Source organism: Cololabis saira, chromosome 21 (assembly GCF_033807715.1).
Source record: "Cololabis saira isolate AMF1-May2022 chromosome 21, fColSai1.1, whole genome shotgun sequence".
In the NCBI taxonomy this organism is placed as follows: domain Eukaryota; kingdom Metazoa; phylum Chordata; class Actinopteri; order Beloniformes; family Belonidae; genus Cololabis; species Cololabis saira.
In genome coordinates this window covers 35517839-35774654 of record NC_084607.1, presented here as the reverse complement: position 1 = coordinate 35774654, position 256816 = coordinate 35517839, and the positions used below count along the sequence as shown (strand labels likewise).

General features: G+C 42.6%; 9 protein-coding genes, 1 long non-coding RNA gene, 1 other non-coding gene and 1 pseudogene across 14 annotated transcripts; 8 read left to right on the top strand and 4 right to left on the bottom strand.

The window, feature by feature from the left end:
• Positions 1-11397: 11397 nt before the first annotated feature.
• Positions 11398-12728, bottom strand: LOC133422789 (SPRY domain-containing protein 3-like; annotated as a pseudogene).
• Positions 12729-13447: 719 nt separating this feature from the next.
• Positions 13448-21769, top strand: prl (prolactin). Its single transcript, XM_061712913.1, has 5 exons — positions 13448-13507; positions 15174-15286; positions 17056-17163; positions 20437-20619; positions 21482-21769. The coding sequence occupies exons 1-5, from the start codon at positions 13459-13461 to the stop codon at positions 21653-21655; spliced, it is 627 nt and encodes a 208-aa protein (XP_061568897.1). The 5' UTR covers positions 13448-13458; the 3' UTR covers positions 21656-21769.
• A 5670-nt stretch (positions 21770-27439) lies between these two features.
• glyr1 (glyoxylate reductase 1 homolog (Arabidopsis)) lies at positions 27440-149278 on the top strand. 3 transcript variants are annotated; one of them, XM_061712881.1, is made up of 16 exons: positions 27440-27504; positions 29744-29780; positions 29876-29955; positions 32982-33120; positions 39797-39907; positions 41496-41579; positions 45286-45339; positions 46316-46366; positions 47977-48050; positions 48178-48277; positions 49488-49598; positions 49797-49898; positions 52437-52599; positions 53886-54065; positions 54232-54419; positions 149219-149278. In XM_061712881.1, exons 1-16 carry the CDS (start codon positions 27467-27469, stop codon positions 149258-149260), a joined length of 1554 nt encoding a protein of 517 aa, XP_061568865.1. In that variant the 5' UTR covers positions 27440-27466; the 3' UTR covers positions 149261-149278. The 3 variants fall into 3 exon arrangements, with proteins under 3 accessions (XP_061568865.1, XP_061568866.1, XP_061568867.1); XM_061712882.1 differs by lacking the exon at positions 149219-149278 and adding an exon at positions 56918-57355 and having other exon boundaries at positions 54232-54356; XM_061712883.1 differs by lacking the exon at positions 41496-41579.
• LOC133422840 (small nucleolar RNA SNORA5) lies at positions 50438-50570 on the top strand. Its single transcript, XR_009770776.1, has one exon. It is a non-coding gene; the product is annotated as a small nucleolar RNA SNORA5 (small nucleolar RNA).
• On the top strand, positions 62194-77759 carry rogdi (rogdi atypical leucine zipper). The gene is made up of 11 exons (XM_061712904.1): positions 62194-62424; positions 68387-68458; positions 69278-69360; positions 70263-70317; positions 70394-70474; positions 71841-71936; positions 72064-72162; positions 74542-74655; positions 74734-74783; positions 76276-76402; positions 77027-77759. The coding sequence occupies exons 1-11, from the start codon at positions 62347-62349 to the stop codon at positions 77066-77068; spliced, it is 897 nt and encodes a 298-aa protein (XP_061568888.1). The 5' UTR covers positions 62194-62346; the 3' UTR covers positions 77069-77759.
• On the bottom strand, positions 85747-92398 carry smim22 (small integral membrane protein 22). Its single transcript, XM_061712915.1, has 4 exons — positions 92309-92398; positions 90458-90620; positions 88921-88994; positions 85747-86062 (listed from the first exon to the last, which is right to left on the bottom strand). The coding sequence occupies exons 2-4, from the start codon at positions 90585-90587 to the stop codon at positions 86015-86017; spliced, it is 252 nt and encodes an 83-aa protein (XP_061568899.1). The 5' UTR covers positions 90588-90620; positions 92309-92398; the 3' UTR covers positions 85747-86014.
• cog1 (component of oligomeric golgi complex 1) lies at positions 94011-117822 on the top strand. Its single transcript, XM_061712868.1, has 15 exons — positions 94011-94348; positions 95567-95814; positions 99917-100098; positions 100179-100361; positions 102606-102762; positions 104033-104243; positions 105894-106278; positions 107118-107557; positions 108652-108798; positions 109512-109673; positions 110012-110136; positions 110460-110568; positions 110656-110765; positions 111342-111423; positions 117608-117822. The coding sequence occupies exons 1-15, from the start codon at positions 94046-94048 to the stop codon at positions 117746-117748; spliced, it is 2985 nt and encodes a 994-aa protein (XP_061568852.1). The 5' UTR covers positions 94011-94045; the 3' UTR covers positions 117749-117822.
• rgs9a (regulator of G protein signaling 9a) lies at positions 120642-152000 on the bottom strand. Its single transcript, XM_061712886.1, has 17 exons — positions 151824-152000; positions 150571-150658; positions 146177-146227; positions 143311-143417; positions 140096-140147; positions 139765-139823; positions 139615-139691; positions 137999-138080; positions 137841-137903; positions 136361-136390; positions 129232-129293; positions 128257-128370; positions 128053-128168; positions 124893-124980; positions 123294-123432; positions 122945-123027; positions 120642-121272 (listed from the first exon to the last, which is right to left on the bottom strand). The coding sequence occupies exons 1-17, from the start codon at positions 151890-151892 to the stop codon at positions 121116-121118; spliced, it is 1437 nt and encodes a 478-aa protein (XP_061568870.1). The 5' UTR covers positions 151893-152000; the 3' UTR covers positions 120642-121115.
• Positions 133134-134108, top strand: LOC133422816 (uncharacterized). The gene is made up of 3 exons (XR_009770763.1): positions 133134-133228; positions 133419-133527; positions 133878-134108. It is a non-coding gene; the product is annotated as an uncharacterized LOC133422816 (long non-coding RNA).
• Positions 152001-161760: 9760 nt separating the features above from the next.
• gna13b (guanine nucleotide binding protein (G protein), alpha 13b) lies at positions 161761-184505 on the top strand. The gene is made up of 5 exons (XM_061712889.1): positions 161761-162086; positions 177925-178154; positions 179492-179542; positions 181817-182017; positions 183335-184505. Exons 1-5 carry the CDS (start codon positions 161804-161806, stop codon positions 183704-183706), a joined length of 1137 nt encoding a protein of 378 aa, XP_061568873.1. The 5' UTR covers positions 161761-161803; the 3' UTR covers positions 183707-184505.
• Positions 184506-196014: 11509 nt separating this feature from the next.
• LOC133422803 (tryptase-2-like) lies at positions 196015-214903 on the bottom strand. Its single transcript, XM_061712906.1, has 5 exons — positions 214704-214903; positions 205924-206101; positions 201672-201949; positions 200873-201012; positions 196015-196281 (listed from the first exon to the last, which is right to left on the bottom strand). The coding sequence occupies exons 1-5, from the start codon at positions 214759-214761 to the stop codon at positions 196102-196104; spliced, it is 834 nt and encodes a 277-aa protein (XP_061568890.1). The 5' UTR covers positions 214762-214903; the 3' UTR covers positions 196015-196101.
• A 5620-nt stretch (positions 214904-220523) lies between these two features.
• Positions 220524-256569, top strand: cln3 (CLN3 lysosomal/endosomal transmembrane protein, battenin). 2 transcript variants are annotated; one of them, XM_061712891.1, is made up of 15 exons: positions 220524-220624; positions 223449-223485; positions 227121-227217; positions 227325-227408; positions 229581-229660; positions 238567-238652; positions 240856-240928; positions 243095-243238; positions 250759-250889; positions 252224-252276; positions 252355-252423; positions 252579-252634; positions 253584-253677; positions 255271-255411; positions 256115-256569. In XM_061712891.1, exons 1-15 carry the CDS (start codon positions 220582-220584, stop codon positions 256229-256231), a joined length of 1305 nt encoding a protein of 434 aa, XP_061568875.1. In that variant the 5' UTR covers positions 220524-220581; the 3' UTR covers positions 256232-256569. The 2 variants fall into 2 exon arrangements, with proteins under 2 accessions (XP_061568875.1, XP_061568874.1); XM_061712890.1 differs by lacking the exon at positions 256115-256569 and having other exon boundaries at positions 220530-220545; positions 255271-255513.
• Positions 256570-256816: the final 247 nt, after the last annotated feature.

Here is a 256816-nt window from a genome sequence, read left to right as displayed (position 1 = left end):
GTGGGGGTAGGGATGCTACCTGGATGCTGGAGGAAGAAAGAACTACGAGCCAGGAAGTTTTTTTTTATTTAAGTTTTATTTAACCAGGTCGGTCCCGTTGAGATTCAGAATCAGAATACTTTATTAATCCCAAAGGGCAATTCATTTATACAGTCGGCCTGTCCATAGCAACAACACACAATACACAAAACGGCCAACATCCACGACCACATCAGCAACAACAACCACAACCAGTGACAGCACAGCAGAGCAGAATGCAAATACTTTATGGTTCACGGTCGTTCATAGCAAGAAAACTTAAGTTTCATTTTGCATTTAACAGCCTTATGGCAGACGGAACAAATGAATCCGCATAGCGGTTTGTTTTCCGCACCGGCACATAATACCGCCGACCTGAGGGCATAATTGCAAAGTGGTTGGCCAGAGCATGATCAGGGTGGAAGAGTATCCTGTCTGCTTTCTGCACCACCCGTGCTTTCCAGAGGGAGCAGAGGTCTTTAAGCAGTGACCTCCTTTTCAAGGGAAGCCTTGCCAGGACAGCAGCCAGAGAAACATTAAAAGTGCAACAATTAAAAACAGACACCACCAACTCACTCAATAAAATAAAGAATAAAATACTCAACACTCAACAAGATAAATAAAAATGTGTGCTAGGTTAAAACACAAGATTAAGAATTTACATTAACCCTTGTGCTGTCTTCGGGTCAAGGAAGGAGGAAGAGAAGAAGGGAGGAAAGAAGGAAGGGAGGAAGAATGAAAAGAAGGAAGGAAAGAAAGAAAGAAGGAAGGGAGAAAAGAAGGAAGGATGGGAGGGAGGGAGGAAGGAAGGGAGAAAAGAGGAAGGGGAAAAGGAAGGAGAGAGCAGGAGGAAGGAAGGAAGGAAGGAAGGAAGGAAGGAAGGAAGGAAGGAAGGAAGGAAGGAAGGAAGGAAGGAAGGAAGGAAGGAAGGAAGGAAGGAAGGAAGGAAGGAAGGAAGGAAGGAAGGAAGGAAGGAAAGAAAGAAAGAAAGAAAGAAGGAGAGGAGAATGAAGTCATTTTGACCCAAAGACAGTACAAAGGTTGAAACCAGTAGCTGCTGCTGATCCTTCATGCGGCTTTTAAAGGTTCCAACAGTGATGATCCTTCAGGTTGAGTGTGTTCTGTAGGGAGTTCAGGCAGCAGGTGCAGAGAACTTAAAACAGTGTTTACCTACAGTAGTTCAGAATGCACCTTTGGCACGTTTAGCAGATATAAATCATTGGAACGTAAGCAGTAATTGCTGTGGGTTCTGGAAATGTAGTTGCACAAATAATGTGGGAGTAGACCAAGGATCGCTTTATAGATAAAACTGTACCAGTGGATGAACATATAAGTCTAAACATGGCTGTTATTTTACTTTTTAAGGTTTCTTTTCTCTTTTCTTTTTAAAATATTTGTTTCAATTGTTGAAACTGACTTGACCGAGCGTTTGAAACGCATAAATATAATGCAAGTAGGTGTAAACCATCACAGAAAGTGATAACGAATAGAGGGTCTAGTTTGTTGCAGAGTTATACAGTCTGTTCAAAGTAGAAAAATAGATCTTTGTAGGATGTTTCCTGCATTTGCCCCCACTCATTGGTCTTAAGTCACTTCCAACTCTTAGAAGAGACTTAAATCATGACTGCTGCAACAATGAATTCCTTTTGGGGATGTGGTGGAAATCTGAAAATAAAGACTGTCAAAATAACCAAATGGTCTTTATGTCATTTAATGAAAACCTTGCAAGGGATCAGCATACAATCACAACAAAGTATAACTGCACAAGGATGGTTTGCTTCAAGGTGTAGGTGTGTTTTATAGACAAAGATTGTGTAAGTAAATGTCATCAAATCTGTAAACAGTCAAGAAAGAAATTACAATAGTCAGGTGATCAGTAGTTCTTTCCTGGATTCAGATATACTGTCTGAGTAATTTCCAAGACTCAGACAGTGAGTTCATTCAAAGTACAAGTTTGGAATCAAAATGCATCATATAAAGAATTACCATGTGTCCGAAATGTAGAATACATTGTTATTTTGCCATTACAGGGATTAACAAAGTATTTTGTGTGCGCTTGTTTGGTGTGGGCTTGTTTATAGCCCCTCAGTTTACCCAGTTTAGTGTTGGAGTTCACCCCGGTGAACGAGAGGGTCGCTTCCCTGCACCTTCGGGTCGGGAAACGGTCTCTCACTGTTGTTTGTGTTGCAGCTTTCACTCTTGCAACAGAAGAAAGGACGAACCGAGGCGTTTGCTTAAATTTGAACTCTCTTTAGTGAAATAAAAGGGTAAAAAAAACTATTGCAGCGTGTGCAGCTAACAATGAGAGGTAGAGCATCTTCTTCCTGCAACAACAGACTAACACGTCATCACATAACACTTCCTGTATTGCTTCTCAAATTTAATGTCCTCTCAACCAAATGAACTGAAATTAGATTCTGGTTCTAGTTCTGGTTTTAACTTAAAGTGAAATGTAGTGAAATGAGGAGGAATCATAGAGATAACTTCTCATTTCAACTAACTGGATCAGCCGTTCTTCATCCGTGACTGTTTCCTACAGCGCTTTAACCGGCTTTCAACCCGAGCGACAGGAAACGGCCAACTCAAAACGACACGCCGCGTCGCTGCCGCCAGTTAGGACAGTCCAATAGAAAATAAAGAAATGGAATTGATTTTGTCACTGACGTTCGCTTGCATCGCATGCAGTTAGGACACGGTAACTCCGCCGGCCTGAGCTTCCACCATTATTTCGGAGCGGTGTATCGCGTCATTCGCGTCATTGCGTCAGGCAGCCAATCAGCACAGAGCCTCATTATCATAGCCTCCCCACCCACTTAGAATCCCGTATAGAGAAGGAGGTTAGAAACGGGGAAGATAAAGACATGGCTTAGAGACTGAATTTCTAATTTATTTAGCAAAAACAATCAAAACCTTGTTTTTAAGACATTCAAGGCCTGTTTAAAATAGGTATTAGATGCCAAAATAGGTCCCCTTTAATTTTTACACATCTGTCTTATGAATTCTTATCTTATAATTTTAACTTATCTATTCTCCTACTAAACTGTTTTTAACAAAAAATAAATGCTCTCAAATAAATTCTCAACAGTTTATGCCTACGGGCCGAACAGCAGTGCGGAGTACCCGGCCTTCCCGGAGAAGGTACGCAACACGTACCTTCTCCGGGTGGGTGGAGAAGTCCTGCCTCAGGTGGAGGAGTATCAAAGCTCTGCAGGTGCTTTGGCATCATATTGGCATTCCTCAGCCTTCAATAGACGGAGCAAACAGATCACTGGCAAGAATGGCCATTAGTGTGACATAAGCAAGAGCATAAATGTGAGTTCATGAGTCATTCAGACGAATACCAGCTCATGTGACAGTCTGACAATGGTTGAGGAGCAGACCAGGGGTTGTCAGCTCATTGTGAGCTGTCTGGTGAAGCAGTGAAAGACAGGTGTGGACAGGAGCGCCCAGGGGCTCAGCACAGCCACCTGCAGAACCAGCCCCCCACCCCCATGTCGTCACTGACTAATTATAGACTCCAGTTAACCAGGTGACCACTGCCACACAATGGGATTTCTTTTTGAGGACGGGGAAACAATTAACCTAGGTATACTCTGTGAGAGGGGGAAAATCCAATAAATCCATGTTTTTTACCCCAAGGACTTTTTGGTAACATTATTGTTTGTTTTTCATTTTTCATTCTTTTGTTTTTCTTGATTGACATTTATTTCAGCCCAAATGTAAAAAGTTGGGATACTGGGTAAAAAGTAAATAAAACTAAATAAAAAAAAATCCAATGGTTTGCAAATGTCAGAAGCCCATATTTTCTGGCCAGAAGCACATAAACATCACATCAGAAATAATAATAATTTCACTAATGCTGAACTGATTAACTGGCTTACACAACCTCTGGTCGTTGAGGAGAAAATCACTTCTCATGTTCACCAAAGTATCCTGAGCTGTCCACCAGCTGAAGCACATGGAAGTTGGGTGATGCAGCAAGAGAGCAACTAAAAGCACCGAACTAAGTCCACCACAAAATGACTTCAGCAAAAGAAAATCCATCATCTGGAGGGCTGTGGACTGAGCTCCAGAGAGCCATTCACAGTAAACATCCTACAAATATGTAGTCTATGCATTCTTGGAAGCAGTTCTGGAAAGACGAATGGTCCAAAATTTGAAACAGTTTCCGGTTTCTAATGTCTTTTAAGTGGCTCGATCAGAAATGGCCACTGCCTTGAATAAAAACATGACTAGCAAAAGTTAGCTCACCTTCATCCGCTGGCCCTCCAGGTCAACCAACAGCCAGTCTGTAAGTATAATTAACAGCACACAAAAAACATGTTCTCTTCATAGTGTGATTGACTACGCTCCATTAGGTCTTAAGTTCAGAGGGTTGGCCCCATTGGTCAATACAGCCAGAGTCTGGGAGACGTCTTTTCATCCACTAGATGGCATTAGTGAACATGGTGGCTGGACAGGTGGCAGCTGTTTTCCATCAAACCCTCATCAGCAGGAGGATAAAGGGAGCATGCTGTCAGCACGTCATTGCCAGTCAGACAGAGTGTTCCTGGTTTCCGTACCTGCTTGCATAATTTCAGAGTCTCCTGGTTCCTATGTTCTTGGTGGGCAGCATCCCAGTTCCTCTCCTCTCCTCTCCTCTCCTCTCCTCTCCTCTCCTCTCCTCTCTTCTCTTCTCATTCTTCCTGCGAATGAGTCCTGTTCCCCCTCCACCGTGTTCCTGTCAAAGACTGTTCTGAAAGAACCCACCGTTCTCCTGGATCCTCTCCGTTCATTCAAGTCAACCCTTCCTGGCAAGTCTCAGACCTTGCTCGTTCCTCCCTTCTCATCTCTGATGCTCTGCCACCCGGATCCAGTTCCTAGATTCCTGACAAACTTCATTATTTACAATTAACAGCTAATACCTTTCTTTGTCTCCTGAGTGTTTTCTGCACATAGGCCAAGACTTTGGAAAAAGCATGACAAATACACTGTAGCGTTGCCTGTATGCTGTTCATTATGCACCACTCAAAAAACACATCAGATCTCAATGGGGGAAGAGAATGCTGGATATTGATAGTGATAGGGATGAGGTAATGTGTTGCGAACGAAAAGATGCCCATTGTTTGACAGAAATTGAACATTTTCAAAGAGAAAATACAAAAAGACACCCACGAAAATCAAAGCGAAAAATTAATGCATACAGTTTCACTGAAGTGACTCAAAATGGTACCTGGTAGTTTGTGTTGGCCCCCACATGCTTGTATATCCGAAGATGGAGGAGAATCTCCTCCCAGATCTGGACCATCACTGAGGTCCTGGACAGTCTGAGGTGCAACCTGGTGCCCTCAGATGGACTGCAAAGGAACGTCCCAGAGATGATCTACTGCAGGGGTCTCCAACCCTGGTCAATTCAATTCAATTTTATTTATATAGCATCTAATACAACAGATGTTGTCTCTAGACACTTTCCAGAGACCTAGAACATGACCCCCGAGCAATTATTACATAAACAATGAAATAAAACGGAAGCAGCAGCGGGATGACCAGAGGGGGGGGGGGCGCAGACAGGTGGAAGCAGCAGCGGCATGACCGTGGATGGGGGGGGGGGGACCGGGACCGCAGGCCAGCATGCAGCTCCCGAAGCTCCGGCCTGCAAACATGCACAAAAGAAAAAAAAGGGGGGCCAGCACAAGAAACTACAGGAGCGATGGACAAAAATGATGACTATGAGATACTTATAATAAATAAAAATGGAAATGGAGAAAAGAGGAAGGGAAGACGAGAGGAGAAGAAGTGTGAGAGGCATCGCCCAGTGGATCATGTTGGTGTCCCCCTGCGGCATAGGCCTATAGCAGCATATCTACCACGAAGCTATGTTTGAGACTAACTATTATAGTCTTGTTCTATAGCTGCAACTATGACTACTGACTCTAACACACTAGAGTTTACACTAACTACAGATTTACCAACACCAGCTAGAGGTTTAGTAAACACTAACTATAGGCTTTACTAAACAGAAAGGTCCTGGTCCTGGTCCTGGAGAGACCTATCCAGCATGTTTTAGGTGTCTCCCTGCATGAACACACCTGATTCTAATCAATGGTCATCATTAACTTGTCATCAAGGTCTGGACAGTTCTGTTGTTGACACAGCTCCTTGTAGCATGGTGTGCTGAAGCAGGGAAAGATCTAAAACATACTGGATAGGTGCTCTCCAGGACCAGAGTTGGAGACCCCTATTCTACTGGATGTAGGGCAGGTGAGCATGGAGGCCAGTCAATGGTACCAATTCTCTTATTCTTCAGGAACTTCAATGCCCTCACCACCTGTGGCCGGGCATCATTGTACACCTCTAGTGGGAGAAAAGCCTTAAGCCAAACAGTGGCAAGGAAAAACTCCCCTTTAGGAGGGAAGAAACCTTGAGCAGGACCAGGCTCATAAGGGGGGATCCTCCTGCCGAAGGCCAGACTGGGGTGGTTGGGGACGTCAGCAGCACACAGCAGGCAGGTGGAAGCAGCAGCGGGATGACCGGGGGGGGGGGGGGGGGGCGGCTACCGCAGGCCAGCACGCAGCTCCCGAAGCTCCGGCCTGCATACATGCACAAAAGAGAAAAAAGGGGGCCAGCACAAGAAACTAAAGGAACGATGGACAAAAATGATGGTTATGAGATACTTATAATAAATAAAAATGGAAAAGGAGAGGAAGGGAAGAGACTAACTATTATAGTCTTGTTGTATAGCTGCAACTATGACTACTGACTCTAACACACTAGAGTTTACACTAACTAGAGATTTACTAACACCAGCTAAAGGTTTACTAAACACTAATGTGGCAGGGTGGAGGAGCTGCAGCCACTCAGGCTGATTAGGGCACAGGTGGGCCCAATCAGCCTCTCCACTCTGCCAGCCTTCATAAGGCATGGCTGCCCAGCAGCAAGGGACTCAGAATGGAGGAGCTGCTGGCGTGAGGTGCTTCTGCACTGTGGGTGATGTTTTTGGGAATAAACAGGGTTCTGCACGAAACTCCGTGTCTCTTCATCCTTCGGTCGGGCCCGTAGCATCCACCCTGCTACATCTGGCGCCCAACGTGGGGCCCGAAGAATGGACGAGAGAGGCACGGAGCGGGCCCTGGACACGCTCGCCCGGGCTATGGCGGGCATGGCGGCCGCCTTCCGGGACCAGGGCGAGCGGCAGCTGGCCGCCATAGAAGCCCTGGTGGCCGCGGGGCGACCCACCCCTGCACCCCGTCTGAGGGCCGCCGCAGCAACGCGGGAGGAGCTGGCGGCGCCGCAGCTGAGAGGCCGGGAGGCAGAAGCTGCGGGCCGCCAAGCGACGGCTCCCGAGGCGGCGGGACCTGCGGAGCGACCCATCCCTGCTCCCCGTCTGAGGTTCGCCGCGGCAGCGCTGGTGGCGCTGCAGCCGACCGGCCGTGAGGCAGTGGCTGCAGGCCGCCAGGCGACGGCTCCCGGGACGGAGACGGAGGCGGAGTTGGCGGGGGAGGCGGCTTCGGAGGCGCAGCCGCCAGCGACAGTGGGTCCCGCGGAGACGGGGCCGGACCTGCGGCCAGAGCAGAGTGTGGTGGAAGAGGCGGTCCTGGAGGCGGACCAGCAGCCCACGCAGGGCGGCGTCGCGGAGGTGAAGGAGGCAGTCGTGCGCGCACCGGGTGGCCCGAGGCCACCATGGGCCCGGCCCCGAGCGCATCCTCCACGGCGGGCGGGCCGACGCCGGGGGCGACCACCCCGACCGTTCCGCGGCTCAGGCCGACGCCGGGGGCGACCACCCAACCAGGAAGCCCGGAGGGTTCCTCTCCCGCTCCGAGGGGGCGGCGGGGGGGAGTAGGCTCGGCCGGACGGACCCCGGCTCGAGGTTGGCGTTGGGGGTGTGTGGCAGGGTGGAGGAGCTGCAGCCACTCAGGCTGATTAGGGCACAGGTGGGCCCAATCAGCCTCTCCACTCTGCCAGCCTTCATAAGGCATGGCTGCCCAGCAGCAAGGGACTCAGAATGGAGGAGCTGCTGGCGTGAGGTGCTTCTGCACTGTGGGTGATGTTTTTGGGAATAAACAGGGTTCTGCACGAAACTCCGTGTCTCTTCATCCTTCGGTCGGGCCCGTAGCATCCACCCTGCTACAACTAACTATAGGCTTTACTAAACAGAAAGGTTTTAAGTTTAGTTTTAAAGGTGGAGGTGGTGTCAGCCTCCTTAACCCAGATTGGAAGTTGGTTCCATAGTAATGGTGCCTGATAGCAGAACGCCCGCCCTCCAAATCTATATTTGGATCCTCTTTGGATACTCTAGGAACTACGAGTAAACCTGCACTCTGAGAGCGGAGAGCTCTGCCAGGAACATAAGGCACTATCAGGTCTTGCAAATAATGCGGAGCTAAGCCGTTTTGGGCTTTATACGCAAGTAATAAAATTTTAAATTGGATTCTGAATTTTAAGCGTAACCAATGGAGCGACGCTAACACTGGAGAGACGTGGTCTCTCCTGCTGATTCCTGTCAGTACTCGTGCTGCTGCATTTTGGATCAGCTGGAGCCTATTCAGCAAATTACTTGAACATCCTGCTAATAACACATTACAGTAATCTAGTCTAGAAGATACAAACGCATGAACTAGTTTTTCTGCAACACTCTGCGAGAGGATATTCCTAATATTTGCAATATTACGGAGATGGAAAAACGCTATTTTACAAACCTGATTAACATATGGTTTAAACGACAAATCCTGATCGAAAACAACACCAAGGTTTCTCACAGTTGCACTGGAAGCCATCACAACACCATCTAATGCCTTCCTAAGATGCTCTGGACCAAGAATGATAACCTCTGTTTTATCTGAATTTTGAAGCAAGACATTTCTGGACATCCAGTCCTTGATGTCCCTAATGCCACTTTTCCACTAGTCTCGCCTCAGCCCGGCTCGGCTCGGCGCGGCTCCACGCGGCTCCACCCGTGTGTTTTTGCACAGCCAGATGAGAAGTGGGGGTGGGGTGAATCTGCTGTGACGTACTCGATTGCGCAACACCTTTGTTCATGTCGGCGCTGATGAGAAATCAGCTGGAGCCGCGAGCTGAGAAAAAAACAGCCCGTCTACATCCCTTTTTAATTCTCTAGTCAGCCACCAGGTTTATGAACATCTGCACCTCAGAGTTGGATCACCAAACAGATGTTTGTGCTGTATAATAAAATCGCCGCGAGCCGCGAGTCGCCTCGCGCTGACTCCCGCTTCCTGATTCAAACGTTTGACGGCCCTGCCCCCGACCAATCAGGGGCCTGTAGTTTGATGACGGCCCCGCCCCCCGACCAAGCGGTGGCGAGGAGGGTGGTGACGTCAGAAATAGTCCCGGCTCAGCCCTGATAGAACCTCGCTAGAATGGTTACAGAAAAATGCATCGGCTTGGAGCGGCTCTACCCATCTCAGCCCTAGTGCAAAAGGGCAAAACGGGGCCGCACCGAGCCGAGCCGGGCGGAGGCGGGACTAGTCCAAAAGGGCCATAAGACAGGGGTGTCCAAAGTCGGTCCTCGAGGGCCGACTTTGGACACCCCTGCCCTAAGACATGCCTGAAGTTTAACTAACGGTTCTGTTTCATCCGGCTTCATAGACAAATAGAGCTGCGTATCATCAGCATAACAATGAAAGTGTATGCCGTGATTCTGGATTATACTTCCCAATGGCTGCATGTATAAACTGAACAAGATTGGCCCTAGCACTGAACCCTGCGGAACACCATAACAGACCCTTGACTGTTCTGAAGAAACCTCATGTACATGAACAAACTGGAACCTGTCAGATAGATATGATTTAAACCAACGTAGAGCTGTCCCTTTAATCCCAACAACATGTTCTAACCTGTGCACTAAAATGCTGATCTACAGTGTCAAAAGCAGCACTGAGGTCCAGTAGAACTAGTATGGGCACTAATCCCTTATCTGAGGTCCAGTAGAACCAGTATGGACACTAATCCCTTATCTGAGGTCCAGTAGAACCATCTCTGTGCTATGATGCATTCTGAACCCTGACTGAAAGACTTCAAACAGATCATTTCTATACAAATAGTCACATAACTGGCTTGAAACTGCCTTTTCCAGAATTTTAGATACAAATGGAAGGTTGGAAATTGGCCTATAATTAGCTAAGGTGTCTGGGTCAAGAGAAGGTTTTTTTTTTTTTTTTTTTTTACCAGTAACCAAAAGTGTATTTCTTGGATAACTCACAAGTAAAAATAAAAAGTTTTTTAAACTATTGTATGAACTAATACATAATATAACATTTAAGGTGAATACAATGTATGTGCCATATTTATTTTTGTGGCAGATATTCAGATTCTGAAGTAGTAAAAGAAAAAAAAAAGAAAATCATTGTTACACAGAGTTTAGCCCTTACTTCATGTCCTAACGGGATTTAACAACTGAGAATTTCTCTTTTTACACCTTTAGTGACATTCCTCAAGACTTCCTCACGCCTGTAAATCTCAGTTTCACAGAGTTGTAATGAGGTTGGCATTTCCTTCATTAGTTTAAATACAGTCATCAGTAATTTTCTTGTTTTTCCTGCACGCGTAGGGTAAACAATAAGCTGTAAGAACAAAGAGCATGTACTTATTCTTAGAAAAAACTATTCTGAAAAGTAAGTAAAGTAAAAAACACAGACTCGCACTGTCACCATAGTTGGGTTGAAATATTTTTGGGGTTCCTCTGACGTGATTTATTTAGTGGGTTCCATTGGAGGAACTTCACTGTTAGTTAAATGGTTAGTGTTGCATCTCAAAAGTGGCTAGAATTTGATTTGAATTTGACTTTTTAAACTGCTGCTACACTTTACTCCATAAGTGTCAGCTCGTGCAGCCTGCACCGTTTCCACAGAATATGACATATGATATGATAAATTCAGTGCAATAACACCACGTCAGAGCAACACCCACTCTCACTGAACCAGCAGTACAACTGTCTGTTTTATTGACCTCGCTGTTCATTCAATGTGCTGCCGTTTCTTTGGAAACCCAACTAAGCCCCCCTCACCACTGAGTGTCAGTAATACGCCATTAGCGGGAGTCTGGAGCGCAGCACAGCTGCAGACTGTGAGTGGCACTGCACATTTCTTTATTTGTATTATTGCTGATAAAGGATAAGGTACATTTGTTGGCTGAGGTCTGCTATATTTTGACTTTTACATTCATTTTTCTAGTAAGAACCTTTTTGGCATTTTAGCTAACTTCACACTGTGAAATTAAATAGTCAAAAACAGTATTTTGCCATTAAAAATATGTGATTGGTTCAACAGTTTAAACAGTATAAAATAACTCCATAATAAAGCAAATGTAATATTATTCTGATCAGTCTTAATAAAACATTTTGCCAGCATGTTAAGTGATTCTTACACCTTCAAGAAGCCATCCTCCGTTCCCATTTTGGAGCTTGTCCATGTGGAAGTGTAATTTACTTAACTGTCCAATCTCCAAAATGTACCAGGGGTCAATTACTTCCGAAAAGCTCTGATACTCCTCAGCCACTGAGGGGGTGTAGATCCACCCTGACCTTCTCCCCAGTGCTCATCATACCAATAGTGGGATAGAAACCTGTTACTGGTAAGGCCACCTCCCTCCGTCCCACCACCTTTCCATTTCGTGTGAAAAATACCATGACCTTCCTCCCATCTAAATCTTTTTTCCTCCTCCTCCTCCTCTTCTTCATTGTTTGCATATAAGTCATTCTGGACCTCGCTGGGCTTAGGAATCACATCGATGTCCCAGTCGTCCACGTCATCTCCACCATCCAGGTTAAAGTCACGTGGAAACATGATCCCACAGCCCATAATGTCCCCTTCAAAGCAACGTGGCCCGAACGGATCTCCAACCCCACAGCCGTGGAACAACTTCCCATCATCTGCGTGATAAGCTATGGATCCTCTGCTCCAACCTGGATGCCTTTTTTTTGGGTAGTCCCTGCGTGCCAGCCCCAGGGCGATATAACACTTCTCCCCAGCATCCGTGATCTCCAGCTCAAAGTAGTGGAAGCGCATGCTGAGAGGTCGACGGGCCTGAGCCAAGCCCACGTCCACCATGCTCTTCTTTCCCCACATACTTCAGCAGAGTGCCAGTCACTTTGACGCCATGCAGACGAGCCCAGTCCTCTTCATGATTGTCAACTATCATCTCTCCGATGTCCTCCTCCATGCCCCAATCAGCATTCAGGTCCAGAAGCTCTTCTTCACCCAACGAGTGCATGCCTACTGCAGGGTACAGAGCCTCGGGAGATGCTGGGATGTCCACACTGCCAACTTCATTACCATTCTTGGTAAAAAACACTGTCCATCGTCAGAGTCCAGGGATATTCCACAACCGATTCTGTCACCTGTGCAGCATTTTGTACCAAACTGCTGGCCTACAGTGTTGCCATTGTAGAGCTTGCCATCATCGGCATGAAAAGCCACAGAATGTGGAAGCCAGCCTGGCTGATGGTCTAGTTTGTAGAACTGAGGAACCAAACCAACAGCAATCATTCCCCGCACTCCTGTATCGATGATAGTCACTTCAAAATAGCGGTTCCTTTTTGACAACGGCCAGGCCGCCATTAAACAGCCAACTTCATCCTAATTCCCGTGATACCTAAGTACATCTCCATCCCTCAGCATCCTCTTTAGTTGCTCGCGGTAACGCACCGCTCATACCTCATGAATTTCTCGAATTCTTCTCCTCCAGTTCAGAAAATAATGAAGGTTTATGTCGTCCATGTCTGAAAACCATCACAATTGTTCTATGACTTGTAACCACGTCGTTCTTCGGTTTTTCTTCCCTCTCGAAGGAAAATAATTTAATTCTGAATGATTTAATTCGGAATAATTAATTCCGAATTAAAAAACATCATGTAACCGTGGCCAATGTGTATGTCTGTTATTTTGACATTGATCTGATTGTCGTATCAGATCACATTTTGTGACTAATTAATGTGGAAAACCAACTAATGGTTCATGTGGTTTTCTTTCCACTGTCCTGTGAACAGGCTTGTGGGGAAATCTGTTTTTTTCCATGCTTATATAACACCTTGCAGGTTAGATCATACAGGCACTGAGAAGGCCAGGTGAAGGAAAGACGTGCAATTTTCCTGTTAGATCATTTAAAATGAATTAAGGCCGTTATTTCAGCTCCATGGCTTAAACTTGGGGGGGAGCACGTCATGTTTTTATAAATGCATTCAATTAAAACTGGGAAGGAGCTTTTCCCACACAAATAAATGCACATGTACAATCGCTGCATCCTGTTGCATCCATTCAAATCTCCTCCGCCATGTTTCTCATTACAAACCGGTCTCAGCAAGTTTTTGGTAATCAGCAATCAGTCGTCCTGCTGCTGCATAACCAAACTGGGGGAGCTCAGCAGCTATAAAACACCAGCATAATGGAGCTGGAAAACAAGAAAGCACCAACAGAAACAAGATAAGACTGTCTAAACGCAGGAGGAGAGATGGACCACAGAAGAACCAGCGGAAGCAAGATTCTCACCTTCACCACAGGTGAGACCAACGTGACCGACCGGTTTGTTTTCTGCCGTACTCACTCGAGTTGTAAAAAAAAATCAGGGGGGATGGTGGATTTTATCATATGGGGACAGATAATTTGTGCTGATTACAAATAATATAATATATTACAAATAATAGCACTGACCAAAACAGCTGCAGAAATACTGCAGGAATGACATAGCAGCAGTTAAATGCAGCCTTCTGTAAGCTTTAAATATCCACTGGGCTTACATCAAATACATCAAAACACAACAATAAAAAACACTTTTCCGAACTTATCAATATGACTCTGTCCTTCACAGGATAAGTAAAATGGATCACTGCAAAAACTCAAAATCTTAACAAGAATATTTGTCTTATTTCTAGTTAAAATGTCTCATTTTAGTAAAAAAATCTCATTACACTTAAAACAAGACTCATCACTGGAAAAAACAACAATTTTCACCTGTTTCAAGTAGATTTTCACTAGAAATAAGTAGAAAAATCTGCCAGTGGAACAAATTTTTTTTGCTTGTAATAAGAAGATAAATCTTGTTCCACTGGCAGATTTTTCTACTCATTTCTAGTGAAAATTTACTTGAAACAGGTGAAAATTGTCAAATAAGTTATTTTTCTGGTGTTATTTTTCTGGTGATGACTCTAAATGTTGAAATAGCAGTAAAACCACATTCATTGATGAAATGACATAGGGGATGGAAAGGAGGGATGGCAGTTTTACAGGGGGGATGATTTGGACCGTTTTTATTTCAGGGGGGGATGATTTGGACCGTTTTTATTTCAGGGGGGGATGATTTGGACCCTTTTTATTTCAGGGGGGATGCCGTCCCCCCTCATCCCCCCTCATCCCCCCCTCAACTCTAGTACTGGCCTTACTGATCCAAAGTTGATAATATTTGGAAAGAACTGATCTGTCTCTGCTTCAGAAATGTGAGTTTCTAAATACTTTAAGCCTGGAAAAGGTAAAGAAAAAACGAAATGTTTTCTTCCCTTTGTTGAGTTTTACCAAGTCCATTATTGTTCAGGTTTCAGCTATCACCTACCATTATGGTGTTGTACTTCTACTTGGCTTTAAAGCAAGAAACTAATAAACTGACCAGTTTATCAACCACTGAAAAAGAAATAGCAACATTTAAAGAACATATGTTAGATATAGATATGTAAGGCAAGGCAAGGCGAGGCAAGTTTATTTGTACAGCACAATTCAACACAAGGTAATTCAAAGTGCTTTATATCAACATTAAAAGCGGCAAGACACAATTAAACAGTAAATAACAAATAAAATGAAATAAAATGATAAGAAAAGGTAAAATAGGTAAAATAGGTAAAATAATAAAAAGCACAAGTTGTTAAAAAGTAAGGGCAGTAGATCCAGCAGGTACATCTCATTCTTACAATGGTAAGAATTACGTTTCTATACGGTCAAAACGTACAAAGACCGGGTCAAATACAGTATTACTAAAGTAATCTGTAACAATTCGTGCGGTGAATTAAACCAATTTGACAATTCTACGTCACAATGCCTGCATTCAGGGCTTATCCATAACTTCACGTGGTTTTCAAAAAGTATTTAATTTAATTTAATTAGTAAGAAACACAATGAGTGAGTGTGAACTAATGTAGAGTTGGAGACGGTGACGTGTGTGCTTGTTTCTTGGACCAGTGGCGTACATGCTGGTGATGTCCACAGCCATCCACATCAACGACCTGCTGGACCGGGCCTCGCAGCGCTCCGACCGGCTGCACCTGCTCAGCACCATGCTCACCCAGGAGATGGTGAGTGTGTGTGTGTGTGTGTGTGTGTGTGTGTGTGTGTGTGTGTGTGTGTGTGTGTGTGTGTGCGTGCGTGCGTGCGTGCGTGCGTGCGTGCGTGCGTGCGTGCGTGCGTGCGTGCGTGCGTGCGTGCGTGCGTGCGTGCGTGCGTGCGTGCGTGCGTGCGTGCGTGCGTGCGTGCGTGCGTGCGTGCGTGCGTGCGTGCGTGCGTGCGTGCGTGCGTGCGTGCGTGCGTGCGTGCATGTGCGTGTGTGTGTTCAGGACAGCCATCTGTTTAGACCCGAAGGGCCGGACAATGAGGGGCTTTACATGCCTATTTCAAGGGTAAAGACTTTCAGCTTGAGAGCGCAGATGAAGATTTGGTGAAGCTTTAGTGCCTTCTGTCCCTCAGTAATAATAATAATAATAATTAAAGCTGCAAGCAGCGATGAACGGGCCCTCCACCCTCCACCCTTGTGCACGTTCAGGCTGCAGTGGAAGCTTGTATGACTTGCATGTAGATTCTTCAGGCCTGGACATTTAGCGGATGAAACCACCCACGATTCTCTATATCAAACCATTCAAAAGTTACGGCAGAAAGTAGGAACTATCAAATATCCACCAATCAGAAGGAGGGGCGGGGCTAATTTGCACCAATTATGTTCAAGGACTCAAAACCGAGTCCATTGACACTACCCACGAGACTTTATGTCAAACCATTCAAAAGTTATGGCAGAACCAATCAGATGAACGGGGGCGGGGGGCGTTTTTTGGCGTCTATCGTCACCACGGTAACGCTTTTGACTGAGAAATGTAATGCCCATCGTCGCAGGATGGAGACGCACATTTTGATGTAGAGCACACCTGGGTGCACGTTACGGTTTGGGCGAAGAAGCAACCGAAGAAATGGCATAAATTGCGCGTAAATTACACGATTAATTCAAAATGGCCGACTTTCTGTTTGGTTTCGGCCATGGAGCCAAGAGACTTTTCTTTAAGTTGCGACATGATACAGGTGTGTAGCGATTTTGCATGTACGTCAAACCGTATTGTGGGGCTTGAGGCACAAAGTTTTCTAGGGGGCGCTGTTGAGCCATTTTGCCACGCACAAACCATTAAAGGAGCATGAGGCTCCTTTTAAGAAATGAGACTCTCTAGCGCCACCCTTCACCACGACGGCCGTCGGGGGTACTGCAGCCAACAGTGAAGCCAGCACGGGAGAACGGAGAGAACGCGCATGCAGCGTCATGTGACGTTACATCCGCAGCCCAGCGCGGGAAATTCGACCCCCGAATTGCAGCACATTTTGCAGCACACAGCCTGTTCAAGGCAACGGACAGATACACTAGAGGGCTCATTCTTTTGGGTTTGGAACGCTTCATCTGACCTTATTAGTAGAAAACTTGAAACGTTTACGAATCTTTTTCATAAATCCTGCCTCAATCCTGCCTCAAGCTCCTTTAAATTTATCTTCTCATTGCAAGCAAAGAAATCTTGCTCCACTGGCAGATTTTTCTACTTATTTCAAGTGAAAATCTACTTGAAACAGGTGAAAATTGTCAAATAACAAGTTCTTTTCCCAGTGATGAGTCTTGTTTTAAGTGTAATGAGATTTTCTTGACTAAAATGAGACATTTTAACTAGAAATAAGATAAATATTCTTGTTAAGATTTTGAGTTTTTGCAGTGTGGGGAGTATTTGTCCGCCTTTATGAATCGGTGACCACTGGGTTTCATTTGTCTTAAAGTATCTTATCAGCCGTTTTCTCCCTTCATGGTGGTCTTTCTGCCCAGGACTCTCATTTGCCCCTGCTGGGCCGGCTAACGATGCCCCGCGCTGCCATGTGCCACACCTCCCCGCTGCAGACGCCCATGGACAAAGAGCAGACGCTGCAAATCTCTGTGAGTTCCACTACACTTTGGTTTCTGAGACTGGACTCAGCTAAAATCACAACGCTAAAGCAGAAAGGCCTGACAACGTGGAAGAAAATTATAATTTTTATTAGTTTGGAAATTTATTTCTGCATAAATGGTCCAAATGGAAAATTGTTTGTCTTTTTCTGGTCAGTTTCATTCCATTTCTTAATATGCATCCATTTTTGGACTTTGGGTTGGTAAACGAATTAAAAGTTGGGACGGAAAAGCTTTTACCTCTTTTACGTCTCTCTTTTCTTTTTTTTAATGCATGGAGCATATGTGTTCCTGCAGGTGGTAGATGTTGTTCTTAACCCTTGTACTGTCTTTGGGTCAAAATGACCTTCTTTCCTTCCTTCCTTCTTTTTTTCCCTTCCTTCCTTCTTTCCTTCTGAAAGATTTGTGTTCGTTTGTCTGGTGAACCAAAAGAAAAACTAGTGGAATAGAATCACAGGTTAATACAAACTTTTAATATGTCAAGTACAAGGTTTTCCGGCCGGAGGTACATTTGTCTCAGACCATGGTCGGTAGGAGAGAAATGCACACCTGGTCATCGATCCACTTAATTTTTATACTAGAAAGGGGGGTGTTCTTTACACCTGAATGCCATTGGTAGAGCTAGCTAAGGGGAAGACACCTTAACGTGTAACTTCCAACCCTACATTTCCTTTCCCTGGGGGTCAAGCCTAGCTCACAGGTGAGACCCCCCCAAAGCTAAGCGTCTGCTGTTCCCCACTGTCTCCTCTCCAACAATGCTATGTGTATTGTATTTAACCTCTAATCTGATCTATACCCGAATCACCAGAGGGGTCGGCTCCGTGTCTTCAGCAATACGAGGTTACTTTGAATCTGAAGAGAGAGCCCACCGCTGTTAAATTAAGCTTTAACAATTTCATGAAATCCTAACACACCTTCTTTTCTCCCTTGTTTCCTCCCTTCCTTCCTTCTTTTCTCCCCTTGTACATTCTTTCCTTGTTTTCTCCTTTCCTTCCTTTATTCTTTTTTCCCTTCTTTCCTTCTTTCTTTCTTCCTTTCCTTCCTTCCTTCCTTCCTTCCTTCTTTTCTCCCTTCCTTCCTTCTTTCCTCCCTTCCTTCCTTCCTTCCTTCTTTTCTCCCTTCCTTCCTTTTTTTCCCCTTCCTTCCTTCTTTCCTTCCTTCCTTCCTTCCTTCCTTCCTTCTTTCCTCCCTCCCTCCCTCCCTCCCTCCCTCCCTCCCTCCCTCCCTTCCTTCTTTCCTTCCTTCTTTTTTCCCTTCCTTCCTTCCTTCCTTCCTTCCTTCCTTCCTTCCTTCCTTCCTTCCTTCCTTCCTTCCTTCCTTCCTTCCTTCCTTCCTTCCTTCCTTCCTTCCTTCCTTCCTTCCTTCTTTTCTCCCTTCCTTCCTTCTTTCCTTCCTTCCTTCCGTCCTTCCTTCTTTTCTTCCTTCCTTCTTTCCTCCCTTCTTCCTCCCTTGACCCAAACACAGCACAAGGGTTAAACAAGGTTACTTTTCTGCTTTCATGGCACCATTGCAGGATTGTAAATGAGCCTTGGGTCCCCGTGCTACTCCAGACATCACAGAGCTCCGATTCAGAGCTTAGACCTACTAAGACTCTGGATGATCCTTTGGTCTTTATCACCAGAGCAAACAGCACTCCTTACTTTCTCTTTTTGTGTTTTTCTTTGATCGTTTGCAGACAAAATAAAAACCAGCTACCTGCTCAACCAGTGGGCTGCCTGGTGCCCTACAGGGCCCGTAACTTCCAAAAAAGTATCGTATCAGCGTGATAAAGGTCTGAAATGGAAAAAAAAAACCCAATGAAAATTAAGGAATGAAATGAAGATGATTAGAAAAACATGAGTATCGTGGGTCCATACTGTCTGTAAATACTTTTTAACGTTAACATTTTTTTTTTATTTGTAATTTTACATTTCTATTTATTATTTTATGAATAACTGGGATCCAAAGATCTGTTCTATAGAGGGTTTGCATTGACGTCACTTCCCCACTGGACCAGCCCCCTTAGTGGCAAAAACAGCTGCAACTAGTGGAGAAGACGGGATAACAGACGATTATCGGCTTAAATTAAAGGCAGTTGGACTTGACAGTGACCGGTACAGTTACCAAGAACCAGTGGTCCATGGACATTAATATTTGGTACAGTTACCAAGAACCAGTGGTCCATGGACATTAATATTTGGTACAGTTACCCCAAGAACCAGTGGTGCATGGACATTAATATTTGGTACAGTTACCAAGAACCAGTGGTCCATGGACATTAATATTTGGTACAGTTACCAAGAACCAGTGGTCCATGGACATTAATATTTGGTACAGTTACCAAGAACCAGTGGTCCATGGATATTAATATTTGGTACAGTTACCAAGAACCAATGGTCCATGGACATTAATATTTGGTACAGTTACCAAGAACCAGTGGTCCATGGACATTAATATTTGGTACAGTTACCAAGAACCAGTGGTCCATGGACATTCATATTTGGTACAGTTACCCCAAGAACCAGTGGTCCATGGACATTCATATTTGGTACAGTTACCCCAAGAACCAGTGGTCCGTGGACATTAATATTTGGTACAGTTACCCCAAGAACCAGTGGTCCATGAACATTAATATTTGGTACAGTTAACAAGAACCAGTGGTCCATGGACATTAATGTTTGGCCACCAATCCAGTTTCCTGATATTTATATGTACTTAATTTCTACGCCGGGGAAATACACGAAGCAAAGCTTGAAGATACAAAAGTCTTGACGCTTGGTCCGACTTCAAGACAGGATTTGTTGTAGAAATTAAAGTGATGAGGACACCGAACTTTATGATTTGACCGTTTAACGTTAGCTACCCAAAAATCCAACATTACCTGATACAAAATGGGAACCACAAATCCACGTTTCGGTGCCTGGAATCCAGTTGTTTCTGTGAATTGCAGTGATCCATTTGTCTCTCTTAAGCTTATTTTTCAGCAGTCTGTAAAACAATAACTCTGATTTCTTATTAAATCTATGAGTACAGTCGATTGCACAACAGCTCTTTTCCATTTTAGATGTTTTCCAGTTGCTCAGACTGAAAGTTTACGCTGACACTCAGTCTTTCTGCCACTCAGTCTTTCTGACACTCAGTCTTTCTGACACTCAGTCTTTCTGACACTCAGTGGGCGTAACCGACTTGATGGTGAACAACTTCAAAGTTGAAACTGTGAAGTCGCATCTGTGACGTCATGCGCACTCTCTCTATATTGCATTTGTCCTCTTCCTTCCCCTGAAGGAGTCTGCACTGATGTCGCTGGCTCGTTCTCTGCTCCAAGCGTGGGTCCAGCCGCTGGTGGCCCTGTCCAACTCAGTGACCGCTCTGCCGGACCCGGCCCAGAGCAGCATCTCCAGCAAGCTGCAGGAGCTGCAGGAGCACTTCAGACACCTGGGAGACGGTCTGGATATACTGTCTGCAAGGGTGGGTAGATAGAAAACCACCTGTTCTTTTTCTGCCACACCCTGTACTCGAGTTGAGGGGGATGAGGGGGGATGAGGGGGGATGGCATCCCCCCCTGAAATAAAAACGGTCCAAATCATCCCCCCTGTAAAACTGCCATCCCTCCTTTCCATCCCTTATGTCATTTCATCAATGAATGTGGTTTTACTGCTATTTCAACATTTAGAGTCATCACCAGAAAAATAACACCAGAAAAATAACTTATTTGACAATTTTCACCTGTTTCAAGTAAATTTTCACTTAAAATAAGTAGAAAAATCTGCCAGTGGGAAGATTTATCTTCTCATTACAAGCAAAAAATCTTGTTCCACTGGCAGATTTTTCTACTTATTTCAAGTGAAAATCTACTTGAAACAGGTGAAAATTGTTGTTTTTTCCAGTGATGAGTCTTGTTTTAAGTGTAATGAGATTTTTTTTACTAAAATGAGACATTTTAACTAGAAATAAGACAAATATTCTTGTTAAGATTTTGAGTTTTTGCAGTGATCCATTTTACTTATCCTGTGAAGGACAGAGTCATATTGATAAGTTCAGAAAAGTGTTTTTATTGTTGTGTTTTGATGTATTTGATGTAAGCCCAGTGGATATTTAAAGCTTACAGAAGGCTGCATTTAACTGCTGCTATGTCATTCCTGCAGTATTTCTGCAGGTGTTTTGGTCACTGCTATTATTTGTAATATATTATATTATTTGTAATCAGCACAAATTATCTGTCCCCATATGATCAAATCCACCATCCCCCTTGATTGTTTTTTTACAACTCCAGTACTGACCACACCCCCAGCTCAAGTACCTTTTCTTTCCCTTGTGTCTCCACCTGCAGATGGATCCGTCTGCACAGGCCATCTCCTCGCTGCCCTACACAGGAACCACAGACCTGGGCGAGAGCAGCATTAACTTTCTGCTGTCCTGCCTCCGCCGGGACTCCAACAAGATCGACAGCTTCCTGAAAGTCCTACGCTGCCGCGCAGCAGAGATGCACTCGGAGTTGTGCTAGAGAGGAGGGAGGCCTGCTTGTACTGTCTCCTGTATGAAAAACCAGCACGTGTGAAGAATCTGCTGCCGTAGATAAAAATCTAATTCGTACTTAGCGAGTTTTCTGAGGATGGAATGAGGAGGAGTTATGTGGCAGACATGGAAAATAATCTATTTTATCTTTTAGCAATCACAAAATGTTGCATAAAACATCACTAATCGGTTTCTAACAGTATACAGGACCGTCTCAGAAAATTTGAATATTGTGATAAAGTTCTTTATTTTCTGTAATGCAATTAAAAAAACAAAAATGTCATACATTCTGGATTCATTACAAATCAACTGAAATATTGCAAGCCTTTTATTATTTTAATATTGCTGATTATGGCTTACAGTTTAAGATTAAGATTCCCAGAATATTCTAATTTTTTGAGATAGGATATTTGAGTTTTCTTAAGCTGTAAGCCATGATCAGCAATATTAAAATAATAAAAGGCTTTCAATATTTCAGTTGATTTGTAATGAATCCAGAATGTATGACATTTTTGCATTACCGAAAATAAAGGACTTTATCACAATATTCTAATTTTCTGAGACAGTCCTGTATGCTGTGAAAAATAACAACTAACATCTGTGGTCTGTAAAAAGCACATTTTAAGTCTGTAATTATTAAATATTTCTCCTGAAATGCTAAGGACATGCCTTATTGGCTCATATTTCCATAGTTCAGGCTCAGTTTAGTTAAATACATTTCCTCCAGCTGGTCTGGCACACGAACTGGCCTCACTCTGCTCATTTAACCCTAACTTACTGAAGTAAACCTGTCTGGCTCTCATGTGCCTCCTCCTCATCGTTTTCCTCTCCTCCACACAGTCCTCTCAAAGTCAAGTGGCCAACGCAGCTTTGCAGCAGCAGGTGGAGATGCAACATTTGCACTTCAGATTTGATTTCATGGCAAATGTAACGCACATCAGTAGGAACGGCTTCTTTGAAATCACAATAAATTCATGAACTGTATATTCTGTGAAATGTCCTTGGTTATTGGTTAACTCTATGACATTTTGTAATGTGGGATTACCACGTTGAGAGGGGACCAGAGAAGATGAGCGATTCACCACAATCTGGGACAACATCAGTCTATACAGAATTAGATATTATTTATGCAGTTATTAATTAATCAATGGCAGGTAAAAAGTCCCCAGTAAGAGGGACAAAACCTGCATCAAGAGCAGGATCATGATGGGGGATGGTTTTAAAGGTGGAGGTGGTGTCAGCCTCCTTAACCCAGATTGGAAGTTGGTTCCAAATCTACATTTAGATACTCTAGGAACTACGAGTAAACCTGCACTCTGAGAACGGAGAGCTCTGCCAGGAACATAAGGCACTATCAGGTTTGGCAAATATCGCGGAACTAAGCCATTTTGGACTTTATATGCCGGTAATAAAATTTTAAATTGGATTCTGAATTTTACGAGTAACCAATGGAGCGACGCTAACACTGGAGAGACATGGTCTCTCCTGCTGATTCCTGTCAGTACTCGTGCTTCTGCATTCTGGATCAGCTGGAGCCTATTCAGCAAATTACTTGGACATCCTGTTAGTAACACATTACAGTAATCTAGTCTAGAAGATACAAACAATACAAATTCGTTTTTCTGCATCACTCTGGGAAAGGATGTTCCTAATCTTTGCAATATTACGGAAATGGAAAAACGCTGTTTTGCAAACCTGATTAATATATGGTTTAAACGACGAATCCTGATCGAAAACAACAGGTTTCTCACAGTTGCACTGGAAGCCATCGCAACACCATCTAATCCCTTCCTAAGATGCTTTGGACCCAAAATAACCTCTGTTTTATCTGAATTTAAAAGCCAAACATGAGTGAAGATCCAGTCCTTGATGTCCCTAAGACACGGCTGAAGTTTAACTAACGGTTATGTTTCATCCGGCTTCATTGACAAATTCTGAAAGGTGGCAACCCTAGTGCGGGCGGACATCCCGCCACGCTAAACTTAGCTGACTAGCAGCAAACCGGAATGTAACAATGGGATTGTTTATGTTGTTTCACACGGGTGGCTTCAGGCGAAGCACTGCACATGTGCAGTTGATGTACCTGCGATGAGACTACGTTGTACTGTGAGTTACGTGGAGTGTTTAATAACGTTCCCTGTGAGTTCAATTCAATTCAATTCAATTTTATTTATATAGCGTCTAATACAACAAATGTTGTCTCTAGACGCTTTCCAGAGATCCAGAACATGAACATAAGTATAAAAATAATTCTAAATATAAATATAAACCCCCGAGCAGTTATTACATAAACAATGGCAGGTAAAAACTCCCATAGTGGGAGAAAAGCCTTGAGCCAAACAGTGGCAAGAAAAACTCCCCTTTAGGAGGGAAGAAACCTTGAGCAGGACCAGGCTCGTAAGGGGGGACCCTCCTGCCGAAGGCCAGACTGGGGGAGTCGGGGACGTAAGCAGAAAGGAGAAGTAAAGGTAATACTCAACCGTCCAGTTTGTATAATTAAGGAAGAACAAAGTGAAACATGGAACAGCTGGCTGAGCAGCGGCGGCTCGGCGGCTGCTGCTCAGCCAGGCTGCACACTCACCCGGGGAGCTGCGGGGCGGCTCAACATCTCCCCCTAGAGTCACTAACCAGTAACTACAACAATGAAGTGGTATCGGTGCGTGGTATCGGAGAATTTTTGAGTACGAGTACAAGTATATGAGAGCAGTATCGGCCCCGATACCGATACCAGTATCGGTATCGGGGCATCCCTATTAATTACTGCAACTTTAAAAACCTGTGGTACACATCCTAATTAGGGATAAGTTGATCTGGTCCAGTATTGTCGTAATAATAAGAGAAAGAACATTTTGAATAGTGGCTCAGCTCAGGGAGGTCTATAGGATCAAAACAGTCTAGAGTCAAGTCAGAGCCTAGGGAAGTCGCTAAAGCTGAAGAATTGCCAACAGCTACTACCGGGTGGGCCTGATTGATTTCTTCTCTAATTCTGATGATTTTACTGTTAAAAGAACTCATAAAGTCTTAACTACTGAGGAATTCACGGCTCAACAGAGTTGTGACTCTTTGTCAGCCTGGCTACAGCGCTGAACAGAAAATGTGGGTCACTTTTATTATCCTCCATCAACGATGAATAATAAGCTGTTCTAGCTTTGCGAATGGCTTTTTTTATTAGAATATCTTTCCATTCACGATAGGAATAAATGGGGTGTGTGTGTGTGCATTCTTTCAAAAATGCAGGTTTCTTTTTTTTTGTTTTTCCTCTTTAGGCGGTGATTAAACTTGAGTAAAACAATTCACTTTGGACAAGCTTTACTTTGTTTTTGTGGTTGAGGCATTGGTAGATATTCTTTTATTTAGGTCAAAAAGATCGATTAAAAGAGTAAGATGATCTCCCCTTTTTTTCATTTTTCAAACGTTTGCAATACGCTACAATGCAGAACTGCTCCACCCAGCAGGTGGCAGTTATTTTGGTTGAACAAAACATTTATATATTTAATAATTTAAAGACAAATTGTTTTCGGCCTAAATTAAGAATTTATTTCATTTGTTTGTTTCCCTCTCCATCTTATGTGAGGTCACAGTGGGTCTGGAGCCTTTCCCAGCTGAGATATTGTTAAGTATTCAGAGTAACTAACATAAAAGAGGTGTTAGTTACTGACCTGAGCGTTATTTCATTGTTTATTGTGTATTGTTGGCTTTGTCTCATCCAGAAATAAAGAACAACAGCAAATTGTTGGAGAGGGAACAGGAGGAAGCAGAACGCTTATTTAGTCCTGTCCCTTCCTCACAATATCATATCATATGCCATAGAAAATATAAAAATTAAAAAAATAAATTAAAATAAAATAAAATAAGAAAAGAAAGAAAAGACAAAATAATTTAAAAAATTAAAATAAATACATCACAAACAATTAATAAATAAAGATCAAGGCATAATAGCCTCCTACAATATCCTAAACTCAAAAATTGAATTTCCCAGTCAGTTCTTTGATGATCCAGGACCAGCCATGAATGCAGGGAGTTACATTTGGATCATATATGATGTATCACATAAGGAACAGAATAATATTGAAAGAAATACATACAGAAGGTAAATTGAGTTCTTTAGAGGTCCTTATTTTTATATTTGTCAAGACTACAGCGGACAATCAGGTCTGCACAGAGGATAACTGGGACTAACCTCCCATCTATAGAATAGAATAGAGTAGAATAGAAGACTTTATTGATCTCCCAGAGGAGAAATTCAATTGTGCAGCAGCCAAACACACACACGCTCAACGGTTTATACAAAAAAATGTTAAATAGAAATAACCAATAAATAGCTAAATAATAAAAAAAGAGCAATATAAAATGTAGAAAAATGAGTAGTGTACAAAAGTAAACACAAAAGAAAAACGGAAAATATTTACATGTGTACAAAATGTGCAAAATACGTGAGGTATTTAGAGGGCAGAGGTTATTGCACTTTCAAAGAGACAGGTTATTGCACTCGGGTGGCTACAGTTGCAGGACCTGTACCGGTCCAGGACCAGGAAACGGGCAGGTAGCATCTCTGCAGACCCCTCACACCCAGGACCAGGACCAGGACCAGGACCAGGACCAGGACCAGGACCAGGACCAGACCCCTCACACTTAATAGAGTCTCAGAGAAACCAATCACGTGCAATAATAATAATAGCAGTTACATGCTGTAACAATGCAATTAGCATGTCTCCCTCATTCTGCTGCACCTCTCACTTTTTTGTATAATTGTATATATGTTATTTTATTCAGAGCCGTCATTTTTTTTCTACCTCATACTGCTGCACCTTAGTTCTTAATTGTATCATCAAATACATCAAAACACAACAATAAAAAACACTTTTCTGAACTTATCAATATGACTCTGTCCTTCACAGGATAAGTAAAATGGATCACTGCAAAAACTCACAATCTTAACAAGAATATTTGTCTTATTTCTAGTTAAAATGTTTCATTTTAATAAAATAAATCCCATTACACTTAAAACAAGACTCATCACTGGAAAAAACAACAATTTTCACCTGTTTCAAGTAGATTTTCACTTGAAATAAGTAGAAAAATCTGCCAGTGGAACAAGATTTTTTTGCTTGTAATGAGAAGATAAATCTTGTCCCACTGGCAGATTTTCCTACTTATTTCAAGTGAAAATGTACTTGAAACAGGTGAAAATTGTCAAATAAGTTATTTTTCTGGTGTTATTTTTCTGGTGATGACTCTAAATGTTGAAATAGCAGTAAAACCACATTCATTGATGAAATGACATAAGGGATGGAAAGGAGGGATGGCAGTTTTACAGGGGGATGATTTGGACCGTTTTTATTTCAGGGGGGATGATTTGGACCGTTTTTATTTCAGGGGGGGATGATTTGGACCGTTTTTATTTCAGGGGGGGGATGCCATCCCCCCTCATCCCCCCTCAACTGTATATATGTCAATAAGTGCCACATTTGTTTATTTACTGTTTGATATTCTAAATTCTTCTGTTTGATATTCTGTTTGATATCCTAAATCTACAGAGCGAAATAACCGCAGTCAAATTCCTTGTTGGACAATGTTCGAATCTAGCCAATAAAGACGATTCTGATTCTGATTCTGAGTTGTTGATGTGACAGGGCGCAAGAGTGGGCGGGGCCGGGTAAAATAGGCGTGACCACCGGAAGTGGGTGGGGATGTGGGCGTGGCCACCGGAAGTGGGCGTTGCTGTGGGCGGGGCCTGCGGGAGTGGGCGTGTGTTGTCTTTTCCTCTCATTCACTGCGACGTTTTTAGTGAAGTTGAAAGATGGCGGCGGTGCATCTTCGCATCGGGGATTTAGTGTGGTAAGATGACCTTTACACGTATTTAAACATCCCCCCTTAGACTCGGAAAACAACGAGTAGCGTTGAATCACTTAGTTTAAATCCAGTACTCTTGGTTCGCGTGTAGCAGTCGTAGTTGGGAGCAGCATTACTGGCTCAACCCAAACAGCTGCTAACGGAGCTCGCAGCTCGCCGTTAGCGGCCAGCACGCCACCGAGCTGCGATACGACCATCCAAACTCCACACATCCCCTCTGTTTTGGTTTGTAAAGCTGCGTTAGGTGGTGGAGGTGTGTACAGGGCAGGGAGGGGCTGGTGCTGGTTGTTTGGAGGTTGTTGTTGTGGTTGAGCCGCGCTGGCGTCGTAGCTGGAGCGGATGTTGCTAACAGACCCGCTGCTCGCCTTCCGTGTTCAGCCTGATCTATGGTTCCGCGTTACACCGATGGCGTAGGGTACGCGGCGACGCACACCCCTACCCCGTTCAATTTAACGCGGAACCATAAATCAGCCTTTCGTCCTCACTGACGGGAAATGAACTGTTTAATACTTATGAACACTTGAAAAACCGCCAAGCTTTAGTTAAATAAAACTAAACTGGTGAAGTCTCAGTTTAATCAGACACAGTCGTATGTAAGACTTCTGCCAGACCTTTGTACATGATCTTAATTTAGTGCCAATATGACCTAAATGTGTGATGTTACGACACTAAAGCTGCACTAAGTGCTTAACCAAATGGGGTAATGTTTACCCTGAACACCAGGGGGCGCCAGCGTCGTCAATTGGGCTGAACCCCATTAATTTAGGGTGTAACGATACACTAATCTCACGATACGGGACGATACACCATATATTGAGGTCACGATAACGATACGATATTATAGCAGTATTTTTTTAACAACCTTGAATGAGGAACATATGACTGGAAACAAAGACTACGTTTACATGCAGTCAAAATTGGGGTTATTGCTAATATTCCGGTTACTGAAACATTCGGAATATTCCGTTTCCATGGTAATTAATCATTCGGGATATCTGGATCAAACCAGCGACGCACGGAAAACATCATGACACAATTCCCGTCATTTCCGCTTCTTCTTCCTGTATCCAAATTCAAAACAAATGCTGCTTCGCTCAACTTTTCTCTCACCTTCTTGTAAATCTGTCTATCCCGGTACTTTCTACCGTCTACAAATGCAGAAATGTTCATATCCTTCATTACATTTATGAAGTGATTAGTCTCCTCCTGGTCTTGGTTTCTCCGTGTTTATAAGAACTTCCTGGACTCAAAAGACCAGGATTCCTTGTGAACAGAGCATGTGCAGAAAACAAATTCCTGTTCCGTTTGATGGGGATATTCCGTTTGGCGTTTACATGACCCAATATTCAGGTTTTAAAAGCAGTAACCCAGGGCTCATATTCGGGTTTTTAAAAACCCGAATATGAGCAAATTCCGGTTATTCAAAGGGTTATTGGTGTTTACATGGCCGTTCAAATTCGATTTATTGCCAATATTTGGGTTTTAAAAGGGTTATTGACTGTATGGAAACGCAGTCAATGGTCTTTTATTTGAAAGACACAAAATACAAAACAATGCTGTGCGTTTGCCTTATTGTTACAGTTTGTAATGCTTTATAACTGTTTAAGTTTTAAAGAGAAAGCCAGGCCAACCATTTTCCACAAACTGAACTAAAAGTAAATGTCAGGTTTGCATTATGATCTTCAGTTTCATACAAGTACAAATATTTTGCCACAAACTTGAATAGTTTCTCTCATGTATGATTTGACTTTTTTCTTTTCCAGAAATGTAACAACTAAAATTAAATAAAAGTAAATAAACTATGAAAAGTCCCAAACTCAAAAGCACCTGTTGGTCATTGAAAATGTTGGAAATTTCTGTGTAATTGAACATTTTCCCAGGAAACGGATAATGTTATGAGACTGACGGATGATATTTATGTCGGATAAAAAACATGCAGTTAACTTTACAACGAACGTTTGGACCTTGGATGTGTTCACATTTTGAAATCTAGTTGATTTTCTTTCTCTCTTTTTTTTTCTGTAAATGTTGCCGATGTGTTTTCACTCTCACTCAAAACAAATGATACTCTTCAGATTTTCGCTGGTGTTTTCATTACACTGCGAGTAATAGGAAGTGTTGCAAACTCTGGTAAAACACAGGAGAGTGAAGTGTGGTAAATGACCAGCAGCTTGTTGAGCTGCATCTCTGGCCCTCCGAGGTTTAACCTTGTTTCTTATTTCAGGGGAAAGCTCGGCCGTTACCCACCATGGCCAGGAAAGGTAAGCATCGCTGACGACGCTGATTTATTAAAGCATGATATAATGTTGGTGTTGTTTTTTTTTAATGCTGCTACAAAATTTTGTGCACATTTCAGGTAGTAAGCCCTCCCAAGGACTTGAAGAAGCCCAGGGGCAAAAAGTGCCACTTTGTGAAATTCTTTGGAACCGAAGACCAGTAAGTGCGGATCAAAAGATAACTGAACAGCGGTCTGTCACGTGTGTAGGCCTGTGTCCACACTAGTGTGGAGTCATTAGCTGCAGCCCAAATCCCACACCTCCACCCTAATGAGTAGCAATAACTATGTGAGATTTTTTCAGTGCATCCGAAACATTAGTATGTACACAATAGTATGTACTATCCATACTCATTCTGGAGAAATGTATTAGTGTGGATTCATAGACATAAACGTATCCTCCCATGGAGCTGCTGCGATACGTCAACGTCGCCGCCATATTGGATGTTCAAGACTGCGCTGTAAACTAATACAAGTAAATGGACTTGGATGGAATTTTCCATCCAAGAATTTTCCATCTTGGAAATGGATTTTCATAAAGCGCCTTTCTACAAAGAAATGTACGTTTTACGTCTCATTTATTCATTCACACACGCACTAATATACTTGGGAAACAGTTTAGGCACCACATATAATATATTTAATTTTCTCAGATGGCAAAAATAAGAACTTGATCCCACATAGGAGTAATTCATGTTATATCAGCTATAGAGAACAAGGTAGTGCCGGAAAGACAATATATATCCCCCTCACAAAAATAAGAAAAATAGAGACATATTTTCTCATCAACAAAACAAATTTTCAAATAACATACCGGTATTTTAATCATTTTTCAGACCATAAAATAAAAAATGGCTCAAATATGTTATTTTGTTACTTGAAAAATGTAAAATATGTTTTGTTGATGAGAAAATATGTTTCTCTATTTTTCGTATTTTTGTGAGGGGGATATATATTATTTTTCGGCACTACGTTGTTCTCTATAGCTGATAGAACATGAATTACTCCTATGTGGGATCAATAAAGTTCTTATTTTTGCCATCTGAGAAAATTAAATATATTACATTTGGTGCCTAACTGTTTCCCAAGTATATTAGTGCGTGTGTGAATGAATAAATGAGACGTAAAACGTACATTTATTTGTAGAAAGGCGCTTTATGAAAATAAGTCCATTTACTTGTATTAGTTTACAGTCTTGAACATCCAATATGGCGGCGTCGTTGACGTATCGCAGCAGCGGGCAAAACAACTCGATGTGGCGTCTACGTATATATGTCTATGTGTGGATTGATGGACACTAGCTAAGCAGAAACTTCCCACAATGCAATGCAGCAGTGTTTGGTTGCTAAGTGCTGCGCAGATATGTCATAAGTATAATATTAAGTATAATAATATTACTATATAATATTATCTTGTTTGGGCCAGGATAAACAGGAAATAGTGGAGCGGTGCTGCTACTGCTGCTGTGACCGGAGTTGTTACCATGGTAACAACTCCCCCTCCCAACGGCAGGACGTGCCGTGTGGCTCTGAGTAGTACGTCCCAATTAATGCATACTACTGATATTTACTCAAAAGTGTGCCAAACTGAAGTATACTTTCTGAGTATATTCTGTTTAGTATGGCATTTCGGACGCACCGATTGTTAAACATGAAAATATTTTTTAATAGTCACCGTACCTCTCTATTGTGTTCAACGCTCAAGACAGAAGATTTTTGATCTGATGCAAACTGTCTGACTTTAGAACTGATGAGCCCATTTCACACATTCATAGTCTTTGGCTCTTCTACATATAGCCTTGTGCAAAAGTTAGTGCCCCCTTTTTAAGCCTACATTCTTCTACCCATAGTGGCCCTGATTGGGTAAATAGAAATCAGGATTAACAACATGTTTGCTCTGTGGCATTATTTCTTAACAAAAAGAAAAGCCATATGGGAACTAATGAAGGGCCCCTGCCAATTCTGCATCATATCTTTGCAATATTTGTCGGTGTGTTGAGGTTTTTGGGCATTCCCTTATGCACGGCCTTCTTAAAGAGTACCAGAGTATTTCAGTCTGGATGAGAGCTAACGTAGATGTGTTGCAGTCTGGGATCATTTCCCGTCACATGATCCCGTCTCAGCCATCTTTAGCTAAAAGACAGATGTCCTCACATATGTCTCTTAGGGCACTCTGGTCTACACAGGACGTCGTGTTCCATTGAGACATTGTTCCAGAAGTCTTGTGACTTCTTTAAATGCAGTTTTGCTAAATGCATTGTGTCTTAGTGGTCTTTTTTTTCTCTCTTTCTTTAATCCTCAGAGGTACCGGCAATAACAGGCCAGATAAGCCAGTTTTCCTCATCATTGTATTGAAGCTTTTTTTTTTTTTTTCTGGTCTTTTTAAGCATATACTTTTTTATTTCGTTTTTTATACGTTTTGGTTGTTTTTTTTTTAACTTAAAGGGGACCTATTATGGAATCTAATACCTATTTTAAACAGGCCTCGAATGCCTTAAAAACAAGCTTTTGATTGTTTTTGCTAAATAAATTAGAAATTCAGCCTCTGAGCCATGTCTTTATCTTCCCAGTCTCTAACCTCATTATCTATGCAGGATTCTGAGTGGGCGGGGCTATGATAATGAGGCTCTGTGCTGATTGGCTGCCTGAATGACACGATACACAGCTATGAAAAAATGGCGGGAACTCCGGCCGGGCGCAGTTGTTGTTGTTGTTGTTCCAGCCAGAGTTAGTTGTGGACGTGGTTTCACGCATCGGAGGCCAACCGATGTAAATGGCATTTTGGTTACGTAACTTTGGGGAGCAGAATCTGAACGGCTCGTAGATCCACATCAGTTGGCAGGCTGAGGAGAGACCACTTTATATATGTTAAAGCTAGAAAAAACCTGTTTTTCATAAAAGGTCCCCTTTAATTGAATAATGGGTTCTAACTTTTCCATGTGATTTTCATGGAATATGTCAAGCTTGTATCACATGACCTTTACCGGAAACAGATCAGCAGATCAGCTGCTGACATTGTTCTTTAGGGTATGAGTTTTTACACTGCAGAAGTCTGCATTTAACTAAAGTTATCAATATTTCTGGAGGCATACTGCAGATGAATATACGTTGACTCTTCCAACAGCATATTAACAGTAAACTGCACCAGTGTAGCGGTAACTAAGTCCTGACTCTGTGTGTCTGAGCAGTGCCTGGATCAAAGTAGAACAGCTGAAGCCCTACCACGCCCACAAAGAAGAGATGATCAAGATAAATAAAGGAAAACGTTTCCAGCAGGCTGTGGACGCAGTGGAAGACTTCCTAAAGAAGGCGAAGGGGAAAGAGCAGGTAACGGAGCGGTTCTCCGACTCTTCGTGTAAAGTCTGGGCTCCTTCTTCCTTAACCAAGGAGGAAAAAAAGCATTAACTTTTTTGTTGTTGACATCCACTAGCACAGATTTCAGGCTGAAGAGATACTCAAAAATTTAACTTTTATTCAACTCTCTTTTTTTTGTGATCAAATGTTTTTTTTTTTTTTTTCACCACCTTCCAAACCCACCCCTTGGACCTAAGCATTCGAGAAAACAATAATAATTAATAATAAGGAAAACAGACAAAAATACGGAAGAGTATTAGGGCCAAACTAAGACAAAAAAAATTGGAAAGTACGAGAATGAAGTCATACAATATAATGAGAATAGTCGTAAAATTACGAGAATAAAGTCATAATGTTGCAAGAATATAGTCGTAATAGAATAAAGTTGTAATATTATGAGAATAAAGTTGTAATATTACGAGAATAAAGTGGTAACATAACGAGAATAAAGTGGTAACATAACGAGAATAAAGTGGTAACATAACGAGAATAAAGTGGTAACATAACGAGAATAAAGTGGTAACATTACGAGAATAAAGTGGTAACATTACGAGAATAAAGTGGTAACATTACGAGAATAAAGTCGTAATATTACGAGAATAAAGTCGTAAGTGTTAGAGTTCTCATAAATTAACAGGAAGAGCATCTTCTCCCTGTGTTAAAATGAGGAATATTGAGTATCTTGTGAAGTTATATTTATAATATATTTAATATTTCGACTTTATTCTCGTAATTTTACGACTTTTTTCTCATATTATTATGACTTTATTTTCGTAATTTCCATTTTTTTTGTCTTTGTTTTGCCCTAATACTCCGTCGTACAAAAAAGATAATACAACAATAAAAAATAAACCAAAAAAAAGGACAAAATAAAAAAGGGAAAACGTAATAATATCAAAAACTGGACAAGGATAGCTGCAACAAAGTAGTCTATATCAATTTTAAATACATCTTTCAAGTTTGGCTTTAATTTGATCTGCTGCCATATACCAAAATAAAATATTTTGTTGTTTTGCATTATGGATCTGGGCTGTAAATATTTCCAGATAGATAATATCAACAAAAAGTCAAATACCAATGGGAGATGTTAAGCGTGTGTGGTGGTTTCCATCTTACTTATCTTTTTTGCTGCTGTTAGGCCAGCAGGCAAAATTCGTTGTTGACATAGTGAAGCATTAATTGTGGATAAATCATTTAAAATAAGTGTTTGAGGGTTTACTGGAATATTCTGTACTGTTATGGAGGATAATGCAGTTGCAACCTGTTGTCAGAAGTTTGCAACAGGTTGGCATGTGTTTCCCACACCACATGCATGAAGGTTCCTGGTTTATTCTGAGAGCATAATGTACATAAAGAGCTTTTTTTTTGTTTTTAAATTTTTGTCCCTATTTGTTGAACCATGAAGAAAGATTAGCGAGATACATCAAGCCTAAAGCCAAAACTAAACTCCAAAAGACATTAATTTGCTGGCAATGAATACAACTTTTGGGATGTTTGCTAATATTAAAGTGTTTAAAAAAAGATTAGTGGTTTTAAGGTGCCCAGATGGCTACTGCAGGAACACGGTCATTTGTCTTTCAGTGCGTTTACATGGGAAGTTTAATTCCTCTTTAATTCAGAATTAAAATTAAATCTGATTTAAAATGAGTAAAAATTACCATGTAAACACCTAATTCCCAATGAAAATGGCCATTCTGAATTAAACTTATGGTAATTCCGAAGTAAGTGGCTGGTTTATTCCGATTTTAAATCCGAATAGAATAATTCCGCGATCATGTATCGACTCATTCCTCTTTAAATGAATCCCGGTCTTTCTTTCTGCTCGTTCCCTCGCCCGTCTGTCTCCATGATCTTATATTCCACACTGGGCTGGTTTTCCAAACAAAGTTTCAAGATGCAGCAGCAGTAAACGCTGGTCAAGAGCAGAGACCTTTTATTTAATAAATAGCTTGGAGGACCTGGAAATTATTAAAAGAACAGAAAGCAGGAAATATAAACATTGTGAGCTTTTCAAAGTTGTAGCGGCTAAGTTAGTTTTTCTTCCGGTAGTTTAACTTCCGGTCCGCCCCCTATCCAATCAGAACCTTCCCAACCCCCAGACCTGGAGAGGAATTGGATAAAGACCATCAAACGTGTTTTCCATGAAAACCTCCATTCGGAATTACTATTTCCATGTAAACTCAAAGGAAAATAGCTTAATTCTGAATTATTTAATTCAGAATAATTAATTCCGAATTAAAGAACATCGTGTAACCGTGGCCAATGATACTGTATTGATATTGCCATTAGGGTACATTTTCAATTGACACTTCCACCATTTCTCAGTACAAGTTTGAAGTTCTGGTCATTACATCAAAATACCTGATTTGTACCTTGGTCTAAAATGTATAGTTCATTAAAAAAAAAAAAAATCTTGTCATTATGTGTCTGGAGATGAAATAAATCAAGTTTCATGAAAATCAGATCAATTTTGATTTAAAATAAGTTGTATTTAGAAGACACTTTAACAATTATCTTAAGGTTTCAACAATGTGTCAGCTGGGAGTCTGACGGTTTCATGGGTTTGAACTGTTTCTGCAGAACTTTTATGTTTCAGATTTAAGCAGCACCAAATATGTAGGTTTACAGAAAAGTGTTGACTTTGAGTCATCGTGGAACTCTAGAAGCAACACCGTATGGTAGACGGTCTCTCCCTGCATGACGGTGACCACTGTAAAGCAGATATATCATCTCCTTCAACCACAGAGACACTTCTCAGTTTGAAGTTTAAATGCTTGCACTCTTTAAAGTGTTGTATCCTTCAAACACTTAAATAAACATTTCCTTGTGGGTAAATATTTCCAGTTGAGGATCAGTCTACTTTTTTTATCTGTAATTTCTTACAGTTCTCTTGAGGGCAAAAAAAAGCCAGTCTTAAAAGTTGACTTGTCTAATTTACACTAAATGACAGCTTTGTTGATTGAGAGGGAGTTATTCTCAGAGAGCTTTCTGTAGAGGTAGAATCCTGCGTTTGTGTGAAACATTGGTCACATCTGGAACTTGTTCTGTGGGGTTTCACGTCGTCTGTTGCACGGCTTTGGAGCCGGTTCGTGGATATAGCTGGTCTTTCCTTGCAGCAGGTTTTCTCATGTTTTTCCAGCTCATCGCTCAGATATTTTAGGATACTATTGCTGCAATAATGCCTTTTCAGTGGCTGAGCTCATCTTCCCGGGCCGAGTCTTCCGTTCGCATCTCCGAGGAAATTTTCTGCCGGTAGGCACAACTTACCCTGCGTTCACACTGAAAGCGTCACGGGAGTCATAGGCGTCTGGCTGCCATTCATTGTCTATGAAAAACGGGCGTCGCGGGGGCGGCGGGAGCGGCAGGAGCGTCGGGCGGCGGGCGCGGCGCGTCAATTTGAAAGTTGAAAAATCTGAACTTTATGCAAATGAGCAGCGGCGACGCCGAGGCGTCGTCCAATCATACACCGGGATTCCCGAAGCGAGAACTCTCAATGCAGATTGTACTTTCATGTAGACACAAACGTACACTCATTCACATGCATACAGGAGCAGAGCTGTGCACTAATACACTTATTCTATCAGGAATTCATATATTTCATCCAGCGAAATGACATTTTGCTGGTTTGACTGCCGTTTTACCTGAACTGATCACGTGAAACACATATCTGATGGGTGAGGAGCTGGATGGTTCCAACGATTTTATTTGCTACATTGATCCAACGAAAAATAATTAAAACCCGTGCTTATTAATCACAAAACACAGGTTAATCATCATGACTAAATCCGCTCCGACCCAGTGTGTCAGTATCAGCGCAGACAGACTGCAGCTTCGCCTGAATTATGGTTCTGCGTTAAATCGACGGCGTAGGGTCGCGGTGCGGTGTGCGTCGACGCGTATCCTACGCCGTAGGTTCTGCGTTGGTGTGACGCGGAACCATAAATCAGCCTAGGCGGATTTATGGTTCACCGGGCGCAAGTGCTCGCTGGGTTGATGTTGATCCGCGGACCAAACTTGTTAAAGGAGCATCAAACTCACTCTTATCTACGCGGAAATAACACTAAAATATAAAGAAGGCGTCCCAAAGTGAGATCTATGGTGAAATATGAAAATTAAGATGTGTAGTTATATGTGTAGGCTGTTCCCACTGTTCCCTTCAGTTCTGCAGCGCAGCTTGAAACCACGCCCACCGCCGCCCCGCTGCAGGCACTGATGCTTTCAGTGTGAATGCGCCAAGCGGCGAGATGCTGGCGTCGGGACGTCCGTGACTCTTTCAGTGTGAACGAGGGGTTAGGCCACATTTCCACATAGCCGGGTATTTACAAAAACGGATATTTCCCCCTCTACGTTTTAAAAAAAATCTCTTCATTCATTTACACAAACCCGCATAAATAGCTGTTAAGGTGCTATGAGCAGCCAAACCTACAGGGGGCAGTGTCACGAGAGGATAAAGTCATGCTAGCCAATCAGAATCCTGGAAAAAAACATCAACAAATGACACGAGTAACTTCCAGTTACTTCCAAGATGAACGAGAGTCTTTCGTTTGGAGTGACAGAGAAGTGGAGTTACTTTTAAGTGTGACTTTAGAATATAAAACAAGTAAAATACAAGAAAATATTGACGGTTACAAACAAATTGTAAACACAGGTCGCACAAATGACGCTGGTGACGTTTCTGTCTCAGTTTCTTCTTCACAAATCTACTCAAGTAAAAGTAAAAAGTATAGTGATTCAAAACTACTCCTAAAAGTACAAAATTTCCCAAAACTTACTCAAGTAAATGTAACGGAGTAAATGTAACTCGTTACTACTACCCACCTCTGGTTATTGTTATTATTATTATTGCACGGTGATTGATTACTCTGAAACTATTCAAACTGGACCGCCTGTGTGAGTTAGAGCGTGGGTTCAAGACGCGTTCATAACGTCTTAGTCTCATGCATCTGACACCCACATTTCATCTGTGCAGGTGAAAGTGAGTAGTGGGGCTCGCCACCAAACTGTAAGCAGATGGAGCACATTTAGTTACAGCCATGCCCAGCAAGTGCTGACTACTTTAACTTTTACTGTCAGGACAATTGACTTTGTAAATAAATGAAATGTATATATTTATCCATATTTGGTGAGCAGAACCTGGCGTTGTGACTTTTGTGATGAAGTGTCCGGTCACTTTGGTGAAACTCGTGTGAGTGTGTGCAACACTTAATCACAATCATGTTTATTTGGCCAAGTCGGGTCAAACAAGACATGGAATTTGACTCTGTTGTTTTCGCTCACTCTACAATAAATAGGCAATAGACAAATGACAGCTCTTATTAACATATAGGTTTACCTTTGTTAACGTCTCTTCGTGGTGCACTTGGACGCTCTCCCAGGTCGTCTTCAACACATCTGAGCAGATGTCAGGCCTTACTGAGAACAGCAGGTTGAAGGAAACCACAGTTCTTATATTTGAACGTGCCATAGCGCTGGGAACTAGAGACATGTCAGGAAGGAAGTTAAACATGGCAATCTGTGTTTTTTTTTTGTTTACTATTTATTTAAACATTGTACAGAACGTATCCTGACATGAGTTCACATTAAACACAGTAAGTGATTATAGAGCAGACCAGAAATGAATCTGCTAAAACAAGGTAAATCAAAGATCCACATAATTGTAATATTAAAAATAATAACGGTAACAATGACAGGTAGAAGAGCAAATATCTATGGATAGTGGCTGAGCAGGATTTTCTAAAGAGGAACTCCCAACAGTCCTCCCTCACATCTTCCCATCCATCAAACCCCAGGTATCTTGAAATGCAGGTCCATATTTGCAGGAAAGTGTCCACTGTGAGTTGTAGACTAGCTGTCATTCTCTCCATCATGTTCACATCTTTCAGTCTCTGGTCCATTGACCTATAGTTGGTGGTTTTACTTCTCTCCAGTTCACTGTAATCATTTTCTTTCTACTAATAAATGGACACATACAGTATATAGGAGCAAACATTAAGCATTAAGCAAACAAAGAAGAATGTACACATGCATGAGATGAAATGACAACCTAAATTGGTTTTCTCGGTTTCCTTAGCATCTTTTCACTTTCTGTTTTCAGAGCTATCATTATTATTATTATCATCACTATTATTACTATTACTATTATTACAGTTATTCAAGCTATTATTATTATTATTACTATTACTATTACTATTATTACAGTTATTCAAGCTATTATTATTATTATTATTATTATTACTATTACTATTATTACAGTTATTCAAGCTATTATTATTATTATTACTATTATTATTATTTTGTGTAACCTCATGATACTTCATTTGTTCTTTTTATATATTCTATTCTGTTAAAAGGTGGGCAAGATAAGCTTTATGCTTCAAGCCCAGACCTTTTCAGTCAAATAATCACATCGTTGACCAGGGAAAAACCTGCGTTATCTTGTTTGTTGATTTTTATGTTTGTGATTGACCGAAATTAATATTAACTAACTAACTAATAAAAGAATCCTCAGTATATATTGTTGGTCTACATTATACATGTCTTAGGGTATGACTCCCAACAAGAACAACACTGGTTGTAGTGTAACATCTATCTCCAGAAAAGTGTCGATTTCCTTTCTTAATATTATCCCGACAATCTGTGTTTTTGATAGAACTCGGACAGTAAAGGAGACGCAAAAGGAAAGAAGGGGTCCAACAAGCCTCTGAAGATCCTGGAGGAGGATGATGAGGATCTGAGCGCCCTGAAGGATCCGTCTGAGAAGGTCAGTGGGGACACAACCTGCTAGGGCTGTAACAATATATGGTGCAACGAAATTTCGTGATACAAAAACGATACGTCTCGTGGAGGTGACAAACTGTATCGCGATATTGGGTTATTAATATTAATCTATTGTGTTGACTAGAAACGTGCAGTGTATTTGTGACGGCCGCGCCTCGACCCACGGACCAAAATCTGACTGCGCTCAGAAGAAACTATAGAAAACATTCCTTAACCTAAACCGAGCCGGTACCCGGTACGGCTATTGGATTCAAAGTGGGTGTTGGTTTCAGGGCAGGTGGTTGTGACCAGTCACACAGGGGCCGGTCCCCTGACCACTATCGTTGAAGGGAAATGTTTTTTTTCTTTCCTCATCTGATGATGTAATAATGGTTCCAAAAGGTTTCCGTGTGGAACCGCTGTCCATCAGGACTTTAACTGATTGTGGCGTCCCGTATTTGGTTCAGTGACAGCTCCCCGACTGTAGATGACACCAGAGAGGAGTTTATTTTTTTTTATGGAAAGTTGATTTGAGAAACCAAAGGATCATCTCTACAACAACAAACTTCCCGCATTATCCGTCTGTGCAGATCACTTGCTGCTATTTGATCAGGATTTGGGTTTTTTCTGCCTCCATCAACCAACTAGATGTGATTTAAACTTCTGTATTTGCTACTGCACTGCAAAAACTCCAAATCTTACCAGGAATATTTGTCTTATTTCTAGTTAAAATGTCTCATTTTTAGTCAAAAAATCTCATTACACTTAAAACAAGAGTGATTACCACAAAAAAAACTTATTTGACCATTTTTTGATTTGATTTATTTTTGTACATGTAAAAAAAAAAAAAGAAACAACACTTCATGAGAAGTTTAAGAAAACAAAACAAAGAATTTCATCCTCCAAAACTTGCTATCTTGATTTACATGTGCCAAAAAAGGAGTAGGAAGAAGTGTAAGCTTATTTAGTCCTACCCCCATTCACTGATTATTTAACCTGTATTAATTAATATTCACACACTGTACTCACACTGCTAAATAACATTATTATTATCATTATTATTATTATTATTATATACTGTAATTATACTCACACACATACTTATACATACATACATTTGTTGAAAGTTGAAAGTTGAAAATTTCTATATATTTGTACACACATGCCCAAATAAATATACTTATATATACTTATTTATACTTATTTTCACCTGTTTCAAGTAAATTTTCACTTTAAATAAGTAGAAAAATCTGCCAGTGGGGAAAGATTTATCTTCTCATTAGAAGCAAAAAAATCTTGTTCCACTGGCAGATTTTTCTACTTATTTCAAGTGAAAATCTAGTTGAAACAGGTGAAAATTGTTGTTTTTTCCAGTGATGAGTCTTGTTTTAAGTGTAACAAGATTTTCTTTTGACTTAAAATGAGACATTTTAACTAGAAATAAGAGAAATATTCTTGTTAAGATTTAGAGTTTTTGCAGTGTCTCCCACATGTGTGACAGAGAAACCCCCCTCCCCTTCCACAACAGCAGACACACAAACAGATTCACCCTCTTGATTTAAAGGTGAACGTGTTTCTTTTTCCTCCTTAAGGACTTAACTGACTCTGACCCCGAGCCGTCCGCTATGGAGAGGCTGGGGGCTGGACCCGGCTCAGGATTCAAATGGGAAAGCAGTGTAGGTGAACCCCCCTCAACCTCCCCCCCCAGCCTGCACCACCCTGCTGTTCTTCTACCTGACCTTAACCTTCAGCTTCCAACCACCAACAGCTGCAAACCCTTTCCCTTCTGACCTGTGTGGTGCTCACTCCCGACTGCTGCTGACGCTGTGTGTTGGATTTGTTTTTCTCATGTGTTAATGACTAACTTCTGAAAGTGCCAAGCTTTAAAAGAAGCCGAGATTTGGTTGAGGAGAGCGGTAATGTGGTCAGAGTCCTGCTGAGGAGAAACTCTGGACCAGGAACCGCTGGACCAGCAACCGCTGTCACGTGGAACAGTCAGCACTTTAGTACCTCGTCTTTAAACCCTCTGTTTTGGCGAGTGTGTTAAAAACCATAATGAAAATCACCTGATCTGTAGCTGTTATCAGACCAAAATGGGAGGAACTAACTTTTGCACATGACTCTAAATGATCTGAAACCAGTGTGACCACATTTGACCCAGTGACAGCTTATCTTGTTTTCACAAACGTCTCTTGAGTTTCCCCACCGCCGTTCCAGCGTGACACGTTTGGACCTTTCACAGGCTAAACGGTCCGTGTGCTTCGCGGCCATCCGTTTTTTGTTTTCAAATGACAAAATAAAAATAGAGAAATAATCCGTTTCCCCGTTTTTTGTTTTGATAATAAACGGAAAACGGATCGTTATCCATTATCCGTTATCCGATTTCATTGATGTGTTTGAAAATCCAAATTGGGAATTAAAAGATCGAGTGGAAAACTCTTTTCTCTATTTCCTATTCGTTTCCAAGGATACTGAAAACAAGGATTGCACATTTTGCCGCATTCAACGGGGCATTTTTCCACCTTCAATCTTTGGAATCGTACGCATTACGAGGTCCATGGAGAGCTAGAGCAAAGTCAGCCATCTGTAATCAGAGGTTTCCAGCCTCGTCATCTGCTTCTTCATCTTCATCATCTACTGAAAATGCAGCTTCACATGGCACTGGTTCCCAGCTAAATCATTCCACAGCTCCGTATATTATGCAGCTGATCCCTGCTGCTAAACTGTAATCCCATGATATTTTTATATGATTTAAAGCAGTGTTTCTCACTGCCCTGCATGTTTGAGATGTTTCCCTGATTCTAATGATCAGCTCATCATCAAGCTCTGCAGATAATAATAACTCCTGATAACGAGCCGTTCATTAGAATCAGGTGTGTTGGAGGAGGGAAACATTTGTTCAATCGGAAACGGCCCTTGTTTTCAGTATCCTTGGAAACAAATATGGATTTTTTTATTATCAAAACAAAAAACGGGGAACTGATTATTTCTCTATTTTTATTTTGTCATTTCAAAACAAAAAACGGATGGGCGCGAAGTCCACGGACCCTAAACGTTACATTAGGAACAGTACATCTCTAAAGAGGAAGCAGTCATTGTTAATCAGTTGTTGCTGAGAACGGAGTCTGCCCGTTTCCCCAAAACAAACATTTTACTTTCTAAAACGATGCAGCGCCCCGGACAAACATGTGAGTCTCTCATGGCTGCGACATGCCCTTAAATAGGTTCTGGTTCTCAGCTGAGACAGAACCTCCAGAGTCTGGCTCTGGGAGTTATACACACCTGACCAGTTTCTACTCTTCTTATATTCTGATATTATAGCCCATTTGAAATAAATCTGTTAAAGTAAATCCACAAATTTAAAAACTAGGCCTAAAATCTCTGGCGAAAGCGGACGCCTCAGTCGGCAGCATCTTTAACATGTCCAGGTTTGTCTCATGGAGCGTGTGGAGAATCCACTGACAGCAGGTTTGGCGCTTTTCCACTAGTACCTACTCAGCACGACTCGACTCGCCTCAGTTTTGCGCTTCTCCACTAGGGGTCTTACTACCGAGTAGATACTTTTCTGTATCTATTCTGCCGAGGTTCTAAGCGGCTGAGTCGGCTGTATCTGACATCATCACACTACAGGCCACCGATTGGTCGGGGGGTTGGAGTCAGACGTCTGAGTCAGGAGGAGGAAATCAGAGAAAGAGACTCTGACGGATTCTTGTTCATTTTATTCAACCAGCAATAGCAGCAAAAGTCTGTTTCATGATCCAACTCTGAGGTGCAGATGTTCATAAACCTGGTGCTGAGGAGAGAATTAAAAATGGATCTAGACGGAGATAAGGAACGACCAGATCTACCAGGAGCTCTATCTCTTCATAGCTGCTCACGGCTCCAGCTGAGACAAACTAAAAAAAATTAGAAAGCGTTGCTGCTTGAAGCTTCTCTAACTCATTTTTTAACTTGATATGGAACACAAGCCACAGACCCAGCAGCACATACCGTATTTTCGCGACCATTCGGCGCGCCGTGTGGAAAGGCGCACCCTCAGTTTTTTGTGTCATTTTTGGATTTAAAACACACATACGGCGCACCGGCCGAAAAGGCGCCGTCTACACACACGGAGCGCCGCCTTACAACACACACACACACACGTGCGCGCGCACAACACACAAAAATAGAGCGAAAAAAAAAATTAATTAAAAATAAAGCGGGAACAAAACTTAGTTTGATTATACTTTATTTAAGTTATTACATTAATCAAACCCATCGAAATCTTCATCCTCCGGTTCTGCATTCATCCGAGCCTGATCGCGCTGAGACCGGGAGAACTGATCAGCTGCGACGGGCACAAGCCTGAAGCTCTGTTGCCGCGCTGAGCAGCTGAGTCACAGTCATTTCCCCTCGGAAAGGATGCCGGCTTTTGCAAAAGCCCGAACAACAGTCCAGCCCAGCAGACACGTCAGCCCACGCATGTACAATCCTTCAACAGTAAACGGCGGAGCCTTCGGCCCGCCTCTGCGGCGCAGCTCTCCCGGGAGCCGTGTCTCCTTCTCTGTAGCGAGCCCGAGTCTCCCCGTCCGCCCCAAGAGCCCCGCCACGGAACCGCCGCCGGCCAAACACGGGCAATTCACGCCCTTCCCCTTTAACGTTGTCATGGTGGCCTCAATTACGTCCGCCTTATGGTTCCGCGTTAAGTCGCCGTAGGCTCTGCGTCGGTGTAACGCGGATCATAAATCAGCCTTTACCATAATACAATGGGTGCATTGCTTCATTGAGTGCGCGGCACATTTAAAAAAAAAAAAAGAAGACGTTTATATGCGCCTAATGATCACAAAAATACGGTATATCATCTCCTCCAGGTTCTACATCTTTTAGTGTTGTTGTCTTCTCCGTTTAGATCACACAATCAAATACGTCACAGCAGCTTCACTCCAACCTCCTGCTTCTGACCTGGGTGTTGGAAATAAACAAGGGCGAGTTGAGTTGAGTCAGGCTGAGTAGGTACTAGTGTAAAAGCGCCATAAGATGACTGGTGGGAAAATATTAGGCAGGAGTTAAAATAACTGGAGAGAGAGGTGGTGCACACATGGGCGAGCGGAGGGTGCTTGTAGGTGGTGAGATGGTTAAACTGCAGTGGAACTGGTCTCTCTGGAGAAGTGGCTCCACCATGGGCAGGGAGATGCTCAGCTGCTCGGCCAGACCACCGTGTTTGCCGTTTCCTCTCAACAGAGAAGAATCAGTGACGTTTATCTGGACAGTTTCTGGGTGTTATACATGTCAAATGTTGACAGCGTTCAACAATGTAGGTTTAGGAGGATCAGGCTATTGTTGTCCTCTTTCTTGGGCTGTACTGTCTCCAAATCAACCCTTTCCTGTTGGACTCTGTTGCAGGCCGTTAAGGACGACCCGCATTTTCATCATTTCCTGCTCAGCCAGTCAGAGAAGGTAAGCAATGCACATGAAATCAGATGATTACCTTTTTATTTTTATTTGTCACATAGAAAGGTTTGCTTGATCTTTGTGTCCAGCCTTGGTTTTCTCTGCTCAATCCCAAACAAAACCCCATCGGCCTCGTCACCAGGGCCGGGTATCCATTCAATTGTCAAGAATCAATTTGATTCCGATTCTTAAGATTCAGAATCGATTATCAAGACTTGATTAGATTCCGATATTGATTTGTGTTAGTGTTACTAAAACAGTTTTTTCAGCTGTTGCATGAATTATATGACTGTATTTCTGCAACATATTACTACTAGTATTATATTGAGATTCAACAGCAAGTATTGCAGCTAATGATGCTGTAAGGACCAATCAGCTCCCAGAATGCTGATAGAACTGAAACAGAAACATCATGTGGGTCAGAATTATCAAACGCATCCAGGGAGGAAACAGAGATGTATGAAATCGCTTTTATTTTTTCCCATTTATGACAATTTGGTTTTTAGCATTTTATGCAAATGTAACCCTAAGATAAATAAAGCAAAGAAATATAGACAATTTATGCAATTGTAATGGAAAACTTTAATGTTTTCATACCTTTAAACATATTTAAAGGCAAAAACATGGAACCAGTTATTCTGGTGTCCAACAAAACATTCCTTTTTTGTGCATAAACAAAAAAATACCCAAAATTGTAATGTAATGATGAGGGGGGAAAAAAATTGATCTTTAGACAATGAATCATTTTTTAGGAATTAATATGAGAATTGATTTAGAATGGGGAAAATCTCTGTTTTCAACACAGGCCTAGAAATGAGTTTAATCTCCAGACTGTCGTGTGGGTGGTCGAGGTCTGAGTTCATCTTCTATAATGTCACACCGCTGGACTGAATGTGGATCACCTTTATCCACATGTGATTCAGTAGCACCAGTAGATGAGCTGGATGTGTTTGTCACCACGTCTGCTCCTGTGTGTCTACAGCCAGCCTCGTCCATGGAGCCCATCAGCAAGCGGCTGAAAATCATCGAAGAGGTAAAGAAACGTCTGAGTTCACGCAGCCATGACTCCTGCTTTAATGTGACGTGTGAAGGTTCAGCTGAACACATTTCTACTCGTCCTCCCCTGCCTGCGGTCCACTCAGTGCGTTTACATGGGAAGTTTAATTCCTCTTTAATTCAGAATTAGAATTAATCCGATTTTAAAATTAGTAAAAATGACCATGTAAACACCTAATTCCGAATGAAAATGGCCATTCTGAATTAAACTTAATTCCGAAGTAAGTGGCTGGTTTATTCCGATTTTAAATCTGAATATAATAATTCCAGATCATGTATACGGTACATTCATTCCTCTTTAAATTAATCCCGGTCTTTCTTTCTGCTCGTTCCCTCCCCCGTCTGTCTCCATGACGCTTATATTCCGCGCTGGGCTGGTTTTCCTAACAAAGTTTCAAGATGCAGCAGCAGTAAACGCTGGTCAAGAGCAGAGACCATTTATTTAAGAAATAGAAATCGTTAAAAGAACAGATGGAAACAGGAAACATCAAAATCACCGACATGATGTTGTCGTGCTGCTGCTGCTTCAAAAATAAAATCAAAACAAATCCAAAAAGGATGCTTATAATGTGGTCCTCCATGTTGTTGCTAATCGAGTAAGTTTGTTTTCTGCCGGTTGACGTAAATGGGTCAATGACATGACGGCTATATTTTCTGAAAAACAGATTTTTTTCAATTCAAAAAAGGTTTAAATGGATAAAAAAACACCGTATATAAACTACCTGTCCCACATATGGACTCACTTGAATTTTACAAAAAATACTAGTTATTTGGGAGTTTGTTGTGGTTTTAAGCGTCAAAATGTCATGTGGTGCGACCGTCCGACCAGGACTCTTGTTTTGAAAACTTTTTTTGAAATCACTCTAAATGTTTTTAAATCAATCTTCTTCTATCTGGCATGATTTCTGAAGTGTCTTGTAGTGTGTAAGATTGCAACACATTTGTATTTATATTTCCATCATAATATACAAACAAAGTTTGACTGATGACGTCCATTTTATGAAATATCATTAAAAAACAAACATTTTTGTATAATACTGAAAACTTGTAAAAAAAAAAAAAAAAAGATGTCAAGATGTTAAGGAAATTAATTTATTTTAATATGAATCATGGTTGCACCACATGACCTTTTTTAAAGCTAGTGCCAATTCATCTTGACAAAAAACTTTGAAATAACTTAATTTAAAATTGTTATATGAATTGTACACAACAATCTTAATGTTTGAACTACTGCAATAGATATTCTTTTTTTTATTATTTTAAAATTGACCTGTTGAAAATCCTTATTCGTCATTGACATAAATACGTAAAGGCGTCCGCCCCCCTATCCAATCAGAACCTTCTCAACCCCCAGACCTGAAGAGGAATTGGAGAAAGACCATCAAACGTGTTTTTCATGGAAACCTCAATTCAGAATTACTATTTCCATGTAAACTCCAAGGAAAATAGTTTAATTCTGAATTATTTAATTCTGAATAATTAATTCCGAATTAAAAAGCATCATGTAACCGTGGCCAGTGTGAACTTTTGTAAAACCCAGCTGAGAACCTTTGAGCGGTTAAAGTGCAGCTTGTTGTGCTTGCGTAGGTGACCGGCTCCACGTCGATCCAGGCAGCAGACAGCACAGCCATCAACGGCAGCATCACACCCACAGACAAGAGGTAGGCACCGCCTCACCGCAGCACAGTCACCGTCTGTGCTGTCATCTCCTGCTCTGGTACTGGGGAACTTCTCATTGGTTTGTTTGTACATTGACACGTTTCCTCCTCCTGTTTTCCTGCCCTGCAGGATAGGCTTCCTGGGTCTGGGGCTGATGGGCAGCGGCATCGTTTCCAACCTGCTGAAGATGGGTCACGCTGTCACCGTGTGGAACCGCACCGCTGAAAAGGTACACCACACGCACACATCTGCACAGCGGCTGAAATAACCCTCCACTCGGGTTTTATTCTGGCCTGGGGATCCATTCAAATGTCCAGAATCAATTTGATTCCAATTCTTAAGATTCAGAATCGATTATCACACTTTGATTTGATTTGATTCGATTCTGATATTGATTTGGGTTGCATGAATTATATGACTGTAGTTACGCAACATATTAATAGTAGTATTACAGGACTGCATGTTTCCCCTATAACAGGGCGAGGGCTGCTGTCCTGCATGTTTCAGTTGTTTCCCTGCATCAGCAGATCTGTTTCTAATCAATAGATCATCATCAGTTGTCATCGAAGTTGGTGCAAGTCTGTTAATGACAGTCATTAATATCAGGGTGTGTTGAAGTAATGTTCAATAAAAATTACTGACAAATCAGTAATTCAGTAACGCGTCACTGCCATCAGAATGAATTGTTCCTGTTGGTCACCAAAATTCGGAACATCATTCCTAAATTGCTGCCATATTAGCATACACGCATGGATGAATCTTTTCCATTTTTGCCTGTGAGCGACGGCCCGTCCCAGACGGCCTCCGGTCCGACCGTGTAGCTCAGTGGTGCCCAACCTTTCCTGTACCAGGACCGGTTTAATGTCTGACAATATTTTCACGGCCCAATCTAAAGGTGTAGCTGATAAAAAACTAAATAAAATGACAAGAACGGCACTAAAAACTGTGGCGTTTTCTCTATAGTAATAATAATAATAAAAATTCGAAAAAATTAAATTAAATAATGGAAATTGTAAATGACCTTTTTAAAATTAATATTTCTATAAATGTGTTTTTATGTTTGTTTTCTCATTAACGTTATTTAAAGCCAGGCTTTTATTTTTTTATTATATATTAAGGAGACCGATATTTAGTGCTTTTATTTTGAAGGCGTCTCGCCAAGAACTTGTAAAAATCCGGCGCTTCGGACATTAACGGTAAAAGTTTAACGGCAGTAGAAAGTGCAGGACTAAATGAGTGTGGGGAATGATAAAGTATCATTCCCCACACTCCGGGGCTTGGGGACCACTGGTGTAGCCGACCTGTTCACAGTTGATTCATTAGTTGTAGATGTTCCTCCAGGGGTGAATTTGCCAGCCTTTTTGGTGTCAATGGTTGTGGAACAGCGTGGAAGAGGACAGGTTGTCTCTGTCCTGACGTCTTTGTCTCTGTTGTTTCAGTGTGACCTGTTCATCCAGGAGGGGGCCCAGTTAGGCCGGACTCCTGCAGAAGTCACCTCCATGTGTGACATCACGTTCTCCTGCGTTTCTGACCCAAAGGCTGCCAGAGATGTAAGTACTGTCTGAACTCGGCTGCTCCGTTTTCCTGGAAACGTTTCTGTTCTGAGAGAACGTTTCCAGCAGCAGCTTTAACTGCTGTGAGAAAGCATTTGGAGCAGGAATGACTGGCGTGACGAGAAAGACACGACGTGGTCACCTTGGAAAGGCAGCGTGTGGTGTGACTGATGAAGCTCTTGTTCCTCTCTGCAGTTGGTGCTGGGACCCAGCGGAGTGCTGCAGGGAATCAGACCAGGGAAATGCTACGTGGAGATGTCCACCGTAGATCCAGAGACCATCAACGAGCTGGCACAGGTACCACTAACACGCACGCAAGGCAAGTTTATTTGTATAGCACAGGGGTCGGCAACCCGCGGCTCTTTAGCGCCGCCCTAGTGGCTCCTGGAGCTTTTTCAAAAATGTTTGACCTTTTTTTTTCCTTTTTTTCTTATTTTTTTCCTTTTTTTCCCCTTTTTTTTCTTATTTTTTCTTTTTTCTTCTTTTTTTTCTTTTTTCCTTTTTTTTCTCTTTTTCTCTTTTCTTTTTTCCTTTTTTTCTCTTTTTCTTTTTCCTTTTTTTAATCTCGACTTCTCAACATTTCGACTTTTCTTGACATTTCGACTTTTTTCTCGACATTTCAACTTTCGCCATTTGTCTTCATTCTAAGGCTGATACAAACCTTTTCATTTTTTGCGGCTCCAGACATATTTGTTTTTTGTGTTTTTGGTCCAATACGGCTCTTTCAACATTTTGGGTTGCCGACCCCTGGTCTAGGACAATTCAACACAAGGTCATTCAAAGTGCTTTACATCAACATTAAAAGCAGCAAGACATAATTAAACAGTAAATAACACTGCAGCCTTGTCAAATTCAGTGTGTTCTTTATAATGGACCTCACTGGCCAAAACGGCTGCCACATAAACTGTAGTTCATGGGCCGCACCTCCTTATTGTAGGAAGTGGGGATAAATATGTACTACAGACACATTTGTTTGAAACTGATGTTAAATAAATGCATTGACTAGCAGGGCCACTTTCTTTTTATATTCAGGGTTCCTACGGGTGCTTGAAATCCTTGAAAGTGCTTGAATTTCAATGTTGTGTTTTCAAAAATCATAAATTCACATAACTGAGGTACCTGAAGTGTTCATTTAAGTAACAGTAAAGTAACAGTAAATAACAAATAAAATGGTAAGACAAGAAGTAAAATAATAAGAAGCACAAGTTGTTAAAAGGTAAGGGCAGTAGATCCAGCAGGTTCACAACTCATTCTTACAATGGCAAGAATTACGTTTCTATACGGTCAAAACGTACAAAGACCGGGTCAAATACAGGATTACAAAAATAATCTGTGCCGATTCCTGCGGTGAATTAAACCAATTTGACAATTCTACGTCCCAACGCCTGCATTCAGGGCTTATCCATCACTAGTGTAACTTATTATATAACTTATAGGTATTTAATATAATAATAATAATATAATAAACTTTATTTCTATAGCACCTTTCATACAAAATCGCAGCTCAAAGTGCTTCACAGTAACAGTACAAACATGTCAAGAACAATGAGAAATAGAGAAACAAACAGCAAATAAAACAAAAACCACAAATATTTAAGTGCAGTGATATAATACATAACTCCTCCACAGAACAACTACTAAGATAGGATAAAAGCAATGTTGAATATAAAAAGGTAAAAATACTGCACTGAGTCGTAGGCAAAGGAAAAATAAAAAGATAAAAATATCAACAAATAAGAGTACAAGATAAAGATGATCATAAAAAAAACATTTAAAGTATAAAAGTAATGCAGACAGTAAAAATCAATGATATATAGATAAAAGGAAAGTGGTTTGTCACCCGGATATCTCATGCTTAAATGCTTGAGTGAAGAGAGAGGTTTTAACCCTTGTGCTGTCTTTGGGTCAAGGGAGGGTGAAGGGAGAAAAGAATGAATGAAGGAAGGGAGAAAAGATGGAAGGAAGGGAGAAAAGATGGAAGGAAGTAGGAAAGGGAGTAAGGAAGGGAGAAAAAATGGAAGGAAGGAAGAAAGGAGAAAAGAAGGAAGGAAGTAGGAAAGGGAGTAAGGAAGGGAGAAAAAATGGAAGGAAGGAAAGAAGGAAGAAAGGAGAAAAGAAGGAAGGAGGAAAGGGAGTAAGGAAGGGAGAAAAAAATGGAAGGAAGGGAGAAAAGAAGGAATGAAGGAAGGGAGAAAAGATGGAAGGAAGGAAAGAAGGAAGAAAGGAAGGGAGAAAAGATGGAAAGAAGGAAGAAAGGAGAAAAGAAGGAAGTAGGGAAAGGGAGTAAGGAAGGGAGAAAAAATGGAACGAAGGAAAGAAGGAAGAAAGGAGAAAAGAAGGAAGGAAGTAGGAAAGGGAATAAGGAAGGGAGAAAAAATGTAAGGAAGGGAGAAAGGAAGGAATGAAGGGAGAAAAGGGAGGGAGGGAGGAAGGAATGGATAAAATAAGGAAAGAAGGAAGGAAAAGCAAAGAAGGTAATAAAGGAACGAATGACGGAAGGGAGGTAGGAAGAAAAAGGAATAAAGGAGGGTAAAAAAGGAGGAAAAGAGGAAAGGAAGAAGGAAGGAGAGAGCAGGAGAGAAGAATTGGGTCATTTTGACCCGAAGACAGCACAAGGGTTAAGTTGTCTTTTGCAGATACCGACTGGGCTTCCCTGATGTTTCTGGGCAGTGTGTTCCATAGTTCTAACTGAACGCTGACCTTGCTTGGTTCTGGTTCTGGAACCACAACAAACCAGATCCAGATGAACCTCAGTGTGACCACACCGAAAGTGGAAAGTGTTTCCCAGTAACGACGATGACGGTGTACATTTCCTGTTTGTGCCGTGTCTGTCAGGTGATCACGTCGCGGGGCGGCCGCTTCCTAGAAGCTCCGGTGGCCGGGAGTCAGCAGCTCTCCAACGACGGCATGCTGGTGATCCTGGCAGCCGGGGACAGGACGGTGTACGAGGACTGCAGCAGCTGCTTCCAGGCCATGGGCAAGACGTCCTTCTTCCTCGGTACGTCTGTCTGTCTGTCTGTCTGTCTGGGACACAGTAGTTTTGACAGAAAGCAGTGCTCATGGACAAAGAGATATTACAGTAATCCCTGGCTGTAACGCCATTCACCTTTCACCGTCTCGCTGCTTCACAGATTTACATTGTGCATCGTGTTCTGCATTCTGATTGGCTAAACAGTCTCCCCACTTCTTCACTTCCTGTGTCAATAACGTTGGTTGCTTAGCAACAAGCTGAGAACGGCCAATGAGCTTCAGCAGCAGCTCAAGAGCGGGACCTTTGATGAATCGTTCATTACAGTCTCAGATATAATCCATGGTGTCATTTCGGTTTATAAGAAGAAAGAAGAGTGACAACAACGACCCATAACTATGTTCTTCTCTGGAATAAACACATCTGCACCGCGGCTTTAGAAGAAAAAGACGCTACAGAGTCGGATGCAGCAGCATCAGAAGAGCAGTGGAATACACGCCAGTCACTATTTGTCCTACTGTTATTGTATTTTTTATATTTATATTTTATTTTAATTGCTACTTCGTGGATTTCACTCATCACGGGTTCTTTTTGAACGTAACCCGCGAAAAACAAGGGATTACTGTAAACCGTAAAGCTTCAAATAATGGCGGAGTCCCAATTTTCCACCGGTCTCAATTATCCGCCGGGTGTAGCATCATATTTTTATATTAAACGCCCATCGCATATAAAGGCCGGGTCTAACATTGTTTTTTCTGGTTGCCAAAACGTATTCTACCGTAGTTAAATATACCCCACCTAAACACAAACAAAAAACCTTGAACGAATTGAAAAGTGAGACTTTTTTTTTCTTTTTTAAACAGCTCGAAGGAAAAAAGTTTGATTCTGAATTTTTTAATTCGGAATAATTAATTCCGAATTGAAAAACATCATGTAACTGTGGCCAGTATTTCAGGCATTAAAGGGTTGATGAGAGTTTGACGTTGATGGATGCCGTTCCAAACACTCCTTTAGCTGAGAGAGTGAGTGAGTTCAGCTGTTAATAAGAGAATTCCAGGCCAGCAGAAACGTATCCAGGTCGCTGCTGGTTTGAACGTGTGTTTGTGTGTTAAATGCTGCTTGTGTGTTTGTGTGTTAAATGCTGCTTGTGTGTTTGTGTGTTAAATGCTGCTTGTGTGTTTGTGTGTTAAACGCTGCTTGTGTGTTTGTGTGTTAAACCCTGGTTTGTGTGTCTCTGTGTTAAACCCTGGTTTGTGTGTTTGTGTGTTAAATGCTGCTTGTGTGTTTGTGTGTTAAACCCTGGTTTGCGTGTGCAGGTGAAGCCGGCAACGCGGCCAGGATGATGCTGATCCTCAACATGGTGCAGGGCAGCTTCATGGCCACCATAGCAGAAGGCCTGACCCTGGCCCAGGCCACGGGCCAGTCCCAGCAGACCTTCCTGGACATCCTGTGCCAGGGCCAGATGGCCAGCACCTTCGTGGACCAGAAATGCCAAAGTACGCCGCCTTCTACATTTTTACCATGTCATTTTATTGGTCAACTTGTTCCTATTGTCTCAGTCTTATTTTGTTCCTAAGCTGTTGAATGAACATTGTCAGGAACTTTATTGCAGTCATACCTTCCCACACTTCCACGCTTAACCTTTAATCCTTGTTGTTTTAGATATTTTGCAGGGGAACTTTAAACCAGACTACTATTTGAAACACATTCAGAAGGACCTGCGGCTAGCCATCTCCATGGGGGACATGGCCAACCATCCCACTCCCATGGCGGCAGCAGCCAATGAGGTACGCACTCCTGTTACACTATGCAGCATTTCTGGGTCAATGACCAATAAGGATTTTCAACAGGTCAATTTTAAAATAATAAAAAAAGAATATCGCAGTAGTTCAAACATTAAAGGAGCATGAGGCAGTATTGAGGCAGGATTTATGAAAAAAATTAGTATACATTTTAAGTTTTCTAGTAATAATGTCAGATGAAGCGTTCCAAACCCAAAAGAATGTTTCCTCTAGTGTATCTCTCCGTTGCCTTGAACAGGCTGTGTGCTGCAAAATGTGCTGCAATTCGGGCCGGAATTTCCCCCGTTGTCCTGCGGATGTGACGTCACATGACGCTGCATGCACGTTCTCCCCGTTCTCCCGTACCGGCTTCACTGTTGGCTGCAGTACCCCCAACGGCCGTCGTGGTGAAGGGTGGCGCTAGAGAGTCTCATTTCTTAAAAGGAGCCTCATGCTCCTTTAAGAAAGTTGTGTACACAAAAATTCATGTAAAAAATTTTTAATTAAGTGCATCTTTTTTTTTTTTTACAAGTTTTCAGTATTATACAAAAATTGTTGTTTTTTTAATGGTCGCACATGATATTCAGTCAAACTTTGTTTGTATATTATGATGGAAATATAAATACAAATGTTTTGCAATCTTACACACTACAAGACATTTGGGGAATCAAGCCAGATAGGGCAGAAGATTGATTTAAAAACATTTAGAGTGATTTCAAAAAAAGTTTTCAAAACAAGAGTTGTGGTCATGAGACAATAGATGATAACTTACTCCAAGTACTACATTAAAAAAGTAATGTACCTGATCCCTTTTAGTTACTTCTGGATTACTTCAATAGCAAACAGGCAAACGAAGACAAGATTTCCATTTGTCAGTCTTGTGTGCACAGACCAGAAAAAGATTGATTTCTCCGTGCTGGTCGTGCTAAAAATGCTTCTAGTCAGCAGAGGTCAGGTGGTGGAAACGTGGAAAAACAGATGAAGGGGGAATGGGAATTTGTTTTATTTTTATTTATTTAGGTCTCTTTTACAAGAGAGACCTGGCCAAGATAGCAGCAACATAGTTACAGAATTAAAAGATAAAAAAAACAAACAAATACATTAATTACATGAAGACATAGTTAAGACACTTGCATACAGAAAGAGGTTTGGTGAATGCAGTTGGGATTGACGTTTATTCCAGGCATCTGGTGCTGAAAACCTCAAAGCTTTTCTTCCCAAATCCCGTTCTTATTTTTGGAACAACCAAATGCAAAATGTCCATTGAGGCGAGATTGTAACCTCCTTGTTTCCATGTTAAAAGAGAAGATATTTAAAAAGGAATTTTACCCAGAATGGCTTTATAAATGAACATATACCAGTGACTGAGGCGACGAGCCTGTAATGATGACCAGTTTATTTTAGTGGAGAGAAGAGTCAATTCAGGGTAAAAACGTCGCTTTCACTAGTTTCTGTTTTGCATCAAAAGAAAAGCAAGACTTGTTTCTATAATAGAATCCTAACAAAAGCCTCAGCTTTTATTACAACATACTGAATGTGCTCCTTAAAAGACAAGTGGTCATCAATTAAAAATCCTAAATATTTAAAAGTAGATACCAACTCTATTTGTTGACCATTTCTCGTTAATATTTTATCAGTCAGTGTTGATCTGGCTCTAAACATAAGTTTAGGAATGACGACATCAAGGAGCTGCTGTCTGCTCGTGCCGAGGGAGACGTGTCTGCAGATTAGAGACGCTGACGGAGGCGTCGGGGATTAAATCAGGGATTAAATCAGGGACGTGCTCTGTTGAGGGTGGACAGGAGCAGATAAGAGATCAGTCAACATAAATCACTCCTACTCTGAGAACAGTGTGCTTTAGGAACAGAGAGATGGGAGACAATCACACGGAAGTAACGCACACATTGTGCTAAATATGCCTATACCCTGCTATTAAATATTAGGGCTGTAACGATACACTAATCATACGATACGATATTATAGCAGTATTTTTTTAACAACCTTGAATGAGGAACATATGTGTGCAAAAAATAGTCTTTTATTTGAAAGACTCAAAATACAAAACAATGCTGCCCTATTGTTCCAGTTTGTAATGCTTTATACAGGACTGTCTCAGAAAATTAGAATATTGTGATTTTCTGTAATGTAATTACAAAAACAAAAATGTCATACATTCTGGATTCATTACAAATCAACTGAAATATTACAAGCCTTTTATTATTTTAATATTGCTGATCATGGCTTACAGCTTAAGAAAACTCAAATATCCTATCTCAAAAAATTTTAATATTCTGGGAATCTTAATCTTAAACTGTAAACCATGATCAGCAATATTAAAATAATAAAAGGCTTGCAATATTTCAGTAGATTTGTAATGAATCCAGAATGTATGACATTTTTTTAATTGCATTACAGAAAATAAAGAACTTTATCACAATATTCAAATTTTCTGAGACAGTCCTGTATTGTTCCAGCCCTAGTAAATATGAACAAGTATTGATTCCTTTTCCCTAGCCAATGAATAAATGCTAGCAACATAAAACCTCTTTCTGTGTGTTGCTGTGCAGGTTTACAAGCGGGCTAAAGCACTGGACCAGTCGGACAACGACATCTCTGCCGTGTACAGAGCCTACATTCACTAGAGGACCGGCCTGTCTCTGGACCACACCTTCTCTAATCCCCTCTTTCTGTTCTCTCATCAGATGAGTTTATTTTAACTTCTAGTGGTTTTATTTTGTCTTTTTCCCCCCCGGTGCCAGCCCCGTTACCTGCCCCCCCCCCTCCCCCCGCATGTCCTGGGACTGGAATTCCTGTTTTTTTGAGGCAACCTTGAGCATTGCACTGATGGAACTGGTGGGAGGGAGATGACAAATGCTCTGGATGAGGCTGTGGTCGTGCACGGCGGCGGCAGTGGCATGGTGGGGCGTCTGCTGCACGCCGGCCGCGCTGGGCATGGATATATATACGTAGACTTCCATGGAGCTGCTGCGATACGTCAACGACGCCGCCATATTGGATGTTCAAGACTGTAAACTAATACAAGTAAATGGACTTATTTCCATAAAGCGCCTTTCTACAAAGAAATGTACGTTTACGTCTCATTTATTCATTCACACACGCACTAATATACTTGGGAAACAGTTAGGCACCAAATATAATATATTTAATTTTCTCAGATGGTAAAAATAAGAACTTTATTGATCCCACATAGGAGTAATTCATGTTATATCAGCTATAGAGAACAAGGTAGTGCCGAAAAACAATATATATCCCCCTCACAAAACTAAGAAAAATAGAGAAACATATTTTCTCATCAACAAAACACATTTAAAATTTTTCAAATAACATATTTGAACCATTTTTTTAAATATCAATATCAAATATGTTAATTTGTTGCTTGAAAAATGTAAAATACGTTTATGTAAAAATATGTTTTGTTGATGAGAAAATATGTTTCTCTATTTTTCTTATTTTTGTGAGGGGGGATATATATTGTTTTTCGGCACTACCTTGTTCTCTATAGCTGATATAACATGAATTACTCCTATGTGGGATCAATAAAGTTCTTATTTTTGCCATCTCAGAAAATTAAATATATTATATTTGGTGTCTAACTGTTTCCCAAGTATATTAGTGCGTGTGTGAATGAATAAATGAGACGTAAAACGTACATTTCTTTGTAGAAAGGCGCTTTATGAAAATAAGTGTTTACTTGTATTAGTTTACAGTCTTGAACATCCAATATGGCGGCGGCATTGACGTATCGCAGCAGCTCCATGGGAGGATACTTTTATATGTCTATGGCGCTGGTCCTTTCTGCTCCCTGACGGCTTTAACATCAGCGCTGGATGAACGGCAGCGTGCTTGACACGGCTCTGAGCTCCATCCTCTCACAGGTTTTGTGGATACAGAAAGCCTAAAGAAGGTTGTTTCTTTTCTTCTTTTTTTCTTTTTTTTCCACCCATGTGTGTATTTAATTGAGTGATCTTTGTTTTTCTTTTAATGTCCAGAAATCCATGAAAGAAAATACGGAGAACATGTCACTGCATTGCCTTAATATTGTAGCCCCTCGAGTCTTCTGGTCATAGACGTATTTATTTATGTTTCTGTTGGTATCTCGGCCTCGTCGGCGCTTGGTTATTACGGCTTCTTATGTTCCAACAGCTGATTTAAGCATCTATTGTTGGTGGAAATAATCTGTAAGGACAGCTTCAAATGTCTCGGGGCCTTAAAATGCAGTAATTGTTAAATATATTTCTCATCAAAGCCTGAGATTTCAATGTTTGAAACTATAATTTTTTCTGGAGAAGTTCTCATGTTTTTTGGTTTTTCATATATTACTCTTAAACGGGGTTAATCCTCTAGGTTTTAATTCAGCTCAAATGTTGTGGTAGTTACAGAACTTAGTGTTGAAGGTCCACTTGAAACTGTCTTAGGTAGTTTTACGTGGGGTTTATTACTGATACTAAAACCCGTAAGCATGATGACATCTGAGTCTTTAGGAATGACTTGTTTTTGTTCGGAACATCGTTAAAAACCGTAACTGTTACACAAAACTGTTTTGTTTGACTTAATCAGAGCCTGAACGTAAATCTGAGTCTGTTTCATCCTTTATTTCTGACAGTGATTAGTGAGAGTGAGATACGAGGAGGGAGAGCAGCTGGAGTCATCGTGGCTGATCAACTAAACGGTTTCTCTGCTCAAAATTAACATGTTAAGAAAAGTATTTTGTTTCTTTTTTTTAGTTTAAAAGATATCTAAAAAAAAACTCCAAGAAGACGATTTGATTTTGTTACAAATTTTAAGTAAAATATTTACACTGGAATTGGATTTGTATTTATTTTTTTGTAAATTTAAATGATCTGCCACTCAGTGAGATTAAGAATTTTTTTTTTTACCTCATTTTAATTTTTGTTCGCTTTTTTGACCAACAGCCAAACTTTTTTTTATTTGTTCTTCTTCCAAATAAAGACGTTTTTTGGGTTGAAATCAGATTTTATACCCCGGAAGAGCGCGAGCGTCTCGCCCCAAAACACCCTAGAAATGTGCAAAACCCAAAGAAACAAAAGAAACCTCTGAAATTCAAGCTTTTTCTGGCGATAACCGTCTTGTTTGAGAGGAGCTGAACCTGTTGAGAGCCAGACTCCAGCAGCAAACGCTCCAGACACCCGGAGAAACCCGGGAATCCAACGCTCCCTTCAGTTCTTCAGCATCCTCCCATGTAGCTTCAGGAAGTTTGTTTAGAAAATGGAAATTCCTTGATCTGTTGATTACGATTTCTTCAAGTCCAAAAAGAAGAGAAGTTGTAGCAGCAGTTGTCAGACGACATGTCCGTTAAAGTCCCTGCTAGAACCAGAACCTGAGGGGGAAAACCAGCACCTGCTCTGCCTGAGAAAACCCTCACTCATGTTCTTTTACACTTTTATCACTTCAGTATCAATGAATTCCCATTAATTCCCGTTAATTTGAGCCGTTTGTTGATTCAGGACCCAGAGTTCCCTTCTGAAGTTTGGTTTGCCAAGGTTACAGGTCGTGTTTTTAAGTTTACCCCAACACCTCGCAGGGTGAAGAGCTGTTTTTAGAAGGTGGATGTAAATAGCACATTAAACGGAGTAGGGTTCCTTTTGTATCTACAGTAATCGGAATGAATGAAAACTACTTTTGGTTTGGACTCTGGAGAACAGCTGTCTAACATCTATTTCTTAAAACTGTAGGTTATTCAGTTAAAGTGTAAATGGTTTATAAATATGTGGCTCATATAATCCGGCTTCTTGCTTTGAAATGACAATGATTTGGACCCCGTCAGCGGAACGACGACAGAACTTTGCTTTGGGGGATATTTATGATTTTTGTGTACATGTAGAAATACCAAGACTTTTGTGCTGTTTAATAAATCATCTCCTGATAACTGACATGAGTTTATTCTCTTTTATTGTCTCGTAATCGTCTCGTAAAGCTCGTCTACGCAACAGATATCAACGTTCCTCAACGTTCCTCCTGGTTTGGCAGCAACCGAGACAGACGTACAACAAGCAGTTCTGACTTTAAAGAGAGAACCTTCATTCAATGAAACCTCAATGTGGAGGAACCGGTTCCGTGTTCAGACGGTTCCCTGCACCGCCAGGCCTCGGGTGGTTCCTTGCACTGCTATAAGAGACGTCACGCTATATATAGGACTGTCTCGGAAAATTAGAATATTGTGATAAAGTTCTTTATTTTCTGTAATGCAATTTAAAAAAAAAAAAAACAAAAAAAAAAACCAAATGTCATACATTCTGGATTCATTACAAATCAACTGAAATATGGCAATACTTTTATTATTTTAATATTGCTGATTATGGTTTACAGTTTAAGATTAATATTCCCAGAATATTTTAATTTTTTGAGATAGGATATTTGAGTTTTCTTAAGCTGTAAACCATGATCAGCAATATTAAAATAATAAAAGGCTTGCAATATTTCAGTTGATTTGGAATGAATCCAGAATGTATGACATTTTTGCATTACAGAAAATAAAGGACTTTATCACAATATTCTAATTTTCTGAGACAGTCCTGTACATGTAAATAAAACTGAATTGAATTGGGCAGATGAGACTGAAATGTTTCATTTAAATGCATAGCAACCAGTGATCAAACCAGAGGATCAACGATGTGGTCTGATGTATAAACTTTATAAATTATAACCAGTACTCGAGTTGTAAAAAAATAATAAAAGTAATATAATATATTACAAATAATAGCAGTGACCAAAACAGCTGCAGAAATACTGCAGGAATGACATAGCAGCAGTTAAATCCAGCCTTCTGTAAGCTTTAAATATCCACTGGGCTTACATCAAATACATCAAAACACAACAATAAAAAACACTTTTCTGAACTTATCAATATGACTCTGTCCTTCACAGGATACGTAAAATGGATCACTGCAAAAACTCTTATCAATCTTAACAAGAATATTTGTCTTATTTCTAGTTAAAATGTCTCATTTTAGTAAAAAAAAATCTCATTACACTTAAAACAAGACTCATCACTGGAAAAAACAACAATTTTCACCTGTTTCAAGTAGATTTTCACTTAAAATAAGTAGAAAAATCTATCAGTGGAACAAGATTTTCAAGTGAAAATTTACTTGAAACGGGTAAAAATGGTCAAATAAGTTATTTTTCTGGTGATGACTCTAAATGTTGAAATAGTAAAACCACATTCATTGATGAAATGATATAAGGGATGATTTTGACCGTTTATATTTCAGGGGGGGATGCCATCCCCCCTCATCCTCCCTCAACTCCAGTACTGTGTGTAGGTGAAAGGTCCACATAGCAAAGCAGAAAAAAAAAAGGTGCAAAGATAACAAACTAAACGACGTTTCTGGGCCCCGCACCTCCCCGGCGTGGACCCACGTGGCATATGGGCCACGCCCACATGTCTATGGCCACGCCCCTCTGCATATGGCCACGCCCCTCTGCTGGGAGCGGGGCGGGAGTCTAGTGGGCGGGGCCAGCCTAATAGGGAACGTGTGACCAGCCTAATGATGCGTTCAGGTGGATCTTGTAAACATGGGAAGTATTTCTCTTGTGGTGGTGGTTAAACTGAAACACATCTTAATGCAACATGTCTGCATCACCGGGGACGGGAGATTAAACACAACAAGTCAACACACGTATCTCATGCGTTTTATTCACCTCAGAGTAGGGCTGAATTTGGTGGTTAAGTGGATAGTGGTGACATTTCTGATAGTTGTGAAGGCACCACGGTCTCCGCTAGCCTGATTTATGGTTCCGCGTTAAATCGACGGCATAGCCTTCGGCGTCTGGTACGCGGCGACGCACAACGTAAGGTGTGCCTCGCCGCGTACCCGACGCCGTAGGCTCTGCGTCGGTGTAACGCGGAACCATAAATCAGCCTTAAGCTAGTATTGAGAGCCGAACAGCGGACTGATCTCCCGGGCCAGTCCGAGCCAGTCTGCTGTGGTGGCGGATCAGAAACATCAGAAACATGCTGAACCCGCACAGGTCCGCGCTGTCCGACCTGCCCAAAATGTCGGCGGCCAGCCAGGTGGAGAGAGCCGTGCTGGTAAGATCCGTCCGTCCGTACCTGCGGTGTTCTGACCATTTCTGCTGCTTTGACAAAAAATGCTCCCTAAGGGGTTTCTACCTTTTTGTAGAGCTACAATTTTACTGTGTTTTACTCCCTAAACCACTTCCTTTTCTCCCCAAGTGGTCCTTGTCTCTTGCCAGGCCGTCATTGTAAATAAGAATGTTCTTAACGACCTGCCTGGTTAAATAAAGGCCAATGACTGAATGAATATCAAATAAAGCGATAGAATTGTTGTTTTTTTCTTCTTTATCGTATAATGTTCACAAAGTGTAATGCATTCATGTCATGGGTAAGTGTATTTTGAAGGATAAAATACTCAACATCCCATATCAGTTTTTCATGGTGCAAGAAATGATGGGCGTGCCAACCAAACTGAAAATCGACTGTGCGCATGCGTAGCCACAAAGTAGCATTTCTCGGCAGGTAGCAGAAATTGGCAGAACACCGGTGTCGTGCCAAAAAGTGATTGCCTGCCAGAATCTGATTTCTCCCCTAAAAATGGGTCTTTTTACCTGCCAAAAATGGATTGAAGGCCAAATACAGTTAATAAAAGGTTGTTTCTACCTAAATATGATTTGATCTCATTCTTGAGCTTCATAATATAAACACTAGAGCTCACAGGATTGCGTTTAACTAAAGGACCATTACAACACCACTCATTTGGGCCAAATGCATATCAGTAGGCGTTTCTTGAAGTATTTCTGAGCCTGTATACTACAACAGTATAATAAAATCCTGTAATGATGGCTTTTAGTTTTGGTGTCCATCTCAAGAATTTAAGTGGCCCCATCTGGCCCCCCCTAGGAAACAGTTTTGGAGTTTTCCCTGCCAGTAATATCCTTATAAATAATGCTCCCGTCACTTAATGCATTCAGGTAAGATACTAATCACCTCACTGCCACTGCAGGATGAATGTCAGCATATTTACACCTCAACTTATCAATTTTAAATCAATATTTTCCAGGGTAGCATAATTTGATAGTCCAGTAACATCCTATCAAATAATGCTCCCGTCACTTAATGCGTGGACTGAAGGGATGCAAGAAATTATGGGCGTGGCAATCAAATTTTGAAAATCGACTGTGCGCAGAACCACAAAGTAGCAGTTCTGGACGGGTAGCATGGATTAGAATAGAATGTCTTTATTGTCATTTGTACAGGTACAACGAAATTGGATGCAATCTTCTTTAAGGTGCATGGTTTAAAAAAAAATATATTAAAAACAACAACTATAAAAATAAATAATCTCTAAAAGGACACAAACAGGAAGACAACATACAGTATTCACATTTGGCAGGTATTGCAGGATTCTATGGCAGGTATTGCACGGTTCTATGGCAGGTATTGCACGGTTCTATGGCAGGTATTGCTCGGTTCTATGGCAGGTATTGCACGGTTCTATGGCAGGTATTGCACGATTCTATGGCAGGTATTGCACGGTTCTATGGCAGGTATTGCACGGTTCTATGGCAGGTATTGCACGGTTCTATGGCAGGTATTGCAGGATTCTATGGCAGGTATTGCAGAATTCTATGGCAGGTATTGCAGGATTCTATGGCAGGTATTGCAGGATTCTATGGCAGGTATTGCAGGATTCTATGGCAGGTATTGCAGGATTCTATGGCAGGTATTGCACGGTTCTATGGCAGGTATTGCAGGATTCTATGGCAGGTATTGCACGGTTCTATGGCAGGTATTGCACGGTTCTATGGCAGGTATTGCAGGATTCTATGGCAGGTATTGCAGGATTCTATGGCAGGTATTGCAGGATTCTATGGCAGGTATTGCACGGTTCTATGGCAGGTATTGCACGATTCTATGGCAGGTATTGCACGATTCTATGGCAGGTATTGCACGGTTCTATGGCAGGTATTGCAGGATTCTATGGCAGGTATTGCTCGGTTCTATGGCAGGTATTGCACGGTTCTATGGCAGGTATTGCAGGATTCTATGACAGGTATTGCACGATTCTATGGCAGTTATTGCTCGGTTCTATGGCAGGTATTGCAGGATTCTATGACAGGTATTGCACGATTCTATGGCAGTTATTGCTCGGTTCTATGGCAGGTATTGCACGGTTCTATGGCAGGTATTGCTCGGTTCTATGGCAGGTATTGCTCGGTTCTATGGCAGGTATTGCAGGATTCTATGACAGGTATTGCAGGATTCTATGGCAGGTATTGCACGGTTCTATGGCAGGTATTGCACGGTTCTATGGCAGGTATTGCACGGTTCTATGGCAGGTATTGCACGGTTCTATGGCAGGTATTGCACGGTTCTATGGCAGGTATTGCACGATTCTATGACAGGTATTGCACGATTCTATGGCAGGTATTGCAGGATTCTATGGCAGGTATTGCAGGATTCTATGACAGGTATTGCAGGATTCTATGGCAGGTATTGCAGGATTCTATGGCAGGTATTGCACGGTTCTATGGCAGGTATTGCACGGTTCTATGGCAGGTATTGCACGGTTCTATGGCAGGTATTGCACGGTTCTATGGCAGGTATTGCTCGGTTCTATGGCAGGTATTGCTCGGTTCTATGGCAGGTATTGCAGGATTCTATGGCAGGTATTGCTCGGTTCTATGGCAGGTATTGCTCGGTTCTATGGCAGGTATTGCTCGGTTCTATGGCAGGTATTGCAGGATTCTATGGCAGGTATTGCACGGTTCTATGGCAGGTATTGCACGGTTCTATGGCAGGTATTGCTCGGTTCTATGGCAGGTATTGCTCGGTTCTATGGCAGGTATTGCTCGGTTCTATGGCAGGTATTGCAGGATTCTATGGCAGGTATTGCAGGATTCTATGGCAGGTATTGCAGGATTCTATGGCAGGTATTGCACGGTTCTATGGCAGGTATTGCACGGTTCTATGGCAGGTATTGCACGGTTCTATGGCAGGTATTGCACGGTTCTATGGCAGGTATTGCACGATTCTATGGCAGGTATTGCAGGATTCTATGGCAGGTATTGCAGGATTCTATGGCAGGTATTGCACGGTTCTATGGCAGGTATGGCAGGATTCTATGGCAGGTATTGCACGGTTCTATGGCAGGTATTGCACGATTCTATGGCAGGTATTGCACGATTCTATGGCAGGTATTGCACGATTCTATGGCAGGTATTGCACGATTCTATGGCAGGTATTGCACGGTTCTATGGCAGGTATTGCACGATTCTATGGCAGGTATTGCACGATTCTATGGCAGGTATTGCACGAATCTATGGCAGGTATTGCAGGATTCTATGGCAGGTATTGCAGGATTCTATGGCAGGTATTGCAGGATTCTATGACAGGTATTGCAGGATTCTATGACAGGTATTGCACGTTTCTATGGCAGGTATTACACGGTTCGGTCAGTATTGCACATGGAAAAAGTCAGTTTGAGTATTTAGCAGTATTGAGTGTAGTTATGGCTCTGGCATAGAAACTGCCAGAAACTGTGGATTGACAGAACACCGGAGCAAACACACCCATCCTGTCAATCAAAGAGAGATGTTTCTCTTGACTGACTGTGCTGCTGGTGCTGCTGCTTAATGTTACTTATCCTTTCTGATCAAATCTGTCCAAACATCAGGAGTTCAGTTCCTGGTCCTCTGCTCTTTCATCTCTATGTGCTTCAGCTTGGTCGTAGTGTAAAAACACACAGCATCTCCTGCCACTCATATAGTGAAGATACACTGTTGTACTCTGTGTTTTCCTCCCATGATATCTCTTCTGTCCACAAACTGATGGACTGCATTGCAGACGCCTGGCTCTGGACGGAGATTAGACAGAAATATTAGTTGGTCCGGTCAATCAGAGACGGAAAATCTGTTCCTACTTGTCACTGCCACCTCTGAAAAACTTTTTTCTCGAGATTATACTTCAACATTAATCTCGACATTTCGACTTTTTTCTCGACATTTAAACTTTTTTCTCGAAGTGCATTATGCAAAAAAAAATCTTCCTCCTCTAAAATATTATTTTTATTTTTATCCTGCCTGGCCCTGATACTCTTTCATAGATTCCCGTAAAAAAAAGAATCATGTGGAAAGACATTTTTATGCTGCATTTGCAGCCGAGGACCCAGTTATAACTAATATAGAAACATGCAGCATGTGTTTCCTTCATTCTAAGGCTGATACAAGACTTTTCATTTTTTGTGACTCCAGACATATTTGTTTTTTGTGTTTTTGGTCCAATATGGCTCTTTGAATATTTTGGCTTGCCGACCCCTGCTGTAGGCAAATCAAAGGTTTGTCAAATGCACATGAGGCACAGAGTGGTGGGTGATGGTTCCTTCCCTGACATTCATCTGGAAGACAGAGGAAACCTTCTGGAAAGATGAGCACAAAGCATGCTGGGATAGTTCAGGATAGTTCTGGAGGGGACGGACTGAGACATTAATCTGATCACACTTGAGGCCAGTAAAACCAAACAACCGCAGAAACCAGCAGGGGGAAAAGTATTACTTTGTTTTTTCTGCTTTTATTCATTTTTCCATTTACGCTTGAACTCCTGAAGACAGTTTCTACTCCTCTTTTTAATTCCAGGATCTTTCTTAGTTTTCTAGTTTTTTTTTCTTTTTGTGTAAAACCAACCCAAAAACAAAAATCACCAGGGGCCTCATTTATAAAAGAGTGTGTAGGATTCATACTAAAAGTGCACAAAAACGCGGGCGCAAAAAAAAATCCTGATTTATAAAACCGTGTGCACGCACACTTGCACGCAATGTTCTCTTTATAAATCACAGTCCAGCTGGAAGGTTGCGCAGCTGAATTTGCCTCATATCCCGCCCTCTACACGCCCACTTCATGCCATGAATGGGCAATGCAAACTACATGATGATTGTATTTTAAATGAGCCTGCTGAGCATGTGCAGCGGCTCCTGCAGTCTGTTTCTGCTGTGTCAGGATGAATGAGACGTGTCGAGCCACCGTGCCACTAAATTTCACGGACACTGAGATGGAGATGTTGTGGATGAGGTGGAGGCAGGAAAACCACATTATTTGGTGGTCACAGTAGTGGCATCACGAGTGAGTTGCCTGCCAGAATCTGATTTGTGGCCGCGGGAGCGCGCACAGCAGCCCGTTGAGCGAAAGCGCTAAAACGTCAGATTTTCAGATCATGAAGCTCAAGAATGAGATCAAGTCATATTTAGGTAGAAACAACTTTTCATTAACTGTATTTGGCCTTCAATCAATTTTTGACAGGTAAAAAGACCCATTTTCAGGGGAGAAATCAGATTCTGGCAGGAAATCACTTTTTGGCACGACACCGGCCCGGCGTGTCCTGCACCGCGGACACGCCGTGCTGGTAGGATGATTTGACAGATGAAAATACCCCGTCAGATCACGCTACTACATAAACATCAACATTTATCTGATCTATGTGGAAGCATGATCTGACGGGGTATTTTCATCTGTCAAATCATCCTACCTGCATTTATCTATGTGGAAGCGTGATTTGGCGGTTTTTTTTCTTCCGCCAAAGCGTTGTACACATATACTAGATCTATGTGAAGCACTTTCTGACTTCCTGCTGTTAAATCGTCTATTTGCATGAAAAAGCCTTTGAAAAAAAAGAAACTGAGATAAAAGAAACGGGGATGGTACGGTAGTATGTTCTGCCGAGGTAGGACACCTCGGCAGAACTCCGGCTTGGGTGTACATGGATCTATAAGTCTGATATGTGATGACATTAAAAGTATGACATGAATCTGGCTTCATTTCACCACCTCACCGTCTGCGTCTCCAGTTCCCCAGATCTTCAGACTGTTCGTGTGCTAGGGTCAGGGTTGGTGTAAAGATACACACATTTCTCCGTTAGTTTTTTTTTTTATAAATCCCAACCTTTGCGTAGAAGGTGGCGTGCGCATCTTTCAAGCCCTGTTTTGTGCGCAAGCAAACTTTATAAATGAGGCCCCTGATCTTAGACGTGTTGTGTTTTTCAGGAGGATGAGTTCAACTGGCTGCTGAGAGAAGAGGTGCACGCTGTCTTGAAGCAGCTGCAGGACGTCCTCAAGGTGAGGCCTGAGAATCTGCTGCCGCACAGCCTCTCTCTCTTCTCTGACCCTCGGGGCCTGCACAACATCTGCACAACATCTGCACAACATCTGCACAGCCGCCGTCCACAGGGTCAACATGGACACGTCCAGTTGTGCGTCATACTGAAAAGTTGGGGAGGGGGGTGGGCGGAGTCGCTGAATCACAGTTACCACGGAAACCTAGCTCAAGCATTAATGATGACAGAGCTAAAACCTTTCAAGTTCAAGTTGACTTTATTCGTACCCGTAGGTAGATTTGTAGCTGCTCACACACAATCTTTACAGTCATTAATTTAACACAGAACAAATCCAGAGAACAGGTTTGCAACAGCACAAGACAGACATGGCAGGTATCACGATGCTCACTAACAGGATAAAAGTAGATGTTGCCCACAGGGGAAAGAACAATGAATGAATAAAGTAAAAACCAAGGTCAGAAATAGAAATAAATAAGTTAATAGCAGGATAGACCTCAGCAATAAATGACATGCGTTAGGATTTGTTAAAAAGAGAGACAGAAGCTTAGAAGGAAGGAGGGTTCTCACGGACGTTAGTTGCGCAATCGCATGACTTTGTATGTAACTACTTCCTTGCACAAAGACTTCCCCCTCACCTCCCCGGAGCTGCTGAGCCGTTGTGAAATGTTTCCCTGACTCATGAAGGAGAGTTGACGGTCCGGTCAGTGATGCTGCATCCTTTCAGGGTTACTGTGTGGACGGGAAACATTCAATAACTGCTGAAACGTCACAACCGATCCCTGTGATCCTCACCACCAGTTTCCTGTGCCGTTGCTCACAGGAGGCCTCCCGACGCTTCTGCACACCCACCCCGGGCCTGGAGAGCCAGCTGAAGCAGGAGAACTTCATCCTGGGCAGCTCCACGTAAGACTGCAGCCTCAGCCGCTCCTGTCAGCTCTAACCCTGCATTCACACTGAAAGAGTCACGGGTGTCACAGGCGTCCGGCTGCCATTCATTTCCTATGAAAGCGCGCGTCGAGAGGCGTTGGAGGCGTCCAGAGCGTCAATTTGAAGTTGAAAAATCTGAACTTTATGTAAATGAGCAGCGGCGACGCCGAGGCAGCGTCCACACATGTACACACAAACCTACACTCATTCACATGCATGAGCATACAGGACTGTCTCAGAAAATTTGAATTGTGATAGTTATTTTATTTTCTGTAATGCAATTAAAAAAACAAAAATGTCATACATTCTGGATTCATTACAAATCAACTGAAATATTGCAAGCCTTTTATTATTTTAATATTGCTGATTGTGGCTTACAGTTTAAGATTATATATTATATTATATTTGAGTTTTCTTAAGATGTAAGCCATGATCAGCAATATTAAAATAATAAAAGGCTTGCAATATTTCAGTTGATTTGTAATGAATCCAGAATGTATGACATTTTTGTTTTTGTAATTGCATTACAGAAAATCACAATATTCTAATTTTCTGAGACATTCCTACATATACATACATATATGTAGACTTTATGCACTTTGTTCCCCCCAGTTCTGCAGCTTGAAGCCACTGCAGCGTCGACAGACTATAATGTGAATCCACCAAGCAGCGATGCAGGTGTCAGGAGATGTTTTTGACGCTTTCAGTGTGAATCCAGCATTACTCCGTTTCCAGTTCCCTAGTCCTGGAGGGAACCTGTGTGTTCCAACTCCGCCCCCGAAGGACTGAATCACAGATTTGACTCCAAAATGTTTGATTTCCCGTGTGAATATTGTGGTTTCCTGCCTGACATGAACATGTGACCTGTGCGTTTGCAGCATGGACCAGGTGAAGGGAGTGCTGACCCTGCAGGGAGAGGCTCTGGCTCAGGCTGTGAGTTCACAGGGACATTAAACATTGATTTAAGCTCAATGATTTCTCTCTTTTAATTGTTAATGTTTCTCAACAGGACATAAACTTGAAGGTTGCAAAGAGCAGCCAAGTGCTGCACTTTCAGTTCAGAGACGACAAGCAGTGGAAGCTGCAGCAGGTACGTGGAAAAAAAGAAAAAAAACAAGAAAAAAAATTAAAAAACAGGAAAAAAAGAGAAAAAAAAAACAAAGAAAGAGGAGAAAAAGAAGTGGAAAAAAAGGAAAAAAAAGGTCAAACATTATTGAAAAAGCTCCAGGAGCCACCAGGGCAGCGCTAAAGAGCCGCATGCGGCTCTGGAGCCGCGGGTTGCCGACCGCCGGTCTAGGACAACATTTCTCTTGAGGGACGGGAGAAGAAACAAAATCAATGCATCTCTATTATTGTGCAGCATGAATTCTCAGGAGTTTTTCAGGAGCGGGCGGGAGAGGAACCCACACGTTGTGGGTCAGAAATGCAGTGGGCAGGAGAAGAGAACAGTCCCGCTCTAGCAGGGCTCTAGCCCCCAGCCCGGTGTCAGCTCTGCTGCTTTCAGAGAAGCCTCTGCTCCTGCCTAGACCCCGACCTTCTCTGGGAAGGCCTTGCAGATTTCAGCAAGACCATGCTAAGCCACATGCTCCATCATTCTCAAAAGCATGTGTACATGCCGAGCTGTCCTTCCTGCAGTCCAGATGTTTGTCCAACTGAAAACATTCAACATATCATGAAATGAGAAACACGACAGTGAAGGTCCAGGACTGTTGAGCAGCTCCAGTCCTCTATCGGACTTGAAGGGACATCTTGAATGGACGCTGATGGACGCCTGATAGTGGAAGCTGGCAAAGCTGGGGATCCATTCAAATGTCATGATTCCATTCCGATTCTTAAGATTCAGAATCCATTATCAGGATTTCATTAGATTCCGATATTGATTTGGGTTAGTGTTATTAAAAATGTTTTTTCAGCTGTTGCATGAATGATATGACTGTAGTTCTGCAACATATAAATACTAGTATTATATTGAGATTCAACAGCAAGTATTGCAGCTAATGATGCTGTAAGGACCAATCAGCTCCCAGAATGTTGGAAGTTTTTATTTTTTCCATTTCTGTCTTTTTCGGTTTAAAATTTTTGAGAATTTGCTTTTCAGCATTTTATGCAAATGTAACCCCAAGACAGTATATAAAGTAATGAAATATAGACAATTTATGCAATTATAAGTGAAAACTGAAAACTGTCCAACAAAAGTAAAAAAAAATAAAAAAAATACCAAAAGTTGTAATGTAATGATGAAAAAAAAAAATCAATCTTTAGACATACGAATCGATTTTTAGGAATTAATATGAGAATCAATTTAGAATCGGAAAATTGTTTTTTTTTATTTTATTTATTTTTTCCCACACAGGCCTAGAAGCTAGTTGGGTTTTCTGGGCTTTCTCTTGCAGAATGAATGCAAGCATTTTTCAACAGTGTGCATACATTGTGAAACGTGTCTCTCCGTTCTCCAGATCCAGGACGCCAGGAACCACGTGATCCAGGCGCTGCAGCTGCTCAGCAGCCACAACGAGAGCTACCAGTTCCAGACGGGAGCTGAGGTGAACAAGGTGAGAGACGCGGGGCGTCGGCCTCCGCAGAGCCCCCCGACCCGGCCGAGCCCAGCCTCCCCTCCAGCCTCACCTCCTGCTTCACCTCCTCCTTCACCTCCGGCCTCACCTCCTGCTTGTGTTGCAGCTCATGGACGCCGTGATGCTGCAGCTGACCCGAGCCCGGAACCGCCTGACCACGCCGGCCTCCATGACGCTGCCAGAGCTCGCCGCCAGTGGCTTGATGGTACAGACTAGAGGGCTGCATGGGGATCCAACGCAAATCTGGTGGGAGCGGTTGGTTTGAACTCTGCTGCGGGCGGCTAAAAAAAACACTGAGGGATCGGGATGTAGCCTACACTGCAAAAACTAAAAATCTTAACAAGAATATTTGTCTTATTCCTAGTTAAAATGTCTCATTTTTAGTCAAAAAAAATCTCATTACACTTAAAACAAGACTCATCACTGGAAGAAACAACAATTTTCACCGGTTTGAAGTAGATTTTCACTTGAAATAAGTAGAAAAATCTGCCAGTGGAACAAGATTTTTTTGCTTGTAATGAGAAGATAAATCTTGTTCCACTGGCAGATTTTTCTACTTATTTCAAGTGAAAATTTACTTGAAACAGGTGAAAATTGTCAAATAACAAGTTATTTTTCTGGTGATGACTCTTGTTTTAAGTGTAATGAGATTTTTTTTGACTAAAACAGACATTTTAACTAGAAATAAGACAAATATTCCTGGTAAGATTTTGAGTTTTTTGCAGTGTAGCAACAAGATGGAAATCAATGAGGTGGAAAAGAACCTCAAACAAGGTCTTTATAAAATAATGACAAAGCAAAGCCAGTCAGATATTTGGAGAAACTGCGTTTAGTGTCATACAATAACAGTAGGACAAATAGTGACTGGCACGTATTTCCCTGCTCTTCTAACTGCTGCTGCATCCTGACTCTCTCTGTAGCGTCTTTTTCTCCTAAAGGTGCAGGTGTGTTTTTTCCAGAGAAGAAAATACTTATGGGTCGTTGTTGTTGCTCTTTTTTCTTCTGGGCAAAAAGATTCTTATAAACAGACATGGCACCATGGATTATATCTGAGACTGTAATGAACGATTCATCAAAGGCTCCCGCTCTTGAGCTGCTGCTGAAGCTCATTGGTCGTTCTCAGCATTGTTGCTAAGCAACCAATGTTATTGACACAGGAAGTAAAGAAGCGGGAAGACTGTTTAACCCAGGGGTCGGCAACCCAAAATGTTTTAGAGCCATATTGGGCCAAAAACACAAAAAAACAAATATGTCTAGAGCCGCAAAAAATGAAAAGTCTTGTATCAGCCTCAGAATGAAGGCAACACATGCTGCATGTTTCTATATTAGTTATAACTGGGGGGTATTTTTTTTCATTGTGCACCTCGAGAAAAAAGTTGAAATGTCGAGAAAAAAAGTCGAAATGTTGAGATTCATTTTGAAGTACAATCTCAAGAAAAAAGTCGAAATGTTGAGAAAAAAGTCAAAATTTTGAGAAAAAAATTGAAATGTCGAGATTAAAAAAGGAAGAAAAAAAAGAGCAAAAAAGAAGAGAAAAAAAGGAAGAAAAAAAGGTCAAACATTTTTGAAAAAGCTCCAGGAGCCACTATGGCAGCGCTAAAGAGCCGCATGTGGCTCTAGAGCCGCGGGTTGCTGACCGCTGGTTCAGCCAATCAGAATCAGAACACGATGCACATTGCAAATCCGTGAAGCAGTGAGACGTGAAAGGTGAAGCGCGTTACAGCCAGGGAGTACTGTACTGCAGAGATACAGTACTACAGCTCCATCTTTAGTACTCTGTTCAATTCAATTGTATTTATATAGCGTCTAATACAACAGATGTTATCTCTAGACGCTTTCCAGAGACCCAGAACATGAACATAAACATAAACATAAACATAAACCCCCGAGCAATTATTACATAAACAATGGCAGGTAAAAACTCCCTTAGTGGGAGAAAAACCTTAAGCCAAACAGTGGCAAGAAAAACTCCCCTCTAGGAGGGAAGAAACCTGGACCAGGACCTGGATCATAAGGGGGTAGAAACCTGGACCAGGACCTGGATCATAAGGGGGTAGAAACCTGGACCAGGACCTGGATCATAAGGAGAAACCTGGACCAGGACCTGGATCATAAGGGGGTAGAAACCTGGACCAGGACCTGGATCATAAGGGGGGACCCTCCTGCCGAGGGCCGGACTGGGGGGTCGGGGACGTCAACAGCACAGCAGGCAGGTGGAAGCAGCAGCGGGATGACCAGAGGGGGGGGGTGCAGGCAGGTGGAAGCAGCAACAGGATGATCGGGGGGGGGGGGGGGGCGTCAGCAGCACACAGCAGACATCCACGTAGGCAGGTGGAAGCAGCAACGGGATGACCGGGGATGGGGGGGGGGGGACCGGGAACACAGGCCAGAACTCAGCTCCCGAGGCTCCGGCCTGCAAACATGCACAAAAGAGAAAAAAGGGGGGCCGGCACAAGAAACTACAGGAACGATGGACAAAAATGATGGTTATGAGATATTTATAATATATTTATTCATAGCGGGCGGTTTAGAGGAGCGTGCTCTGCTTTAACCTCCTTCCCTGCTCTGCTTGTGTCTTTGACAGAAAATGTTCAGTCCTCCCATGCCCGGTGACGTGATGGTGAACTTTTACATCAATCTAAGCAAACTGTGTCTGACGGTGTACCAGCTGCACGTGCTGCCTCCCAACACCACCAAGGTTGGGCTGGTCCTGCATCCTTTCCCCTCGCTCCTGTAGTTCTCCTCACTAAGCATGTGCTCTCTCTCATCTCCTCAGAACTTCAAGCCAACAGGGAGCTCCGTCTTGCACAACCCTGGAGCCATGTTGTAAGTGTTGTTTCCAAACTCAAGCTGATTATACAACGTTGATTTAACTCACTAAACTTGGGCCACATTTACACAGAACCGGGTATTTACAAAAAAGGATATTTCCCCCTCTACGTTTTGAAAAATAATAAAGTCAGTCATCCATTCAGTCCTGACACTGATGTGGTCCCCGTGTGGACCACAGAGGACGTCCCAGTCCTGCAGAGGTTCTCCCCTCAACCTCCTCACAGTCCTCTGTCTTCCTCTGTCTTCCTCCCGGTCTCGTCCAATTTCAATTTTCAATTTTATTTATATAGCGTCTAATACAACAAAAGTTGTCCCTAGGATCTTTCCAGAGACTCAGAACATAAACCCCTGAGCAGTTATTACATAAACAATGGCAGGTAAAAACTCCCCTTGTGGGAGAAAAGCCTTAAGCCAAACAGTGGAAAGAAAAACTCCCCTTTAGGAGGAAGAAACCTGGACCAGGACCTGGATCATAAGGGGGGACCCTCCTGCCGAGGGCCAGACTGGGGGGTCGGGGACGTCAGCAGCACAGCAGGCAGGTGGAAGCAGAAGTGGGATGACCGGGGGTGGGGACCGCAGGCCAGCATGCAGCTCCCGAAGCTCCGGCCCAATCATCAAGTCCCAGGTTAGGTTCAGGGTTGGGGAAAGGTTGAGAAGGGGCAGGGCCAGGGAGAGGAGTCTTGAAGGACAAATCTCTCCCCCGCCTGACCGGGCCGTTACCCTGCCCCTCTCACTCCCACACTGCAGGTTCCGGTGTTGTGCATTCAGAGATGCTCTTCACCACCGGCAGAGGATGCTGCACCATGTACAAAAGAGAAAAAAGAGAAGGAAAAGGGGGGGCCAGCACAAGAAACTACAGGAGCGATGGACAAAAATGATAGCTATGAGATACTTAAATAAATAAAAATGGAAATGGATCCAGTATCTGCAGCCTGTCTCGTAGCACGTCTCCCACCTCCTGCAGTAAATAACCATCAGCAGGGAACCTGACATGTCACAGTTCTGGAGTACGTGTTGAATTCTGTTCTCTTTAAGGTGCCATGTTTGACACGAGAGCAGGCCCAACACTTCCCGGTATCAGGCCACAACACTGCACTGCAACAACTCAAAATCTTAACAAGAATATTTGTTTGCTTGTTTTTTTGCTTGTAGTTAGAAGATAAATCTTGTTCCATTGGCATATTTTTCCACTTATTTCAAGTGAAAATCTACTTGAAAGAGGTGAAAATTGTCAAAAAACAAGTTATTTTTCTGGTAATGACTCTTGTTTTAACTGTAATGAGATTTTTTGACTAAAAATAAGACATTTTAACTAAAAATAAGACATATATTCTTAAGATTTTGAGTTTTTGCAGTGTGACGTTACCATTTTTAGTGGATTTCAGATAATGATGTCCAACATCCAAGAGGGAAAAAACAAACCAAGTTGATGTGAAATATTGTGGATTTCTTTGGTGCTGTTTTAAGTCCCGTCTCTCGTCCACAGTGAGCTGAACAACAACCGCTTCGAGGTGAGTCACGTCCACAAGGTGGAGTGTGTGGTTCCCTGGCTCAACGACACGCTGGTGTTCTTCACCATCTCCCTGCAGCTCTGCCAGCAGCTCAAGGACAAGGTGGGTGCTCAGCTCACACCTGAGGTCCAGTAGAACCAGTATGAGGTCCAGTAGAACCAGTATGGACATTAATCCCTTATCTGAGGTCCAGTAGAACCAGTATGGACACTAATCCCTTATCTGAGGCCATAAGAAGGTCATTGGTGACTGGAACCAGTGCTGTCTCTCTGCTCTGATCTCCTTGTTGGTTCCTCTTTTCTAGTGATGCACCGAAATTAAAATTTGTGGCCGAAACCGAAAATAATAATAAACACTTGGCCGAATACCGAATAACATACCGAACATGGTTCTTTGCAGTTTTTCCATTTATTTTGCCAATTTTTTCTCCATTTCATAAGTCAAATAAATGTGCTTTAGGCATTGGCTTTTCAAAGAAAAATATCTTTTACAAAATTGCAATGTAAGGTTTCATGAAAAAAGTCGAAATGTCGAGGAAAAAGTCGAAATGTCGAGATTAAAAAGGAAAAGAAAAAAAGGTCAAAAATGTTTGAAAAATCTCCAGGAGCCACTAGGGCGGCGCTAAAGGGTTGCCGACGCCTGATCTAATGTGACTTTATGGGACCTGGTGGTCGGTGTCGTCCACTCTAACTCTGTTCTTCCATCTCTGTCCTCTCTGTCCTGCAGATATCCGTCTTTTCCAGTTTCTGGAACTACAGACCGTTCTAGTCCGGCTCCTGCCCGCACCCCCCCAAACCCCCCCTCCAACTAAGGGAGACCTGGAAAGGCTTTATTTTTGTAAATATTTATGTCAGTCAGCTGAAGTGTTGCACGAGTCGCTGCAGGAGCCAGTCACATCCCCATATCCAGATATCAATATTTGCCATTTGTGTTGGTGTGAATCTGCTGACCAACGTTCCCCTGATTTCTCTGACTGTCCCACAGACTAGAACCTCTCCCCGATCGAGTGTCAATAGTGTTAATTTAGTGAACTTGGTATTAACGAGGTTCTCAAACGTCGCTCCTCATGTGGAACATTAGTTTTTATACTTTTGAAGGAAGCAAGACTTCACGTTTTCTTTCGTTTTTTACTTTATTTCTCATTGTGATTAGAGCTTGAAGATGAATATCTCTGAAAGGTTTGGATCAGCTGTTCTCCACCTGTTTTATGAGTTTAGAAGTCAAACTCTGGAAACCACACTGCCACAGACAGATCCATGTGTAGGAGGCTGCAACTAAAGATGGTAAACGTTACTCTAAAACCGTTAAATCAGGTTTCAAAGGCGTGAAACTGGCGGGCAGTTTGGAGTGTAGCCGCCGGCCGAACCGCCGCCACCGTGTCTGGAGAAGTGACGACTCGTCGGCCTCTGCAGCGTTTTGCACGGTGCACTGCAAAAACTCCAAATCTTACCAAGAATATTTGTCTTATTTCTAGTTAAAATGTCTCATTTTTAGTCAAAATCAGTCATTACACTTAAAACAAGTCATTACCAGAAAAATAACTTATTTGACCATTTTTACCTGTTTCAAGTAAATTTTCACTTGAAATAAGTAGAAAAATCTGCCAGTGGGACAAGATTTATCTTCTTATTACAAGCAAAAAAATCTTGTTCCACTGGCAGATTTTTCTACTTATTTTAAGTGAAAATTTACTTGAAACAGGTGAAAATTGTCAAATAACAAGTTATTTTTCTGGTAATGACACAGATTTGTTTGACTAAAAATGAGACATTTTAACTAGAAATAAGACAAATATTCTTGGTAAGATTCTGAGTTTTTGCCGGGTGGTGGTGCTCTCCCGCCTGCAGCGTCACTCAGAGCTTTGCGACGGTGCCATCGTCTCCGTGGTCGGGCTGCGTCTCTTCACGGCTCCACTTCGTCATGTAAACATTAATATTTTCACCAGTCTTAACGCCTGTGTTGGCAGTCTGCATCCTTCCAGGACAACGTTTGCTCGCGGATGTGTTAAGGGCCTCGTCAGCCCACCGTTCACGATGGTTGTGAGGAAATCTTACCAGGAATATTTGTCTTATTTCTAGTTAAAATGTCTCATTTTTAGTCCAAAAAATCTCATTACACTTAAAACAAGAGTCATTACCAGAAAAATTACTTGTTATTTGACAATTTTTCACCTGTTTCAAGTAAATTTTCACTTGAAATAAGTAGAAAAATCTGCCAGTGGGACAAGATTTATCTTCTCATTACAAGCAAAAAAATCTTGTTCCACTGGCAGATTTTTCTACTTATTTTAAGTGAAAATCTACTTGAAACAGGTGAAAATTGTTGTTTTTTCCAGCTATGAGTCTTGTTTTAAGTGTAATGAGATTTTTTTGATTTTAACTAGAAATAAGACAAATCTTCTGTTCTGTTAAGATAGAGTTTTTGCAGTGCGTCGGTGGTTCTGATGTAGCGTGTACCAGATCCTGTTGTCTGGCACTTCCAGAAAACTAGAAAAGGAGAAGAGCAACTCTGCTGGCAGCAGATGGAGCGGTTTTTATTTCTTGGTTGCACTCTTTACACTAAAGACATCTCACATTCCTAATTAACTGAATGATAAGCTATTTGTGTTGTCCGTCGGCGTTCGTCTGCTCTGTGTTCATATTTATTTTCTTCTTACATGTGGTTGTAAACCTGTGACGCGAACACTAACCCACCCTGAAGAGGTGATTCATTCCAGTGTTATTCTGTTGTCTGTAATATGAAATGTGGAAATAATTTATCTGTGCAATAAAGTAATTGGAACTTGTGTTTGTTTTCCGGGTTACGGAGGTCCAACCATTCTGTTGGTGTTTCAACGATGGACGTTTCTTTTGAGTTTTGAAAGATCCTCGTGTTCGTTTGTCTGGTGAACCATAAGAAAACCAGGGAACAGAATCAAAGTTACCGTATTTTCTGGACTACAAGCAGCACCTGCATACAAGCCGCATCCACTATTTAAAAAAAAAAGAAAACATTTATGTTGTTAGATTAGATATTTACTACATGTACAGAAGGATTCTGAACTGTAAATGATGTACATGTTTGTACCTAAATAGATCTTTCCTAACAGTGTCTTTTAACACGGCAGCAACTTTGCTGATTAAAACGAGACAGAACCAAGAGAAAATAACCAGTATTTATTTATCCATTTATCTGTTTGAAATCTGCTTCTACTTCTATCTGCTAAAGAAGAAGTAGCGTATTCTTCTTTGCATTTATTTAGTCTTAGTTTTGATTCTAATTCCGGTTAGAGCGCCCCGAGCGGTGGAAGAAAAATCCACAGAATAGAAACCTTTGTATAAGCTGCATGGTTGAAAATCTATGAAAAAAGTAGCGGCTTATAGACCAGAAAATACAGTAATACAAGCTTTATTATATTATGCATAATGTTTTCCAGCCAGAGGTAAACTTTTCTCAAACCACAGAGGTAGGAGAGAAATGCACACGGTGGTCATCAAACCAGTCATATTTATACTGAAAAAGGAAGTGTTTTGTACGTTATAGGAGCCGATGTTGAACCTTATCTGGGAGGTCAACTGCAGTGAAAGAAACTTAAACATGTCACACTTTCAGCCATATGTTTTCTCTTATCTATCTCTAATCCGACATGCCAGCCAAGCAAAGATCTACGACGACCTAAACCCAGAGAAAAACAGGAGGGGATTCATCAATCTGAAACACCCGTTCCTCTGCACCGTCCTCACCTAAAGAAGAACTCAGTTAATCAGTCTGGTCATAAAACAGGAGGTGGTTCTGCACTGAGAGCAACCACCAGAGTACAATCTCATAGAAAAATAAACCCTCATACTTTTAACAATTTCATAAAATCCCAACAGTTTATTTGAGGTTATTTGCCCTCACTGCGGGGGATCGTTGGGAACGTGAGGGGAAAAAAGCAAAGAATCACCCCAGACGTGTCTCATGTCTCATTTGTAGTCAAAAAATCTCAAAAAAGAGTCATCACCAGAAAAATAACTTATTTGACAATTTTCACCTGTTTCAAGTAAATTTTCACTTGAAATAAGTAGGAAAATCTGCCAGTGGAACAAGATTTATCTTCTTATTACAAGCAAAAAAATCTTGTTCCACTGGCAGATTTTTCTACTTATTTCAAGTGAAAATCTACTTGAAACAGGTGAAATTGTTGTTTTTTCCAGTGATGAGTCTTGTTTTAAGTGTAATGAGATTTTTTTACTAAAATGAGACAAATATTCTTGTTAAGATTGTGAGTTTTTGCAGTGATCCATTTTACTTATCCTGTGAAGGACAGAGTCATATTGATAAGTTCAGAAAAGTGTTTTTTATTGTAGTGTTTTGATGTATTTGATGTAAGCCCAGTGGATATTTAAAGCTTACAGAAGGCTGCATTTAACTGCTGCTATGTCATTCCTGCAGTATTTCTGCAGGTGTTTTGGTCACTGCTATTATTTGTAATATATTATATTATTGGTAATCAGCACAAATTATCTGTCCCCGTATGATAAAATCCACCATCACCCCTGATTCTTTTTTTACAACTTGAGTACTGACGGCAGCCGATGGAAAAGCCCTGCTGAGAGTGGTGGATGCTGCAGCCAGAGTCACCAGCACTTCCCTCACATCCATCCAGGACATGGCACACAGTCGTTGTCTATCAAGGGCAAACTAAATACTGGGGGATCCCACCCATCCTGACCGTGGAAGGTTCCCCCTCCTGCTCTCAGGGAGAAGTTTGTGAGCAGCTGCAGAACAGCCAGGCTCCATCACAGTTCTTCCCCACTCCATAAGACTTTTAAATAAACAGAACCCGTTCCCTGTCTGCCTACAGTACTGCAAGCAGTGTTTTAGTTTTCAGCCTAGTGTCCTTATCTTTAGTGTTTAGAGTTTTTAGTGTTTTAATTGCTTTGCTTTGAGCCAGTGGCAACGACATTTCAGTCCACTTGTACTTGGACTTTTGTTATGACAATAAAGTGAACCTTGAAGAAGAAGGAGCTCGGCTGGGTTTTACAGGCATCCTCCTGTCCTGGCTGATGACCATCACGTGGGATTACCATGACTTTGAACCCTTTAAAGCTCTGAAATAAACAAACACCAGAACGATGACTCTTAACCCTTTAAATAGTCCGACTAGAGACACCTGAAATGTTAACAGGACACTTTAGTTTAAAGGGGACCTATTTTTAGTTTTAACATATATAAAGTGATCTCCCCTCAGCCTGACAACACAGAAAATATGAAATGCCACGAAATTCTGCAGTGTCTGTTCACCCCGCCCTGCTGAATCTTCCAGTGTCATGTGACTTCTACGAGCCGTTCAGAATCAGCGCCTATGGTGACGTCACCGTAGGCGCAGAGGTTCGGCCTCCGCTGCTGAAACCACGCCCACAACCAGCTCCGCCGGCTGGAGCTTCAGCCATTGTTTGGAAGCGGTGACTGTTTCCACAGCGAGGGACAGTTTTTGCGTCAACATTTACCCTCATAAAAGGATCAGTACCAACAGCACGGACCCGGCAACTGCACACGAGTCAGCGGTAAGTGACGTTCATTTTTTATGTTATTTATATTTATCTACAAGTATGATCTTTGCATGGGCTACGTATTTAGCTTAGCTCCGGAGCACCGGGGCTCCTCACCAGACCGGACCAGTGAGCACCTCCGGGCCCCCGGTGGCTCCAGTGTTCCCTAACGGAGTGTTAGGTAACACCGGAGCTCTTTTAGTAATACATTTTTCTTCTGTTTATGGTTTCAGATCTTCCAAGCACCTGAACCTTCAACGACACCTTCAGAAAACGCACAGTCCTTCCTTGAGCCAGCAATAGTGCATAAATGTTATTTATATACAACTTATGTTCTTTTACTTTTTTAACAATAAAGTTGCCATTTGTGAAAATTCAGTGTTGTGATTTATTTACAGTTAACATGATTCATTTGTCTTGTAACATAAGAAATGAAATGATGAGGAATCGGAGTAAATAACTGTTAGTGTGAAGACGAGGTGACCCGGTCAGGTGACTAAAGGCTGATTTATGGTTCCGCGTTACACCAACGCAGAGCCTACGGCGTAGGGTACGTGTCCATTTAACGCAGAACCGTAAATCAGGCTTTAAGATCCGTTTACACCGTGTAACTGCATGAGAGCGTCCTACTATCCGAGCTGCGTGACATCGGACGCTCTCTGTCCACACTGAAACTGTTAAACTCTCTCTGTCCACACTGAAACCATTAAACTCTCTCTGTCCACACTGAAACTGTTAAAACTCTCTCTGTCCACACTGAAACCGTTAAACTCTCTCTGTCCACACTGAAACCATTAAACTCTCTCTGTCCACACTGAAACCATTAAACTCTCTCTGTCCACACTGAAACTGTTAAACTCTCTCTGTCCACACTGAAACCATTAAACTCTCTCTGTCCACACTGAAACTGTTAAACTCTCTCTGTCCACACTGAAACCGTTAAACTCTCTCTGTCCACACTGAAACCTTTAAACTCTCTCTGTCCACACTGAAACCATTAAACTCTCTCTGTCCACACTGAAACTGTTAAACTCTCTCTGTCCACACTGAAACCGTTAAACTCTCTCTGTCCACACTGAAACCGTTAAACTCTCTCTGTCCACACTGAAACCATTAAACTCTCTCTGTCCACACTGAAACCATTAAACTCTCTCTGTCCACACTGAAACTGTTAAACTCTCTCTGTCCACACTGAAACCGTTAAACTCTCTCTGTCCACACTGAAACCATTAAACTCTCTCTGTCCACACTGAAACCGTTAAACTCTCTCTGTCCACACTGAAACTGTTAAACTCTCTCTGTCCACACTGAAACCGTTAAACTCTCTCTGTCCACACTGAAAGCTTTAAACTCTCTCTGTCCACACTGAAACCATTAAACTCTCTCTGTCCACACTGAAACTGTTAAACTCTCTCTGTCCACACTGAAACCGTTAAACTCTCTCTGTCCACACTGAAACCATTAAACTCTCTCTGTCCACACTGAAACCATTAAACTCTCTCTGTCCACACTGAAACCATTAAACTCTCTCTGTCCACACTGAAACTGTTAAACTCTCTCTGTCCACACTGAAACCGTTAAACTCTCTCTGTCCACACTGAAACCATTAAACTCTCTCTGTCCACACTGAAACTGTTAAACTCTCTCTGTCCACACTGAAACCATTAAACTCTCTCTGTCCACACTGAAACTGTTAAACTCTCTCTGTCCACACTGAAACCGTTAAACTCTCTCTGTCCACACTGAAACCATTAAACTCTCTCTGTCCACACTGAAACCATTAAACTCTCTCTGTCCACACTGAAACCGTTAAACTCTCTCTGTCCACACTGAAACCGTTAAACTCTCTCTGTCCACACTGAAACTGTTAAACTCTCTCTGTCCACACTGAAACTGTTAAACTCTCTCCGTCCACACTGAAACCGTTAAACTCTCTCTGTCCACACTGAAACCGTTAAACTCTCTCTGTCCACACTGAAACTGTTAAACTCTCTCTGTCCACACTGAAACTGTTAAACTCTCTCTGTCCACACTGAAACCATTAAACTCTCTCTCCACACTGAATCCATTAAACTCTCTCTGTCCACACTGAAACTGTTAAACTCTCTCTGTCCACACTGAAACCGTTAAACTCTCTCTGTCCACAATGAAACTGTTAAACTCTCTCTGTCCACACTGAAACTGTTAAACTCTCTCTGTCCACACTGAAACTGTTAAACTCTCTCTGTCCACACTGAAACTGTTAAACTATCTCTGTCCACACTGAAACTGTTAAACTCTCTCTGTCCACACTGAAACCATTAAACTCTCTCTGTCCACACTGAAACTGTTAAACTATCTCTGTCCACACTGAAACTGTTAAACTCTCTCTGTCCACACTGAAACCATTAAACTCTCTCTGTCCACACTGAAACCGTTACTCTCTCTGTCCACACCGAAACTGTTAAACTCTCTCTGTCCACACTGAAACTGTTAAACTCTCTCTGTCCACACTGAAACTGTTAAACTCTCTCTTTCTGTCCACACTGAAACCGTTAAACTCTCTCTGTCCACACTGAAACCGTTAAACTCTCTCTGTCCACACTGAAACCATTAAACTCGGGGCCAGTTAGGACAGTCCAATACAAAAAAATAAAGCAATGGAATTTATTTTGTCGCTGACCCTCGCATGGGACACGTTCGGAGCCGCTGCTCTTCTTCCAGAGCGAGGCTTTGTCTCCTCCCCTGCTACACGTCATACAAGCAGCCAATCAGCACAGAGCCTCATTATCATAGCCCCGCCCCCTCAGAATCCCTCATAGAGAAGGAGGTTAGAAGCGGTAAAACTAGAGACATGCCCACAGGCTGAATTTCTGATTTATGTAGAAAAAACAAGCTTTAGATTGTTTTTAAGACTTTCAAGGCCTGTTTAAAATATACATTAAATGCCATAATAGGTCTCCTTTAAGACATTACTATGATAACATTCACAGAACAGATAATACATTTTATTTATAATGTATTTATAACATTACTGAGAATCTGAAAGTGCTACAGTTTGATAATTAAAAGGAAACAGCATAATAAAATCAAGATAAGAGATAAAAGGGATAAAAAGTCAAGACATGACAGAAAAGAGAATAAAACAATTAAAAACAGCAACTAGGGAAAAAAACAACAGCATTGTTTAGGGATAAAATGCTTTTCTAAAAAGAAAGGTTTTTAGTCTAGCCCAGATTCATTAATAGTTTATTTTTTAATGATTCATCTGCATCAGGATTCTAAAGCAACATCAGCTTGTTGCTAGTCAGTGTTTGGTAAATCATTATTTATGACTTTTATCAGTGTTTCAGTGACCTCGGTGGGTTTTTGTCTCTTCAGTGGAAGGAACCAGCGTTTGTCCACGTCAGCCTACGTCACACGCTCCAAACATCCTCTGGATACTGGTTTAAACTAGTTTATCTTGCAATAACAGCCTGACGTCTCTGGGAAGGTTCGTAGTTTACATTTTTATTTGTGTTGAGAAACATCTTTCTCTCTGCAGCCTACAAATCAACATTAAAAACACAGAATCCAAGTGCAAAAAAGTGTTTTCTTAATATTTCATTTACTATGTACAACATTTAAATTAATTTTTTTTGGCAAAAACAAGAAAGACTCACATGCAGGACTGTCTCAGAAAATTTGAATATTGTGATAAAGTCCTTTATTTTCTGTAATGCAAAAATGTCATACATTCTGGATTCATTACAAATCAACTGAAATGTTGCAAGCATTTTATTATTTTAATATTGCTGATCATGGCTTACAGTTTAAGAAAACTCAAATATCCTATCTCAAAAAATTTGAATATTCTGGGAATCTTAATCTTAAACTTTAAGCCATAATCAGCAATATTAAAATAATAAACGGCTTGCAATATTTCAGGTGATTTGTAATGAATCCAGAATGTATGACATTTATTTTATTTTTTTTAATTGCATTACAGAAAATAAAGAACTTTATCACGATATTCAAATTTTCTGAGACAGTCCTGTAAATCTAGAAAAGCACAAAAACAAGGCAGCAGGAGCTTCACGGGGCAGAGCTGCAGCTCAGAGCTGTGATTGATCTGGGAGTGGAATCACTGGATTACAGGTGGAAAATCTAATCAAGGATGGTGTGTTGGCACAGAATTTGTGTTTGCATCTCCGTCGGTCAGGTTTGGTCCGCAGATCCGCCGTCAGGGCTCCAGAGCCATGTTGTCGATGCCGACCTTCCGTCTGCGCGGCTACGGAGGAAACACTGTTGTCATGATCAGCGTACATTTATAATGTATTTATAACATTACTGAGAATCTGAAAGTGCTACAGTTTGATAATTAAAAGGAAACAGCATAATACAATCAAGATAAAGAGATAAAAGGGATAAAAAGTCAAGACATGACAGAAAAGAGAATAAAACAATTAAAAACAGCAACTAGGGAAAAAAACAACAGCATTGTTTAGGGATAAAATGCTTTTCTAAAAAGAAAGGTTTTTAGTCTAGTCCAGATTCATTAATAGTTTATTTTTTAATGATTCAGCTACATCAGGATTCTAAAGCAACATCAGCTTTTTGCTAGTCAGTGTTTGGTAAATCATTATTTATGACTTTTATCAGTTTCATAGTGTTTCAGTGACCATGTTGTCGATGCCGACCTTCCGTCTGCGCGGCTACGGAGGAAACACTGTTGTCATAATCAGCGTACAGCAGTAATCCCCACTCACCCCGCTCAGCTGGGGCCTCATTTATAAAAGAGTTTGTAGGATTCATACTAAAAGTGTACGTGCGCTCAAAAGCCGAAAATGGCGTGCGCACAAAAAAATCTGGATTTATAAAACCGTGTGCACGCACATCTGCACGCAATGTTCTCTTTATAAATCACAGTCCAGCTGGAAGGTTGCGCAGCTGAATTCTCCTCATATCCCGCCCTCTACACGCCCATTTTGTACCATGAATGTTCAATGCAAAGTACTCCATGACTGTATTTGAATGTAAATGATGTGCAGCGGCTCCTGCAGTCTGTTTCTGCTGTGTCAGGATGAATGAGACGTGTCGAGCCACCGTGCCACTAAATTTCACGGAGACCGAGATGGAGATGTTGTGGATGAGGTGGAGGACAGGAAACCACATTATTTGGTGGTCACAGTAGTGACATCACTAACAGAAAGAAAGCGAGTGAGTTGCACGTCGTTGCTGCGCTAAAAGCTGTGAGTGCCACGGACAGATCTGTTGCAGAAAAAAAAACCAGTGACCGTATAGAAACGTAATTCTTGCCATCCCCGTCCGCTTCAGGATTGATTTTTAAGGTTCTTTTACTGGTTTTTAAGTGTCTTAACGGTCTTGGGCCATCTTATTTATCTGATCTGCTTTTACTGTATCAACCCTCACGGACCCTGAGGTCCTCTGGCACCGGCCTTTTAACCATTCCCCGAACCGCGACCAAAACCCACGGTGAGGCTGCATTCAGCCATTATGGCCCTTATCTATGGAACAGCCTGCCAGAGAACCTCAGGGCCGCAGAGAATGTTGATATTTTTAAAAGGAGGCTCAAGACACACCTTTTTAGTTTGGCTTTTATCTGATCTCATTTACCTAGTCTTTTCATCTAGTTATTGTGTTTATGTATTTAGCTCTTTTATTATCTTTAAACCTTTAATCAATTTTTAATGACTTTTATTCTATTTTATGTTATTTATTATTCATCTTAAGTTTTGTATAGATTTCTCTAACATTTTACACTTTTATGCATTTTTTTTTTTACTTTCTTTTAATCTTTTAGTTTTTAGCTCCAGTGTTTCCTCAGGGAGGTCGTCCACACTGGGAGGTGTGCCTGCTCTGCCCATGGGGGTGTCGTCATGGGGGTCCCTCAGGCCTGGGTAGCTGGGGGTGGGACTCCACCTTCTGTGTGGGGTCTGCCCTGGTCTGTCCGGGTTGGGGGGGTCTCTGGGGGGGGGGACTCCACCTTCTGTGTGGGGTCTGTCCTGGTCTGTCCGGGTTGGGGGGGTCTCTGTGGCGATGCTCCTTGTGGTCATGGTCGGTGGAGCCTCTCAGTGTGGACGGCCACCCATAGGTAGTGTTTTCCTCACCTGGATCGTTAGTGCTAAGCCATGTCACCAGGCCACTTACTGTGTGTGTGTGTGTGTGTGTGTGTGTGTGTGTGTGTGTGTGTGTGTGTGTGTGTATAAGTATGAGTGAGTGTGTATGTACGCGTGGGGGGTGGGGGTAGGGGTCGTATGGGATGTTTTAAATTGTGTTTTCTGATTGTTATTTTATTCTGTGTGTAAAGCACCATTGTGTTGCATTCATACTGTATGATATGGTGCTATATAAATAAATAAAGTTTAAGTTTAAGTTCATTGTAAGAATGAGCTGTACCTGCTGGACTCTACTGCCCTTACTTTTTAACAACTTGTTCTTTTTATTATTTTACCTCTTTTCTTATCATTTTCTTTCATTTTATTTGTTATTTACTGTTTAATTGTGTCTTGCTGCTTTTAATGTTGACGTAAAGCACTTTGAATTACATTATGTTGAATTGTGCTATACCAGGGGTCGGCAACCCGCGGCTCTAGAGCTGCATGCAGCTACTTAGTGCCGCCCTAGTGGCTCCTGGAGCTTTTTCAAAAATGTTTTTCCTTTTTTTCTTCTTTTTTTCTCTTTTTTTCTTCCTTTTTCCTTTCCTTTTTGATCTCAACATTTCGACTTTTTTCTTGACATTTCAACTTTTTTCTCAAGATTTTGACTTTTTTCTCGATATTTCGACTTTTTTTCTCGACAGTTTGACTTTATTCTCGAAGTGCATAATGAAAAAAAAATTTCCCCCCAGTTATAACTAATATGGCTCTTTCAACATTTTGGGTTGCCGACCGCTGTGCTATACAAATAAACTTGCCTTGCCTTAAACTCCCAGGGGTTGGATATGCCGCCACCATGTGGTCAGGAGTGGTGTTGAAAACCGAAGCTGAACATGCCAGGATGAACTTGGCTTGAATGGAAACCTTCAATCCAGTTTTAAAGGTCTTCCAACATCCACCTCAGACCAACATCCAGGACTGTAGAGCTCCAGTAGAAACAACCCTCTGTTGTTCATGTCCATGCGTTTACCTTCTCGTCATCGTCACAGCAGCAGCAGCAGCAGCAGCGGACGAGGACCAGGATGAAGAGCAGCAGAACCATCCCTGAGTTCCCACAAACACACAAGAGACGGCAGTGAGGCTTCGGTCTATATAGGTCCATACCAGTACTGGAGTTGAGGAGGATGAGGGGGGGATGGCATCCCCCCCCTGAAATAAAAACGGTCCAAATCAGGGGTCACCAATCCTGGTCCTCGAGGGCCGGTGTCCCTGCAGGTTTTAGATGTTTCCCTGCTTCATTGCACCGTGATACAAGTGACTGTGTCATTAACAGAATTGTGCAGACCTGGATGACAAGCTGATGATGAGGATTAATTACAATCAGGTGTGTTAAAGCAGGGAAACATCTAAAACATGCAGGACACCGGCCCTCGAGGACCAGGGTTGGTGACCCCTGGTCCAAATCATCCCCCCTGTAAAACTGCCATCCCCCCTTTCCATCCCTTATGTCATTTCATCAATGAATGTGGTTTTACTGCTATTTCAACATTTAGAGTCATCACCAGAAAAATAACACCTGAAAAATAACTTATTTGACATTTTTCACCTGTTTCAAGTACATTTTCACTTGAAATAAGTAGAAAAATCTGCCAGTGGGACAAGATTTATCTTCTCATTATAAGCAAAAAAATTCTTGTTCCACTGGCAGATTTTTCTACTTATTTCAAGTGAAAATCTACTTGAAACAGGTGAACATTGTTGTTTTTTCCAGTGATGAGTCTTGTTTTAAGTGTAAAGAGATTTTTTGACTAAAATGAGACATTTTAACTAGAAATAAGACAAATATTCTTGTTAAGATTGTGAGTTTTTGCAGTGATCCATGTTACTTATCCTGTGAAGGACAGAGTCATATTGATAAGTTCAGAAAAGTGTTTTTTATTGTTGTGTTTTGATGTATTTGATGTAAGCCCAGTGGATATTTAAAGCTTACAGAAGGCTGCATTTAACTGCTGCTATGTCATTCCTGCAGTATTTCTGCAGCTGTTTTGGTCACTGCTATTATTTGTAATATATTATATTATTTGTAATCAGCACAAATTATCTGTCCCCATATGATAAAATCCACCACCCCTCTGATATTTTTTACAACTCCAGTACTGGTCCATAGCCCTCAGCCGTTCAGATAAAAGTGAAGAAAAAGGGATTATTCCATAATTCCCAATTTTCCATGTAGAGTTTAAACAAACTGGAGTTTTAAAAAGCCCCTGCCCTCACAGACATGTCTCCCGCTGCGTTACGTCAGGCTGCTGTTTATACGGGACATTCCTGTGTTTATTCTGGTTAGAAACAACATTTCAACGGGAGACATGTCTGGACTGCAGCTATGACGGTCAAACACGCTTCAGGTTGCTATTTTCTACTTGCGTCTCTTCCTGCACCAAAACTATTTCAATAAATTGACCTAATACAATAAAGTTAAGTGAAAATCATTTGTGTTTTATTAGTTTCTGTCAAATAAAGGTGAGACAAAGTCCCAGTGTTTTGTGGAGACAGTCTCCCGCCCTCACCGATGAAGATGAAGAAGACGGCGAAGGAAGCGATGTCCCAGTCCGACTGGAAGAACTCCTTGGACTGGAACCTGGACACCACGTCATTGAACTGGTCCTGGAAGTCCTCCTGGATGTTCCTGTCCTCCATGTCCAGCTCGTCTCAGAAACACACGCTGAATCTCTGCAGGACACACAACATCTGGATATTCAACTAACACACACGCTGAACCGCTGCAGGACACACAACATCTGGATATTCAACTAACACACACGCTGAACCGCTGCAGGACACACAACATCTGGATATTCAACTAACACACACGCTGAAGCACTGCAGGACCACACAACATCTGGATATTCAACTAACACACACGCTGAAGCACTGCAGGACACACAACATCTGGATATTCAACTAACACACACGCTGAACCGCTGCAGGACACACAACATCTGGATATTCAACTAACACACACGCTGAAGCCCACAGGACACACAACATCTGGATATTCAACTAACACACACGCTGAACCGCTGCAGGACACACAACATCTGGATATTCAACTAACACACACGCTGAATCTCTGCAGGACACACAACATCTGGATATTCAACTAACAGACAGGCCAAAGTGTCCCATTCCATTACAGTCGGTCAGAACTCCATTTCCATTTCAATATGAGAACATTTTAGATAGATAGATCTATCTAGAAATAGATAGATCTGTAGAAATAGATCTATTTTATCATATATTATTTTACTGTTTCTATTATTTTACTGTGTCTATAATTTTACTGTTTCTATTATTTTACTGCTTCTATTATTTTATTGTTTCTATTATTTTACTGCGTCTATAATTTTACCGTTTCTATTATTTTACTGCTTCTATTATTTTATTGTTTATATTATTTTACTATTTCTATTATTTTACTGTTTTTATTATTTCTATTATTTTACTGCTTCTATTATTTTACTGCGTGTATTATTTTAATGTTTCTATTATTTTACTGTTTCTATTATTTTACTGCGTCTATTATTTTACTGCGTCCACATGAGCTGTACCTTCTAGATTCATTAGTCACACCTGTTTCATTATTTATTTTTAAACTGTATTCTGTCTCCCGCTGGTGCGTACAGGTAGCCCACAGGTAACCCCTCCCGCGGCCAGAAATCAGATTCTGGCAGGCAATCACTTTTTGGCACAACACAGGTGTTCTGCCAATCTTTGCTTCCTGCCGAGAAATGCTACTTTGTGGTTCTGCGCATGCGCACAGTCGATTTTCAAAGTTTGATTGCCACGCCCATCATGTCTTGCGCCATGTAAAATTGATAATATGGGATGTTGAGTATTTGATCCTTCAAAATACACTACCCATGACATGAATTGCATTACACTTTGTGAACATTATACGATAAAGAGGGAAAAAAAAACAATTCTATCGCTTTATTTGATATTCATTCGGTCATTGGCCTTTAATTAACCAGGCAGGTCATTAAGAACATTCTTATTTACAATGACGGCCTGGCAAGAGACAAGGACCACTTGGGGGGAAAAGGAAGTGGTTTAGGGAGTAAAACACAGTAAAATTGTAGCTCTACAAAGGTAGAAAACCATTCGGTAGCATTTTTTGGCAAAGCAGCAGAAATTGTCAGAACACGGGACACGTCTCCACCCAGAACTACAGAACTCCTCCAACAAATCCGAAGCTTCACCCGCTCATGTGTTTCTTCTCACTCTTCCCGGAAAATAAACATTTATTTGGCCACAGACTGAAGTTAACATGTTTAAATGTCGATGTCAACATAAATAAATGTAAAGGTTTTAGTAAATCCTCGTGTGAGCAGTTGAGCAGGTGCAGTGCGGGTACTCACCTGGAAACGCACTTTGTTCTAATGTTTTCTTCTGTTTGCTTCCTCGTCCGGGCGCGCGCTGCGCGTCCCCGAGCCGCACCTGTAGCTTCCTCTGACGCACTGACCTAACCTTTACCTTTACCTATGCAAAACTAACGTTTCCATCTCTGCTCAACCACAACTATCTTGTAAGAATAGATAGTAATAGTTTGGGTTGTATTTATTAATATATAATTATATTTATTATTGTTGCCACAGAGCAGCAACATTCATCTGTTCAGAAAATAACACTCAAACATAAACAACATTGGAGCGCTCTCTTCAGAAAGATGACTTCTCTTTGGTGTGAAATGTGCCAATAACCCCCCCCCCCCCCCCCCAAAAAAAAAAATACAAAAAAAAAGAAAAATAACCACGATCTTCAACTGTGCATGAAAGGGAAAAGCTTTAAAAAAAAATAATATCCGACCATATGACTAAAATTCAACTATTATATATATATATATTATTTTCATGGGGGACCCCAAGACTGTACACTATTTATATGCCACTATATGTGATATTTATTTTACAATAAACTGGACTGGACTACTAATTCCTCTGCACTCCACAAAAAAGGCCAGAGCAGACTCTATCTGCTCAGGAGGCTGAGGGCCTTTCTCCTGTGCAGGAGAAACTCCTGAAAACATTTTACGACACTGTGGTGGCATCAGCCATTTTTTACGGAGTGGTCTGCTGGGGCAGCAACATCACAGCTGCAGACAGAAGGAGGCTGGACAAAACGATCAAGAGGGCCGGCTCTGTCGTGGGTTGCTCTCTGGACACAGTGCAGGTGGTGGGAGAGAGGAGGATGATGGCTAAGCTGTCATCCATGATGGAGAAGGACTCCCAACCCATGAAGGACACCTTCAGAGCGCTGGAGAGCTCCTTCAGCGACAGGCTCCTTCACCCTAGGTGTGTGAAGGAGCGCTACAGAAGGTCCTTCCTCCCTGCAGCTGTGAGACTACACAACCAGCACTGCTCACAGTAGACCACATACAACCTGACAATAAATGTACATAAGGGAAATAATGTGCAATATCTTTCACTCACTGCAACGTGCAATTATGTAAATATCCATCTGTAAATATCCGTCAGTTATCTTTTTCATATACTAGTATCTCTTATTATTTATCTTTCTTATTATTATTATTATTATTATTATTATTATTATTATTATTATTATTATTATTATTATTATTATTATTATTATTGTATACCAGTTTACTGTTTATAGTGTTTATAGTGTGTTATTATTATTACTGTGTTATTACTTTTTCTATTGTTGCCTCTTGTTTTTGCACTATCCCCTTTGCTGCTGTAAACTGCAAATTTCCCCTCTGTGGGACTATTAAAGGTTTATCTTATCTTATCTTATCTTATCTTGTCTTATCTTATCTTATTAAAATAATAAAAGGCTTGCAATATTTCAGTTGACTTGTAATGAATCCAGAATGTATGACATTTTTGCATTACAGAAAATAAAGGACTTTATCACAATATTCTAATTTTCTGAGACAGTCCTGTATACATACATACACGTGTATTTGTATTTACCATATTTCCTCGGGTCTTGGGGGCGGGACCTGTCAGCGGAAGACTTCTTTGACAGACAGTTTATTGGACCAATCAGCGCGGCAGGATGTGTTGTCGTCATCCCTTCGCTACGTGGAAGCCGGAAGTTGATTCCCCGTGTTTCCGGGTTGCGGTGCTGGTTCGATGGCGGAGACTCCAGCCGTGCACCTGCGGGTGTCGGAGATCCGGGACCCGGCGGTCCTGTTCGAGCGGCACGACACGGAGCAGATCCGCGGGGTGGAGCGGCGGGTGCGGGCGGAGATCGAGCAGAAGAAGGAGGAGCTGCGGCAGATGGTGGGGGAGCGGTACCGGGACCTGATCGACGCGGCTGACACCATTGGGGAGATGCGCCAGTGCTCCGGGAGTGTGGTCCGCTCCGTGACGGACATGCAGCACTACTGCCTGCTGCTGAAGCAGGGCCGGGCCGGGGGGGGAGGCCCGGTGGAGGTGAGGACACACCAGGACCCGAACACACACACCCCGGGGCTGCAGTCCTGGTCCCCGGGACCAGAACCCTCTCACCAGTACTGGAGTTGTAAAAAAAAAAATCAGGGGGGATGGTGGATTTTATCATATGGGGACAGATAATTTGTGCTGATTACAAATAATATAATATATTACAAATAATAGCAGTGACCAAAACAGCTGCAGAAATACTGCAGGAATGACATAGCAGCAGTTAAATGCAGCCTTCTGTAAGCTTTAAATATCCACTGGGCTTACATCAAATACATCAAAACACAACAATAAAAAACACTTTTCTGAACTTATCAATATGACTCTGTCCTTCACAGGATAAGTAACATGGATCACTGCAAAAACTCACAATCTTAATAAGAATATTTGTCTTATTTCTAGTTAAAATGTCTCATTTTAGTAAAAAAAAATGTCATTACACTTAAAACAAGACTCATCACTGGACAAAACAACAATTTTCACCTGTTTCAAGTAGATTTTCACTTAAAATAAGTAGAAAAATCTGCCAGTGGAACAAGATTTTTTTGCTTGTAATAAGAAGATAAATCTTGTCCCACTGGCAGATTTTTCTACTTATTTCAAGTGAAAATTTACTTGAAACAGGTGAAAATTGTCAAATAAGTTATTTTTCTGGTGATGACTCTAAATGTTGAAATAGCAGTAAAACCACATTCATTGATGAAATGACATAAGGGATGGAAAGGAGGGATGGCAGTTTTACAGGGGGGATGATTTGGACCGTTTTTATTTCAGGGGGGGATGATTTGGACCGTTTTTATTTCAGGGGGGGATGATTTGGACCGTTTTTATTTCAGGGGGGGATGATTTTGACCGTTTTTATTTCAGGGGGGGATGATTTGGACCGTTTTTATTTCAGGGGGTTGCCATCCCCCCTCATCCCCCCTCAACTCCAGTACTGCCTCTCACCCGGAGCTGCTGTCCTGCAGGTTTCACTTCAGTTTCAGTTTAGTTTAGTTTATTGGTCCGTTCAATTTCCACACACAAATAACCCAAAGTACAGGTGTAAATCGTCAGTGTTATACAAGTGATGAAAAAGAAGCTGAATGATGCTGAAGAAGCTTCAACCAGCTCCCGAGGGTTCACTTACTTTTATAAGACGTGCAGGATTCTACTACTCTGTGTGTTACCAGCTTCATGTAGATGTTGATGGTGTGTGTCGTGTTGCAGGTCCAGAGGCCGTGGCAGCAGAAGTTCTACACCATGGCCTCTCAGATCAAGCTGCTCCTGGAGATCCCCGAGCGGATCTGGAGCTCCATGGAGGCGAGCCAGTACCTGCAGGCCACGCAGCTGTACCTGCTGTGCTGCCACCTGCACGGCCTGCTGCAGCTGGAGGCCTCGTCCGCAGGCCTGTGCAGCCCCGTCCTGGCCCGCTTCCCCATCCTGGTGCGGCAGGTGGCCACCACCGGACACTTCAGGTGCTTACCGCTCTCACACACTCAGGCCCCGTTTACACGTAGAAACGGTGGTGTTTTCATGCGTTTTGGCCGTTCGTTTACACGAAAACGAAGCTCAAAGTCTCCAAAAACCATAATTTCTGAAAACTCCGGCCAAAGTGGAGATTTTCAAAAACTCCGTCTTCATGTTTGCTTGTAAACGGAGGGAAACGGACATTTAGGCTTCAGAACGTCACATTATGAGACAGAAACGTCACCAGCGTCATGAGTGACACCTGTGGTTACAATTAGTTTGGCCACCGTCAATATTTTCTTGTATTTTACCACCACACTGCAAAAACTACAAGAACTTTTGTCTTATTTCTAGTTAAAATGTTTCATTTTTAGTCAAAAAAAATCTCATTACACTTAAAACAAGACTCATCACTGGAAAAAAGTGAAAATGTACTTGAAACAGGTGAAAATTGTCAAATAAGTTATTGGTGATGACTCTTGTTTTAAGTGTAATGAGATTTTTTGACTAAAAATTAGACATTTTAACTAGAAATAAGACAAATATTCCTGGTAAGATTTTGAGTTATTGCAGTGCAGCGTCATGAGTGCGACCTGTGTTTATAATTTGTTCGGCCACCGTCAATATTTTCTTGTATTTTACTTGTTTTATATTCTAAAGTCACACTTAAAAGTAACTCCACTTCTCTGTCACTCCAAACCAAAGACTCTCGTTCATCTTGGAAGTTACTGGAAGTTACACGTGTCATTTGTTGATGTTTTTTTCCAGGATTCTGATTGGCTAGCATGACTTTATCTTCTCGTTACACTGCCCCCTGTAGGTTTGGCTGCTTATTTATGCGGGTTTGTGGAAATTATGGTATTTTTCAAAATGTAGAGGGGGAAATGTCCGTTTTTGTAAATACCCGGCTATGTGGAAACGTGGCCTGAGTTTAAGGCCTCAGGACCAGGGCCGGCCAGCAAAATGTGATTTTGGGGCCCTCCATTACTGCCAATAATACTGATTATTGATCATTCACACACCCGCTATAAACTTATTTAATGTTCTTCCCTGTCATTACAAATACACTTGTAAAACTTGATGTAAGAACTTTTTGTTGTAGTTAGATTGTAATCCACAGGGATTAAGACCATTGAAGCTACGGAAAAGTATTAGGGCCAGGCAGGAGAAAAATAATATTTTAGATGAGGAAGATTATTTTTTTCATTATGCACTTCGAGAAAAAAGTGGAAATGTCGAGATTAATGCTGAAGTACAATATTGAGAAAAAAGTCAAAATTTCGTGAATAAAGTTGAAATGTTGAAGAAAAAAATGCGAAATTTCGACCTTATTCACAAAATTTCGACTTTAACATTAATCTCGACATTTCGACTTTTTCCTCGACATTTTGACTTTTTTCTCGAAATGCATAATGAAAAAAAAAATCTTCCTCCTCTAAAATATTATTTTTATCCTGCCTGGGCCTAATACTCTTCCATACAAACACACTAGTTAGATTGTAATCCACAGTGATTAAGACCATGGAAGTGGTCAATTAATATTGATCAAAGTCAGCAACTGCCCCTACTGGCCACACAGAGAAGCAACAGATAAAAGGTGAAAGGTCACAGTTGCAGCAGGTACAGGTACAGGTGCAGCTACAAGAGCAGTCTGGGGTTGATTTACACTTAATATTTAAAGTGATATAGTACTAAGTGTGATACTGAGTGTCATCTACAGTGTAGACCTACTAAAAGAACAAAATAATCATAGATCATTTATAAACCATTTACTGTAAACACGTTATCTACTTTATTTTAAACTGCAGCAGCAACAATAATTTGAAGTGGAACAACAACAATTAAGTGCAAAAACAAAGTACTACAAAAACTAGAACTATAATTAAAATCACTCAACTTGGATAAACAGAACCTCGTCAATATGTTCTCCATATAAGAATACATTCAAATGTACAAAAACAGACATTATTAAATAGAATAAACTAGAGATGCCCTGATACCATTTTTTTCACACCGAGTAGCCTATGAGTATTTTAATTTGTGTACTCGCCGATACCGAGTACCGATCCGATACTTCTACCACAAAAATAACTAGGCTAAAAATGCAACGAAAAATGCAATGAATTGGAAGACAGGTTTTATTTGCAACAGAAATTCAAATTTAATACAAAACTCAGCCAGCGGGGCTTTCCTCCACGCTTTAGTCTCATCGCAGGAACATCAACTGAGCATGTGCACTTTAAAGTTGGTTTAAAGTTGGTTGCGATCCGCCAATAAAACAGAGAAGAAGAAGAAGAAGAAGAACATAAACAATCCCATTGTTACATTCCGGTTAGCCGCTAGTCGGCTAAGCTTAGCTTGGTGATGAGAACAGAGTGATACATGAGTGGGACTGGCAGCGCCGTTTCAGGCAAGATAGCAACAATTAATATTAATGCCAGCAGGACGTCAGCAGGGTGGACATCTTTCTAAATAAGGGACGACGACAGAAGCAAGACAGACAGCGGGCTGTTGGCGCGGCTAACGCGGCTAACGGCTAACCGGAATGTAACAATGGGATTGTTTATTTTGTACTGTGAGTTACGTGGAGTGTTTAATAAAGTTCCCTGTGAGTAAGGGTAACACCAGAGACGTTCTATAAACCGAGACAGCCCACTACGGTTGTGTTTCTTGTATCTGTGTCACGTGACTGCCACGCCCCCTTAGGAGACCGGAAGTAGGTCCTGAGTCTATTGAGTCCTATGGGAAAAGTGAACGTGAGTTTCGCCCCATAGTAACCTAAGTAAATATGGGACCCATTTTTCAAAAGCCACAAACCTTCTGAACATTCTGACACCAAAATGGAAATTTTCAGACCGACAGATTAGGAGAAAATGAACTTTGTTTGAGACCTGTCTCTGGCTGAGCAACACACTCTCGCGAGATTTGGCTCTCATCGTTTTCCCAACGGATAAAATGAAGTTTAAAACTAATATAAAACTTGCTTCTTTGGTTAATAATACTGTTATTTTTATTATTTAAGCCTTTTTGGAAGAAAGTTGTACTATATCTAGTGTTGTATGTTCCAAAACGATGTAGGGAGAGGGGCGGCCACGCCCACTTAGGAGACAGGAAGTGTATACCATTTCAAACCATTGCCAGTAACGGCAATGCGCTATCTTGTGTATAGAGGATCTTTGGTAATACTCAACAGTCCAGTTTGTATAATTAAGGAAGATAGAATTCACTGAAACACGGAACAGCTAGCTGAGCAGCGGCGGCTCGGCAGCTGCTCCGCCGCCAGGCTGCACACTCACCCGGGAACATCTCCCCCTAGAGTCACTAATCTGTAACTACAACAACAATGAAGTATCAGTGGGCGGTGTCGGAGAATTTTTGAGAGTATATGAGAGCAGTAGCGGCCCTGATACCAGTATCGGTATCGGGGCATCCCTAGAATAAACAAATAAAGTCAGTTTTTGTGACATGGTGGGTCTTCAACCTACTCCTCAGATCTGAAGTGCCGTGTGCAACAATGCAGGGTTGAATGACCAGACATGACATGACATGACCAGTGGAGTCTGGAGCCGAGAGGCAGTCTACAGGACTGTCTCAGAAATTTAAAATATTGTGATAAAATTCTTTATTTTCTGTAATGCAATTAAAAAAACAAAAAAAAAATGTCATACAGTTTAAGATTCCCAGAATATTCTAATTTTTTGAGATAGGATATTTGAGTTTTCTTAAGCTGTAAGCCATGATCAGCAATATTAAAATAATAAAAGGCTTGTAATATTTCAGTTGATTTGTAATAAATCCAGAATGTATGACATTTTTGCATCACAGAAAATAAAGGACTTTATCACAATATTCTAATTTTCTGAGACAGTCCTGTAGTCTGTTAACATAACATTGTTTACGTAATCATATTAATTATTGTGTTTTTGTATAATAACATACCTTTGATAATGTATGAATCATCACTCACACATAAAAAAATAGTTGTATTTTTTGGGGGCCCCCTAGTGGTCACGGGGCCCTAAGCAGCTGCTCAGTTCTTCTGCCTTGGGCCGGCTCTGCTCAGGCCTGAGGAGCTGAGTTCCCCGGAGTAACTTCCTGCTCTTCCTGCAGGTCCACCATCCTGCTGGAGAGCAGGTCTCTGCTCCGGGGCCGGGCCGTGTCGGACCAGGCCATCGCCGAGGCCATGGTGTCCACCATGCTGCTGGAGGACAGCTCGCCCCGCCAGGCCCTGGCCGACTTCCTGCTGGCCCGGAAGGCTTCCATCCACCAGCTGCTGAACCAGCCGCAGCACGGTACTGCCCAGATCACACGCTGACCCCCAGCATCATGGAGGTGTGACCAGAGCTGACGTGAAGGTGTCGTGTCCCCCCAGGTGCCGGGATCAAGGCGCAGGTGTGCAGCCTGGTGGAGCTGCTGGTCACCACTCTGTTCCAGGCCTATGCAGTGTTCTACGTGGCCCCTGAGGGGGCCCCCCGGCCGGGGGGGCCCGGGGACGGCTCCCTGAGCTGCGGTCTGCTCTTCACCATCCTGGAGAACGTCACCTCCACCACCGCCGGTAAACCGGGACAATGTTCTGCATGTTTCCACTCGCTTGAACTCCCCTGTCTTTCACGTTAGGGTCGTCCCCATCAGGATTTTTTAGCTCCCGATCCGATCCCGATCACTTGAGTTTGAGTATCTGCCAATCCTGATTTTTCCGAATCCGATCACTTTTTTTGGCTTCCAATACATTTCCAATACTTTTTCTCGATCAGATACATGTTGGCAATTAATTAAAAAAGAAAAAAGAGGACTAAAACTAAATGATCCCAAGTTTATTTTCTTGTCCATTGGAGAACAACATGGACATTTATTTCAGCTTATCAGCTCTGGTGCCACAAAATGTAAAAAAAATGAAATTGTAAACTAAAACAAAAAGTGCAGAATAGTGCAATAAGAAAAAATAAATACATTTAACTTTAAAAGAGGTAGTTGAATGACATTCAGTCAAACTCACAAACACAAGAAAATTAAAATACTTTTTGGCTTAACCTTAGTGCAACATTCTGAATGACATTTAATGAATAGCAGCAGCTTAATGCAACATGAACATATATAACATTTCACAATTCAAACATGTAAGTGACGTTAAATGCAACTATATATAAAACGATTTAATATATATTAAAAACATTAATAACTAGGTATATCCCGATACTTTTTTGTCCCATACCGATGTTTTGAAAATGCCGTGATCGGGGCCGATTGATCGGGACAACACTATTTCACCTGCACCTTTAAAGGGTGGCTGATGTCGCTGCCACAAAATCTATGTATCTGATAGGGCTGGGGATCGAATCGATTCCGATTCTTAAGATCCAGAATCAATTATCAAGATTTGATTTGATTCCGATATTGATTTGGGTTAGTGTTATCTGTAATAAGATCACGGATACAAGCGGCCGAGATGAGTTTCCTCCGCAGGGTGGCCGGACGCTCCCTTAGAGATGAGTTTCCTCCCTTAGAGATGAGTTTCCTCCCTTAGAGATGAGTTTCCTCCCTTAGAGATGAGTTTCCTCCGCAGGGTAGCTGGACGCTCCCTTAGAGATGAGTTTCCTCCGCAGGGTGGCTGGACGCTCCCTTAGAGATAGGGTGAGGAGTTCGGTCACCCGGGAGGAGCTCGGAGTCGAGCCGCTGCTCCTTCACATTGAGAGGAGTCAGCTGAGGTGGCTTGGGCATCTGTACCGGATCCTCCTGGATCCTCCCTAGGGAGGTGTTCCAGGCATGTCCCTCCTCCCTAGGGAGGTGTTCCAGGCATGTCCCTCCTCCCTAGGGAGGTGTTCCAGGCATGTACCTCCTCCCTATAGATGTTCCAGGCATGTCCCTCCTCCCTAGGGAGGTGTTCCAGGCATGTCCCTCCTCCCTAGGCAGGAGTTCCAGGCATATCCGTCCTCCCTAGGGAGGAGTTCCAGGCATGTCCCTCCTCCCTAGGGAGGAGTTCCAGGCATGTCCCTCCTCCCTAGGGAGGAGTTCCAGGCATGTCCCTCCTCCCTAGGGAGGTGTTCCAGACATGTCCCTCCTCCCTAGGGAGGAGTTCCAGGCATGTCCCTCCCCCCTAGGAAGGAGTTCCAGGCATGTCCCTCCTCCCTAGGGAGGTGTTCCAGGCATGTCCCTCCTCCCTAGGGAGGAGTTCCAGGCATGTCCCTCCTCCCTAGGGAGGAGTTCCAGGCATGTCCCTCCTCCCTAGGGAGGTGTTCCAGGCATGTCCCTCCTCCCTAGGGAGGAGTTCCAGGCATGTCCCTCCTCCCTAGGGAGGTGTTCCAGGCATGTCCCTCCTCCCTAGGGAGGAGTTCCAGGCATGTCCCTCCTCCCTAGGGAGGAGTTCCAGGCATGTCCCTCCTCCCTAGGAAGGAGTTCCAGGCATGTCCCTCCTCCCTAGGGAGGTGTTCCAGGCATGTCCCACCGGGAGGAGACCCCGGGGAAGACCCAGGACACGCTGGAGAGACATAGGGCCAATCCCAATCCCCCCCCTACTTTCTACCACTAGCCTTCACCCTAAAATAGGTAGGTCCTTGTAATGTTCCCTAGGGATTGGGACACCACTTGCTACGTCACTGCGTGGTTTACGTTCGGGTACGTAAGCGACTGCGTAGTTACGTTTGCACAAACGTCACACCATATCAGGAAGCCCAGAGCTAAAAGCTGTTTTAATTTCCGCTGTAGCGCTGTTAATATGCCACTTTATTAAGTTTTAATATTTTTTCAGGTGTAAAAGTAACCGTTAAGATCCCCAACCTGACTTGGCCCCGTCTCTCCTCAGGTAAAGGCAGGAAGGTGCTGCAGGAGGAGTCAGGTGCAGGCAGCTGGTTCAGGTGTCTGCCTCCATCCGTCACAGAGTTCCAGCCCCGCCTCCGCACGCTGGCTCAGCCAATCCAGAGGGAGCAGCTCCGGGACACGCTCCAGCAGTGGATTCACACGTAAGGACCCGGGATCAGCTACAGGGGTCGGCAACCCAGAATGTTTTAGAGCCGTATTGGACCAAAAACACAAAAAACAATTATGTCTGGAGCCGCAAAAAATGAAAAGTCTTGTATCAGCCTTAGAATGAAGACAACACATGCTGAATGTTTCTATATTAGTTATAACTGGGGACTCAGCTGCAAATGTAGCTGCTAATGTCTTTCCACATGACTCTTTTTGTTACGCAAATCTATGGAAGAGTATCAGGGCCAGGCAGGAGAAAAATAAAAATAATATTTTAGAAGAGGAATAATTTCTTTTCATTATGCACTTCGAGAAAAAAGTCAAAATGTCGAGAATAATGTTCAAATACAATTTCAAGAATAAAGTCGAAACTTTGCCTTTTTTCTCAACATTTCAACTTTTTTCTCGACATTTTTACTTTTTCGAAGTCCAAATGTTGAGAAAAAAGTCGAAATGTCAAGAAAAAAGTCAAAATGTTGAGTTAAAAAGTCGAATGTCGAAAAAAAGGTCAAAATGTTGAGAAAAAAGGCAAAGTTTCGACTTTATTCTTGAAATTGTATTTCAACATTATTTTCGACATTTTGACTTTTTTCTCGAAGTGCACAATAAAAAAAAATCTTCCTTTTTTTTTCTCTCCTTTTTTCTCCTGCCTGATACTCTTCCGTACAAATATTTGTTAACAGAAATGTTGAAATGTAATATTTATTCTACACATTTTTACAGCATTGGAAAACATTAAGACTGTTTGTGTCATGTTTTCCTACAGAAACCATATTAAAACAAAAAATATATTTCCCTCCCCATCTATTTCCATATTCAAACATCTTTGAAAAAGCTCCAGGAGCCACTAGGGCGGCGCTAAAGAGCCGCATGCGGCTCTAGAGCCGCGGGTTGAAGACCCCTGAGCTTGCCGTTTGCTCGTGGGCCAGAACGCCAGGGAGCAGCGGGTCCTCTGCTGATCTGGTTGTTTTTAGGTAGGTGATGGTTTTAACCCTGTGCTGTCTTCGGGTCAAGGAAGGAAGGAAGGGAGGGAGGAAGGGAGTAAAGAAGGGAGAAAAGAGGAAGGGAAGAAGGAAGGAGAGAGCAGGAGGAAAGAAGGAAGGAAGGAAGGGAGTAAAGAAGGGAGAAAAGAGGAAGGGAAGAAGGAAGGAGAGAGCAGGAGGAAAGAAGGAAGGGAGAATGAGGTCATTTTGACCCGAAGACAGTACCAGGGTTGAGTAGGTGATGGTTTTAAGAGGTTTTAGAGCATGCTCTCTCCTGCAGCTGTAAGGAGGACATCTGCGGCGGCGTGGGCAGCCTGCTGGTCTACGTGAAGAGCCTGAAGGGGCTGGCGTCCATCAGAGACGCCGTGTGGGACCTGCTGTCCTCCGACTCCATCAGCCAGCACTGGAGCTCCGTGTGCCAGCGGCTGCTGGAGCGCCCCCTGCCGGTGTGGGAGGACTTCCTGCAGCAGCTCTTCCTGCAGCGCCTGCAGGTCGGTGCCCCCCTGCTCAGTAACGCCAAAGATCCTCTATACAGAAGATCACGCATTACCGTTACTGCCAATGGTATGAACTGGTATCCACTTCCTGTCTCCTAAGTGGGCGTGGTCGCCCCTCTCCCCACATCGTTTTGGAAGTGTTGAGAACATACAACACGAGATACAGTACAACTTTAATATTTGGAAGTGTTGTGAACATACAACACTAGATACAGTACAACTTTAATATTTGGAAGTGTTGTGAACATACAACACGAGATACAGTACAACTTTAATATTTGGAAGTGTTGTGAACATACAACACGAGATACAGTACAACTTTAATATTTGGAAGTGTTGTGAACATACAACACGAGATACAGTACAACTTTAATATTTGCACCCTATTTTGCCGCTCGTTTTTTTAATGTGCTACCTTAATGTCTGATATCAACCCAGTACAAGATCTTCAGTTCAGTCTAATATTCTTTTTTTCCCTTCCAAAAAGACTTCAATAATAACAATAACAGTATTATTAAGCAAAGAAGCAAGTTTTATTTCAGTTTTAGTTTATCCGATGGGAAAACGACATTGGCAGTTCTGCAGTGACCGACGGCTCTATCTCTGAATCTGAATCAGCACCAGAGAGGAGAGATATGAGAGTGTGTTGCTCAGACAGAGACAGGTCTCAAACAAAGTTCATTTTCTCCTAATCTGTCGGTCTGAAAATGTCCATTTTGGTGTCAGAATGTTCAGAAGGTTTGTGGCTTTTGAAAAATGGGTCCCATATTTACTTATGTTACTATGGAGTGAAGGAATTGGTAATAATCTGTGCTCACGTTCACTTTTCCCATAGGACTCAATAGACTCAGGAGCTGCTGTTAGTCTCCTAAAGGGGCGGGGCTAGGGGAGGGGGCGGGGCTAGGGGAGGGGGCGGGGCAGTGGGGAAACCCACGTGACACAGATACAGGAAACACAACCGGAGTGGGGGAGAGTTTACAATAAAACGTCTCTGGTAACGCTGGCTTCCCTCTCACCGTACTGAGACCTGACCTGTCCACGATTCAATTCAATTCCATTTTATTTCTACATCTGGTAAATGTCTGAATGTAGCGCCGCTACATGGCATGGCTTACAGCTTAAGATAACTCAAATATCCTATCTAAAAAAATTAGAATATTCTGGGAATCTTAATCTTAAACTGTAAACCATGATCAGCAATATTAAAATAATAAAAGGCTTGTAATATTTCAGTTGATTTGTAATGAATCCAGAATGTATGACATTTTTGTTTTTTTTTAAATTGCATTACAGAAAATAAAGAACTTTATCACAATATTCTAATTTTCTGAGACAGTCCTGTAATCGTCATGGAGACAGACGGGTGAGGGAACGAGCAGCGCAGAAAGACCAGAATTAATTTAAAGAGGAATGAGTGGATACATGATCATGGAATTATTCTATTCAGATTTAAAATCAGAATAAACCAGCCACTTACTTCTGAATTAAGTTTAATTCAGAATGGCCATTTTCATTCGGAATTAGGTGTTTACATGGTAATTTTTACTCATTTTAAATCGGATTTAATTTTAATTCTGAATTAAAGAGGAATTAAACTTCCCGTGGCTAACTGGTGCAACATTCTCCTCCCCTGCATCCCTCCAGGCCATCACCAAAGAGGAAACTGAAGCCATTGCAGCGAGCTCCGTGCTGCTGCTCACGTCAGCGGTGGAGGAGCTGGAGAGCGAGCCCCCCGGGTCTGGGTCTGGGTCTGGGTCTGGGTCCGGCCCCGGCTCCGGCCCCGCCGGGGCCCAGTACGAGGGCGACGTGGCGGCCTTCCTGTGGTCGGAGGCCCCGGGCGACCTGCCCAGCGACGCGGCCTGGGTGAGCGTGAACCAGCGGGGCCAGCAGCGGGGGCCCGGGGGCAGCGGCCTGGCCATGAAGACCCAGGCCCTCACGCCCGCCGTGCAGAACTTCTGCTCCTCCCTGGACGCAAAGCTGCAGAGCCGGCTGGAGGACCTGCAGTTCTACCTCCCCCCCCAGGACCAGGGTAGGCCGGCTCACTGTTACACCCAGTAAAACATCAGGGGGGATGGTGGATTTGATCATATGGGGACAGATAATTTGTGCTGATTACAAATAATATAATATATTACAAATAATAGCAGTGACCAAAACAGCTGCAGAAATACTGCAGGAATGACATAGCAGCAGTTAAATGCAGCCTTCTGTAAGCTTTAAATATCCACTGGGCTTACATCAAATACATCAAAACACAACAATAAAAAACACTTTTCTGAACTTATCAATAAATCAAACACTTCTGTTCTGTTTTTCTGAATTAACGAGATAAAGTTTTAATTAAAAAAGAGAAAATCTGCTCTGTTTTTCTGAATTAACGAGATAATGTCCAGCAGACCTAGTCTAATCAGAATGGGTTTTCCGTCTGAACAACCGCAAAGTCCTGAGGTTCCTGCGCAAAGTCAACAAACTAATAACAATACCATCTATATAAGTTAAAGACAAGAGTATCTCTCAATGTTTCAAACCAAAAGCAAAATAAAACTGGATTAAACTGGACAGGAACATGTTTGCTTCCATGAAATCCAGTTCTCAAGTGAATCACAGCTTCTTGCAAGATGTGAGGTATCTGGTTAATTCAGAAAAACAGCAGATTTAATTTTGTCTTTAAAACTTTTCTCGGAATTCTGAGATAATTAACTCATTAATTTAGAAAAACAGAGAAGATTTTTTTTTATTAAAATGTTATCTTGTTATTTCAGAAAAACAGCAATACGCTTCCGTACATATGAATGAATCTAATGAATGAAATCTAATGTGTTCCGGTGAATCCTGATAAATGCTGATGTTCCACTACGTTCTCTGCAGGACCGCCCCCCCTCTCCGCTCCATCCTCCTCCCCATCCTCCTCCTCCTTCGACCGCTTCACGGACTCCCCGGCGGTGGAGGAGTCTCTGCGGCGCGGCTGCTCGGCCTGCGTCCGCCGCCTGCTCTCCTCCGTCCGCTCCAGGCTGGCGGCCGCCCCGCCGGACGCAGCGCCGGCCCGGCTCACCGCCGTCCTGTTCATGGCCCGGCTGTGCCAGTCCACGGGGGAGCTCTGCCCCAACCTGAAGCACTGCATCCTGGGGAAACACGGCGGCCCCGACGCCGCAGCTAAAGGGACCCCGAGGCCGGGGAAGAAGCTGGGCAAGCAGAGGGGCAGCGTGGCCGAGGTCAGCGCCCCGCAGGCCGAGTGGGCGGCGCTGAAGGACGAGCTGCTGACCTGCAGCATGGAGGCGTATCGGATCTGGAGCTCCGCCCTGGCCAAGGTCAGACCCGGCTCACTGACAATCTCTGCTCCCCGCCGAGAAATGCTACTTTGTGGTTCTTATTTTCTAAGGGCCAATCCCAGTACACCCCCTACTTTCTACCACTAGCCATAAAAATGAAGCCACTGGCGTAGGTCCTTGTAATCTTCCCTAGGGATTGGGACACCACTTGCTACGTCACTGTGTGGTTTACGTTCGGGTACGTAAGCGGTCCTGGTCATTTCACAGAGTTTTGTGAGATCAGGTTGAAAACGTTGCAGCTTCACATTAAGCCTGATTTATGGTTCTGCATTAAATCAACGCAGAACCTACGGCGTAGGTTACACGGCTTACGGCGCGCGTCGCCGCGTAACCTACGGCGTAGGCTCCGCGTTGGTGTAACGCGGAACCATAAATCAGCCTTTATTCTGGCCAGATCTGAAAAAACTTCGCAACAACGAGCAAACGAGTGATTATGTACATTCACTGAGTGAATATTATGAAAGTAAAATATATATTTCTCGCTAGAAATGTAATCAAAACGCATTTTTATGCAGAAACTAACTCAAAATATTGATTTTATTCACTAAAAATTAGAAATGTCCGCCATGTTTTTTTGTTTGATTCAGTCTGCAAATGATGACGTAAAGCATTCTGGGAAATTTTTCTGGCCCTCGGTCGGTGAGTCAGTATCTGAAATCCCTCACTCTGAAGGGTTAGATTCATACACACTAGCCCTCGTTATGTCCACTAGCCCTACATGCAAAGAGGAATTGGGACACCACTACCCTCACGGGAACATTCAAAATTTAGGGGTAGGACTGAAAAGTAGGGGCAGGGGGGGATTAGGACTGGCCCTTATTTTCTAAGACGTACAGTAGCTGCTTTCTGAGAGAGCCAGAGTTCCAGCAGGGAACGCCACGGTCAACACCTCGTTTCCAACAGTCCTATCAGCCGGCAGAGCTGAACAGTGGAGGGTGGACCGGCGAGTCTGGCTGGGACGCACCAGGGCATGAACCCCTCTGAACCCGTCCCATGCACCAATACTGTCCTCATGTGGGCCAGAACAGAGAGGAATGTTCCCTAACATCCGTCTTCTTCCGGTCCTGTCCCAGGTGATGCTGCAGAGCTTTGGCGAGGCTCTGCACGCCCAGTCCGCCGGAGCCATCCTCACCACCGTCACCAACTGGGAGGACCTGGAGATCCAGGAGGAGACGGAGTCGGGGACCAGCGTCACGTCCAAGATCCGTCTTCCAGTGCAGGTGGGTGGGCTGCTCTGGAGAGCTTATATCCAGTACTGGAGTTGAGGGGGGATGAGGGGGGACGGCATCCCCCCCTGAAATAAAAACGGTCCAAATCACCCCCCCCTGAAATAAAAACGGTCCAAATCATCCCCCCTGTAAAACTGCCATCCCTCCTTTCCATCCCTTATGTCATTTCATCAATGAATGTGGTTTTACTGCTATTTCAACATTTAGAGTCATCAGCAGAAAAATAACACCAGAAAAATAACTTATTTGACAATTTTCACCTGTTTCAAGTACATTTTCACTTGAAATAAGTAGAAAAATCTGCCAGTGGGACAAGATTTATCTTCTTATTACAAGCAAAAAAATCTTGTTCCACTGGCAGATTTTTCTTATTTCAAGTGAAAATCTCATGAAACAGGTGAAAATTGTTGTTTTTTCCAGTGATGAGTCTTGTCTTGAGTCTTGTTTAAGATTAAGATTCCCAGAATATTCAAATTTTTTGAGATAGTATATTTGAGTTTTCTTAAGCTGTAAGCCATGATCAGCAATATTAAAATAATAAAAGGCTTGCAATATTTCAGTTGATTTGTAATGAATCCAGAATGTATGACATTTTTGTTTTTGTAATTGCATTACAGAAAATCACAATATTCTAATTTTCTGAGACAGTCCTGTATAAATAAAGCTTGATTAGATTGTGTGTGCCGTCCTGCTCTGCTCTGCAGCCGTCCTGCTTCGTGCAGTCCCTGCTGTTCCAGCTGTGCGTGGAGGTGAACAGGGTGGGGGGCCACGCCCTGCCCCCCCCCACCCTGCAGGAGCTGCTGCACACCTGCCTGGACCAGGCCCTGCAGCTCTACCAGCGCCTGTCTGAGCAGGACCGGACCCGGGTAACGCACCACGCCGCCCCGGAGGGTTCATTCATCCTGAGAACAGAGGGAATGCATGACGTCACAAATGAGACTTCACAGAGGGTTACGCCCACTGAGTGACAGAAAGACTGAGTGACAGAAAGACTGAGTGACAGAAAGACTGAGTGTCAACTTTAACGCAGAATGCAGATTTTGTGTAAATCAGGCTTTACACAAAAACGTCATCAACAGGAATTTATGGTTTTTACCGTGAGATGACAAATTCTTACCGTGGGGAATTTTTTTGACGGTTTATCGTGAACGGTAAAATATCACCCATTCCTATCAGAGCCTCCTCTCTCCTCTGGTGTCCCCAGGAGGGTGTGTTCCCCGTCACGCAGACCCGAGCCCTGCAGCTGCTGTTCGACCTGCGGTACCTGAACGCCACGCTGAGCAGCCGGCTGGACGAGGGCCGGGGCTCCCGCTGCAGTCAGGACCCCAGGTAGGAACACAATCAGACACTGGAACTCAGCAGAAGTTGTCACCGTGTTTATCCTACTCACCACCCCAAAAAGGTTTAATTTAATAAGGTAAGGCTTAACTCTACACCAGCCTTACATCAGTAAAAGTTCAGAGCTCAAAACCTGCAAGAGTCCCGTGATCAGGACCGCAAAACCTGACACGCTCCCACTTCTGCTCCGACTTCAGTGTGAGATCTTTCCATAAACGTGTGCTGCCTCCAACTCCACACCCCAGCCCTCCTCTGATTGGTCAGCTGCCTGGTCAAAAGCGTTAATGTTTAAACTTTGCCGTCGTATCTTTTAGGTTCCATACGATCTGCGACTGGTTGGAAACGTTCATCGACCCGTTTGACCTGGACGTGTTCACACCGTCCCTGAACGCCAACCTGAACCGGCTGTCCCAGAGGACCTCGGTACGTCACAGCCTCACGCAGCTCTAGAAAGGAAAACATGACCACTGTGACATGTTTGAACGTAGTAACACCGACGTCCTGTTCCAGGTGCTGCTGGGGCTGCTGATCGGCTCAGAGAAGCAGCTGGTCTCTCGGAGCAGCTCCGTCAACTCCCAGGAGCCGTCCAACATCCTCCCTCTGGCCAGCAGTCAGATCAGGTCAGAGGAACACTGGAACTCCTGTTGCAGTTTACTGATTATTGAGATCCCCATTAGCTGCAGCAGAAACTGAAGATATTCTTCCTGGGTCTTAACAAAATAATGCAATACAAAAGAAAACAAATAGAGAAAAGAACTTAAAAAAATAAAAAAAATAATGAATAAGAGCAAGAAGAAAAAAAAAAAAAATATATATATATATATATATATATATATATATATATATATATATATATATATATATATATATATATATATATATATATATATATAAATACCTATTATATAATACCCACACACACACACACACACATATATATATATACATACATACATACATACATACATACATACATACATACATACATACATACATACATACATACATACATACATACATACATACATACATACATACTCATATATACCTATTATATAATAACACTATTATACAATAATGCCACAGGGGGCAGACCAGTGCGCCCCCGTGTGGTCAGAGGTGGAACTACCACCTGTAACTGCTGCTGGTTCAGACGGAGAGACGTGCAACCGTGACTGTTCTGTCCTCTGTTTCAGGTTTGGGTTGTTGCCTCTCAGCATGTCAAATTCACGGAAATCCAAGTCTTCTTCCAGAGGATCGGACGCTCCCCAAAAGCTGGTGAGTCGGTCCCACCCCGGTCCACTTCATCTGCATCGTTCTTCATTTCCTCACAGAACCCCATTGATGCTTCTTTTTTAAGTCTTGTCTTGTTCCTCGTGGAGTAAATGTTTCAGTCTCATCTTCTCCCCTCAGCGTTTCTGATCGAGACACGCAGGCAAGTCCTCTGCAGTGGTTTCTCTTCTGTGTGTTCTTGAGCTTTGCTTTTTCTGCTGCGTGTGCGGTTTGGGCCTTTAATTAATGATTGACCTTTTTTGATCATTTTGATCATTATTGGTTTGCAATCTTAGAAATGGACAAATATTTGTCAGTCTTGTTTTAGAGATGCATCGATCGATCGGCCACTGATCGGTATCGGCCGATATTGCCCCTATTGGTTTTGATCGGAGTTCTCAAAATAATAGTTAAATCAAGATTATTCAATCAAAAAAAGATTGCTTCTATCAAAAAATATATTTTCAATTAAAAAAAAAAATTTTTTTTTTGTTTGAAGCAACTTTTTTGATTGAAGTAGTGTTTTTTTGTGTTTGGGCCATATTATGGCTAGGACATTTGTGTCTATAATTTAATCAATAAAGAGTTGCTTCAAAAAGGAAACAAATATTTTCAATGAAAAAAATCACTTCAATAAAAAAAAACTTTTTCAATAAAAAAAAACTATTTGAAAAAATATTTGAGACCCAAAAAATTGCATTTGAACATTTTTTTTTTTGATTGAAAATATTTTTTTTCGATTTGAAGTGATTTCTTTTTTTGATTGAAGTGAAAAAAGTTTTGAAGTCTTTTTTTTTTTTTTTGATTGAATCATTTTTACACAAAATCTTTTTGGGCATTTTTTTGGGTCTTTTTGGCATTTTTTTGAGTCTCAAATATTTTCTTGCATTCAAACACTTTTTTCTTGATTGAAGTGAATTTTTTTTAATTGAAAATATATTTTTTGATTGAATAATTAAGACACAAATCTACCTCCATATGTTATTGGTGATCGGCAGATACTGCTTTTGGAGATCGGTTATCGGTGATTGGCCCTGATCGGTGCATCTCTATTCTTGTGTAGAATCCTGTCTGTGCTGCGTGTTACAGCGCTCAGTAAGGTACAGGGGAGGAACTTCTCTGTTTCTGTTCCTTCACGCTAGTTTTCAGCAGCGTTTGGATCTAGAGCAGAACTGGAACCAGTCTGGAACTGGAAGCTTGTATTCCAGGTCTGGTAATCCCCATCAGGGCACGTGGACACGAGGACGGCCACGGCCTCGCCCAGGCTGATCCAAGTTTACCAAGGCATCTTTAAAATCTAGCCCAACACTGCAAAAACTCTAAATCTTACCAGGAATATTTCTCTTTATTTTTTAGTTAAAATGTCTCATTTTTGGTCAAATCTCATCACATTTAAAACAAGATTCATTACCAGAAAAATAACTTATTTGACCATTTTCACCTGTTTCAAGTAGATTTTCACTTGAAATAAGTAGAAAAATCTGCCAGTGGGACAAGATTTATCTTCTTATTACAAGCAAAAAAGAATCTGAAAAGAAGTGAAAATCTACTTGAAACAGGTGAAAATTGTTGTTTTTTCCAGTGATGAGTCTTGTTTTAAGTGTAATGAGATTTTTTGACTAAAAATGAGACATTTGAACTAGAAATAAGACAAATATTCTTGTTAAGATTTTGAGTTTTTGCAGTGAACACGAGACTGCACAGATCCAGCGCAGACTGGGACTGCAGGGAGTCTGACTGGCTACGTTTCCATGCATCAATAACCCTTTTTCTAACCGGAATATTGTCAATAACCCGAATTTGCACGGACATGTAAACACCAATAACCCCTTTGAATAACCAGAATTTGCTCATACTGGGGTTTTTAAAAACCCCAATATGAGCCCTGGGTTACTCCTTTTTAAAACCCGAATATTGGGTCATGTAAACACCAAACGGAATATCCCCATCAAACAGAACAGGAATTTGTGTCATGATGTTCTCCGTGCGTCGCTGGTTTGATCCAGATTTCCCAAATGATTAATTACCATGTAAACAGGGATAACCCTGTTTGCTCACGCATGGAAACACATTATTCCCATAGTTTCAGTAACCGGAATATTGACCTTAACCCCAATTTTGACTGCATGTAAACGTAGTCCCTGACACATGTTTGTCAGCTGTCTTGGTAAGCTGTTCCCTAAACCACCGGAGGTTAGAAACTGCCTTTGCAAAACCGTAGCGGCAGCAGAGATACCGCAGAAAAACGCAAACTGCTGAAAACGTGTGCAAGGAAACACAAAAAGACAAGGATCCCCGTCCAGTAGGCTCTGCCTTGAGAAGTAGTTTAGTTAAGCTTTGTGAAATAGTTAAGCTTTGTGATCAAACTAAACAACTTTTATCTCTGTGGTGGAGACGGAGATGAAATCTGTTTTAGGTAAAAATATTATCTGTTTTTGCCAAAACTGTGTAAATTCCTGGCTCACGGACTCCAGGATGAACCGTAACCCCTCTACTCCCAGAATCATTATGACCACCTGCTTAACCCGGTCCGTCTTCATTTTCAGAGGACAGAAGGGGCTGAGAACTAAACTACCGTATTTTGGTGACCATTCGGCGCGCCGTGTGGAAAGGCGCATCCTCAGTTTTGTGTGTCATTTCTGTATATACAACACGCATTACAGAGAACACACCAACAGATTATTTTTGGAATCAAGATTACTGAAACTTGATGATTTGGTGAAGTTACAGACACTCACAGTCATGTAACAGCTAAATGTAAAGCATTACCAGAAAACGTACAATACATGTTTACTTTCAGTTCAAATAATGAAGATAGTCGTAGAAAATTTAATTTTAACCATCTATTTGCCCGAACAACTTTAAAGCAGATGAGTGTTTCTGTTGTTGGAATTAAGTTATGGAATTCATTACATTATGATTTAAAAGGGCTGTATAAACATATTTCAGTTTAAAAAGAAATTTAAAGAGAAAAAAATAGAAATGTATGGATGAAATAGCTAAAATGTATAATATATGTGTATGGAGACAGACAACACAGACATCTATCTTTGATTTTTTTGTTTTTCTTTCCTTGTGATATTAACTAAGTAATTGTGCAGGGCCATCTGTTATTATTGTTCAATTTAGTTTTGAGGGAGGGGCAGGTAGAATAAGATTTTCTTCTTCCTGCTCCTTTCTGGTTATGGAATAAGCTTTTGATTGTGTTGTCATTTTACTTGTTTGTTTCTTTTGTTTGCATATTTCCATGATCGTAAAAAATAGAAAAGAAATGAAATATTTAAAACACACACGGCGCACCGACCGAAAGGCACAGCCTACACACACGGAGCGCAGGGTCACTGTCAAGTCCAACTGACTTTAATTTAAGCTGATAATCAGCTGTTATCCCGTCTTCTCCACTAGTTGCAGCTGTTTTTACCACTCAGTGCAGTAAGGGGGCTGGTCCAGTGGGGAAGTGACGTCAATACAAACCCTCTATACACGCCACATACCACTGATGTACAGTGGGGCAAAACAGTATTTAGTCAGACAGCAGTAGTGCCAGTTCTCCCTGCTCCCCCTCCCAGCTCTGTGAGTGTTTAGTGTAAAACTGTTGGTGACGCATGTGTATCAGGCTCCCAGGGTTGAGTTCTCATCATCCGTCTAGATCAGGGGTCGGCAACCCGCGGCCCTTAGTGCCGCCCTAGTGGCTCCTGGAGCTTTTTCAAAAATGTTTGACCTTTTTTTTCTCTTTATTTCCATCTTTTTTTTCTTCTTTTTTTCCTTTTTTCTCTTTTTTCTTCCTTTTTTAATCTCAACATTTCGACTTTTCTCACGAAATTTTGACTTTTTTCTTGAAATTTCAACTTTTTTTTTCGACATTTCGACTTTTTTCTCTTTTTTTTTTTTTTTTTTTACCTTGTCTGCACACATATTATTGATTGATACCATGACGGTAGAAACCAAAAGGGTATATATGTGCATTATTACTATATGTAATATATACATATATATACGCACACATATGCGTACACATACATAAATATACACATACAAACCCAGTGTTTTTTTTTTTTTTTTTTTTTTTTTTTTTTTTTTTTTTGGGGGGGGGGAGGGGGTGGGGGGGGGTGGTGACGACATCCACTGCCAATCCAGGAAGCAGGAACACACGGAGACACACGTCAAGCACTGGAAATCTGCAACAAAAAAACCACAAACAAAGCACGAAACCGGCACGGAGCCATCCAAAACACGAACAGCAATCGACCTAAATCTTGAGATCTGATCGCAGTCTGAGCTAAGCTATCGCTACCGCTACCTAAACCCAAAAACTAGAGAGCCAGCATGCAGGTGAACAAGCCAGTGTGTATGTCTATGTGTGTGTGTGTGTATGTATATGCTCATGCATGTGTGTGTGTGTGTGTGTGTGTGTGTGTGTGTGTGTGTGTGTGTGTGTGTGTGTGTGTGTGTGTGTGTGTATGCGTGTGACTAACTTACTATATGTGTGTGTGTGTGTGTGTGTGTGTGTGTGTGTGTGTGTGTGTGTGTGTGTGTGTGTGTGTGTGTGTGTGTGTGTGTGTGTGTGTGTGTGTGTGTGTGTGTGTGTGTGTGTGTGTGTGTAATAAACCAAACAAAGCTCCACCTGAAGTGTATCTATAGTGGGGGAGGGGGGGGAGCAACCCCGCCACCCGTGAGACCAGAGGCCGACAAGGAAGAGCCCGGAACCCAGGCCACCGGCAACCCCACAGAGGGGAGAAGTAGGAGGGAGGCAACCCACCGCCTGCGAGGCCCCCCCCCCCACCCGGCGGCGGCCGAGGGGGCCCGCGGGCGGGGCCCCCACGGCGCGGAAAGAAGCAGCCAGGGATCCCGCGGCGGCGGACCGCGACCCAGGCAATCCCCGGCCACCCGGTCCGGGCCGGACACGCGGCCAGGAGGCCCTCACCCTTCAGGCCAGCGACCCCCACCCGGCAGGGGGCCAGCCCGCCCGGAGAGACAGAGCCGCCCCGGCCGCCGACGCGGGCAGGCGCACCCGTCCCCCACGAAAGTGGCCCTCCAAGACCAGAGGGGCGCCCCGCCGTAGAGGCAGCGGGGGGGACCGGAGACGGGCCCGGAGAGAGGGAACCCCCCAACAAGGCGACACCCGCGCAGGCCCGACAACGGAGGGCCCCAGACCCAGGCATCCCATTCATTCATCCATTCACCTATCCGATACCTATACTAATAATAATATAATATACTATACATAATAATAATAATAATACTAATAATAATACTAATAATAATAATAATAATAATAACCATCTTTGTATAATATAATATTGATAAATTATTAAGTTTTTGATGTCCTGCCAATGGAGGCTCAAATCCTCCATGGCAGGACCCTTCCATACCGCATTCTCACCGACACAGACATACAATCACGCACCGTTTCCCCCTCCCCGGGGGGATCCAGCACCGCCAGAAGGCACCCCAGGCTGCACGGCGGGCCCCGCCAGGCCCGGGTAACCCGACCCACCCGTCCCAGGCCCAGGCCGGTGAGGGAACGCGGGTGATGTGGGACCCCCTCCCGCCCCTTGTGTTGAGTGCATGTGATTAATGCCATAAAAACAGGGAGGAGGGAGGGCCAAGTATCGATTGACACAGACCCCCCCCCCTCCCGAACTACGTGTCCTTGTCAAATGTATTTATTAAGTGTTGAATGTGCAGTGTCTATTTTGCTGTTAAAACCGTGAGGCGGGGAGTGCCAGGCCCCGCGGGACAGTGCCCCCCACGACCCGGACCCCCCGCCTTTCGCCTATGTGCGTATGAATCGTGTAGGGGGGGCAAGAGGGGGAGCGGAGGCCGAAGCCAGGAAGCAGGACCAGCAAAGCCGGCCCTGATAAGACACCCGCGTCCCCCCACCGGCCGTCCAGTAGACGGGGGCCGGCCCCCCGAGCCGGGCAAGGGCCCCACCGTACCTCCAAGGGCGCCCCCGGCGCCGTAACTTTTTTCTCAACGTTACGACTTTTTTCTCGAAGTGTGTAATGAAAAAAATAAATCTTCCCCCAGTTCTAACTAATTTAGAAACATGCAGCATGTGTTGCCTTCATTCTAAGGCTGATAAAAGATTTTTTTTGTCGTTTTTGGTCCAATACGGCTCTTTCAACATTTCTCTCCCTCCTCCTCCTCCTCTTCCTCCTCCTCCTCCTCCCCTCCTCTCCTCCTGCAGGCTCCCCGGTCCTCCACATCAGGGAACGACGGCAGCTTCCGGCCCGGCAGCCTCTTCAGGCAGCTGGCTGAGCAGGACGAGGAGGCGGCGGCGGCTCCTTCTCTCTTCAAACTGAGCTGGCTGTCTGGCATGGCCAAATAACCCTGTAGTGCTTTTTACCAACCTTTGCAGATACTTTATAAAAACACTGTATAGTAAATCTAATTTTTCCTTTATGAGAAACGCCTCGTGTGATTTTTGTTCACCCAAACACTAAACACTGTGTTAATAAAGTTTTCACACATAAGCTTGACTCATTTGGTAAAATGGTAAATGGCTTACACTTATATAGCGCTTTCCAGCTGTACTCCTACAGCCCCAAAGCGCTTTACACTGCAAACATTCACCCACACACACACACACATTCACACACACACCAGTTGTCGGCGGAGCTGCCATACAACGGCGCTGGCCTGACAACCGGGAGCAACCGGGGGATTCAGTGTCTTGCCCAAGGACACTTTGGTGGACACAGGAGGAACTAGGGATCAAACCACTGACCTTCAGGTTCATGGAGGAACACTCTACCAACTGAGCCACCTTCCCATTTCTTGAACTGTACTGAGCACTTTTCTACTTTTATACTATTTATATGGTAATGTTATCAAGTCTGAATGCCAGGGTAACCGCAGACCATTGGTCCAGTAACCACCTAACTAAAAGCTATTAACTTATGCTAATCTTAGCCCATATGGCCTTCAGGCAATTTCCGGTCTCTCAAGTGGACTGATCATAAGGGAAGTCCTTGAAGGGGAAGTCCTTATAAGGAAAAGGTCGACTTGGTTTCAGGAGGGACGTTCTCACGGAAGACTGGGTTTACTTTTTAACAAATGGGAGAACACTTGTCCCACCTCCGGTAAAAATAATAGTTAATACATAACAGTGGAAAATTGGAGGAAATAGCTAATTGATAGGAGGGGCCCGGGGAGGAGTAACCACAGGCCCCGAACTGGATAAAAGGTGGAAAACTTTCAGTGAAACTTCAGACTCCGGAGCTACTTCTCCCTCATGGTACTGATGAAGCATTCCAACAGCACGTGACCCCTGCAGGGACACAACGATGCCTTGCAGATTGCTCCAGCCTCATATCCCCCTCAAGACATTGACATGCAAGTTCCAGCTCCTGAGGACCCCTGCCGGGACGAGGACTTGCAGGCAGCGCCAGTCTCATTCAATGCTCTAGACATTGTCACGCAAGTTCCTGCGTCTTGCATCCCTGCTGAGACAGGCACTGGGGGAGTGGATCCGACTTCCAGCCCCTGCAGAGACGAAGACCATATATGGACTTCCTGACGAAAGATCAGACCTCTGACTGTCTCTCACTGACTTGTTTATTCCTGCCGTTTGTTCGTTAAACTTCTTGTATAAAAAGCTTACAAAATCACTCGAGGTCAGCACACCGACCAAGACACTGCGTCTGTGTAGGTCTGCTGACCGCCGGCTGAATAAAATCTCTCACCCCACAGCGGACTCCTGAACTGGACTTTGTATTATTCTTCAACAGTACATTGTAACCCTACAATAAAACCATCAGTGGACTGGGAACCAGCTGAATCTGTCTCATCATTGATTCTTTGTGACTTCTCTTCAACTTATTGATATAGGTATTAGACTGATTTAAAGAAGTGTAGTTTATTGAGTAATTGGGCATACAGTACGAGTCCCAACAACAGCTGGTCTGATCAGGGCCACATGTGGCCCAGCGGCTCAGGGAAACATTCCTAACATGTTCATGATATCAAGAGGACCAAGAAACACAAACAAACTCAATAATCAGACGATCAGGGATGTTTTTCTAGTTTATTCTTTAAGTATCCACATTATGTTTTACACACAAATATCAGTCTTTTTTCAGATCAGTGGACGAACTATCAGAGTAAATTACTGATATCTACAGCTCCAGAAAGAGCAACTTGTTAACTAGTGGCTGTACTTTGTAGTGTGTTCCCTGCAGAATCCTCTACGTCGCTTTTAATGTTGAACATGAGAAAATACATCAAATCAGATGATGAACGAGCTCAAGTATAATAATGATGTCAGTTTGCTTTCTTTGATGGATAATCTTATTACAAAATTATAACAACATTTAGTACATTACTTCTTTATGTTTTAGGTAAATGTATAACTCTTTTCATATTTACAAGTTAACTGCCGTTCTTATATATAGTAGATAGGAATAAATGTGAGTGTTAAACCAGGAGCAGCTGTACATGAGCCTACACCCCTCCCTGCACTTCCTGTCTTCATCAGCTTTCTCTTCTTTAGTTTCTACTATTTTACTGTTTTTATTAGATACTTCTGGCCCAAATTCATTTTATTTAACCCTTTAAAGCCTAAATCATATATTGAAATGGAAAAACAGCCTGAATTCAGTCTGTGACAGTTCCTACATTTTCACTTAAAATAAGTAAAAAATCTGCCAGTGCCTGTAATAAGAAGATAAATCTTGTTCCACTGGCAGATTTTTCTACTTATTTCAAGTGAAAATTTACTTGAAACAGGTGAAAATTGTCAAATAAGTTATTTTTCTGGTAATGAGTCTTGTTTTAAGTGTAATGACATTTTTTGACTAAAAATGAGACATTTTAACTAGAAATAAGACAAATATTCCTGGTATTGATGGTATGATATTCCAGTGTTTGCAGTGTTGGTATTATTATGAATACATTGGGTCATATTACTGAGGGTTTTTTTTTTTATTTTGTCTTTCTACTTTTTTGTTAATAATATTATTTTTTATCATGAGGGGGGTAGAGATCTCAGAGGCCTTCTGGCATTAAAGAGTTAACCCTTGTGCTGTCTTCAGGTCAAGGAAGGAGGAAGAGAAGAAGGGAGGAAAGGAGAAAAGAAGGAAGGAAGGAAAGAAGGAAGGAAAGAAGGAAGGAAGGAAGGAAGGAAGGAAGGAAGGAAGGAAGGAAGGAAGGAAGGAAGGAAGGAAGGAAGGAAGGAAGGAAGGAAGGAAGGAAGGAAGGAAGGAAGGAAGGAAGGAAGGAAGGAAGGAAGGGAGGAAAGCAGGAAGGAAGGAAGAAAGAAAGAAAAGAAGGAAGGAAGGGAGAAAAGAAGGATGGAAGGGAGGAAAGAAGAAAGGAAGGAAGGAAGAAAGAAAAGAAGGAAGGAAGGAAGGAAGGAAGGAAGGAAGGAAGGAAGGAAGGAAGGAAGGAAGGAAGGAAGGAAGGAAGGAAGGAAGGAAGGAAGGAAGGAAGGAAGGAAGGAGAGAGAGGAGGAAAGAAGGAACAGGAGAATTAGTTCATTTTGACCCAAAGACAGTACAAGGTTAACAGCTCTGTGTTGTTTTTCATCCGTTCAGCTGCTGGTCTGAGTTTCAGGTGCAGGAAGTTTTTCTTTCCTCGACTGAATACCAGATCTGAGCATGAGTCAGCAGAACCGGAGCCAGGTCTTCATGAGTCAGCAGAACCGGAGCCAGGTCTTCCCCAGATCTGGGTCCGGTTCACCTGCTCCCGCCACAGATCTACTTCTTCCGGTCTATCTTGCTCATCATGGCCTTCACGTCGACGGGGGCGGAGGCGGCGGCCGCCCGGGCCTTCTCCTCCTCGTCCTGCTGCCACAGGATGAGGGGATGGATGCCCGGGCTCCGGCTCCCGGCGTTCTGCTCCAGCTGGGCCGGGCTAGAGAGGAAAAACAGAGAGAAAGAAAAGTCCGGAGTCAGCACGGCCTCTCGTGTGAGGACGACTGGGCCTGCTCTTGGAGGAACAGGAAAAGGAACAGGAAAACCGTGGAAACTTCTCTGCAAAAACTCAAAATCTTACTGTACCAGGAATATTTGTCTTATTTCTAGTTAAAATGTCTCATTTTGAGTCAAAAAATCTCATTACACTTAAAACAAGACACATTACCAGAAAAATAACTTGTTATTTGACAATTTTCACCTGTTTCAAGTAAATTTTCACTTGAAATAAGTAGAAAAATCTGCCAGTGGAACAAGATTTATCTTCTTATTACAAGCAAAAAAATATTGTTCCACTGGCAGATTTTTCTACTTATTTTAAGTGAAAATCTACTTGAAACAGGTGAAAATTGTTGTTTTTTTCCAGTGATGACTCTTGTTTTAAGTTTAATGAGATTTTTTTTGAATGAAAATGAGACATTTTAACTAGAAATGAGACAAATGTTCTTGTTAAGATTTTGAGTTTTTGCAGTGTGGAGTAACAGGAAAAGCAGCACATGTGAAATAAAACCGTGGAAACCTTTCATCTCAGCTGTTCTGTTCCTGCTCAGGAGTTTTTTCTGCTAGGAGACAAGCACCAACCAATTATTTATAGACACAAATGAGCTCAAATTCAATGAACTGGTGGACTTCAAAACTGCACAGATTATGTTCAAAATCAACAAGAACATGCTGCCAGACTGAATGCAAAACATGTTTCATTTAAGACAAAGCCATTCCAACCTCAGAGGGGAGAGAGAGACAGGAAATCAACAATCAGAACCAACACCAGACTGAGATGCTACAGTGGCAGCAGTGATGGATGGAATAAGTTGGAGAGGGATTTGAAATCATGTAGAACCTTAACCTTATTTAAAAAAACATTGAAAAGAAGGATGATTTCTCTATATTAAATTAATGAGTGGTGATGCTTACTATGTTGATTTGGGTATTCATTTAATTGGTGATTTGATTTGATTATTCAAGGATGAAGGAAACATGTAGACTGCACCTTTTTTTTTCTTTCTTATTTCTTGAGGAATCTTTGTTATTCCCATGGAGGCAATTTGTTTTACTGGCAGTCTTATCTCTTACTTCTTGCTTTTATTTTATTACTTTAAATAATCTTTTTGAGAGTAGGCAATGAAGAAGCTTTGCTTCAGCCTACACCTTTTTTGGTCTAGATGTTATTTGTATATTGGAAACTTTTTTGTAATGTTTTCTTTGAACAGTGAATTTGTTTCCTTGTTGTCATTTTTATTTTATTTTTAATTTTGTAAAAGCTATTTTGATGTTTGTCTTATTTTTATTCTTGTTTTGTGATGTCATGACTGAAATAAACTAAACTAAACTAGGAGACAAAGATTGTGTGTGAACGTTTGGTTTCAGCAGTCCTTCAGCTGCAAGGATTTAGTCTAAAAGCACCTCACTCCAAACGTATATTTAATACTGATCTGAATTAGGAGTTCTCTGTACTTTATTTGGGAAGGACTGATTTCCTGATAGGACGGTCAGATGGATATCTATTTGGGATTTTGATAACTGCTGCTAAAAAAAGCGCTCACGAGACATTGGTTGCGTCATATATCACAGTTAGGAAAGTCCAAACTTTCCGCTGTTGGACGTAAACTCACCTGAAGTTGTGGGTCTCCGGGTTCAGCGCCTTCTTCTGGATGTCTTTGTATGTTGGTGATTTGAGGTAACGGAAGAAGGTGTCCTGTATCGAGAGCACAGGATACACAAGATGAAATACAAATGTGAATAAACATGTAGATATGTATCTATATCTCTATTAATATATATATATATATATATATATATATATATATATATATATATATATATATATATATATATATATATATATATATATATATTCTGTTTTTTACTTTTTTGTACTCTTTTTTTTTTTTGCATGTTCAAAATAAAATCTTCAAATTAATCAAATGAAATCAAATGAAATGTTCAGCATTTCCGTTCCACCTTCTTCATGAGCAAGAAGACGTGTGTCTGAGCTGCCTCCAGGACGTAGCGGTGAGGATGATCCAGGCCCTTCACCGTCAGGCCCATGGTCCTGCCGTCAATGTTGATCCAGCGGGGGGCGCCGGGGGCCAGGAAGGTCCTGCACACAAACACACCAGGGTGATGTTCATGGCTCACATTCAGGACAGGTGAGCAGCGCCCGCCCAAGGCAGAAGAGAACTGAGCGGCTGCTTAGCGCCCCGTGACCACTAGGGGGCCCCCAAGAGTTACAAAAATATATATATTTTTGTATGTGTGAGTGATGATTCATACGACGGAGTATTAGAGCCAAACTAAGGGGAGAAAAAAAAGGAAATTATGAAAATAAAGTCATAATAATATGAGAATAAAGTCGTAAAATTACGAGAATAAAGTCGTAATATTTTGAGAATAAAGTCGTAATATTAAATATATTATAAATATATAAATATAACTTCACAAGATGCTCAATATTTAACATTTTAACACATTCTTCCTGTTAGAGTTCTCATAAATTAACACTTTATTCTTGTAATGTTATGACTTTATTCTCATAATATTACGACTTTATTCTCATAAATTACGACTTTATTCTTGTAATGTTACGACTTTATTCTCGGAATATTACGACTTTATTCTCATAAATTACGGCTTTATTCTTGTAATGTTACGATTTTATTCTCGCAAAATTATGACTTTATTCTCGTAATTTCCAATTTTTTTTGTCTTAGTTTGGCCCTAATACTCCATCGTAGATTCATACATTATCAAAGGTATGTTATTGTACAAAAACAGAATAATTCATATTATTACATAAACAATATTATGTGAACAGACTAGAGTAGACGACTGCTGGCATATTGACTAGTTTTTGTAGTACTTTGTTGTTGCACATTGCTCCTGCAGTTTATTTAAAACCAAAAATAAAGTAGATAATGTTTACAGTAAATGGTTTATAAATGATCTATTTGATTATTTTGTTTCTTTTAGTAGGCCTACACTGTAGATGACACTCAGTATCACTTAGTACTATATCACTTTAAATATTAAGTGTAAATCAACCCCAGGCTGCTCTTGTAGCTGAATTTGCTCCATTTCAGATTAAAAACCATAGATGGTAAAAACCTGCCAGGCTGACAGTAGGATGATGGAAACAACTCTGCTGCAACTGTGCAGCTCTCTGACCTTTGACCTGGTGATTCTCTGTGTGGCCAGTAGGGGCAGTTGCTGACTCTGATCAATATTAATTGAAAGATTTTTCTGCAAGTTTGTTAATCTGTTGTAGCTTCCAGGGTCTAAATCACTGTGGATTACAATCTAACTACAACAAAAAGTTCTTACATCTAGTTTTACAAGTGTATTTGTAATGACAGGGAAGAACATGAAATAAGTTTATAGTGAGTGTGTGAATGATCAATAATCAGTATTATTGGCAGTAATAGAGGGCCCCCTAGGGCCCCATGGAGGCCTGGGCCAGCCCTGCGTGTGGGGCTTTGTTCACTTCTGTTTGGGACCGTAGTTCCCCTGAAAGTTCACTACAGCTCTGTTACTGTGGACGGACGGAGATGAGGAGTCTCTTACTTAAAGATGGTCTCGGCTTTGGTATTCATGGAAGAGGCTGTTCCCCACTTCAGCTCCTCAGCAGCTTCCCAGAAGGCCAAGTTCTCCCCTGGAACACACACACAGGTTTCACAGCTGACTTCATCACTTCATCCATCGTGTTGACGTTAACCCCACCTGTAATCCTGACTAAAACCTTTTTGAGTTTTCGTCAACTAAAACTAGACTAAAACTATCACATATAGAAATGACTAAAATGTGATTAAAACTAATAAGCATTTTCGTCCAAAAAACTAAGACTAAGACTAAATCTAAAATGGCTGCCAAAAACAACACTGATTATAAGAGTAATAGCCACAAAGGGCTCCAGGGTCACTTTTCCTGGTATTCACCGCCACAGTGGACTGACCCTGCGTTCACACTGAAAGCGTCACGGGAGTCATAGGCGTCTGGCTGCCATTCATTGTCTATGAAAAACGGGCGTCGAGAGGCGTCGAGAGGCGGCGGGGGCGGCGGGACCGGCGGGAGCGGCAGGAGCGTCGGGCGGCGGGCGCGGCGCGTCAATTTGAAAGTTGAAAAATCTGAACTTTATGCAAATGAGCAGCGGCGACGCCGAGGCGTCATCCAATCACAGACCGGGATTCCCGAAGCGAGAACTCTCAATGCAGATTGTACTTTCATGTAGACACAAACGTACACTCATTCACATGCGTACAGGAGCAGAGCTGTGCACTAATAAACTTATTCTATCAGGAATTAATATATTTCATCCAGCAAAATGACATTTTGCTGGTTTGACTGCCGTTTTACCTGAACTGATCACGTGAAACACGTAGGCTATCTGATGGTTGAGGAGCTGGATGGTCCCAACGATTTTATTTGCTACATTGATCCAACGAAAAATAATTAAAACCCGTGCTTATTAATCACAAAACTCAGGTTAAACATCATGACTAAATCCGCTCCGACCCGGTGTGTCAGTGTTCACCGCAGACAGACTGCAGCTTCACCTGAATTATGGTTCTGCGTTAAATCGACGGCGTAGCTGACGGCGTGGGGACGCGGTGCGGTGTGCGTCGCCGCGTATCCTACGCCGTAGGTTCTGCGTTGGTGTGACGCGGAACCATAAATCAGCCACCGGGCGCAAGTGCTCGCTGGGTTGATGTTGATCCGCGGACCAAACTTGTTAAAGGAGCATCAAACTCACTCTTATCTACGCGGAAATAACGCTAAAATATAAAGAAGGCGTCCCAAAGTGAGATCTATGGTGAAATGTGAAAATTAAGATGTGTAGTTATATGTGTAGGCTGTTCCCACTGTTCCCTTCAGTTCTGCAGCGCAGCTTGAAACCACGCCCACTCCCGCCCCGCTGCAGGCACTGATGCTTTCAGTGTGAATGCACCAAGCGGCGAGATGCTGGCGTCGGGACGCCCGTGACTCTTTCAGTGTGAACGAGGGGTAAAGAAAAGTGAAGGTCTGGAAAAGCATCTCCAGGAGGAATCTGACTCTGGGACTCCACACTAGAAACCATGGTTACATTTACTTTTACGTTGTTTTGATCCCCTTGAAAATCCAGCTTATTTGTGTAAAAGCTGTAATCAATAAGAAATGGATGCCACATTTTTGTAAAGCCTCTTAAATAAAAGCTGTGAGTAACCTTTTACTGTAACTATCATTCTTTTGATGCCAACAATCTGCAAAACAACAAAGCAATCGAAAATGACTTTTTTGGATTTTGGACATCTCCATGCAAGAAGAGTGATTGCACTACACTGGAAAGATGTTGAAGCACCATCACCTGATTTATGGAAGAAGCAGCTGATGACAGGACAGGACTGGAGAGGTTGACTTATATTGTATAAAGTAAACAGACAGAGTTTATAGATATTTGGGACTCATTTATGTCTTTCTTGACCAACAAAATGGATAACATTAACTGAATAACAAAACTTACACTGTTAATGTGAATGTGCTGATCCTGCCTTTTAATTTTAATTTACAGCACTACATGTCTGTATTCATTCTTAATTTTTTTATAAAGTGTGATTATTTGAGGGGGATATATATATGTATACATACCGGTATGTGGAAAATGTTTGTACATTTGGCATAAGTTTGGATATACATGTTGAATTTCAATAAAAAATATTGTTAAATATAAAAAAAATTAAAAAAAACTTTTAACTACAAGTCATTACATCTCAGTTGTTTCCACGGGCGTTCATTAAAACAAAACCTTTCTGAGCTCAGAATCAGTCAGACATGGAAGGACAACTTCCTGTTATGCATGACAAACTACGACGAAGGATAAAACGTTAAAATAAATACAAATATTTACATTCATACATACAGTATTTTTGTAACACTGTATTTGACCCGGTCTTTGTACGTTTTGACCGTATAGAAACGTAATTCTTGCCATTGTAAGAATGAGATGTACCTGCTGGATCTACTGCCCTTACTTTATAACAACTTGTGCTTATTTTACCTCTTTTATTGTCATTTTATTTCATTTTATTTGTTATTTACTGTTTAACCCTTGTGCTGTCTTCGGGTCAAGGAAGGAGGAAGAGAAGAAGGAAGGGAGGAAAGAAGGAAGGAAGGAAGGAAGGAAGGAAGGAAGGAAGGAAGGAAGGAAGGAAGGAAGGAAGGAAGGAAGGAAGGAAGGAAGGAAGGAAGGAAGGAAGGAAGGAAGGGAGAAAAGAAAGAAGGAAGGAAAGAAGGAAGGGAGAAAAGAAGGAATGGAGAAAAGAAGGAAGGAAGGAAGGAAAGAAGGGAGGAAAGAAGGAAGGAAGGAAAGAAGAGAGGAAGGGAGAAAAGAAGTAAGGAAGGAAGGAAGGAAAGAATGGAGGAAGGTAAAAAAGAAGGAAAGAAGGGAGGAAAGAAGGAAGGAAGGAAATAATGGAGTAAAGAAGGAAGGAAGAAAAGAGGAAGGGAGAAGGAAGGAGAGAGCAGCAGGAAAGAAAGAAGGAGAATGAGGTCATTTTGACCCGAAGACAGTACAAGTGTTAAACACGTTGTCACAGTACAAGGGTTAATTGTGTCTTGCCATTTTTAATGTTGATGTAAAGCACTTTGAATGACTTTATGTTGAATTGTGCTATATAAATAAACTTGCCTTACATTCAACAGCCCAAAAAAAGCATGTGATCCAGATGCAGCAGGAAGTGGAGGAACGTACCGCTGAACTCCTTCTTGAGGAAGACCTTGAAGTCGTCTCGGCCCCGCAGGTCGGTCAGCAGCTCGAACAGGCTGAAGGACCAGCGCTCCACCCGCATCTTAGTGGGAACTTCAATTCTGGGAACAGTCGCAGCTTCTGTCAAGTCCTCACAGGTCACAGCGTTTTATATTTACTGCACTAAAGAAATCAGATATGGGCCCTTACTGGCGCATGTTGAGGCTCCAGTAGCCGTCGTGGTCCGTCTGCCAGGGGTTGCTGGGGAGACACGGGGCCAGGAACGCGTCGTGGTTTTTGTAGCCCGTGATGTACTTGACTATCCTGCAGATTCAGAACCGTTACTGAGCCTTTTTCTCCTTTAGATCTTCACACATCACACGTTTGATGCCCATAATGTTGCAGTTGAACAGTCCAATAAGTACGGAAGAGTATCAGGGCCAGGCAGGAGAAAAATAAAAATAATATTTTAGAGGAGGAAGATTTTTTTTTTACATTATGCACTTCGAGAAAAAAGTCGAAATGTTGAGAAAAAAGTTGAAAAGTCGTGATTAGTGTTGAAGTAGAATTTTGAGAAAAAAGTCAAGATGTCAAGATTAATGTTGAAGTACAATCCTGAGAAAAGTCGAAATGTTAAGAAAAAAGTTGAAATGTCGGGATTAATGTTGAAGTACAATCTCGAGAAAAAAGTCAAAATGTTGAGATTAAAAGGGAAAGGAAAAAGGAAGAAAAAAAAGAAGAAAAAAAGAAAAAATCTCGAGAAAAAAGTTGAAATGTCGAGAAAAAAGTTGAAATGTCGAGAAAAAAGTTGAAATGTCGAGATTATTGTTGAAGTATAATTTCGAGAAAAAAGTCGAAATGTCGAGAAAAAAGTTGAAATGTCGAGATTATTGTTGAAGTATAATTTCGAGAAAAAAGTCGAAATGTCGAGAAAAAAGTTGAAATGTTGAGAAAAAAGTCAAAATTTCGTGAATAAAGTTACAATGTGGAGAATAAAGGCGAAATTTCGACTTTATTCACGAAATTTAGACTTTTTTCTCAAAGTGCACAATAAAAAAAAATCTTCACTCACAATTTTTTTTCCTCTTGCATGGCCCTAATACTCTTCCGTAAATAAGATTTGTTTTTCTTTATGGGATCATAAACGACGTCACGTTTCTACAAGTAAACATCAAATGAACTTACGCTCCGAGAGACACGCTAGATTTGACTTTTGACCTCATGATGGCTTGTTGGTAGAACATATTCTAAAGCGAAACAAAAACACAAGTATTATTTACATTGAACAGACTTGGCCTGAGTTGATGTTTTTAAGGTGCTCGTTGGAGCAGTTCCACCTCTGGCCACATGGGGGCAGCTTTCCACAAGAACGTTCACACGTCAAACGCTGGTGAGCAGACAATCAACGCAGTGTGTGTCTAAAGCCTGATTTATGGTTCTGTGTTAAACCAACACAGAGCCTACGCCGTCACCGTGACGCCATCGTGAACCCTCAGACTTCTCCTTCACTCCATTTCTCCGCGGTGCAGTTCCCCCCCAGAGCGCTAGGGGGGCTGCGTTCTTTTCCTGAAAGGTTTATCGTCGTCTCTAGTTGATTCTTTGTTATATTTAGGGACTTCCTCAATGAGTCGGTCCTCAACTTGGTCCATGTTGATAATGTTCTGTCCGTGTACAACAACAAAATGTTTAAAAATGGCACAGTCTGGAACAAGAAATGCGTTGATATCAAGCAAACCAATCACAGTCCTCTCGGTCTGCGTTGGGTCGTAGTTCCATTTTTTGGGAGGTGCAGGTCAGGCTACGGCGTAGCTACGGAGAGACTCCCGCGTAGCCACGTACCCCTTCCTTCCTTCCTTCCTTCCTTCCTTCCTTCCTTCCTTCCTTCCTTCCTTCCTTCCTTCCTTCCTTCCTTCCTTCCTTCCTTCCTTCCTTTTTCCTGCTCTCTCCTTCCTTTTTCCCTTCCTCTTTTCTCCCTTCCTTCCTTCCTTCCTTCCTTCCTTCCTTCCTTCCTTCCTTCCTTCCTTCCTTCCTTCCTTCCTTCCTTCCTTCCTTCCTTCCTTCCTTCCTTCCTTCCTTCTTTTCTCCCTTCCATCCTTCTTTTCCCCCTTCCTTCCTTCCTTCTTTCCTTCCATCCATCCTTTTCATTCTTCCTTCCATCCTTCTTTCCTCCCTTACTCCATTCCTTCCTTCCTTCCTTCCATCCATCCGTTTCCGTTTGCTTCTTCCACCTGCCTACGTGGATGTCTGCTGTTGCTGCTTCCGCCTGCCTGCACCCCCCCCCTCTGGTCATCCCGCTACTCCTTCCACATGACTGTTGTGTGCTGCTGACGCCCCCCCCCCCCCCTCTGGTCATCCCGCTGCTGCTTCCACCTGCCTGCTGTGTGCTGTCGACGTCCCTGACTCCCCCAGTCTGGCCTTCGGCAGGAGGGTCCCCCCTTATGAGCCTGGTCCTGCTCAAGGTTTCTTCCCTCCTAAAGGGGAGTTTTTCTTGCCACTGTTTGGCTTAAGGTTTTTCTCCCACTAAGGGAGTTTTTACCTGCCATTGTTTATGTAATAATTGCTCGGGGGTTTATGTTTATGTTTATGTTTATGTTCATGTTCATGTTCTGGATCTCTGGAAAGCGTCTAGAGACAACATCTGTTGTATTAGACGCTATATAAATAAAATTGAATTGAATTGAAGTTTCATTCTTCCTTCCTTCCTTCCTTCCTTCCTTCCTTCCTTCCTTCCTTCCTTCCTTCCTTCCTTCCTTCCTTCCTTCCTTCCTTCCTTCCTTCCTTCCTTCCTTCCTTCCTTCCTTCCTTCCTTCCGTTTCATTCTTCCTTCCTTCCTTGACCAAAAGACAGCACATGGGACAAAGTGGTGTAACGAGACGTGCCGGACCATCAGCACTCATCAGAGAAGTATCGTCCGGAGCTCGTTTATCAACACGACAGATCTGTGCGCCCCCATGTGCTCAGCAGAGGTACTGCTACATAGAATGGCTTCAAAAGTCCAGCGTTCTCACTGTCAAATCACCAACATCGTTCCTCACTTCAGCCTCAAGCCAGGTATTTATTTATTCATGATATTCATGATTGTGTTTTGATGTCTATGTTTGGGGGGGGGGGGGTATATGTGTGCTGTGTAGTACGGTGGCCGAGACCCGCCATTGCTGAAAATAAAAGTAACGCTGCGAACAAAAAGAAACGCAGCTGCAAATAAAATAAACGCTGCAAATAAAAAAAAAACGACGCAAATAAAAAAGCCACAACAGAAGTGAATTACCGGGGACTATTTTTGCTGATGCACCGGTGTTTTTTACGTGAGAGGAGAAGAAGAAGACGTCCCCTTCGTCTTCTTCTTCGGCGTTTGTTTTTATTTGCAGCGTTACTTTTATTTTCAACAATGGCGGGTCTCGGCCACCGTAGTGCAGGTATTAAAGTGAGGATGACCAGAGGGGTATTCCAGGAAGCAGGTTCAACAAATTCCGAGTTTAAACCTGAACTCTGAATTGACTTAACCTGAGATAGGAAAGTCGGAGTTTTCGGTTCCAGAACAGCGGATTTGAGTTAGTTCAATCAACTGAGTTTGTTAAGCTCGAGTTAAAAAGCCATCATCAGTAGAGCCCTGAAACACGGATTCACCATGGCAACCGGCGACAACAAAAGAGCGACATACTTTTTCTTTTTTCTTTTTAAACTTTATTTAACATTTCAATTTACAAACTCCCTTTGAGGAAACATTAGTTTGCATCTGAAGATGCACATACTTCACGCCACTGGAGTAAGAAGTGTCAATACGTGCGTATGGCGAGTATGAGAGCAGATTTCAGAAAAAAAAAACACGGAACACGAGGAGAGAAATGGCGTGGGGGAAAGTTGCTGCAGTCAATGTGTAAGTTTGAATGCAGTATTCATTTAACATTTAAGTGTTTCTCAATCCTGGTCCTCGTGGGCCCCTGTCCTGCATGTTTTAGATGTTTTCCTGCACCAACACACCTGATTCTAATTAAAGGTCCTCATTAGCTTGTCACCAAGGTCTGCACAGTTCTGTTGATGACACAGGTACTTTTATCACGGTGTGCTGAAGCAGGGAAACATCTAAAACATGCAGGACAGGGGCCCATGAGGAACAGGATTGAGAAAGCACACTGTCTTATAGTATTACAGATGAAAGCAGTGGTGGAAGGGTATTGAATGAAATTTTATTGTCATTTAGATCACACCCGGCTTCAGGGAAAAAAAATTTTTAAATTTTTTTTTATGCATTTATGGAATTACTCTGTGTCTATTTGTATTGTTTTATTCTATTACTTAATACATATAAAATAACTACAAATGCATATCAGAAAAACATGATGGATTTCACTAGGTAATATCTTTCCCAACACTTATAGACCCCTTTCCAGCCTACGTCATCACAGGATGCGCGCGCATTGTTGCGGCGGAAGTGCTGAAGAAGTTGCATGAGTTTGAATGGAGCGAGGGAAGATTTGTTTCTTAAGTTGCGTTTTTGGAGTTGCAGTAACGTATTAGAAGAACAACATGCCCACCAGCTGTTGTGTGTACGTGTGTACAAATCGAAATCCCGAGGAACATAATTTTTTTTGCAATTCCCAGAGGAAACAGGCCATTTCAAAAGCACCGTAGGAGCCTGTGGCTGCAAGCATCAGAATCGACTGGACCGAGGATCATCTAGAATGCCCGCGTTTGCAGTGCTCATTTCATATCTGGTGAGTTATCGTGGCTATCTGGTTTAGCTTTACTTGAATGCCTTTAATTGAGTAACTGTAAGAAGAGTAAGTGTATTGTAAGTGTTTGCTACCATAGACTGTAAGTTTACTACTGGTGCTAGTACTAACTCATACAGCTGAGAGCTTCAGTGTGGTGTACATAATAATAATTAATATTATTAATATTATAGATCCATGACCATGGGTGTACAGCAGCTCCACGTAACTTAACAGCTTTAACCTCTAGCATCATTGTTGTTTAGGATGTGTGCCCTGGTCGTCTTTTCTCTGATTTGAGCATCTCAGAACACTTAAGAAACTTGAAAAGTGTTATCTGGTGTTATTTGGCTAATGTGTATCTTTCTTTTTACAGGTGAGATGTCACTGGAACACGAGAGTCCTGATTTTGTGCCCTCTTTTTTTTCATACACTAAACAAAACCAAAACCCCGATGCAAAGATCAAAAGGTAAAATACAATAAATGAGACCTAAATGTTTGTGTTTTTAGCTTAACCTAATGACATGATTAACCCATGAATATTAAGGGTTTACTTATTTTGGTATTAAGCAAACCATAACCGATAATTAAGATGGGAATGTATTGTATTACAGCTTGAGATCAGTATTTTTGTTCATTTGAGTTTTTTTTATGTGAAGGTACCAAAGAAAAAAGAAATGGAGTGAAAGACTTCTGGTTGCTCCACCAAACCAACCTGCTCCTGCTCCTGGAGCTCCAGAGGAGTCACCAGCATAGATCACAGTCCTAGTAAGTGTAGCCACTGTTGTGTCATTTCATGTCTCATTGTATGTATAATGGTTCAACCATGTTGAGTATTCTCCCCCTATGCTGATCTCCACATCCATTCTTTTCTTTACAGCCCATATTTATGCACAGTGTAGACTAACACAGTTGCAATTAATCTTAGGTCTATGTATGTGACAAATAAAATCTCCTTGTCCCTGTCCTTTTCTCCTCTCCTATTCACAACTGTCCTCTACTGATTCCAATGCCCCTCATATGTTCTCTATACACCTCTCCATCCATCCATCCATCCATCCATCCATCCATCCATCCATCTCGTCTTCAATTCTCAACTGTTCTCTTTTCTGCTAAAGCTGAAGAGGACATCCCAGTCACGAGGACAGAATACAATGACCTGAACCTGAGGTACACCGAGCTGAAGAGTGACCACGTCAACCTGCAGGAAAAGTATCAACAGCTGCGAGATGAAAATGAGAGACTTAAAGAGAAGCTGAAGAAGTCTACATTTTCATACTCAAATATTAAGTGCAACATGGTACAACTGTTGTTTATCACTAGAATAACATCTGTGCTCTTTGACTGGTTGTGCACCAAAATTGCAGGAAGTGTAAAAATATTCAGTAAGAAGCTCTCTACAGGATCATCTTTTGATAGTGTTAATGAAATTAAGGTTGCAGCTCATGGTGCCACACTTCGCATTCCAGCTTTCACCAAAGGCAAACGGCAACTTTCTGCACAGGAGGTCGACACATCAAGACAACTGTCACGTGTCAGGATACATGTTGAACGTGTTATAGGGAGATGGAAGAACTTCAGAATTTTGCAGACAAGAATTCCACTGTCACAGGCTGACCTTAGATGATATTGTTATTGTGTGTGCTAGTTTCACAAACCTTAGCAAAAGTGTAAGAAAAATCTAAGAAATAAGGGTTCTGAATAATAACATCAAGTCTTGACATTTTTTTATTTTCTCATCAGTGATTTGGAGCTGTGACTATGAATTGAATATCAGCCATTAATGATTTACTTGACTATTAAAGTTTTGCTAATAAACTACCGGAGTTATTTGTTTTTTCTCACTGATTGTGTAAATGTATTGATTATTTTCTCTTTTTAAAGCTACAAACATCCAACTTCCACAGCTGTAAATATGCTGCACAAATATACATATATTCACTATATGTGTTGTATATCAAACTCAGGTATATTATAGATATATTAATCCCCACAAACCCTCAAATAAAAATAATGAATTTACCTAAAAATAATGAACTAAGTTTTAAAAAACAGTATTTTGCATTATATGCCTTTTAATGTTTTTCTTTTTATCATATTAGTGGGAATAAGTTTCTGTAAATTAATGGTGATAATGTGAGATGCAGGATGGACAATAAAGCTCATATAATTTTTCATTTTTATTTTTTTAAATAACTATCAACTTCATTCAGCCAGCACAGACAAAGGTACACATGACATGGCTTTCATTCAAAGGCAATGCTTAATGAAACTCATTAAGAAACAAAGGGGACACAGTAAATTAACAAAAATAATAAGATAAATTAAATAAATATGAAATAATAAAATAACTTGAAATGTCTAAATACATTCAGTTGACTGTCATAATTCTTTACAAACTTCAGCTGTGACAGCTGCTGACAGTGTCGCAGCTTCTCCTGAGTGTAAACACTAGGTTTCTCAACCAAATACAGATGAATATCCGGCCATTGGACATCGGGCCACTTTGTGATATCTTCCTCCGGGAAGGAAGTTGCTTTCCATCCAAAATTAGTTTAGTAACGTAATTTCCACGATCTTTTTCCGTCAATCGGCTGGTGTAAACTGTCATGAACTCCGTCTTTCTGCCGCAACAATGCGCGCGCAGCTTGCCTACGTCATACTTGTTTACAAACACGGAAAGGGGTCTATACACCCCCCCCCCATCCCCCCCCCCCCCCCCCCCCCCCCCCCCGGTGGTCGGTCGCTATCAATCTCGGTTTTAGCGCGCTCTGCAGTGTTACTAACTTACAAAAATGAAAAGGAAGCAGACAACCAGGCAATTTTAAAAAAGAAAGAAAAAAGGCAAGTGATGAGTCCAATGTTGCCCCAGCAGCAGAAGATATTAACGAGGCTGTTAGCCACTGATGGATTAATTATGCAAGTTCATTTTAAGGTAAGATATCAAATCACCCTACCCTCTTATAAATCTGTTTAAGGGAAATATTTGACTTTTTCTTTTTACTCTCTCCCTCTCTTTCTTTCTTCTGCTCCCTCCCTCTGCTTTTTGCATTTGGACTTTAACTGTTTGAAGTTTAACTCGGATGTCCCTGTGATATGTCGCACTGACATAGTGAATAAAATACGTTGCGTTTGTTAGATATGCTTTTTCTGCTCTCGCTGCCGCTTGCCCCATTGGCTGAATTGACGCCACTGAGGCAGGAGACAGAGAGAAACTCAGGCTTTATTGAAGTAAACCTGCTAGGGAGCAGGTTAGGTTCACAGGCTCAGTTGCCATAGTAACTGACTCAGAGTTTGAGTTAACTCGCTTTCTGGAACTGAAAACTCTGGATTTCCCTCATCTCAGGCTTAACAAACTCAGGATTTTCACTAAACCCGCTTCCTGGAATACCCCTCAGATGTGTGTTTTTAACCATGAGTGTGAGTTTTTCTATGTTGATTTTATTATGTAAAGCAATGTGCTTTTCTATTGTATGTAAAGTGCTGTATAAATAAAGTTTGATTTGATTTGAATTGAACAATAAGTTTCTAGTAAATTAAAGGATCTAATTATTGAAATGAATAAACAGAGTAGTTATAAATGTCGGCATTAAAAACTCACCCTTCGTCTGTACAGGTCATAGGTTGTTTTCTGTGAGACAAAAAGAGAAGAAGTGTTTGCTCACTGCAGAAAACGATCAGGAAACATCCAAAACAACACACACTCCACAACTAATGCAAATCTCTAAGGTCACAAAACCAAAGCTCACGTGCTATTGGTCATCTTTCCTTAACTTATTTTAAAATCTGATAAGGACCACATGGTTTTTTATCATTATCTATCCTAATCAAGGCTTAGAACTACAAGAAGGTGGACTTTATTTTAGTTTTAGTTAAACTGTTTGTAACGTGGCGTGTAAACGGTTCAGCTCAAGTGGAGGGAAACACAACGCCACCACAACCACAACAACAACAACAACAACAACAGCATCTACAAGCATCATGAAACAAACTCCGACTGGATTCTGTTTCACTCATAACACAACACTAACACAGACTAAAGCAGGTTCCTTCACTGTTGCTTTAAAACTTCCCCAGTTCATTTATCTCCCTTTAACATGTGATAATCCTATCATTTCCTGAACATTTGTGCACATGCAGATCATCGTCTTCATCAGTGTAAAGAGATCTGTGTGACAGGAGAGAAAAGAAAGAAAGACCATTAGACTTTCTGATGGTGTTGTATGATCTATGAGGGGGGGTGAGGGGTGATGGCATCCCCCCCTGAAATAAAAACGGTCCAAATCATCCCCCCCTGAAATAAAAACGGTCCAAATCATCCCCCCTGAAATGAAAACGGTCCAAATCATCCCCCCTGTAAAACTGCCATCCCCGCTTTCCATCCCTTATGTCATTTCATCAATGAATGTGGTTTTACTGCTATTTCAACATTTAGAGTCATCACCAGAAAAATAACTTATTTGACAATTTTCACCTGTTTCAAGTAAATTTTCACTTGGAATAAGTAGAAAAATCTGCCAGTGGGACAAGATTTATCTTCTTATTACAAGCAAAAAAATCTTGTTCCACTGGCAGATTTTTCTACTTATTTCAAGTGAAAATCTACTTGAAACAAGTGAAAATTGTTGTTTTTTCCAGTGATGAGTCTTGTTTTAAATGTAATGAGATTTTTTTACTAAAATGAGACATTTTAACTAGAAATAAGACAAATATTCTTGTTAAGATTGTGAGTTTTTGCAGTGATCCATTTTACTTATGCTGTGAAGGACAGAGTCGTATTGATAAGTTCAGAAAAGTGTTTTTTATTGTTGTGTTTTGATGTATTTGATGTAAGCCCAGTGGATATTTAAAGCTTACAGAAGGCTGCATTTAACTGCTGCTATGTCATTCCTGCAGTATTTCTGCAGGTGTTTTGGTCAGTGCGGATGGTGGATAAAATCCACCATCCCCCCTGATTCTTTTTTACAACTGGAGTACTGGTCATACCTGCCTTCACCTCTCCCCTAGCAGATTTCCAGCTACAGCGAGGGGGTTGTGTCCAGCACTGCTTGTGTGTAAATGCGCTGGTACTGACCTGTTACCTCGTCCGTGTTGGGGTCGATGAGCCGTTCTGGGCCGCAGTCCAGAGCACTGTGAGTACGACGCTGGACATGCAGACACAGGACGGGTTTGTGACAAACGGGCAGGGAGCATCGTGTTACATACTTGTGTTAGACAGCACACGGAGCGCTGGACTGACCGGAGGCCTGTTCACGATCCAGTACGCTCTCTCCTGGCAGTCAAACACCACTCGGTCCGGCTTCTGCCTGTCCTTACCGGCTCTGACACACACATGCAGGCAGGAAGGAAAGGAGGACGTTAAGGTTCATACGATGAAAATGAAAACTGGAACGATAACAGATTTAGTTAGTCTCCAAGGAAAGACAAGCCTGCTATGGCTGTTTTCAAGCCATAGCAGGCTGGTCCCACTATTGTCCTGTAAACCTTCTCTCTAACACGTACAGTATCTTCATCTCTCCAGGTTTTCTTCCACTTGCTCCCTGCTCTCACTACAGATCATAATGTCATCTGCAAACATGGTACTGCAACAGGATGCAGTCCTAAAGTGTATGTCTGACACTCCAGGCGTCCTTGTGCAATACTACAATTCCCTCTGCAGAAATGCAGCAATGCAAACTTTTTTGGCGCTTTTCCACTAGTACCTACTCAGCGCGACTCGACTCGCCCCGGTTTTGCACTTCTCCACTAGGGGTCTACTGTGCCGAGTAGATACTTTTTCTGTATCTATTCTGCCGAGGTTCTAAGCTGCTGAGTCGGCTGTATCTGACATCATCACACTACAGGCCACCGATTGGTCGGGGGGTTGGAGTCAGACGTCTGAGTCAGGAGGAGGAAATCAGAGAAAGAGACTCTGACGGATTCTTGTTCATTTTATTCAACCAGCAACAGCAGCAAAAGTCTGTTTCATGATCCAACTCTGAGGGTCAGATGTTCATAAACCTGGTGCTGAGGAGAGAATTAAAAAGGGATCTAGACGGTGATAAGGAACGACCAGATCTACCAGGAGCTCTGTCTCTTCATAGCTGCTCATGCTCAAGCTGACTTTTCAGCAGCAGAGACAAACTAACAAAAAAAAAGCGTTGCCGCTTGAAGTTCACTCTCCACTCTCACTCTCATTTTTTAACTTGATATCAAACACAAGCCACAGACCCAGCAGCACATCTATCATCTCCTCCAGGTTCTACATCTTTAGTGTTGTTGTCTTCTTCCTTTAGATACACAATCAAATACGTCACAGCAGCTTCTCCAACCTCCTACTTCTGATCTGGGTGTCTTAACCCTTGTACCCTCTTTGGGTCAAAATGACCCAATTCTTTTATCCTTCTTTCCTCCTGCTCTCTCCTTCCTTTCCTCTTTTCCTCCTTTACTCCTTTTTATTCCTACCTCCCTTCCGTCATTCGTTCCTTTATTACCTTCTTTGCTTTTCCTTCCTTCTTTCCTTATTTTCTCCATTCCTTCCTCCATCCCTTCTTTCCTTTTCTCCCTTCTTTCCTTCCTTTCTCCCTTCCTTCCATCTTTTCTCCCTTCTTTCCTCCCTTCCATCTTTTCTCCCTTCCTTACTCCCTTTCCTACTTCCTTCCTTCTTTTCTCCTTTCTTCCTTACTTCCTTCTTTCCTTCCTTACATCTTTTCTCCCTTCCTTCATTCCTTCTTTTCTCCCTTCACCCTCCCTTGACCCAAAGACAGGGATAAAACAAACGAGTGGAGGTGAGTCGAGTCACTGAGTAGGTACTAGTGTAAAAGCTCCATTAGTCTCCAGTCACCTAATGGCGGGGTTTCTCCCGGGAACACGTACTTGTACTGTTCAGTAGCTTGCATCACGATGAAGTCCCACTTGTGGTTGAGCCAGTCATGCAGGTGGTTGTAATGGACCTGTGTGTATAGTTTAGTACAGTTTCAGCAGGGGTTTCAGCAGCTCAGTTCCTCCTGTCTAGTTCTCATGTACCTGCTCATACGGCTCCAGCATCCCTTTCTTCCGGATGTTCCTCTTGGCCAAGTAAATGGCTACAAAAACCACAGGAGAGTCAACAGTTTACCCACAAAACACAACAAACATTTAGCTGTTTCAGGCACAGAGAAAACCAAGGTCATTGTCTTATACTGGAATGGGAAATAGGCCTTGTGGTTCATGTGACGACGTGTTTAATAACTATGCAGCGTGTTAGTAGCAGCTACTGCAGCTATCAGGCATCTGAAGCAATTATTCATTGAAGCAGTTGGGAAGGAAAAACGTGTTGCCTCAGCGTGTCCTGGCAGCACCAGACTGCTGCACCCACCGTAGTCCGTGTCGTCTGCAACCCATTTCTGCGTCGGCCAGAAGTACGGGGTCTAGAAAGGTTGAGAATAAACACTTTTATTAAAAAGCCTCTGATAAAATACTTTTTGCTGCAAGTAATGGAATGCCCAACTCAATTTCTTATAAACCGAAGTGCTTAAAGGGGACCTATCATGAAAAACATGTTTTCTCTTGCTTTAACATATATAAAGTGGTCTCCCCTCAGCCTGCCAACTCAGAGAAGGAGGAAAGAAACCAGATTCTGCAGTGTCTGTACAGCCGCCTGGATGAGCCGTCCAGTCTGATGTGGATCTACGAGCCGTTCAGATTTGCGCATTTTCGTTACGTAAGCAAAATGCAAACCACGCCTCGGTCGGCCTCGCTACATGAAACCACGCCCACAACCAGCTCCACCGGCCGGAGCTCCACCATTGTTCAGAAGTGGTGGCTGTTTGAACAACGAGGGACAGTAAAAATGAGGTTTTGCATCGACATTTACCCTCATAAAAGGATCAGTTCCAACAGTACGGACCCGGCAACTGCACACGAGTCAGCGGTAAGAACGTTAATTTTTTATGTTATTTATATTTGTCTACAAGTATGATCTTTGCATGAGCTAAGTATTTAGCTTAGCTCTGGTGTTACTCCGTGTTACGGAGCTCTATTAGTACCGTAATACATTTTTTTCTGTTCATGATTTCAGATCTTCCAAGCACCTGAAGCTTCAACGACACCTTCAGAAGACGCACAGTCCTTCCTTGAGCCAGCAATAGTGCATAAATGTTATTTATATACAACTTACGTTATTTATTTATTTTTTCAACAATAAAGTTGCCATTTGTCAACATTCAGTGTTGTGATTTCTTTACAGTTAACATGATTCATTTGTCTTGTAACATAATAAATGAAATGATGAGGAATCAGAGTAAATAACTGTGGTGTAACTGTTTAGAATTCAATTAAATCTTCCTGTGTGAATTAGTGTGAAGACGAGGTGACCCGTTCCCTCTTCAGGGAACTAAAGGCTGATTTATGGTTCCGCGTTACACCAACGCATAGCCTACGGCGTAGGGTACGCGTTGATTTAATGAAGGACCGTAAATCAGGCTTTATGGAATTGGTTTTGTCGCTGACGCTCGCATGTGACATGCTTTAATAGTGTACGGAGCCGCTGCTCTTCTAACTCAGAGAGAGGCTTTGTTCCCTCCCTTGCTACACGTCATTCAAGCAGCCAATCAGCACAGAGCCTCATTATCATAGCCCCGCCCCCTCAGAATCCCTCACAGATAATGAGGTTAGAAGCGGTATAACTAGAGACATGGCCCACAGGCTGAATTTCTGTTTTATGTAGAATTAACAAGCTTTAGATTGTTTTTAAGACATTCAAGGCCTGTTTAAAATATACATTAAATGCCATAATATGTCCCCTTTAAAGCAGCAGTGAGGACCTTTTGTCATTTTTAGCACCCTGTGAGTGGAAGTTAAGTGGCTTTTAGTCCCGTGTCTGAGATTTCACTGTAGTTCCATCGTTTCCTGGAGAACTCCTTCATTTGCTCTTCAGTCACTATTTTCTTGAGTCTCTTTTCATGATGTTGAGAATGAGGTCTTGATAAACCTCAACTACAAAATAATTTCATGTGTGGAAAGTCATGTTATACAGCATATTATATAGCATAAGTTGCGTCCAGAACCTCTTAATGTGTCCTAAGGCAAACCCCCTACAGGCGGCGCCGACTGCACCTGAAGGATTTCTAAGTCAATGACTATGTTTACATGCAGTCAAAATTCAGGTTAAGGTCAATATTCCAGTTACTGAAACATTGGGAATAATCTGTTTCCATGTGTGAGTAAACAGAGTTATCCCTGTTTACATGGTGATTAATCATTTGGGATATCTGGATCAAACCAGCGATGCACGGAGAACATCATGACGCAATTCCCGTCATTTCTGCTTCTTCTTCCTGCATCCAAATCCAAAACAATAACAGCAGCACGGAGGATAATCGGACCCGCTGGTACCGTTTTGTTTCTTCCTGTAGTACGGCTTTTCCAGCTGAGCTTGATCTGGTCTGGCGTTCGTACAAATCCTGCTTCATGCAACTTTTCTCTCACCTTCTTGTAAATCTTCTATCCCGGTACTTTCTACCGTCTACAAATGCAGAAATGTTCATATCCTTCATTACATTTATGAAGTGATTAGTCTCCTCCTGGTCTTGTTTCTCCGTGTTTAGAAGAACTTCCTGGACTCAAAAGACCAGGATTCCTTGTGAACAGAGCATGTGCAGAAAACAGATTCCTGTTCCGTTTGATGGGGATATTACGTTTGGCGTTTACATGATCCAATATTCAGGTTTTAAAAGGAGGAACCCAGGGCTCATATTCAGGTTTTTAAAAACCAGAATATGAGCAAATTCAGGTTATTCAAAGGGGTTATTGGTGTTTACATGGCCGTGCAAAACCGGGTTATTGCTAATATTCCGGTTAGAAAAGGCTTATTGATGCATGGAAACGTAGTCATTGTCCACGATTACACAGATGAGCAGTGGATTCAAGACTTTAGCACGACTTGGACGGGTTTTTATGAGCTACGTGATGCAGTGACTGCGTTGATCCAGATATCCCAAATGATTAATTACCATGGAAACAGAATATTCCCAATGTTTCAGTAACCAGAATATTAGCAATAACCCCAATTTTGACTGCATGTAAACGTAGTCACTGACACCTCTCGTCGACCTGAACATTGTGACCAAGGGTCCTGGTTCCTGCAGAAAAGACGTGTACTATTTTGGTACACGACTCGGACGAGATCCGAGACATCAGAACCGCCAGAACCGCCGGGGCGGGTGTTTCTATTGGGTGTATTGATAATAACTGAGTAACCTGCTGTCAGGTGGGTGCATGTGGTAACGGGTTGTTAGCAGATACATTCATATTATGTGCATTTTTGATTCAAATCATCAGAGATTTGGGCCGTGGAGAGGATAGGATGACACAGTATTTATTTATTTTATTTTTTTTGCGTTTGTTTGTTGGAAAAGAAGAAGAGCACCAACAAATCCTCTGCCTGTGTGTAATCTGTGGTGACCTCATCATACTACAATAAAGATCTAGATTTTCTGTGAGGTCCTTTAATATCCTGTCCGTTAAGGAGACAGCTCTTTAAATCTCCCCGGGATGGTAAACACACACAGCAGAGAGAAGATTGAGTCGTACCTGGAAGCGGTAGAGGCTGCTGTCGTTGCACATCACCAACTTCCTGTGGTTCTGCAGCGGGTAGACGTAGCCGTACGCCACCAGCATGGTGCCGAAGGCCTCAGCCTCTGCAACACACACCAGTTAGGGTTAGGGATATCAGGACCATAACAAACCATCAGGCGCGTCATTTCCGCCGGGGACTGTGGGGACGCGTCCCTACCACTTTGTCTGACGAGCAGATTTGTCCCCACGACTTAAAAAAAAAAAAAAAAAAAAAAAAATTAAGTAGAGAAAGTGCAAACGCCGCTTTTGGTGCAGAAGCTGAATTTTGGTTCAGAAGCTGCTCAAGAACGCCCCTCCCCTAGCCAGGCCTCGCCCTCCCAGTGACGCAACACCTTCAGCAAGTCTGGAACAGAAGTGATTTGGAAGTGGATGATAATCAGGCTACCCCTCCCCCCTCCACACCGAGTTTGGAAAACACGACACACGCAGTGAGAGTATGGTCAGACTATTTGCTCCGCTCTGCTTTCACTCTCCTTGTATGAATGCGCTTGCGATCAGCCCCCATTGCTGTTAGCAACTATGTTGAATCCGCTCCGCTCCCACACACTGCGCTTGCGGTCTGCAGTCTGTTACAGTCAGTACGTACACATGCAGAGATTCAAGCTGGTTGGAGATCATTTGCACACATCGTACTGACTTTTAAACTGCATGTGAACACCTTAAGCCAGTCAAGTCAACCTGGTCAAACCGGATTCATCAACCCGCTTGCAGCACCTAGATAAGCCAGTCGCAACCGCCTTGTTAATGCCATGTGTACGGGGACATAGATATTACAGTCTGCGCATGCTCGAGAATTTCCCCCGGGTGGGGTTTTCCCCCGGGGGAGGGGATTCACCCGGAAGTAAAAGTGAAAGGAGACGACGCGACGCTGCTCAGTAGTAGCACCGAGTAGCACCCAGGGGTGTCGTCAAAATATTTCCTATTCTGACATTTCATATATAAATACTGTATTTTCGCGACCATACGGGCGCCGTGTGGAAAGTCATAGCCTCAGTCTTGTGTCATTTCTGTATTTAAAACACACACGGCGCACCGACCGAAACGGCACACACACAAGAACACACACACACACACACAAGCACAGGAGTGTGCGTATTTAAAAATACAGCGGGAGCAAAACTTTGTTTGATTGTAGGCTACTTTATTTCAGTTTTTACATTAATCAAACCCATTAAGTCTCATCCTCTGTTTCTGCATTAAAGAGCTCCGCTAAATCAGCTGTGCCAGTCCGGATTCCTCGCTGTCAGAGTCCCGTTCCGTGCCGTGCGGCGCCTCGGAAATGCACGCTTTTGCAAAAGCTCGCAAAATAATCCCAGCAGACACGTTAGCCCACGCATCAACAATCAATCTGCAAACTGTGGCATAAAAAAAACAAAATAAACAGGACTTATGCATTTACAGTCAGAGCGATGCAGTGCGGTTTTTAATTGTATTTTACTCTGGGGTGTCGTGAGATTTTATTCACTTTTGAAAGGTGTCATGACTGAAAAAAGGTTGAGAAAGGCTGTTTTAGACAGATTATTAATAGGAAAGCAGTTAGAATGCACTTTTCCCTTTCCTTGTTGTTAAGCGGAGGTCAACCGGAAGTGGCTCTTTGTTGAAATGGTTACCATGGTTACCTCGGGTACAGCGCCACCTAGCGTCACGGAGTCAGCCATGCTCTGGTTACAGTGGCTTATTCAATCTGATTCAGTCTGATCTCAGAACAGCATGTGTAATCAGACAAGTTGATCCAATCTTCTGCATGTCATTATCTGATCAGATCTGCAACCAGCTTGAATCGCTGCATGTGTACGTACTGAGTGTAACGAGCGATGAAAGAAGTCGCTGGTGTTGCAGGTGAAGATTCGTCAGTGTTCATGATGCATATCAGGCGAGATAGACAAAAAAGACAATTAATGAAAACTTATTTCACAGAGGGGTTGCTGCTCGTTCACTCTTGCCCGACGTTTCATAGCCTGGCAATGTTTGAAAACTTTGTAAGGGCAAGGGCTGTTTGCCAGGCTACGTCTCCTGATGCACTCTTGCTTGGTCGAGGTTTGTCTGAGATTTGTTGGTGTGTCAAGGGCTGTGCAATTACCCAAATCGTGTCTTGTACTGAAATGCGGATTTTGAAATAGGAATAGGGCCTACCCATGACGAATTGTCCCAACCCATGATGTTTCCGACGACCTAAATAAGACCGCGCAGATGGCTTTTAATATGGGGACAATATCGCGTCAATACGCATCATCTAATGCAATGCCTATTATTTATCATGAAACCTCAATTTTGAAGTCATGGGCCTAGCTCGTACCCAGCACTTTTCAAACCTTACTCAGGTTTATGGTAAATGTCCCCAGCACTTCTGAAATCAAACTGACGCCCATGCAAACCATACCTGGATGCTACGGGGCAAGATATCTCCTATCAGATGTTGACCGCGAGACATTTCACCATTTTAATCACAAATAGGAACGTTGGTGGCAGTGACACGTCTCACATAAACGGGGATGTGGGAAACAAAGGCTGGAAACCTAAGTGGTACTATATAAAAACCTCTGGGGCACACCTACAACCAATCAAGTGACAGAGTCTCAGAAGTAAAGATGAGTGGATGTTGAGGTTACGCAGCGCAAGCTCAGACACGTGCAGCCCCCACTTTCTTTTAAAGGCCTTATTAGATTCACGCTTAGAAACCAGAGTTACAGTGTTAAAAAGGTTCTTCAGTTTCTCCCCCTGTTGTGTTCAGAATTCATGTTTTCATGCGGACAAACTGATTGAGATGTTTTCCATTCTTGTCAACCGCTCGGCTGATTGTGACCAGTTTTACGGAGCTTACCTTCTTGAGTAACCTTCATCTTGTTGGTGATCCATGTAATTATGTCACTACCTGGGTGAAAACAGAAAACAAGACTCTTAAATAATGAATCATTCATAAACACGCTCAGTCAAACAGGCTCCAGTCTATGGAGGAATCAGTTTAAATGTGTTATTAATGTGGACACGAGGTGGTGCTTCATCTTTATTCTCTACAGAATTGATTCTGTCTGGTCTTTTGAGTTTGAAGTTTAACATTTTTTATGTTGGCTAAAGTTTAACGCCTACATTTGTCGTATTAAAATCTGAAGTAGTTTTACTGAAGTTGAAGATGATCTCTCCCTGATTTCAGGTTTGGTTGCTGTTCTGAGATTTATTTGGACGTTTTACACCCAAGCTTGTTCATCTCTGAGCGTGTCTGATTGGTCCTGTGCTTCCACACTGTTTCTATTTGTGTATTATCTTTGAATGAATGAAGGTGGCACCTTCAGGCAAATGAAGATCATACCCAATGAATGAAGAATGAAGAATGAAGAGTGAAGACCATCCTTTTCCGAGGTCTTTGCTGACGTCATTTAATCTGTCACTGTATCATGATACTATACGCTACGTTATGATGTGAAACATTACTATATACTACGTTATAATGTGATATTATACGCTACGTCATGATCCAATACAGTACTTTACGCTACGTTATGATGTGATACTATGCGTTACGTTATGATGCACTATGATACAATACACTACGTTATGATGTGATACTATATGCTATGTTATGATGCAATACAATACAATACGCTACGTTACGTTACGTTACGTTACGTTACGTTACGTTACGTTACGTTACGCTACGATACGATAGGATACTATACACTACGTTATGATGTGATACGATGCAATAAGATACTATATACTACAATAAGATCCAATACAATACCATACGCTACGTTATGATGCAGTACAATACTGTACGCAGTACTGGAGTTGAGGGGGATGAGGGGGGGTGGCATCCCCCCCTGAAATAAAAACGGTCCAAATCATCCCCCCTTGAAATAAAAACGGTCCAAATCATCCCCCCCTGAAATAAAAACGGTCCAAATCATCCCCCCTGAAATAAAAACGGTCCAAATAATCCCCCCTGTAAAAATGACATCCCCCCCTTTCCATCCCTTATGTCATTTCATCAATGAATGTGGTTTTACTGCTATTTCAACATTTAGAGTCATCACCAGAAAAATAACAACAGAAAAATAACTTATTTGACAATTTTCACATGTTTCAAGTAAATTTTCACTTGAAATAAGTAGAAAATCTGCCAGTGGAACAAGATTTATCTTCTTATTACTAGCAAAAAAATCTTGTTCCACTGGCAGATTTTTCTATTTATTTCAAGTGAAAATCTACTTGAAACAGGTGAAAATTGTTGTTTTTTCCAGTGATGAGTCTTGTTTTAAGTGTAATGAGATTTTTTTTACTAAAATGAGACATTTTAACTAGAAATAAGACAAATATTCTTGTTAAGATTGTGAGTTTTTGCAGTGATCCATGTTACTTATCCTGTGAAGGACAGAGTCATATTGATAAGTTCAGAAAAGTGTTTTTTATTGTTGTGTTTTGATGTATTTGATGTAAGCCCAGTGGATATTTAAAGCTTACAGAAGGCTGCATTTAACTGCTGCTATGTCATTCCTGCAGTATTTCTGCAGGTGTTTTGGTCACTGCTATTATTTGTAATATATTATATTATTTGTAATCAGCACAAATTATCTGTCCCCATATGATAAAATCCACCATCCCCCCTGATTGTTTTCTTACAACTCGAGTACTGTATACGCTACATTATGATCCAATACCATACTACTGTATACGTTACGTTATGATGCAATACGATACTTTACGCTACATTATGATTTTGACACTCGATATTATTGGAGTGTGGTACAATATTGCAACTAGCTCCAGCAATGTCAGTTTACCCATCAGAAATGTTCAATGCCAAAACATCATCATTTCAAAGTTTCAAAGCTGTTTCTGACTGCAGTCACCTTAGGATACGGAAACTTCAGACTTGGAGGAAAGTGTTTTCTTTATTATTAAAAGTTGCGTTCCGTATTGAACAAATATGGACATGTATTATTTATTGATGTCATAATATACAGGTGAAGGTTGGAAAATGTATATATATTGCAAAACTTCATTCGTAGTAAATTCAACTAAAGGTGAAACAAATATATTATTTCCCACTACATTCAAAGTGAGATATTTCAAGCCTTTATTTGTTATAATTTAGGTGATTATGACTCACAGTTTATGAAAACCCCAAATACAAAATCTAAAAAAATTCAAATATTTTATGAAATCAATAAACAATTCAATCATCAAAATTATAACAAATAAAAGTTTAAAATCTTTCTTTACATGTAATGAGACTATGTAATGTATTCGTTTCGCGGCGCCTTTTAAGTTGAATTATTGAAATAAATTAACTTTTACACCATATTCTTCACCTGTAGCTTATTCTACATCTGGGCTGATGTGGACGTACATTGAATAGGAGGATATTTCAGTTGCTAGTATGGTTTGCTGTCTGTACAGTCATGCAAGTTCAATGCTATTAAAGTACTTTAAACTTTAAATCAAAGCATTTTGTTTTTTCATATAAAATAAATAAATTTCTATGCAGTTTATAAGTTTTGGGCCTTTTTTTTGGCTCCTGCGCTGCTGAAATCAGGCGTTCCTTATTTCTATTTCTGAAAGGTGGGGACCCTATCCACAACTATTCATCTTCTAAAGTAGAGGTGCTTGTTGTAGGTGATTGTTGGAGTTTGCCTGTAAAGCTCTAACGTTCCCCTGCTCGTTTTACACCAGATTAAAAAGCCGCTCTCTAAATCTCATCCGATTGTGGGCTGCCTTATTTAGCTGCTGTTAGCAGCTTAGCCGCTACGGCGGCCTGTCAGTGTCTTCACTCAGTCTGTGCTGGGAATAAAGAACATGTATTTACTGTGGCTTTAATGCAGCAGTAACTGCAAAAGGGTCAATGACGAATAAGGATTTTAAACAGGTCAATTTTAAAATAATAAAAAAAGAATATCTATTGCAGTAGTTCAAACATTAAAGGGGACCTATTATGAAAAACACGTTTTTTCTTGTTTTAACATATATAAAGTGGTCTCCCCTCACCCTGCCAACACTGGGGAGATGAAATCCCATGAATTTCTGCAAGGTCTGTGACCCCCGCCCGGCAGAATCCCCCAGTGTCATGTGATTTTTTTGAGCCGTTTAGAATCTGCTCCTGTCGTGACGTCACGACACAATACATTTTTCTTCTATGGTTTCAGATCTTCCAAGCACCTGCAGCTGTTCAACGACACATTCAGAAGACACGCGGTCCTTCCTTGAGCCAGCAATAGTGCATACATTTTATTTATATATTTTAACAATAAAGTTGCCATTTGTGAAAATTCAGTGTTGTGATTTCTTTACAGTTAACATGATTCATTTGTCTTGTAACATAAGAAGTGAAATGATGAGGAATCGGAGTAAATAACTGTGGTGTAACTGTTTAGAATTAAATTCAATCTTCCTGTGTGAATTAGTGTGAAGACGAGGTGACTAAAGGCTGATTTATGGTTCTGCGTTACACCAACGCAGAGCCTACGGCGTAGGGTACGTGTCGATTTAACGCAGAACCGTAAACACGCTTTGCTACGCAGCCGCTGCTCTTCTCCCCGGAGCGACGCTTGTCTCCTCCCCTGCTACACGTCATTCAAGCAGCCAATCAGCGCAGAGCCTCATTATCATAGCCCCGCCCCCTCAGAATGAAGCACAGAAAAAGGCTTTAGAAGCGGTAAAACTAGTGACATGGCCCACAGGCTGAATTTCTGATTTATGTAGAAAAAACAAGCTTTAGATTGTTTTTAAGACATTCAAGGCCTGTTTAAAATATACATTAAATGCCATAATATGTCCCCTTTAAGAATGTTGTGTACACATAAATTCATATAAAAATTTTAAATTAAATTATTTCAGAGTTTTTTTGTCAAGATGAATTGGCATTAGCCTTAAAAAAAACTAATGTGGTGCAACCATGATTCATATTAAAATAAATTAATTTATTTTCTTTTTTTTTTTTTTAAGTTTTCAGTTTTATACAAAAATGGTTGTTGGTCATTGACCCATAAGCAGACGACGCAAGCTCCAGCAGCAGCAGCTCCATGGGGCAGATACGTATATATGTCTATGGTTAAAACGGTAGACATGCAGACATTATCAATCCTAGTGATGGATTCATCTCAAACACTGTATTCTTATATTTAGGGGGTCCAGCAACTTTCTAACTGTGGGCTGTGTGTTTGTGTGAGAGTGTATTTGTGTGAGTGTGTCTCTGTGTGAGTGTGTCTCTGTGTGTCTCACCAGCGACCACATGTGGGATGCTGGTAACGTTCAGCTTCTGCGCTGTTCCTTTAACTCCATTTTGCATCTCCACCACCATGGCCTCCAGCTGGAAGAAGATGTGTAGTGATAAGGAAGGTTCACGTAAATCCAAGAAGAAAAAAGGCGCATGTGACCAGAATTAGTAATTGATTACATACTAAACAGGAATAACCGACCTGTCTCGATTGCTACTCAGCCAGTATAAAGCACAAAATCTGATCATCCTCAATAACATACGATTATTTGATCAAGATGTATTGATTTCATGGATACTTCTGGTGCAAACATGACAGGTGTGAGCAGTCATGGATGTAGGTGAGCATCTAAAACAGAGCTGATAAACACTGCTCTAAATCACAAATACTGAGCAATCAAAGATGGCTGGAAAACTACCATTGTGTCATTCATTCGACTACTTATAAAATATAAACACATTTCAAGTGTGATGACAACAACACACTCACATACAGTTGATAAACATGAAAATAAAGACAAGTCAAGTTTAGAGATTAGAAAGTGAACCATCAGAGCAGGGGTCGGCAACCCGTAGCTCTTTAGCGCCGCCCTAGTGGCTCCTGGAGCTTTTTATAAAATGTTTGACCTTTTTTTCCTTTTTTTCTTCTTTTTTTCCTTTTCTTTCTTATTTTTTTCCTTTTTTCCTTTTTTCTTATTTTTTTCCCTTTTTCTCTTCCTTTTTCCTTTCCTTTTTAATCTCGACATTTTGACTTTTTTCTGGACCGTTGACTTTTCTCTCGACATTTCGACTTTTTTCTCAAAATTTTGACTTTTTTCTCAACATTTAGACTTTTTTCTCAAAATTTTTTTTTTTCAAGATTGTACTTCAACATTAATCTCCACATTTCGACTTTTTTCTCGAAATGCATAATGAAAAAAAAATGGTTTCAGGTTTCAGAGTTAATGTCGTCATCTGATTAACATAAAATCTAACGTCAGGTCACGTTGGCGACGGCTGACTGTGGAGCTGCACTGCTAATTAGCTTTACAGAGGAATTAAAGATTATCTTCAACAAGCCTCCTCTCTCCTCCTGCCAAACACCCTGAGTAAAAACTGTAGAAATACACATAAATCTGCTTAATCAGACACAAGAAACAAGAAAAAGAATCTGCTGTGAGACCAAACTGCTAATAATGTGCTTAACCACAAGTCTGACACATATGCATCACCTGTAACCAATGAAATCCAGACTCTTAACATCAATAATGTCACTCACCTTTTTGAGGCAGTGGATTCTTGGCTGGATGTGTTGTCCCCGGTTGGGACGGGCCGTTCTAATAGTCATACCTGCAAACGGCTAAAGATCCAATCAGAAGAACATGAAGTGATACCAGATTCAGGTGTGAGATCACCCAGTGAGGCGGTGGACTGGACACTCTCATCCACGCAGGGATTTGAAGGCAGGGCGTTGGATTTATCTACTAACCAGCTGGAGACACTCCCACACACATTTGAGAGAAAAGCTGAACTCAGGAAGAGCAGAGATTCCTGGATAATCACAGCTTCAGGATTTATTCATTTAAATAAAGATCATATTCCAAACACAAGTGTAACTTTGCATGGTTTTCAAAAATCATGAGTATTTAATTCAAGAGTACACTTAAATAACAAATACAATTATAAGAAAAGAGGCAAAATAATAAAAAGCACAAGTTGTTAACAAGTAAGGGCAGTAAAGTACAGCAGGTAAGTATTTAATGAAACAGTAATGTTTTTAGTCCTGATTTAAAGGAGCTGACAGTTTGAGCAGAGCTCAGGTATACAGGAGGCTCAGGTCTACAGGAGGTTCAGGTCCTGCAGCCCTTCTCTCTCTCTACCCCCTTTCTGTCTAGACTTTGAATAAAGGCCACTAGAGCCAGAAAGAAACGTGTAAAACTGACACAAAACCTAGGAAACAAGAAGCTGAACATGTCAACCCGATAGGGAGCAGCCAAAGGACGTTACGATTATTTTTCATCGGACATGTGTGTGTGTATGAAACGTGTGAAACTCCATCCTCGCTCCCTTTTTTCTCTTTCCCTTTAGAAAAGATGTGCAAGTATATGTTTTATTTCTCTTCTTCTCGGTGTTCTATCCGCTTGGTTTACAATGATGATGACAAAATCCTAACGTTATAAACTCAGTTCAGTTAAGTTTGTAAGTTCAAAGGAATTAATTCACACGTAAAAAAAATAATAATAAAAAAATTATAAATAAATAAATACATATATATATATATATATATATATATCCATCCATCCATTATCTATCTATCTATCTATCTATCTATCTATCTATCTATCTATCTATCTATCTATCTATCTATCTATCTATCTATCTATCTATCTATCTATCTATCTATCTATCTATATATATATATATATATATATATATATATATATATATATATATATATATATATATATATATATATATATATTAATAAAATAAATATATATGATATATTAAAATATATACATATGCCTCAGGTTTTTACTAACATGGTATTAACCATTAAAGCAGCTTTCATCTTTTGTTGAGTTTGGCGGCTCCTTTGGACAAAAGCGGTAGTGCTTTACCAGAAAGAAACTACATTTCCCATGAGCACCAGCGCGTACTGCTGGAAAACTCCTGTCCCCGTCGCTGCATTTGTTTTGATAGTGAATGAAATAAGACGGGACGGACTTTCAAAACTACTTTTCTGTTTTCAGCGGTCGTTTGCAAGATGGATAGAAAAGAGGTAATGTATCTATTTTTGGCTAAACAATATAATATGACGACGTGGAAAATCCATAAGTTTGTTTGTGAGGATCTATCCACATGGATCAACTACAGAATCCCAGTGTGCCCCACGATATGTATATTAGGTCACCTGGGAGATATTCAAATGGAACCTAACTGGACACACCTGGTTCTCGCTGCCTTATGTATCGCAAAGAAAACCATTCCAGTGTTAACATCCAGTTAATATTATAGATCCATGATTTTTTTAGTGTGAAGGGTTCCTACCATGCTCCTCAAAGTTACATAGTGCCAGTGAAGGCGATACAGACCCCTCAGACCATGACAGAGGTTCATTAAACCTGTTGGAAGTTGATGTACCATCACAATGATGATGATGAAATATTAGATTACGGTGGAAAAGTTACATAGTGCTGCATTATGCAGAAAAAATAAATAAATAAAATCAATAATAATAATATTTGGTTATGTAAATAGATTACAGGCAGACATATGTCTTTTACAAGAAACACTTACTTCTAAATCAAACTCCAGAATTTAGTCCCAAATATACTGCTGGTTTTAATTCGACGCAAAGAGGAGTAGTAATTTAAGTAACAAAAATGTCTAATTTATCTATAATGATGCAGTCAGAGATCCTGAAGGGTTCATAGTTATTAATACAACAGACAACAACTCAATAAGTATAGCCAGAATTTATGGACCAAACGGTGATGATTTGTCTTTTTTTCATACTTTTTTACAGCTATTTCCAACCTTTCTGATAATAGTTGGAGATTTTATCACAGTTCTTAACCCAGCACTGGATAAATCTATCCCCTGCAGTAAAACATGTAACATATACCAAGCTGCTTCAGAAACGATCAAACAGTAATGTCAGAAGACAGATGAGAAGGAGCTGGATCGAAATATAGATTTTGAGACAAGAAGCAGAAGCACAAAGTTTTATTAAACCTTTCATGCACAAAGTTACATAAAAAACATTAACAAAAAAAAACTGTGGTCAAAACCTCTGATCAAATACAAAATCCAAATAGAGGATGAAGATTTTTCATTTCAAAATATTCCTGTTCTTGGTTGACTGTTCTTCCATTTAACAACACAGACTGGAGGACAGCCTTTTCTTATAAATATGCTAGAACCAAGTTTTCTGGCAATAAATGAAGGATTTTGTTGATGTTGTGTCACTATAGTCCCTATAGTGGGTAGAAATGTGTTTTTCTCTGCCAGAGGACGGACCCCAACTCTTTGTTCTGGTTCTCATCCAGGCCGCTTCGGTCAGTTTATTGAAGTTATAGAATATTTTCAGACTTTTGTTACTTTCTTTACTTATTATTAGGTCATGTGTGTGTCCAGACATGAGCGCGCCCCACCCAAGCAGAAGCCGCTCCTCGGCAGCCTCTTTGGTGCTGCATTCAAAGACTATTCGTTTTTTTGTGATTCTGTTTTGTTTCTTTTAAAACAAGTCTCTGCATTAACACCACTTGTGACCACCAGGGGGCAGCATAGCACAGCAGATTCAGTGTGTATATATATATATATATATATATATATATATATATATATATATATATATATATATATATATATATATATATATATATATACGTATACACATACACAAATGTTATATATAATAATAACACACCCTCACACCTATATACACAAATATAAATATACCCATTTATAAATTAATATATCAGTATCAACAATATACAAAACAGTTTTAAAAAAAAGTTAAAAGAACAGAGGTATAACCTAATACAGAACTAAGACAAAAAGTGTTAATTGGACCCCCAAGTGGAGGACATTGAATTTTGGCTTTTGAAGGTTTGCAAATAAATCTCTGGAGGCTTTTTATGGTTTTCAGTTAGTCAGAATTGCAGGTCAAATCTTTGAATAAGTCACATGTGGTGGCTGACTTATCATTCAAGATGAGTTGTGACGTCTCATGAAAGCCCTGTAGGAGGGCTGGTCCTCTCACACTCTGGTTCTGCTGGACCTTTCTACATCCCACTTCTAATACTTTGATTTTCTTCATGTTAGAAGTTGGAAGCATATGATTTCTTAATTTTGGCTCAGCTGGAATGAATTTGCTTAAAACATGGATTATTGTGGTTCTGTGCTGAATTTAGATTGAACACATTAAATGTATACTTTTTCATGCAAAGTGCCTTGGGGTGACTATTTGATTAATTTTGTAAAACCTGCATAAATGAAACAGGCTATAAAAGGTAAAACTGTGTACATACATTGTACTGTTTCAGGGAAATGGGCTGTGACCGCTTGTACTAGATTTGATTTGATTTGATTTTTATTTTGTACATGTAAAAGACAACAATTAAAGAGAAGATAAGAAAACAAAACAAACAAAAAAACAACAAAACAAAGAATGTCATACTTTAACACTTAATATCTTAATTTACATGTGCAAAAAGGAGTAGGAAGAAGCGTAAACCTATTTAATCCTACCCCCATTCACTAATAATTTATTCACACGTATTTATAATAACTAATTATACTATAATTATACTTACACACTTACCTATACATACATACACGTAGCTGAGTATTTCTATATATTTGTACACACATGCCCATATAAATATTTATATAAATATACTTATTTATACCATATTATCTGTTAGGTTAAAAAGTCATCAAAATATTAATAACTTAGAAAAAGACACCGGAAACTGTCAGAAATGATTTTTAAAGGCCTTCTGCAGAAGGGAAGCACAGTCGGAGCCCTGTCGAGCAACACGGCTCTCTCTCTGTGGCTCTCGACGGAATGCTTGCTGGGTCCTTCTTAGCAGGAGGTATTTATTGAAAAACTGACAGGCGTTGGCTATGTTAAGACAACCAATGGTAGACAGTGGATGGACAATTGACAAAAACAGATGGTCACACACATGACTTTTCAGTTAAAGAGGATTAGTATGAAGAAACAAACAGACATCCTTAAAACACAAAGAGTCAAGAGGTCAACTAAAACAGGACCCTCTGTTGGAGGTTTGAACAGATGGTTTTTAAAGACACTGGGTTATTTACAAACCAGAAGTCACCAGGCCAAACTTCATGGGGGTCTCGTGTTATCAGATGGTCCAACTAAACCTAGCTAACCTTTAAGTCAGCTCAACGTGAAACAACATGAAGGGTCAATAAATGAGCACCTTCTGGACAAACAAGAAACTCTGTAAGGCTTTGCACAGATGTGTCTAAAGACACTGCTCAGCTGTTAACAAAGCCATAAATACCTAAATACCATCAGGGAATGGCCTGCCTGTAACTTCTGTTAACAATTGTAAACTTGTGAAAAACGCAGCAGTCAACTTCTCTGAGCTTACCTAATTCTGTTGCGTTCATAATGACAATCTTAATTCAAAAGAGTTGATTAACCTCACATTTCCCTACTCTTGTCATTTTGAAACTTCACAGCACCCAAAATAAAACACTCCAGTGTCATCGTAAACATACAGGTAATGAAAACACAGAAAAGTACAAAGACAGCGATAGTCGGAATCGGAATCGGAATCTCAGTCATTATGTCAGCATGACTCAGTAGTGAAAAAGTCTCTTCCATTCCTCGGACTCCTCTCCTAGTTTGTTGTCGCAAGTCAGTTTGGCTAGTCATATTCTTCAGGCTGGGCTGGCGAGATAGGCATCAGATGAATTCTTCGGCGGGCAAAGGTTGTGTAACCGCCCGACTTCCTGCCTACTCGAGCCTGGCACGTTTCTCCGCTAGCTTTCACTGCAACTGGTGAACGCAGTAGATCATTCAGCAGCCTTTACTGCTGCCGGTGCTGTCGGTGTCCTGATTTGGACAGCAAAAGGGCCCGTCCTGACGGGTGATGACGTTTCACCACTCAACTCAGGATCCGGTTACCCAGTTTCAGCAGTTCCTGCTTTAGGAGAGGGAGAGAGGAAGAAAACAGCAGCGTACAAGAAGACGATTCTCATGTACAGTTCGACTAATGGCCATCATTCAGGCCATGGCTTTCCTGAGCCTTAACTTAACAGGCCATTAGTTCACTCCAAGAACGAAATCCATATGAACAACTTCAAATGGATAGGTCCTCTCATGTTGTATCTGCAACATGTCGGAAAACTCCTACTAAAAAATTTTTAAAGGGTATTTAGTATTTAATCCTCATGATGTATCATATGTACCCCTACATACTCCCACTCCCTCCTGTTGAGCCATAGAAACTCCCTATGGCTCAACTTAGCCACCAGGGGGAACAACTTCCTTGGAAGCACTGGTCTGCTTCACAGCATTTTTTTTTTGCATGCCGACAGGGGTGGGGGTTTCGTGTCATCAGACCCCCTCCTTGTTGACTTCTCCCTGGAAGAGTCAGGCTGCCAGAGTCAGGCTCCCCAGATAAGTGGCCCTCCCACTTCTTGACCTCTGCATCCTGGCAGGTCGGCAAGTCTGACTTAATGATTCTCTAGGGTCGGATATCTATGTCCCTCAGAGATCCCCCCCCTCCCATCACCAGATTAGAAGGGGCAAAAACCTGGTAAATTCTGTCTCCCACCGTAGATTAGACTACAGAATTTCTCATTGATTAACGTTCTTACTTCAACCCAAGTAGGTTATGGTCTTATTAAAGTATCACCACACAAAAACTGTCAGTGCAGCAACTCTCCTGCAACGTAAACAGTAGTCTTCAGTGAACTTATATATATATATTGTATGTATAAACAATAATTCACAGTCACAAAACGTTGGACTTAAAGGAGGCATTCTATCAAATAATGCCTTCTCAACTGTTGTTGAGCTCTATTTTCCCCAAATCAAAAAGAAATGCCAGAAAATTGTCAGAAAATTGTCAGAAAATTGTCAGAAAATTATCAGAAAATTATCAGAAAATTATCTCCAGATAAATCATGAGTACTTATAAAAGTCTTCAGGAGATTCTTAATCTTCTGTTTGCATGCTGCAACGCAAATGCACGCTCTTCTATGAAAACTCATAGAAGTCTTAAGAAAATTGTGGGATAAATTCCCATGTGTAAACTACACATAGACAAAAACCCACTAACATTAAACACAACTTCAGATCATCTGCATGTGGGTTTGTGTATCACTGCAAATGTGTAAATTACTTATCCTCAAACTAAACTAACCAAACTCAATTGGTGCATTTCAAATTAACTCCCAAACTAAATGGTAGCAACACTGATCACAAATGTACACATTTTCAGTGTGAATAGGCTAGTATGCACTCAGAGTTTTTCTTTTCTAAAAAGATTGTACAACGGGTTTGTTACTCCTGCATACAATCCGAGTCAAATACAGTATTACAAAAGTAATCTGCAAATTAAATGGTGAATTAACCCAATTTAAACATTCTATGATTCTATGCCCTCATTCAGGGCTTAGAATGATAGAAATACTATATTTCTCCATTTTTATGTTTTCCAAGAGGAGAGCTGAACACCCCCCTTCTTCCCAACAAACACAAAAAGTTCTCCCTCAGACACAGAGCCTTACAGCCGCTCGTAAACCGGAGCATGCTTTCACACACACACAGAGAGTCACACACAGACACAGACTTCCTCATGCTGCAGCCTGCAGCAGCCCCCACTTCTCCCAAAATCCATCCTCTCCTCACAAGTTCGCAATTTTCTTGTTTCTTCTTCTAGTCTTAAATTAGTCCATTTACTTCTTTTTAAGTTCCCTATATTATTATTTTTGCAAGATTTGTCTCCATTTTCTTAAGTTTGAGGACGTCTCCCCATCAATTAAGTATCTTTTGAGATTCTTTAAGCATAAGTTTCAGCTTAACCACGCCTCTGCTATTTTTCGCCAGTTATTTTCTTTCTTAAGTTTCTCTCAGGACACAAATTTCCTTTTTCAACAGTTTGGTTTTAGCCTGATCTTTAGTGAACAACTTAAATTTTTCCTCTCAATTTTGGAAACCCCACATTGAACAGACATAAACATCAGACAAACATTAGACAAACATTAGACAAACATAAAACACAACCATTAAAAAATCATTTCCAAGAAACCTCTCCTCGTTATCCTGTACTTTTAAAGTCCTCTGACATTCAAAAGCCGGTCCCCGACCGAGTTAGATGTTGGTCTTACGCACTGCATTTAGGCAGTATTTTTAGAGGCCCCTATGCCTTCTGTAAAAATCGGGTCCCCGACCTGCCGCCAAACACCGTTTTCGCTAACCTCTTGTTAGTATACACAGAAATTTCACTCAAAAGAGGTCTCTCACCAGTCTCCTAGTGCCCTTCCCTGGCTGGGAAATCTCGTCGTCTGGACTCTGGAACAGCGCAAGATCAACCTGGCCCCGTCCCTGAAGTCGGGAACCGCTGTCGACAGATTTAGATCGCCCGTTGAATCTTACGCCACCCCAATCGTCGCAGCTCGAGAGATTCCGGGTCTTTCGGCACCAAAATGTTAGGTTAAAAAGTCATCAAAATATTAATAACTTAGAAAAAGACACCGGAAACTGTCAGAAATGATTTTTAAAGGCCTTCTGCAGAAGGGAAGCACAGTCGGAGCCCTGTCGAGCAACACGGCTCTCTCTCTGTGGCTCTCGACGGAATGCTTGCTGGGTCCTTCTTAGCAGGAGGTATTTATTGAAAAACTGACAGGCGTTGGCTATGTTAAGACAACCAATGGTAGACAGTGGATGGACAATTGACAAAAACAGATGGTCACACACATGACTTTTCAGTTAAAGAGGATTAGTATGAAGAAACAAACAGACATCCTTAAAACACAAAGAGTCAAGAGGTCAACTAAAACAGGACCCTCTGTTGGAGGTTTGAACAGATGGTTTTTAAAGACACTGGGTTATTTACAAACCAGAAGTCACCAGGCCAAACTTCATGGGGGTCTCGTGTTATCAGATGGTCCAACTAAACCTAGCTAACCTTTAAGTCAGCTCAACGTGAAACAACATGAAGGGTCAATAAATGAGCACCTTCTGGACAAACAAGAAACTCTGTAAGGCTTTGCACAGATGTGTCTAAAGACACTGCTCAGCTGTTAACAAAGCCATAAATACCTAAATACCATCAGGGAATGGCCTGCCTGTAACTTCTGTTAACAATTGTAAACTTGTGAAAAACGCAGCAGTCAACTTCTCTGAGCTTACCTAATTCTGTTGCGTTCATAATGACAATCTTAATTCAAAAGAGTTGATTAACCTCACACTATCTCTATATTAACTCCATCTGCTCTATATCTATATATATCTACTTACACACGTATTCACACACACACATACACACAGACGCTTTCCAGAGATCCAGAACATGAACATAAACATAAACATAAACATAAACATAAACCCCCGAGCAATTATTACATAAACAATGGCAGGTAAAAACTCCCCTAGTGGGAGAAAAACCTTAAGCCAAACAGTGGCAAGAAAAACTCCCCTTTAGGAGGGAAGAAACCTTGAGCAGGACCAGGATCATAAGGGGGGACCCTCCTGCCGAGGGCCAGACTGGGGGAGTCAGGGACGTCAGCAGCACAGCAGGCAGGTGGAAGCAGCAGCGGGATGACCCCTCTGGGGGTTTAAGATTTAAGATTAAGATTCCCAGAATATTCTAATTTTTTGAGATAGGATATTTGAGTTTTCTTAAGCTGTAAGCCATGATCAGCAATATTAAAATAATAAAAGGCTTGCAATATTTCAATTTAATTTCAATATTTATAAGGAACTTTGGTATGGAGGATTTTTTTGTGCCAAAATTAAATAAATAAATACATCATTAATTAATTAAAATGGGAATGAAATATATCATTAATTGATTAAATGTGTCATTAATTAATTAAAATTAGAATTAAATATGTCATTAATGAAGTAAAATACAATTCATTTTAAGTAAAAAAATATATTTATTATTTCAGCATTTAATTAATTAATGACACATTTAATTAATTAATTAATTAATTGTTAATTAATGATATATTTCATTCCCATTTTAATTAATTAATTATTTATTTATTTATTTAATTTTGGCACAAAAAATCCTCCATACTTTGGACATGTTCCTATTGTTATGAATTAATCTCTTTTTCTTTTGCACTCCCATTCTTTTGAATTATGACTATTTTCTATTAACCTTTAGGTGGGGGAATTCTACATATTTTCCAGTCCGACATTTACTTCTATTGTGGAAAATTAAAACTTCCGCTTGCGACCTCGCAGGCTGTGCTGACTCAGGTGTTGGTTTCGACGCCCGAGAACGCAGCAGCGCGGCAGCTCAGCCTCAACACGGGGTGGGGGCTAGAGTTTCCGACGGTCGTGAACGCAGCAGCGCGGCAGCTTCAAGGCTTCAACCTCAACACGGGGGAGGTGGGAGCTAGAGTTTCCGACGGTTGTGAACGCAGCAGCTTGAGCTCAGCCTCAACACGGGGGGGTGGGAGCTAGAGTTTCCTACACCACTGAACGCAACAGCGGCAGCTCAGCCTCAACACGGGATCGATGAAGTTGTTTCAAAGATGGCGGACTTCCTGCCGTCCCGCTCCATTTTATCCGTTTGTTTCCCAAACTGTCTCCTGACGAGCGGCGAGGCGGAGCAGCTGCGCAAGTCCAAGGAGATAGACAAGTGTATCAACCGGGATAAGACGTACGTGAAGCGGCTGGTGAAGATCCTGCTGCTGGGCGCGGGGGAGAGCGGAAAGTCCACTTTCCTCAAGCAGATGCGCATCATCCACGGACGAGACTTCGACCAGAGGGCCAAGGAGGAGTTCCGGGCCACCATCTTCAGCAATGTCATCAAAGGTAAGGAGCCACGGTTAGACGGGACCCGGGACCCGGGCCAGCTGGGGTTTGGTCCCCGGGTTTCTCCGGGAGTGGAGGGGGGGATGCTCCTCGTGGCGGGTCGGGCTGGAGCCTGATTTATGGTTCTGCGTTAAGTTGACGGCGTAGCCTACGGCGTAGGGGTACGCGGGTCGCTGCGTACCCTACGCCGTAGGTTCTGCGTCGGTGTAACGCGGAACCATAAATCAGGCTTCCCTGTGATGGAGCCTGAGCCGGGAGGTGAGCTGTCAAATAATATAATATGTTACAAATAATAGCACTGACCAAAACACCTGCAGAAATACTGCAGGAATGACATAGCAGCAGTTAAATGCAGCCTTCTGTAAGCTTTAAATATCCACTGGGCTTACATCAAATACATCAAAACACAACAATAAAAAACACTTTTCTGAACTTATCAATATGACTCTGTCCTTCACAGGATAAGTAAAATGGATCACTGCAAAAACTCAAAATCTTAACAAGAATATTTGTCTTATTTCTAGTTAAAATGTCTCATTTTAGTAAAAAAATCTCATTACACTTAAAACAAGACTCATCACTGGAAAAAACAATTTTCACCTGTTTCAAGTAGATTTTCACTTGAAATAAGTAGAAAAATCTGCCAGTGGAACAAGATTTTTTTGCTAGTAATAAGAAGATAAATCTTGTCCCACTGGCAGACTTTTCTATTTATTTCAAGTGAAAATTTACTTGAAACAGGTGAAAATTGTCAAATAAGTTATTTTTCTGGTGTTATATTTCTGGTGATGACTCTAAATGTTGAAATAGCAGTAAAACCACATTCATTGATGAAATTACATAAGGGATGGAAAGGAGGGATGGCAGTTTTACAGGGGGATGATTTGGACCGATTTTATTTCAGGGGGGAGGATTTGGACCGTTTTTATTTCAGGGGGGATGATTTGGACCGTTTTTATTTCAGGGGGGGATGCCATCCCCCTCACCCCCCTCAACTCCAGTACTGGATATCAGGTAGCACGGTTTGGCAGATGAAAATACCCCGTCAGATCATGCTGTCACATACACGCATGTGGATAGAACTGCCTTTATTTTTGAAAAGATGTAAAATGCACATTCCCAGGAAGTATCGTAAATAAAAGGTTTATACAAAGTGTCATATTCATCAGATTTTCACATCCATCTGAACGCAGCAGTAGTCTCCATGTGAGAAATCAACCTGTGCATAAAAAGTGGATATGAGTGGTTATGAGGGGTGGTAGTTGGGGGTAAAGGGAAGATGCAGTAGAAGATCAGCAACCTTGGTAAAGGAAGCTGGAATTGTGATTGGGGCATTTCTTCACAGCTGATCGGTAGGACGATTCCGTGTTTTTGTCAAGGCGATGCCGTTGACTCGTGCGCATGCGCGGTGACGCAAAGTAGGACATCTGGCCGGGTAGGATAATTTGGCAGAACACCGGCACCACGCATCCCTGCACACAACTGTCCACACACTGTTTTCTTTATTGTTGTAATCTGCTGCTTTAAATAAATCTGACATTGTTTGTTATAAAACAAGACTGATTTATTGCTTGTGTATTTGAGAAATAGATGTCAACAGGACCTTGAAAAAAGAATTGCATATTAAATCGCAATATTGAGGAAAAAAATCGCAATTAGATTATGTTCAAAAATCGTTCAGCCCTATTATTTTGTCACACACCTCATTTCATCTGTAATATCCGGCATTAGCAGTTTTAATGTAACAAATTCCTACAAAAGTTAGTTTGCTGCTAATTCAATGTTGATAACACACCACTGATTGGTTGGGGGGTGGGGTGTCAGACGTTTGAATCAGGAAGCAGGAGTCAGCGCGAGAGCGACTGGCGGCTCGCAGTGATTTTATTATAAAGCGCAAACGTCTGTTTGGTGGTCCAACTCTGAGGTGCAGATGTTCATAAACCTGGTGGCTGACGAGAGAATTAAAAAGGGATGTAAATGGGCGATAAGGAACGATCAGATCCACAGGCGCTCTGTTTTACTCTCAGCCAAAAGCGGCTCCAACTGATTTTCTGATCAGCGCCGACACAAACAAAGGGGTTGCGCAATCGAGTACGTCACAGCAGCTTCACCCCAACCCGCCCACTTCTCACCTGGGGGGGGAAACAAACGAGGACAAAGCGGGTGGAGGCGGGATGAGGTGTGACGAGCCGTACCGAGGCGGGCTGAGTAGGTACTAGTGGAAAAGCGCCATTAGAATCTCGGCAGAATAGATACAGAAAAAGTCTCTACTCGACACGCCTCCACCCCTAGTGGAGAAGCGCAAAGGTGAGTCGAGTCGGGCTGAGTAGGTACTAGTGGAAAAGAGCCACAAGATGAACCACCTTGGGCCCCTGAGCAAGGCCTTAACCCTAACTGCTCCATGGTGTGTGTCTCAGATGGAAGTCGCTCTGGATAAAAGCGTCTGCTAAATGACAGTAGTAGTAGTAGTAGTAGTAGTAGTAGTAGTAGTAGTAGTAGTAGTAGTAGTAGTAGTAGTAGTAGTAGTAGTAGTAGTAGTAGTAGTAGTAGTAGTAGTAGTAGTAGTAGTAGTAGTAGTAGTAGTAGTAGTAGTCGTCACCTGAAACTCACACCTGAACCTTCTGGGGCAGAACGTACACACGGGTCTTTCCGGCGTAGGCTGCTGGTGAGGTCAACAACGCACCTGCCACGCCCTCTTGTCATATTCTTTTCTCTTTTCTGAGGAAAAACCAGAAGCATTTTGAAGGAAAACTAAAGTTACATATTTCTGAAGAAAGAACAAAAAAAAAAGATTGAAACTTGTGATTAGACTAAAAGAGTGGATGGGCGGGGGCAGCAGCACGAAGACGCTAAAGTTTCTCCTCAGTTGTGACGGCATCACAGATTCTCTTAGCTGAGAATGATTTTACATTAATTGGTGTTGGCATCCCTTGGTTTAAAATGCGTGGAAGGAATTAACCATCACGTGTTGCTGAAGGAGGGAAATATTTGACTGTAAACAGTCTGACAAATGACATTGTGCTGTAGTCAAATCTAAAATACAAAATCTCGTCATTAAGCTGTGCGTGCGTGCGTGCGTGCGTGCGTGCGTGCGTGCGTGCGTGCGTGCGTGCGTGCGTGCGTGCGTGCGTGCGTGCGTGCGTGCGTGCGTGCGTGCGTGCGTGCGTGCGTGTGTGTGTTGCTGTAAAACTCTGGCCTGCTGTGTGGTCACACAACTTAAAACTCTGCTTCCAGAGAAGCTTTGGACCCAGTGTAGCTCCAGAAACCCTGTAATTATTTCAGAACGATAAAGGCACAGAATAGCAAGAATAGGCACGTTGTGAAAGCAAGCAGATTTGACTGGAGTGTTTTCTGATTGGTCAACATTCAAGACAGCCGTTAGTCCTCCCAGGAGTGGACATCCCAGCAAAGTCGGCCCAAAATCAGACCATGAAATACAAAAAAGAGTTCCCCCTAAGAGCTCCATCTCAGAGCCTACAGGCCTCACTAAACGTGTTAAAGTCCACGTTAGCGCAACCAGAATAAGACTGAACCAGGACGGGTTGTTTGGAAGAGTTTCTGGGGGAAAAAAAGAACTGTGTACTGTAAAAAGAACTTGGAGATACGACAGAGGTCTACAAAGCTGCAGACTTCTGGAACTGTGTCCTACGGACAGATGAGACCCAAGTCTCAATGTCCAGAACCATGTTTGGAGAAAACCAAACTCTGCATTTCTGCAGAAACACCTCAGACCCATCGGTCAAGCACGGTGGTGGAGGGGGGGTGGTGTGGGCTTGCTTTGCAGCTACAGGATCTGGACATAATTGGCACTAGTACCTACTCAGCCCGACTCGACTCGCCCTTGTTTCTTTTCGACACCCAGATGAGAAGTAGGAGGTTGGAGGAAGCTGCTGTGACGAATTTGATTGTGTGATCTAAACGGAGAAGACAACAACACTAAAGATGTAGAACCTGGAGGAGATGATAGATGTGCTGCTGGGTCTGTGACTTGTGTTCCATATCAAGTTAGAACATTTGAGTAAAAGAAGCTTCAAGCGGCAACGCTTTTTTGTTAGTTTGTCTCTGCACCGCTGAAAAGTCAGCTGGAGCCGTGAGCAGCTATGAAGAGACAGAGCTCCTGGTAGATCTGGTCGTTCCTTATCTCCGTCTAGATCCCTTTTTAATTCTCTACTCAGCACCAGGTTTATGAACATCTGCACCTCAGAGTTGGATCACCAAACAGACTTTTGCACTGCCATTTCCTGTCGACAAAATGAAGAAGCCGCAAGTCACTCTTTCGGCCGCCTGACCCAGACGTCTGACGGCCCCGCCCCCCGACCAATCAGTGGCCTGTAGTGTGATGATGTCAGATACAGCTGACTCAGACGCTTAGAACCTCGGCAGAATAGTTACAGAAAAAGTATCAACTCGGCACGTTAGACCCCTTGTGGAGAAGCGCCAAACAGGGGCGAGTCGGGCTGAGTAGGTACTAGTGGAATAGCGCCATAAGAGGACCCTGAACCACGAGAGACAACTTTTAGGAGATCTGTCTGACAGAAAATTTGGCTTGAACTAGGCATGTGGCAGGAAATGATCCCAAACACAGCAGCACATCGCCCTCACAATGCTCAAAGTCCAGGGGGCCTCATTTATAAAGCTTGCGTGCGCACAAAACAGGGCTTGAAAGATGCGCGCGCCACCTTCTACGCAAAGGTTGGGATTTATAAAAAAAACGTGCGTATCTCTACACAAACTTTGATCCTAGCGCATTTTGAAGCAAACATTTTGAAGATCTGGGGAACTGGCGACGCATACGGTGAGGTGGTGAAATGAAGGCAGATTCATGTCAGGTCATGGCCACTTCCAGCTGTGCCATGCGCTTGGTTCGCTCTGGTGCTGCTGCAGCCGCGGTGCAGGACACGCCGTGCCGGGAACCTCCTCTTCACCCACCGCGACAACTGGACAGTGACTGAGGACAGAACTAATGAGTGCCGGGCCACTCTCCTCATGGCCTCCACCTTCAGATCACACCACTTCTTTTGTATTTCTGCCACAGATCTGTCCGTGGCACTCACGGCGTTTAACGCAGCAACGACGCGCTGCCACTCACTCGCTTTATTTCTGTTAGTGATGCCACTACTGTGACCACCTAATAATGTCGTTTTCCTGACCTCTACGTCATCCACAAGCATCTCGATCTCGGCCTCCATGAAATTTTCCTTTCTGGTCTTCCCTGCCATGATTTTTGAGTGTAAAACACCATTGCTCAGCAGGCTCATTTATATGCAAAAACAGTCATGAAGTAGATTGCATTGACCATTAATGGTAAAAATTGGGCGTGTAGAGGGCGGGATATGAGGGGAATTCACGTGCGCAACCTTCCAGCTGGACTGTGATTTATAAAGAGAACATTGCGTGCAGATGTGCGTGCACACGGTTTTATAAATCAGGATTTTTTTGTGCGCACGCCATTTTTGACTTTTGAGCGCACGTACACTTTTAGTATGAATCCTACACACACTTTTATAAATAAGCCCCCAGACCTGAATCTGACCCAAAGAAGAGTACTAACTTAGCCTAAGACTTATGAGCGGTCCCATCAGAGCTGTCATTAACATGTTTCCTCTGTCGGGTAATTACTGACTCAGATACTTGTTTGCAATCCTCATGACGCTGCCGTATTTAGTCATCTGATTTATTTGTGGCCTCCTACACGCGTATTTTGTCAGCAGCAAGTTGGGGACATTTTGACTCATCAATTTTAATGTCCTTGTGAGAACGTTGTCATCAGTCACAAGAATATCTCCTGTTGTCACGCCTCGGCCACCGGGCGGGTCGTCCAGCCGGACACTAAAGTGGAAATAAACACCCACGCAGTGAGCCGTCTGTGAAGAAGGGCTTTATTTCCTCAGAGGCCCAGGCTCACACGCCAGTACCATTTTCATTTCCTAAAATTGTGCTTTACTGCTGATGCTCTTCCACATGTCATCCAGTCCTGTCATCCTTTTCCAGGGTGGATTAAGTGCACCGTGCTCGCACTTCTACTTGAAGTAAATATACCAGCTTAAACCCCTTTTTTCACTTCGTCCTCTGAGCTTAAAAGATCCTTAAGTAAGCTGATCACTAAAATCATGTGATCAGCCTTGGTTGTTTCCTGAGCATTGCGAAACTGCTAGATTCGTGTTTTCATACTCGGGACTAAGAGAGACACAATTCCCTTGAACAAAGGTCAATTATTTGCCTTGCATACATACAGGACTGTCTCAGAAAATAAGAATATTGTGATAAAGTTCTTTATTTTCTGTAATGCAATTTAAAAAAAAACAAAAATGTCATACATTCTGGATTCATTACAAATCAACTGAAATATTGCAAGCCTTTTATTATTTTAATATTGCTGATTATGGCTTACAGTTCCCAGAATATTCAAATTTTTTGAGATAGGAAATTTGAGTTTTCTTAAGCTGTAAGCCATGATCAGCAATATTAAAATAATAAAAGGCTTGCAATATTTCAGTTGATTTGTAATGAATCCAGAATGTATGACATTTTTGTTTTTGTAATTGCATTACAGAAAATCACAATATTCTATTTTTCTGAGACAGTCCTGTATACTCCTAGCACTCTTTTAAAAATCTCGGCTTGTCTGAGAAACTTCAGACCGTATCTGGGTTCTCATGATACACTGCCGTACATCCCGTTTCACTTTATTTTCATTACTGCTAAAGCCTGAATTATTGTTCTGCGTCAAACCAACGCAGAGCCGACGCCGTCACCGTGACCCCGTCGTGAACCCTTCGGACTTCTCCGTCACTCCATTTCTCCGCGGTGCAGTACCCCCCCCCGTGACCGCTAATTCGCGATCTTTTCCTGAATGGTTTATCCGACCTTTTCCGGTCAGTGAATCAAAGAGATAAGGACAACTATTGTGCAAAAAAACAAAACAAAAAAAATCACACATACACGAAGAAAAGAACGCTGAAAGTTCACGACTCCTTCAAACCGGAAACTGGAAATGCGTTGCTACCAAGCGAACCAATCACAGCCCTCTCGGTCTGCGTTTGGTCTGCGTCGCCTCGACGCGTAGTTACAATTTTTGGGAGGTGCAGGTCAGTGACGCTGTAGGGTACGCGTCGACGCGTACCCTACAGCGTCGTTTTAACGCAGAACCATAACTCAGCCTTTATGAAACGTATCCAACCCAGTGTTTCGAAGTATATAGCAGAATCCTTAGTCTTCCTTTTTCATGTGGAATGTATTTTTGCGCAGCAAAGCAGAACTTCCCTCCCAGTTTTTGTGGAGTGGCCCACCACTGCAGCGGTGGCACACGGTTTTTAAATAGACGTGCAGGTGTATGGCGGCATCAACACCTGCTGACGGCAGTACCTGCATAACTGAGTGCAAAACTCATCTGTGAATTACTAAGCACAAGCATCAGACAAGGCATGTTTATTTAAAGAGCACAGCTCAACCCGTACACAGTCCAGAGAGCTGTACAACATAAACAGAGATTTAACAGATTAAAATGTTTGTACAAGTACATAAGAGGTGAACAGAAGGATGTGGTTCTGTGTTCTCACCAGATTCACGTAATGTCTGCAAGGCATTTTAAATTGACATCTTAGCTTTATCTCAATACTGACGTGGGGGGTTTTGCTTACAACTACACGTTATTTATAGTGTCATTAAATGATTGTGTTGGCTCTGCCCCGTCAGTCTGAGACCATTAGAGGAAGAACAGAGGAAAAACAGCCATGAAAGATACCAGAACCCAGTAGACGGCGGCTGGTGAACTTAATCAGATTGATCAGATATTTAGGCGCACTAAAAAAGCAACGGCTTGTTTTTCTAATCGCACAGCGATTAGAAAGTGTGTGCTTGTGTTTTCATGTACAATCGTAAAATCATCTTGTCTGGGTCTAAAGCTGGAGTTGCACAGGATACAAAACGCGAGCAGAACAGCAGCGGCGGGCCAGCCTCTGCAAATCGCCGCCGTTCTACTCCATGAAAGTGGTCACACATCGCGCCCTGGAGCGGTCCAGAAGCAACGGCCCTGCTGCGCCGCTAAAAATACACTTGGTCTATTTTGACACTGGACCGCCAGTGGACCACATCCATTTACACAGCAGTCCGTCTGACAGGAAGTCAGTCATCACAATGAGAAAGAGAGTCCAGCCAATTTCCAAAATAAAATGCCACGAATGGACGCCGACCGGCACCGGACACGGACGTCGCGTGAAGCCGTTCAGAGGGTTGGAAGAGTGTGAGGAGCTCCTGGTGGATCTGGTCGTTCCTTATCGTCCATCTACATCCCTTTTTAATTCTCTCCTCAGCCACCAGGTTTATGAACATCTGCACCTCAGAGTTGGATCACCAAACAGACGTTTGCGCTGTATAATAAAATCACCGTGAGTCACACTCGCGCTGACTCCCGCTTCCTGATTCAAACGTCTGACGGCCCCGCCCCCCGACCAATCGGTGGCCTGTAGTGTGATGACGGCCCCGCCCCCCGACCAATCGGTGGCGTGGAGGGTGGTCACGTCAGATCCAGGGCCGACTCAGCACGGTTAGAACCTCGGCAGAATGGTTACAGAAAAAGTATCTGCTTGGCTCCACCCGCCTCGGCCCGTAGTGGAAAAGCGCAAGACGGGGGCGTGGCGGGTAGAACGTGCTCTCGCTGGCTCCCAGATCTGCTCATTCTGCATGTTGCCCGTTCTTGGATTAACCAGGTTTGGGCTTCAGTTCCTGTCATCTTAATGCTTTTACATGTTTTCAGTGCCTGTAGGCTTTTCACTGTCTGTTCTTTGTAAGCAGCAAAGCTCCATGTGTGAAGTGGTTTCTCATATATCTTCACAATATTCTGTAATGATTTAACATCTTGCACCTTGATTTCATCAATCAATCAATCAATCAATCAATCTTTCTTTTTAAAGCTCTTTACAACACACAGGGTGACCAAAGTGCTTTTCATTAAAATCCACATTAAAACAAAACAATTTAAAAACCAACATAATAAAACCATTAAAATTAAATTAAGAATATATCACATCAATACTATGTATTAAAAGCCAGTCTAAATAACCAGGTTTTCAGTTTGGATTTAAAAACCCCAAAGTCAGTGATGGTGCGCATTTCTGAGGGCAGCTTATTCCAGAGTCTGGGTCCAGCAACGGAGAAGGCCCGATCACCCCAGAGTTTAGTCCTGGTCCTGGGGACTTCCAGCAGGAGCTGATTTGAGGACCGTAGGCCTCTAGTGGAGTTCTGAACTTGCACTTGTTCACATAAATAAACAGGGGCAAGCCCATTGAGGGCTTTAAAAACAAAGATTGAAATTTTAAAATCAATTCTAAAAGAAACGGGAAGCCAGTGAAGAGCAAATAAAACCGGAGTGATGTGTTCGCGACGTCGAGTACTAGTTAAAAAGCGTGCAGCAGCATTCTGAACAAGCTGAAGACAGCTAAGAGATGACTTGGAGACACCAACATACAAAGCATTGCAGTAGTCAATTCTCGAGCTTATAAAAGCATGAATGGTTTTTTCCAAGTCTGCACGATTTAAGAATGGCTTTACTTTTGTTAAAACCCGTAACTGATAAAAACTGGTCCTGACCACGCTGTCAATTTGCTTGTCAAATTTTAAGCTACTATCAAAAATAACTCCAAGATTCCTCACAGAAGTTTTTACTTAAAAGATGGATCACCATAGTGTGGTGAATCACCAAAGAAAATACATTCTGTTTTACCTTCATTTAGGTGCAGAAAATTTCGCCCCAACCATTTCATATGCATTTTTACACTCTTAATATTGCGGAAAGAACATATTTATGGCTAAACTTGTCTTAAACTTAAACTTTATTTATTTGTATAGCACCAAATCATACAATATAAAATGCAACACATGGTGCTTTACATGCAGAATAAAATAACAATAAAAAACACAATTTAAAACATTCCATACGACCCCACCCCCCACGCGTACACACACACTCACTCACACTCATATACCTGTGCACACACTCACACGCCCACACACACACACACACACACACAATAAGTGGACTGGTGACATGGCTTAGCACTAACGATCCAGGTGAGGAAAACACTACCTATGGGTGGCCGTCCACACCGAGAGGCATCACCGACCACGACCACCAGAAGCAACCCCACAGAGACCCCCCCAACCCGGACAGACCGGGGCAGACCCCACACAGAAGGTGGAGCCCCCCCCCAGCTACCCAGGCCTGAGGGATCCCCATGACGACACCCCCATGGGCGGAGCAGGCACACCTCCCAGCGTGAACGACCCCCCTGAGAAAACACTGGAGCTAAAAACTAAAAGATTAAAAGAAAGTAAAAAATGCCTAAAAGTGTAAAATTTTAAAGAAATATATATAAAACTTAAGATGAATAATAAATAACATAAAGTAAAAAGTCACTAAAATGGATTAAAGTTTTAGAGATGATAAAAGAGCTAAAGAAGTACACACAATACATAGCTAAAAACACTAGGTAAATGAGATCAGATAAAAGCCAAACTAAAAAGGTGTGTCTTGAGCCTCCTTTTAAAAATATCAACATTCTCTGCGGCCCTGAGGTTCTCTGGCAGGCTGTTCCATAAAGAGGGGCCATAATGGCTGAATGCAGCCTCACCGTGGGTTTTGGTCGCGGTTCGGGGAATGGTTAAAAGGCCGGTACCAGAGGACCTCAGGGTCCGTGAGGGTTGATACAGTAAAAGCAGATCAGATAAATAAGATGGCCCAAGACCGTTAAGACACTTAAAAACCAGTAAAAGAACCTTAAAATCAATCCTGAAACGGACGGGGAGCCAATGCAGCGATTTTAAAACAGGTGTAATGTGCTCCCGCCCTCTGGTCCTCGTCAGCACGCGAGCGGCTGAGTTCTGTAATAGCTGTAAGTTCTTAATACTCTTTTTAGGAAGACCAGAGAGCAGGGCATTACAATAATCTAAACGACTAGAGATAAAAGCATGCATCAGCACCTCCGTGCTGGCCTGAGAGAGAAACGGGCGGACTCTGGCTATGTTCTTAAGATGGTAAAAACCTATTTTCGTGATATTCTTTATGTGTGGAATAAAAGTGAGCTCAGAGTCAAAAATAACACCCAGGTTCTTTACACGTTGCGAAGGTTTAAAATCTTGTAGTTTTGGTAAAAGTTTCTCTCTCCGGCCTTCAGGACCAATAACTAAAACCTCTGTTTTGTCCTGGTTGAGCTGTAGGAAATTATCTGCCATCCATGACTTAATATCTAAAATACAGTTAAAAAGGGCATCAAGTGGCCCTGTGTCATCAGGAGACACGGCGATGTACAGCTGTGTGTCGTCAGCGTAACTGTGGAAGCTGATGCCGTGTCTCCTGATGACGTCCCCCAAGGGAAGCATGTAAAGGTTAAAAAGAAGCGGACCTAAAATTGACCCTTGGGGGACCCCACACTTAATTTCATGCATTCTGGAGGAACATGTATCCAAACTTACAAAGAAAGATCGATCTGTGAGATAGGAGCGGAACCAGTTAAAAACAGTACCAGAGAGGCCCACCAGGTGCTTCAGTCTGTTTAATAAAATGTGATGGTCTACTGTATCGAAGGCGGCACTAAGATCCAGTAGAACCAAGACTGTCAGTTTGCGGTTATCTAAATTGCACCTGATGTCATTTAAAATCTTTAAAAGGGCTGTCTCGGTGCTGTGGTTCATCCTAAAGCCAGACTGAAATTTCTCTGAAATATTGTTTCTTATTAAAAAATAATTTACTTGGTTAAAAACCAGCTTTTCTAAAATCTTACTTAAAAAGGGTAAGTTGGATACAGGTCTGTAGTTATTAAAAATGCTGTGATCTAAATTACTCTTCTTCAGAAGGGGCTTCACCACCGCCATTTTAAAGGCGGCAGGGAAGACACCCGTCTGAAGAGAGTAATTTACTATATTTAAAATATGTTCCTCAAAGAATTCATAAAATGTCTTTAAAAGTGATGTGGGAATGGGATCTAAAAGGCAGGTTGTTGGGTTTACCTGGGAGAAAACTCGACCAAGTGTCCTCGCATCAACCAGGGCAAAACTCTCCAGTGTTTCCTCGGGTAAAAGCAACTGTCCAGATGTGTTAAAAATGACATTTTGATGTGGTAAAAGACTGGACCTAATGTCACATGTCAGCACTAAAGCACCAGTTGAGTGGAGCATCCTGTGAGAGACAAGCGTACTGGCTGGTTATGCTGGTGTTTCAGCTCTAAGCAGAGACGGGAACTTGCCCCAAGGCTAAATGTTTGCCTCAGGAAGTGGAGATATTTAGATGAGTGCAGAACACTGATTTTTCAGCTGTCAGCTTCCTCAGACTGCACGCAGCTGATTAACTGTTGTGTTAAATCAGCTGACAGAGCATAAATAATGGCAGATGGTGTCAGATCAGGTTTGTTTGAGGAGTTAAAGCAGAGTTCACAGAACAGTAATGTAAACTCACAGCTCATTCCTGTCTCTTGGTCCGCCAGGGTCCAGATGAGTTTTGTCTTTCACTGTGTCACATTTAAGGCTTCAAAGATTGTCATTCTACAAAGTACGGAGTCTTCCTTCACCTCATTAGTGATTACTGAACAGTTCCAGCATCGTTCAGGATATGAGATAAAACCGTTGTAAGTGATGATGATGATGAGGGTTGGTTATAGAACTTTATAATTTCAAAGGGTGAAGTCCTACAGAGTCACTTGTAGATTTGATTACACTCAAAATTGTCTACACAAACTGATTTTTTTTAAATTTGAAAATGTTGCAAAACCTGCTATCAGACTTGCGCTCATGTACCCACTTCACAGAACCACCTCGTCTGATCTGAGTTTCTACCCTGCACACTTCTTACACATCAAAGCTTTAGCTGTGCAGCCACAGCGTCTTCAGTTCTTCCTGGATGACTGACTACCTTTACATGCAGTCAAAATTGGGGTTATTGCTAATATTCCGGTTACTGAAACATTGGGAATATTCCGTTTACATGGTAATTAATCATTTGGGATATCTGGATGAAACCAGCGACGCGCGGAGAACGTCATGATGCAATTTCCGCTTCTTCTTCCTGTATCCAAATTCCAACAAATGCTGCTTCGCGCAACTTTTCTCTCACCTTCTTGTGAATCTTCTATCCCGGTACTTTCTACCGTCTACAAATGCAGAAATGTTCATATCCTTCATTACATTTATGAAGTGATTAGTCTCCTCCTGGTCTTGTTTCTCCGTGTTTATAAGAACTTCCTGGACTCAAAAGACCAGGATTCCTTGTGAACAGAGCATGTGCAGAAAACAAATTCCTGTGCCGTTTGATGGGGATATTCCGTTAGGCGTTTACATGACCCAATATTCAGGTTTTAAAAGGAGTAACCCTGGGCTCATATTCGGGTTTTTAAAAACCCCAATATGAGCAAATTCTGGTTATTCAAAGGGGTTATTGGTGTTTACATGGCCGTGCAAATTCGGGTTATTGCCAATATTCAGGATTTAAAAGGGTTATTGACTGCATGTAAACACAGTCACTGAACTGCTCACTGTCTCTAACATGGAGTCCAACCAGAACCCAGAGAGAACCCCAGCCCCGACACATGTCTGGCTGTCCTTGGGCAGGACACCCAATCCTACCTTACACATGCATTCCTGAAGTATACAGTATGGAGAAACACAGTGAGTGTATTTATGTGAATCAGAAGAATCCTAAAGTGCCCTGTAGAGCCCTCACCAGGTCTACACCGCGGCTCGAGTGCGTCGAGAAGACGGCGAAATCCTCTGTGTTCTCCAGCTGACAGTGGCTGCTCATCCAGCGCTAGATAACGGGTTAGAGCCTCCGGTATTTTAACAGCCCGTGGGTTGTCTCTTTTGCAGAACCTGAGCTAATGTTGCTGTTGTGTTCTTGCAGTAGCATTAGCAAACTCCGTATACTCTGCTTTATGATGCGTCTTGAGATGTTTTATCAAGTTGCTGGTATTAAACAACGTATTCTCCTTCCCTCCTCTTGACACCTTAGCAGCAGTAGCTTCAGTCTGCCTTGCTTCTGTCGTCTCTTATTTTGAAATATGTCCACACTGCTGACGTCCCGCTGCATTAATTGTCTCTATCTTGCCTGAAACGGAGCTGCTAGTCTCACTCATGTATCACTCTCTTCTCACTCATGTATCACTCTCTTCTCACTCATGTATCACTCTCTTCTCATCACCACTGACTGCAGCTCAACATCTCCCCCTAGAGTCACTAACCAGTAACTACAACAACAATGAAGTATCTGTACGTGGTATCGGAGAATTTTTGCGAGTACGAGTATATGAGAGCAGTATCGGCCCCGATACAGGTATCGGGGCATCCCTACACAGGACACAAATCCATAAATGTGCAACTGTAATTTGGCTTCTTAACGGTGGTTTTGGAGCAATGTCTTTCTCTCGCTGCGGAACCTTCCGGTTCATGTTGTGTTTTACTGCAGATAATTCAATTCAATTTTATTTATATAGCGTCTAATACAACAAAAGTTGTCTCTAGACGCTTTCCAGAGACCCATACCCAGAACATAAACCCCCGAGCAGTTATTACATAAACAATGGCAGGTAAAAACTCCCCTAGTGGGTAAGCCAAATGAACAAATGAATATCTCCACCTGGTTTCAGCCAGTATAAGACCTTTGGTGGTGGGTCAAGGGTTTTACACCAGTGATGGCCGCTTTCTCCCATGCTGGTTTTAGTTTTATGTAATTGTTTGAAGAGATGAAAGTGGAACCTTCAGGCATCTGGAAGTTGTTTCCAAGAAAGAACCAAGCTTTGAAGATCCACCATGCTTTTCCTGATGTCTTGCCTGTTATCTTATTTTTTCATGACATCATTCATTGAAGCCCTTGTGTTTTGAAGGTGGATCTTAAAAAAGAGGTGTGTCTATGTCCGTTGGCCTTTTAGGAGGTTTTAATGTCAAAACATCATCATTGTCCCAGCTGTTTAAGGACAGAGTTAGATTAGCGAATGTAAACTTCTAACTTTTTAAAGATGGTGTTTTTTTTTATTTAAGCGTGTTTAATAGTTTGAGTTGTTTTTAAAATTGTTTTGTGTTCAGCTGTTGTGTTAAAGTGCTCTGAAGAAAAATCTATCATTTTTGGGAATTAATATGAGCATCGATTTAGAATCGTAAAATCGTCTTTTTTTTTCTTTTTTTTTTCTTCAACACAGGCCTAAGCCGCACATGCACAGGTTCTCTGGAACGACTTCCATTCAGAGGGAGAACAGCACACAGATCAGCTCTGCACATGTAGAAATGGCTCAGTCGCTATGTTTGGAACATGAAGTGTCTGAGGCCTTAAAAAAAAAAAAGAATAAATAAATTAAAAATATATGACACATTTCTATTATTAGAAATCCCCCCCCCACCCACTACTTGTACAGGATATGAAAGGCCAGCTGGTGATTTCCTGGATTGATAGTTAATCAGCTGGTGTGGTCGCCTCTTGAAATGCAGACGTTGGCAGTTTGTTGGTCTGCAGCCTTCATTTGTGTGTTATCGCACTGCCAGAGGGGTAAAACATCAGCAATGATCTTAGAGAGGCAGAAGAACATCCGTTAGACAGAAACGTGGGCTGAACTACCCCCACAACAATGTAAAGGTCTGACATATGAAACAAAAAAAGTCAGATGTACAGGTTATCGAACGATGTGTTTGTTTGTTCTTGTTATAATGCATCTGTTTTTCATCCGAGGTCGTGCTAAGCTCATGCTACGACCAGTATGGAGTTCTTGGTAACTTTATGACTTATGTTCTCTTCAGTGTGTGCATGTTTTTTAAAACAAAAACCTCAACAGGATGGGGATTCAGATTTGTTTTTCCTCCCCTTCAGGGGTCCGAGTGTTAGTGGATGCTAGAGAGAAACTGCACATCCCGTGGGGCAACCCGTCCAACCAGCACCACGGGGACACCATGATGGCGTTTGACACCCGCTCAGCCATGGCTCAGGGTCACGGCATGGTGGAGCCCAAGGTCTTCCAGCACTACCTGCCGTCCATCCAGGCCCTGTGGGCCGACCAGGGCATCCAGAACGCCTACGACCGCCGCCGGGAGTTCCAGCTGGTGAGTCCGCCCCCCCACACACACACACACACACACACGCACAACAGACAGTCTACTGTGATGAACAGAAGTCTAATTGAAGTAGTAGTAATGAGTTTGACAGTGCTGCACCTGACTAACAACGCTCTCATTAACATTGATGTCATGGTTGCCAAGGTGTGTCAGACGTGTGTATTCATCCCTTATTCCAGCTTTCTAGATCAGGGGTCGGCAACCCGCGGCATGCAGCTCTTTAGCGCCGCCCTAGTGGCTCCCTGGAACCTTTTCATAAATGTTTGACCTTTTTTTTTTTCTTTCTTTTTTCCTTTTTTTTCTTCTTTTTTCCCTTTTTTATCTTTCCTTTTTTCTCTTTTTTTCTTTTTTCCTTTTTTAATCTCGACATTTTGACTTTTTTCTCAAAATTTTGACTTTTTTTCTCAAAATTTTGACTTTTTTCTCGACATTTTGACTTTTTTCTTGACATTTCAACTTTTTTCTCAACATTTCGATTTTTTTTCACAAAATTTTGACTATTTCCTCGACATTTCGACTTTTTTCTCAACATTTCGACTTTTCTCGACTTTTTCTCGACATTTCCACTTTTTTCTCGAAGTGCATAATGAAAAAAAATCTTCCCCCAGTTCTAACTAATATAGAAACATACAGCATGTGTTGTCTTCATTCTAAGGCTGATACAAGACTTTTCATTTTTTGCGGCTCCAGACATATTTGTTTTTTGTGATTTTGGTCCAATATGGCTCTAAAACATTTTGGGTTGTTGACCCCTGTTCTAGATTAATTAAGTTCATCTGTGCTTAATTTATAACTGGGTAATGCTGAAATAAGTAGCTATAAAATAGTTTTGATGGTGAAACTGAAAGAGCATGAGTATTGATCTGCTCTACGTGAGTGTCAGAGAGGCTGAATAGAAGCGCTGCTAGTAGCGCTGCACTAGTCCATTCAACCCTTTCAGAGAGTAGGACGTACACATATGAGGACGGGTTACTTTTAGGCAGCAGTTATGATACCAGAGCAGACGCCTATCACGTAAATGAGGTGTGTAGAGACTAAAGGCACGATTCCTCCTGACAGGAACACAATCAAATCCCCAGTAACTTTACCTGAACTCAGGGACTGCTCCAAACAGGTTATGTTCAGACTTGCAGGGTAAATTGTTGTCTTAGGAACTTTAAAGGTTCGACAGTTGCGCTGATATTCTGCTTTTACTTGACCTTTACGTTATAATTAACAGGCGCTTTTAACAGGGGGGGGTGGGTGGGGAGCCTCATGATACAGAGGCTTTAATCACTATCTTGTAGATGTTGAAGGGTTTCATCTAATTTCTCTGTTTTTCTCAGGGGGAGTCAGTCAAGTATTTCCTGGACAATTTGGATAAACTGGGACAGACGGTAAGTCCCTCCCCCGGAGCAGTGAGACCCCCCCCCCCCCCAGTCCATCAGCAGGGAGGACTGACGGAGCTGAGGGCTTTTAAAACCTCTGTTCGTGTGTTGAAAGAGAAGTGAAAGTGCTGTCTTCCTGTGTTTGGTAATGACTTAATTCTGGTGTGTTCCTGTGTGCGCCGGCTTGTTCTCCACGCTGCCACCGCCAGCCAGCGCAGGTAAAACATGACGCGTGGGTGGTTTGACAAGCACAACACAAGCCCGGAGGTCCTGATTACCGCAGGATCTATTCACGCACAATCGAGAGCAGAGCAGACGTCATACCGCTGCAGGAAACCACCTAGCAGACGATGACAGGCAGTCATGTGACCCTGGAAAAGCCCAAAACAAATCACTAGACATCATTGTGAAACTAAAGCAAATCAGTCGTTTCCCTGTTCGCTCTTCACAAGACGAAGGAAATGATTGAAAATGGAAGAAGCTGTCGTCAGAGAATCTTCCAGCCGTCATCGCTGTGGTTGAGTTGCTGGTTTTGTCAGACGCGCTACGTGGGCCTGGGCTTTTATCTGATGTCACGAGGCGATCGTCTGTATTCAGACGCAGAAGAGAAACGTGAACCACCACCGCAGCAACACGGGGCACCTGGTGAAGAACAAACCTCGCTCACCTGTGATAGCCAGTGAAAAGATGGTGGTGGCCAACTCTACAAGCTGATGTTTTCAGCCGCTATCTTCCGGTGTTTCTGCTCAAACCCTGGTGATTCTGAGGTCTTTGCAGCTCACGCCAAGGCATTAAAGCGCCAGATTTAACATGCACGCTCCTGCAGCCTCTTACGTGCTCTGGTATTGACCAAGACTGAGTGTCGGAAAGGCTGAGTGTCGGAAAGGCCCGAGTGTCGGAAAGGCCCGAGTGTCGGGAAGGCCCGAGTGTCGGGAAGGCCCGAGTGTCGGGAAGGCCCGAGTGTCGGGAAGGCCCGAGTGTCGGAAAGGCCCGAGTGTCGGGAAGGCCCGAGTGTCGGAAAGGCCCGAGTGTCGGGAAGGCCCGAGTGTCGGGAAGGCCCGAGTGTCGGAGAGGCCCGAGTGTCGGAGAGGCCCGAGTGTCGGAGAGGCCCGAGTGTCGGAGAGGCCCGAGTGTCGGAGAGGCCCGAGTGTCGGAGAGGCCCGAGTGTCGGAGAGGCCCGAGTGTCGGAGAGGCCCGAGTGTCGGAGAGGCCCGAGTGTCGGAGAGGCCCGAGTGTCGGAGAGGCCCGAGTGTCGGAGAGGCCCGAGTGTCGGAGAGGCCCGAGTGTCGGAGAGGCCCGAGTGTCGGAGAGGCCCGAGTGTCGGAGAGGCCCGAGTGTCGGAGAGGCCCGAGTGTCGGAGAGGCCCGAGTGTCGGAGAGGCCCGAGTGTCGGAGAGGCCCGAGTGTCGGAGAGGCCCGAGTGTCGGAGAGGCCCGAGTGTCGGAGAGGCCCGAGTGTCGGAGAGGCCCGAGTGTCGGAGAGGCCCGAGTGTCGGAGAGGCCCGAGTGTCGGAGAGGCCCGAGTGTCGGAGAGGCCCGAGTGTCGGAGAGGCCCGAGTGTCGGAGAGGCCCGAGTGTCGGAGAGGCCCGAGTGTCGGAGAGGCCCGAGTGTCGGAGAGGCCCGAGTGTCGGAGAGGCCCGAGTGTCGGAGAGGCCCGAGTGTCGGAGAGGGCCGAGTGTCGGAGAGGGCCGAGTGTCGGAGAGGGCCGAGTGTCGGGAGAGACTGAGTGTCGGAACGACTGACTGTCAGCGTAAACTTTCAGTTTGAGCAACTGGAAAACATCTACAATGGGTTGTGGGCTGTTGTGCGATCGACTGTACTCATAGATTTAGCAAGAAATCGGAGTTATCGTTTTAAAGACTGCCGAAAAATAAGCTTAAGAGAGACAAATGCAACGACGCGTACCGTTCGGTGCGTGTCGCCGAGTACGGTCTGCGTTGGTGTAACGCGGAACCATAAATCAGCCTTTTTAAAAAGCAAGTTTCAGCTGTCAAATCAAAATAACGTGGGGGCCCATAACGCTTTCAGTGTGGACAGAGAGCGTCTGATGCCACGCAGTGCGACGCGATAGTCGGACGCTCGCGTGCAGTTATGACAGGCTGTAAGGAGAAGATTAGGAAGGCGTTCATGGAGCGTAACTCAAATGAAAAGTGCTGCAACTATTCACCGTTTTCTCATGAAGATTGTGCCTCTTCAGCCTGAACCAACAGTGTTTTTATTGAAGTGTTGATGTGGGTCAGCTGTGGAGGATGCTGTGATGACCACTGCACTGATCTCCTTGCAGGACTACCTTCCCAGCCAGCAGGACATCCTCCTGGCCAGGAAGCCCACCAAGGGCATCCACGAGTACAACTTTGAGATCAAGAACGTGCCCTTCAAGATGGTAGACGTGGGGGGCCAGCGCTCGGAGAGGCGGCGCTGGTTCGAGTGCTTCGACTCGGTCACGTCCATCCTGTTCCTCGTTTCCTCCTCGGAGTACGACCAGGTGAGTCCACACTAGAGCGAGGCCCCCCAACGTTTCTCAGAAATCCTAGTAGCAGGTGAATGCTGATCAAACCAGGGGGGACGGTGCTGATGTCTGCGCTAACTAGGGTTGTAACAATATTTCGTGCCACAAACTTTTCACGATACAACAACGTCATGATACGTGTCGTGGAGGTGACAAACTGTAGCGCGATATTGGGTTATTAATATATTGTTTACTAGTAACTAGGGGTGTAACGATACACTAATCTCACCATACAGTACGATACACGATATTGAGGTCACGATAACGATACGATATTATAGCAGTATTTTTTAACAACCTTGAATGAGGAACATATGACTGGAAAAAATTGTCTTTTATTTGAAAGACACAAAATTCAAAACAATACTGTGCGTTTGCCCTATTGTTACAGTTTGTAATGCTTTATAACTGTTTAAGTTTTAAAGAGAAAGCCAGGCCAACCATTTTCCACAAACTGAACTAAAAGTAAATGTCAGGTTTGCATTATGCATCTTCAGTTTATTACAAGTACAAATATTTAGACACAAACTGAATAGTTTCTCTCATGTATGACTTGACTTTTTTCTTTTCCAGAAATTTAACAACTAAAATTAAATAAATAAATAAAAGTAAATAAATACATACAATTTTACATGATAAAAAAGATTGATTCATGCTCACCTTATAAGTGTAAGAGGAGATTTATTTTAGTTAAGGTTATTTTGGTAATTCAGGGTTCATTATTTTATAAATATATTCTTTATATTCTGATGTAAATCAGGGACTATAATGACACTAGTCAGTTTATCTGTAGTGATTAGTCTGTTTTAGATTGGGCGGAGTGATACGCCACAGTACGGCACTAGGTGCTGTGTTGATGTTCTAAAATCCTACACTGTTGAGGGACATTAAAGTACACTGGAGCTCAGCAGAAGTTGTCCCCGTGTTTATCCTACTCACCACCCCAAAAAGGTTTAATTTAATAAGGTAAGGCTTAACTCTACACTAGCATTACATCGGTAAAAGTTCAGAGCTCAAAACCCCCAAGAGTCCCGTGATCGGGACCAAAACGGTACTAGTTTCTTCTGAGCGGAGGAAGATTTTGGTCCGCGGGTCGAGCCAATACTGCGCGTTACTAGTCAACACAATATAGGCTATTAATATTAATAACCCAATTCGTGGCACGATATATTGTTACACCCCTACTGGAAATGATCTGCTTCCAAACTACCTCCAAAGTACAATTTCACAAACTGACGTTTTGCAGGAAAAAAGCAGCATCATTTCTCTCCGTGTCCCCCTCCCTCCCTGCAGGTGCTGATGGAGGACCGGCAGACCAACCGGCTGAGCGAGTCCCTCAACATCTTCGAGACCATCGTCAACAACCGGGTGTTCAGCAACGTCTCCATCATCCTGTTCCTCAACAAGACGGACCTGCTGGAGGAGAAGGTGAAGCAGGTCTCCGTCAAGGACTACTTCCCCGAGTTCACGGGCGACGCCGGCAGCCCGGCCGACGTGCAGCGCTTCCTGGTGGAGTGCTTCCGGAAAAAGCGCCGCGAGCAGCAGCAGAAGCCGCTGTACCACCACTTCACCACGGCCATCAACACGGAGAACATCCGCCTGGTGTTCCGCGACGTCAAGGACACCATCCTGCACGACAACCTCAAGCAGCTGATGCTGCAGTGAGGGGGGGGCCGGAGGGTCGGGGGGGGAGCGTGGGCAGCCCTCACCCTGCCTCCTCCACCTGTACCTGAACTTGAACTGTGTATTAAAGCCACCACTACTCCGCCATTCCCCCCTCCACGCTTGCTCCGCCCCGCTGGGCTCCTTCACTGACTCCTCCGAGCCAGCTGAGCCCCCGCCCCGATTCAGAACCACTGTAAACCACTTAGAGCCCGGCCCCCGGCCCCCGGCCCCCGCCCAGCTCCTCTCTGGTGGGGTTTGCTGCTCTGACCGCCAGCAGGAGGACAGGTTTGTTACCAGATGTTGCCTTTCCTGTGCAGAACTTCCCCAGCACGGCCTTGTGTCTGACTCCTGGGGGGGGCGGAGCACACACGGATTCAGATAGGAATTCTTGTCTCCAAGTCCACTTTTAGTTTTCTAATCTACTTCCTTTTTCTAATCTCTGAATATACTGTATGTACGTACGTTTTTCCTTTAACTTATATTTGACGGGGTTCACACGCTGCAGATTTGTGACTGCCGCTTGGACCCCGGTGCAGTTATTTAAAGTGTTTATGGGCCTTTTTGGTGATGGAGCGCAGACACAAACATGACCCACGTGTTGGATGAAACCCCTGCCGTGCTAACAGAGAGTTTCTCAGGGCTGATTCTGAACCACTGTTCTCCAAACGGAGCCGCCTCCGCGCTAACGGGGACTCCCAACATAGACGTATAAACGTATCCTCCCATGGAGCTGCTGCGATACATCAACGTCGCCGCCATATTGGATGTTCAAGACTGCGCTGTAAACTAATACAAGTAAATGGACTTATTTTCATAAAGCATCTTTCTACAAAGAAATGTACGTTTTACGTCTCATTTATTCATTCACACACGCACTAATATACTTGGGAAACAGTTAGGCACCAAATATAATATATTTAATTTTCTCAGGCGGCAAAAATAAGAACTTTATTGATCCCACATAGGAGTAATTCATGTTATATCAGCTATAGAGAACAAGGTAGTGCCGAGAAAACATGTTTTGTTGATGAGAAAATATGGTTCTCTATTTTTGTGAGGGGGGGATATGTTATTTTGTTGTCTGAAAAATGGTTCAAATATGTTATTTTGTTACTTGAAAATTTTAAAATATGTTTATGTAAAATATGCTTAGTTGATGAGAAAATATGTTTTTCTATTTTTCTTATTTTTGTGAGGGGGGATATATATTGTTTTTCGGCACTACCTTGTTCTCTATAGCTGATATAACATGAATTACTCCTATGTGGGATCAATAAAGTTCTTATTTTTGCCATCTGAGAAAATTAAATATATTATATTTGGTTCCTAACTGTTTCCAAGTATATTAGTGCGTGTGTGAATGAATCAATGAGACGTAAAACGTACATTTCTTTGTAGAAAGGCGCTTTATGAAAATAAGTCCATTTACTTGTATTAGTTTACAGTCTTGAACATCCAATATGGCGGTGTCGTTGACGTAGGGCTCGGCGCTCGATGGGGCATCTACGTGTATATGTCTCTGCCTCCCAAGTCTTCAGCCGGGGCCGCGCTCCGCTGGCGTTGGCGGGGGGGAGGGTGGGGGGGTCTAGATGCTCCACGGACCGTCCACATTTACAGCTGGAAGACCTGAGGAATCATTGCTTTCACTTTTTTGGGGCTTTTTAGATGTTATTCCAATAAAGAACCCAATATTTTATATTAATATCCAATCAATACAACCCCTTTTGACTAAAATTGGATGAAGACAGTAATTGTACTAGCACTGAAGCTCCGAGTCAGTGAAACTAGGGAGTAGTGATTTCTCCAGGATGGAGTAGTGATTTCTCCAGGATGGAGCAGCAGCTCAGACCAGCCTCCTCCAGCTCCGGGGCCCGGGGCCCGGGTTCTGGGCCTGGTCCTCCCCTCCGGCAGCTTCCTCCAGACCTTCACCACGCCGCCGCTCTGCACTTTAAGCCTCAAGTATTGGCGTCTGTGCCTAGTCAGATTTTTTTTTTTAATCGTATTTATTTTTAGTTTAGTTTTATTTGCTAAAAGCAGCTAATCACTGAAGCGTCCTCTAGTTTCCAGTGAAGGCAGAAAGTTGGGTGTTTGACGGGTGAAGGAGCATCTGTCGGTGGGGAAAGTGCAGTTTTAACTTTAACACTTAAAACGCTCCTCTCGGTGCCCAGCAGCCACGTTTGGACCAAAGGTGTTGGTTCTGAGTCTGTTTCCCTGCAGCCTGGACATCCATCCATCCATCCTGCCGTGTCACTGTGTCACTTGTGCTGCTGCAGCCCGGCACCGCCCGGGGCGTCGGCATGGCGACGCAGCACATCTGCCTGTTTAGTGTCTGACGGACAGACCCGGCCAGCAGACTGAGCAGCGCCAGCAGCTCTGATGAAACCCCCCTCTGTCCTCTGTGTCTGCCTCCAGACCAACCTCCGTCCAAGCCCAGACAGCCGCCGGCGCTCCACAAACCGGCTTTGTCTGCGGAGGAGACGCCGGTGATTGTTGCCCGGCTGCCGGTCGGATGTTTGAGCGCTGACTCCAGCAGTCAGCCTTTAGTTTGGGCTTAAAGCAACACACAGGAGCGTTTTTCCTTCAGCTCTGCAGGCTCCCGTACTGGAGGAGGTCGGGGAGCGAGGTGGCCTGATGCTCAGACATTTATACGTAGACGCCACATCGAGCTGCTGCTGATACGTCAACGTCGCCGCCATATTGGATGTTCAAGACTGTAAACTAATACAAGTAAATGGACTTATTTTCATAAAGCGCCTTTCTACAAAGAAATGTACGTTTTACGTCTCATTTATTCATTCTCACACGCACTAATATACTTGGAAAACAGTTAGGCACCAAATATAATATATTTAATTTTCTCAGGTGGCAAAAATAAGAACTTTATTGATCCCACCCCATTTTTCAGACAATAAAATAACTGAAAAAGTCTCAATTGTTCAAATATGTTATTTTGTTACTTTAAAATGTTTTAAATATGTTAATGAAAAATATGTTTTGTTGATGAGAAAATGTTTCTCTATTTTTCTTATTTTTGTGAGGGGGGATATATATTGTTTTTCCGGCACTACCTTGTTCTCTATAGCTGATAGAACATGAATTACTCCTATGTGGGATCAATAAAGGTCTTATTTTTGCCATCTGAGAAAATTAAATATATTATATTTGGTTCCTAACTGTTTCCAAGTATATTAGTGCGTGTGTGAATGAATAAATGAGACGTAAAACGTACATTTCTTTGTAGAAAGGCGCTTTATGACAATAAGTCCATTTACTTGTATTAGTTTACAGTCTTGAACATCCAATATGGCTGCATCGTTGACGTATCGCAGCAGCTCCGTGGAAGGAGGAGGAGATATATCTATGGCCTTATGCTGCTGCTTTTTGTCGTTTACAACGTAGCTAGATGGATTGCTGCAGTATCAATAAAAACAGCTGCAACTGGCTGCACACAGCAACCCCAGGCGTTGCTGTGTGCAGCCGGCCGTCACGTTCCCTGCGTTACCCGGCCAGGCCATGTGGGGGGGGCAGGCGTGACGGAGGCCATGAAATATTCTTTGAAACGGAATTGAAACTGACGTTAAAAAAGCTGGGTTGTGCTGCTCTAAGTGGTACAGGTGTTGGTAAAGACCGGCCTGCTGCTGAAGGGGGTTCCCCCGGTGGGCAGAACCCCGCTGCACCACCAGGACCTGGTCCTGGTTCCTCCAGGGGTCACCAGCAGGTGTAGACCTGGTGAACGGGGTCTGGGTCTGGTTCTGGTCCTGGTTCCTCCAGGGGTCACCAGCACCTGGTCCTGGTTCTGGTTCTTCCAGGGGTCACCAGCAGGTGTGGACCTGGTGAACAGGACCGGGCTCTGAAGGTGCTGGAGGGAACGGTCCCGTGTGACGTCAGAAGCAGCACTAAACCGAGCTGCTGCAGCTTTCTGCTGGTGGAAATAACAGGAAGCACAGGTGAACTTGATTCTTCACATGTGAGTGTTTGAAGAACCCCGGAGCAAACATCCAGCCACACGGTGGGGTGGTACCGTCCATCTCCTGGCTCCAGCTGCCCAGCCTTCACAGGACTGTTCTGTGGTTCTGTTTACGTCCCTGGATCTTGGAGTGGCCCCGGCAGTTCTGGCTGCTCTGAGCTGCTGGTTGAAGAGCCTGGTGTGGTATCTCTGTGGTCCTGAGCCCGGCCCGGGCCGGGCCAGCGGCTGCTCACAGGTGCACTCAGAAACCCAGTTTGTCTTAAAAAGGGAAGCTTCCTCCCTCGTGCCTGGATTCAACTCTGACCGCTGCCTTTTATTCCTCATGAAGAACCGACTCCAGACGAGTCCTGGATCTCAGGCGTGATGCAGGTTTGAGCCGGTTCCAGAACCGGACTGAACCGGACCTCCTGACCCGCCGTCTTAACGTTTCTGGGTTGCTGGTTTTGCATCCTCTCTGATCTGTGGATCTGAAACCACCATTGCCATGGTAACCGTATGAATTAGGTTGTTTCAGTGCCTGCTGGCGAGTTCCTGCTCCCACGGTCCGCGCTACGCAGCTGCACGCGTGGCCTGCAGCTGCAGCCGCGTGCAACTGCAGGCACGCGCCTGCAGCTGCGTGCAACTGCAGGCGGCTGCAGCCACCTGGCCTGCAGCTGCAGGCCAGGTGGCTGCAGGCTACGCTGCAGCTGCACGCGGTTGCAGCTGCAGGCCAGGCAGCGTTGGACTGGCCCGGTTCTCTCCCAACGCCGGCATCGTACACAACTTTAAAGGTTCTGCCAAATCCCTCCACGTCTAGTGCCTCCTGCTCCAGCTCTGCCTCCTCTGTAGATCACGTTAACGGGAGATTTGATCTGATGATTTAACGTCCAGGAAACATTTCTGTTGCCAGTTTTCACCTGTGCAGTCTTAACTCATGCTGTCTTAACATCTACTCAATAAATCAGCTGTTTTTTAACTGCTGCTGTCGCCGGGGTTTCATTTCACTGAACACATATATTGCGTTGTCATCTTGTGTTTGTGGTTTTAACGGTATAAAAACCTCATTAGATGCGTCATCCCAACGGTTTTAAGCTCAAGTGGATGTATTTTATCGGTGGCAGAGGAGAACCACCGACGGACATTACCAAAGTAAATCCAGAAGAAGTTGAGATGCTGAATAAGTGAGTTGTAACGTCTAAGTACAGATCTAGAAATAAACAACTTCACAGAAATACAAGTCTCTTGGACAATTCTTAGTTTGACATCTAATTCTTAAGTATTAGCCTAAGATATTTCTCTTTTTTTTGTCTTCTTAATTTAATTTTAACATTATGTTCATGTTGTATTTTAGACATTTCAAACAAGTTGAAGCAGTAAAGCTTTTACATGTTTTTATGTTTATATTCCCTCTCGGCACTTAGAAACCAAACCACGCTGCAGTTCCACCTCTGACCACATGGAGGCAGCAAAGCACCTGAAAGTTTAGTTTTTTATTTAATATTTGCAAAAAGTACAATGATTACATCTTCACATTATGCAATTTCAAGTTGAATTATTAACATATAAAGAGTACAACTCAAATAAAAAACAAAGCAAAAAGCACAACACATTATAAACAGCCAGGGGGGATGAAATTATAACAGAAAGCCAAAACATTTACATACATTTATGGTTTTGAATTAGAAGAAAACTTAGAGTCCAGATACTGATTGAATTCACAATAAAAAGTAAAAAAAGAGGAGTTTTTGTGTAAGAATTTGGATTTGTGGATGTGGAATTTTGCAAGGATAATCAACAAATGAATAATAAATGTTTCTTTTGGCTTTGTTCTAATTGTTACATGGTCAAAAACACCAAACAACACATCCTTCCAAAATGATTTGAAATCAGTTTCAATAAAGCACCTGAAAGTTGTGGGACAAACGTCACTTCTCCGTGACATAGTATAGCAAAGACTAAAATGTTCTCCAACGTTGAGATTTTCTTTTCCGTTGTTTTGAAGAGAAGGAGAGTGGGGAGAAAACCACCGACCCCTGCAGCGCTGCCTTTCTCCAACCTGCAGAGATCTGCTTCTCTTTTGTGCAAAAGTGTCTGGAAACAAACTATCAATCAATCAAATAACTTAATTTATCCGTTAGGAACTTGGTTAGTGTAAAAGCATCAGCATCAGTGCGTGTACAGTTAACATATGTGACAAAAACAAACCACACAATCAATGGAAAGCAACGTCCATGGGGGAATCACAAGTACTGCTGGACTTAGATGCTGTAAACCATAGCTTAGATAAAATAAGAGAGAACAAAGAGATAAAAATAAGTCCCCCATTAAGTACATAATAAATACATTAAAGGCGATGATTTTAAAAATATGCTTAAAAGCAGGTACAACAAATACAGGACTGTCTCAGAAAATTAGAATATTGTGATTTTCTGTAATGCAATTACAAAAACAATAAGGTCATATATTCTGGATTCATTACAAATCAAGTGAAATTTTGCAAGCCTTTCATTATTTTAATATTACTGATCATGGTTTACAGCTTAAGAAAACTCAAATATCCTATCTCAAAAAATTTGAATATTCTGGGAATCTTAATCTTAAACTGTAAGGGTTTTATTAACGATTTTTTTTTTTTTAGAAAATAGGTCTAGACATTGCTTGTTATTTGTTATTCTAATTTAATAATTCCTCTCCTTTTCTATGCTCCATTATGTGAGAAAAGAATAAAAAGAAACAATGTCTGTCAGCTCAGAGGTCATGTCTGGTCGTGGAGCTCCCTCTGGTGGTGACAGCTGGCAGCGCGTCTTCAGCTGACCTCACGCTCAAACTGGATCTGTTCCTTTTGTATTTTTCTTGTTGTTCCCCTCTGTCTTTCTCTGCTTCCCTGCATTTATTGATTAGAGGAACCGTTTTGACACAGAGCCTACGGCGTAGGTTACGCGTCGCCGCGTAACCTACGCCGTAGGCTCTGCATTGGTGTAACACGGAACCATAAATCAGCCTTTATTCTGGCGAGATCGGAAAAGACTTCGCAACACCGAGCAAGCGAGTGATTATGTACATTCACTGAGTGAATATAATGAAAGTAAAATATATATTTCTCGCTAGAAATGTAATCAAAACACATTTTTATGCAGAAACTAACTCAAAATATTGATTATATTCACTAAAAATGTGAAATGTACGCCATGTTTTTTTGTTTAATTCAGTCTGCAAATGATGACATAAAGCATTCTGTGAAATGTTCTCTGTCCCTCGGTCAGCGAGTCAGAATCTGAAATCCCTCGCTGTGAAGGTGTAGTTTCATAGACACTAGCCTTCGTTATCCCCACTAGCCCTAGGTCCACTAGGTTGGATGAAAAGGAACATGTTCCCAATCCTGTTGAACATGATTTGGTTGCAGCAACAGAGGATGTGTGTCACTTTCAAATGGATGATGCCTTACAGGCAGCAACACCGTACACAGGCCCCATTACACTTCATGAAGGCCCACAGGATGATGTGAAACCAAGTGATAGCATTTCAAATGTGCAAAGCAGACGATCTGCACAAAGTGCTGCAAGTGGAAAAAGTTCTGGAAGTGGTAAAAGGTCCTCTGCTCACATAAAGGCATACGCTGATCTAGCTGCATTAATGGCACGGCAAAAACTTCTACAGGATAAGCATGCACTGGAGGAGGAAGAGCAGCAAATACAGAAACGCAAGGAAAAGCTCAAGTTGGAAGAAGAAATTGCTGCACACTTGGCTAAAGCGAGTGTGCTAAGGGCTGCTAGCTCATCTGGTTCTAAAATCACTGTAACAGACCGGTCCAATGCAATGCATTCTTACCTAAAAAAAGAACAAGAAAAAAACGCTCCTTTCAGTCCTCAGAGCCTGAAGACACAGCAATCAAAAATCATGGTCAGCGAACAGGTGACAAGGGCAAAATCAGATAGGCCGACCCATGCTGCTTCAGCCTCCTGCTTTAAAGCACCACCTCCCTAAACCCAAGCCTTCCAGGGCTCAGAACAATCAGATGCAACATGGAACCATTCTCAACACTGAAGGTTCAGTAAGCAATGCCGATCTATGGATGTAAACAAAAAGATTTCAAACAATATTGACAAATTGCTTTTTAATTTTATTTGGAGGAACAAAACTCACTATATCAAAAAATCAGTATTAATGAACTCATATGATAAGGGTGGCCTTAACTTTTTAGACTTTTCTACTTTGAATAACACATTCAAAATGAATTGGCTTAAACAATTCTTAAAGAACCCACTTTCAATTTGGAACTTTATACCCAATCTTATTTTTTCTAGATTGGGAGGCCTAAATTTCCTTTTATTTTGTAACTATAATATTGAAGAACTTCCCACAAATTTATCCGACTTTCATAAACAGATGCTTCTCTCATGGTCAGTAATTTATAAACATAATTTTTCTCCATATAGATACTACTTATGGAACAATAAAGACATTATTTACAGAAACAAATCCATTTTTTACCCTCAATGGTTTTCTAATAACATTCTTTTGGTTGGTCAACTGTTTAATTCAAATGGCTTTACTCTTGACATATCAAGAATTTTTGTTGAAATTCAATATTATTGTCCCCGTTAAGGAATTTAATGTTATTATAAATGCAATCCCTACTGGAGTCGTTATGTTATTTAAAAGTACGACGGGACAGAACTTAAATTTTAATTTGTCTTTTGATCCGACCAAACTTGAAATTGGTGAGATTTGTTTCTCCTCAAGACGTAATAATAATCCTCATTTACGTGCATTGTTTCAGAAGGATGTTGTATCAATTCCTTATGTGGTTTCTTATTGGAATAACCTTGTTAACTATCTTGATTGGAAAAAGATTTGGTCGTTACCTGCAAAATACTTAATTACTAATAAAATGAAAGAAGTATCTTTAAAAATAATTCACAGAGTCTACCCATGTAAAGTTTTTCTTCAACGCTTCAAAAGGACATGGACACTTTCTGTTGTTTCTGTGAAGGATCAATGAAGATGTTTTTCATTTATTTTGGAGTTGCCCTTTCACTACAACATTATGGTCCATATCTGTAATTTGATTAGAGTTTGTGTTGAACCACATTTCTCCCTTTGCTTTGAACATGTATTGTTTGGCTTCATTGACTTTCCATCTGTTAAAAAAACTGTAAAAAAAAAAACAATTTTATATTATTAATCTTTTACTAATCTTTTAGACAAAATGGTTTATTCATTAACCCTGGTATATTAATCAAAAACCTATTTTTTTGTATTTTTGAAAATGAGGTCAAACAATACATTAGAACCATTATTCTCTCCACCAATGCAAAGGCCATCAAGACCTTAAGTTTATGTCTCTTTTCAATATATTTTTGTAGTTCATTGTTTCATTGTGTCCTGATTTTCCGCCACTGAGTGTGTGTCTCCCACTGGCGGTGGATTGTGCTGTTTGCATCTTGTCTTTCAATAAAAAAATAAAAAAATTTAAAAAAGTAAGCAATGGGGAGCAAAACAATGTTCTTGATATAATGAAAAGGAAGAATGAAATAACAACATTACTGATAAAACCGCAGCAATGTTCATCCTTGCCCAAAAGAGATATTCAGGTCTTTGATGGGGATCCATTGCAGTTTCCTACATTTATGAGAGCCTTTGAAAATTGTGTTGAAAGTAAGTCCAACAGTTCTAGTGATCACCTGTACTTCCTTGAGCCATTCACCAGAGGTCGCCCGAGGGATCTTGTAAGAAGCTGCGAACATATGGACCCACATATGGGCTATGCTCAGGAATCACTACTGTCCCATAAGCTCCTTAATGGACAGTGTTGATTCTCCAGGAACTAGGACGGACCTGAGACAGGCCCGGTTCTACGAGGGTGCATCAGTATTGCACCCTGAGTTTATTTGTTTGCATGCTCAGTTGAAAAGACGAAAACAAAACTGACAAGTGCGCGCGCGTTAAGCCTGAATTATGGTTCTGCGTTAAATCGGCGCAAAACCTACGCCGTAGGCTACGCCGTAGGGCACGGCGTAGCAAAAATGTACTTGAAAGACACTTTAAATATTATTGTTTGACTGGTATCATTCCGCTTGAAATGACTGTCATGTTTAGTGATGGTTTTGAGCTGTATAGATAAAATTAGTTTGAATTTCTATGTTTTATTTTCAGGGTAAGAAACATCTGTTGCTAGATTGTCTGATGGGTGAGGTAGCCCAGACTAAATGTAGCATTTTCTTTGTTCTGCAGCAATATTGCTGCAATAAAGCATTTGAAATACACTTTAAATATTCTTGTTTTGCTAGTATCATTCCGCTTGAAATTATGGGAAAATGCATAATTTAGTGTTGAATAAGGTGCCAGACATGTACACCCCTTCTGATCTGATATGCAGCCCTACTCATCATGTTCTAGAACCGGCCCTGACCTGAGATACAATTTAGCAACAGGAGATATTCTAGTCCGCTCAGCTCCGCTCAGTTATGCTACAGTAACAAACAGGAAATAGATTTGTTTCAAAGAATCAAAGTCCACAGATAGTTTCCTAAATTATTAAGCTACATATATGATATATATATATATATTAAGATTTGCCAGACTTCTGCTCTTCACCGTCCTGCCGTAGTCGGCTCTTCTTCTCTGAATCTCCGTTGCCATGGTTACCACCTGGCAGTTGATCCAGCGCAATGATATTAAAGTTACCAGGCAATTTGACCAAACCTGTTTTCTAGGTGTAGGTTATCATTTTTAACCTACACCTGCCAGCCAATCAGAATCTAGTATTCACACAGACCGTGGTATAATAATAAATATTCGAACACAAGCAAGATAAAGTCTAATCTTAAAAATATTGCACATTTGATAGGGGGGGCAACAAGGTGCACCAGCAGTAGAAGCTTCATCGTAACCTTTGCAGTCTTGATGTCGACACTAGACGGGACGATGGCCTGCAGGGCATCGTTAACTCCTCCGACCTTTGACCTCCAACCCTTGATGCGTACTGAATACTTTCCCAGAAGTAGCACCCAGCCAGTATCCTGCAGATTGTCAAATGCTTGCATACTGTGTACTATGATGTGGTAAAACCAGTACCAGAACCAGTACCTTCTAGTAGTCCACTGTGGGTGTGGCCAGCCCCGACTGGACTCCAGAACCGCTCTGTTACATGGACTTAAACCTACCCAAATATGGACTTAAACCTACCCAAATATGGACTTAAACCTACCCAAATATAGACTTAAACCTACCGAAATATGGACTTAAACCTACTGAAATATGGACTTAAACCTACTGAAATATGGACTTAAACCTACCGAAATATGGACTTAAACCTACCCAAATATGGACTTAAAACTACCCAAATATGGACTTAAACCTACCGAAATATGGACTTAAACCTACCGAAATATAGACTTAAACCTACCGAAATATGGACTTAAACCTACCCAAATATGGACTTAAACCTACCCAAATATGGACTTAAACCTACCCAAATATGGACTTAAACCTACCCAAATATGGACTTAAACCTACCCAAATATGGACTTAAACCTACCCAAATATGGACTTAAACTTACCCAAATATGGACTTGGACCATAAAAGAGTTTTTCTTTCTAAATCATTCAGTTCAACAGAGAGGAATGTCAATAGTTTTATGTCTCAAACTGTTATCTTCTAATAAACTGACGTGTCACAGAGAGCAGAGACTTTCAGCATCTCATCCAAGCTCTTAATTAAAAAGATTAATGAATAAAAATAGTTAATTAAGACATTTAACTGTAATTAAAGTTAATATAGAGATAGTATGGTGTAAATAAGTATATTTATATAAATATTTATATGGGCATGTGTGTACAAATATATAGAAATACTCAGCTATGTGTATGTATAGGTAGGTGTGTGAGTATAATTATAGTTAGTTATTATAAATACTTGTTAATAAATGATTAGTGAATGGGGGTAGGATTAAATAAATTTACACTTCTTCCTACTCCTTTTTGCAGATTTAAATTAAGATATTAAGTGTTAAAGTATGAAATTCTTTGTTTTGTTGGGTTTTTTAGTTTTTTTTTACTTCTCTTTAATTGATGTCTTTTACATATACAAAATAAAGCACACAAGGTGGGGGTAGAATGTGCTTTAAAGCCACTCTAATACCACTTCACTGGTGGAACGTCATTAACACACCTGTTTAAGATGTTTTATGTTTGGGAGAGGAGATTAGTTAAACTTGCTCAAACCCTCAACGGTTCTAGTTGAAGTTAAAGTCCTGCGCTTGAACTCACACCAACAGGAAGTGCCATCAGTGTCCATACAGGACATTTCTCTGTCCCCGCTGGAGAAGTTAAAGAGTGCACGAGAACATGAGACACGAGCCATGCTTGAAAGCTTTAATGCAGGAATGGGAGTGAGAGAGCGTTAAGAGTTGTTGGAGAGAGGAAGAAGGGAATTGCTTGTGGGGGTTCAGACTTCAGCCGAGGCCTCCTCGTACTGATGGATGTAGTCGTTGATGAAGCGCAGGTGTTTGGACACGCGGGTGTAGATGCCGGGGCGGCCGGGGACGCCGCAGCTGGCAGAGCTCATGATCCCCACCTGCACGAAGGCCCCGCCGGAGCGGCACATCAGCGGGCCGCCGAGGTCGCCCTGTGGAGGGATCAGGATTAGTCTCCTCACTGAACACCCCCCATGCTCCCTGGGGGGAAATCCAATTCAATTCAATTCAATTTTATTTTATTGATATAGCGTCTATTACAACAGAAGTTGTCTCTAGGATCTTTCCAGAGACCAGAACATAAACCCCCGAGCAATTATTACATAAACAATGGCAGGTAAAAACTTCCCTAGTGGGAGAAAAACCTTAAGCCAAACAGTGGCAAGAAAAACTCCCCTTTAGGAGGGAAGAAACCTGGACCAGGACCTGGATCATAACAGACTTCCAATCTGGGATAAGGAGGCTGACACCACCTCTAACTTTAAAACTAAACTTAAAACCTTTCTGTTTAGTAAACCTTTAGTTAGTGTTTAGTAAACCACTAGTTAGTGTTAGTAAACCTCTAGTTAGTGTTTAGTAAACCTCTAGTTACTCTAGTTAGTGTTAGTAAACCTCTAGTTAGTGTTAGTAAACCACTAGTTAGTGTTAGTAAACCTCTAGTTAGTGTTAGTAAACCTCTAGTTAGTGTTTAGTAAACCTCTAGTTAGTGTTAGTAAACCTCTAGTTAGTGTTAGTAAACCTGTAGTTACTCTAGTTAGTGTTAGTAAACCACTAGTTAGTGTTAGTAAACCTCTAGTTAGTGTTAGTAAACCTCTAGTTACTCTAGTTAGTGTTAGTAAACCACTAGTTAGTGTTAGTAAACCTCTAGTTACTCTAGTTAGTGTTAGTAAACCACTAGTTAGTGTTAGTAAACCTCTAGTTACTCTAGTTAGTGTTAGTAAACCACTAGTTAGTGTTAGTGAACCACTAGTTAGTGTTAGTAAACCTCTAGTTAGTGTCAGTAAACCTCTAGTTAGTGTTAGTAAACCTCTAGTTACTCTAGTTAGTGTTAGTAAACCACTAGTTAGTGTTTAGTAAACCACTAGTTAGTGTTAGTAAACCTCTAGTTAGTGTTTAGTAAACCTCTAGTTAGTGTTAGTAAACCTCTAGTTAGTGTTAGTAAACCTCTAGTTAGTGTTAGTAAACCTCTAGTTAGTGTTTAGTAAACCTCTAGTTAGTGTTAGTAAACCTCTAGTTAGTGTTAGTAAACCTGTAGTTACTCTAGTTAGTGTTAGTAAACCACTAGTTAGTGTTCGTGTTAGTAAACCTCTAGTTAGTGTTTAGTAAACCTGTAGTTAGTGTTAGTAAACCTCTAGTTAGTGTTAGTAAACCTCTAGTTAGTGTTAGTAAACCTCTAGTTAGTGTTTAGTAAACCTCTAGTTAGTGTTTAGTAAACCTCTAGTTAGTGTTAGTAAACCTGTAGTTACTCTAGTTAGTGTTAGTAAACCACTAGTTAGTGTTAGTAAACCTCTAGTTAGTGTTTAGTAAACCTCTAGTTAGTGTTAGTAAACCTCTAGTTAGTGTTAGTAAACCTCTAGTTAGTGTTCGTGTTAGTAAACCTCTAGTTAGTGTTTAGTAAACCTGTAGTTAGTGTTAGTAAACCTCTAGTTAGTGTTAGTAAACCTCTAGTTAGTGTTTAGTAAACCTCTAGTTAGTGTTTAGTAAACCTCTAGTTAGTGTTAGTAAACCTCTAGTTAGTGTTAGTAAACCTCTAGTTAGTGTTTAGTAAACCTCTAGTTAGTGTTAGTAAACCTGTAGTTACTCTAGTTAGTGTTAGTAAACCTCTAGTTAGTGTTAGTAAACCTGTAGTTACTCTAGTTAGTGTTAGTAAACCACTAGTTAGTGTTAGTGAACCACTAGTTAGTGTTAGTAAACCTCTAGTTAGTGTCAGTAAACCTCTAGTTACTCTAGTTAGTGTTAGTAAACCACTAGTTAGTGTTTAGTAAACCACTAGTTAGTGTTAGTAAACCTCTAGTTAGTGTTTAGTAAACCTCTAGTTAGTGTTAGTAAACCTCTAGTTAGTGTTAGTAAACCTCTAGTTAGTGTTAGTAAACCTCTAGTTAGTGTTTAGTAAACCTCTAGTTAGTGTTTAGTAAACATGTAGTTAGTGTTTAGTAAACCTCTAGTTAGTGTTTAGTAAACCTCTAGTTAGTGTTTAGTAAACCACTAGTTAGTGTTAGTAAACCTCTAGTTAGTGTTAGTAAACCTCTAGTTACTCTAGTTAGTGTTAGTAAACCTCTAGTTAGTGTTAGTAAACCTCTAGTTAGTGTTAGTAAACCTGTAGTTAGTGTTAGTGTTAGTAAACATCTAGTTAGTGTTTAGTAAACCTGTAGTTAGTGTTAGTAAACCTCTAGTTAGTGTTAGTAAACCTCTAGTTACTCTAGTTAGTGTTAGTAAACCTCTAGTTAGTGTTTAGTAAACCTCTAGTTAGTGTTAGTAAACCTCTAGTTAGTGTTAGTAAACCTCTAGTTAGTGTTTAGTAAACCTCTAGTTAGTGTTAGTAAACCTCTAGTTAGTGTTAGTAAACCTCTAGTTACTCTAGTTAGTGTTAGTAAACCACTAGTTAGTGTTAGTAAACCTCTAGTTAGTGTTTAGTAAACCTCTAGTTAGTGTTAGTAAACCTCTAGTTAGTGTTAGTAAACCTCTAGTTAGTGTTCGTGTTAGTAAACCTCTAGTTAGTGTTTAGTAAACCTATAGTTAGTGTTAGTAAACCTCTAGTTAGTGTTAGTAAACCTCTAGTTAGTGTTAGTGTTAGTAAACCTCTAGTTAGTGTTTAGTAAACCTGTAGTTAGTGTTAGTAAACCTGTAGTTAGTGTTAGTAAACCTCTAGTTAGTGTTTAGTAAACCTCTAGTTAGTGTTTAGTAAACCTCTAGTTAGTGTTAGTAAACCTGTAGTTACTCTAGTTAGTGTTAGTAAACCACTAGTTAGTGTTAGTAAACCTCTAGTTAGTGTTTAGTAAACCTCTAGTTAGTGTTAGTAAACCTCTAGTTAGTGTTAGTAAACCTCTAGTTAGTGTTCGTGTTAGTAAACCTCTAGTTAGTGTTTAGTAAACCTGTAGTTAGTGTTAGTAAACCTCTAGTTAGTGTTAGTAAACCTCTAGTTAGTGTTTAGTAAACCTCTAGTTAGTGTTAGTAAACCTCTAGTTAGTGTTTAGTAAACCTCTAGTTAGTGTTTAGTAAACCTCTAGTTAGTGTTAGTAAACCTCTAGTTAGTGTTAGTAAACCTCTAGTTAGTGTTTAGTAAACCTCTAGTTAGTGTTAGTAAACCTGTAGTTACTCTAGTTAGTGTTAGTAAACCTCTAGTTAGTGTTAGTAAACCTGTAGTTACTCTAGTTAGTGTTAGTAAACCACTAGTTAGTGTTAGTAAACCTTTAGTTAGTGTTTAGTAAACCTCTAGTTAGTGTTAGTAAACCTCTAGTTAGTGTTAGTAAACCTCTAGTTAGTGTTAGTAAACCTCTAGTTAGTGTTTAGTAAACCTCTAGTTAGTGTTTAGTAAACCTCTAGTTAGTGTTCAGTAAACCTCTAGTTAGTGTTAGTAAACCCCTAGTTAGTGTTAGTAAACCTCTAGTTAGTGTTAGTAAACCTCTAGTTAGTGTTAGTGAACCTCTAGTTAGTGTTCAGTAAACCTCTAGTTAGTGTTCAGTAAACCTCTAGTTAGTGTTAGTAAACCTCTAGTTAGTGTTAGTGAACCTCTAGTTAGTGTTCAGTAAACCTCTAGTTAGTGTTTAGTAAACCTCTAGTTAGTGTTAGTAAACCTCTAGTTAGTGTTTAGTAAACCTCTAGTTAGTGTTAGTAAACCTCTAGTTAGTGTTAGTAAACCTCTAGTTAGTGTTAGTAAACCTCTAGTTAGTGTCAGTAAAGCCTCTAGTTAGTGTTAGTAAACCTCTAGTTAGTGTAAAGTCTAGTGTGTTAGAGTCAGTAGTCATAGTTGCAGCTATAGAACAAGACTATAATAGTTAGTCTCAAATATAGCTTGGTGGTAGATATGCTGCTATAGGCCTATGCTGCAGGGGTGCACCGACATGATCCACTGGGCGGTGCCTCTCACCCTTCTTCTCTTCTCCTCTTCATTTCCATTTTTATTTATTATAAGTATCTCATAGCTATAATTTTTGCCCATCGTTCCTGTAGTGTCTTGTGCTGGCCCCCTTTTTTCTCTTTTGTGCATGTTTGCAGGCCAGAGCTGTGTGCTGGCCTGCGCCCCCCCCCCCCCCCCCCATCTGGTCATGCCCCTCACCCTTCAGGGCGGACACTGGACTCACCCACTACTCTGAGCCTCTCATAAGACGTGTTACAGCTTTGTGTTTGATCCCACTCTCTGGTCTGTTATGGCGCTTTTCCACTAGTACCTACTTAGCCCAACGCGACTCGCCTTGCCTTTGCGCTTGTCTAAGATACTTTTCTGTATCTATTCCGTCGAGGTTCTAAGCGGCTGAGTCGGCTGTCCGACATCTTCAAACCTGCGAGTCTTCATGACGGTGGAAAGGTGGAGTTTGTGGTGTATTTTTTGTGTGGCTCTAGTGGCCCTTTATTCAAGTTGCAGACAGGAAGGGGGTAAAGAGAGAGCAGCAGAGGTGGGCAGGCAGGGATTTGAACCTGCGACCGCTGCAGGAGGACCGTAGCCTCAGTATATGAGCCTCTTGCTTAACCCACTGCACCACCGAGTGGCCGGAGTTGGTGGTGTGTTTGACTGGAAGAGCTCACCTCGCAGGCGTCCTTGCCCCCAGCCTTGGTCCCTGCACACAGGCTGTTGGCCGGCAGCAGAGGATACACGGACTTACACACCACCTCAGGCATGATGGAAATCTTCACCTCCTGGAGCGTCTCCGGCTTGGGCAGCGGGACTGCAGGGACACAGACAACGGTGAAGCTGGCGGGGGAAAGGTCAGACCTGGACATACCACAGGAACATCTCTGAACACTCTGGAAGATACGGGTGCTTGGTGCCCCACACTAAAGGCTGAATTATGGTTCTGCGTTAAATCAACGCAGAGCCTAGACCAGGGGTCGGCAACCCAAAATGTTTTAGAGCCATATTGGACCAAAACCACAAAAAACAAATATGTCTGGTGCAGCAAAAAAATGAAAAGTCTTGTATCAGCCTTAGAATGAAGACAACACATGCTGCATGTTTCTATATTAGTTAGAACTGGGAACTCTGCAAATGTAGCATGTCTTTCCACATGACTTTTTGTTACGTGAATCTACAGGAGAGTATTAGGGCCAGGCAGGAGAAAAATAAAAATAATATTTTAGTGGAGGAAGATTTTTCTTTCATTATGCACATTTTGAAAAAAGTCAAAATGTTGAGGAAAAAAGTCAAAATGTCGAGAAAAATTCTAAATGTCAAGAAAAAAGCTGAAATGTTGAGATAAATGTTGAAGTATAATTTCGAAAAAAAGTCGAAATGTCACCCCGGAGTGACATACGTACTGCTGTGAGGGGATGATATTAGTGATATTAGGTGTGCTTGTGTGGGTGTCCAGGCCGGCGGTAAACACACCTGCGTTGCCCACCTGCCCCCAGCCGGTGATCCAGCACTCGGAGGAGTCCAGGTCGTTTGTGGCGCCGTCGGGCAGCTTGACGGTCTTCACCTGCGAGGGGAACCTCACCTCCTTCTGGAGCCTGACCAGAGCGATGTCGTTCTCGTAGCGGTCGCCCAGGTTTCTGTACTCAGGGTGACGGACCAGGCTGTCTATGAACATGTACCGATCAGCCCCGTTCTGCAGGCTGAGTGCGCCGAGCCAGGCGCCGCTCCGGCGAAGGACCGGCTTCCGAGACCTGGCGACGCACACATGCACATGATGGGAGTTACCCCGACCCTCCTTCACCGTAACCCTGCCAGACAGCTGGATCAGATATGCAGAAGAGTCTGGCGCTTTTCCACTAGTACGTACTCAGTAGGGGTGTAACGATACACTGATCTCACGATACGGTACGATACACCATACTGAGGTCACGGTAACGATACGATATAATAGCAGTATTTTTTTAACAACCTTGAATGAGGAACATATGACTGGAAAAAATAGTCTTTTATTTGAAAGACACAAAATACAAAACAATGCTGTACGTTTGCCCTATTGTTACAGTTTGTAATGCTTTATAACTGTTTAAGTTTTAAAGAGAAAGCCAAGCCAACCATTTTCCACAAACTGAACTAAAAGTAAATGTCAGGTTTACATTATGATCTTCAGTTTCATACAAGTACAAATATTTAGACACAAACTGAATAGTTTCTCTCATGTATGATTTGACTTTTTTCTTTTCCAGAAATTTAACAACTAAGATTAAATAAATAGATAAAAGTAAATAAATACATACAATTTTACATCATAAAAAAGATTGATTCATGCTCACCTTATAAGTGTAAGAGGAGATTTATTTTTGTTAAGAAGGTTATTTTGGTAATTCATGGTTCATTATTTTATAAATCTATTCTTTATATTGTGATGTAAATCAGGGACTATAATGACACTAGTCAGTTTATCTGTAGTGATTAGTCTGTTTTAGATTGGGCGGAGTGATACGCCACAGTACGGCACTAGGTGCTGTGTTGATGTTCTAAAATCCTACACTGTTGAGGGACATTAAAGTACACTGGAACTCAGCAGAAGTTGTCCCCGTGTTTATCCTACTCACCACCCCAAAAAGGTTTAATTTAATAAGGTAAGGCTTAACTCTACACCATACAGTTTGTCACCTCCACGACACGTATCGTGACATTTTTGTATCGCAAAAGTTTGTGGCACGATATATTGTTACAGCCCTACTACTCAGCCCGACTCGCCTCAACCGGTTTTGCGCTTTTCCACTAGGGGTCTAACGTGCCGAGTAGATACTTTTCTGTAACTGCCGAGGTTCTAAGCTGCTGAGTCGGCTGTATCTGACATCATCACACTACAGGCCACCGATTGGTCGGGGGGTTGGAGTCAGACGTCTGAGTCAGGAGGAGGAAATCAGAGAAAGAGACTGACGGATTCTTCTTCATTTTATTCAACCATCAACGGCAGCAGAAGTCTGTTTCTGATCCAACTCTGAGGTGCAGATGTTCATAAACCTGGTGCTGAGGAGAGAATTAAAAAGGGATGTAGACGGGAGATAAGGAACGACCAGATCTACCAGGAGCTCTGTCACTTCATAGCTGCTCACGGCTCCAGCTGACTTTTCAGCAGCAGAGACAAACTAACACGCTGCTTGAAGCTTGTTTCACTCTCATTGTTTAACTTGATATTGAACACAAGCCACAGACCCAGCAGCACATCTATCATCTCCTCCAGGTTCTACATCTTTAGTGTTGTTGTCTTCTTCATTTAGATCACACAATCAAAAACGTCACAGCAGCTTCACTCCGACCCTCCTAATTCTCATCTGGGTGTCTAAAAAGAAACGAGGACAAGGCGAGTGGAGGCGAGTCGAGTCGTGCTGAGTAGGTACTAGTATAAAAGTGCCATGAGCATGTTGACTGCAAGGCGAAGGCGACCTCCGGAGCAAAGAGACCTGACTACAGCAGGTGAGACATGAAAAGCTGAGACATCAAGAGTAGAAGCTAGTAAACATGTAAGCGAACTCGTTCATAAAAGCAGGCGGCGCCATCCCCCTGTACCAGCGAGGACGAGGGAGGGCTCTGTACCAGCCGGCCAGGCAGGCATGGAGATGGGACGATAGAAAAGGCGGGGATAAGAGAGCGTGAAGACATGATGAAATAAGCGGTTTGCTAAATAAAGAAGATGGAGGGAAGAATGGAGGGCCGGTTGGTCCTGATGACGTACGAGGGGAGACAGGAACCATCCAACATCTCGGAGAGGGAAAGAATGTCAGAGGAAGGGAGTTTCATGTTGCCTTTGTAGAGGTAAGTGTGAGATTAATCAAACCTTTGAATTAGTCTTGTCCTTATGAAACTATCAGAATCAGAATCCGGTTTATTAGGTCAGCTTGGAAAACTGCCTGTTTTCCACATGCTTGTCACATTTTTGTTAACAACTGTCTCATTGTCTTTGAGGTTAACTGGAGGGTTAGTTGGACGCATCTGTTTCAAGACCCCCATGAAGTTCCTGTTCTAGTCAGGAAGGCATTTGACCTATGTGACCCGTTGCTTTTAAAAACTTTAAGCTAAAGATGTCTGTTTGTTTCTGCATACCACAGATTAGTTCTTCTTTAACTGAAATGTCACATGTGTGACCTTTTAACCCCGATGTCTGTTTCTCTGTCTGTTTCCTCCCATTGTCCATTCACTGTCTACTATTGGCTGTCTTAAAATGGTCATGTCGGCCCTGGAGCCACGCTGGGCGCCCGGGAGCAGCGCTGCTGGAGCAGCGCGCATCACCGCGACTTTAACGGGGGAATCTGACCGGTTCCGACCGGCCGGGACCGCAGGAACCGGCCTGGACTGGTAACAGGGACTCCCGGGGACCGACCAGCGGAATTTCAGCCGGATCTACCCGGCGGATGCTGCGCGACGGGCGCCGCAACCCCACGGCGGGCGCACAGATCGGCTCCGGAGCGCATCCGCGGCGCATCGCCCGTTACCGGTGATCAAACCGACAGATTTGCCTGAAAATCTCGGAGGGTGAAGCTGTTCCAGCCTGGGACGGACCCCCGAGGACCCAGCTCCCAAACCACCCGGGAACCTGGATGATTTAACCCGGATCCGCTCCGCAGCGGCGCCGCGTCCGACTGGCTGAAGGAAGCACCGCTCCAGCAGCCGAGAGAGCTGGTTGTGGGCGTGGTTTCAGCAGCGGAGGCTGAACCTATGGAAATCTGCTCCCGTCGTGATGTCACGACGGGAGCAGATTTTAATCGGCTCAAAAAAAACCACGTGACACTGGGGGACTCTGTCCGGCGGGGGTCAGAGAGCTTGCAGAATTTCATGGTATTTTGTCTCCCCTGTGCTGGCAGGGTGAGGGGAGACCACTTTATATATGTTAAAACAAGAAAAAACGTGTTTTTCATAATAGGTCCCCTTTAAATGCAGCCTTCTGTAAGCTTTAAATATCCACTGGGCTTACATCAAATACATCAAAACACAACAATAAAAAACACTTTTCTGAACTTATCAATATGACTCTGTCCTTCACAGGATAAGTAAAATGGATCACTGCAAAAACTCAAAATCTTAACAAGAATATTTGTCTTATTCCTAGTTAAAATCTGTCATTTTAGTAAATAAATCTCATTACACTTAAAACAAGACTCATCACTGGAAAAAACAACAATTTTCACCTGTTTCAAGTAGATTTTCACTTAAGTAGAAAAATCTGCCAGTGGAACAAGATTTTTTTGCTTGTAATGAGAAGATAAATCTTTTCCTACTTATTTCAAGTGAAAATTTAAAACAAATAAGTTATTTTTCTGGTGTTATTTTTCTGGTGATGACTCTAAATGTTGAAATATCAGTAAAACTACATTCATTGATGAAATGACATAAGGGATGGAAAGGAGGGATGGCATTTTTACAGGGGGGATGATTTGGACCGTTTTTATTTCAGGGGGGGATGATTTGGACCGTTTTTATTTCAGGGGGGATGATTTGGACCGTTTTTATTTCAGGGGGGGATGCCACCGGCGGCGGCGTGACTGAGGGGATTCAGGCCGGGATTCGGGCTCGGCAGGATCTCTTTACAACACGAGCTTGTCCGGGTTTGGACAGCTAGCAGCGATGGAGAGACGGGAGGCAGAGCTGCGACAGACGGGGTGAAGCTGGGGGACAGAGGAGGAAGCAGAGGACAGGCCGGGACGAGCAGACTCATGCGTACTCATCAAAGCAGTGCGCTGACGTCAGCAGCCACTTCTTGCTGACGATGGTGGCGCCGCAGCGCCACTTGGGGGAGCCGGTCTCCGTGGTGATGGTGAGGTGGACCATCCCCGGCCACCTGCCTTTCACAGAGTTCTTCCCGCCGATGATGGAGCTCCTGGCGTCGGCTCCCAGCACACCTGAAACCACAGGAAGGTTATCTGAGCAGGATTTACACTTCTTCCTACTCCTTTTTTGGCACTGGTAAATCAAGATAGCAAGTTTTAAAAGATGAAATTCTTTGTTTTGTTGTTTTGTTTTCTTAAACTTCTCATGAAGTGTAGTTTCTTTTTTTTTACATGTACAAAAATAAAATAAATCAAATCAAATCAAATCAAAATGTCTGGGTACAAGTCCGCTCATTCTTGACACGAGTTAACTGGTTTTATAATGAATAGTATTCAGCAAATTATGTTTAAAGCTCATAAAAAAACTTTACCAATCAACATTCAGAAAAGATTTGAAAAAAGAGAAAGCAAGTATAACTTAAAAGGAACAGAGATTTAAAAAAAAAAACAAGATTCAGGACTAAATTGATGGAACGTTGTGTTTCTGTGAAAGGAATCAGTTTATGGAACAATCTGAATAAAGAAAACTAAGAATCCAAATCAAACATTACATTCAAAAGAACAATTAAAGCCTGTATGTTAAGTAAATATAATGAAATATGTTAGTTAAGTTTGATTGACATACCCATAGACGGCAGTTATTTTATTTTTTTTTATTTTTTTATTTACTTAGTTGTTGTTGTTTTTTATTTTTTATTTATGTTATTTGTGAATTTATTTCTTGGAAAAAGGGGCAGATTAGATAAGATTCTTCTTCCTTCTGCTCCCTTTTCATTCACAATTTATGAACATTTGTATTTGTATTTGTATTGAATTGTTTGTTTTATTTTTTGAATGAAATAAAGAATAAAATGAAAATGAAAAATGAACTAACGACTGATTTTGAGACCACATCTAATGATTTTAGCAGAGCTTTATCTTGTTTTTTATTTGTTTTTTGTTTTTTTATTTTTTATTTTGTACATGTAAAAGACAACAATTAAAAGAGAAGATAAGAAAACAAAATAAACAACAAAAACAACAAAACAAAGAATTTCATACTTTAACACTTAATATCTTAATTTACATGTGCAAAAGAAGTGTAAACTTATTTAATCCTACCCCCATTCACTAATCATTTATTAGACCCTCCAGATCACAGAATTTCCCGCATAATCAAGCAAATGGCGCTTGATTGTGCGGGGCTTGCTTGATTTCACAATCCCCGCATATTTTCCGCATAAAGTTGGGTGGAAGAAAAGGGAAATGGTGCTGCGATGCGCATGGTCACCAGCTTGCGCCGCATTCACAGTGTCTTGCATGAACGTGTGGACAGAGGAACACAGACAATCACTATGACGGAAAAATCTAATCCATCTCACTTACTGTACCAACAAACATTTCTGCTAAAGTCCGGGCAAACCAGTATCTTGATCTCTTACACGAAAGTGGGGGAAACTATTCTGCACCCCGTGCAACTGTGTGTTGGAGCACAAGAGTCAAGCCTGATTTATGGTTCCGCGTTAAATCGACGCAGAACTACGCCGTACGGTGCGCGTCGCCGCAGGCTCTGCGTTGGTGTAACACGGAACCATAAATCAGCCTAAAGTCGACGGTGATAAACCACTTTGCTTGCATGAAACACAAGAGCAAGTGTTCTGCAGCTGAGGAAAGGATTATAGCCAAACAACTCACGTTCAGCGAGGCTTCCACCTCCAAAACCCTTGCAAGGGCTGCAAGAACCAAGGTTAGTGGAAGCTGCTCAGTCCTGAACGGGTACGTGTTAAATTGAATGGGAAAGGGGTTTAACGTGTGTGTGTGTGTGCGCGTGAATGTAAATATTCCATGATTGAAATATATGCTTTTACAATTATGTTAATTAATACTGAATTGTGTGTAACTGAATGAAGAGGAAGACAGCGAGGACCGTAACGTAGCCCAGATCGGCGTCACCGGGCCCCCCCGTCCCTGGAGCCAGGCCTGTGGTTGGGGCTCGAAGGCGAGCGCCTGGTGGCCGGGTCTTTGCCCGTGGGACCTGGCCGGGCTCAGCCCGAAATGGCGACGTGGGCCTGCCTTCCCGTAGGCCCACCACCCGCAGGAAGGACCATGGCAGGCCGGTGCCATGTGATCTGGGTAGCAGATCTGGGGTTTGGCGGGGCCTCGACGACCCAATCCCTGGACTAAAACCCTCACAGTGGGGACATGGAATGTCACCTCGCTGGGGGGGAAGGAGCCGGAGCTTGTGCGTGAGGTTGAGAGATACCGGCTAGAGATAGTCGGGCTCACCTCCACACATAGCTTGGGCTCTGGAACCCAGCTCCTTGAAAGGGGCTGGACCCTCCACTACTCTGGAGTTGCCCAGGGTGAGAGGCGGCGGGCTGGTGTGGGCTTGGTTATAGCCCCCCAGCTCAGTCGCCATGTGTTGGAGTTTACCCTGGTGAACGAGAGGGTTTGCTTCCCTGCGCCTTCGGGTCAGGAAAAGGTCTCTCACTGTTGTTTGTGCCTACGGGCCGAACAGCAGTGCGGAGTACCCGGCCTTCTTGGAGTCCCTGGGAGGGGTACTTGATAGTGCTCCAACTGGGGACTCCATTGTTCTACTGGGGGACTTCAACGCTCACGTGGGCAATGACAGTGATACCTGGAGAGGCGTGATTGGTTCAGATCGGCCTTCCCGATCTGAACCCGAGCTGTGTTTTGTTGTTGGACTTCTGTGCTAGTCACGGTTTGTCCATAACGAACACCATGTTCAAACATAAGGGTGTCCATCAGTGCACGTGGCACCAGGACACCCTAGGCCGGAGGTCGACTTTGTTTTCGTTTCATCTGACCTTCGGCCGCATGTCTTGGACACTCGGGTGAAGAGAGGGGCTGAGCTGTCAACTGATCACCACCTGGTGGTGAGTTGGATGTGCTGGCGGAGGAGGAGGTTGGACAGACCGGGCAGATCCAAACGGATTGTGAGGGTCTGTTGGGAACGTCTGGCTGAGCCCTCTGTCAGGGACATCTTCAACTCTCATCTCGGAAAGAACTTCTCTCGGATCCTGTGGGAGGCGGAGGACATTGAGTCCGAGTGGACCATGTTCTCTGCCTCCATTGTCGACGCGGCAGCTCGAAGTTGTGGTCGCAAGGTCTCCGGTGCCTGTCGTGACGGCAATCCTAGAACCCGGTGGTGGACACCGGAAGTACAGGATGCCGTCAGACTGAAGAAGGAGTCCTACCGGGCTATGTTGGCCTGTGGGACTCCTGACGCAGTAGATAGGTACCGGCAGGCCAAGCGAACCACGGCTCGGGCGGTCCTGGAGGCAAAAACTCGGGTCTGGGAGGAGTTCGGGGAGGCCATGGAGGAAGACTTCCGGTCAGCCACAAGGAAATTCTGGAGGACCGCTCGGCGCCTCAGAAGGGGGAAGCAGTACTCTGCCGGCACCGTTTACTGTGCGGGTGGGGAGCTGTTGACCTCGACTGGGGACATTGTCGGACGGTGGAAGGAATACTTCGAGGATCTCCTCAACCCGACTGACATGCCTTCCACTGAGGAAGCAGAGGGTGTGGACTCTGGGGCGTGCTCATCCATCAACCAAGCCGAGGTCACTGAGGTGGTTCGTAAGATCCTCAGTGGCACCGGGGGTGGATGAGATTCACCCTGAGTACCTCAAGTCTCTGGATGTCGTAGGGCTGTCTTGGTTGACACGCCTCTGCGACATCGCATGGAGGAAGGGGACAGTACCGCTGGAGTGGCAAACCGGGGTGGTGGTCCCTCTGTTTAAAAAGGGGGACCGGAGAGTGTGCTCCAACTATAGGGGGATCACACTTCTCAGCCTCCCCGGGAAAGTCTACGCCAGGGTACTGGAGAGGAGATTAGACCGATAGTTGAACCTCGGATTCAGGAGGAACAATGCGGTTTTCGTCCCGGTCGTGGAACACTGGACCAGCTCTATACCCTCTGCAGGGTGCTCGAGGGTTCATGGGAATTTGCCCAACTAGTCTACATGTGTTTTGTGGATCTGGAGAAGGCATTTGACCGTGTCCCTCGTGCCATTCTGTGGGGGGTCAGCGAGTATGGAGTCCGGGGCCCTCTATTAAGGGCTGTCTGGTCTCTGTATGATCGGAGCAGGAGTCTGGTTCTCATTGCCGGCAGTAGATCAGACTTGTTCCCGGTGCATGTTGGACTCCGGCAGGGCTGCCCTTTGTCACCGGTCCTGTTCATAGTTTTTATGGACAGGATTTCTAGGCGCAGCCGGGGGCCGGAGGGATCCGGTTTGGGAACCACAGGATTTCGTCTCTGCTTTTTGCAGATGATGTTGTCCTGTTGGCTTCATCGGACCGGGACCTTCAGCATGTGCTGGGGCGGTTTGCGGCCGAGTGCGGCGCGGCAGGGATAAGAATCAGCACCTCCAAAACCGAGGCCATGGTTCACCACCGGGAAAGGGTGGCGTGCCTTCTCCGGGTGGGTGGAGAAGTCCTGCCTCAGGTGGAGGAGTTCAAGTATCTCGTTGTTCACGAGTGAGGGAACGATGGAGCGGGAGATTGACAGACGGATCGGTGCAGCGTCTGCAGTTATGCGGTCGATGTACCGGACCGTCGTGGTGAAGAAGGAGCTGGAAAGGCGAAGCTCTCGATTTACCGGTCAATCTACGCATGGTCAGTGATGGGCAGAAACGCGTTAGAAGTAACGCGTTACTGTAATCCGATTACTTTTTTCAAGTAACAAGTAAAGTAAGGGATTACAATTGCAAAAACAGTAATTAGATTACCTTTACTTTTATGAAAGAAGGCTGCGTTACTGCGTTACTAAATGCAGTATTTGTTTTGTGAAAATATCTCATGACTTTGCGCCGCTCATACTGACATATGAGCGGCGCAAAGTTAAGCCTGAATTATAGTTCTGCGTTAAATCGACGCAGAGCTTACGGCGTAGGGTACGGCGTAGGGTACGGCGTAGGGTACGGCGTAGGGTATGCGGCGACGCGCTCCGTACGGGGCGTGTCGCCGCGTACCCTACGCCGTAATCTCTGCGTTGGTATAACGCGGAACCATAAATCAGCCTTCAGTGGTAAACCAGAGACGACATGAAGTGCAAGAGAGAGCAGGAGCATGCGGCGTTTAACGCCTGGAATTACAGACATTATTTTGAGTTTGACTCAGTCAAAAGTGATAAAAACATTCTGGTCCGCTGTAAAGTCTGTGTGGGAGGAAAGCTCGTTGCGAGACCCCCGGATTCCTCCTCCCCCACTGGGGCTGCAGCGCTGGCTGCTTCATCAGACTCCAGTGGGAGAACTGCCGGTGGCCCCTCTGCTGCTAAACAGGTGAAACTAGATGTAAGACCAACGGGACTTAGTGCAGCTGAATTGAAGAAGCTTGTCGCAGGTTATATTGTAGTTCAAGTCAGAGAGAGCTGTATTTTGCCTGACGCAATGTGCATACATTTAAGACTGAAAATAATAAAAACAAGTTTAAAAATAGACCGTTTAATTTACTTATTGTTATTTAATTTTATATGGTGGAATATGCACAAAGAATATAATTAAACTGAGAGTTCTATTGTTTTATATTGTTCCAGTAAAGTGTATTCAGGTTGTGCATCATGTTTTTGAAAAGTAACTAAGTAAAGTAACTAGTAATGTAACTAATTACTTTTGAAAATAAGTAATCAGTAACTTACTTTTTTTACAGTTACTTTTTTGGTTCAGTAATCAGTAACTAATTACTTTTTCAAAGTAACTTGACCAACACTGCCTATGGTCATGAACTTTGGGTAGTGACCGAAAGGACGAGATCACGGATACAAGCGGCCGAGATGAGTTTCCTCCGCAGGATGGCTGGACGCTCCCTTAGAGATGAGTTTCCTCCGCAGGGTGGCTGGACGCTCCCTTAGAGATGAGTTTTCTCCGCAGGGTGGCTGGACGCTCCCTTAGAGATGAGTTTCCTCCGCAGGGTGGCTGGACGCTCCCTTAGAGATGAGTTTCCTCTGCAGGGTGGCTGGACGCTCCCTTAGAGATGAGTTTCCTCCGCAGGGTGGCTGGACGCTCCCTTAGAGATGAGTTTCCTCCGCAGGGTGGCTGGACGCTCCCTTAGAGATAGGGTGAGGAGTTCGGTCACCCGGGAGGAGCTCGGAGTCGAGCCGCTGCTCCTTCACATTGAGAGGAGTCAGCTGAGGTGGCTTGGGCATCTGTACCGGATCCTCCTGGACGCCTCCCTAGGGAGGTGTTCCAGGCATGTCCCTCCTCCCTATGGAGGTGTTCCAGGCATGTCCCTCCTCCCTATGGAGGTGTTCCAGGCATGTCCCTCCTCCCTATGGAGGTGTTCCAGGCATGTCCCTCCTCCCTAGGGAGGTGTTCCAGGCATGTCCCTCCTCCCTATGGAGGTGTTCCAGGCATGTCCCTCCTCCCTATGGAGGTGTTCCAGGCATGTCCCTCCTCCCTATGGAGGTGTTCCAGGCATGTCCCTCCTCCCTATGGAGGTGTTCCAGGCATGTCCCTCCTCCCTAGGGAGGTGTTCCAGGCATGTCCCTCCTCCCTATGGAGGAGTTCCAGGCATGTCCCTTCTCCCTAGGGAGGTGTTCCAGGCATGTCCCTCCTCCCTAGGGAGGTGTTCCAGGCATGTCCCTCCTCCCTAGGGAGGTCTTCCAGGCATGTCCCTCCTCCCTAGGGAGGTGTTCCAGGCATGTCCCTCCTCCCTAGGGAGGTCTTCCAGGCATGTCCCTCCTCCTTAGGGAGGTGTTCCAGGCATGTCCCTCCTCCCTAGGGAGGTGTTCCAGGCATGTCCCTCCTCCCTAGGGAGTTTCTGATTCAAACGTCTGACGGCCCCGTCCCCAACCAATTAGTAGCGTGGAGGGTGATGACAGCCCCGCCCCCGACCAATCAGAGGCCTGTAGTGTGATGACGGCCCCGCCCCCCGACCAATCAGTGGCGTGGAGGGTGATGACGTCAGAAATAGTCCCGGCTCAGTGTTAGAACCTCGCCAGAATGGTTACAGAAAAAGTATCTGCTTGGCACGGCTCTTTCCGTCTCAGCCCCTAGTGCAAAAGCGCAAGACGGGGCCGTGGCGGGTAGAACCGAGCTGAGGTGGTAGTGGTACTAGTGGAAAAGGGCCATATGTCTCTCGGCTGGCCTGGGAACGTCTCAGACTCGACTCGGAAGAGCTGGAGGAAGAGATGGAGGAAGAGCTGGAAGAAGAGCTGGAGGAAGAGCTGGAGGAAGAGATGGAGGAAGAGCTGGAGGAAGAGCTGTGTGTGTGTGTGTGTGTGTGTGTGTGTGTGTGTGTGTGTGTGTGTGTGTGTGTGTGTGTGTGTGTGTGTGTGTGTGTGTATTTAAAAATAGCCCAATTAAAATAAATCCTTTTACAATACATGTCCTGAATTGTGTTTAACTGAATAACATTAGCTGCGTGTGTGTGAGAGTGTGAGTGAAAGAGAGAATAAATAAGTGAAAATACAGTTAAAAAGTTTGAAAAAAAAAAATATTTTTTGTTTGTAGATTTGTGAGACCTGAGTCGCCACCTGCACTGCTGTCAATATACTCTCTAAAGCGACAATCCTACAATGAGGAAATTCCTGAATGAAAAAGTAATCAATGGCGGAGCCATTCCAGGATTTCACCAGCTTCAAGAAACATACTTGGGAGCAATATTGTAGCATAACAGATTAAGTCTAACTTTCATAAAGCAGGAAGCAATTATTTAATTTTACAATTTTGTTACTCAGGAATGTTTAAGCCATGCTTAAATTGAGACAATAAAAAATTACTAAAATTTGCACTGTCTGCGATGCAGCTTGTTTCCACCGGGATATAGGAAGTCACTAAAATCTCTTTTATTCAGTAGTAGCCCAGTTAGAACAGGAACAATCACCTTTATTACATTTCCTGCATATGCTGCAACTTTTCACATATTTTGTAACTTTTCGCATATTTTACAACTTTCCGCATATTTTGCAACTATTTCACAACTTTCGCAATTTCACCGCATAAAATCATACAAAAACCCTGCATATTTCATCGCATAATCAAAGATTTTAGCCCGCATAATCAAGGGTTTTGCCCGCATTTTTCTGGAGGGTCTAACTTATAAGTATTTATAATAACTAACTATACTATAATTATACTCACACACTTACCTATACATACACGTAGTTGAGTATTTCTATATATTTGTACACACATGCCCATATAAATATTTATAGAAATATATACTTATTTACACCATACTATCTCTATATTAACTCCATCTGCTCTACAAGACTGTCTCAGAAAATTAGAATATTGTGATAAAGTTCTTTATTTTCTGTAATGCAATTAAAAAAATAAAAATGTCATACATTCTGGATTCATTACAAATCAACTGAAATATTGCAAGCCTTTTATTATTTTAATATTGCTGATTATGGTTTACAGTTTAAGATTAAGATTCCCAGAATATTCTAATTTTTTGAGATAGGATATTTGAGTTTTCTTAAGCTGTAAGCCATGATCAGCAATATTAAAATAATAAAAGGCTTGCAATATTTCAGTTGTTCTGTAATGAATCCAGAATGTATGACATTTTTGTTTTTGTAATTGCATTACAGAAAATCACAATATTCTAATTTTCTGAGACAGTCCTGTATATTGTTGCACTGGTTAATGCAAGTGTAACTTTCCCTGATTGAGTAGAGTCATTAACATGAGAGAAAGTAGTTGAGGGTGTTGTTCCTCATGCTCACCTGCAGTGCGGTGCAGCAGCACGAGCACGGCCAGCAGTCTGCAGGCCGTCAGGGTCATGGTGATGGAGTGAAGCAGCCGCGCTGCAGCTGCAGCTTTTATCCACGGGGCTGGAGCTGTTATCAGCAGCTGCTGTCAGCCCTGCTCTGTCACTGAAGCTGTTATCAGCCCTCCGTCACAGCCCTCACAACACCACGGGTCTGCTTCTGCTAACCTGATGGGGACACGTTGATTTCAAATATGCATGATAAAAAAGGAGGACAAAAAAGTAAAAAAACAGAATATATATATATATATATATATATATATATATATATATGTACAGCGCTTGGGCAGACCTCACGGATCCACCAACATGCTCGAAACGGAGTCTTACATATAACAAGACGAGTTTCAATAAGCTTATTTATAAAACACCCATACCTACTTCAATACCTGTTCAATACAGTGATATAATCAATTATATGTATATATAAATATAGTCAAAATCAAACAAATCAAGGCAAACAAAACAAACGCCCAGCATTAAGTTGTGCCTCTATGTACTGTATGTATGTACTAATAGAGGTAATTATAATGTATATCATTACTTTACTATAATAATACAATATAATAGAGAACAATAGACAGCATTGATATAACAATATACTTGAATAACTATATAAGAGTAGATATGCTATATATACACTGGTTCATATATTTACCTCCAATTATATCCATAAAAATTACTATAAATCTATATATGGACATATCTACATATGACTATAAATCAATATATATTAATAGAGATATAATAATAACATTCACACGGGGCAAGGTGTCTTGCCCAAGGACACTACAACAGCAACGGTGCGGGATTCAAACCGCCAACCTTCCAATCATTGGACGACCCGCTCTACCACCTGAGCTACTGCCGTGATGATATTGATACACAAATACTGTACGTATAATACAACTCAATATATACATTTACATACGTACATACAGTACTGGAGTTGAGGGGGGATTTCATCCCCCCTGAAATAAAAACGGTCCAAATCATCCCCCCTGAAATAAAAACGGTCCAAATCATCCCCCCTGTAAAACTGCCATCCCCCCTTTCCATCCCTTATGTCATTTCATCAATGAATTAATTCATCAGTGAATGTGAATTTTCACCTGTTTCAAGTAAATTTTCACTTGAAATAAGTAGAAAAATCTGCCAGTGGAACAAGATTTATCTTCTTATTACAAGCAAAAAAATCTTGTTCCACTGGCAGATTTTTCTACTTATTTTAAGTGAAAATCAACTTGAAACAGGTGAAAATTGTTTTTTTTTCCAGTGATGAGTCTTTTTTGAGTTTTAAGTGTAATGAGATTTTTTTACTAAAATGAGACATTTTAACTAGAAATAAGACAAATATTCTTGTTAAGATTGTGAGTTTTTGCAGTGACCCATGTTACTTATCCTGTGAAGGACAGAGTCATATTGATAAGTTCAGAAAAGTGTTTTTTATTGTTGTGTTTTGATGTATTTGATGTAAGCCCAGTGGATATTTAAAGCTTACAGAAGGCTGCATTTAACTGCTGCTATGTCATTCCTGCAGTATTTCTGCAGGTGTTTTGGTCACCGCTATTATTTGTAATATATTATATTATTTGTAATCAGCACAAATTATCTGTCCCCATATGATCAAATCCACCATCCCCCCTGATTTATTTTTACAACTCGAGTACTGCCTACATACGATCTATATCCATAATATACGTCTATATATCTACATATATTAATAAATGTACATATCTACATGTTTATTCGCATCTGTATTTTGAATAGAATGTTTCTTTGTATCTTTCTTTAAATGGTGATATGTATTGACTTTGTTTTATCTCCATGTTCAGGCTGTTCCACAGTTTCATCCGCAGGTTGACATACAGAAACCCTTCAGTGTTTCTGTTGAGAACTTTATAATTAAACTGACCCCTGAGGTTGTAGCTCCCTCTCTTTCAAAACATATCCCCTGTATATGTCCCGGTAATGAGTTACATTCACCACCAAAATACATCTATAATTTATAAAGAGGAAAGGAAAACAGAGATGGGAACTTGCATCAGCTATGAGACTGATTTGTTCATACATGTGGTCTACAGAAGTGACGATGACGCAGCATTGGGGAGCTCAGTTTCTCCATGTCATACCATCCCTTTACAACTGCAGTTATTTCTGATCAGTGTGGTGAAGTGTTTTTGACTACTGGTCAGCTATCAGATTGTAACACCATGACGGGGAGTATATTTCAGAGATGTTTGTATTCTATGAACCAGGAAGGAACTCAGATCCTCTGGCTCTTCCTTTCTAGCCGTTTCCCCAGAGTAGAACTAAAACCTTTGGTGATGCTGCGTTTAGCCACTAATATCCAGAGGTGGTAGTAACGAGTTACATTTACTCTGTTACATTTACTTGAGTAAGTTTTGGGAAATGTTGTACTTTAAGGAGTAGTTTTGAATCACTATACTTTGTACTTTTACTTGAGTAGATTTGTGAAGAAGAAACTGTTCCTCTTACTCCGCTACATTAGGCTACGTTGAGCTGTTACTTTTCTTTTATCCCTTTTATCCGCGTACGCGTCAATCTCATGACATCACTGAGTGATTCTTTGGGAAAAATGTTTGTTTTTGCATGTTTTGTCACATTTACACAGACTCAAACACACACAGAGTTTCTATGAGTTCATGTTTGTTCTAGTTCTGCTGGTTAAAAAAGAAAAGTACAAAGGCTTGACATTTTGTGCTACTTGTGCTTAATTTATTTTTTTTATTCTGTTATTATTTTATTTATTTTATTATTTATTAAAGTACTTGAATTTACTTTAATATTATTTTTATTTAAGCTATTTTTTATTTTTTATTAATTATAATTCATTTTATTATTTTATTGATTTAATTTGCGTGAAGATGATTATTTTGTACTTTTGTCTGTTTGAATGGTTGTGTTAAAAAAATAAATCAGACGTTACTCAACAGTTACTCAGTACTTGAGTAGTTTTTACACCAAGTACTTTTTTACTTTTACTCAAGTAATTATTTGAATGACTACTTTTTACTTCTACTTGAGTCATATTATTCTGAAGTAACAGTACTTTTACTTGAGTACAACTTTTGGCTCCTCTACCAGCTCTGATAATATGCTCCAAAACTGTGGAACAGCCTGTACTACAGTACTACAGTACTCCAGTACTATAGTACTATAGTACTCCTGTACTCCAGTACTACAGTACTCCAGTACTACAGTACTACAGTACTCCTGTACTACAGTAGCCTACTACAGTACTCCAGTACTCCACTACTCCAGTACTACAGTACTACAGTACTCTAGTACTATAGTACTCCAGTACTCCAGTACTCCAGTACTACAGCCAGCCGGAGGATCTGAGAGGAGCTGGAAATGTGGACATTTTTTTTTTTTTTTCTTACCTTGTCTGCACACATATTATTGATTGATACCATGACGGTAGAAACCAAAAGTGTATATATGTGCATTATTACTATATGTAATATATACATATATATACGCACACATATGCGTACACATACATAAATATACACATACAAACCCAGTGTTTTTTTTTTTTTTTTTTTTTTTTTTGGGGGGGGGAGGGGGTGGGGGTGGGGGGTGACGACATCCACTGCCAATCCAGGAAGCAGGAACACACGGAGACACACGTCAAGCACTGGAAATCTGCAACAAAAAAACCACAAACAAAGCACGAAACCGGCACGGAGCCATCCAAAACACGAACAGCAATCGACCTAAATCTTGAGATCTGATCGCAGTCTGAGCTAAGCTATCGCTACCGCTACCTAAACCCAAAAACTAGAGAGCCAGCATGCAGGTGAACAAGCCAGTGTGTATGTCTATGTGTGTGTGTGTGTATGTATATGATCATGCATGTGTGTGTGTGTGTGTGTGTGTGTGTGTGTGTGTGTGTGTGTGTGTATGCATGTGACTAAATGACTATATGTGTGTGTGTGTGTGTGTGTGTGTGTGTGTGTGTGTGTGTGTGTGTGTGTGTGTGTGTGTGTGTAATAAACCAAACAAAGCTCCACCTGAAATGTATCTATAGTGGGGGAGGGGGGGGAGCAACCCCGCCACCCGCGAGACCAGAGGCCGACAAGGAAGAGCCCGGAACCCAGGCCACCGGCAACCCCACAGAGGGGAGAAGTAGGAGGGAGGCAACCCACCGCCTGCGAGGCCCCCCCCCCACCCGGCGGCGGCCGAGGGGGCCCGCGGGCGGGGCCCCCACGGCGCGGAAAGAAGCAGCCAGGGATCCCGCGGCGGCGGACCGCGACCCAGGCAATCCCCGGCCACCCGGTCCGGGCCGGACACGCGGCCAGGAGGCCCTCACCCTTCAGGCCAACGACCCCCACCCGGCAGGGGGCCAGCCCGCCCGGAGAGACAGAGCCGCCCCGGCCGCCGACGCGGGCAGGCGCACCCGTCCCCCACGAAAGTGGCCCTCCAAGACCAGAGGGGCGCCCCGCCGTAGAGGCAGCGGGGGGGACCGGAGACGGGCCCGGAGAGAGGGAACCCCCCAACAAGGCGACACCCGCGCAGGCCCGACAACGGAGGGCCCCAGACCCAGGCATCCCATTCATTCATCCATTCACCTATCCGATACCTATACTAATAATAATATAATATACTATACATAATAATAATAATAATACTAATAATAATACTAATAATAATAATAATAATAACCATCTTTGTATAATATAATATTGATAAATTATTAAGTTTTTGATGTCCTGCCAATGGAGGCTCAAATCCTCCATGGCAGGACCCTTCCATACCGCATTCTCACCGACACAGACATACAATCACGCACCGTGGACATTTTTAAACGTAGACTAAAAACTCATCTCTTTGGTCTGGCTTTTATGTAGCATCACATTTTATAGTTTTATTCTGTTTAACATTTTTTAGAGACATTTGTTTTATTTATGTATCTATTTCTTGTAATGTTTTTATTATCATTATTATATTTTATTGTTGTGGACTGATTATTTTTAGCCTTAATTCTTGAACTTGTATCATTATTTCATTTTAATTAACTATATTGTATGTCAGTGTGCATTGGTCTCCCAGTTGTTATTTTATTTCTATTTTTATTATGCTTATTTTTCAGTCAAAATGTTAAGCACTTTGTATTTCGAGTACTTGGATGAAAGGTGCTATATAAATAAAATGTGATTGATGATTAATTGATGGTCCACCTCTTTCTGAATCCTTTCTTTGAGGGTGGTACAAATCCTTTCAGGAAATTTATTTTAGCCTGAAACACAGAATTCTTCCATGAAAAGTTTCTGACTATAATTGCAGGCAGTGGACATTGTGTGCAAATATTAACCCAATTTTCCTTCGTAGTGTTTTTTTTTCACATATAAGATAGACTCATTTCTTGACCGTAGTATTTTTATACTAACTTGTTCATAATTTTACTGCATTTCCTTCCAGGGATTAATAAAGTATATAAAATTTGAATTTGAATTTAACACCTTCACCTAGAGTTTTTTAAAGGAGCCGTTTCTGCTTAAATTGTTGATAAATTGAGCAACAATTTATAATATAAATTGCACTAATTAACTAATAGCACTATTAACTTGTTTTTAATTTCTTCTGAGATTACATTAAGTTACGTAACTTGGTGTTCGTACTTTCCCTGTATTTTGTTATCAAATTAATCTTTAGACTGAGATTCCCCCGCGAGACGGAACCTTTGGACGAGCTTTCGTTTCCCCCGGAGTTTAATAACGGAAGCACCGTCTTTCACGTGACGTTTGGAGGTAAACACGTGACTTTTGGAGGTAAACAAACGAGAACCGGCTCGGTTCCGAGGATCCATGGACCAGAGCGTGAACGCGGAGCCGGAGCAGCCCGGGCCCGGTGAGTCCAGTCCGGGTCCAGGTCCAGGTCCAGGTCCAGATCTGCAAGATTTAAAATATTTTTTGTACTGAATCATTTCGTTTAGATATGCAATAAAGATTGGATTAATTTTCAAAAAGCGACATTTATGAATAAAAAATGCAGCCAATATAATTAAATTATTGATTCCAAAGTCTATTTTTTTGTCCTCCACTTGTAAACCAACTTTAATACTTTCAAATGTAAGAATAGGAATGGTTTGATGATCATTATAAGTTATCCAGTATTAAAGCTTCCCAAAAGGTCCTGGTTAAGCTACATGAGAAAAAAAGATGCTCTAAGATGCTCTAAGGCAGGGGTAGGCAATTCCGGTCCTCGAGGGCCGGTGTCCTAGATCACTGGTCGGCAACTGGCGGCCCGCGGGCCAAAATTGGCCCGCCTCCAATAATATCTGGCCCGCCAGATGACATTGAAAATCTGATTTAAAAAAAAAAAAAAAAAAAAACCTTTTTTTTTTTTTTTTATTATTATTTACTATCACAAAAACGACAATTTCATAGATAATTCAAAGCCTTTATTTAGAAAAGATAAAATAAAATAAAAGTAGAATCTTCATGATTCCGGACGCACACAATTCTGTATAGTTCCCTGTCACCTGTAGCATAGGGGGCCTTAATTAATTAGAGGAGTAACGTAGGCACAGACTCCCGCAAAACTCCTGAAGCTGTTGAAATGGTAAGACGTATTTGTTGTGGTTTCAACTGTGAAAAATACAACTGATAACTTACCTTGAGTTTTGCTGTTGGTCTTTTAAATGGTAAAACGTGCATTATGTCTAAAAATACGTCGGAAAATCCGCCTCATTTGCATATCCTCTCACTCGTTTCAGCAGACACAGAGGCACAGAGAGCTGCTGCTACGTGTGCACGTACTGACTACTGTGCTACTGTTCATATCATGGGTTTTTCATGTGTTTCATGTCGTTCTGTGTATTTTAAAGAAGGACTGCATTTGTTAGTAGCTTGGCAGAAAATAATATTATCACCAAGTTACTTATAAGCGGTTTCATAACGCAGCAACAGAGTAGCGCTAAAGCAGTAATAATGCCGCGTTCCATTTGTCCTCGGAAGTGGGGATTTCCCAGTTCCCAGTTGGATTTTTCAATTGGAATGCCCCTCGAAGAGGGATTTCCCACTGGGAAAGTGGGAGAGTCTTCACCACCCCCGAGTTCACATTCCAAGATGGCTGCCCCGGTTGTAAACAGTAGAAGAGAGCTCTGTAAAAATTCGTAGCACTTCATTCTAGTTTTGGTCACACTAAATCAGTCGTATACAAGTATTGTTTGGCATATATATGCTGCTATAGAGTAATTTACATTTTTCATGTGGTATATGCGAAATACAAACTTGTTTACCTACTTTGTAACTGGAACGCTGATAACTGGGCTGTGACGTCATTCCCAGTTCCGACTTCCGAGGTAAATGGAACGCAGCATAACACACTAATAACAGTCTGTAGCAAATTCAAGTTACTTTATTTAAACTAATGACTTTCTTTAATTAATTTTTTGTACAAGATATAATAGTATAATAATACTAGTAGCCTATAGATAAGGGGAAAAAAGTTTTGTTTAGTAGAAAAAAAAACATGCTTCGCCTGATTGATGTGATGTTCTGGCCCACCATTCAGTTGCTCCGAAAAAATTTGGCCCGAGGCCAAACTTACTTGCCGACCCCTGTCCTAGATGTTACCCTGCTTCAGCACACCGTGATAAAAGTACCTGTGTCATTAACAGAATTGTGCAGCCCTGGATGACAAGCTGATGACGATGATTAATTAGAATCAGGTGTGTTAAAGCAGGGAAACATCTAAAACATGCAGGACGCCGGCCCTCGAGGACCGGAATTGCCTACCCCTGCTCGAAGGTTTCGATGTCTGTGTTACAAAAAGTACAAATATTCAAATCTAAATTAAACCTTTTATGTAAAAAATCCTTACATGGATAAACCTCATTCATTATTTTAAAATGAACTTCTTTAGCCTTAGGTGGAAGTGGAAAGGAGAGGTAACTAAAACTAATAGTATAATGTTGAAACATACAGGACTGTCTCAGAAAATTAGAATATTGTGATTTTCTGTAATGCAATTACAAAAATGTCATACATTCTGGATTCATTACAAATCAACTGAAATATTGCAAGCCTTTTATTATTTTAATATTGCTGATCATGGTTTACAGTTTAAGGAAATCTCAAATATCCTATCTCAAAAAATTAGAATATTCTGGAAATCTAAATCTTAAACTGTAAGCCATAATTTCTGAGACAGTCCTGTATGTTTCCTCTTCAAAGCTGAAGAAAAACACACCAAAGTAAAATTAGTTCTCAAGAATTTTTTACTGCATTTGCAACTACTGAGTTATGGAGGAGTACAGTTTCTTGGCAACCCTATTCATATTATCAATCTTTTTCAAAGATTTAAAGTAGTTGGTAAAAAGATGTAAAAGTATAGTAAAGGAGGGAGTATTTCCATCCACTAACAAGTGTGAATATTATATTTACCCAAAATAATCACCAGGTTGATAATGTTTGAATATTTAGAATCCAAATTATCCATATAATAGATAACATCATTGTAAGTAAAAATAGGAATTTCATCAATTTTTAAAGATAACCAATTATGAATGTCAGACCTAAAGGACTTTGTAAAAGAGCAATTGAAAAAAAGATGTTCAATGGTCTCGGCCTCAGAAGAACAAAATCTGCAAGGATCAAGTTCCAATTTAAACCTTCTGTGTAACAAACCATTACCAGTATATAACGCTGAGGTTCTGTTGTGTCTGCAGGCTGCTGCTCGCGCTGGAGGAACCGGCTGGGATTCGGGTGAGTGTCTGCTGAAGAGGAAACTCTCAAAACTCATTTCATTTTCTCCCACAGAGATATTTCCAAAGACAGTTTAACATGACTTATTATGTTGTTTTTTTAAATTTCGCCTTAACACGTAATGTCTACATCAAAAGTAAATAAAATAAGAGAAATGCTGATTGTGAAACCTATGGAAGAGTATTAAGGCCAGGCAGGAGAAAAATAAAAATAATATTTAAGAGGAGGAAGATTTTTTTTCATTATGCACTTCGAGAAGAAAGTCGAAATGTCGAGAAAAAAGTTGGAAGGTCGAGAATAATGTTGAAGTACAATTTCGAGAAAAAAGTCGAGATGTATTTCAACTTTATTCTTGAAATTCCGACTTTATTCACGGAATTTCGACTTTATACACGAAATTTCAACTTTATTCTTGAAATAGTTTTTCAACATTAATCTCGACATTTCCAGCAGAGACCACAACTTCCTCCTGAAGGAGTCACATCACGTGAAAAGCTGTCAGTTTCCCCGGGTCATACTCAAATGTCGGCTACATGTTTATGTCAAAATACCACGGATGTTTTACAGAACCTTCAAACATGTCTTCATTTGTCTGTAGCAAAGGTTGTATAGATGTCACAAATATGTCTTTTCTTTTTTAAATGTGACCCTTTGCACTTTTTTGTCCGTTGCACATTTTTGTACATACAGGAGTGTCTCAGAAAATTAGAATATTTGGATAAAGTTCTTTATTTTCTGTAATGCAATTAAAAAAACAAAAATGTCATACATTCTGGATTCATTACAAATCAACTGAAATATTGCAAGCCTTTTATTATTTTAATATAGCTGATTATGGTTTACAGTTTCAGATTAAGATTCCCAGAATATTCTAATTTTTTGAGATAGGATATTTGAGTTTTCTTAAGCTCAATAATACTCATTATCCAGCTTCAAAATGTCCTGATATTCCCCATGAAATGGCTAAGGGATTCAGTTTCAACACCTGATACGTTGTTTGTGTTCTATTGGAATAACATGGGTTTATGAGATTTGCAAACCATTGCAGGCTGAGATAAGAGAAATATGATCTGTCCTGCTCATCCTGATCACCATTCTCACTGCAGTGTGTTTGATAAGCTGCAGGCAGTTCAGAGTCATTGTTTCGGAGAGAGAAAATATAGAGATGGACAGACTTTTGCCTTCAGTGCACATTAGTAGGAAAAAGTGTTGCACATTTTCTATTCTATTCGAGTACGAGCTATTCTGTTAAGTGTCTGGACTCAATTTATCACAGTGTGACGTGGCCTGATAAGTTCACCGAGGGAAAGTAGAGGGTTGTTGTTTTATAGAGGTCAAAAGTCTGAGTTGCACTAATAAGGAATAGCAGCAGTCCAATATTGAAGTAACAAATGCATAAAGTAGTTCCTGCCAAAGTTGGTTTATGTGTGATTTAAAGGACAAATCCTGATAAAAATATCTCCAAGGTCCCTCACAATAATACACTGGAAAAACTCAAAATCTTTACAAGAATATTTGTCTCATTTCTAGTTAAAATGTCTCATTTTTAGTCAAAAGAAATCTCATTACACTTAAAACAAGACTCATCACTGGAAAAAACAACAATTTTCACGTAGATTTTCACTTAAAATAAGTAGAAAAAATCTGCAAGTGGAACAAGATTTTTTTTGCTTGATAAATCTTGTTCCACTAGCAGATTTTTTCTACTTATTTCAAGTGAAATTAATTTAAAGATTAATTGAAAGATTAATTATTATAATTATTTTTCTGGTGATGACTCTTGTTTTAAGTGTTATGAGATTTTTTGACTAAAAATGAGAAATTTAACTAGAGATAAGACAAATATTCCTGGTAATATTTAGAATTTTTGCAGTGATACTAGAAGCCAAAGTCCTGCTATCCCGAGTTATCACATGTCCAGGTCTTCAACACGCGTCTGTAGTCCAGTGAATTTACTGGTCTCGTGTAGCTTTATGGACAGATATAGCTGAGTATCATCTGCACAGGAATGAAAGTTAGATAGTAGAAAAATGAATAGAGTGAAAACTAGTGCTCTAAGTATAGAACCCTGTGGAACACCATCACTTACTCTGAAGACTGCTCATTCGCATGAACAAATAAAGCTAATGCGGTTCCCTTAATCCTAACAATATATTAAAGCCTGTATGATAAAAGATAAAGATAGATAATCACAAGTTGCTTATCTGAAGTCATTAACTATTATATATACAGGACTGTCTCAGAAAATTAGAATATTGTGATTTTCTGTAATGCAATTAAGAAAACAAAAATGTCATACATTCTGGATTCATTACAAATCAATCAACTGAAATATTGCAAGCCTAAAGTTTCTTTTTTTCAGACAAATTCCCACTCCTTACCTTCCAACTGACAGTTCTCAAAGTGTCAAGTGTCACACTTTGAGGAAGGCGGGAGAACTGCCGAAACTGTCAGTTTGAAGGTAAGGAGTGGGAATTTGTCTGAAAAAAAGAAACTTTAAGATATCTATCTGAAGACATAATGAACACAACTGAAATATTGCAAGCCTTTTATTATTTTAATATTGCTGATCATGGCTTACAGCTTAAGAAAACTCAAATATCCTACCTCAAAAAATTAGAATATTCTGGGAATCTTAATATTAAACTGTAAGCCATAATCAGCGATATTAAAATAATAAAAGGCTTGCAATATTTCAGTTGATTTGTAATGAATCCAGAATGTATGACATTTTTGTTTTTTTCAATTCAATTCCAATTCAATTTTATTTATATAGCGTCTAATACAACAGATGTTGTCTCTAGACGCTTTCCAGAGATCCAGAACATGAACATAAACATAAACATAAACATAAACATAAACATAAACCCCCGAGCAATTATTATATAAACAATGGCAGGTAAAAACTCCCTTAGTGGGAGAAAAGCCTTAAGCCAAACAGTGGCAAGGAAAAACTCCCCTTTAGGAGGGAAGAAACCTTGAGCAGGACCAGGCTCATAAGGGGGGACCCTCCTGCCGAAGGCCAGACTGGGGGAGTCAGGGACGTCGACAGCACACAGCAGGCAGGTGGAAGCAGCAGCGGGATGACCAGAGGTGGGGGGGGGCGTCAGCAGCACACAACAAAATTTTTTTATTTGCATTACAGAAAATAAAGAACTTTATCACAATATTCACATTTTCTGAGACAGTCCTGTAGATATCTGTGCTCTATGCTGCTGAAAGCATCCAAAGTCAAATGAAAATTTTGTGACTCCAAAATTATCACATGAAACTCAAATAATAGTAAATATTCAAGACAAGGTGATAAATGTGTCTTGGATTTAAATCACAAATGGTCAGTGTGATTGAACAAATTAGAGATAAACAAATATATGCCATCGTTTATGGACTTATGTCAACACTCCAACACCATCGTGCATTAAATAGAATTTTTAGAAATTAAAATAATGTTTAAATCAACAGTATTAATATGTTGTTGTCTAATAATAACCAATATCAGAAAAACTTGAGTTGTGTTGCCTGCTGATGTGCATGATTAGTCGTTTACCTCAGAGAAACTTTGCAGTCAGCGACGTTGTCAGTTTCTGCATCTGACTTCTGGTCTTATCTGTCACTTCCTCTGGGTATCTCCTCAGCCTTCTGGGATTGTGCAACAACTTTGCTTACGTGGTGATGCTGAGCGCCGCCCACGACATCCTCCAGAGACAAGAGCCCCAGAACTCCACTGCAGCCGTACGTTATGCTTCAACCTTCCCGCCAGAAATCATTGTCATAATCAGTCACTAACAATGGGAAGCACCTTCTGAAGGTAAAATCTGTGTTTTAATCTGAACTTCCAGGCTTCAGTGACGCTGGCCGTGGACATCCAGGCGGGAAACAGCAGCAACAGCAGCATCTACGACTGCAGTCCCGTCACCACGGGGGTAAAAGGACACTCACCAGTACTCCAGTTGTAAAAGAACATCAGGGGGATGGTGGATTTTATCATATGGGGACAGATAATTTGTGCTGATTACAAATAATATAATATATTACAAATAATAGCAGTGACCAAAACAGCTGCAGAAATACTGCAGGAATGACATAGCAGCAGTTAAATGCAGCCTTCTGTAAGCTTTAAATATCCACTGGGCTTACATCAAATACATCAAAACACAACAATAAAAAACACTTTTCTGAACTTATCAATATGACTCTGTCCTTCACAGGATAAGTAAAATGGATCACTGCAAAAACTCACAATCTTAACAAGAATATTTGTCTTATTTTTTAGTTAGTTAGTTAGTTAATATATATTTATTTTGGTCAATCACAAACATAAAAATCAACAAACAAGATAACAGGTTTTTCCCTGGTCAACATTGTGATTATTTTGACCGAAAAGGTCTGGGCTTGAAGCATAAAGATTATCTTGCCCACCTTTTAACAGAATAGAATATACAAAAAGAACAAATGAAGTATCAGGAAGCTACACAAAATAATAATAATAGTAATAATAATAACAATAATGATGAAAATAATAATAATAATAAAAATAATAATAATAATAACTTAAATAACTGTAATAATAGTAATAGTAATGATAATAATAATAATGATAGCTCTGAAAACAGAAAGTGAAAAGATGCTAAGGAAACCGACAAAACCAATTTAGGTTGTCATTTCATCTCATGCATGTGTACATTCTTCTTTGTTTGCTTAATGTCTCTTATATATGTGTCCATTACCTTTGCTTTGAATAATATATATAATATATGAATAATATAATAATATATTTCTAGTTAAAATGTCTCATTTTAGTAAAAAAAATATCACTACACTTAAAACAAGACTCATCACTGGAAAAAACAACAATTTTCACCTGTTTCAAGTAGATTTTCACTTGAAATAAGTAGAAAAATCTGCCAGTGGAACAAGATTTTTTTGCTTGTAATAAGAAGATAAATCTTGTTCCACTGGCAGATTTTTCTACTTATTTCAAGTGAAAATTTACTTGAAACAGGTGAAAATTGTCAAATAAGTTATTTTTCTGGTGTTATTTTTCTGGTGATGACTCTAAATGTTGAAATAGCAGTAAAACCACATTCATTGATGAAATGACATAAGGGATGGAAAGGAGGGATGGCAGTTTTACAGGGGGGATGATTTGGACCGTTTTTATTTCAGGGGGGGATGCCATCCCCCCTCATCCCCCCTCAACTCCAGGACTGCTCTCCTCCGTACACCGTAAACGTTTGTGTCAGTGATTTATTCTGCCACGTCTTTGGGGCTACTGACGGCGTCCTGGTGTGTCCAAGTCTGAGTGCTTTTAGAAACGGCCAGTTGGACTGAAATATGGCTGGGCAGTTAAATTAACGCTCAGAGAAATACTTTCTTTTCTTCACCATATGGCTTCATTTTTATCCCATAAATGATGACACAATGAAAAGGGAGTTTTTCTTTTCTTTTTTGTTTTTCTTTTGCCCAACAGTAAAAACCACGATGGTTGTACATATTATTTTCTTTGACACACAAATAAACAGGTTTTAAAGAGGGCGCACTAATACGGAAGCATATTGCATTCACTTTAGAAAAACAAAATCTGCTCTGTTTTTCTGAATTAACGAGATAATGTCCAGCAGATCTGAATGGGCTTTCTGCCTGAACAACCGCAAAGTCCTGGGGTTCCTGCGCAAAGTCGACAAACTAATAACAATACCATCTATATAACTTAAAGACAAGAGTATCTCCCAATGTTTCCAACCAAAAGCAAAATAAAACTGGATTTTTTTAAATTAAAATTTTATCTCATTAATTCAGAAAAACAGCCGTTTTTTTTTTCTCAAGTGAATGCAATGCTTCCGTACACTAACGTTTCCACAAGACTCAAAAGATTTTAGGCCATACCTTTCAAAAAAGTGACAGTGCTGTGTTCAAAACGTATTTTAAAGTCACGTCAACTTGAAAAGTCTTAACTGACTTTTTAAACACCACGTCATGTTGGGATGGTTGATGTGAACGGTTTGAACTCTTTGTTTTGACCTTTAAATAAAGGTTTGAACCTCTTCATGGGCCAAATGTCACGTACAGTGAGATAACTGTCCTTCTCCTCTCAGGCTGTGCTGTTAGCCGACATCCTCCCAACGCTCGCCATCAAGCTGTTAGCTCCCTTCATGATCCACAAAGTGCCTTATGGGTAAGATTTTGTTTTTCTTTTAAAACACATGAGAGGGATGTTCATTTATTTTGCAGAAAGCATGAACACAAGATATTTATATGAATTTAATTTGTTAATAAAGATCAGTTTGAACATTTCACACCTGCAACACATTCCTAAAAAAGGTGGAGCTTTTAATCTTGTATCACTTGGTAATTTATTTATTTAAAGGTTTAGTTATCAGGAACAATGCACATTAATAATACACTTAAACACATGTAAAATATGCCAGAATGAGCCAAAAAGGCTATTTTGCATCTGCTGTCCCTGGACTGGTGTAAAATAGTCAACCTGAAAGAAAAATTATTAAGATAGAATCAATAAAACATTTCCAAATAAGAAGGCTACATCAGAATAAAGATTAAAAGGTAAAAACTAAGCTAAAATACATACACACACACTGGTTAAGATAAGCTCAACAACAGACAATTACTACAAACGAAAACAGAAACAACATGAAGCAGCAACAGTAACATCAACATTAATAACACGAGACACAGTAACACACTAACAGGCCAAAAACAAACAAGACAAAAGCACTAAACACAGAATAAAAAGCCATGCACAAAAAGCAACAGTATAACTAGACAAACTAATAGGCAACATGACAGGCAGGGCAGCAAGCCAGGAAAATGAAGCACTAAAATTCAATGTTGACAGCCTTGGCCACTAATTAACCACTTTTTTAGATAAAATTTAAAAGAAGCATAATTTGATTGGTTTCTAATCTCAGTTGGTATGAAGTTCCACTCACGAGCAGCCCCGATTGAAAATGCAGACTGGCTAAAAGCACTTTTCCTAAACTGGACCAGTTATGTTGGAATTGCTTCTCCCAACATGGAAAGTGTTTCTCCAAGCAGCAGTTTGAGATCATCACTGTCATATTTCCTCTCCAACGTTCTCTGCTGAGGACGGATCAGGACGGATCAGGACGGATCAGGACTGCAGAGTCCGGTCCAGCAGCTGGACACTCTTCTCATGACTCTGTAGTGTGTCAAGGACAGTCCTAGGAAGTACATGGTCTTAAAAGAAGCAGATGTTTCTCTACAGTCTAAAGTTTACATAAACGCCGCCATCACAGAGTGGAAAATAAGCTTTGGACACTGAAAAAGATTGATAATATGAATAGGGTTGCCAAGAAACTGTACTCCTCCATAACTCAGTCCTTGCAAATGCAGTAATACATTCTTGAGAACGAATTTTACTTTGGTGTGTTTCTCTTCCCCTTTGAAGAGGAAACATATGTTTCAACATTATACTACTAGTTTTTTATTTAAGATGATAACCCGTTACCTCTCCTTTCCACTTCCACCTAAGGCTAAAGAAGTTCATTTTAAAATAATGAATGAGGTTTATCCATGTAATGATTTTTTACATAAAAGGTTTAATTTAGATTTGAATATTTGTACTTTTTGTAACGCAGACATGGAAACCTTAGAGCATCTTTTTTTCTTGTAGCCTAACTAGGACCTTTTGGGATGCTTTAATACTGGATAATTTATAATGATCAAACCAGTCCCATTTGAATACATTAAAGTTGGTTTACAAGTGGAGGACAAAAAAATAGACTTTGGAATCAATAATTTAATTATATTGGCTGCATTTTTTATCCATAAATGTCGATTTTTGAAAATTAATCCAATCTTTATTGCATATCTAAACAAAATCACAGAGTGTGGATTCTGGACTTGCTGATAACCATTTGGTTGGTCCTTTTCCTCTTTAGTCTGGAGCACATAGATCCTCTGGAATATTGGCTGGGAACATAAATCAGAGTGTCGTCTGCATATGAACTGACATCAGTGGTAATTAACACAAGGAGAGGTGGAGTAGGAGCATCTAGAATTAAAAAAGTCCCCATACAGAGTCTTGTGGTACAATTAGTGCAATCCCTGTTTCCATGGTGATGGGTTTGCACACACGATAATTAAAAAAAAAAAGAAAAAGAAGCTGTACATTAACATATGCTGGTACTTTCTGGGGTTCTTACTTTCTCCAAAGAAATACACGCTGCAAAAACTCAAAATCTTACCAGGAATATTTGTCTTATTTCTAGTTAAAATGTCTAATTTTTAGTCAAAAAATCTCATTACACTTAAAACAAGGGTCAGTACCTGAAAAATATTATTTGACAATTTTCACCTGTTTCAAGTAAATTTTCACTTGAAATAAGTAGAAAAATCTGCCAAGATTTTTTTGCTTGTAATGAGATGATAAATCTTGTTCGACCGGCAGATTTTTCTACTTATTTTAAGTGAAAATCTACTTGAAACAGGTGAAAATTGTTGTTTTTTCCAGTGATGAGTCTTGTTTGAAGGGTAATGAGATTTTCTTTTGACTAAAAAAGAGACATTTTAACTAGAAATAAGACAAATATTCTTGTTAAGATTTTTAGTTTTTGCAGTGCAAGTGGAAGTAAAAGTGTGACTTGCTGTTTAGTTTTATTTTTCTCTGTCAATGTCAAATACTCGCTGATTTAAGGTTGCATCATCACTGTAACACAGTTCAATCAACCTTTAGTTCCTATTCGGGTCAGCCTTATCCACTTCTCAGTTCTGGCCTGAGCTGTCCTTAATGTTGTATGTGGTGAAGAGTTCATAAAGATATGACAGGAGTACGTACTAACCAGAAACTGATCATCAGCAGCGATTAAGAGAGATGAGAAGAGCTGGGCCTCCAGTAACTGTACGATCAGTTGCTGAGAAATGAGACTTCCTGTGAGATGTGACTGTTCTCTGCTTCTGACATGATGCAAGTGATTACAGGACTGTCTCAGAAAATTAGATTATTGTGATAAAGTTCTTTATTTTCTGTAATGCAATTAAAAAAACTAAAATGTCATACATTCTGGATTCATTACAAATCAACTGAAATATTGCAAGCCTTTTATTATTTTGTCACTTCAACTTTTAATTTGGAGAGATTCTGTGCGGCCATGTCCCAGTGTTTCTCTGTGTCTCAGCTGGATGTGGGGTCATTGCAAAATAAAAGAAACAAGTTCTGTTAAAAGTGGAAGTGGTTAAAAGTCCAAGGTTTCCAAAACTTTGGAGAAGCAGTGAGAAATGTCTGCAGGATCCCCTGGATGTCTGCAGACACGATTGTTGGTGACTTGACCTCTGGACGTGCTGTTTCAGCACTGCAAAAACTCCAAATCTTAACAAGAATATTTGTCTTATTTCTAGTTAAAATGTCTAATTTTTAGTAAAAAAAATATCATTACACTTAAAACAAGACTCATCAATGGAAAAAACAACAATTTTCACCTGTTTCAAGTAGAATTTAACTTAAAATAAGTAGAAAAATCTGCCAGTGGAACAAGATTTTTTTGTTGTGATGAGAAGATAAATCTTGTTCCACTGGCAGATTTTTCTACTTATTTCAAGTGAAAATTTACTTGAAACAGGTGAAAATTGTCAAATAACAAGTTATTTTTCTGGTAATGACTCTTGTTTTAAGTGTAATGAGATTTTTTGACTAAAAATGAGACATTTTAACTAGAAAAAAGACAAATATTTTTGTTAAGATTTTGAGTTTTTGCAGTGAGGAAGACTGTTGTGAGGGCTCTTCGTCATTTTGACCTCTAACATCGTTGCTCAGCGTGAATTAGAGGGGTCGTATAGTGGCACGTTTTGAGCAGAAATGCTGCTCCTCCACATCAGAAGGAGCCAGTGGAGGTGGTGTCAGTTCTAAAGACCTCTTTGGGGAGGTGTTTTGAACCTGTCCGACCAGGAGAAAGGGCCGAGGGCAGAGCCAGGACCCACTGAAGAGTTTATGTCTCAGCCAGTACAGCTGGCTCCGGAGAGGGAACTCCTGGCCTCCCTGCTCAGGCTGCTGCCAAAGCCCCAACCCAGCTATGGAGTTGATGGATGGGTGGATGTTCTTTGGTCTGATGAGACCACATTGGATTTGTTTGATCACATGGATGCTGCTTTTGTTTGGTGAAGGGAGGAATAGGCATTCAACCCAAACAACACAGCTCCCACAGTGAAACATGGTGGTGGGAGGATAATTGTGTGAGGCTGTTTTGCTGCTCCAGGCACAGGGAACCTTGTTGGGGAAGAACAGATTATGTTGATGTTCTAAGCAGCGATGCAAAGAAACTGGTTAAAATGGTTAAAATTAATTTTCACACATTTAACAATTATATATTTAAAATATATATACACAAATGTGTGTATCATGCCCTTAAACTACTATGTGCACTCTTATTTTAGTATTAACAACCTCCATTTCTGGGAAAAAAAATAATATTAGCTAAGAACTACATTTCCCTAGAGTCATGCTATATAGCTTTATGCTAATCAGCGCCATATTTGTAGTCACATAGGTTTGGGTTAAACCTAGAGTAACCCTAACCCTAACGTATAAAAATTTTTTAAAAAACATATATCAATTGAATATATCTATTATGTAGTGCATCTGAAATAGTAACAACATTTTATAGAGATGATGTATGTTAAGGAATTGTAAATATGTTTGTTTATTTAGGATAGTTATTTAACGTCATGTAACTGACTGATGTATTCACAGTGATTCAATATAAGTTGTAAATGTACCTGTGTGCCGTTTATTTTAATATTTACCGTTCAAAAGCACAATATATTTAACGGTTTACTTCCACGTCCATAGAAACAGTAATCAATGACCACACATCCGCGATCGGGGCACTCGTCACGTGATCAGGATCTACGCTCGTCACTCTATGACGTAGAGGGGATTCCCAGAGGGAATTCCCTGTGTTTGACAGAATGGGAGAATGGTTAAAACAATGAATTAAAATATCGCCTGTCTCCACTCCCTGGTTCAAAAGCAATTAAAAATGATATTTTGTGGCTGGACGACGCTCTGGTTAAGGTCTGGTTAGGTTAATGCATCACTTATGATTGGTTAGAAGTAGGAAACGCTTGTGGTTTTTGCTAAAGATAATTTCACATCACTTACGCCACCTCCGTCGTCATGGCAACAGCAAACAACATGGTTAAATACTCGAATTTACATTAAATACTAGAAAACACGGTTAAATACTCGCCGTCAAAATACTGTTAAAAATCATCAAAACACCATTAAAACACTGTTAAAACAGCGTTAAAAAGAATCAGAATCAGAATCAGAAAGGGGGTTTATTGCTCACTCACTCACTCATCTTCTCCCGCTTCATCCGTTGCCGGGTCGCGGGGGCAGCAGCCTCAGCAGGGATGCCCAGACTTCCCTCACCCCAGACACCTCCTCCAGCTCTTCCGGGGGGAGTCCGAGGCGTTCCCAGGCCAGCCGAGAGACATAGTCTCTCCAGCGTGTCCTGGGTCTTCCCCGGGGTCTCCTCCCGGTGGGACATGCCTGGAACACCTCCCTAGGGAGGCGTCCAGGAGGCATCCGGTACAGATGCCCAAGCCACCTCAGCTGACTCCTCTCAATGTGGAGGAGTAGCGGCTCGACTCCGAGCTCCTCCCGGGTGACCGAACTCCTCACCCTATCTCTAAGGGAGCGTCCAGCCACCCTGCGGAGGAAACTCATCTCGGCCGCTTGTATCCGCGATCTTGTCCTTTCGGTCACTACCCAAAGTTCATGACCATAGGTGAGGGTAGGGGCGTAGATTGACCGGTAAATCGAGAGCTTCGCCTTTCGACTCAGCTCCCTCTTTACCACGACGGTCCAGTACATCGACCGCATTACTGCGGACGCTGCACCGATCCGCCTGTCAATCTCACGCTCCATTGTTCCCTCACTCGTGAACAAGATCCCGAGATACTTGAACTCCTCCACCTGAGGCAGGACTTCTCCACCCACCCGGAGAAGGCATGCCACCCTTTTCCGGTCGAGAACCATGGCCTCGGTCTTGGAGGTGCTGATTCTCATCCCTGCCACGTCGCACTCAGCCGCAAACCGCCCCAGCACATGCTGGAGGTCCCGGTCTGATGAAGCCAACAGGACAACATCATCTGCAAAAAGCAGAGATGAAATCCTGAGGTTCCCAAACCGGATCCCCTCCGGCCCCTGGCTGCGCCTAGAAATCCTGTCCATAAAAATTATGAACAGGACCGGTGACAAAGGGCAGCCCTGCCGGAGTCCAACATGCACCGGGAACAAGTCTGACTTACTGCCGGCAATGCGAACCAGACTCCTGCTTCGATCATACAGAGACCGGACAGCCCTTAGTAGAGGGCCCCGGACTCCATACTCACTCAGCACCCCCCACAGAATGGCACGAGGGACACGGTCAAATGCCTTCTCCAGATCCACAAAACACATGTAGACTGGTTGGGCAAATTCCCATGAACCCTCGAGCACCCTGCGGAGGGTATAGAGCTGGTCCAGTGTTCCACGACCGGGACGAAAACCGCATTGTTCCTCCTGAATCCGAGGTTCGACTATCGGCCGTAATCTCCTCTCCAGTACCCTGGCGTAGACTTTCCCCGGGAGGCTGAGAAGTGTGATCCCCCTGTAGTTGGAACACACTCTCCGGTCCCCCTTTTTAAACAGAGGGACCACCACCCCGGTTTGCCACCCCAGCGGTACTGTCCCCTTCCTCCATGCAATGTCGCAGAGGCGTGTCAACCAAGACAGCCCTACGACATCCAGAGACTTGAGGTACTCAGGGCGAATCTCATCCACCCCCGGTGCCCGGCCACCGAGGAGCTTACGAACCACCTCGGTGACCTCGGCTTGGGTGATGGATGAGCACGCCTCCGAGCCCCAACCCTCTGCTTCCTCAGTGGAAGGCATGTCAGTCGGGTTAAGGAGATCCTCAAAGTATTCCTTCCACCGTCCGACAATGTCCCCAGTCGAGGTCAACAGCTCCCCACCAGCACCATAAATGGTGCCGGCAGAGTACTGCTTCCCCCTTCTGAGGCGCCGAACGGTCCTCCAGAATTTCCTCGAGGCCGACCGAAAGTCCTCCTCCATGGCCTCCCCGAACTCCTCCCAGACCCGAGTTTTTGCCTCCAAGACTGCCCGAGCCGCGGCCCGCTTGGCCTGCCGGTACCCGTCTACTGCGTCAGGAGTCCCACCGGCCAACATAGCCCGGTAGGACTCCTTCTTCAGTCTGACGGCATCCTGTACTTCCGGTGTCCACCACCGGGTTCTAGGATTGCCGCCACGACAGGCACCGGAGACCTTGCGTCCGCAGCTTCGAGCCGCCGCGCCGGCAATGGAGGCAGAGAACATGGTCCACTCGGACTCAATGTCCCCCGCCTCCCCCGGGATCCGAGAGAAGCTCTCCCGGAGGTGGGAGTTGAAGATGTCCCTGACAGAGGGCTCAGCCAGACGTTCCCAACAGACCCTCACAATCCGTTTGGGTCTGCCCGGTCTGTCCAACCTCCTCCTCCGCCAGCGCATCCAACTCACCACCAGGTGGTGATCAGTTGACAGCTCAGCCCCTCTCTTCACCCGAGTGTCCAAGACATGCGGCCGAAGGTCAGATGAAACGACAACAAAGTCGATCATTGACCTCCGGCCTAGGGTGTCCTGGTGCCACGTGCACTGATGGACACCCTTATGCCTGAACATGGTGTTCGTGATGGACAAACTGTGACTCGCACAGAAGTCCAACAACAAAACACCACTCGGGTTCAGATCGGGGAGGCCGTTCCTCCCAATCACGCCTCTCCAGGTATCACTGTCATTGCCCACGTGAGCGTTGAAGTCCCCCAGTAGAACAATGGAGTCCCCAGTTGGAGCACTATCAAGTACTCCTCCCAGGGACTCCAAGAAGGCCGGGTACTCCCCACTGCTGTTCGGCCCGTAGGCACAAACAACAGTGAGAGACCTATCCCCGACCCGAAGGCGCAGGGAAGCGACCCTCTCGTTCACCGGGGTGAACTCCAACACATGGCGGCTGAGCTGGGGGGCTATAACCAAGCCCACACCAGCCCGCCGCCTCTCACCCTGGGCAACTCCAGAGTAGTGGAGGGTCCAGCCCCCTTCAAGGAGCTGGGTTCCAGAGCCCAAGCTATGTGTGGAGGTGAGCCAGACTATCTCTAGCCGGTATCTCTCAACCTCACGCACAAGCTCCGGCTCTTTCCCCCCCAGCGAGGTGACATTCCATGTCCCCACTGTGAGGGTTGATGTCCAGGGATTGGGTCGTCGAGGCACCCCGCCACGACTGCTACCCAGCCCACAATGCACCGGCCTGCCATGGTCGGGTTTATTGCCAAGTTTGTTAACACACACAAGGAATTTGTTGTGGTGATTGGTGCAATACAGTAAGAATAAAAATAAAGATAAAACATAAAAATATAAAAGCAAACAAATATATATGGAGATAAACTGAGAGATAGAATAAAGTAAAATGTATAACAGGGATAAACAGAAATGTACAATATGACGATTAAAAAGTGCCGGATATGAATCTTTACATAAAGTGACGTAGGATGACAGATGACAGATAAAATGTATAAACAGAAATGAACAGTATAGGCAGAAATGTACAATATGGGGTTTTTAAAGTGTCGGATGTGAGTCTGTACAAATGTTACGGGGTTGGAATATTTACGTTAATGTAACGTAGAGTGGCAGTCCGTAGTAGTCGTTAAAAACATGGTTTCACAAACTGACAGTAACAAACAGTAACTTGCACGTCAAAAACTCATAACCTAGCCACTATAATAAAGAATAATATATACATAATAATAATGTAATAATCCGTGTATATATCACGACAACGGATCCCATTGACTTTGCATAGGTACAATATCCGTGGTGCTCACACGGAATTATACCATTTCCGTGTTGGTGCCACGGAAAATAGTGGTGAGAGGTCGTGGTCATTTCACTGATTTTTGTGAGATCAGGTTGGTTTGAGCGCTGCAGGTAACTGGATAGGGACGGACATTAAGAGCTTACTGCTTATTTCAAAATTGGTAACCATTTGCTGTTTTTTTGCTTTTCAGTTTCAGAGTATTGGTCTGTGTTGCCATGGCAGCAGCAAGCTTCCTGCTCGTGTCCCTCTCCTCTGCCATCTGGATGAGTATTCTGGGTAAGTGTGCGGTTCAGCAGCAGCTGTGCTGCAGGTCGACCCTGCCTGAGGGTTAGACCATGGATTAGATCAATCTGGATTTCTTAACATCAGTTTCATTTCCTCTTGATTAGAAGCCGCAGAAACAGGACACTATGTTATATTTAGCCGCCACCAATAAGTATGTAGCATCGTGATAATGATAATCACGAGTGATAATCGGCTCAGATAAGAGCTCCAACACTGCAGAACATTTTTCATTAGGTTTCTGATGAAACTCATTACCTCCTAACTAGAATCATCGTTTCTACGTAAACATGTATGAAGATCATCTGATCTTAGTGGTTCCTAGAATTAGGCAAATTCAACCACAGATAAACAGCTACTTATAACATTTTTTTCAGTTTCATTATTAACTTAGCGAAGGTCAGCGAATCATGCGGCCAACAGTTAGTCATGCTCTTCATGCTCTCACGGGAAGCTGCAGCTCAATGCATCGACTCGTCAGCCCTTTATGAAAGGACTATAAGTGGCTCAGCAGACGTCTATAAATGCAGATGTTCATGTAGTGTGCTGGTTTGGCCTATTAAGGTGTTAACACAGCACCAAAGAGGGAAAGACATCAGTAAAGGTATTAGGCAGGGAACTGAAACCTGAAGCATTAGCATTTGCAGCCCAACATTCTACAACGAGAACGAGTACTCACAAGTGGAAACGTTACGTAGACTGCAGGGCTGTCAGTCTGAGGTGGTGGTGTGTAAGGCCCAGTCCCAGTCCCCCCTAGTCCTACTTTTCAGTCCTACCCCTACATTTTGCACGTTCCCGTGAGGGTAGTGGTGTCCCAATTCCTCTTTGCATGTAGGGGGAGTGGACATAACGAGGGTTAGTGTGTATGAATCTAGCCCTTCAGAGTGAGGGATTTCAGATGCTGACTCGCCGACCGAGGGCCTGAGAAAATTTCCCAGAATGCTTTACGTCACCATTTGCAGACTGAATAAAAAAAAAAAAAAACATGGCGGACATTTCTTATTTTTTAGTGAATAAATCAATCAATCAATATTTTGAGTTAGTTTCTGCATAAAAATGCGTTTTGATTACATTTCTAGCGAGAAATATATATTTTACTTTCACTCAGTGAATGTACATAATCACTCGCTTGCCTGTTGTTGCAAAGTCTTTTTCAGACATCGCCAGAATAAAGGCTGATTTATGGTTCTACGTTACACCAACGCAGAGCCTACGGCGTAGGTTACGCCGTAGGCTCTGCGTCGATTTAACGCGGAACCATGTCGGTTAAACAGGCGTTATTTGGCATTATTTGGATAAACTGAGCCCAGGTTGGGGATCTTAACGGTTACTTTTATGCCTGAAAAAATATTAAAACTTAATAAAGTGGCATATTAACAGCTACAGCTGAAATTAAAACAGCTTTTATCTCTGGGCTTCCTGATATGGTGTGACGTTTGTGCAAACGTAACTACGCAGTCGCTTACGTACCCGAACGTAAACCACGCAGTGACGTAGCAAGTGGTGTCCCAATCCCTAGGGAACATTACAAGGACCTACGCCTGTGGCTTCATTTTGAGGGTGAAGTGGTAGTGAGTGAGGGCTAGTGGTAGAAAGTAGGGTGAACATTGGGATTGGCCCTAAAACACCTCAGCCTTCTCAGGAAAAACATCCTGCTCTGCCCCTTCCTGATAAAAGCCTTGGTGTTGTCGGTCCAGTCCAGTTTGTTTTTAATGTGTCCCCCCAGGTACCTGTTGGTAGAAGGAAAGGAAAAAGAAAGAAAAAAAAGAGAAAAAAAGGAAAGAAGAAGAAAAAAAGGAAAAAAAAAAGGTCAAACATTTTTGAAAAAGCTCCAGGAGTCACCAGGGCGGCGCTAAAGAGCCGCATGCGGCTCTAGAGCCGCGGGTTGCTGATCCCTGACCTAGACCATGAACTCCTCTGTAGACCAGAGTCTTCTAGAGACACATGTGAGGACATCTGACTGAAACTGGGTCATGTGACAGGAAATGATCCCAAACACAGCAGCGGATCTACATCAGAATGATGAAAAAGAATCCTGGTTCTGGAGTGACCCGGTCAAAGACCAGACCTGAACCTGGTGGAGATGCTGAGGTGGACCTTCAGAGGGCTTTTTCTAAAATGTGCCTAAACGTGCAGTTGCACCTGGAAGCTCCCTGAGCTGCTCCTGACGAAGCTCTGTCCCTTTCTGTTTCTGCAGGAGTGGTGTTTGCCAGCTGCAGCTCAGGACTGGGAGAGCTATCCTTCCTCTCCCTCACCGTCTTCTTCAACAGGTAAACTCCCACCCGACCTCTGCAGCGCGCTGAGAGACCACACGTGTCCAGCTCACAAACAGGACGTACGATCCTCCACGCCACCGACGTCGCACAGACTTTCAGAGCTCATGCAGAACGCTGGACAGCCAATCAGACCCAAGGCTGAATTCTGGTTGTGCGTTAAATCAACGCAGAGCCTACACTGTAGGGTACGCGGCTACGTGGGAGTCTCTCCGTAGCCTACGCCATAGCCTGACCTGCACCTCCAGAAAATGGAACTACGCGTTGAGGCGACACAGACCCAACGCAGACCGAGAGGGCTGTGATTGGTTTGCCACTGCCATTTGTCTTATTTCTAGTTAAAATGTCTCATTTCAAACAAATCTCATTACACTTAAAACAAGTGTCATTACCAGAATAATAACAATTTTCTGCAACAACCTGTTTTAAAGGAGCATGAGGCTCCTTTTAAGAAATGAGACTCTCTAGCACCACCCTTCACCACGACGGCCGTTGGGGGTACTGCAGCCAACAGTGAAGCCGGTGTCGGTGCTTTTTTTTCCCACCTGCTTTTTTTTATCGGAGGTCTCCCGTACGTGATGACGTTCCGTCTTGTGATTGACTTTTGACCGTTTGCGTGAAAAGACCAGGAACAGAGTGACTACAGCAGCCGAGAGAGAGAGAGAAGTCATTGAAATGAAATAATGAAAATAGTCCCTAATAAATATTTTAACTCTAATATTTTTTTTAGCCTTTAGACATGGTAAGATCACTGATAATTCTGATAATTCCTTGTATATGTTTCTTCTCCCTTTTACCTCCACTATGATCTGCTGCTTCTGACTTTACAGAAGTGTATGTCTCTATACAGTATGTTCTCATTGTTGAATCTGTAAATGTCTAAGCAAAATAGTCATAATACATTATATAAATATAATTAAAAAAATGTAACGTCAACTAAGCGCTCACTGATTAATCCGCACTTGCCAAAAAAGACGTTTTGAATGTGAAGACATGGTGAAAAACTACCTTCCTAGCTTAACATGGCAAAAAAATACCATCGCGGGGAAAAAATGCACACTTCCGGGGAAAATATTGCAGCCCGATACAATCTGGTACTCACACCGGCACGGGAGAACGGGGAGAACGTGCATGCAGCGTCATGTGACGTTACATCCGCAGGACAGCGAGGGAAATTCGGCCCCAGCACTGCAGCACATTTTGCAGCACACAGCCTGTTCAAGGCAAAGGAGAGATACACTAGAGGAAACATTCTTTTTGGTTTGGAACGCTTCATCTGACATTATTACTAGAAAAATTTAAACGTATACAATTTTTTTTCATAAATCCAGCCTCAAGCTCCTTTAAGTAAATTTTCACTTAAAATAAGTAGAAAAAATCTGCCAGTGGAACAAGATTTTTTTGCCTGTAATGAGAAGATAATTCTTGTTCCACTGGCAGATTTTTCTACTTATTTCAAGTGAAAATTTACTTGAAACAGGTGAAAATTGTCAAATAACAAGTTATTTATCTGGTAATGACTCTTGTTTTAAGTGTAATGAGATTGTTTGACTAAAAATTAGACATTTTAACTAGAAATAAGACAAATATTCTTGGTAAGATTTTGAGTTTTTGCAGTGCACTTCCGGTTCTGGTTCGTGAAGCAGTCGTGATCTTTCAGCGCTCTTTTCTTCGTGTGTGTGATTATTATTTTTTTGGGTTGTTTTGGATTTTTGCAGAATAGTTGTCCTTATCTCTTGGATTCACTGTGACTGGAAAAACTGGAAGCTAAACAAAGTATCTACTAGTGCTCTGGGGGGGTACTGCACCGCGGAGAAATGGAGTGACGGAGAAGTCCGAAGGTTCACGACGGTGTCATGTATGTCAATAGAGTATTGATGGAGAATTTGTTCTGTCATTTATTTAAAAGCAAAATGGGTCAACTCTGGGAAATGATAGTGATGTCACACATTAACGACGTAAAAAGAAGTAACACCACAAGGAAAAAAGAAGGTGAAAATGGGCTTTAGGATGCGAGCAGAAAGATTTCTTCCAGGAGTGGGCGCTCCGATGCTCAGGTGTCCTACGGGAGAGTAAAGTAGCTGCTGAAGGCCTGGGGCCTCATGTCTCTGAGAGGAGGCTTTTCTACCGGCCGTTGTTAACCAGGTTTTCCTCCCCTCCCAGGAATGTTCTGGAGGGCTGGGGCTCAGGCACCGGCGGTGCTGGAGTTGCCGGTTCCCTTCTCTACTCAGCCCTGATCCAGGCGGGCCTGTCTCCCCGGATCACTCTGCTGCTCATGCTGGTGGTCCCGGTCGCCATGCTGGTTAGGTGAGTGGGGACATTCATGCTCTTTAAACTCTTCTTAAAGGAGCATGAGGCTCCTTTTAAGAAATGAGACTCTCTAGCGCCACCCTTCACCACGACGGCCGTTGGGGGTACTGCAGCCAACAGTGAAGCCGGCACGGGAGAACGGGGAGAACGTGCATGCAGCATCATGTGACGTCACATCCACAGGACAGCGCGGGAAATTCGGCCCCCGAATTGCAGCACATTTTGCAGCACACAGCCTGTTCAAGGCAACGGAGAGATACACTAGAGGAAACATTCTTTTGGGTTTGGAACGCTTCATCTGACATTATTACTAGAAAACTTAAAATGTATATGGATTTTTTTCATAAATCTTGCCACAATCCTGCCTCAAGCTCCTTTAAGGACAAGAACCCTTTCTATATAGGGACATAGTTCAGCAGTACTGGGTACAATCTATCACTAAAATAATTGATGCAAAATGAATGGCAAAACACACAAGGGCGGGGGAGGAACCATCCGACGTGAAGTGGAGGGCGGTTTGCCTCTGCGAAGTCCATATATTTATGTTAATGTACACCTCGTCGGGCATTTTCCCGCTTATACCACGGTCACTTACCAAAAAACATAAATATTAAATCAGTTATTCATGCTTTAATGTGTTTTCAGTGGAAATCATTAGTTTTATAACCAGCCACAGCTGAGCGGCTGAGCGACTATTTAATCTCTCGTCTGCAGCCGTTATAACCTGGTAAATTACAAGGTTTTTAACAAGCCATAACTCAGTTTCCTTGGTAACAGGAGATATTCTAGTCCGCTCAGCTCCGCTCGACTATTTTCTTTTCTCTCCTCTTCTGCATCCCAGTCATCAAAATTGTTAAATTCACCAAATAGATTAAAAGAAATTACAAAATCACTCATGTCGCCGTCCTGCAGTAGCCGGCTCTTCTTCTCTGAATCTCCGTTGCCGTGGTTAGCACCTGGCAGTTGATCCAGCGCAATGATATTTAAGTTATCAGGCAATTTGACCGAAATTGTGTTCTAGGTGTAGGTTATCACTTTTAATGCAATTATTACCAAGACAAAATAAATGCAAAGAAGAATACGCTACTTCTTCTTTAGCAGATAGAAGTAGAAGCAGATTTCAAACAGATAAATAGATAAATAAATAGCAGTTATTTTCTCTTGGTTCTGTCCCGTTTTAATCAGCAAAGTTGCTGCCGTGTTAAAAGACTCTGTTAGGAAAGATCTATTTAGGTACAAACATGTACATCATTTACAGTTCAAAATCCTTCTGTACATGTAGTAAATATCTAATCTAACAACTAGATTGGATGCGGCTTGTATGCAGGTGCGGCTTGTATATCTTTTTTTCATTATTTTTTTAAAAATAGAGTGGATGCAGCTTATATGCAGGTGCAGCTTATAGTCCAGAAAATACGGTATATATCCCATAACAAATCCTATCAAGGAGGGGAAAGTGAGTTCCCAGGTTTACTAAAATCTCCTCCAGGTTGATGTCAGGGTGTGAAAGTGTGTGTAGCACTGCGAGTTGCTACGGGGGTCACTAAGACAGCAGATACCGGGATTTCGTTTAGAAATATATTTATTTCTTTTTAGTTTGCTTCTTTCAAGGTTTGTGCTTCTGCACCGTCCGCAGAGCTGCACCTCTGCTCCGCTCTGCGTCCGTCCTCTCCCGTCTCCAGGGCCCGCACACCTACTGAAATACACAGAGAATGATTAGATTCACCTGTGTACCGTCAGCTGTTCCAGCCACGTCACCTGTGCGCCACTCCCCCGCACTCCCTCTCTCCCCTGCAGACCACGCCCCAATCCTGCACCCTGCCACATACCCCCATCGCCCGACTCAGGCCGGGGACCGTCCGGCCTAGCCAACTCCCCCCCCCCCCCTCCCTCGGAGCGGGAGAGGAAGTCAGGGACCGCCATCTGAGCCCCCGGCCTGTGAACCACTCTGAAATTAAAGGGCTGTAAAGCCAGATACCAACGTGTGATCCGCCCATTGGTATCTTTCATGCGATGGAGCCACTGGAGGGGAGCATGATCCGACCAGAGGGTGAATGGGCGTCCCAGGAGGTAGTAGCGCAGGGACCCGACCGCCCACCGAATGGCGAGGCACTCCTTCTCCACCGTGCTATACCGCCCCTCCCTCTCCGACAGCTTGCAGCTGATGTATAGCACGGGGCGGTCCATCCCCTCCACCTGCTGGGACAAAACGGCCCCCAGCCCTCTGTTCGAGGCATCAGTCTGCAGAACAAAAGGGAGAGAAAAGTCAGGAGTATAAAGGAGCGGCTCCCCACAGAGGGCCTGTTTCACCCTCTCAAACACCTGCTGGCACTGCTCCGTCCACTGGACCGGATCTGAGGCACCCTTTCGGGTCAGGTCAGTCAGGGGGCTGGACAGGTCAGCAAAGTCCGGAATGAACCGCCGGTAATACCCCGCCAGCCCCAAGAACTGCCTAACCTCCTTTTTGGTCTTGGGTCTTGGGCAGGCCGCAATCGCAGCTGTCTTATCTACCTGGGGACGCACCTGCCCGCCTCCCAAGTGGTACCCCAGATACCGTACCTCCCTCCGTCCAACCACACACTTCTTCGGGTTGGCCGTGAGCCCCGCCTGTCTCAGTGAACTGAGCACCGCACCCACCTGCCGCACATGCTCCGCCCAGCTGTCGCTGTAGATGATGACATCATCTAGATAGGCGGCAGCATACGCAGCATGCGGGCGCAGCACTCTGTCCATGAGACGCTGGAACGTGGCAGGGGCCCCGAACAAGCCGAACGGAAGTGTGCGAAATTGGTACAAACCGTACGGAGTGGAGAAAGCCGTAATCTCCTTAGACTCTGGAGACATGGGAATCTGCCAGTAGCCCTTGGTCAAATCCAGTGTCGTGAAAAAGCGAGCTGTGCCCAGCCGATCCAGGAGCTCGTCGACCCGAGGCATCGGGTACGCGTCAAAACGTGACACCTCATTCACCTTGCGGTAGTCCACACAGAAGCGTATAGACCCGTCCTTCTTCCGCACCAGAACGATGGGACTAGACCAGCCACTGTGGGACTCTTCTATTACCCCCATTGCCAGCATGGCGTCCAATTCGGCCTTCACCACTTTGCGTTTGTGTTCAGGCAGACGATAGGGACGTGAGCGCACCGTCACCCCTGGGCGCGTCACAATCTTGTGCTCTATGAGGTTCGTGCGTCCTGGTAAGGGAGAGAACATATCAGCAAACTGCTGCTGCAACGAGGCCAGGTCGGCCCTCTGGGACCCAGAGAGCTGGTCCCCACAAGCGAGCGAGGCTGGATTCGCCGATTTTGGCACCTCAGGCCCCAACTCATCTCTCTCTCTTACCTGCGTCACCAGAGCGACCGGCACCGCCTCCCTCCAGGCTTTAAGGAGATTGACGTGATATAACTGTGTCGCTCCACCCCTGTCAGGACGCACCACCTCATAGTCCACGTCCCCCACTCGCCGTGTGACCACGAAGGGCCCTTGCCACTTGGCGAGTAATTTGGAGCTAGAAGTGGGCAGCAATACAAGCACTTTATCTCCCGGAGTGAAATTTCTCAGCCTGGCTCCTCTGTTGTACAGCCGTTGTTGCCGCTCCTGGGCTGAGAGCAAATTCTCCCGTGATAGCCTCCCCAGTGTATGGAGTTTTGCTCTCAGCTCCAAGACGTGCTGAACCTCATTTTTACTGGGGCTTGGACCATCCTCCCAGTTTTCTTTAACCAGGTCCAAAACCCCACGCGGTGTTCTGCCAAACAGCAGCTCAAAAGGGGAAAACCCTGTCGAGGCCTGGGGAACCTCACGCACTGCAAACAGCAGAGGATCAAGCCACCTATCCCAATTCCGAGCGTCCTCGTGAATGAACTTACGGATCATGGCCTTCAGCGTCCGGTTAAAACGCTCACATAAACCATCCGTCTGGGGATGATAAACGGAGGTCCCAACCGACGTAATGCCCAGTAATCCGTAAAGTTCCCTCAGTGTTCGTGACATAAACTGAGTGCCCTGGTCCGTCAGAATCTCTTTCGGGATCCCGACGCGGGAGATGACCTGAAGCAGCGCCCGCGCCACACTCGTTGCCGAGATGGTGCGCAACGGCACTGCCTCTGGATAACGTGTTGCATAATCCGTCAGGACTAGTACAAAACGATATCCCCGTGCGCTCCGCTGAAATGGACCGATGAGGTCCATGGCGACACGCTCAAATGGAACCTCCATTAATGGCAACGGCTGCAAAGGTGCTTTTGGCACAGCCGGGGAGTTAACTAGCTGGCATTCGGGACAGGAGGCGCACCAGCGGCGCACCTCCCCCCAAATGCCCGGCCAATAAAATCGGTCCATTATGCGGGCCAGTGTTTTGTCGCACCCCATGTGACCAGCCATCGGGTTATAATGAGCCGCCTGGAAAACCATTTCCCGGCGGTTCTTTGGTACCAACAACTGGGTAATAATCCGGCCAGATTTAGTGTCACGGCTCACTCGATATAACCTGTCCCTATTCAATGCAAAGTGCGGATATGTGAGCGCTGCATCAGGGCGCACCTTGTGACCATCAATTTGTATCACTTGGTCGAAGGCTGAGCGTAGAGTATCATCACGAGACTGCTCGAGTGGAAAATCTTCCATAGAGTGCAGAGGGTCCCGCCGAGCCTCCGCCGGAGCCTCCGCGGGTCCCTCTCCCTCTCCGTCTGCAGCGTCGGACAACCTCGCGTCACCGCTGAGCACAGCGCACATACCGCATGTCCCTGTCTGCCGTGATTGCATCCCCACACACTGACTCACCAAATTTCTAAACCCCGGCCAATCGTGTCCTAGAATCAGAGGATGCAAAAGGCGGGAGCTAACCGCAGCCTTTATTCTATGATTTTTCCCCTTGTGTCGAATTTCCACTGGTACCACGGGGTACTTATGCACATCACCGTGAACACACACCACCTCCACCCAGGACGACACATTCATCAAAGCCTCGGGTCGCACCAGGCTTTGGTGAATTACCGACTGCATGCAGCCAGAATCCACCAAGGCCGAGTGTATACCCCCACGGATCCTTACCGGAACCCGGTATGTCCCTCCTGAGTCCGGGGAGGATGCTGGCGGACCGGCCACCCGGATCACCTGGCCCACCTCCATCAGCGGGCAGTCCCGCCTGATGTGTCCGGGCTGGCCGCACCGCCAGCAGCCCTGCCCAGGCGTTTGAGGGGCCCCCTGCAGGGTCAGTTGGCGCGGGCGGAACCGTGTGCGAGCTCTGGGGAGGGGAAAAAGGAAAGGTGTTAGTGGTCGTTGGTGGACCCCCTGCAGCGGCGAACCTCCGGCGCGGCGCAGGAATGGGACGCGCTGCGGGTCCCGCCGCTGCTGCGGCCGCCGGATGGACCGCCAGATGGTCCTCGGCCAGGGTGATGGCCTCCTGCAGGGTCCCCGGGCGATGGCAGCGGACCCACGCCGCCGTCCGGGTGGGGAGCCCCTGCACAAATTGCTCCAGGACGATCTGCTGTACGAGCCGCTTCTCCCCCCCTGTGTCGTCCGGTCGCAGCCACCGCACTGCCGCGTCGTGGAGCTGGTGAGCGAAAGTGTAGGGGCGGTCCGTCGGCCCCAGCTTGAGCTCCCTGAACCGGCGGCGGTAGTCTTCCGGGGATCGCCCCAGCCGGTCCATCACCGCCCGCCGCACCTGGGCGTAGGCGGCGCGTGCTGCCGCTGGGAGGGCGAGAGCCGCCATCTGCGCCTCCCCTGACAGGAGCGGCAGGAGGCGCACCGCCCACTCCGCCGCCGGCCAATCGCAGGCCTCCGCCACCGCCTCAAAGGTGTCCAGGAATGCGAGAGGGTCGTCCGCCTCCGTCATCTTCTGTAGGGACACCCCCGCAAAAGGAGCGGGCGGGCGACCCCCCCTGCCTGCCTGCTGCTGCGCCGCCAGCGCATCCAGGGTGGCCGTCTGCCGCTCGCCCTGGCTCCGGAGCGCGGCCGACATCTCGGTCATCGCCTGGGCGAGGGCCGCCACCGTCTGCTCCATCTCTCCTCCGCGTCAGGCCCCACGTTGGGCGCCAGTGTAGCAATGCGTGTGCTACGGGGCCCGACCGACAGGATGGAGAGACACGGAGTTTTGTGCAGACCCTTTTATTCCCAACACACGTGCAGCACCCAGCTCCTCAGCAGCATACCAGCAGCTCCTCCGACCCCTTTGCTGCTGTCCAGCTCTGCCTTATGAAGGCTGGCAGAGTGGAGAGGCTGATTGGGCCCACCTGTGCCCTAATCAGCCTGAGTGGCTGCAGCTCCTCCACCCTGCCACACACCCCCAACGCCAAACTCGAGCCGGGGTCCGTCCGGCCGAGCCTACTCCCCCCCCCCCCGCCCCCTCGGAGCAGGAGAGGAAGCCCGGAACCGCCGACTGCGCCCCGGGCCTTCCAGGCCCGGACCCGTCGGGAGGCCGACCTCGGCGTCCGGCCGACCAGCGGGAACGGTCGGGGGGTCGTCCTCGGCGCCGGGCCGACGCCGAGAACGCCGCTCTCGGGACCGGGCCGATGGTGGCCCATGGCCAGACGGTGCGTCCAGGACCACCCCCTCCTCCGTGATGTGGCCCCGCGCCGGCCGCTGGTCCGCCTCCAGGATGGCGTCCTCCGTGACGCGGCCCCGCTCCGAAACTGGTGCGTCCAGGACCGCCTCCTCCTTGACGCAGCACTGCTCCACCTCGGACTCCACCTCGGACTCCACCTCGGACTCCACCTCGGACTCCACCTCGGACTCTGTCCCAGGAGCCGTCGCCTGGCGACCTGCAGCCACTGCCTCCCGGCCGGTCGACTGCAGCCCCGCCAGCGCTGCCGCGGTGAACCTCAGGCGTGGTGCCGGGGTGGGTCGCTCCGCGGGTCCCACCGTCTCGGGAGCCGTCGCTTGGCGGCCCGCAGCTTCTGCCTCCCGGCCTTTCAGCTGCGGCGCCGCCAGCCCCTCCCGCGCTGCTGGGGCGAGCCTCAGGCGTGGCGCAGGTGTCGGTCGCGGCTCCGCGGCCACAAGCGCTTCCAGCCTCGCAAGCTGATGCCCGCCCTGGTCCCGGCGCAGGGCGGCCAGGTCCGCTATGGCCTGGGCGAGCGCGTCCAGGGCCCGCTCCATGCCTCTCCGCCCGTCAGGCCCCACGTTGGGCGCCACTGTAGCACTGCGAGTTGCTACGGGGGTCACTAAGACAGCAGATACCGGGATTTCGTTTAGAAATATATTTATTTCTTTTTAGTTTGCTTCTTTCAAGGTTTGTGCTTCTGCACCGTCCGCAGAGCTGCACCTCTGCTCCGCTCTGCGTCCGTCCTCTCCCGTCTCCAGGGCCCGCACACCTACTGAAATACACAGAGAATGATTAGATTCACCTGTGTACCGTCAGCTGTTCCAGCCACGTCACCTGTGCGCCACTCCCCCGCACTCCCTCTCTCCCCTGCAGACCACGCCCCAATCCTGCACCCTGCCACAGTGTGCTTGTTATTTTAGTGATGGATTGTACCAGTACATGAACTGATGGTCCTGACTGCGTTCCTGTCCCTACACACCAGCTACTTCAGCCTGCTGCTCCCCGAGTCTCCGGTGCCTCAGTGGAGCACCAGGGAGACGGAGCACTCTGCTGAGGAACGCCGGCCGCTGGTGGACGAGCCAGACGGGGAAGAGCAGGACAAAGCAACGACAGGTAAAGACCACCGCCTCCACCTGAAACACGCGTCCTAACTAATAAACTCATACGTGAATAACAGAGGGACCTGTTGCTTACCAGAGCCCCCCCTGCAGGGGGCAGGGTGATGTGGGGGCAGAAGCCTGGGAAGAGGCTGGTGAGGAAAGGGTTAAAGCAGTGGTCCCGCTGCTGCTTCCACCTGCCTGCTGTGCTGCTGACGTCCCCGACCCCCCAGTCTGGCCCTCGGCAGGAGGGTCCCCCCTTATGATCCAGGTCCTGGTCCAGGTTTCTTCCTCCTAAAGGGGAGTTTTTCTTGCCACTGTTTGGCTTAAGGTTTTTCTCCCACTATGGGAGTTTTTACCTGCCATTGTTTATGTAATAATTGCTCGGGGGTTTATGTTTATGTTTATGTTCATGTTCTGGATCTCTGGAAAGCGTCTAGAGACATCTGTTGTATTAGACGCTATATAAATAAAATTGAATTGAATTGAATTGAATTGAATTGAATTGAATTGGTCCCCAACCCCCTGGCCGCGGCCCGGTACCGGGCCGTGGGTCATCTGGTACCGGGCCGCACAGAGAGAAAAGATAATTTCTGTAGAATCCCTGACTGATGATGGTGGACTCTCAAACTGATGGTTCACAATGTTTTTATTCCTTGGATGTAAATACACTGCAAACACACCGTAAGAGCTATAAAGGAATACAATCAAATAAAATAGTTAGTCTTTCTACATTCATATAAGTTTAATTTAACTTAAATACAGACCGACGCAGCTGCTCGCTCGGCTACCGTTAACCACAATACATGAGTAACCATGGCAACCAAACTCAAGCTGGACATAAATACGGCATAATTGCTGATCATGGCTTACAGCTTAAGAAAACTCAAATATCCTATCTCAAAAAATTAGAATATTCTGGGAATCTTAATCTGAAACTGTAAGCCATGATCAGCAATATTAAAATAATAAAAGGCTTGCAATATTTCAGTTGATTTGTAATGAATCCAGAATGTATGATATTTTTGTTTTTTTAATTGCATTACAGAAAATAAAGAACTTTATCACAATATTCTAATTTTCTGAGACAGTCCTGTACATACATAGTAGCACAACTAAATGCTGGGCGTTTGTTTTGTTTTCTTTTTTTTGCCTTGATTTGTTTGATTTTGACTATATTTATCACTGTATAGAACAGTTATTAAAGTAGGTATTGGTTGTTTTATAAGTAAGATTATTGAAACTCGTCTTATTATATGTAAGTATGTATGACAGATTCAGGGTTAGGACTCGATAATATATATAATATATACCTCTAAATCAAATGTTCTCTTCCCCTGGATGTGACAGAGGCTGCAGCCGTGGGACCTCCTACCATGGCGGAGAAGTGGCAGGTTGTCAGAGTAAGTACAGTACACTCCCTGCGTGAAAGCGCTGGTTTTAGTGTTTGTCGGGTCACGTGACCATGATTCCTGTGGCAGGGCCTGCTGAAGTTCGTGTTTCCTCTGGGACTCGTCTACTTCGCCGAGTACTTCATCAACCAGGGTCTGGTGAGTGCTGCAATCCTCCAGCATCACACTCACATCCCTGCAGAGCTGAGACTAAACCAAACCTCTTTTTGTGTGTATTATTATACATGTGGAGACTGTTCCAACATTGGAAAGTCATTGTTGTTGATCCAACAGTGATGTTTCTGCCCTTCCAGATGGAACTGCTGTTCTTCCAGGACTCCTCCCTGTCCCACGCTGACCAGTATCGCTGGTTAGTTCCCCAGTACCCAGTATTGAACACCAGTATGGAACAAACTAGATGAGGACATGAAAATGTGCATTAACTCAAAACTATTTAAAAATAAGTTTAAACAAACACTCTTGGCCAGCTACAAAGGACTGGACACAGCTCATTTTATTGTTGTTTTTTAGACAGGATTTTATTTAGTTAGCATGTTTGTAATGTGGGTTTTATTTATATTAATTCATATTAAAGTTAAATTAATATGGATTATGAACATTCTTATGGAATTGAATTTTGTATGAATGTGTGTCTGTATTTGTGTGTGTGCGTGTATGTATGTGTTTATGTATGTATATATATGTGTGTGTACATATATATGTATGTATATGTGTATATATATATATATATATATATATATATATATATATATATATATATATATATATATATATATACAGTATGCAATTGTATTGTATATATAATTGTTTTATATACTACACTGCAAAAACTCAAAATCTTACCAGGAATATTTGTCTTATTTCTAGTTAAAATGTCGTATTTTTAGTAAAAAAAATTTCAGTGAAAATCTACTTGAAACAGGTGAAAATTGTTGTTTTTTCCAGTGATGAGTCTTGTTTTAAGTGTAATGAGATTTTTTTTTTTACTAAAAATGAGACATTTTAACTAGAAATAAGACAATATTCTTGTTAAGATTTTGAGTTTTTGCAGTGTATATGACAATATAAGGGGGAGCTGAACTGGATAAGCTTTGCTTCCTTCAGCTCCTTCTCGAACTTGCACTTCATCGTAATGTGCTATTTTTTTTTATATTATTATATATACCGTTTGTTTTATGCTTGTGCATGTTTGAGACGAATAAAAATCAAATCAAATAGATCTGAAGGAGCAGCATGGCGCAGCCGGGTTGACGGAGATGTTGATTGGTGTCCGTGTGTCCGTGTGTCCGTGTGTCCAGGTACCAGACGCTCTACCAGGTCGGTGTCCTGGTTTCTAGATCCTCTCTGTTCTGCATAAAGATCCGGAAGCTCTGGACTCTCTCCTTTCTGCAGGTAATAAGTGGACAGAGGAAAGGTCAGCTGAAAAAACCCTAAAGAAAATACAAAATAAAGCTCTGTCCTTTGCACTTTTCAACATTCTGCATTTTTATTGTACATCATCCCCAATTGCTGTACTGTAGAGGGTCTGCATTGACGTCACATTCCCACTGGACCAGCCCCCTTACTCTCACTGAGTGGTAAAAACAGCTGCAACTAGTGGAGAAGCTAATGTTAAACGGTCAAATCATAAAGTTCGGTGTCCTCATCACTTTAATTTCTACAACAAATCCTGTCTTGAAGTCGGACCAAGTGTCAAGACATTTGTATCTTCAAGCTTTGCTTCGTGTATTTCCCCGGCGTAGAAATTAAGTACATATAAATATCAGAAACTGGATTGGTGGCCAAACATTAATGTCCATGGACCACTGGTTCTTGGTAACTGTACCAAATATTAATGTCCATGGACCACTGGTTCTTGGGGTAACTGTACCAAATATTAATGTCCATGGACCACTGGTTCTTGGTAACTGTACCAAATATTAATGTCCATGGACCACTGGTTCTTGGTAACTGTACCAAATATTAATGTCCATGGACCACTGGTTCTTGGTAACTGTACCAAATATTAATGTCCATGGACCACTGGTTCTTGGTAACTGTACCAAATATTAATGTCCATGGACCACTGGTTCTTGGTAACTGTACCAAATATTAATGTCCATGGACCACTGGTTCTTGGGGTAACTGTACCAAATATTAATGTCCATGGACCACTGGTTCTTGGTAACTGTACCAAATATTAATGTCCATGGACCACTGGTTCTTGGTAACTGTACCAAATATTAATGTCCATGGACCACTGGTTCTTGGTAACTGTACCAAATATTAATGTCCATGGACCACTGGTTCTTGGGGTAACTGTACCAAATATTAATGTCCATGGGCCACTGGTTCTTGGTAACTGTACCAAATATTAATGTCCATGGACCACTGGTTCTTGGTAACTGTACCAAATATTAATGTCCATGGACCACTGGTTCTTGGTAACTGTACCAAATATTAATGTCCATGGACCACTGGTTCTTGGTAACTGTACCAAATATTAATGTCCATGGACCACTGGTTCTTGGTAACTGTACCAAATATTAATGTCCATGGACCACTGGTTCTTGGTAACTGTACCAAATATTAATGTCCATGGACCACTGGTTCTTGGTAACTGTACCAAATATTAATGTCCATGGACCACTGGTTCTTGGTAACTGTACCAAATATTAATGTCCATGGACCACTGGTTCTTGGTCACTGTACGGGTCACTGTCAAGTCCAACTGCCTTTAATTTAAGCCGATAATCAGCTGTTATCCTGTCTTCTCCACTAGTTGCAGCTGTTTTTGCTGATGTTTTTCCACTCAGTGCAGTAAGGGGGCTGGTCCAGTGGGGAAGTGACGTCAATGCAGACCCTCTATTGTAAATAAAATGAGGCTTTATGAGCGTTGGAAGTCCTTGCATCCTGTTTTGTTCACACGTCATGCGGTGTCCTTGAAGTCCGGTTCCTGCAGAAACCTTGAGTGTTTCTTCTTTTATTTCTCTGGGCCTTGTTCAGGTGGTGAACGCGGTGTTTCTGGTGTTCGCTGTGCGGTACCGGTTCCTGCCCGGTGCCTGGCTGGTGTTTGTTATCGTCCTCTACGAGGGTCTGCTGGGGGGGGCGGCGTACGTCAACACTTTCTACTTCATCAGCAAAGAGGTTTGTAATTCAGAACGTGAGAACTGGCCGGCCTGATGTTAGAAACTCAACACTCGTTGCTGTCACGAAGTGTATTTAGGGCCAGTCCCAATCCCCCCCTACTCCTACTTTTCAGCCCTACCCCTAAATTTTGCGCGTTCCCGTGAGGGTAGTGGTGTCCCAATTCCTCTTTGCATGTAGGTCTAGTGGGGAAAACTAGGTTCCGCGTTACACCATAACATGGAACCATAAATCAGCTCCCGAGCCGGCGGCTCTTCTCATCCCCCGAAAACATCAGATCAAATTCCTTAATAGGCGTTATTTGGATAATCTGAGCCCAGGTTGGGGATCTTAACGGTTACTTTTACGCCTGAAAAAATATTAAAACTTAATAAAGTGGCATATTAACAGCGCTACAGCTGAAATTAAAACAGCTTTTATCTCTGGGCTTCCTGATATGGTGTGACGTATGTGCAAACGTAACTACGCAGTCGCTTACGTACCCGAACGTAAACCACGCAGTGACGTAGCAAGTGGTGTCCCAATCCCTAGGGAACATTACAAGGACCCTAGTGCTAGTGAGTGAGGGCTAGTGGTAGAAAGTAGGGGGTGTACGGGGATTGGCCCTTAATGCTGGGAGGGTTGATGTGTCCGTGGTGACGGATGTTTGTGTCCATGGTGACTGATGTTTGTGTCCGTGGTGACGGATGTTTGTCCCCTGCAGACTGAGGACCGGTACCGGGAGTTTGCCATGGCTGCTGCCAGCGTGGGAGACAGTCTGGGCATCGCCCTGGCTGGACTGGCAGCGTTTCCCGTCCACAGATACTTCTGCTCCCTCTGACGGAGAGCACGGCCAGTACCACCAGTACAACCTTTTTAAAACGTGGGTAAGAGACAGAAAAAGAAAAGAACCGGGTCACTGCTTGAACAATTCCTGTCCCTAATCCCACAACACAACTCAGAGGAACTGGTACTGACACGAAGATACTGACAATGTGCTGCGATTGTTCTGTAAAGCTCTGTGACCAGCAGTTCCCCTGAAGCTCCTTCAGGGGAAACTCTTTAGTTTGAATGTGGAAGCAGCTCGGGTTGGTTCATTAAGCTCTCAGAAACGTTGCGGTACGACTACAGTCAAAATACTGACCTCCTATGTATGTGTATATATATATATATCTATATCTATCTATCTATCTATCTATCTATCTATCTATCTATCTATCTATCTATCTATCTATCTATCTATCTATCTATCTATCTATCTATCTATCTATCTATTCTCGAAATATAACGACTTTATTCTCGCAACATTATCACTTTATTCTCGCAACATTATGACTTTATTCTCATAATTTTACAACTTTATTCTCGTAATTTTACGACTTTATTCTCATTATATTATGACTTCATTCTCGTAATTTCCAATTTT

What these genes read in the sequence shown, in the direction of transcription:
- prl (XM_061712913.1), top strand. Translation starts at nt 13,459, where the DNA reads ATGGACCACAGAAGAACCAGCGGAAGCAAGATTCTCACCTTCACCACA. An exon ending in GATTCTCACCTTCACCACAG is followed by an intron (nt 13,508 to 15,173) that starts GTGAGACCAACG and finishes TTCTTGGACCAG; the next exon opens with TGGCGTACATGCTGGTGATG. An exon ending in TGGATATACTGTCTGCAAGG is followed by an intron (nt 20,620 to 21,481) that starts GTGGGTAGATAG and finishes CTCCACCTGCAG; the next exon opens with ATGGATCCGTCTGCACAGGC.
- glyr1 (XM_061712881.1), top strand. Translation starts at nt 27,467, where the DNA reads ATGGCGGCGGTGCATCTTCGCATCGGGGATTTAGTGTG. An exon ending in AGGCGAAGGGGAAAGAGCAG is followed by an intron (nt 33,121 to 39,796) that starts GTAACGGAGCGG and finishes TGTTTTTGATAG; the next exon opens with AACTCGGACAGTAAAGGAGA. An exon ending in ACCCAAAGGCTGCCAGAGAT is followed by an intron (nt 49,599 to 49,796) that starts GTAAGTACTGTC and finishes TCCTCTCTGCAG; the next exon opens with TTGGTGCTGGGACCCAGCGG.
- rogdi (XM_061712904.1), top strand. Translation starts at nt 62,347, where the DNA reads ATGCTGAACCCGCACAGGTCCGCGCTGTCCGACCTGCCCAAAATGTCG. An exon ending in AGCAGTGGAAGCTGCAGCAG is followed by an intron (nt 70,475 to 71,840) that starts GTACGTGGAAAA and finishes TCCGTTCTCCAG; the next exon opens with ATCCAGGACGCCAGGAACCA. An exon ending in TCGCCGCCAGTGGCTTGATG is followed by an intron (nt 72,163 to 74,541) that starts GTACAGACTAGA and finishes TGTCTTTGACAG; the next exon opens with AAAATGTTCAGTCCTCCCAT.
- smim22 (XM_061712915.1), bottom strand. Translation starts at nt 90,587, where the DNA reads ATGGAGGACAGGAACATCCAGGAGGACTTCCAGGACCAGTTCAATGAC. An exon ending in CGTCTTCTTCATCTTCATCG is followed by an intron (nt 88,995 to 90,457) that starts GTGAGGGCGGGA and finishes GTGGGAACTCAG; the next exon opens with GGATGGTTCTGCTGCTCTTC. An exon ending in GCTGTGACGATGACGAGAAG is followed by an intron (nt 86,063 to 88,920) that starts GTAAACGCATGG and finishes TTTCCTCCGTAG; the next exon opens with CCGCGCAGACGGAAGGTCGG.
- cog1 (XM_061712868.1), top strand. Translation starts at nt 94,046, where the DNA reads ATGGCGGAGACTCCAGCCGTGCACCTGCGGGTGTCGGAGATCCGGGAC. An exon ending in TCTTCCTGCAGCGCCTGCAG is followed by an intron (nt 104,244 to 105,893) that starts GTCGGTGCCCCC and finishes GCATCCCTCCAG; the next exon opens with GCCATCACCAAAGAGGAAAC. An exon ending in CCTCCCCCCCCAGGACCAGG is followed by an intron (nt 106,279 to 107,117) that starts GTAGGCCGGCTC and finishes CGTTCTCTGCAG; the next exon opens with GACCGCCCCCCCTCTCCGCT.
- rgs9a (XM_061712886.1), bottom strand. Translation starts at nt 151,892, where the DNA reads ATGACTATTAGAACGGCCCGTCCCAACCGGGGACAACACATCCAGCCA. An exon ending in CCTCAAGAAGGAGTTCAGCG is followed by an intron (nt 124,981 to 128,052) that starts GTACGTTCCTCC and finishes TGTGTGTTCCAG; the next exon opens with GGGAGAACTTGGCCTTCTGG. An exon ending in AAAGCCGAGACCATCTTTAA is followed by an intron (nt 123,433 to 124,892) that starts GTAAGAGACTCC and finishes GTTTGTGTGCAG; the next exon opens with GACCTTCCTGGCCCCCGGCG.
- gna13b (XM_061712889.1), top strand. Translation starts at nt 161,804, where the DNA reads ATGGCGGACTTCCTGCCGTCCCGCTCCATTTTATCCGTTTGTTTCCCA. An exon ending in CTTCAGCAATGTCATCAAAG is followed by an intron (nt 162,087 to 177,924) that starts GTAAGGAGCCAC and finishes CCTCCCCTTCAG; the next exon opens with GGGTCCGAGTGTTAGTGGAT. An exon ending in GCCGCCGGGAGTTCCAGCTG is followed by an intron (nt 178,155 to 179,491) that starts GTGAGTCCGCCC and finishes TGTTTTTCTCAG; the next exon opens with GGGGAGTCAGTCAAGTATTT.
- LOC133422803 (XM_061712906.1), bottom strand. Translation starts at nt 214,761, where the DNA reads ATGACCCTGACGGCCTGCAGACTGCTGGCCGTGCTCGTGCTGCTGCAC. An exon ending in GCTGCTGCACCGCACTGCAG is followed by an intron (nt 206,102 to 214,703) that starts GTGAGCATGAGG and finishes CTGTGGTTTCAG; the next exon opens with GTGTGCTGGGAGCCGACGCC. An exon ending in TCAGCGCACTGCTTTGATGA is followed by an intron (nt 201,950 to 205,923) that starts GTACGCATGAGT and finishes GTGCGTCGCCAG; the next exon opens with GTCTCGGAAGCCGGTCCTTC.
- cln3 (XM_061712891.1), top strand. Translation starts at nt 220,582, where the DNA reads ATGGACCAGAGCGTGAACGCGGAGCCGGAGCAGCCCGGGCCCG. An exon ending in AGGAACCGGCTGGGATTCGG is followed by an intron (nt 223,486 to 227,120) that starts GTGAGTGTCTGC and finishes GTATCTCCTCAG; the next exon opens with CCTTCTGGGATTGTGCAACA. An exon ending in CCCAGAACTCCACTGCAGCC is followed by an intron (nt 227,218 to 227,324) that starts GTACGTTATGCT and finishes CTGAACTTCCAG; the next exon opens with GCTTCAGTGACGCTGGCCGT.